At 48.7% G+C, this 286107-nt stretch overlaps 3 protein-coding genes across 3 annotated transcripts in view; 1 reads left to right on the top strand and 2 right to left on the bottom strand.

Moving 5' to 3' along the window:
- TUBA8 (tubulin alpha 8) overlaps nt 1–3754 on the bottom strand; it is a 17571-nt gene extending 13817 nt beyond the window's left edge. The window contains exon 1 of the mRNA XM_037846459.1: nt 3551–3754. Within this exon, the coding sequence (XP_037702387.1) occupies nt 3551–3553 (3 nt within the window). The 5' untranslated portion in view covers nt 3554–3754. The remainder of the gene's footprint in view (nt 1–3550) is intronic.
- A 20224-nt stretch (nt 3755–23978) lies between these two features.
- On the bottom strand, nt 23979–30893 carry PEX26 (peroxisomal biogenesis factor 26). The gene is made up of 5 exons (XM_037847073.1): nt 30260–30893; nt 29139–29279; nt 28377–28672; nt 26417–26563; nt 23979–24221 (listed from the first exon to the last, which is right to left on the bottom strand). The coding sequence occupies exons 1-5, from the start codon at nt 30487–30489 to the stop codon at nt 24118–24120; spliced, it is 918 nt and encodes a 305-aa protein (XP_037703001.1). The 5' UTR covers nt 30490–30893; the 3' UTR covers nt 23979–24117.
- Nucleotides 30894–79333: 48440 nt separating this feature from the next.
- Nucleotides 79334–278324, top strand: MICAL3 (microtubule associated monooxygenase, calponin and LIM domain containing 3). Its single transcript, XM_037847514.1, is given in 38 exon segments — nt 79334–79809; nt 172867–172984; nt 172987–173157; nt 173159–173197; nt 173199–173235; nt 174819–174919; nt 174921–174983; nt 174985–175012; nt 176948–177064; nt 177452–177553; nt 178071–178226; nt 180320–180420; nt 182570–182827; nt 184173–184288; nt 185275–185401; nt 186730–186826; nt 189506–189653; nt 191607–191803; nt 193280–193392; nt 193482–193541; nt 193989–194162; nt 206283–206469; nt 211893–211981; nt 212893–212980; nt 232792–232987; nt 240180–240430; nt 244035–244172; nt 248785–248898; nt 249530–249648; nt 249650–249677; nt 250225–250307; nt 251358–253182; nt 253579–253673; nt 258547–258657; nt 259471–259564; nt 274722–274821; nt 274944–275017; nt 275181–278324. Coding segments are annotated over 37 exon segments (6024 nt in total). The 5' UTR covers nt 79334–79809; nt 172867–172942; the 3' UTR covers nt 275366–278324.
- The last annotated feature ends 7783 nt before the right edge of the window (nt 278325–286107 follow it).

Here is a 286107-nt window from a genome sequence, read left to right as displayed (position 1 = left end):
TTACAGAAAGATAATTAAAGTAAGAGTGAATGCGATTTATAAGAGTGTGTTTGAATTATCGCTGCTACAAACCCGCCAACTAGGGCATATTTGAACTCACTCAGAACAAAGATAGATGGTAAAGCAAAAACAGCATTCTAGAATAAAGAGTCGACCTAAATTAACATCAGAGAGGGAATATGGCCCAGGAGAGCGGCTCAAATTATACCCACAGCAGTTAGGGCAGCAATCCAGCTGACACAAGACCAACTCCAGGAAGGACAGGGATGCTTGGTAGTGAACTCCCAGCACAAGAGGCCCTGTGAAGTCCGAGGTCCTTGGGCTTTAGCCAACCTTGGGAGTGGTCATCAGATACACACAGTGCCTGCTCTGTTTCCCATTCTCTGGGAGAAGTTCTAACAGGGGGACTCTGACAGGGGAAATGCCAACCACAGAAGCCACACCAAGAGGTGCTAAAGATAGTTTTATTGGTCCCGTGGTGGCTCCAGGCAGAAGGGGGCAGTTGGTCCACTTCCTTCCCTCGAGAGTGCCACAGCCTCCCACCCAGCCACTATCACTGGCTCTGCATTCGCAGTCTATTTCCTCCTCAAACGTTATTTTTTATTTTTCTCTTTCCTTCATGGTTACTCAGGATCCCCCCCCCCCCAGAAAGATACATCTCAGTACTACAAATCCCACCCTACCCCCAGCTCCCCGCAGGCCTGAGCTGAGCCTGCAGCTTCCTATCAGAGCTCACCACCTTCCTACTCAAGGGCCCAGTGACTCTGCCCCGAGCCCACATGGTGGGGGAGCTCAGTTATTGCGGCTTCTCTGATGTTCAGAGGCATGTACTCCACATCCTCAGGGGAATCTGCACTTAGTGATGGCACAGCATGACACAGCAGGGACCACAGCCTCCAGGAAGCCCCACATAAGGCCCTCAGGTCAGAATTTCTGATCCACCTGCAGGGCTTAGCTGTGCCTATCAGTACAGTACAGGCTGCAGAGGGCCAGCAGACGTACAAGTGGCATCCATCTGCTCCCAGAACTCTCTCCTCTCTCCTCTAATGGCCCATTTTTGCAGGGAGATGGGGTCTTTGGTGCCACTCAATGCCTGCTCCCATCTGAACCAGTGCTCCCCAGTCCAAAAGGAATGGAGAGTTAAGAAAGCTGTGTCACAGATGTTCTCACCTCCCCTTAAACCACAACCATTTTTGCGTGGCCTGATATCATTGACATGAGCTTGGCTTGGGGTACCTGGCCAAGATTCTCCACACCACTTCCCAAAGAATGTGTCATAGTCTCAGTTCCCAGGAGGGCTGCTTACAAGAGGGACAGAGAGAGCAGATAGGAATGCTGAGTTATAGGAAAATTTCTTGCCTAGAACCTACAGCAATGCCTAATCGAATTCTTCTTAACTCAAAGGCAGCCAACTCTACCCTATGTCGGGGACAGCTGTCTGCAACTTAAACCATGGAAGGAATTTAAGTTGTTTCTGCAAAGGTGGGCTTCTTTGTGGGCTCATAAATAAGTCATTCTAGCCTTCCAGGAATGACTCAAGGAATTTTTAAAAAGAGGTTCTGTGAGAGGGAAATAGTTAACAAAAGAATGTTTACACATCAAGACAATGCTGTGCACATAAGTAAATGTCCTCAGTAGAACCTACTACACAAAATTCAGTTTCAAAATAAATAAAAGCTATTATTGTGCCTTTTCAAAATATTCAGCCATAGGTTTTCTTTTAAATGCCAAAATTCTTTTGCATGCTTAATATAGGGTTTTACTGTTTAAATTTTTTATTTACCAGATATTTTCAGAAAAATGCCTATTGAATACACATTGAAGTTTGCTCAGAGGGCTGGCTGATGAGCCTGGGGTCCCCTACAAGCCTCCTTTTGGCTCTACTGTGAGAGTCACTCCAGCATTCAGGCCAAAATTAAAACATGCAAGGAAAAGCACTTTGAAAAATATAAAGTACTAGCTACATGCCAGATATTATACTACAAATATCAATTCTATAGTATACTGCCAAGGATTTGCTTCAAATGTAATGGGGACAGGAATGGGTGAAGGGAATAAATAATAAAGCTAATAAAGCTAGACTGGTCATAAATTGATAATGGTTGAAACTGGATAGTGGATAAATACATTCTCTCTACATTTGAATATGCTTTAAATTCTCCATAATAAAAATGTATATAAACATATAAACATATAATTAAATATATATTTAATCTAAGTAGAAACTTAGAAATTTGTGCTATAACCCCTCTTCCTTTTGCAATGTGAGAAAACAAACAGAGAGGTTAAGAGACTTCCTTGAGGACACACAGCTAACTGCAGAGCTAGGAGCCAAAATTCTGAACTCCCACCTGTGAGCTCCTCCTATGGCCCCACACCAGGGGTCTTAGGCAAGAGTGGGTTTCTCTGGCCACTCTCCCCAATAGCCTCAAGTTCTTTGCACTCCCAGGTGTCTCTGGAAGCTTGCTGGGGAAAAGAAGGGTGCAAGATAGACCGGGAGCTAGAAGCAGCAGGGCTGGGGCCAGAGCCAGAAAGCCCTGGGCACTGTCCAAAATGAAAAGGGGGCAGGGAGGGAAGGAGGTTCTCCCCTGGCCTGCTATGGAGAGCAAGAGTGGCCAGCGAACCTGACCTTGGCCTGTGAGTCACGCCTGTTCTGCACCCCACCCCTCACCTTTCCAACCTATGTCCCTGCTGCTTAAATACTAGGACTCCCGACCATGAGATTTCTGGGGGAAGTGGATTGGAGGTGAATTTTACCCATCCAGAGGTGCTAGAGGGTGTAATTACGAGTTTGGAGGAACGCTCTCCCGCAGGTAGGGTCCACATCTGCAGATGGAGACCGACGCGGAGCACGAAGGAAAGGAGCGGCAGCTGAGCCCCCTAAGCCAGGGTTGAGCCCCCTAAGCCAGGGTAGGAAGCAAAACCAGGAATCTGAAGTCCCCTGGCCTGCGGGAGGGAGACTTCTGTGCGCCAAAGCCCGTCTGGTTTTGACCGCTAAAAAAACCGGGGAGGTGGCGCTGGTGCCAGGTGCCTGGGAGAAGCTGAGCGCTCGCGGAGGGGCCGGCCGCCCTCGAGTTGGGTACCCCAAACCCAAGCCGATGGCCGGGGGACGCCAAAGGAAAACCGCCTCGGGGGGCAGGGGAGGGTTGCGTGGGGGTGGGGAGCTTCGTGACACCCCAAGTCCCCTGTGACATTCTGGGGCCCTAAGACATCTGGTTGGGTTTGAAGATCTGACTTCACCCACTGCCCGTGCTGCCCCAGCCCAGCCCATCCATCAGGAATCCCTTGTTTTTCCCTCTCTCTCCCTCAGAATACCACACGCTTCTCCACCCGGCTCCGTGTGTCCTCTCTCTCCTCACCTGCGAGCGCACAGGTCTCTACTTTCATCCTATGAGAAAAGGTACTGGCCCCGGGTGCCTACCGTCCGAGGGTACAGACTTCCTCCGACCCTGAACTAACACCCCCCAGAAGAGGTGGAGTCCCACATGCAGGGGCTGCCCCCGCCCCGACCTCAGCCCCGCGCCCGGGTCCCAGCCCCGGGAAAGCTCACCATCGCGGCCTCGCTCCTCGCCGGCTCGCCTCCCAGCTGGGCCTACCCACCCCAACTGCTCCAGATACAGCCGCCTCCGCTGCTGTGACACGCTGGGCGGGAGGGGCCGGGGACAGACATGCCGAGCCGGCAGCTGCCCGGCAGCATCACAGTGCCCGCCGAGGGGAGGGCCCGGGCAGGTCACAATTGCTCCTCCCCGCCCCCTGGGCTCAGATCGCCGGGCGCCCGCCGCGCCAGCCCCTCCCCGAGCCCCTGCCTTCCCCCACTTCCCCCCCCTCCCCGGTGCCGCCTCCGGGTCTTGGGCTCCGCGCGCCGTGGGAGCCGCGCGGCCCCGCCACAGTCCTGCCAGCACAGCGCGCGTCTACGCACTCTCCACATACGCCCTGTGAGGTCAGCCATTAAACCCCAGCTGCTTAGGGGACCAAATGATCACTTCTCCCCAAACTTTCCTTCCCTTTCTGCCGCAGTCAGGGCTGGCTTGGCAGCAAGAGGCACCTGTTTGGGCTCAACTCAGGAGAGGGTCGTGCAGGACTCACTGGTGGAAGGAACAGGTTCCCATCTCGGCTTCGCTGCTTATTATCGCTGTGCGCCTGGACAAGTTGTGGGAAGTCTGCTCTGGAAACCTGCTTCTTCCTCCACCCAGGTCTACCTGGCTATTGGGGAATTAAATGACCTAACACATAAAGTTCCCAGTGCCCAACAGGTGCTCAGTACACGTTGGGTCCTGTTTCCATATTCCATCAGCCTACATCCTACCACCATTATTTTCAAATCTCTCCCCTTGATCCATGTATCATCACTCCCCTTCCTACTTTTAAGCCCTGAATGTACCAAAGCCCCCTGTCCTATGTACTCCAGAATGGATATGGAGGATCCTGCTGCCTCTTTGTCAGGAGTAGGACCTCCTCTTGTTGGCTACAAATGACAGTGAAGGACAAGGAAACTTCCCTACTCTACCTCTAGGGCATTGCTAAGAGCCCCTCTCTTAACGACTTATCAAACTCACCCTTTGCTTCTCCCCCACTCCCACCCCCCACAGTTTGGTGGTGGGCTGGATGGTTATGGTCCCTTGTTCTCACTGCCAAAACACCCCACCTGGGCCCGTCCAGGCTGAAGGGTGTAACCCAGCTTCTTTCCCTCCCACTTTCCTCAGGCAACTGAGAGCAAGCACCCAGTCACTCCAGGCAATGCACAGCTTTTCCTTGAGACACTACTACGTAGAGCTGCTTGGATCAGATGTGATTACTCTCCAGGATTCCAAGCACAGATAGAGATTACCTTCCCTTCCACTCTAAGAGGTGCCTGTGATTTGGCCAGTGGAGAATGCCAATGGTTTTTCCTTTATGTAGTGATTTGTTCTGCAGATCATCCATTCACACGTTTTCCTATTATTATGAGCTTCCAGAAGATGTCTTCATTATTCTGGGCATCTGCGAGAGTTCCTACCACATGCTCTACCCATTGGTGTATAGTTAGTCAACTGTGAATTGCATTTTTGTCTCTCTTATAATGTAAGATCCTGAAAATTGACCATCACGGTTAAGCTAACTGTGCCAAGCACATGATAAATGCTCAGTAAAGGATTGTTATGATTATTAACTATATATTGTATATATTTATGATTATTAACCATATATATATATATAGTAGGTTTATTTCTCTCTCAACCTTCCCCACCACCACCACCACCAGCCCCAGCATAATCTATTACTTCTCCCATGGCATTTATCACTTTCTACTTTGGATTAAAGATATGTTGTGTGTGTGTGCATGCACACACATGTGTTTAAACATTTCTCTAAAACTGCAAACCCCTTGATGACAGGGGGTTGTGTTATTCATCGTAGTGCCCTCCCATCAAGAAGTAGCTAGTCCATTTCATCAGAGGGGCTCAATAAATATTGCTGAACAAATGGATTTTTTTTAATGATCTTTGTGAAGCACCAAATATGTTATGAACAGGCTCTGAATGTCTCATGATAAAGATGATGATGTTGATGATGATGGCTTTCAATTGCCCTTCATTGTGATGATGTTCTTGAACCTCCTCATCCTTCCTCTATATAGGGTTTGGGGCTGGAGGGAGCCATGACCACATGCTGGCTATAGCATCTTTTGGTTCCAGGCAAATTAAAAAAAAAAAAAAAGAAGGGTGGTTTCAGAGTGTTTGGAGTTTAAAAATATCTAACTCTTTTTTGGTTTTTTGGTCCTCTCTCTTAACAGTATTTGGCTTGGGGCATCCCAGATCTCTTGTTAGTACCCCTCCCCCCATCCCATCCCTATCTCTAAAGCCTTTCTCCCTGAGTAGAAGTTTGGAAATGAAGGACACATTTTTCAGTCCCCTCTTTGCAAGTCAATAAACTGAGGTCAAACGCAGACCATTTATGAGTAAGCAATGACCCATACTGTGTAATTTTAGGGATGACAAGCCTTGTAAAGAAGTCACCCCACACCAGTTACTCCAGTTACTATATGCAAGTGTATTTCTTTTAATGAATTTTTGCACTGTGGGATCATATTCTCAGATATAATCATTCCAGTGATGGCATAAAAAGTTGAACGAAAGGCAAGATAATTTCTAACAATCATCCAGGAAAGTAGTCTTCATGATATTTACATACTTTTTATTTATAGAAAATTTCCTGACACTGAGCATTTTCTATGTGCCAAACACTGTGCTGATGGCTGTCTGTGCATTCTCTCTTTTACTCCTCACAACGAACCTCTGGAATTAAAATTTTTATTATCCCTATTGTATAGACAAAGAAACTGAGACTCAAAAATGTTAGCTGCCTTATTCCTGGTCACACAGCTGGTAAGAAGAAGAGCTGGAATTTGCACTCAGAGGCAGACAGACACCAGAGGCTGAGCTCAAATGTTTAATCATTACTCACAAACTGGAACTGTAAGGGAGAACCTTAGATAGAGAGACCTCATCCCATTCTCTTAGCATAGACTTTGAGAGTCCAAATATGTAGGATGGAGGATGTAACATGGCAACAGGGAGTCTGGAAGTCCAGAAGGAAAAGATCCAGGAAAGCTCTATTAATTTCTAAGCACCCACACAGCTGGAATGAGCCTGGGAATCCCAGAGAGCACACTATATCTTGTAATCAGATAATCAAAATTCAGGTCCTCGCTGTATTTATTTAACTTTGCTTTTCCCTGTCTTAATTTTTCAGGACTGCTATGACAAATACCACACAACGGATTGGCTTAAGTAACGGGAATTTATGGTCTCATAGTTTGGGAGGCTAAAAATTCAACCTTAAACTAATGACAGGACGGCTTTCTCCATCTGTACAGTCCCTGCAATCCTCCAACACATGACATCTCTCTCTTTACACTTCTCTGATTTCTGCTGACTTCTGGCTTCTGCAGACTGCGTCTGAATGTCCTTTGCTTATAAGGACTCCATTCTTATGGATGAAGGCCCACTCTGATTCAGTTTGGCCTCATCTAAATAGGATCTTCGAAATCCCTATCCACAATGAGTCCATACCTTAACTAATAATAACATCTTCAGGGATCCTGTTTACAAATGGGTTCACACCCACAGGACCAGGGGTTGGGACTTGAACGTGCCTTTTGTGGGGGGGGGGGGCATGATTCGATCCCCAACAATTCCCTAGCCTTAAGTACATTCAGATTCAAAGATTACTATTCCAACCTCGGGTCTCATATGCTGCAGGGCATTAGGAGAAGGGTAGGGTGAGCATTTGGGGCCACCGTGTCATAAAGCACGTGGCTCCCCTTGAGGTCTGCATGGTTCTGTGATCATGGAGGGATCACCAAAGGAAAGGGGACTCTTGGGACAAATTTGGGACCACACAATCCAGCTGCCCCTTCTCCTGGGCAATTATCCTTCCAAAGCCAACCTCGGAGGGTCTGTGCATTTTGTTTTAAATTGGGGCAGGCCATGCTTTCCTGCTGACCCTGAATCTGCACCTGCTCCCACTCCTCCCAACTGGCTGGAATCAGTGACAGCTCGTGTCAGAGCATCGTTTCCTTAGGTTTAGCTTGTAGTGCCCGTTGAACTCACCTCCCCTGGGAGGGGGTAGCCTGGGCACCTGGGACTGGGGATTGAGTGCAGACCAGCAAAGGGCAGAGAACAGGGACGTTGGAGGACTAAGAGAAAACTCACCTTCTTCACGAATTGGCCCAGAGCCGGATCAGAGGCCAGCACCCCAGCCCTTACCCTCACTGCCCTAAGGCTCTATTACAGATCGGGTGTCCACCTTCTCCTGCTGCCAGGCCCTAAAAAAGCACCGAAAGGTCTGCGTGGGATAAAGTGGCACCATTAGGACAGATAAGGCAGTCGCGTCGTTATCTCCTTCTCTCTGAGGCCTTGGTGTGCCGTACTTGGTTAATTCTTCACCTTGCCGGATATTTCTCTTCTACTGCCTATTGAAACAATTGGCTGAGTTGTCTCATTTTTTTTAGTTATTTCACCCACTACTCCTGGTATTGCAAAGTGGCCCAATTTTTCTGGACAACACCCCGGCAGCACGTTACAAGAGTTGGAAAGCTGTTCTGTCCCTTGATGTTGCAGATCCACTTTAGAAAACTACCTCAAGAAGATAACCCCAAAGGAAAATTATAGTACAGTCATCTTAATTGATTTACCCAGCATTAATGGTTTCAGAGAATTTTCATATGCAACCCATTTAAAGCTGTATTGTTCATACTGGCAAAAAGTTGAAAAGAACGGAAATGGCCAACATCTTACTAGGAAAGAATGCTATGTGGGTATAACATGGTAAGGAAGTGGGTAATATTGGAAGCTGAATGGAAGATAAGGTTAAATGAAAAAATGCAGAGCTCAGATATGTGCCAATAATAAACAAATACAAATGTGTATTGACGTTCACATACGTGAATTATGTTATTTTCATGAGATGTTTTTTCAGTAAGGTTTTTGGAATGAATAATAAGCACTGCATGTTTTACAAGTTTAATAAGTAATGTGGAATTGGCAATGAACCTGAAAATAAGGTTCAGTCACCCCAAGGAGCAGCAGAGCTAGGCTAGGACCCAGGCTCTTTTTCACTCTGATTGGTTTGATTTTTTTGGTGTTTGACCCTAACAGTATTGCCCCACAAATCCATTTTCAAAATCCAAGTGTCCACAGGTGGAGCTTATAGAAAGTGAGGGGACACAGGTGGAACTTATAAAAAAACGACGGATGCAGGTGGAGCATATAGGAAGTGAAGGAACAAAGGTGGAGCGTATAGAAAGTGAGGGGAGGCAGGTGGAGCGTCTAGAAAAACAACAGAACACAGGTAGAGCTTATAGAAAGTGAGGGGACGCAGGTGGAGCTTATAGAAAGTGAGGGGACGCAGGTGGAGCTTATACAAGATGAAGGTGTACAGGTAGAGCCTATACAGAATGAGGGAACATGGGTGGAGCTTATACAAACACGCTGTTCCTCTCACTAGCTTTTAGCTCAAACCCCACTTGAAGCCCCAACATAAGCTAATCAACCCAAGCTAATTGGGCAACAATAACAAAAAATTAATAATAATAAAATAAAATAATTAAAATATTTTTTTTTAAAAATCCGAGTGTCCATCAAAAACTTAGCCACCTACACCTGTCTCCTTGTCCTGGGTCCTCCCCCATCCGCAGATCTCCAGCCTTGGTCTTTAGAGAAACCAAACATTCACTTACAACTGCTATTACCTCCCCACCCGTCAAGCCCCCCACGCTCCTCTTCCCACAAGCCCTAACTGAACGGTAAGACAGAGGACATAATAGTTTTGAGCCTAGCACCTGATTGTTTTAAACAACCCAGAGAAAGCGTTAATTCGCAAGGCCTATAGTAGGTGTCTAGTGGACCATTTAAATCTAACAATAATCTAGCTACAAGTGCCTGTGTGCAAATGTAAAAAATCTATTTAACCCTTCCAGGTCATGAATCTATTTCAAATATTATTAATCTATTTTAACAAAAAGGCTTAGGCATTTTATTTTGTAATGTTTAATAATGTTATATAGTGTTTTCATTACCTCATTTCATATATACACATATGTATGTGTGTATATGTGTATTTATATATATATATGTATATTTATTTATACACATACTTATAACTTAATACTTTTCCAGGTTCTTTTATAGACCTTTGCTTATCTGACACAATATTAAGAAGTAAATAAGGCAGGTAATTCTTATTCTTATCTTAGAGGTGAAAAAAATTGAGACCCAAGAATATTGAATGATTTTCACAAGATTATAGGGCAGTTTAGTAGCACCAAAATCAGCCCATCTTGTTTCCAAAAGCCCATATTACAATCACATATTTTCCTTTTATCTTCAATGAAAACACACCGCTTCTTTGAAAACAAGAAGCAAGGTAGAAAACAGTGGGCGTAATATACTACAGATTTGTTTTTAAAAAAAAAAGAATAAGAAAATAGAATCAATATCCATATTTGTTTTGTATATGTACGAGGAAGCTCTGGAAGAAGAAATAAACACCTGGTAGTAACGTCTGCCTCTGGAGTTTGAGGGGACTTGCTAGATGGAGGACAGGGATGGGAGGCTTTCCATGCTGGATGGACTTTGCATAATTTTTTTAACTAATAATTGTGTTGCCTATTCAGAAAATCAAGTATGTTCTTAAATGAATATATAAAAAAGGGCTTGGCCATTCCTTAAGTAATTAAATTGCATCAGCAGAGCCTGGTTCCTATGCTGAGATCCAGAAGTCGGCGGAGGCCACCTTTTTTAATATGATGTGTGTGTGCTATTGGGTCCAACCAGTCCTGACTCTCCCCTCCCATCTCACACTTAATTAATAGCTGCAGTAATAACTAGCACTTATTGGGTATCTGCTTATACATGCACTTTTTACGTGTTTTACCTGTGCTATCATCATCTAACCCTGTTTTAGTAAATACTGTCATTATTCTCATTTATGGAGAAAGAACCTGAGGCACAGAAGAGGACATTTGGTCAAGGTCAAAGAAGTGGAGCCAAGATACGAACCCAGGCGTTATGTTTCCAGCATCCTCACTCAAACACTGTCGTACACTGCCTCTCACTCACACTGCAACAAAACTACCCCATTGGGTTTAGGCCCTGTTTCTCCAAAGAGCCTTGTAAAACTTTCTGTGTGTTTCCCGGGTTAACAGGGCATGCCTTTTAGCCACTGTCCTTTAGCACCTCTGAGAAGAGCTCATTGTCACCAGCAGAGCACAAAACCCACAATGACGAGACAGAACACCAGTGAGTACTAAGTGTGCTTCGTCATGGGCAGTATTCTTAGTACTAGGCAGAGCCTCCGGAAGGTTCCAGAGCAGTGGGTGTCTACTTGGAGGAGGCTTCCATCCATTATCAGAGGATGGAAATCGTAGGGTGGCTCTTCTAGGGTGACGAGGCAATTTGACCAGCTCCCTGGCTTGGCCCTGGACGAGCGAAGGTGGGCAAAACTCTCCAACAACAATTTGGAAGGGATCGAAGATCCACCGTGGTTTCCTTTTGGAAAAAGCAACCCATTCCTTGGATCCAGCTGCTGCTACTGGTTACCAAGAGCTTGGCTTCTCCCTGTGAGTCATCTGATGGCACCACCAGCTTGTATTTATATCTACACCAAAGGGTGCCTGCCAAGCTGTCTTTGTGATCACTGGTACATTTGAGAAGGAACACCTTCTGTTCTTTCCCTCTGCAATGAGCTGAGCAACAAGACTGCTAAAACAGATGTCAGAGCCGCTGTCCCTCCTCCCGGACCTCCACCTCCACCCTGCAGTGCTGATGCCTGTCTTTATTACCCACCAACTTTAGCTGCTTCTATTTCTTCTTTCCTCTAATTCCCAAGGTCAAAACCCAAGTTCATTCAACAAATCTTTCTTGCACAGCCTCATTCTAGATGTTACAGGGGATATAAGAACATGAACCCTGGTGCCAGTCTGCCTGGGATCAAATCCCAGCTCTATCACTTAATAGCTACGGAATACTGGGCAAATTCCTTAACCTCTCTGTGTCTGATTGTTGTCTCTAAAATAAAGATAATACCTACCTCTGACTTGTTACAAGATCCAATTATATAAAATATGTATGTGCTCAAACATACAAAGTACCTGAGAAATGTTAGCTTTTATCGCTATTAGAAGACATGGTCCTTGCCCCACACAAAAGGCTTCCATCCTTTCGTTAGGAGAGACAAGCTATCACACATACACACACACACTACACACACACTGTTCCAGTTAGCTAATGCTGCCATTATGCAAAATACGAGAAATGGATTGGCTTTTACAAAGGGGGTTTATTTGTTTACAAAGTTACAGTGTTTTGGCCACGCAAATGTCCAAAGAAAGGAATCAACAGCAGGTTACCTTCACTGAAGAACACCAACGGCGTCTGGAAACCCTCTGTTAGCTGGGAAGGCACGTGGCTGGTGGCTGCTTGCTCCTAGGTTATGTTTCAGAATGGCTTTCTCCAAAATGTCTCTCTAAGCTGCAGCTGCTCTGGGGTCCTTCTGTTTGAGAAATTTTTATAGGATTCCAGTGATTAAATCAAGACCCACCCTGAATGGGCAGGGTCCATATCTTCATGGAAATAATTTACTCAAATGTTTCACCCACAGGTGATTGAGTCACATCTCCATAGAAACATTCAATCAAAGGATTCCAACCCAAACAACACTAACACATCTGCCCCCACATGATTGCATCAAAGAACATGGCGTTTTGGGAGACATGATATATCCAAACCAGCACACACACCAACAATGAAAGAAAAACCCAACTATCTATTGACTTAGTGAAATGAATGACATGGTTATTAAGTACCAGAGAAATGGCCAAAAGGAGATAGCATTATAATAGTGGGAGTAGTCAGCGAAGAAGGCTTCATAGAGGGAGAAATTCCGCTGAGCAGTAAGTTGCGATATGAAGTATTAATAGACCATGGAGAGATGAAGCACAGGACAAAGTCTGAGTGGGTTTGGGGTGAGGCCGACCAGTGATAAGAACAAAGGCCAAGGGTCTGGATGGGGGCAGGGGGAGTTTGGGGGGTGGGAGGAAGGATCTGGGTCCAAATTCAATCTGCAGTTGGAAATATAATCAGGCAAACCCTGAGGAGTCGGGGATGGAGTTGGAGACTGGCATCACTCAGAGAAAGGGGATGGCTGAATCCGTGAGAGTGGAAAAGTTCACCAAAGGCAAGCATGGAGGTGAAGCTCTATGGGCAGAGACTTGAAGGTTGTGTGTGTGTGTGTGTGTGTGTGTGTGTGTGTGTGTGTGTGTGTGAGCTTGTCTCTCCTAATGAAAGGACAGGAGAAAAAGAAAAAGAACTTAGAGAAGGAAAGTTTTGGGGAGGGATCTGCGAGGTGAGAGGTAGCACAAGCAGCCAAGTATGGGATGCACTTGGCTAATTGTATTGCATTTGGAAAATCAACCTTTTACATGAAAGTAGGGATTTTGTTTTTGTTTTTGTTTTTTTCCCAGGACTTTAAATATAGAGATAATTTCGAGAATCTCTCTGAGAGTGACAACCTGTTGGTCCCAGTGTCAGGAATTTGGTTTTCTGCTGGTGAAACCTCTCCACATGAATCATGTGGGTGTTATTGTTAAAGTGGGTTTTTTTCCTGTCCTGACACACTTCTGCAAAAAATCCTTTTGTGCTTCAACCATGCCTCTGAATATTATCTTTTGCTTGCCAGTCCCCACTTAACCTAATGCATCATACCCCAACATCAGGGGTATGTTCAAAAGCGACAAGTGGATGTTAAATGCCTCAAAGAGTCTGTTGGAAAATGTTAAGCTGGGAGGTGGTATTCAAAATGAGCTTAGGTCAGCATTAAAATTAAAAGTAGGTCATAAAATCCCAACCCCACTGCTGCTGTGCTCGAAGCTGGCCCTCTGTTGGTGAGAGTAGCACTGGGTGATTCCATTTACACCCTCGAACTGTTCAGCCATCACAGAAAAGAACAGTTTGTCACCCGCCCCTGCCACCTCCAGCTACCCCTTCCTAGATCACTTCCCCTGGCTCCCGTGGAGGACACCCAGCTGGGATTTTTAGTCCCACTCATGCACAAACCGTGCTATCTGCAAACTGCCGATTTTCACAGGTTCCAGGCCCCTTGTCTGTCAAAAGGGTTGGATGAAGAAAACTGTAAGAAAATCAACCAGATTCAAAAGTCGTTATCTCTGAGGGGTGGGATCAGAGTCCCGTATCTTCTTCTACATAATTTCCAAGATTTTCTAAATCTTCTAGAATATGCATATGCATTGATTTAAGGCAAGGAAAATGTTTGTTTGTTTGTCTGTTTGTTTTCCAGAGGACTTCAAAGCTGGCAAACAAAACCGGGAACCTCCTTCATGGTTGGAGAGGGCACAGGGAGAGCTTTCACACACCACCACCCCCCCATTCCTTTCACTTTGCTTTCGCAGAAACACTAAGATTTCCAGTGAGAGAGAGGCAAAAGGACCCTGTGTTTTCTCCAAAGAGGTGGGAGGGCAAGATGGTGAGGGAGACTTTGGCAGCTTGCCTAGGCCAGAGAGTAAAATCAGCAAGTCACAACAGGTCCCCCGAGGTGGGAGCACAATAGGCCTGAGGGTTTTCCACGGAAGAAGGGTAAAGAGAGGGGGAGGTGAAGGCAGGCCTCCCGCTGGCAGCTCAGGTTGGCCCTCTTTTTTCTGCCGTTTTCTCTGTTCTGTCTGTTGGTGGAGGCTGCCTGAGGCCTTTCTGGATTCAGAAAAGGCTGGACGTCCAGAGCATGCGAGGGCCTGACCTTCTCTCCCCACTGTGGCTGGGGTCGTTCCCAGCAGGCTGAGCAGTCGACTGAGAACTAGGAAGGAACGGAAAAGAAGAGGTCTGGCCGGCACCTTCACCTTAAACTCAGGGCTGCTGTGCTTTGCTGTGCTTGTAGGCTTTGGAAAGGGTGGGGAGGTTTCAATGTATTAAAAATCTAAAAAGGCATGAGGTATACACACTGTGATCCCGTCATACAAGGGCAGGCCATATAGCTATTAAGACTAAGGCACAGACCTGCCCCCTACGTGGGATCAGACACCCAGGGGAGTGAATCTCCCTGGCAACGTGGAATATGACTCCCGGGGAGGAATGTAGACCTGGCATCGTGGGACGGAGAACATCTTCTTGACCAAAAGGGGGATGTGAAAGGAAATGAAATAAGCTTCAGTGGCAGAGAGATTCCAAAAGGAGCCGAGAGGTCACTCTGGTGGGCCCTCTTACGCACACTTTAGACAACCCTTTCTAGGTTCTAAAGAATTGGGGTAGCTGGTGGTGGATACCTGAAACTATCAAACTACAACCCAGAACCCATGAATCTCAAAGACAATTGTATAAAAATGTAGCTTATGAGGGGTGACAATGGGACTGGGAAAGCCATAAGGACCACACTCCACTTTGTCTAGTTTATGGATGGATGAGTAGAAAAATAGGGGAAGGAAACAAACAAACAAACAGACAAAGGTATCCAGTGTTCTTTTTTACTTCAATTGCTCTTTTTCACTTTAATTATTATTCTTGTTATTTTTGGGTGTGTGCTAATGAAGGTGTCAGGGATTGATTTAGGTGATGAATGTACAACTATGTAATGGTACTGTGAACAATCGAATGTACGATTTGTTTTGTATGACTGCGTGGTATGTGAATATATCCCAATAAAATGAAGATTAAAAAGAAAAAAACAAAAAACTAAAGGACAAATGGAGTGGGATGGGGGGATGATTTGGGTGTTCTTTTTTCACTTTTATTTTTTATTCTTGTTCTGGGTCTTTCTGATGTAAGGAAAATGTTCAGAGATAGATTGTGGTGATGAACGCATAACTATGTTATCATACTGTGGACAGTGGATTGTATACCATGGATGATTGTATGGTGTGTGAATGTATTTCAATAAAACTGAATTTAATTAAAAAAAAAAAAAAAAAAAAGACTAAGGCACAGAGAACCTAAGAAGGCAGCTAGGTGAGACAGGGCAAAAAAAATACCTCCATGAAAAATACTAGATAAAAACCAGAAAGTGACTGAGAACACCAGTTCCAGCAATGCACCGGGTGGACAAGGACTGCTAAAACCACAGGGACCGTGTACTTGGTGAAACCGGGAGTCTGCATTCTGAAACGAGTGAGTAAGCCGGCTCAAAGTCCCATGGCCATGCTGCAGTGTGGGGAAACCAGGGGTTGGAGTTTGGAGACAGACTAGTTCTTTAAAAAAAAAAAAAAAAAAACAAAAACAAAAACCCAGGAGTGGCTGCAATTACGACGGTGAGAACCACGCAGGGAAGCACAGCAGGAGTGGGCTGTGCCAACCTCTTGGTGTCTGGTGTGGAGGATAGACCACTGCTGATTCCCTCAGGGCCAGGGGGTGCAGAGGGGAGAGCCAAAAAGAGAAAGAAACTGCGCTGCTCACAGCCGGCTCCCCGGCGGGCTGGAGACACTCCTGTCCAGGGCCGTACCCACAACCCAGAGCCACAGAACTGGGAAGGCAGAGCTGTGAAAAAAGGGGGGGGGGGTTGAGACGCCCCATTCAGCCATCTTTGCATCAGGCTGGGAGCGCCCCTGCACGGCCCAGCAGCCCAGGGCTTCCCTTGAGGGACAGCGTGCACCTGTGACATAGCACATCCTTCCCTCAGCAGAGGTCCTGGAAGATCACAGCTGAGAAGGGGGGCCCGCTTGGAAAACCCAGGGATGCTACATCAATGCCAGCGGTTTGTGGGTCAGCGAAAGAGAAAATCTGGCGCAAAACTGAAATGAAGGCTTAGACTCTTGCAACAGCCTTGAATCTCCGGGAACACCTGGGAGGTTTGATTATTAAAGCTGCCCTGCCTCCCTAACCACCCAGACACACGCCCCACAAGTTTTATTTTTTACAACTTGAAAGAACCCTATCAAGCAAAGCAAATGCCAAGAGGCCAAAAACAACAGAAAATCTTAAAGCATATGATAAAACCAGACGATATGGAGAACCCAAACCCAAACACCCAAATCAAAATATCAGAAGAGACACAGTACTTGGCGCAATTAATCAAAGGACTACAATCAAAGAACGAGAGCATGGCACAGGATATAAAGGACATGAAGAAGAACATGGCACAGGATATAAAGACATAAAGAAGACCTTATAAGAGCATAAAGAAGAAATTGCAAGAGTAAATAAAAAAATAGAAGATCTTCTGAAAATAAAAGAAACTGTTGGCCAAATTAAAAAGACTCTGGATACTCATAATACAAGATTAGAGGAGGCTGAACAACGACTCAGAGTCTTAGAGGACCACAGAACAGAAAATGAAAGAATAAAAGAAAGAATGGAGAAAAAAATCGAAAAAATCGAAATGGATCTCAGGGATACGATAGATAAAATAAAACATCCACATTTAAGACTCATTGGTGTCCCAGAAGGGGAAGAGAAGGGTAAAAGTCTAGAAAGAGTATTCAAAGAAATTGTTGGGGAAAACTTCCCAAACCTTCTCCACAATATAAATACACAAAGCATAAATACCCAGCAAACTCCAAATAGAATAAATCCAAATAAACCCACTCTGAGACATATTCTGATCAGACTGTCAAATACTGAAGAGAAGGAGCAAGTTCTGAAAGCAGCAAGAGAAAAGCAATTCACCACATACAAAGGAAACAACATAAGACTAAGTCGTGATTATTCAGCGGCCACCATGGAGGCGAGAAGGCAGTGCCGTGACATATTTAAAATTCTGAGAGAGAAAAATTTCCAACCAAGGATACTTTATCCAGCAAAACTCTTCTTCAAATTTGAGGGAGAGCTTAAATTTTTCACAGACAAACAAATGCTGAGAGATTTTGCCAAAAAAGACCTGCCCTACTTCAGATACTAAAGGGAGCCCTACCGACAGAGAAACAAAGAAAGGAGAGAGAGATACAGAGAATTTTAACAGACATATATAGAACCTTACATCCCAAATCACCAGGACACTCATTTTTCTCTAGTGATCACGGATCTTTCTCCAGAATAAACCATATGCTGGGACATAAAACAAGCCTCAATAAATTAAAAAAAAAAAACAACAATTGAATATATTCAAAGCACATTCTCTGACCACAATGGAATACAAATAGAAGTCAGTAATTTTTGAATTGTAACTCCACTATTTACTTCCTACATGATATAAAATACACAAACTCTAATGACAAATCAGTGGTTTTGGACTCAATGTAAAATATGTAATTTTTGACAAGAACTAGATAAAGTTGGGGCATGGAGGAGTATAGGAACATAGTTTACATGTCCTATTGAAGTGAAGGTGGTATCAAAGAAAAACAAGATTGTTATGGATTTAAGAGATTAAATTTAAGCCCCACAGTAAACACAAAGAAATTATCAGAGAACATGACCATAGAGTATGGGTTATGAGAAGTGGGGGAAGGGGCAATGGGGAGTTAAGAAATGAGTGTAGGGTTGCTGTTTGAGGTGAAGGGAAATTTCTAGTAATGGAAGGTGGGAAGGTAATAGCATTACAACATTCTAAATGTGATTAATCCCACTAATGGAATGCTAGGGGAGAGGGGGTGGGAAGATTTAGGCTGTATATATGTTTCCACAATTGAAAAAAAAAAAAAAAAAAAAGACAGTCTAAATAGATGACAATTGAATGCCAAGGATGATCCTGAATGGGATCTGAGGATGGAGGACAGGAGGCTCATAAGGGACACAGTTGAGACATAAGAGAAAAAGAAAAAAAAAGGAAATATAGAATGTAAGCTTTGTATCAATGTTGAATTTCTTGAACTTCTTAGCTGCGCTTAATGGGATTGCATAAAAGAATGTTCTTGTTCATGGAAAGTGTATATGTGACTTATGGTGTTTGTTCAAGGATGTGTGCAGCTTGCTCTCATATGTTCAGAAGACAGCAATAGATGATGGATGACAGATAGGGAGGGAGGGAGGGAGGGAAAGAAAGAAAGAAATGGTGGTGTGACAGGATGTTAAAGTTGATGGATCAGGGTATCAGGGGAGGGGGATCAGGGTATGCTGGTGTTCTGTGTATGGGGTTTGTATTGTTTTTGCAACTGTTCCTATAACTTTGAATTTATTTCAAAATAAAAATAAAAATTTTTAAAAAAAGCAAAAAAAAAAAAAAAAGACTGAGGCACGGATACATGGGTTCTCCAATAAAATACTTAATTTAAATTAAAACATTTTTAATGAGGCAGCTCTATGTGTGCTGACAGAGAACAAAACCCCAAGATTGATGAAATTAAAAAAAAAAAAAGCAAAGTGTGGCACAGTGTGTGTAGCGTGTAGTATACAATCATTTGTGTAACAGAAGGAAAAGCTTATCAAAAAACTATATATCTGAAAGGAGACGCAAATTGGCAACAGTGGTTGCCCCTGGGGCAGGAAACCAGAGGACTGAGGAAGGCAAAACAGGGATCGGGGAGAAAAGACTTCCTTTTCCATTAACACCTTTTTTTTTTTTTTTAAGTTTAAAACAACCGTGGCCATTGTTCCCCTTTGCTAGGTTTGCTAATGCTGCCTTTACGCAAAAAAAAACAGAAACCGGTGGCCCCTCCACACAGCTTAGACTTCTCATACTTTGATACTGGTTCGAGAGGGAAGGTCTCGAGCATGCAAATGCCTTGGAAGCGATTCTGTATCACTTCCACTGCATTCTTTCAGGCATAGCAAGCCAGGGGACAGCTCAGATTCAAAGGTAGAGGTGATAAGAGGCCATCTCTCCAAAGGAGCAGTGGCAAAGAATTTGCCACCATCTTTAATCTCACCGTAACAGGGAAACGGGTAACATATTTGTATTTATTGTATAATGTATGATGAATGTATAAGTGTAACAAAAGAGCAAAGAGGCGACTATTCAGAAAACTTGATTATTCTCTGAGGGTTCAAAGAGGCGAAGCTTTATAAGTAAGAGTTATCTGTAATTACAAGTTTAGTTCACTTTTAGGGAGCTTTATAAAATTAAGAGAAATATTTCATGGGCTTATATTTGGTTAAAAATATATATATATTATATACACACACACATATATATAGCTGTGCTTATGAACACCTTTTGTAACTTTGAATTCCATAGCAGATAAGCAAAAAAAAATTTTTTTAATTTAATGGTCTACACACATACATGTGCAAACACATACATACAAAAAAAATTGGGGGGATGCCCTGCAGGAAAGTATTACATACTTTCTCAGTCCCTTCTAATCCTTTCTAGCAACAGAACACTGCACCCTCCTCCCAACACTATCTGTTCTGTACCCACCCACCTCCATCCCTGTAATCGCCCACAGTTGCCTAATTTGTCCCCTCCACCTCACCTCATCCCTTTCAGTCTCCCACCCAATCACCGAACAGAAGTCATAGCCATTCCTGCTCTCCTCTGCACCCTGAAAAAAAAATTTCTGTATTGTACTCTTGGAATTGTAGAACTGATCAACAAACTCCAACTGAAGTTGCCTGTGATGGTTTGAAACTGCATGTACTCCAGAAAAACACATTCTTAAATCTAATCCATTCCTTGAGTGCGTACCCCTTGCAAGTGGAACCTTTTGATGAGGTTACTTCAGTTAAGGTGTGGCCCACCTCAATCAGGATGGGTTTTATCCTATTACTGGAGTACTTTATAAGAGAATGAAATTCAGACACAGAGAGAAAGTCACAGAGGGGGCAGCCAGAAGCTGAAATCAGCGAAACCCGGAAGAGAAGGGAGAGAACAACAGTCGCTGCTATGTGTCTTGGCATGTGGTAGAGAAGCCAAGGATTGCGATAGCCAGTTTTCGGGAAGAAAGCATCATCTCGATGATGCCTTGATTTGGACACTTTCTTGGAGTTTGTGAGTGAACAAATTCCCATTGTTCAAGCCAAACCATTTCATGGTATTTGCTTCGAGCAGACTAGGAAACTAAAACATCCCCCCACCCCAGTATGTCTGCATTTTAACAGTGAACTTCAATGCTGTCACCCAGCTGAGTGACCCAGAGTGAGGAGTTTAGGGCAAGCAGGGCAGAAATCACAGTGTGGAGAAAGGGACACTAGACCTGAGGGTCAAGAGACCTCAGTCTCATTCAGGCTGTGTGAGCTGGGGCAAATCACTTCACCTCTCTGGGTCTCATTTCCTTACCTGGAAAATAAAAGGGCTTATTGTACAGCCATAAAAAGGAATGAACTTGAGTGAACCTTGAAGACATTATACTAAGTGAAATAAACCAGACACAAAAGGACAAATACTGTATGTCTCCACTTACATGAAATATCTAGAATAAGCAAATTCATACAGACAGGAAGTAGATTAGAGGTTTCCTGCGGCCAGAGGAGGAAAGAATGGGGGTTAATGCTTAATGGGTACAGAGTTTCCATTTGGAGTGATGAAAAGGTTTGGTTAATGGACGGTGGTAGCACAGCATTGTAAAGGCGATTAACACCACTGAAACTGTACCCTCAAAAATGGTTAAAATGGCAAATTTTATATCATATACATGTGACCACAACAAAATAAAAATAACGAGGCTGTAAAATACGATCTTTCCAGATCCAATGTCCTACAAAACCCCACCATGCAGGTGCTGTTTCTCGACCTTCCATCCTCTCCTGCCCTTGCTGATGTGTGCAGGGCGGCTAAACAGCACTGCTCAACAGAAATCAAACGAGAACCTGATGAGAGCCACATATGCTATTTTAAATATTCTAGTAGCCCCATTAAAAAAGTAAGAAGAAACTAGTGGCATTAATCTTAATATTTTATTTAACCCAATATATCCAAAATATTATCATTTCAACAAGGAATCAGTAAAAAAATTTATTTTTTTTTAAGTACTAAATATTCATAATCCAGTGTGTATTTTACAATCTACAGAACACTTCATTTTGGACCAGCCACATTTCAAGTGCAAAAAAGCCACACATGGCTGGTGGCTCCCAGACAGGACAGTGCAAGCCTAACAAGGAAGCCCTCCCTCCCTCCCTCTGACCTGAGCAGGCCCAGAGCTGAGGACTGATGTGAACACCAGCCTGCATCCTCAGGAAAGGCCAAGGTCATCGGGGCACTTTTCTTTCTGAGTTCCTCACCTGACGAGGCAGGTGGCTGGGGCTGGTTACCAAGCAGAGTTGAAGACCCAGAGGTCTGCAGGCAGAACAAAACTGGAGAACTTCAGGGGAGAGAAGGAAAAAGGAGTCTTCTTTTATGTTCAGGGTTTTCACAACATAAAACCCCACAGAGTCACCGGAAGTGCACAGACCCCTTGTCACGTCAACTCCATCTCTTCGTTCATTCAAACAGCTCCGAACACCTTCTCACTCCCAGGCAGTCGGCTGGGCCTTGGAGACACAGCTGGTACGGTGACAGCACCACTCACAAGAACTTTTGCTGGGGCAGGAAAACGTGCCCAGCACTCCATAAGCATGATCTCACTTCCGCATCAAGTTTCTATGAGACCAGAACTGATTTACAGATGAGAACCCTGAGGCTGGGAGGGGTAGGTCACTTCCTAACAGTTGTGTGCCCAGTGAGTGGGAGAGCAAGGGACCCAAATCTGACTCCTAAGCCTTGCTCTTACCCACTGCCACGAGCCATGCTCCCCAACTTCAAAGAGCTCCCCATTACTGGGAGCAACAAAGAATTCCACAATTATGAGGCCAGGGGTCACTGTCACAGACAGGACAGGACATAAGGGCCTGGAAGCAGGAGTGTTGGGAAAGGATTCCTAAAGGTAACCCTTGAGTGACTTGGAGGTTGAGGAGTTTGCCAGGCAAAAGGGGGCTGAGCATTCCAGAGGGAACAGCATGTGCTAAAGGTACAGAGCTGTGAGAAAGAATGCGGGGTTCAGGCAACAGTGATGAGCTGGGAATTTGGAGGGTGTGTGCACAAGGAACAGAGGCCTCAGATGAAAGTGGAGGAGTCAGCCGAAACCAGTGCAAAAAGGGCCTTAAATTCCATGGAGAAGATAACAGACTTTATCCTGTGTGCCTTGGGAAACCATCAAAGAGTTTTATCCAGGGTAGTGAATTTCATTTTAGAGAAATCATTCTAAAGGAGGGATCTCAAAGCTTATTTGCATCCCCGTCTCTCCCCAGGGTTCTAAGTTCTCTTAAAAAGCTCATATATAAAAGCATAGATTTGTTTCATGCAGATTTCCTCCCCACACTAGGGATTTAATACTCCCAAGAGCCTGTTAAGTTTACTTATGCTCTACCCAGCTTCCTAAAGAGATGTTGTTGACATGCAATCCCTGAAAACTGACCAATGCAAAGCTAACAAGCACCCCTGTATTCTTGGCATCTGCACTGACTGGGGTCCCAGGATGGTGGGGTTTTGCATGACCTGGGGCTGCAGGAGACCTGCTAGAGACCTCCCATAATCTGTAGGTTGTCAAAACCTGACAGCACAGTGGTTTTTACCACATTTACATGCACGAAACATAGAACATTTTTGTTGCAGATGACAGAAAAAACAGAAACATTCCAGCTATTCAAATGCAAAGGCCCAGATATCTCCTCCCCCTAAGGTTTTATTGCTTCTTGCTTTCAAAACTGGTGTCTCCCCCCTACCCAGAGCAAGCCACTCCCCCAACCCCACCCTCCAGGCATTCCTTCCAACTCACCTGATCACCCAGTTCCATTTTCAGCTCATCAGCTGAAGGTGACCTACCTCCCAAGGCCACACGAGCAGAGAAATTTGTGTGTTATACAAACAATGGAACATAACTAAGACAAGAGGATACAGAAGGGAGAACCTGCGATGGTACATGCCAAGAAGGCAAGGAAACAGGCAGAGCTGGTGAAGCAGCCATTGGACCAAGTACAAAAACCCTCCTGGAGGGTGGGGAGAAGGAGTTGGCAGGAGGGAAAAGGATGGGCAGAGGTACTGTGTGTAACAGAGCAGGGCTTGGCCACCGACAACCTGGAAAATTTAGCTGAAGACCAAGAGGCACCAAGCAAGATCACTTTACCCAGCGATAAGAGCTGAGCAGTCGTGCTTTGGTTTCGATAGTCACCTGGGTCTGAAAGCCACGGGTCTGAACAGTTAGAGGGCCCAGGCAGCTGCCAGCCCACTGCAGGACCGTGGGAACAGTATAGTAGTGATGCATAACCAGATCAGGTCCAGGGAAGGTGCCCAGGGGAGAAGAAAAAGGCCCTCTCACATCACACTCTGACTTACTGATAGCCTGCCCTGGTAGGTGATTTTCAGAGGTAAGTTTTCCAAGGAAATGAAAGGCCAAGGATGACTCCATTAGGTTTTTCTGAATCTGCAGCGTCATTAACCTCTGACCTGAAAATCAACCCTTTGCACTTGCCAAGATGACTGTTACATGGAAATCCTTCCTGTTTCCAAGCGCTGGCTTTATGAGGGGCCTCTGGGAATAAGGGGGTCTCTTCTGGAGGAGTTGTGCCCTCTGGCCTCTTTGTTTCCACATTACCTTCCAATGTCGGCCAAAGTGGTGTGCAAAGGGGAGGACATTCAGTTCACACAGTTCATCCAACTGGATCGGCTCTTTCTTGAATTAGGCTGGCCCCACTCCCACAGGGGCCCAGCCAGCAAGGGGAAATGGGCCACCGTGTCCCAGCAGACGTGGGGAGTGGGGAGGTCACGGTGAACCAGGAAGACCACTCAGTCACGGATGGGGAGCCGGCAGAGGGGAGGAAATACGGCCTCCCGGATCCGATGGAAGATCTGAGCCAGCTTGTAGATGAAGGGTAGGGAAGAAGGAGAGGCTGCAGGGAAGAGGAAGACTTGTGAATATTCCTCCCCTCACTCAACTCATCACTCGGCCTCCTCTCCCATCATTTGAAAAATCTACCACCTTGGGATTATGTGGGAGTTTTAAAAAATATTTTGATGCTTAACGTTATTTGTTCCACATCCCCCCCACACATACACATAAAGAATTTTACTTTCTACTTCCTCTTGCATATATTCTCTGGGATATATTTCCTTCACTTGAATTATGGGGACTTTAAGTTTGTTGAGAAAAGATCCAAATTTATTATGTTTTAATCTAAGTTTTCTTTTTAATACCTTAGTTATCAAATTAAAAAAAAAAAAAAATTTCCAAACAAAATAAAGCAAAGCAATGGGAAAAACAAATATCCTGAACTAACTTCATTCCTTCCAATATACTCCTACCATACCAAAAGAAAATTAACAAACCATTAACTATGGTTCATTAATCTAAATTTTTTATATACAAAAAAAACTGATAACAGTGACTGAATTTGGGGAGAGATTTCTCACTACATTCCTTTTTGTACCTTTTAAATTTTGAGCCATGTGACAGTATTTCCTATTTTTTAACAGATGTTAATTATATTGAAAGTAAAATCCACCTCTCTGGAATTAGAGCTTTCTTTTTCCTTTTCCTTATCTGAATTACTGATTTTCTTTTTCTTACAGGAAAGAAAAAAAATTTTTTTTAATTTTAAAGAAAAAGAATTGGTAATCTACCCTCTTTCTATCTTTTCTAGCAAATTCTACCAGTGAGTTGGAGCTGTCCAGGGCGGATTTTCCTCTCCCACGGCTCCGTCACCGTGAGGAGTCAAGCTGACCACTGAGACTCAGGCCCTGTTGGGCCTTTCTGAGGAAACTCTGAGCAGCCAAGGGAACTGCAAATTCAGATGGCCCATACCTTCCTCACTTAGGGGACCGGTGTTTACGAGACTAAGGGGCTTAAGAACCTCAAGACATTTCAAAATTTTTATTACATCTCTGGAACAAAGTAGAAAGTCAACAGGTAGGCAGGAACAAACGCAAACTATCCTTAGCTCTCCTAAGAACTAGCTGGTGATTCTTTCATAAAGCAGACAGAGCAGTTGCGAAGAAATTCCTGCTCAGTGTTCAGAGAACGGGGCAAAAAGGAGACAGAGAGATATGCAAAAAAGGTAGCTGAGGGAGAGAAATGGAAATGGGGGAATAGGGAAGGTTGAAATATTAAATCAAGAAGTGGCCGTTTTGGAAACAAACTGTGCGATCTTGAACTAGCACTTTCTCTTTCCTGGTCTTAGGATTCTAAACCAAAGAGAGAAAAAGAAAATGAAGGGACTGGAGTAAAGAGTTACAGTTTTCACTTCAGTTTTGAAAGTCATATAATTCTATTCTACATCTAAATTCATAAGAAGAGTAGAGTTTAGATCACAGCTCACATAGAGAAACAAAAAAATAACCTAAATTATGAGCTCCCAAACTTGGGCCCCTGCTTACGCTTCTAGAAATTAACCCTCAGGAAATAATCAGTGTTGATCCCAGGTATCACTCTGGGAGCTCACTTCAGTATTATGTGGCGAGGCAGAGGACAGAGCCAGACACAACCAGAACGTTCCACAACAGTGGGCTTTTAAATCAATGATGGAACTTTCTGCAAACTGGAGTATGATTTAGCCATTTAAAGCCACACTATAAAGAATACTCATCATGGGCAAAGCTGCCCACAATACATATGTCCACAGAAAAAGCCTGAAAGCCTAACCATTACAGTAGCAGACTTAAAAGCAATTTCCGTTTTCTTCTTTATACATTTCTCTATTCTCCACGTTTTCTGAAGTGTATGAGGATTTCACTTAAAATTTAATATATTGTAAATTAACATAAGATTTCAAAACATTACGGTGAGGAAGATTTAACTTCATTTTGGGGTTCTAGTCAGTTCACCCCAGATGAAGCAGACAACTAACTGGCTTGGCGTCAGTGTCAGGGGTCCACAAGGTAGAGGGGGTTTTCCTCAGACTCATGGATCCTCCCACGGACTCTGGGGCTGATCCCTGCTTGGGCCCAGCAATTCCTCCTTGCAGAAGAGACCCGGGACAAGGGACCCAGGAGGTACCTCCCTCCCCTGCAGGGCTCTCCCACAGGCCCTGCCCTGTCCAGTGTCCTTTCCTCGGCAAGGGTGGGAAGGGAGGCAGGCTCCGTCACTCACCCGGATCGAACCTCACCACCAAGAGGCAGAGGATCAGGGCAGCCAGGAGACTCTTTTTGAAGGGCAGAGAAAAGAAGTGGCTCACTGCAGAGTCCCAAAGCCGGCGAAGCAGTAGCAGCAGGGACAGGAACTTCTGGGAGAAGGAACCTGGGCACGGAAACAGAGTGTAACCTCAGGGCAAGTCACAACAAGCAGCTTCCCTGCCTCGGAGCTGGGGATTTTGTTGGGGATTCAATCCTGTCTCCCACAAAAGACATGTTCAAGTCCTAACCCCTGGTCCTGTGGGTGTGAGCCCATTTATAAATAAGCCCTTTGAATATGCTAATATTAGTTGAGGCCAAACTGAACCATGGTGGCGTTAATCCAATATGGCTGAAGTCCTCATAAGCAGAAGGACACAGAAGAAGCCAGAGAGCAATCACCACGTGACGGTGGTCTGCCACCACCAGAAGGCTACAGACTTTGGAAAAAGCACGGCCTCTTGACACCTTGATTTCAGACTTTTCACCTCCAAAACTGTGAGCCAATAAATTCTTGTTGTTTAAGCTAACCAGTGTGTGGCATTTGTTATAACAACCGTGGCAAATAAAACAAGTTTGATTATAAGATTTGAGACAAAAAAATAACACGACTGGACCCTGATTAAGATAGTAGAGTGGGACGCTTCAGGCTCCATCCCACCCCAGAAGCTTTAAACAACCAGTAAAAACTGGCTGAAACATCTCTGTCAAACCTCCAGAAAACAGTTAAAGGACTGCAGTAACAGGCCAAGTGCCAAGTCAAGAAAAAGGCTACTTAAAAGCTGTAGGATCTCGTGGTGCCCTGGCTGGCCCCTCCCACACCCCTCAGTGGCTCAGTGTTCCCAGTGCAGATTCCTGGTCCCAGTTGGGGGGATGGGAGAGGGGGCTGGCAGCAAAAAAAAACCCTCGGACACATACTGGGAACACGTCTGTCTGTCTGTGTCTGTCTGTGTCTGTCTGGTCTGGGCTGTCTGAGGGACTAACTGTCCCAGAACCCATCCAGCTCATAAAGTTCTCCTATGCCAAGGGGGAGCAGACAAGTTGTGCTGCCTGGGGTGAGGGGTGCCTGGCTGTAGGACACACAGTGCAGGGAAGCGATTCCTGTCCCCATAACCGGAGGAATACCTAAGGCCAAAGGCACATGACAAGACACATGGGCAGAAAGGACCGGGGAGGCCCCTCCGCTTTGGCCTGACGCTACTCTCTAAACACTTTATATGGAAGCATTCAAGCATACAGAAGATGATCACTTGAGGAAAAGGAGCCAAAAAGGATTCAAGGATCAGAGGAAGGGTTTCGAATAGGGGACCTTGAACATTCCTTTGCAACCAAACAACCTCCACCCCCACCTTGTGCACATCGCCCTCGTACACTGCTAGCTAAGTGGATGTGTCGGGCCTTGAAGTGGTCTTCCTGGAGAACAGGCTGATGGGCAGAAGCAGGCTGCCCCTGCAGGGAGAGGACATTGATTTCTGAAGACACTTAAGACCTCTAGTAAGTAAAGCAGACAGGATGCTGGGCAGGGGGCCTCTGAGCAGAAGTCATTTTTATAGAGTTTTTTTTATGTTAGTTAATTTTCCTCAAAAGCTGGGTCTGCATTTGGACCAGTTTTTGAAGAAAAAGTAACATTCCAGCCAGGCCAACATGGGGGACACAGGAGACCTGGTAAGAGGGCCCTAAGGGGACAGTGATTTTCAGGGGATAGAGTCAAGCTTCTGAGACCCAGGAATACCTCCCCACATGGAGAATTCTCTTTCCACTGCCAATTTCGGGGGCTCTGGGCTTGGCTTTACCGAGCAATTCGACAGGTTTCCTATTCTGTGATTCAGAAATTACACATATTTCTGAACTGCTCCCAAGCTCTCAGGAATGTCACGATGGACCCCAAGACCAATTCCACTTTGCGGAGGCCATGGTGGGGAGGGGGTGTGATGTCCTACCTGCCTGGTTGAGCTTCTGGGCCTCCTCCGAGCCCACAGGTTCCTGTGCCTGCTGCTGCCTCACTGTGTGAATGGCCTGGAGGGCAACCAGCCGCTGCTCCTCACCAAAGGCCGCTGAGCCCCCCACGAGCTCCTCAGCCTCCGACAAGCGGCCCAGAGGCAGCAGCACCCGCTGCAGGTGAAGATCGGCCAAGGCTCTGTATTCTGGAAGGCCCTGATTGTCCGGGTCTCTGAGCCAGGCACTGACCACATCCAGCACTGCTCCAGGCTCTTGCATCTTACTGTATAAGAGAACACTGCAGCCCCAAATAGACCAATCCCAAGGAAAGAAAAGTCAGTCATCCACACCTGGCTCATCTCTCATAACCTCTCCACTTCTCCTACCCAGGTCCTCCCTCTGTCCTCCAGCAGTTCCTTAGGGGATGCCGATACCAGTAAGAATTAGGAATTCCCAGGAAGTAGCAGGAAGGCTCCCTCAACTCTGACACACTCTACTTCCACTATCCATCCCCCTTCTCTCCTCCTAGGCCCCCTGCCCCCATCTTCCTCTAATACACTCCTAAATTCCTCCTTCCTCACCCTTTATTGCTGTATTTTGAGATCTGAAAAAACAAAAAACAAACAAAAAAAAAAAAACACACAGATTTTATGGGGAATGGTGGAGAAGGGAGAGAGAAGAGCTGTGAGGAACCAACTCAGTGGAGGACCTGAAAACCCTCCCGTGCCTGGGCAGACCCGGGAGCCAAAAGCAGGGTGACCTACCACAGCTCCAAGACTTTGGGGGGTAGCTTTTCAGGAACCTGGTAATACTGAAGGACCCAGGAAAGGACTTCCCGCCACCGGTCCATTTCCGCCAGGGCCTGGAGCCCCACAACACACAGGGAGCACTTCACCTCCGAGGAGCTGTCAGCAGAAAAACCAACTAGGGCTCAGAAGTGGTTCCCCTCCATTTCCATTCTCATTCCCACCTCCAACCTGGAACATTCTTCCCTGGCTCCCGGCTCAGCAGCACACCTCTCTCCTCCCCATTAGTATTCAAGCAGGCCTCACAGGCACCTACCCAGAGAAAAACTGCCCCTTCCTCCAGGAGTTAAAAGTGCCTGTGAACCCCGTCGAAGTGAATTAACTGCAGCCCCACCCACATCATTGGACCCAGGTGAAAGCAGGTTCAAATGAACAGGAAGGGTAATCGTCGAGGGGAAATGGCAAGGTCAGCAGAGGTGTGTGGGTAGGAAGAGAGCTGGAGCGAAGACTTTCTTTAGGGAAGAATCAGGCATGAAGCCAGGTTTCTGGGTAGTGTGGGTAAAGGAACTCCCCAACTCGCTCTTCAGCACCACCTATTGAGCTTTAACTGCAACAAGCCAAGCCTCCACCCAACCCCGCAAAAACGCAGGCCCAGGGCTCCCCAGTTCATTCTTCTCTGGAGTCAGCTCTGACTACTGAAAGAGCCAGGTTTTCTCCAGAGGAATTCTTTCACGCAATCCTTCAACAGGACCAGAACACTGATCCGGCCCTCACCCCCAGTCTCCATCATCAGCAAAGGTACCCAGGAAAGGCTTTGCCACCTGCTTACTAACCCCTCACTTACAGGTATAATTTAACACTTAAAACACATTCTACTTTCCCGCCATGCTTTTCAATAGAGGAACAGGTTGCTTCCCAGGAGCAAAGAATTGGCTGTGGCCTCCCACGACTTGACCACTTCCTGCTCATTGTGCAGTGCCTCCGTTTCCTCCTCTGTAGAATGGGCCCACGATAAGAAACCCACCTCTCGGAGAGGAACCACTAATGAAACCAAGGAGCAATCTGGGCATGACTGAGGGCCCAGAGATCTGGAGCCCTCCCCAAAAGCCCTGGGGAAAGGAAGCGAGCCCAGCACGTACGTGCCCGCGAGTTCCTCGGCCTGGACCCCAGAGGCCAGGCCGCGCCAGGCCCGCTCGCACGTCTCCAGCGCCGCGGGGAAGTCCAGGTGCACGACCAGGAGGTCGGCCGCCTCCTCCAGCAGGGCCACGGCGGGCGGCGGCGCCAGGGCGGTACGCACCGGCTCGCTGCTCCGGAGGGGTCCCCCGAGACCCCGGAGGGGGGCCGCGGAGATCGAGGGATCGCTCTTCATGGCCTGCCTAGGCTCAGGGCCGGTCTCCTGGGACGTCAGCGTGGCCGCCGCCTCGGCTGCCTCCCCGGGGGCTCCGGGGTATCCCGAGTCGGCCTGGGAGAAGAGGGAGAGGCCTCACATTCCTGCCCACAGCCCTTCCGGAGGGTGATCCCCGTGCAAAGGCCGGGCGACGGCTCCAGCCTCAAAACAGCCGGGAACTTGGGGAACCAGGTCACACGTCGGATCTGCAGACTCCCTGCATGCCTGGAATACCTGATCCTAGCTTCTCGGGCCCCACGGCATATGCCAGGACCACCTGAACCCCGGGGGGTGGGGTACGGGTGTAAGTCTTAGGTTCTTTTTATAAACAACAGGGACAGCCCCTCAACGCACACCCCCGCAAGCGGCGCGGACATCCTTCCGGTTCCCACAGCCGGGCAGACGCACGGCGTCCCTGAGACGCGGGGGACACTGGGAGTTGTAGTTCTCCGGCTCGCGGTTCTTGACGTGAAAGGGAGCGTACAGACTACAACCCCCAGCATGCCGCGGCCCCGGGAACTGCCCCAGTCCCGGGAGAAAACAAGTTGGCACCACGGCTTCGGGATCGGGAAATAGGGGCGGATGGACCATTAACCAAACCGGGGCTCTCCTGTGTAATGGGGAGGTCCCCTCACTACTTCCAGGCTGCACAGAAGAAATTCCAGTAATGGAGGTGGAACTCCATGTACGTCTCTAATTCTGAGCTTCTGTAGGGATGCCAATTGGGACATCAGGAGGGCAAACCAAGAAAGACACTGAAAGGAAACGTGGAAGCTAGCCCCTTTTCCTGAGTAGGTTCCGCCTCCCAGCCTACCCCACATTTATCCAGCACTTAAAGGGACCGGCGCTGTGCTGAATCAGTGTGCACGCAATCTCATTTCATTCACCCCTCACCCATTTTACAGGTCAGGAAATTGGAGCTTACTGAAATAATTGGAGCGTTTTAAAATAATTTGCTGAAGGTCACACATCTAGTAAGTGAAAAAAAAAGAAGTCAAACCAAGTCCTTTTTGCCTCAGAAGCTCGTGTATTTAACCACTATTCTGATCCGCTGGGACAAGGCTAAGCCTGTGTTTTCTATTCGCAGGTTGCTGGAGGTACAGTTATCACACAGATAAGTTACTAAAGCTCACTGAGCCTTCATTGTCTCATAAAATAAGGATACTTTTCAAAACAAAGCCACACAGTGTATAATTAAAGTGCAATTAATAAAATGCTGGAACAGATTAGGTATTCTGTAAATTGTAGCTATCATAATAATGATACAATTTTGCACCCATACATTGATTCAGTGCTTCACTCAGGCTTTGCTGAGCCTCCTCTGTTTATCTTAGGCCCTTTCAGCTTTAGTTTCTCCCCAGTTTCCTGCCTTTTGAACTCTTCCAAAGCTTTGCTAGAATCCTTTGCTCCCCGGGTGATTGGATTAGACAGGCCAGGCACACAAGTACCTGCGCACATCATACATCCTCTGCCCTTGTCATCAGGCAGAGACAGGTCCATCTGCTGGGCTTCCAGATCTGTGCAGAAAGTCCTCATGCAAAGCTGAATCAGAAACATCAAATCCTTTAGACTCAGCAAAGAGAAGTGTGGGCCCTGTAACCATACAAGATGATGAAGCCAGGACTTCACTTATTCCCCAAACATTTTTTGAACACCAACTAGGTGCCAGGCACAGTTTGAGGCACTGGGAATCCCAAGGTGAGAAAAGGAGTCAATGGTTTCCACCTTCATGGAGTGTATAGTGGAGGGAAACATGATAAAGCAAGGAAGGAAAATGTATACAATAATATGGAAAACGGCGATGATGCTCAGGAGAAATAAATAAAAGATAATAGAGAAGAGAGCTTGGGAGGACAACAGTGGGGGATAGGGTGGACATCTATGTTTAACTTTGTTTTCTCACAGCAAATCCTGGCCCTTGAGCACAAGGCTAGCCCCTGTCAGTGGGTGGTCAGGGAGCAGGCAGTGATCACTATTAATTTTGGGACACTGCCCTGGGGACCAATATGTTCTCAGTGAGCTCCAGCCTCAGTTCCTCTTCCTTACCAGGCAGTATCATCCCCCGACAGCAAACTTTGGAGGCAAAGCAGAGATCCCTGGAAAGTGGGAATCAACCTAAGACTGAGGTTACCGGAATGTTTACCATCTCTGCCTCTGATTTGACATTAGACAGCAAAGACCAATAGTAATAACATTAACATTAAAAAAAAAAAGAGCTGTTCTCGGAACTGGGTTTAGAAGTCTGCCTTGAAAAATCAGGGGAGCAGTAGAAGCAACAGAAAACAGATAAGTTGAGACTGGCACAACCACATAATTCACTTCCAGAAGCACCACCTGTAAGTGCCTGGAAAAATCCTTAATCCTTAGCAAGAAGTTTCTTGCTGTTCCAAATATGTCCAGGAGGTGGCAGCACAGCCTTAAAGGACACACAATTGCCAGAAATAAATTTGCCTGTTTAAGTGGTATGGCAGCTAGAATAAGGCCGAGATACTTAAAGGGAAAGGGGGAATACCAAAAATTATATAAAAATATGATTGTGTTCCATTTCCAGGTATCACCCAATTTTTTTTACCTCATTGTGGTCTATAGGTCACCTTTAACCTTTAGCACTGCTATGCTAAAGGACAAATGGATTCCACAACATACATTCTGAACAGACCCAGAATTTCTCAAGCCAAGACACTGCAATCCTAAACTCAAGTGAATTCATTCCACCTGAGGGGGAGTGAACAGGTATTATACATACCAAACCAGCCAACCTTTCTGACTCAGGGCTCATGATGTCAAGCTTTGAAACGGCCTGTCCTCCCCTCATTTTCCCATGCTTAGGATAAAACAAGCAGTGCAAATAAAGACAGTTCTTTTAGGTCTACGAGGCATGGCCCATATTAATATTTGTATTGTTGGAATCGATTCCTTTTAGGAAAACAAGTAGAGTAAAAGGGAATCCCTGCTATGACCCATCTCCTAGCCCCTCTCCAAGCTCTGGACCTTGGATTCTCCCTTCCATTCAGCAGAGTGCTCAGTGTATCTCCCACATCTGGGGGTGTGGATATGCTCAGCCTGCTTCAAGGGGCCGATGAGTCGGTCGTTTTCTAGTAGAACAAGCATTAGGCTGGGAGATCAGAGACCAGTTAGGAGCAATTGATTACCTCGTCAATTTAGCCACGTGCCCTCTGGAAAGTTGCCTAACTTCTCTGAGCCTCAGTCTTCTCATCCGAGGACTATGACACCAACCCTCCACTAAGGTGTTGCACGGATCAGCTGAGATCATGTGACAGCCCATGGAACACTGTAAACCCCTGGAATTGGTCCAGCTGATAGAAGGCCAGGCAGCATAATATATTGAGAAATGTATAAGGAGAAGAGAAAATCACTTCCCACTTGAAAGTTCTGTAATCTTACTTTCTGACCTCAGAAATCAACTCTTGACTCCTCTGTACAAAGGTCAGAGGTGCCGTATCTGCAGTCAACCCAGCCTATCCTCCCCCCTCCAAGGGGAAAGCAAGCTGGTTCTGCTCCTTCTTCCAATAGACAGCACCCAGAGCTGCCTCTGCAAACACCTCCCATCCAACCAGAGCCCCTGAGGGCAGGGATGTCTCTGTGACAAAGCCCTGGATGCAATCGGATCATGCCCACTGAGGACCTTTGGCCAGAAGCAAGCCAAAGTGATAAGTATTGGCAGGGTGGGGATGGTGTTTTTCCAGGATGGCCAAAGGGTGTGCCGCCCTCATCCAGAACTTCGTCAGTTAGATGGCATTTTTATGGCTCTGTTAAAAAGCTCGGACTCTGAGTTCAGGGCACAGCTTAGTGCTTCCTGTTTGCTCCTCTCCATATAGACACAGCTGAACTCTTGCCTTGCTTCTGTGTCTGGGAAGTAATAACCATAATCATAATAATCCTGTCTAGTACTTTACAACAATAATAATGACGGCTCAATTTCTGTAGTACAATATGAACTGTGTGCTAGGTTCTTTCTAAGTGCTTTACATTTAACTCATTTTAAACCAAAACCATCCTATGACAGAGGTCCTTAGCATCACCCCTATTCTGTAGAGGAAAGAAAACGAGGCCCAGAGAGGTTAAGTAACTTGCCCAAGGTCAAGCAACTGCACAGCAGAGCTAGGATTGAAACACAGGCAATTTGGTTCCAGAGTCTTTCTTCTTAACTAGTACACACCACTGGTTCTTCAAGATACCTTCACTTATCTTATTTGATCTTGCCAGCAAACCCATGAGCAGGGTTATACATGCATGTTATCATTCCTGTTTGTAGAAGGGAAACTAAAGCTCAGAAACTTGGCCCACACCCCAAAAAAGATGGTCCCAATGGCAAAGCTGGGACAATATCCAGAGATTCCAAAACCAGATTCCATTCCCAGGAGCCATTCTCCAAAGGACCATCAAGAACTCCTCCTCATCAGTCTTGAAAGTCACTGAGGAAGCTCTTCTCTGCAGACCTGCTGCCCAATATCCATCGTTCCTCACCCACCCCAGGAACCAGAGGATCTGCTCAGAGAAAGCTGATTCAGGCCTGACAAGGGAAACAAGGAAAGGATGCTCACCTGGGACAGGTCAGCCTTGGCACCATCATGGAAGGACAGAAAGATTGGAAATGTGCTCTGTCCTCTCTGGGATCTTTCCTGATTCCACCTACTTCAAGCTGAGCACTCGTTCATTCAAAGCCCCACTGCACTTTTCTTCATTATGCCCCTCTCGTGGGCCCCTCCCAGTTTCCATGTCTCCTTATAGTTCTTTGCATCTTTCCCTATTCGACTTCATCCTTCCTGAGAACAGGGACAGGGTCTCGCTCAGTGTAAAGCAACAGGCATGCACTGCTCCAGGGGCTCCATCTCTCCTGGGCCCTTCTTCTTCCTTTGGTCTTGACATTCGGGCATCCTTGCTGGTGCAGACCCCGTGACAAGGTTGGAAGCCAAGGCAATATGTGCCCTGACCCAGGCTCCCCCGAAAAAGGAGAGACACTTAAAGGTGTTTCCAGACACCCCAACCTGCCTTCTGGCGTCCTCCCCGTGTTCTCTCATCCAGTGAAACACCTGCACTTAGGGAAATAATCCAATAAGCTCAGTCACCCTTTATCATAGAATTTTAGGCTTGGAAGGAGCCTTATACTCCAGCCAAGGAAAGTGACGCAGGGGAGGTTGAGCCTAATAACAGAAGAACCCAGCATTCCTGGCTCTGTCCCTTGCTGCCCCAGAGAGGGCCTCACTTTTGCTTTGTTCTTCTCGCTAGCACTGACATCCCTGCCATTGATCACACTTTGAGGGAATTTACATGAAAAGTCACTGTTAATGCACAGATACTGGCTGGGAAGAAATATTACCAGCCATTAACATCTGCCACACCAGGGGCTTGCTTTCTGCCGCCTCTACACACACACACCCTTCACGGAGAACAGCAGTGGCTCTCAAACTGCAGTTTGAAGACCCCCAGCAGGCTCTCAGGGGAAAACAGGGGCGAGGGGTTCTCAAAGTACTTTTAATATTCCAAGCAGAAGTTATACATTTACCTGAGTTAATGGCACAAATGTTATTAATAGATACACCTTACTTAGTAGTCAAAATTTTTCAAAACAGGATTGATGGGAGGGGGCAATTAAAAGTGGTTATTGTTATTAAGAGACTGGGAACCATTAATAGAATGTTTACCTCCCAACTAACTTCCTAAAGCTGTAGGAATAGTGGGATTTGGGGTCAGGGAGCCCTGGCTGAAGCATTTGGGAAATGGAGGAACGGCGAAATGTTGGGAGGATTCCCAGAAATCTTGATTTCACACCTTCTCCAGTAGGAAAGGAAAGCATTCTGATAGTTTTCAGTCAACCCTACATTTGGATTTTTTACTCAGTTGACTAGAGCAAGTAAGATAAACTGGCTCAACACAGTCCCATGTGTCCAGGGCCTAAAAGAAATAAAATAATAAGTATAAAGTAAATAAAAGGCATTGCGTTCTGCCTTTGCATGAGTTTTAATTATTGTTATTAGACTGTGACCCCAAAGTCTGGATACTCCCAGACCTAGCCTAGCGTCTGTGCTCTGGAAATATTCTGATCCCACTGAGAACTGTTTCTGGGGCAGAGAAGGAATGTCATCAGTTGGTTGAATGAGGAAAACTGGCGCCTGAGCAGATTTTCAAACCAAGGATAATCCGGTCCATTTCAAACGTTAAGGGTTTCTCAGCCCAGCTCCAGTCTATCTGGTTTGCAAAAGCCTCCCCTCTGCAAGTCAGTATGGCTCTGAAGACGTCACCCTTCCTGGGGCTCGCAAAGCATGACTCTAGGTGGTTCCACTCATACTGTGTAAACAGTGCCCCCTAGAGTTGTGCAGTTTTACAACCCTCCTGCACGGAACCCTCTTTGTTCCCGGTTCTACACCAGCATGGGTCTTGATGCTGAAGTTTGGAGACATGCTCTTCTTTCCGTGGGCAATCTCAGCCCCTTCTCTCCTCCTCGTTGGGGACCGCCTGCCTCCAAGCCTGCAAAGACTTGCCTGTGAGAATGTCTCTGCAAAGAAGCCCATCGTGAGTGGCGAGGCATGCCGTCACCATCCGTTCTGTCTCGTGTCCCGCTGGGAAGCTCTCTAGTCCTTTGTGCGCCTGCTTCTGAAATGTAGCGGGATAGTGGAAGAGGATTACAGGCCGGCTCACCACACCCTCCCCCTAATCCCTGGTGACAAAAGGTGACTTACCTGGGCAGCCTGAACGAGTGGGTGAGGTCACAGTCAGCCAGACACTCGGGGCCAGAAAGAAGAGAGGTGGAAAAACAGGAATCACCTGTTGCCATAGCAGACTAGGATATTCATGTGTGCACAGGCTGGGGTGGAAACCACCGTGATGGTGAAGCCCTTTCAACAAACAGAGATGAAAGGGCGTCTCGGCCTCCCTTTCCGGGGCCATCTGGTGGGGGGACATGCAGTTCCCCCCTTGACTTCTCTTCACAGACATTTCACATTATGACTTTCACAAGTTGCTCCTTGTTCCCAGAATCTCCATTTTCCACACCTAAGAAAACATTCTCTGGCGTTCAAGTTATATTTTATGGATCCTCCTGGAGTTTTATAACCTGAGATTTGATCATTCAGTATCCACTCGTTTTTTTGTCATTTAATTTTTTTGTTCAAATGATGCATCTCCAGAATAAAGATGATCCCATTAAGATTGAAAGGTACAAAGAGAATACGAATCATCTGAAATCCCACTATCCATAGATGACAACTTCTAACATTTTGATGAACATCCTTCCATAAACGTAGTTTATGTGTAGAGTTACACATAATGATACAGCCCTGTAACCTGACTTATTCACTCACAAAATGTGACAGGAGTCCTTTCTATCCTTCAACTGGACTTTGGTAATACCCACAGCCTTCAAGGGGAAATGAAATAACCATGCAGTGGCTAAGGACAAATTACATGCTCCTAGTTCTTTGTAGCCAAAAAGCAATTGCACATCCTTTATGTGATGCTGAAGCTAGGAGACCTCTGGGGAGTTCTTTGTGTGTTGGAGTCTAAGAAACCCTCCTATTTATATAGTACTTTAGACCTTAAAAAGCACTCTTACATGATTTTATTTGATTACCACAAAAGGAGATGATCATAAGTGAGATAAGTGTTAATGTCATGGTAATGATAATAGTCACAACTACATTTATGGTGGAATTAGTGTGTGCCAGGCTCCGTGCCAGACCCACCCTTCACAGGCATCGTCTCCATCCAGCCTCATTATCCCCATTTTAGAGATAATATAACTAAGGTTTGCAGAGTTTGAGTGATTAGAACAAATTTCCACAGCTGATCCAGGTGGGATTTTAACCCAGGTAGGTCCAATCTTAAAAATCAATGTTTTCAACCACTGCCTTATACTGCCTCTGATATCAATTAACCTCTGTGCGGTGCTTCATGAAGCACTCTCACATACATTACCTCTGTTGAGGAGATAAAGAGACCAAAGCCAGAGAGGTGAAATGGTTTGCCTAATCGGGATTCTAACCATTTTGATTCTAAGCCTGCCGCCATTTCTACTCCACTGTAGCAGCCTCTTTCTACTAGCTAAAGGCATCAGGTATCAAAACTCTTCTTTAAAATCACCAGAAGAGGAAGTTCTTTTGAAGGTCTTTCAAAAATGCCTCCTGTGGCAGTGAAATCTCTGGTCCTTCTTCCGGGAGAATGAAGGCCATTCTCTTCCACAGACACCAAACTCTTTGCCACATCCATGAAAGGATGGGCAGGAAGCATGTCAAGTTTGGGAAGCTCAAATCAGGTCTAAATCATCCCTTCTTCACAACTTTCTTGGGCTTTCGGCATAGGGCAGAGTTGGTCAGTCGCCTCCTTTTTTTGGGGCAAGGAGGGGGAGAGCGAGTGTTTATTCTTGAGGATATGAAACTAGAGATGATGACACAAAATGGAATGAGATGCATGTAGGCCATTTAAATGCAGGTGGGTGGAAGGCATATACCAGAAATTAAGCAGCATCTTTTTGACGTACGTGTGCAGAGTCAGTTTGTGGAGGCAATGAAGCCATCGCAATTAAAATTTTCCTCTTTAAAGATAACAATTTTTATTTATAAAGTGCTCCTTTCTGGAACGAGCTCAAAGCACTTAATGGGTGCTGGCTAATTACCCCACCCAACAAACAATCTGGCAGCTAGAAAAGGAGAGGGGTAATTATCCCCATTTTACAGGTGAGGAGATAGAAGAGCGGAGCCTTACTAGGAATCAGCTCACAGAGAGCTGAAAAGAGAAGACAAGCCTACTATTAGCACCCTTCAATATCCCCCCTTCCCCAGTGCAGGGTTCCTGCTTCCAGAAGGCCTCCTGAGAAAGGACGGCCCACTTGCTGGCCAGAGAAAAGCAGCTGTGGCTCTCTGGGAACTACAGCTCCCAGCAGACACCGAGAGGAGACAAGGCTGTGCCCCTCGTGCCCACTCCAGATTCCCAAATATGGAGGCAGACCGGGTTTTGGAAGAGGAACAGAATACTCGCCCTTGAGAGAGAGAGAGAGAGGGAGGGAGGATGAGGTAAGTTTGGAATATTTAACTCTATCACCTAAACATCTACACAGTCTTTGAAATGTAGCAGCCAAAGTCATGCTCTTCTGTTAGTAAATCTTCCTAGAAGATCTCACTTTTTAAATAAGGCAATGAGTTCAGCAGAACCCTGTCATTCTGCTCGGATTAGGTGTGGGCTGGCAAGGGGGTGGTAGTTCTAGGAGAGCAGATACCCTTTCTCGAAGTCTGACCAGGTCAGAAAGTGATGGTGGTGGTGGTGGTGGTGATGATGATGATGATGGTGGTGATGGTCCTTATGGGGAAGGAAACCTGACTGAAGAGCAGCTGTCTTGCTCTAGGAGCAGATGGGCCAGAGGCTCAGTGGTGGCATCTGGGTATGCTTAACTGAAGGAGGACGAGCAGCCCTGGGAGGACAAGGGTTACTCTTTGTCTGCCTTGGAAGCTGCTGAGACCGCCTGGTGCGAAAGGCACGAGAGAGCTATTTCCCCATTCTGTCTGCGATCTGTCAACAAATATATATTAAAGCACTTATAACCAAGGCACTGGGCTGGATGCAGAAGGGAATCCAAAACATAAGACAGGATCTCTGCCTTCAGGATATTTACAGTTGGGGCAGGGGACACCAAAGGAAAGGTGGAACATAAGGGAAAAAAGACAGACAGTGGATTATTTATATTCTTCATCCAAAATTTATTTATTGATCGTCCACCATGTACCAGGCAGTGTTCTTAGCCACATTTGGAATACAGTGGTGAATAAGCCAAAAGAAGAGGTTTCTGCCCCTATGGATTTTACATTCTGGTACCCCTGGATGTCTGGGGGAAGAGTTTCCAGGCAGAGGGAGGGGCAAGTGCAGAGGCCTTGGGATGGAAATGAGCTTGGCTGAATTGGAGAGCAGAAGGCCACTGCAATGGAAGGGGGGTGGGGGGAATGGATGAGGGCAAAGGCAGGAGGGTGTCAAATCACACAGGGCCTTATAAGGCTAAGACATTTGCATTTCATTCTAATGACAACGGAAGCCATTATTTCTAAGCAGTGGGTTCAGGTGATTCAGATTTGAAGGGCCAGATGAGCAGAACTGTCCTCTAAAGGAGTTCTGAGTACAGAGGAGAGTTGTCCCTGAGCTGGGATGGACAAGGAAAGCTTCCCAGATGGATGGGATCCAGGCTGAGCTCAAGGCCTAGACAGGATTCAGATCCAAAGAGAAGGCATTCCAGTTGGAAGGAGCTTCAGAAGGAAGGTGTGGAGTCAACGTGGCATGCTCAGAGCATCGATTTGCCCGGACATGGTCAGGTGCTGGAGTCGTGGGTGGTGGGGTTGGGGAGAGAGGACAGAGAGGATTCTGGAGGACTGTACATAGAAGTTTCCGCATCTCAGGTCAGCAATAATAGGGAGGCTTGACCGAGACAATGGTCGCAAGCCTAAATATCCATCCTGAAAGCCTGGTCTCCCAGTGTCCATGGAGGGCCAACCATCCCCCTAAGAGATTCATACTGAAATCAAGGTGATAGAGTTGCACTACTCCCGGGGGCACCATTTCCATCACATGATATGTGAAGGGCACCTCTTATTGCATAGCACAAACCTCAAGGCGAATAGCACCCTCTGGAGTTGGGCAATCACAGAGGGTATATCTTGGAGGATAAAGTACCTAACCTGCCAACAGGCAATACAGTTCTTTAGAAACTTTCTTAATCCCCAAGATCAAGGCTCAGCTGAACTGGCCGTAGAGCAGAATGTTGAAGGGGGAGGGGAAGAGGAGAATGGAGTGGGAGAGAACTGGAAGGGAGGATGGAAAAGTGGAGTGTTAAAAGAAGAAGTAAGAGAAAATTTTTATTTTCTGTAGCACGCTCTCTAATATAACCCGTACAGTCAGTTTATTTAACATCATGGTTGCATGGAGCCTAGAATGTGGAATGAGATCTTGTTATTTCATATAGGTTAATGTGATACCACCATGCACACCAGAGCATTTGGGGCAGAAAATAAAAAAGTATTTGCAAAATCCCCTTGAGGGACTGGGGAAGAATGTGGAAGTATTGAACTTCCTCACCTGAGGAATTCCTGACGTTCCCACAAGCGTTAAGGACTCCCAATTTACTAGGTCTTGCCCTTATGAAAAACTTATTCCTGCAAAGGAGAAGCTAAGCCTACTAATAATTATGCCTAAGAGTCCCCCCGGAGAACCTCTTTTGTTGCTCAGATGGGGCCTCTTTCAACTCTGCAAAAAAACTCACTACCCTCCCTGCTATGTGGGACACGACTCCCAGGGGTGTAAGTCTCCCTGGCAACGAGGGACAGGACTCCCTGGGATGAGCCTGGCCCTGGCATTGTGGGATTGAGAAGGCCATCTTGATCAAAAGGTAGAAAAGAAATGAAACAAAATAAAGCTTCAGTGGCTGAGAGATCTCAAATAGAGTCGAGAGGTCATTCTGGAGGTTATTCTCACGCATTAGATAGATATTCCTTTTTGGTTTCCAGTGTATTTGAATAGTTAGAAGGAAATACCTGAATCTGTGGAATGGTAATCCAGTAGCCTTGATTCTTGGATAATTATATAACTATATAGCTATTTTATCATGTGACCAAGTGATAGTGAAAACCTTTAACCAGTGTATGGGCAGATGAGTAATAAAATAATGACAGAAAATATATAAATATTATGGGAGAGTATAAGGGGTATGGGATGGTTTGGGTGTTCTTTTTTATTTCTTTTTTTTGGTCCTTTATTTTGGAGTAATGAAAATGCTTGAAAATTGATTGTGGTGATGAATGCACAACTATATGATGATACTGTGAGCCATTGATTGTATACTTTGGATTGATTATGTGGTGTGAGCAAATCTCAAGAAAACTGCATTAAAAAAAAAAAAAGGTAAGAGAAGAAGCACTTTACTTTGATCATCCTTTTGCCTAGCAGAATATGAGAGGGAAGTAAAAGGTCAGGGAGACAAAGGGTGGCAAAAGAGGAGAAAAAGCTTGGTGAAGTGGCTGAGCCACAATGGTTTGGTGCTCCAGTGCAGTGTGGTGTGTATCATGGTATGACATTTTATGGAACTCAGTGGTGGCACGCTGCTGAGGCCACATTTTTGAGGGGCTCTAATGAAGACCCTATCAATGAGACACAGCAGGTATTGGACGCGGAGGATAAATTGTAAGACTAAGTTCCTCACCAAGAGGTTTCATCCTATTTGTTCCCTTTCTTCCTGGATTTGGGGGAAACACAGTGCCTTCCCAATAGGTGAAAGCAGAATAAACTCAAAGCAAATGACATTCCCCGCCATGCCTTCTTCTCCCTTCTATTGAGTCTGCGTGGACACAGGAAGCAGCAGCGTGTTGGATGTGTGGCAGTCTTCCCTAAGAGAGGGGCAGGGGCTGGTATGTGTGGGATTGGTCTATTCTCTGTCCGTTGGATGCATTTTAAATTCTCAAGAATAGGAGGTAGCAAGAAACCATTTCCCTGGGATGTCACACCCCTCGGACAGAAAAGACATAGCAGATTCTAAAGTCAGCCGTGATATTTAACAACCAGTACCCAAATTCCCATAATGTTACCTCCCTTGCCTCTCACCTATCCTTTCCCATATAGTTGTTGCATCTGCAACAGTTCTGCCCTTTCTCTCCTGCCCTAAAAACAACTGGCATATGGTTGCCAACACAGCTCCACCCTGCAGGTGCCCATTTTCAAGAACTAGTGATGAAATTGCCTGATGTTAGCATGGTAGTCTCAAGGCTACAGTTTTTGAAGTAGGTAGAAAGCATCCTTCATCTATCCAAAATACCATAGCCATGCCCCATCCCCACGGCTGAGAATCTCCACCCACCTGCCTTCTCCTCACCCTCACCTCCACTGGCAGAACCGGGCCACTCACTCCTGCACCTGGATGCCACAGGTTGATGTAGTTTTGACTGAGGGGTGCAGCCCATTTACTCCACCTTGTGGGGGAGGGCAGCCAGTAAGGCTCCTCCAAGGAGGATGGACTCTTCCCCTCTACTGGAAGCAGCTTGCCCATCACCCTCAGGTTCCCATCCCTCCCTACCTCCCCAGCATTATTTCTCACCACTCCCCTCCTTGCACCCACAGCTGCGATCATAAAGCCCTCTCTGCCATGTCCCCAACTGTTCTAGTTTGCTAATGCTGCCAGAATGCAAAACACCAGAAATGGATCAGCTTTTATAAAGGGGGTTTATTTGATTACAAAGTTACAGTCTTAAGGCAATAAAATGTCCATCAACAAAGGGTAACTTCACTGGAGGAAAACCTCTGGTAGCTGGGAAGGCACGTGGCTGGCATCTGCTCCGGAGTTCTGGTTTCAAAATGGCTTTCTCCCAGGACATTCCTCTCTAGGCCACAGCTCCTCTTCAAAATGTCACTCTTAGTTGCTCTTGAGGCATTTGTCCTCTCTTAGCTTCTCCAGAGCAAGAGTCTGCTTTCAATGGCCATCTTCAAACTGTGTCTCATCTGCAGCTACTCTCTCAGCTTCTGTGCATTCTTCAAAGTGTCCCTCTTGGCAGCAGCAAGCTCGCTCCTTCTGTCTGAGCTTATATAGTGCTCTAGTAAACCAACCAAGGCCCATGCTGAATGGGCGGGGCCACATCTCCATGGAAACTATCCAATCAAAGTCATCACCCACAGTTGGGTGGGGCGCATCTCCATGGAAACGCTCAAAGAATCACAGTCTAATCGATACTGATATATCTGCCCACACAAGATTACATCAAAGATAATGGTGTTTTGGGGGATATAATACATTCAAACTGGTACACCAGCTCACTCTGCTCCCTCTGGCCCCAGGACTTGGAGCAAATTGTCCCCTCTTCTTGGAAGCCCTCCTGGACTGGCTAACTCCTTTTTACCCTCCAGAGTTCAGCTCAGTGGCCACTTCCTCTGGGAACATCTTCCTGAATCCCTCTTCCCCATCCTCAGGTGGATCAATCGCCCCTGTCTATACTCGTGGAGTGCCCTGTACTCACATGCAGTGGGGCACACTAACCGTATGTTTTCTTAAATGAACCTTCACCCACCATCACTAAACCTGGAACTCTTTCAGGACAGAGAACCTCATATTTTACTTCTCTATTTCCAACTCCGGGCCCAGAGAGGTGCTCTGTGAATATTTGTCCAAATGAATGAGTGCTCAGGATCCTGTGGCCTGAGGTGCTCCCAGGGCTCCACCTGCCAGGTGGACTGAAGAAGGAGGCTGAGATCTGGATGACCCAGGCCCCCACCTGTCTGACTGATGAACATGTCCACCTCCTGGAGAACTGACAGCTCCACCACACTCTCAAGCCTTCCCTTGGCCTCCCCACCCCTCCACCCGTCATCACCCGGGATCTCACCCTCCCCCCACCGCAACCACAGCTCCCCTCTGGTGCTAGTTTGACTGAGAAAACTCTGGATTCCCAAAAAGAGTACACATTAAATCCTTGAATGACAAGCCTTCTCTTGCCTCCTCCTCTTCCTAAATCAGGGGAAATTTTGTTGCTAGCACCCTTCCAACCTCCTCAGAATCGCCCTCACCAACCTGCATCGGATTGACCTCCTCTTCCTCCCAGCCCCTCATACACAAAATTAAGGAGGGAGTACAGAACCTCAGAGATGGGCTAGAGCTGAGCAGTGAATTCAGTTTGGAAAAAAAAAGGATTTGTGGAGGAAAACGCAGAGGTTGAGGTGATCAGTATTTAGCTGGAGAAGCTGAGGGGATATGTCACCGGATTCTGCTCTTTTAGGGAGGTTGGGGCAACAAGGCTGGAAGGACAATGAGGTTAGAGATCAGCAAGAGTCTCCTTGATTTCCTCAGCATTTCACACAGCCCCATAGCAGGGTCTGTCTTCCCTCTCCTGGATAGACCCACATCTGTCTGCTCGGAGTCGGTGGCAGCCAGGGAGAGACCCCTGAAAGCTCTCCCAACCTTGGAATTCCACAGTCCTGGCCAGGCCATGGCCTTCCTGGGACCCAGGCTCTGCAGGAGCTATTTTGGCTCTGCAGTAATTTAGAGTAATTTAGCTGGTCCAGGGAGGATGGGAAAGCACCATTGCTAAAGGAGGTGATTCATAGGTCAGGAAGCCCTGGGGGGCACTGTGAACCCAGAACAATGGTCTCCAGTGTTCAGGGCTCGGTGGGTTAAGTGGGTCATCTCCAGAGAGCCTCGCCCACCAGCAGAGTTGGGGGAAGGCAAGGGCTCCTGAGCCCACAGAGGCTCCTGCACACCCTGGAAACAACAGTTCCTTCCACCATCTCTAGCCCCCTGCTGCAGCCACCCAGGGCAGCCACCAGGCCAGGCTTAATTTTAACAACCATCCTGCAAGGTGGTATCCCCATTTGACTGAGGCTCAGAAAGGTTAAGACACTTGCCTGAGGTTACCAGCTAGCAAATGGCAGAGCCGAAATCCAAACCTAAAAAGGGGCCACTGGTGCTGCCACACATGCTCCACCTCCTGTTGTTCTCTGAGGAACAGAGGAACCCATTCAATGAACTGGGGAATAGAACAGTCTAGTCTCGACTGCATTCTGCCCCCACAGAAGTGGGATGGGAGGACTGAGTTCTCAGGGCCCGGCAGCATGCCCGGAGGATCAGAATTTGTGAAACACGAGGTGTCCTTTGTCCTGGCTGGAGCAGTTCACTGTAGCAAAGCAAGAACTTGAAGGGCTGTGTTGACAAAGCAGGCTTGGAGGGGAGAGTCCGGGCCTGCAGAGGAGAATCAGAACAGAAGACTCTGGATGAGGAAGTGCCCACTCTACTGACCTCACTCGTTTATAAAGACAAAATGCAACCATTTATGTAATAGGACATTGAATTATATAAAGTGCCATAGATAGTAATGTCTTACAAAAACCCTTAAGTCCTTGTGCATTTGAAACACCTGCTCAAAATGTTTCCTAGGTATTCTCAAGGTGTATTTGTTTGCTGCTCAGATGGCACCTTAGGGTTCTCTGTGACTCTTGTAGATCAAATCACCCAACCGCAGCAAGATTCCAAGTCCTCGGCAAGATCTGCCCCTACCTAGCTGTCCACACTTGAATTCCACACCCCTGACATGGACAACCTCAGTTCTGCTTTTCTGAACAGGGCAAGCTCTTTCCATCGCTGGACCTTTGCAAACTCCAGGTCCTCACTTAGAATACTTGGTCTGATAGCCCCACCCCACACCCTAGGTCAGCCATACTGCATCAGTGTTGGGGTCCCTTCTTCAACAGATGGTGCAGTGCTTGGTGCAGAATGGATGCTCAGTCAACATTTGATGAGGATATGAGTTTCCCTCTGGCCTTCCTCCCCACCCACGCCATGTATTCATGGCTGGGGAGAGGGCGCTCATTCTGACATGGCGTGTGGGGATGCCGCAGAGATTAGCTAATTAGTGGTGGTGCAGCTCTAACAACGCTTTGTGTTAATGTTTAACAGAAGCCACTGGGGAGATGGTGACCCAGGGAGACAATGGAGAAGCTCTTGGCCTTCTTAGAGCCCACACCCAGCCCCACCCTTAGAAGAGGCACCCTGTTCTTCTCCCACTATACACACACAGTGTGGGAGGCCTGACCTTTGACCCCTAGACCCCCGTTCCCTTCTCTGAGCCCCACCCCACCATCTCCCAGGACCCAGGACGTTGCTTCTCCCCATGGGGGATTCCTCTTGCCGCTGTGAGGTAGAGGTGGCCTTCAGAAGCACTAGGGGGTGTGGAGGCCACAGCCGCCTGCCGCCAAGTTCCCACCCATCCCCACTTCCTCTTTCCAGATGGTGGGCGTCCTGGGATATGGAGAAGGACATGGGGAGGGTTCTTCCCTACAACAAAGACACAAGCGGAATGTTCACTGAGTGAGTAAGTCAAAGCTAACAGCCCCTGCGAGCCGGAGACCATTAGGAAAACCCAGTGAAGCCATGAGTTATCGTCTGTTTATTCCAGAAACAAACCAATCGTTTGAACATTTACTTAAGACAAATGTATGAAACTGGGTTTTAGCCCCTCCTTGCTCATTGAAGATTTTGCCAATAGACCCTTAGCCCTCCACTCCATGCCAAGTCTTGCTATGATCCTGGGTAACTTCAATGTCCAAGCTGACCAATTGTTTGCAAACCACGGACTACAACCCATTAGTGTGTCATGGAGCTGATTTAGAGGATTATGTCCAACATGGGTTTTTTAGAAACAGAATAGAAATAAAATATCAGAGAACCTCACATGTAGGGAGGGGAATGGGGGGGTGGTTAAAACATTAATTTCAATAACATATTATTATTATATAATAACATGATAATATATTCAATAACATATATACATACCTCAGTTCCAGGTCATGATGGAAAATGTCTTTCTTATTGTGGGTCATAATCAAAAGTTTAAAAGGTGTAGGAGAAGGCTCTCAGGTCCCTAACTTCACTTCCAGTGACCTGATCAGCCCTCACCTCCTGCTTCCCTTCTCAAGACCACACCCTGGTCACCAGGAACTGTTCTCCAACCCAGTCTCTGATCTCAGCCTCCTGGCTCTCAGGCTTCCTCAGTCTCCTTATTCTCAGGGCACCGGTGCCTCAACATCAGGCTCTTGCCACCCTGCTTTCTCCTGGTCAGTCCCCTTCTCTCTGCCAGACCTTCCCTAACTAGTCTAGACCCAAAGCCCATCACTCCATCACTTCAATCTCTTGCCGGCCATTGCTCTTTGGCCCTTCCTTGTTTACACCCAGCAGTGCCCCCACCATGGTCTAATTTAGTGCTGCCCTGTCTCATTTCTATGCTTGGGCTACTCAGAGTTGCTGAGGGAAAAAAGAAACCATTCCTATAAGTTGACTCGTTAGTGGCACTAAGATCTCCAACATCAGATGGACCTTCCACCCTCCTAGAAGTCCTTCTGTGTTTCCATAGTCAACACTCTCTCCTTTGCTCTTTCAAACATCCATTCTTTTCAAGCCCTTCACTGTATCTACCACCTCTCTCTACACTACCAGCCTGTGGCCCAACCAATTTTACTCCCTTCCCTTCCCCCCCAAAAAGATGCCAACCAGCAGGAAATCCTTCAAATTTCTGTTCCAGCCTTTTCTCTTTTCCTACTTACCCACATACCTTTTTCCATCAACCTATAACCTACCCCCCGCCACACACACACAACCCTAAAGCCAGTCCCTTCAAATCTGCCCTGGGTCTCAGCCTCTCTTGCTGCCTCTTAAGGACCCCTACTGTTTACTCATTGTCCCCACCACCACCACCATCAACCCTACATGTCCCGCTATTTGTCTCTTTATTGGCTCTTTCCCATCAGCATTTAAATCTCTCATCTTAAAAGCAAACTACCTAACAAAACTTCCCTTGATCCCTTGTTCTTCTCTGCCTAGTACCCTCTTTCCTTTCCTTCACAGCCAAGATTCTTGACAGATTTCTGCTTTTGATTTCTCCACTTCCTCTCCTACCACTCACCTCTCAACCCCTGGCATCTGGTTTCTGTTCCCCACCTTTACCACTGCGTTCACCAAAGTCACCACCACCATATTGTTTTGGAAAGCCAAAGGCCACGGTCCATTCCACTGACTTGGCTTTACTGTAGCACTTGACAAGAGGGATGTTGGCTGCCCACTTCTCTTGGTTTCCATGAGCTCCGACTCTTTCCCAGTGTTCCTCTTCTCTGGCAGGTCTTCCCAGGCTTCTCATGGGCTTCTCTTCCTCCACTCTTCCTGGAAAGCCTGTGTTCCCCAGAACCGTGTCATAGGTTTTCTGTTCTCGCTAATCCTCGGTCACCTCATCACGTATCATGTACATGCTCATAACGCCAAAGTTCATATTTCTCTCCAGAGTTTCAAATTTATATCAACAAAGATTTTAGGGCATCTCCATTCAAATGTAGCATAGGCACCTACCATTTATATCCAAAACTGAATGTTTCATTTTCCTTTCACCATAGCACGTCTCTTCTCCTGTGGTACACGCAGCTCCCAAGCCAGAAGCCTGGGATTCCTCACGCTCCCTCATTTTACCCTTCCCATATGATGTGTTCTTCAATTCTATCTTCTCGCTCTGCTGAATTCATTCTCATCACCATGAACATAGACTAGGCCACCTCATGCCTTCCTGAGTTGCTGCGGTAGCATCCTTACTGTCTTCGTGATTAGAGTCCCACCCCCTTCAATTCATCCTCTGAATTGTATTAGGAGTCACATTTTAAATTTTTCAGTCGGATCTTAACCTCTCAGTGGCTCTCTATTCCCCTCAAGGTGAAGTCCAAACTTCTTAGCAAGGCAGACAAGCCTATTGTGGAGGAGCCCCTGATGAGCATGTGTCCCTCTTCTCTGTCCTCCTGCAAGGATGATGTGTAACCTTGAACTTTACGCCAAGTGCACCAAACTTTCCCTTGCCTCTGAGTCTTGGCACACAGTGCTCCCTTGTCCTGAAGTCCTCCCCCACCTCCCTCCTTCTTCACTTGGCTGACTCCTATTTCTCAACAGTCAGCTTGATGATTGCTTTCTCTAGGAAGTTTCCCTTGACCCCCCACAAGGCTTTATTTGGGAGTCCTATAGCACCTGATGCCAGATCAGATCAAGGCACTGCATTGTAATTGCCTGTTGACTTCTCCGCCTCCCTTCTGCTCGGTATCCGATTCATCATTGCATCCCCTGTGCTTATTACCACATCTTCAACAAGGTAGAAGGTGCTCAGTGGGTGGTGGGCAAAGGGGTGTTTGAATGGATAGATTTCACAGGTTTTGAAATTCAAACCTTGGACTCAGGCTCAGTCAACACTTTCAGCTGAAAACATCTTTGATCAAAGCCTAAAGAATGATTTAACCCAGTTAATATAGCCCTTATATTCCCTTAACAGTTATAGAATGCTGCCATATTATCTTTTTAGACAATAACCTGGGAGGAGAAGGAAAGCCATTATCATCACTACATGACAAATGAAGAAATGATGGCCTATCTGAGGTAGAAAGTTAACAAGTGGTGGAGCCCAGTCAGGTTCTCACACCTTCCTTCCACTTGCTTTGCCACACTGTGTGTCACCTTTAGGAATGAAAATAATCAGAAGAATTAATCCTAGCATGGCTACCTCTAACTGTAACCAATACACATAATGCAGAATTTATTTGTTCTTCCTGTCTTTTTATATTAGGACTTTCAGTAAACAGAATATATATTTTCTGGCTTCCACAGGCTCCCACCCAGCACCTAGTTGACAGGAACTGAGTAAATATTATCTAGCTCCACTGCAGCAAAACCATCCTTGGTGTGTCTGCATTTTCACATTTTCCAGAAAATAAAGAAACAAAACCAGGTACCAGAGAGGACGAATGTCCAACATATTTTCAGTATGATTTTTCAGTATGATTTTCAACAGCCTGATTTTCAGCCTGCTTCTCTGTAGTGGCAAATCAGGTCCAATGTCTTTTATTTGGTTCTCAGCAGAGAGAAACAAAGCGTGAATATTATTTATATCCCACCTATATCCAAAAAAGCGGAAAAAGAGGATAGTTCATCACTATTCTTTGTATAAATAACCTCTTCCTTCTGCTCTCTCCAGTCTAAGTTAAGCAGTCCTAGTTTCATTTTGCAAAGGGAGGGCCCATTTTCCAAGCATTTGGTCATTTTATTTGTTCTTATGTGGCTCCTGTCCAATTGTTCCTAGTCTCTTTTTTAGCTATAAAGCCAAAACGGGACATGGGTCACCAGTAAGAGGCTGGCCAAAGCCAAGAATAGTGAGAGGATGACTTCACAGACCTTGGGCCCTGTGCATAAAACTCCTTTTAGGACATCTCAGGCTTACACAAATCCAGACGGGCTGTCCACACACAGGGCAAGGCGAACACTGTGGGGATGGTGGCCATTACCTCTGCACAAGGCAAAGAGAGGACAGAACATCCAGAGTCTGAAAGCCCTTCCCCTTCCTCCACCCACCCACCCACACACACACCCTCACTCACACTCACGTACACAACCCACAGTCACTTCTCTATCTGGACCAGTTCTGTACTGATAACTGCCTTTTGCAAAAGTGAAGCTGGCTAAAGCCTTTGGCTCTGATTTCGGGGGCACTGACAAGACCCTGTGTCTCCATAATCACAAATCCTGGATTTTCTGGAATCATCCTGACTTCAAAAACATGATTCTAGTTTGCCATAAATCATCAAATGATCCTAGGAGTTCCAACATTTCTGTTTCGAAACCACACCTAAGAGAGAGCCTCTTACATCTAAAATCAATAAAAAGATCTTTTGGCTGACAGCGGATCCAAATATTTTATTTGAACGATACAGTCAGTGAATCCAAGTTTTTCAAAAAGCAACTTCCTCCTCCACTTGCTGTAATGGCACAAGCCCACAGCTAGAGCTTCATTCCTTTTTATCTTTAGGCGCTGTCAGGCCTATTAGGGGGCAAATATCCTGGGGAGAGGTGCTAATTTTAAACCGTTATCAGTCATTTATAATTCGGTGGGAATGTGTTTCAGATTCTTTGCTGAAAGCCAGTTTTGATCAGAAGAGAGGAAGGATGGAGCTGAGGGAACTATTTAAGGAAGGTCCAGGACAGTGTGTCACAACCATTTTATCATTATCAAGCCCCCCAAGGAACTTTTTAAACATCCCCGCCCCACCATGAAATGTTCATGCCTTTTTATATACATTATAAATATCTATGCTTTATACATAAAAAGAGGAAGATTTTTTGAGTCCCCCAAGAACCGATCTCTCCCCCTTCTTGGGCGCTATTAGCCCCATTAGGAATGTGTGGTAGAGAAGCCAAGACTGGGTGGGGGGTGGGAATATATAAATATCCAAGAAGCCGAGGGGGCAGGGAAGAGAACTCCTCACTGGGCATCCCTTGCTTGATTTGGCCTTGCTCTCTGCCTCCTGCACAGTCGCTTCCAGTGACAGGAGCAGAACTGAGCCTGCAGATCGGCTGCCCCAGCTCTCGGGGTCCCCCGAACCAGGAGCCAGGTTCAAGGGCCCCCGAGGAAGAGATGATGTGTTGCCACCAGGCAGGTTCCCCATGGAACCATCCATGTTACTCTCACTTGTGATTCATTCACTGTGGGACCACGTGCAGGGTCAGGTGACTCCAGAGGCCTTGGGGATGGTCTGCACTTTTCACCCCATGCTGGGGGAACGGTGAGCCTGGTGTCAGGATACACTTCACTTACTGAAAGGGGAAAGGCATACCGAGCTCCACCTTGCTCACAGGAGGCAACGAGATGCTGCTAAGAAAAGTCACCCCCAAGTCCTTAGCCGAAGCCAATGTTGTCTATTCCTTATTAATGCTAATTACTGCCTTGGTAACTGGAAATTACAGTTGGATTTTAAAAAGGGCCCCACAGATGAAAGCTAAGAGAAGAAAAACAAATTGGAAATCCAAGGAGACCAGGAACAACAGATAAAAAGCTGCCTCCCCGCAAATGCACATCTAGATGAAGAGAAGGTAAACAAGATAATGCCAGCTAGGGCTGTCCAAGAAAACAAGAGAGGGCTCTATAAATACAACCAGAAAAAAAATATTTGTCTCGGCTGATGAGGTCACCACACATGGTCTCATGATAGGGATCTTTTGTTGCTCCCTTAATTGAAGCTTGGAAGAGAGCAGAAAAGAGAGCAGAAGTCAGACTACTGGCTCTCAGGGCTGTGTTCCAGTAAGCCATTCCATTTTTAATTAAATGCAGCTGAGGTCATTAAAAATTGATACCATCAATCTGGACCATGGCCCGTGATTTCATGGACGTGCTGGACCCTGTCTTTCTGTCCACCTCCACCCCGCAGCACCAAACTGGCTAGAGGCTTCCCCTCTCTGAGCAGAGTGGAGGGCAAAAACAGGAAGCAACAGATGGCCATGGGCTGCTGGACGCAGGCCTTGGGGCCAGGAAAGGCAGAACAAACCCAAAGCCTCTGACTTCCTGGGGACCTCCTTCTCCCTGAAGGATGCTCTAGCATAGGGCAGGGGCAGGAGGAGAGATGGAATGGTTGCATGGAATGAGATGGAGAAGACTAGGAAAGAAACAGTTTGGAATGGGAGGGAACCAAACGTTCTATTTTAGACATATCAAGTTTGAGATGCTTATTGGATACCAAGAGAGAATATAGAGTAGGAACTGGCTGTATGAGTCTGAAGTTCAGGTGAAAGGTCAGGCAGAAGAAATAAATGTAAGCATCATTAGCATATATGTGATATTTAAAGCCATGGGACTGGATGAGATCACCAGGAACAATGTACAAAGGGCGTCATCATCTGTGTCAAGTCGGGCTGAAAGGTCAACTAAGATGACAGCAGCTACTTAACCATTGGGTTTGGTTAGACGTAAGTCAACGGTAACCTCACCAAGAGCATGGTGATGTATCGATGACAGCATGGTGCAAGGGTTAAGAGAAGAAACTTCGGAGCCAGGCAGCTTAGACGACCCATCCTCCCCCTGCCCAAGTCTACTCATTAACCACATTACCTTGGACAAGTTAATTAAACTCTGTGCCCCATTTCTTCATTTTTAAAATAGAATAGCACCCACCTACCTTTTAGGGTTGATTAAGATTAAATGAGTTAATATAGATAAAGCGGTTAGAACAGTGCTGGGTACATAACAAGCAGTGCAATATAAGGGTTGGGTGTTAATATGAAGACAAAAAAAGTTTTTAATTGCAAATGTTTCAAGAGTGAGGGAGACACTAAAAATGTGGGAGACAAAGAGAAGAAGCAGGATGAAGACCTTAAGGAGAGAAGGGATGGTTCCCAGAGCCCGAGTAGAGGATTGATCTCTGAGAGCAGTAGGGAAGTTCTGCTGCTGGAGGAGGAAAGGGGCTGCCTGCCCATGTGCTAGAGTTGCAGGCAGACTGGAGGGACACAGGGTGGGAAGATGAGATAGTTCTCCTCTAACCATTCCGGTTTTCTCTATGATGTGTAAGGTGAGGTCACTGTCTAGTGTGAAGGGCAGTGAAGAAGTGCTGGAGATTTAAGATGAGAGCTGTGGCTGTAAAATGGTCTTCTCCAAAGAGGGGTGTGTGTGTGTGTGTGTGTGTGAATTTACTAGGGAGGTAGGGTCTGGAGGGGGGTTGGAGAGAGAACATTGGTATCTCCCAAAGCAATGTCATGCTGGATTTCCCAGTTATTTCATCTCATTTGAGCAAATGTTTAATGAGTAGCCACTGTGCATCTAACACTGGGCTTCGGGGAGTAAACGGGGGAAGATGTGTGCAATCTGGTTGAATAGAAAGCCTTAATAGTAAATGAAATAATTTGAGGACAAATACAATTCACTTTAGAGCCCCCCCCAAAAAAACATATTATAGAAATACATGCTACCAAATTCAGAGGAAATGGAATCCTTTTCTGTGCTGGAACTATAAAGATGGCCTCCCAGTAGGGAAGGTGTCTGAGCCAGAGCTGGAACTGAGCTTTGAAGGGTAGATTACTGGAGCTCAACCATCCCATAACCAGGGACCACTGTTACCTATAATCCTAGGAGGGAGAGATCTGTATCACCGAGACTGCCCTCAAAATAAGACAGAGCTGACTCAACCGCTTTGTCTAATGAGGACTATTCTAGTTTGCTAATGCTGCCAGAATGCAAAACACCAGAAATGGACTGGCTTTTATAAAAGGGGGTTTATTTGGTTACACAGTTACAGTCTTAAGGCCATAAAGTGTCCATCAACAAAGGGTACCTTCACTGGAGAATGGCCAATGGCATCCGGAAAACCTCTGTTAGCTGGGAAGGCACGTGACTGGTGTCTGCTGCAAGTTCTGGTTTCAAAATGGCTTTCTCCCAAGACATTCCTCTCCAGGCTTCAGCTTCTCAAAAACATCATTCTCAGTTGCTCTTTGGGCATTTGTCCTCTTAGCTTCACTGGAGCAAAAGTCTGCTTTCAAAGGCCATCTCCAAAATGTCTCTATAAATTGCAGTTCCTCTCTCAGCTCCTGTGCATTCTTCAAAGTGTCCCTCTTGGCTGTAGCAAGCTTGGTCCTTCTGTTTGAACTTATATAATGCTCTAGTAAACTAATCAAGGTCCATGCTGAATGGGTGGGGCCACACCTCCATGGAAATTATCCAATCAGAGTTATCACCCATAGTTGGGTGGGGCGTGTTTCCATGGAAACAACCTAATCCAAATGTTCCAGTTTAATCTCCACTAATACGTCTGCCCCACAAGATTGCATCAAAGAACACGGCTTTTTCTGGGGGACATAATATATACAAACTGGCACAAGGACCCATCCTCAGTAGAAGCAGCAGCAGAAGCTTTGGATAGGCTTCTGTTTTTCTGGGGTAGTGTCTTCCAAACCGAGAGAAGGTTTCCTTCTCTTTGGATTGGCTCATCTCTTCCTAACACCGTCCTTCCCAGCACAGATGGGGAAGAGCTAACTGGGGAAGATTCAGGCAGGAAGATAACCAGAAAGGTCATTCTCCAACCCAGCCTTACTTTCTCCCCCATCAAGGAGGCCCTCATTCTTCTTTCTCCTTGGACAACAAAACAGTTGGTTTTGTTATCAATAAGTCTTGGCTGTGTCCAACTTTGAGGCCAGACTTCCTGGGAGGCCCTTGGGACCGCCCCCCCCAAAAAAGGTTCATAAGAGTCCCCACTGCCACTTGTAACAGGCAGGCTAAGGAGTGAACTGGGGGACTCAAGATTGAACCCCCAAGATGGGCTCCTCATAGTGTTCCAAATGGAAGGAGCCAAGACTTGATCAGTGCTGGCAAAGTTATTTTTTAAACTGGAATTGCTGGTAAGGCTGCTTCCCTAAAAGGCAACTCAAATCCTGTCTTCTTCCTGCCCTTCCCTGGAGCTGTGGCTCCCTGCCACCATGCTGTCACCAAGATTTGCCCAGACTCTTTAGGGCACAGGGCTCTTCTTGTCCTTTCTCCCCTATTGCAATCCCTTAACTGACCCCGTGCAACTACCCAACCCATCCTGGATAAAAGCTTTTCCAAGAAATCCTTATCAGTAAAACATCCCTGGTAGCATACGGTGCAGTCCGCGGCACATGCCTGCAGACTCTGGGATGGTCCCAGCTTCTCCTGGAATCACTTCCCCAAAGGCTTAAGCCCAGCCCAGGACACTTGAGAACTTACCACTCTACAGAAGGCTCTGGTCTCAGGCTGGTCCACCTCTATCAGAGCTCTTAGAAGTAAGGCATATTTGCTTATTTCTTCCCTGCCTTCTCCAAAGGGTTGCAGTCCTCTACACGTAGGGAGTATCTTATGAATCTTATGCATCATGGCCTATGAGAACAATGGGTCCATGGGGGACCGTGGAGCTCATTTGCCCTGCCCTCTGGAAAGTAGATCTATGAAATACCAGAAGGAGAGATAAAGAGGGGTGCTGCCATCCCTGCGGCCTCCCTGGGTTTGGCACACCAGGAATAAGGACTGTGACCAGGGCCCCTCCGTGTGGAAACCACGCCTTGACATCTCTCTGACCTGGATACTTCCCTCCTTGCCTTTCTGGCCTGAGCCCTCAGGGTGAATTCTTTCTATGGGCCTATCTGACTTCAAAGGCCAGTAAGGATGAAGCAATGAGGCACTCAGAATATGAGGGGCACAGAAAGAGAAATCTATTAAAGGCAGTGTGATAAGGCAGATAAAAAATTGGAGGGTTGAGAAAGAGGATGAGTAAAAGAGTCAGGGTGAGACAACAGGGTGGTGAGTAGCCTAATCTAGTAACAACATAGAGCTGCACTAGGTGTTTGCTGAGCTTGGCAAATGCAGAAGGGCTGCAAGGGCGTCTGCTTGCCTTTGGACAGGAGGAACTGATCGTCTCGGAAAAGAATGGGTGCTGAGAGGGGCAGAGGGATTGCTCCAGGCACCACGTGTTTCTGCAGAAGTGAGGGAATGTAATCCCTCTAGTTGGACTTTGGGTTTCCCGGGTGGTCTGAGATCTGTCTTTGGCTTCTTGGGTTCTTCAATGTGTGAGCACATGGTGGAGATCTGAGAGCTGTGTGTATTAAATATTCTGAGGTCCTGGAGAAAGAGATTCTCCCTGTTTATTTATTCTAGTTAGCTTCTTTACATTTCACAACATCCACACCAATTCTTTAAAGAAATCAATATGTGACTATGTAGATAGATCATACATCAAGGGCCAGAGGACATGGGCTGGGATTTTAGGAGAATACAAGACATAAGTTATGTGCCATTATTATCACTTTTAAATCAATATTTTCTGTTGAAAAGTAAGGACAAAAAAACAAAAAGCAAAACAAAAAATACATACTGTTCCCTTCGGAGAGTTCTAATATTTCTTGAGAATCGTTGTTTGTACGGAGACTAACAGAATAGCTGACTTCTGTAGAAAGGTTTGCATTTTAACCCAACTAGTTAGCCCCTCAAAGCGCTGTTCCTTTTCCTTTTCTTGATTATTTGATTTTGACCCAATCGGAAGTCTTCTTATATGCTACCTAGATGCACCTTAAGTTAAATTGTGAGGACAATTTACCATCTTGAAGCAAAAAGTCAGCTGGAATAGGTTTTCAGTAGCATAATTCTTAACCAATTGCTAGTTTGTAGATTGTGAGGGCTGGAAGGACTTTCAATCTCAAGTAAGTTGCCTACCCAAGGGGAAACCGCAAGGTACAAGACAAGATCAAGAACCTGTCATCGATTGAGATCTCTCTTTCCACCCAGTCACATGGCTTTCATATTTCCGTGGGTTCCATGATAGCATTTAAAAGAGTTGAGTGATTGTGACCAAATTTGAAATAGTAGAAAAGCACATAAAAACAATTTTGATGTTGGTTCAGTTTGTCCCCTTGGAAGAACATGGCAGCCGAAAAAAGTTTGTCAATACAAGCCTGGCTTTTTGTTGGGTATCAGTGATATTTGTCAAGTAGCAGAGGCTAGAAGAAGGACATCTCATAAGAAAACAAAACTCAATCTAGCATCATAAAAATAATTTATCAGATGTGTTACTGCCAATAATATTAAGAGTTAACAACTGTCCTTTTCAAACACATCAGTGGGATGTGTGACATCTGTCACTTATTTATGTAGTAATACTTTTACAGTGCTTTATTTTTTAAAATATTTTTCAACAGTCATTTTTTTATTCTGGTAACATACATACAACATAAAATTTCCCATTTTAACCCCTTTTAAGGGTACAGTTCAGTGGCTCAACAATCACTTTTTTTAACTCCACTTTATCCTTGAAAGGAGGGGTAGGAAGTGAGTGTTAAAGAAATCAACTATGGACTATAGTTCATGGTACAATTATGATAATATCCTTTCACTGTTGTAACAAAGACCACGCTCAAGCAAGGTGTCAGTAATAGGGGGGTTATGCGAGGAGTATGTTTCCTGCATGATTTTTCTATAAACTTACACCTTCTCTAATAAAAAAAAAGTATAAATGGAAAGAAAGAAAGAAAGAAAGAAAGAAAGAAAGAAAGGAAGGAAGGAAGGAAGGAAGGAAGGAAGGAAGGAAGGAGAGAAAAAGAAAGAAACAAAGGAAGGGAGGAAGGGAAGGAAGGAGAAAGGGAGGGAGGGAGGAAGGAAGGAAAAAAGGAAGGAAGGAAGGAAGGTAGGAAGGAAGGCAGGGAGGGAGCAAAGAAGGGAGGGAGGAACCAAGCCCCAGGGAGGTGAAGATGGCTGGCTTAAGATGATACCAGAAGCGTGTTCTGCTAAAAGGAAGTCTTCCTGCTAGCTTCAGGAAGAAGTAGGAAGGGACCAGAGGGAGTGGAGGGAGTAGGTCTGGAGAAGGAAAGAGAAGGATAGCGAGGGGAAGAGATTGCTTTCTCCTGACGGCCACCCAGCAGAAGGCATCTGCCCAGAAGAGACAGGGACGCCTGGCATGAAGATCTGAGCACCCCCAGGCAGAGACGTGTTAGCCCAGCACGCATCCCGAGTCCAGAAGCCATGCTGAGCTGGTCCCAATGTCCAAGTCCTTCAAGTCCAAAGGTGCTTTTGAACTTTCAGTCTTCACCCTTAAAAGGTTCTCCTTCCCTCTACTGTACCCCCAAACCCTGAGCTCTCTGGGAATCCCACCCAGCCTGCAAGAGACGGACACAGTCCCTCCTGGGAGAGAAAGGAGGCAGCTTGTTTCCAGGGCTCTGGAGCTTCACTGGAGATGGGGGAGAGGAGAGGAATGAGGGGAGGTTTCCCTCTCCGAGCCCCACAGCTGAGCCTGGGGAGGGGAGGGGTAGTACATGGAGTCTCGTATTATTTTTCCGTATCGCTGCTGGGGATGGGGGTTCTTGGCAGCTGGCCTCAGCCCTGGCTTTGGCCTTTGTTCCTCTACGCTCTTCTCTTGGCACAGGAAGAGGCTTTCAGTGTTGTACTTTCAGAATCACGTGGTAAAATCTTTGCACAGCTGCCTGGGGAAAAAGAGAGAGTGAGGGAGAGAACGAGACAGGGAGCACCCGCTCTCTTCTTGCCGTATGTGAGGCTAAACAATTATTATTGGCACGACTAAAAGCCCGTCAAAGCATTCTCTCCCTGACCCTTACCCCGAGTTATATAACCAGCCCCCTCTCACCCAGCTTCTGGAATGTTTGCACCCAAACCACCCTCTGTCCTCCCCTCCATCCACCCGTGTGCGCACACACACTCACACATACACACACACACAAGAGGTGCGTATAGCCTATCCCACCAACAGAAAGAGGAGTTGTGCACAGGATTTTGGATCAAAAGTTTAATTTTCCCCCCCCAGAAACTACCAGTAGCTTTGGCAATTTATACACACTCATGCGTGCACACACAGAGAGACCTTTTCTATACTAGAAAGTTTTACCGTCTGTGTCCTTAACCTCCTTTCTTCACTATAAACTCTTGCTCTCCAGCCCTGTTTCCCACTATTGCTGAGCCTTCCCATCAGGAAAGTGACATACTGTGATCTGACATCACACAACCAGGGTCCTTGCAAAACCAGCTCTCCCAGCTCTCCAGCCCCCCAGTAGTGGGTTTTCCCCCACACGCCCCCCGCCCCCCCGCACCCCAACCACTGCTGTATTATTTCCACATTTCCACCCCATTGATGGACTTTACCAGTCACTGCAAACAGCACCAGCTAAGGCGGATTAAAAGCCTCACGCTGCTTTGGGCTACCTTAGACTTTTCTTTTCTAGCTTACCATCTAGAGTAGGCAACTGTAATGTGGTCTTATGTGGATGGTTATTGAAGAAGATGTTTGATTTTAGAAAAACAAACAGATCAAGACTTAAAGATTCAAAGGAAGCTTCCTGTAACATTGCAAGCAGTGTCACCGGGACTGATTTCTTCCTTCCCAAGCTCATCATGAGAAGAGAGTGTCCATTTAGATGTGATTGTTTTAATCTATTATTTAAACACTAGTCTCATTATTTTATATGCCCAATTACACACAAAAAGGTTTTGAAACATACAGAAGAAGCATAAAGGAAACTAACAAATATGTAATAAAACTTACATTGTTTATGCCTTGGTTTATTTGTGTAAATTTTGTCCTCTACAGCAAGGGTTGGCAAACTATAACCTGTAGGGCAAGTCCTGTTTTTGTGTGACCTGTGAGCTAAGAATTTTTCTGGGGTGGGGGCGGGGGGGGGGGCTGGTTTAGATGGTTTTTCAGATGGTTGAAAAAAAATCAAAAGAAGAATGTTTCTTGACACTTGAAAATTATATGAAATTCAAATATCAATGCCCATAAATAAACTCTCACGCTTATTTGTTTACGCATTGTCTACGGCTACTCTTACTATAACAACAGATTTGAGTTGTTGTGACAGAGACTATGGGGACTATAAAACCTAAAATATTTACTATCCGGCCCTTTACTGTTTGCCAACCCCTGTTCTAGAATCTTCCTTTTTCAATCCTTAAATATATTTGGAAAGGATCTGTACCCATTAGGAATACTTTGGGTTAATAGAAACAGGAGCCTGAAATACCAGTGGCTTAAACAAGGTAGGGGTTTATTTTTCTCTCATGTATAAAGAACTCTAGAGGAGGGCAGGCTGGGCTGATGTAATGTCCCTGTGATCCTCAGGGACCAAGGCTGCTTCCATCTTTCTACTCTGACTTTCTTATCACAGGGTTTCATCTTCAAAGTTGCCTCATGGCCTCAGAGTGCCTGCTGAAACTCCAGCCACCACACCATATTCCCAGCAGGAGGAAGTAGAAGGAGGGTCAGGACAAAAGACCATGCCTCCCAGGCGAGTTAGCCCACATTAAAGAGCTTCCCCAGAAGTTATCCTCAAATATTTCTCCTTACATCTAATCAGACACCTCCAGTTGTTAAGGAGGCAGAGAAGTGTAGTTTTATGGCTGACAGCATTACCACCCAGATGAAAATCAGAGTTCTAGTAAAAAAGGCGGAAGGAGAGAACAGATGCTGGTTAGGGAACCGGCAATCTCTGCCCCAGGGACTAGTGACCTCTCAAATGTACTTTTCAACATATGCTGCACAATAGTTTCTTATGAATACAAGAGTGATTTTTCAAGTACCCTTTGTCATTTTTAAACATACATCTTCATTCAGCTTCCTCAAGTCTAGCTCTTGACAAAATATATTTTACATCTATTGACTCATTTGGCCCTTACAGCAGCCCTGGGAAATAGCTATCATCACTGCTGGAGAAATGAGGAAGTTGGGACCCTGAGAACTAAAGTAGCACTCCCAACATCGTGCAGATAAGTGGCAGCTGGAGAACTCAAGCCCAGTCTCCTGCTCCAAATCTAGTTGGTGTTTCCTACCAAACCCAAAACTTGCCCATTATGACATCAGAGCCCCAGACTTTTCCTATCACCAACACCCATTATCTCTTGTCCCCTTCATCCTTTGCCACTTTCTTTAACTCTTGACTAGATTTACATGTGCTTAAAAGAACAGAAATTCTTATTGGAGAGTCACCAAGCTTTTTATCTGACCATGATGATGTAATTGTAAATTCATTCTTAATAGATAATAAAATTTACAGAAGTATATCCAGTGAAAAATTAGTCCCGAAGCCACTCAGCTCCCCTATCCAAGACAACCACTGCTTCTTGAATATCCTTACAGAGACAGTCTATACATTCCCAAGTATACATACATATGCATCTGTCTGTATAATGTTTTATTTTATTTTTAATGAGAAAAAATAATTTATTTTTATTGAGGTAAAATTCACATAATGTAAAATTCACCATTTTATCTATTTTAAAGGGTATTATTCAGTGACTTCCAGCACATTCTCGATATTGTACAACCATCACCACTATCTAATTACAGAACATTTTCATCACCCCAAAAAGGACCCTATAGTCATCCAGCAGTCACACCCCATTACCCTTTTTCCCAGCCCCTGGCAACTACTAATCTGCTTTCAATGTCTATGGATTTTCCCATTCTGGACAGTGCATGTAAACGGAATCCTACAACATGTGGCCTTTTGTAGCTAGTTCCTTTCACATAACATAATGTTTTCAAGTTTCCATGTTGTAGCATGTATCAGTAGATCATTTTTATTTATGGCTGAATAATATACATTGGTATGGCTGTTCTAGTTTGCTAATGCTGCCAGAATGCAAAACACCAGAGATGTATTGGCTTTTACAAAAGGGGGTTTATTTGGTTACACAGTTAAACCAAAGTCTTAAGGCCATAAAGTGTCCATGGTAACACATCATCAATTGGTACCTTCATTGGAGGATGGCCAATGATGTCCAGAAAACCTCTGTTAGCTGGGAAGGCACGTGGCTGGTGTTTGCTCTAAAGTTCTGGTTTCAAAATGACTTTCTCCCAGGACGTTCCTCTCTAGGCTGCAGTTCCTCAAAAATGTCACTCTTAGTTGCTCTTGGGGCATTTGTCCTCTATTAGCTTCTCTGGAGCAAATGTCTGCTTTCAAAGGCCATCTCCAAAATGTCTCTGTAAACTGCAGTTCCTCTCTCAGCTCCTTTGCATTCTTCAAAGTGTCCCTCTTGACTGTAGCAAGTTCGCTCCTTCTGTCTGAGCTTATACAATGCTCTAGTAAACTAATCAAGGTCCATGCTGAATGGGCAGGGCCACACCTCCAATGAAAGTTCTCACCCAGAGATGAGTGATCACATCTCCACGGAAACATCCAATCAAGTCTCCAACCCAATTCTTGCCCACACAAGACTGCATCAAAGATAATGGCCTTCTGGGGGACATAATACATCCAAACCAGCACAATGGCTATACCATATTTTGTTTATCCATTCATTAGTTAATGGACATCTTGGTTGTTTCCACTTTTTTGGCTACCGTGAAAAATGCTGCTTATAAACATTTATGTACAACTTTTTGTTTTCAGTTCTCTTGGGTTGGAATTATTGAGTCATGGTGCATAATAATCCTTTTAATATGCTGCTAGATTGAGTTTTCTAGCATTTTGTGGAGGACTGTTGAATGTCTACTTGTCGGGGATACTGGTCTGTAGTTTTCCTTTCTTGGGCTGTCTTTGGTACTAGGGTAATACTGGCCTTATAGAACAAGTTAGGAAGCATTTCCTCCTCTATTGTTTGGGCAGATGTTTTTCAAGTATTTGACAGATTCACCAGCGAAGCCATAGGATCCTGGACCTTTTGGTTATCACAAGATTTTTGACTACTGATTCTATCTCTGTTATAGGACTATTCAGATTTTCTAATTCTCCTTGAGTCTGTTTTGACAGTTTGAATTTATGAATTTATCTGTTTCATCTAGGTTATCTAATTGCAATTGTTCATAATGTTCTCTTATAATTCTTTTTTATTCCTATGAATGTCAGTAATAATGTTCCCACTTTATTGCTGATTTTAGTAATTTGGGTTTTCTTTTGTTCTTGGCCAGTCTAGCTAAAAGTTTGTCAATTCTGTTGATCTTTTCAAAGAACCAGTTTTTGTTTTCATTGATTCTATTGTTTTCGTATTTCACTTGTCTCTACTCTAAACTTCATTTCCTTCCTTCTGCTGGTCTTGGGTGTCCTCTTCTTTTTCTAGTTCATTAAGGTGGAGGATGAGGTTATTGATTTGAGATCATTCTTCTTTAATGTAGGCATAGCTATAAATTTCCCTCCAAGCACTTCTTTTGCTTCATTCCATCAGTTTGGATATGTTTTGTTTTCATTTCCATTTACCTGCAAGCATTTACTAACTTCTTTGATGCATTGGTTAAGAGTATATTTTTTTAACTTCCACATATTTGTCAACTTTCCATCTATTGATTTCTAATTTCATTCCATTGTGGTCAGAGAAAATACTTTGTATGATTTCAATCTTTTAAAATGTATTGACATTTTTGTGGCCTAACATGGTCTATCCAGGAGAATGTTCCTATATAATATTTTGCTAGCAGAAATGGTAGCATAGTGTATATATACTATGCTGCATCTTTTCTTGCTTAACAGTGCATTTTAAGGATCATCTCACCTCTAGCCAGAGTGATCTAATTAAATCTCAGATCTGACCATGTCAGTACACTGCTTAAAAAATTTTGGTGACTCCCCCATTCCCCAAAGAACGAGGTTCTTGCTCCTTTGCTGAGCTTTGAGGTCCTCTGTATCACAGTCCCCTCCTCATTCTTCAGCCTTCTCTCCACCATCCACAGACCCCTTATGTTCCAGTGGCAGATTGCCTGCATGTCCTGTGACTTATCATCACTTCCACTGTGCTGCTTCACGCCTGATCTTGGCGAGGCCCTTCCCGCCTCGCTTCTCCTTGGTGACATTTGCTCATCCTTCAAGACAGCTCAGGTGTTCTGTCCCAGGGAGCCCTCCCTGCACTCCAAGCCTGGCCTAAGGATCCCTCTCTGCTTCCTTGGTTTTCTTTGCCTACCTATATCATAAACTTATCATACTAGATTGAAAATACCTATTTATGTACACATTTCCATCACTGAACTGCCTCAAAGCAAGGACTACCATTTCCCATAAATTTTTGTAACCCCAGAGCCTAGCTCCATGTCTGGCATATAGTAGAAGCTAAATAAACATGTATTTCCAAGAACAGATTTGAACTATAACATCTTCCTAGCAAAGGTTAGAATCCATTTTTAAGGCTAAAAGAGGAATGAAATGGTACACTTTTCCAGAAACAAGGAGTTGTGGCAGATAGTTTGGAATGGGCTTACAGAAAAACTTTCTTGAGTAGTTAATTTGAACAAGGTTGGGTGTGAAGACCAAATCCTGCATTGGAAACTGCCTAGTAGGCAGGAAATAAGACTAAGAACCATCAATCCAAGGGAAGAAGTAGGAAACAGGAAGTGCAATGGGAGGAGATATTAGACCCTAAACTGGACATGCTGGGGATGATGTAGCAAGAAGAGCTTCTGGCGGTAGCATCTAGTTAGAGGGGCTCTGTTCACTGATAGGTGGCTGTGTGTCTCTGCAGAGAAGGACACTGCACCCTTGTAATCTCCACAGTTCCAACATGGCCTTCTCTTCTCCACACCCTCCACTCCCTGACAAGTAATAACAGCCCTGAATGAAAAGTGCTGACTTCTCACAATGGTGCCTGGCACTTACATTCTGCAGGGATGCTGGACTTGAGCTAATTAACCCCAACCGTGGCCAGTCGTCTGTCCGAGGATGGCAGGGCCAAGCACCTAGAACAGAAACACCTTTTCCATGTGTCAGGGAAGACTTCTCTGAGGAGAAGCATCTCAGCAGAGATCTGAAGGCTGAGCAGGACTTAGGGAGGGAAAGAGATTAGGGAAAGGAAGTGTTTCACATTGAGGGAAAGTGGCCCGTGTGAAGGTCTGAGGCAGGAAGGGCTGAGGCCTATCGGAAGGACCGACCGAAGGCTGGGGTAGGAATTGCTGACAGAAGACGAGGCCTACGAGGTAGGCAGCGTCTCATCACATGGGACTACAAGGAGATCGTACTTTTTCCAAGAGCAGGAGGAAGCACCTTAGGGTGCAGGACAATGACGTGACCTGTGTTTACAAAGTGTCACCCTTCCTACAGGGTGTATTCAAGAGGGAGTCAAGCGAAGAGATGAGACTCACTCATTAGAGGGCGGATAGTGGAGGCGAAGAAAAGTGGACCCGTTGTGGACAGATTTGGGAAATAAAGGAGACAGGGCTTGGTTGGCTGACTGGATGGAAGTTGACCTAGATTTAGATGTCACAGGTGCTGGCCACGTTTCCAGCTCTTACAACTGGGTGGGTGCAGGCATTCCCCGGGGGAAGGAACTAAGCTCCTAGGACCTGGAATCAGACACTGGGGTTTTAGTCCCAGTCTCTGTTTCTGTGACGTCAGGCAGGTCACTTCCCCTCCATGGTTATAGTCTCCTACTTTGTAAAATGAGGAGGTTGAACTCAAGGATTTCTGAAGTCCCTTCCAAAAAAACGGTCCTACAATGAAATTATTAGAGATTTCCATCTCAGTGTAAATTCATTTCTGAGATTAGTTTCCTCCGTGGTGTTAGCTGAGATGGGCTGTGGGCTTTGAATGTGGAAAAGGGGTGCAGGGGAGAGGGAAAGAATAACTTGAGAGGATGAACTGGGTAGGGGGATAGGGGCCCCCATGCAGCCTAGAGGGAGCATGGAGATGGGAAATTGGGACCACAGAGAGAAGCATCCAGAAATGGAGAGTAACGAGTGTGCAGTGCAAATGATTCCTGCATCCCAGGTTGGCCAAGAGTCAGCCCTTTCCCAGAGGGAAGGTGTATCCCTTTCCCAGGTGCTAAAACAAATACCATACAATGGGTTGGCTTAACGACAGGAATTTATTGGCTCACAGTTTCAGAGGCTGGAAGACTGGCTTCTTCCCTGGGGTGGGTATCTTCTGGCTGCCCATAATCTCAGGGCTCCTTGGTTTTTCCATTGCATGGCAATGCACATGGTGACATGTTCCTCTTTCTTTTCTGGGTTCCACTGACTTCCAGCTTCTTGTTGCTCCCCATGGTTTCTCCTTCTGTGTCCAATTTCCTTTGCTTAACAGAACTTCAGCCATATTGAATTAAGGCTCACCTCATTCAATTTGGGCACACCTTAAATACTATCATCTTGAAAGATCCTATTTATAAAGGGTTCACACTCACTAGGACCTGGGTTGGGGACCTGAGCATGTCTTTTTGGGGGGAACATGGTTCAATCCCTAACAAAAGGTTACAGAAAGGAATTGTGACAATTACTAATCAGTCTCAGTGGGGGAGAATACCTGAAATACAGCCAGAAAGAAAACAACACTCAGTGGCAGAATCCAAATCCAATGGGATTTCATCAGCTCTCCCTCTAATCCACTCCCTTTTACTTTATAATGGATTGAAGTTTTAGCCAAAGCAAGCCTCCCTGAGTTAAGCCGTTATTGCCCAATCTCATTTGTCATGTTTGCTTCTTGTGTCTTGTCTCCCCAATGAAAATGTGAGCTCCCAGAGGGAGTGGGCCTCATATTCTCTTTCTTTTATATCCTTATATCCACCCTAAATATTTATTGATACATCACATTTAGGAAAATTCCTACTGAAAAACATGTCCTGACCTGAAACTGGGGACATAGATTCAGTGCCTTTTTTGCACAAGTAAAGTGACTGCTTTGCCAAGTGGATCACTCGGTAGGGGAAATTTTGGGGGAAAACTGAGGTCTTCTCTGTAGAACGGGGTTTGTTTCCAGGTTTTCCCGGGTCCAAGGAGACACCAAGGAAAAAAATGAAAGGAAGAGCTTCTTGCTTCCAAGAGTGATGGAGGCTGATGGAATCCAGCAGCTAAGGGATGTTCTGAGGACACAGAGAGGAGATAGGCATGTTGTTTAGCTCTTGTGAGCTAAACTCACCCCCCACCCCGGCCCTCACCCTTGGCCCACTGCCACTGAGCTAGCTCAGTTTGTCCTCCCTCCGCATCCCAAAGAGGCCATCAGAAAAGGGAGCCCGTCAGATGGGGGCTGCAAAACAAGGAGGCGAGAGAGAAGAAAGTAGGAGATGGCAGGCTTGGAAACCCCAGGGGTGGGCACAGGGAACCCCACAAGTTTTTTTTCCAGGCCAAATAAAATACTAGAGGAAAACTACAGATTTCTTTGTAGGCTGCATCTTCTTTATGTAATAGAATGCTAATGACTTTTCTTATCCTGAAAAAAAAGTTTATATATATATCCCTTATATATATAGGATTTTCTATTGATACACATATATACAGTGTGCAGCATAAATCTGCTTGTGCAGGTCATATATCCACTTATGTATAGCATAGGATTGATAACACACACAGACTGTGGAACACATCTGGGTACACGCATATGTGTAAGTGTCAGGGCAGGAGTGGGGGACAGAGGGAAGGACTTCCAGCCAAGCTTTATCCTGGGGGCTCATTGATCGTTTTGGGTCAGGAAGGGAGGTGAGTGAGGGAAACAGGCTGTCTTGTCCGCAGGCCTCCAAGTGCCTCAAGATGTCAGCTTTCACCACACCACTCCTCAGCCTTCTTCACGACCCCCTCCCCCTGCTGATCCCTGGGAGCCTATGTGAGGTGGGCTGGGGGTAGTCTCACAGGTGGCTCAGCAATAGAGAGCTGAGAGGCTGCCAGGGGAGCTAAGCCTCAGGCAGCCCCTGCTTCTGGCCTGGTGCCTTTAACTCTCACCCCAAAGTCCCTTTTTTCAATCAGTAGACCTTGGATTCAACGGGTCTTAGATTCAGAGACACGATTCCCATTCTTCATTCAAGCCACACTTTCTTTGCCTAGTCCCATTTCTCTCCACCTTGAATTCCCAGCTTCAGCCAAATTAGCCTGTTCCTGGTCTCCTGAGTCCCTGGAGCTTTCCTGCCCTAAGCCTTTGGGGCCCCTTCCCTGGCCCTATATGGCACCTCTCTACCACCACCCCCATTTCCAAGCACCATGCAATCTTCTTCCTCAAAGAAGCCTTCCCTGACCACCCGGTTGAGAGCCATCATGCCCCCCTGAGAACTCTCCGGGCTCCTGTCCACATCACTCATCCCACGCCCACCACTGTGCTGTTCACCTGTATATCAGCTCTTTCCATGTGCATGCAGCTCACCTCTTCAAACCAGATTACAAGCCCAGCTTTCTCAACAAAGGGCCTGGTTGCTCAACCCGAGACTTGCTGTCACTGTCTTCCCCAACCTTTTATGTGTCCCTAGTCTATTTCCACCAGTCACCCCAGTATCCATTACATTGTGTTTTTTTAATTGCGGTAGCATATATATAACAAATTTACCATTTTAACTCTTATGTTATATGATTTAGTGGTATTAAATTACATTCACAATGTTGTGCTACCATCACCACCATCCATCACAGAAACTTTTCCATCACCCAAAACAGAAATTCTGTATCCAGTAAGCAATAACTCCCTGTTCCACACACCCTCCACCCTCACCCCAGGCCCTGGTAATCTCTATCCTACTTTCTGTTGCTAGGAATTTGCTTATTTGAGATATTTTATTTAAGTGAAATTACACAATATTTGTCCTTTTGTGTCTGGTTTATTCTACCCAGCATAATGTTGTCAAAGTTCATCCATGTTGTCACATGTATCAGAACTTCATTCCGTTTTACAGCTGAATAATGTTTCACTGTATGGATAGACCACATTTTGTTTATCCATTCATCTGTTGATGGACTCTTGAGTTGCTTCTGTCATTTGGCTGTTGTGAATAATGCTGCTATGAACATTGGTGTACAGGTATCTGTATAAGTCTCTGTTTTCAATTCCTTTGTGTCTAGACATAGGCGTGGAATTGCTAGGTCATATGGTCCTTCTACGTTTAGCTTTTTGAGGAACCACCAGACTGTTCTCCACAGCGGCGGTACCGTTTTACACTCCCACCAACAAACAATGTTGGAAGGTTTCAATTTCTCCACATCCTTGCTGGCATTTATTTTCCATTTTAAAAATAATAGATATTCTAGTGGGTGTGAAGTAGTATCTCATTGTGGTTTTGAGTTGCATTTCCCTACTGGCTAACAATGTTGAGCATTTTTTCATGTGCTTATTGGCCACTTGAATATCTTTGGAGAAATGTCTATTCAAGTTCTTTGCCACTTTTTAATTGGGTTGTCTTTGTTACACTACCTTTTTTTTTTTTTTTTTATCATCATTTTATTGAGATATATTCACATACCACGCAGTCATACAAAACAAATTGTACTTTCGATTGTTTACAGTACCATTACATAGTTGTACATTCATCACCTAAATCAATCCCTGACACCTTCATTAGCACACACACAAAAATAACAAGAATAATAATTAGAGTGAAAAAGAGCAATTGAAGTAAAAAAGAACACTGGGTACCTTTGTCTGTTTGTTTCCTTCCCCTACTTTTCTACACATCCATCCATAAACTAGACAAAGTGGAGTTTGGTCCTTATGGCTTTCCCAATCCCATTGTCACCCCTCATAAGCTACATTTTTATACAACTGGTCTTCGAGATTCATGGGTTCTGGGTTGTAGTTTAATAGTTTCAGGTATCCACCACCAGCTACCCCAATTCTTTAGAACCTAAAAAAGGTTGTATAAAGTGTGCGTAAGAGTGCCCACCAGAGTGATCTCTCGGCTCGTTTTGGAATCTCTCTGCCACTGAAGCTTATTTCATTTCCTTTCACATCCCCCTTTTGGTCAAGAAGATGTTCTCCATTCCACGATGCCGGGTCTACATTCCTCCCCGGGAGTCATATTCCACGTTGCCAGGGAGATTCACTTCCCTGGGTGTTACACTACCTTTTAAAACATTGTGCAAGTGTAACAAAATGGTCCAATGAAACACACCTGCTGACCCCAGATAGCCTATGGTCAATTTGTAATCTCTGACTTAAACCAACAAATAATCAGTTCAGAGATTCTTTTCCTTATTTCGGATAATTCAGAAAGATGGGGCGTGATCTGCCTTACTTGAGTTTGTTACTTAAAGCACTAAGCCTTCTTGACAATCTTCTCTGGAATATAATTTACAGGGATCTGTGTTTTTTTGCTCATTTGTTTTGTTGTATTTAATTCTACAAAAATCACCTGTAGGAACTGGTGAACTTTAATTTGGTACCTAAGACCCTGGGTTCTGGCCCTTAGTTACCCATTACATTTGACCCTCTCTAAGGGTTGATTGGCCAGTTTAGGAAGTGTCTGGAACCCTCTGCTCTGTTCTCCTTTGAGCTTTCTGATTTTGGTCCTTAAGCATCTCTCTAGGGTTTGCCTGGGTGATAACAGCAGCCTCGCTGCCTGGACTCTTGTCCCAGACACAGAAAGCAGCTAGGACTCACTAAAGATGAAGCTTCTGATACCAAAAATGTAGACTTCTTCTTCAGTGATGGGGTTGCCTGATTAGGACTCTGAATGGAAACCCTTGGGGCCATGGATACACAAGCAGTTTCCAAGTCTTCCCAGGAGACACAGATTTCCATCTGGACAGTGATCCTGAAGACTGCTGAGTAAACAGGCAAGAATCTTCCTCCTGGGAAACCTGGTTGACTCTAGCCAGTCCAGGGCCAGGCTGGAGGCGACTGGGGATTTCTCAGCAGCCCAGGAAAGAAAGCCTCATTCTTTGGGGAGACTTTGCCAATGGGCCAGCATCCTCTGTGTGACATCTGTCCTGGCTTCAAACCATGTTTGAGATCACCTTTTGTAACCTCGGTTTTGCTTCTCACCTGACTCAGCTGCCTGATACTGAACTCTGCCAAGCTGTCTACTCTAGTGACCCAGACTGACTTCCTCCAGCCAACTCTGAAATCTGTCTCATGCTACACCCTTATTGGGTGAGTATGTGGGTGCTTGCTTCTTCCAAACCTCCTTTGCAAGATACCTCGCTGTACTTCCCAATCACAGCCCTCTGTAAGCACAGCGGGAAATCAAATCACCTGCTTTTACTGCTTAGGAGCAGCCTGGTCAAAACATGAGAAAAGGGACAAACTTATATAACTGTTATTATTTATTGTAACCAAAACAAATAGAAATGTATAATAATCCTTTATGTTCACACAGCACTATTATGATTTACAAAGTGATTTCATGTGCATCATGTCACTTGATGTTTACACGCTCTTGTAAGATGAGGGAAACTGAAATTTCTATTCCCATTTGACAGATGAGGAAATTTGTGCATTAGAGAAATACATTGATTTGCTCAAGGGTATGCAGTTAATAAATGGTGTGGCTGGGACTCAAACTCAAGTCTTCTTGTTCTAGGCTAAGGGCAGTATTGAAATATCCTTGGTGTTCATTTACTCTGCTTGTCCTGCCAACCTGGAACAGGGCTGGGTCAGGAATGAATGAGCAGGATGCGTTCTGCATGACCGTGTATGTCTGGGCTCCGTCTGGCTCTCCTCTCTGCAGATTTGACTAAGTCTGTGGGAGAACACTGGCTGTTTCCAGGCATGCAGGCTCATTGTGCCCAGGTGGGGAGGAGTATAGACTTGCCACTTATTGCTTCAATCCAAGAAGCCTCTCCCCACCCATCAGCCTCGAGGAGCCTCCTACAATAAAGAACATTCCCTGGTGTGGGGATTTATACAATGTTTTGGGGCCGTGATTTGGCTGCTTACAGTGAAGAAAAGGGCTGACTCCTGGCCATGTGGGAAATTGCATAAAGGAGTGTGAGGTTCCCATGGGTGCACCCTCTGCTTCTTCCTACCCTTGGACTTAGCTGCAACAGGAGCAAAAGATGCCAGGCATAGACCTGCCCCCTTCCACCCTGGCTGGGACAAAGCCATAGGCAGGCCTGGCTCCTAGCTCTGTCTCAACCTACCCTGAGATGCCATCATCAGAAAGCACCTATTAAGCATTTGCCTGCAGGTCATAGACGAAGAGTGATTTCTGCACCACCATGCCCTCTGAGCAGCAACCCAAGCCCAGTTTTGCAACACCATGGGGTAGCTCTAATTATTTCAGGGATGTGAGGGTGTTGACAAATTCGCAAAGCAAAATTTATTAAAGATTCACATGGATTTAAAAATAGATATATACCATCTGGCATTTTTAGGAAAATGGAGAGAGAGTAGGTTTAGGGTGGAAGAATTAAGAAGCAGCACAAAAACAGATAGGCTGTTATCACTCCAGACAGATGTGAGTCACTCCGAGGAGCTCAGTCTTTTGTCTTTCATTCCAGGAAATTGTGCTGGGGAAGGGAAACGCAGCTCATGCAGAGGTGTGGTTCTTCACTGGTGTCTGGGGAACAGAGGGATGATGGAAAGAGGAGGGGCGGAGAAAACCAGTTACCACCTGGTGCCTGGCTAACAGAGAAGACAGAGCTCACCTCGGACTTTGGTCCCTCAGTGATTTGCTTAGGTACACACTGCAGGCAGGACATGCTGCTAAGAGAGACAGAAGGGTGTGATGGTTAAGAGCACAAAATCCGGAGCTGGGAGGCTGCATTTGTATCTCGGCTCCTCCACTTACTGTGTGACTTTGGGCAAGTCACTTAACCTCTCTGCTTCCATTTTGTCATCTGAAAAAAATGGCAAGGTAGTAGTTACTTAATAGAGCTGTTAGTAGGATTAAATGAGTACACAAATCACTTAGAACAGTGCTTGTTATTATTATTACTAGTTACAATGGAGAGCTACAGAGAAAAGAAAGCCAGTGTCCTAGAGCAGCGGTAGTCAATGGCATAAATGCATTAGAGACAGAATCCTGTTCTGAAAGCATGAAGTGATACCGGTAGATGCACGGATAGCATTCTGGCTATCTCATCAGAGTGATATAATACAGTTTCTGAAAGATGATTTAGATATAGCCTGGCTAGGACACTCCTACCAGACCCAGAGAGAAAACAGAGGAAAAAATGTCCTATTCCATCTTTAAGAAAGTCAATTCATTCAAAATCTACTGTGCACCTTCTCTGTATAAAATATTCTGATAGATGCTCTTGGAGTTAAAATGGATTAGAGGACTTGCTCCACGTCATTAAGAAGATCATAATCCCATTGAAAAGTCAAGGTCGGTATTAATACAGATGCAAGTGTATGCTTCCTGTTCTTGAACAATAAGAATCTATAATATCACACATTACCACAGACCTTGAGCAAGCTAAGATTTAAATATAGTGTCTGGATCCTGTAGCAACTCATTTTTTTTTCTCCCAGGAGTCCTCTGGATTCAAGTTTTCATGAAAAGTTTTTTTTTTTTTTTAATATGTATTTTAATGTTATAGACCATTCTGAATCCTTTTGGGAATTAAAAGGTCAAAAGACTAAAATACTGTGTACTAGAGGGAAATAGCTGTACCAGACAAAAATAACCAATGGAGACTCACAGAATCCTCAAGTTAAAGGAAACTTAGAAGTTATAAGAGTCAACTTTTCTCCCAAAGTAAGTATCCTCCCAGAAGGCCTGGCATTTCTCTAAGCACACTTCCAGACTATTCTGTTGTGAGTCAGCAATGTTGGCAAATTCTAAGACTCAGCAGAGATCCATCTTCATTAACCTTCATCCTTTTTTTTTTTTTTAACTTTATTTATCAAATAAAAAAACATTTCCAAACAAAGCAAAGCAAAGCAATGGGGAAAACCAATATCCTGAAAAAACTTCATTCCTTCGATATACTCCTACCATATCAAAAGAGAAATGATGAACCATAGTCACACCTGAGCATTCCCATATCACAAGCTCACCTTCAATATCTTGCCTGTTCTTATTAGATTATCGTTCCCCCTTCACTAGCTGCTGTCTATCTCTAGGTCCCCTATATTCTATAATATAAGACACTTATTTTACATTTTTCACAGAGTTCACATTAGTGGTAACATACAATATCTTTCCTTTTGTGTCTGGCTTATTTCACTCAGCATTATGTCTTTAAGATTCATTGGTGTTGTCATATGTTTCATGACCTTGTTCCTTCTTACTGCTGCATAGTATTCCATCATGTGTATATACCACATTTTGTAAACGTTATCAACTCCCTCGGCCCTTTTTCAGACAAAGCAGTGCCCAGGCCCTTCGCCACTCCCGGGTAGAAAGACTGTAGTTTAACAAGAACACTGTACCGAGAGGCACAAATATAATCACAATGAGACACCACCACTTCACACCCACTGGAATGTCTATTTTTTTAATAGAAAATAACAAGCGCCAGTAAGGATGCAGAGAAATTGGAACCCTCGAACATTGTTTGTTGGTAGCAGTGTAAAATGGTGCAACCACCAAGGAAAACAGTTGGCAATTCCTCAGAAAGTTAAGTATAGAATTACCATATGACCCAGTAATTCCACTTCTAGGTATATTCTCAAGAGAACTGAAAGCAGGGACTCAAGCAGGTATTTGCACACCAATGTTCACAGCAGCATTATTCACAATAGCTAAAAAGGGGAAACAACCCTAGTGTCCATCAATGGGTGAATAGATAAACAAAATGTGGTATATCCACATAATGGACTATTATTCAGCCATAAAAAAGGAATGAAGTTCTGATACCTGCTACAACACAGATGAACCTTGAGAACATGCTCAGTGAAATAAGCCAGGCACATGAGGACAAAAATCGTATGATTTCATTTGTTATGAAATAACTTGAATATGCAAATTCATAGAGACAGAAAGTAGAGTATAGTTTACCAGGGGCTGAGGGAGCAGGAAATGGGGAGTTACTGCTTAAAGGGTACAGAGTTTCTGTTTGGAATAATGGAAAAGTTTTGGGGATGGATGGTGGTGATGGTAGCACAACATTGTGAATGTGTTAATACCATTGAATTGTACAATTGAAAATGGTTAAAATAGCAAATTTGATGTTGCATATATGTTACCACAATTTAAAAAAAATCTTATATAAAGGTCTATAAAAACTCTAAAAAAATGTTGAAGACTTTAATGTTCCTTATTCTTCATCCCTGGCAGCGGCTTGAGTGCTCTGCTAAGCTTCCAGTCTTCTCTGTATTCTTTTTCTAGGTGGAAAGGAAGTTTTATTTAGTTTCTGTCTTACATCAAAAGATGCAAGAATAAAGAAACATCACCTTATGCTTATACTGTCCCAAGGAATTCTGATATATCTTATACAAATTCACATCCATAGGTTTTGACTTTAAACCTCAGGCATTCTCTTAAGGAAATGAAACTCCAAATACAACATGGTAGATACCTTCATTTGTAATTAAGCAGTCAACTTTTGCATAGCTCTGGTCTGTGGAAGAGAAAAGCTGCAAACATTTACAGGTATTGTTTCAATTAATTGCCATAAATATTTGCTCCAAAATTCAGTGTGTTATCCAAAACGTCTTGATGAAATATTAGTCTTATATTCCCTTTAGTGAAATCAGTGCTAAATATTACTAAATATTCTTATAGTCAGAAAAATTCACTCTAAAAAAGCTTGGCCAGACAATTTATAAAAGATCTGTTACCACCTTATATCCACTTCTAATCAGTTTTGCAACAGCATTTAGCCCTTTACACCAAGTAAAAAAATCCTTTTGACCCAATCTAGTCTTAGAAGCTACATTTAAAAACAGTCAAAGGGAATAGATCTCCTTGTCACCCTGCCTTACTTAAATTTCTTCGTGGGGGGATAACAAATGCTTAAATAGCTTGAAGATATCCAAGGGCCAGCATCACCCCTGCCTCCATCCTCCCCATCTTTTGCCTCTCTCCTTTGCCATCTTCTCCCAAGGAAGAAGGAAGCCAGTGTTAGGCTGGCTTTCCTTACATTTCACCCCTGGCAGACAAACGGATGTCAAACAGCCTTACCTCTAGCGTTAGGAGGATCTAGTACTCTAGTTGCTTTTCCTCAGAAGTCTTCCCCATCGAAGCCCAACCTCTATGACATTTACCTAACTATCTGGCCAGTGGTAAACACTGAAATAAAAATGCAAGGATCCGAGGGAAATCAAGGGCAGCTTTCCCATTCTAGGGGTGGGGCTAAAGTTACCACCAGAGTCAGCAGCAAACAAACTCCAGGACTTAGCCCCAGCATCCCGGACTTACTGTGGGACTTGGAAACCTTGCCACTTTCGTCTCAAATGTTGATTCCCTAAAGCCTAGTGGTCTGGTGTTTCTTGCTAACAGAGGATTTTTGAAAGAATAAAGGAGACATTGAGTTTTTCTGAATAAAACAAACAAAACTACAAAGAACTAGTCTTAATCTCCCAAAGGGTTGGTGAGATAAGCCACTTAAAGAGCCAACGAAAGGCAAGGGCTCACGAGGTAAGGAGAAATGTAACGTGGGACTGTGCTTTCTCGTTGGGGGGTGGGGGGCAGTGAGTCAGAAAACCTCTCCTGAGAGAAGTATTAGGAAGGCTGAAAAATTCATACAAGCTGATCTAACATTCCACTTCTAGGACTCAATTGCAAGGAAATATTCACAACCAAGGCCAAGATTTATGTAGAAAAATTTGCATTGCATTATTTACAACCAATAAAAATTGGAAGCTTCAAATATCCAATAAAAGGGGAACCAGTACATTCCTATGATGAAATATTATGTGGCATTTAAAATAATGTTTTGAAAGAATCCTTAATGGAGAGGGAAATTTTCACAAGGTTATTTTAAATGAAAAGCAGGATGGAATTAAATATCAATGGTCGTGTCGCAATTTAAAGACAGAAAGAAACTACAAGGAACTATGAGTATTGGTCGTGGCTTTCTTTGGGCCGCAGGGTTATGCATGATTTTTACTTCTTTATGTTTCTATATTTTTCAAGTTTCCTAAAATAAACATTTTATTTCTTTTAAAAAAATAGTGAAGGTGGGGAGAAGGGAGAGTTTTTGCTTGGGGGGTACAGAGTGTTAGTAAATAAAATTAAAAACAGTGGAAATTAATTAAACCAATAAATGAGAGGTGTGACAAATTATCAGTGATTCAGAACAGCTCAGGAAGTTTTTCCCTAATATCCACTGAGACGATACTCAGTGGCCGTGTGCCTTTCGCTGTGGCATCCAACAGAGCTAGCTGGGAATTCCAGCTTAACTGCGTCTCTAGCTGTATAACCTTCAAAAGCAAGTCACTTATTTTCTGTGCTCTTATGTTCTTAATTTGCAAATCAGTGATGTAAAATCGCACAGGTGGAGGGTTAACCGAAATCGCCTATGAATAGCCCAGGCATACTGTTAGAGCTGAGTAAATGCGTGTTCCCATCCCTTATTCTAGAGGAAAACACCTGCAGACTGTAGACAAGCAGAGGGGTGTGACAAAGGGGGGGACTCCAGAGTGAGAGCATGGACAGCCCTGAGTTGTCGGTTTCACTGCTCACATGAATGTCTTTGGAAGTGAGATAAACACTAATCCATGAGGTCAATGATGATATGTCCCAACCCATAGGGACGAGCAAGAACTCCTCCTCACTGAGTCACCAGCCAAGGCTCAGCCCTCTTCTGAAGGTGCTGCCTGGAGTTGATTTGCTTGTGACCACACAGCTTCAGATGGATAGAATACTGAGGCCAATGATCCTTGAAGACCAAATAATCTCCAAGGCTTCTTTCTGCTCTCAACTCTGGCATAATAATAAGCCAATGCTGATAGGAATTTATTCAGATCCATCCTGTCTTCCGTCGGACCTCCTTTTGTGCCAGGCCTTGACAACCCAGGGAGTTTGTTTGGAATGTGAAAGGGCTACTCAGCTGGGGAGAAGGGTGTGGGTTCTGAGCCCTTAAGAGACTCTTTGCAACTAATAAACCCTCCAGGGAGCCACACACTGATCTCCACAGTCGTCGTCGTCATCAGCAGCAGCAGCAGCATAGCCACTTAATTTTATAGCATTTTTCATTTTATAAGACAACTTCATGCCTATAGCATAAACTGTTGAAATTTCACAACTCAGGGAGGTTAAGTGACTTTCTCGGCATCCAGCACTCGGTTCATTTTCCAGCTCTGCAGAGGGCTGTCCCTCGGAGGCCCCTGGCTGGGAGGTTATACTCTCAGGGGTGAGTCTAGCACACGTTCAGCTTTGTACTCAGCAGGAGGCGCCTCAAGACAGCGCTGGAATGTCCAGCCCTTAAGGGGGTAGTACGGGATTGAGGCGGGAGGAAGGGGGAAACCCCGGGAAGAGGCGGAGGGATGGTTTGGTCTTGGTTGGAGCCCAAAGAACAGACATTCTGGTTGGTACCACCCAAGCAACCTATTCCCGTAGGTCCCCTGCGGCTCCGCGGAGGCCCAGGAGAGCGTGCGGCACGTCGGGGCTGACCTGCTACCTTTCCTCCGCTGTCTTCCCCAGCCGCCGCGGGAGTCGCCCGCTCCTGGTTACCACGGCAACCGTGACGAGCCCGCAGCCGGCTCCCGGGTCCGCCGCCCCGACTTTCCCAGCCCCGGCTGCGACGCAGCGGTGAGCGCGGGCGGGGAGAGGCAGGCGCCCGGGATCCTCGTCCTTCCTCCCTGCGTCGACCGGGAATCAGGGACGGAAAGGGATGTGCCGCGGGGCCTCCGGACGCTGCTCTCCGGTGGGATCGCAGCTGGAGGATGCAGCGGGCTGCACTTAGGATGCGTGCAGCGTAGCAGCAGCACCTGTGTACTGAGGCCCCACTAGCCCTGGGCAGGCAGGGAGGAGATGCTGCTTGAAGCCCTGATTGGTGAGTAAAGGGGGAGCACATCTAAATGACGGGGTTGTATGTCTTGATTGATGCCTTTAAAAAAAAGAAAGAAAGAAAGAAAGAAAATCATGTCTTTAAAGGAAAGCATTTTCCTTTCTGACAGCTTTGGATTTCTTGGAATTGTTATACTGTCTCCCTTTAAACGCACTGCTCTCCTAACCAGCGGGAGCTACACCATCCGCGGACTCTGGGTCTCGATTACCGCACAACACTGCACCGTGGCCGAGAACCGCATCATCACAAAAACACACCCCAAAGCCTATGAGGAAAAGCCGCAGGGCTCAGAGTCCCAGCCGTTTTCATCCTATTTGCTTTATGTTCCTCCCCTGCAATCAAGGAAATCGCGTTCCCAGGCAAACCCGTGGCATACCCGATGTCAGAGGAACGCCAGGAGGTCCTGGGCGGAGCCGTGTCCTTTCTGGTGAGCTCAAGGAAACGAATCCATGAGCTCAGCCAGAAGGAACAATTGTTTCGCTAGGAGGGAAATCTATTTCCCTCCTTCAGAGGGCGCCGGCGCTCGCAGGCACAGCTCAGTAAACAAGCAGACAGCGGTTTACGCGTGGACCTGCACCGCGGGATTGCGGTGCACGCCGCGCTGCCGCCTGTCTCCGGGACCTTTAACAAAAGGGTGGCTAACTTCCTTCCTTCCTGGAAGTAAAGGGAAGGGCCAGATGACCTCTGGAGTCTGCATCTTGTTTTAGGACCGAATGATTATGATTCCATGAAAGAATACTTTCTGTGTATAAAGCCGTCTCCTTTCCTTGCTTGCCAACCCCTCCCTTCGCACCCCACCCCACCCCACAAAACAAAACACCCTTTCTTATTGGCCTAGCATTGTGACCAAGTATTTACAGTTTTCGCTCTTTAAAGATTGCTTTCAAGGCAAGGGCTAACCCTTGTCAAAATGAAAGATAAACTGAAGGGTGAACAGCTGGGCTCCTGTCGTAGTATTCATTTTGGTTCTCAACCCGGGCTGTGCCTTGCAACACCTGGAAACGTTTACAAAAATGCTGATGCCTGGGTCCCATCCCCAGGTATTCTGGCTTAATTGTTCTGGCAGCCGGCTTAGGCATTGGGAGTTTTAAAGCTTAGGTTGCGACTTTCTGTTCTATTCCATCAGGACGGACGCTAAGGGGATTTTTCCCCCCTGGTGAACTTGGTAATAGCTTAGCCCCTCAGATAGACTGCTGCTGTAGGGCAAGCTAATGGTAACATCACTGATGACTGGAAGCTGTGGGCAGAGGGAACCAGCAGGGTCTTGGGTTGCCCAAACAGGTTCAGGATGAAGGTGATGTTTCACACAAGGGAGGGAGCACCTTTCAGAATAGGTGCCCTCTCTCAATGGAATGTTCTGATGAATGTTCCAGGGTGGAGCAAAAGCAGGTGCACATCTGTGCAAGTCTGTAGAGTGAGAGCATGCCCCCCACCCCGCAGATTTATGGACTTGGTGTCTGTTTGTACTAACCAGAGTCATAGCTGTAAATCCCCCTCCCACAGCAAGGAGAGTGATGCTTGGAATCTTAGAGGAGGTGGCCTTGGAATGTGCAGGGGTCACTTCCAAAGAAGGAAGAAACAATAATAAGATCAACCTAGAAACTAGAGAACATTATCCTTTCCTGGGCCTAAAACTCTTCAAGATGGTTTGAACTCCTGTGAAGCCCTGATGAGAAAAATCTCAGAATCTTCATTTCCCTGAAAATTTGAGCACCAGGGCAAGCTCCTCTCCACAAGTACAACAGCAAACCGGAAGGCAGACCTACTGTTAGAGGTTCTTTCATCCCTTGGATTCCAAAGCGAGCTCATAAATATTCATTAACACTGTGAAGTAGGTGGGAGGCAGAAACTAGGCAGCTAATTAGCAAGGGAATTAGGTAAGGCCTTGAAATTCTGGGTATGAGAAATCAGAATTTTAAAGTCACTAGAGTATGATCTACCAACCTGGAGCCAGAACTTCCTTAGTCCCAGGCCCTCAAAGCTCTTGCTTTAATTTTGGTTGAACACAGAAAGGGGGGATGGCTTTTTTGGGGGGACAGGTATAAATGATAGTAGTGTATCTTGCAGAATCCTTGGCAAGCCTCAGTCACTCACCTCATAAATAGGAAAGAGAATTAAGGCACTGCTTAAAGACCCTACAACCCACCCAGTGTGGATCACAAAGCCTCACACTCTGGGGCCATGGATGACAGTGGCTAGAAGGCATCTCCTGACCACAGAATACCATGTGCTTTACCTGCTAGCTCACCTCTGCATTCCCAGGTATTGACCTCGACAGGCCCTCTGGCTGGGCTGTTGACGTCTCCAGGCAGCCCAACACAGGGTTAACAATTTTGGTCATTGTTTTTCTAGTCTGTGGACCATTGCATACACAACATGATATTGTCTCCTCCTCCAGTTGACCTGACTTCCTAAGACAATACTTGCACTTACCCAGCCTGGGCCTCCTACGTGTTTCTTCTGGTCTGCACTTGGCAGACCAGGGCTGCCAGCGTGCTCCCCCTCACCTGCTCTTAGCCTTCACAGCTCAACTGGAGCTTGGGACTAATTCCACATCGAGTAGGGCTTGCAGCTTCTGCTGCATCAGGCTTGCAAGCTGCCTTACCCTACAGGACATTTCAAAGCTGGTCCAGCTCACAGAGCAGGTCAGACCCACCCTGCAAAGGCTGCCCAGCTACTGGCTGGCTAATCTAGGAATAGCCAGACCATGTCTGATTTCTTGTTACCCCCTCCCACCAGCACCACCATTATACTTTCTGAAAAGAGGCACTGGGGGAAAACGTCCAGCTAATCTGACTTAATCCATGTATAACAGTTCATCTGTAGGCCTTACCCAAACTCAGAGTGGGAATCCTGGAGAAACTGAGATGCTTTAACAGAACCTTCATTTTACACTGTTTTCGAACTGTGCATTTCAGCTCATCAGAGGGTCATAAAATCAATTTGATGGGTCATGTCTAGCATTTTTCTTAAAGGAAAAAACAACTAAAATATAATTATAAAGTGTCAGAGTACATTCCAAGTAGTGAGTAGTTTGCGTCCTGAAACATTTTTATGTACATGTAGGTTTGTATGCACTGAGTCAGGATGCACTGTGGGTGATGGTCAAAAGGTTTTAAAGCCATTGTTTCACAGAAAACTCTGTAAATCAAAATTAAATGCAAAAAAAAAAAAAAGTCAAGTTCTAGAAAAGCTAGCAAAATCTAGAATTCTACATATTTTAGATCTTGGAAAATATGTCACTTGGAAGCAATAGAAGAATCTGTGGGGGAAAAAACTTAATACAAATTACAACTTAAAATTTCTGTAAAAATGAAAAATAAACAGAGTGGAGGAAAATATTTGTATTCCATAATAGCGATTGAAAGTTAGTATCTGCTAAACAAAGAATGCATTTTGGAAGAGGAGAAGGGGTGGGGATACTGAGGGGAAGCAGAGAGAGTTATGTATTGACTTGGGCCTTTTGAAAGCCCAGTTCTAAAAAACTTTTTGGCCGGGTGTGGTGGCACAAGAGTAAGTGAGAGGGACAACTTCTGCTCCTCCTGCAGGGTACTGCTCTTTTGTGATTGAATCAGTCCTTTAATATTTTGCAGTATTTTGAATACTGAAAGAAGAGAAGAAAAGCATTTCAAATTTGTAAAAAAACAAAGCAAAACAAAACAAAACAAAAACATGCTAAAACTCCGTGGATGGCTACATGCTGTTTGATTCCATTTATGTGACATTCTGGAAAAGTCAAAACTAGAGGGAAAGATTGCAGATTAACCATTGCAGAAGCTGGAGGTGTAGGGGGAGGTTGACTACAAAGGAGCACAAGGAAAGTTTGGGGGATGATAGAACTGTCCTATAATTACATATCTGTTAAAAGTCATAGATCTATACATTAAAAAAGAGTAAAGTTTACTGTAGGTAAATTATACCTCAATCAACCTGACTGGCTGGAAAAGAAAAAAGAAAATCCCTGGATGAATTCACAGTGCCTAAGGAAAAATTAACCCATATGAGGAAATACAATAATGAGCAAATACCCAGATATGTGTTTATGGATAGCAAAGTGCAAATTATAGCAACTCTGTGATACTCTCTTACTTTTTAAGAGTAACTATTTTTAAAAGCAATTAGCAATGCATTTGAGATTATAGTAGAACTGCATTGTTTATTGCCAGTTGCATTGTGCAGTGGTAACATTTGAGGGGGAATGTAACATGATGATACATAGGAAAATCCATAAATGTAAAGCACCTAGACATTTTCATACATAGGAAAATCCATAAATGTAATGCACCTAGATATTTTTCCCAATACAATTATTTAAGAAAGATTTTTAAAATTTCAAATATTTGGTTGTAATAGGGAAAAAATAGAAATAGCTGGAGTGTCCAACATAAAAGAAATGATTTTTAAAATAGTGGTATATCAATAAAATGAAATATTTTCTATTCACAACAAAAGCTTAAGTCCAGAGTCCATGTGGCAAGAAACATGGAAAGTAGCTGTGCTAGAGTGATGACAGATTGCAGGTGACTTTAAGTTTAAAAAAACTCATTTGATATTGTCACATTGCCTTTTCAATAACAAAGAACCGTCAAATAAAACCTTCAAGGTGAGAAGAGATTAATACGGAGGAGGAGAAGAGAATCCCCAAAATTATCACAATATAGAAATGCTGTTTCCTTGGTCCTCAAAACCAGAAAAATCACTGGAGTCACAATTTTGTTGAATAAATTCAAGCTGTGTGAATTTTCTTTCACTTGTGCCAGAAGCTGATATTAACTGGTAAAATCCTTGCTTTGTGGCAGATAGTTTGTGAATATTTGATGACTGACTAAAATATAGGGCTACCTTTAGTTGTACTTTTCACAATCACAATCCTGGGGAAACCTGGATTTATTTTTGAAACAGAATCAGAAATCTTCAAATGATACTTTCCCTTTAGCTGTATTTTGTAAGGGGATTTCAATTTTTCCAGCATTGGGAATACATCTTTGGGGCTTTTTTTTTCCTTATTAAAAGAATGACATGAACATTTTAAGTAGGTTCCTCTTAGGGGAAAGACAAGTTGTGTCAAGGACTCCAGAGCTCTAGGGAAACTTTCTTAGAAATACGTATAATGTAAATGTTTCAATGATGGAGCTTTTTCTTTTGAAGTGAGAAAGAGGGAGAAGGTGGGGGCAGGAACAAAATCAACAACTTGGAAAACCTGTTTTCTTTCTTCCAGGCTGTGGTATTTTCAGATCAAATGGCCTAGCCTACGATTCGCAGAGTCTCCTTAACCTTTGGTTTGCTATGTAACTTGGAGATAAACACCTATTATCCTGTGCCTTGCTTTCATCATCCTTTAGGGAAATGAAAATTCTTACTCTCCCGTCTCCAAAGGCATCTTGGATGGGAGACTTAGATTGTGTGCATTTTAATGTCTGCCCTGCACTCTTCTTCCTAAGGGTGTTTGAGTGCTTTGGTGGGGCTTCCACAGACAGTACACCAGGAAACTTCCAACTTTAAAAGAGTAAAAAGTGTTGGTGGAGGGGAGGGGGCAGAGATATGAGAAAGGTGTCTATAAAAAAGACCCTGTGTTTGTGTGTGATTGTATTTAAGTCAACTCAGACCCAGTAATCTTTGAATTAACCCAAATGTGAGTTACTTTGTTTGATTTACTATGTAAGAGAATTTTCGTTTTCAGGGAAGGGGCACTAGCAGGTATGAAGCACCTTCTCTAGGCTAGGAGCTTTCATGTACATCATCCCAGTCAACCCTCAATAACGCTGTGAAATGTGTATTATGATTCCCATGTTTCTAATTCAGAGAGAGTTCTTGCAAGTCAGGCACGTTAGCATGACCCAGGTTACGCAAGAAAGCGAGAAGGAGGGATGGGAAGTCATCTTGCTCTTGTGACAAAACCCATATGGTGTCGCTAGAGCAGCTTTGACAGGTTCTGACAGTACACCCATCAGCTCTGTGACTGTGAGTTTTATAACTCACCCAGAATATCTTACAGGTTTTCTCTTTCTGCCTGCTTCTCTATCAATTGATGATAAAGCCAATGCCCTCTGCTGTAATATACTCCCTGATGGTCAGCTCCAAAGGCTCAGTGCTGCCCTTGTGCTGTGCCTCAGTGGTTTTCCGAGCAGAGCTGAACTTGGGCAACACTGAGGACCTGCCATTTAAAGACCCAAAGACCCAAAAATATAAAGCTCTGAAGACCTGCCATCAGGGAAGGTGGCAGAAGATTAAATCAGGGAGAGATAGGGATGTTCTTCGCATTCCTTTTTGGGGGGGGGAGGGAGGTATATCTAAATTGTTTTTATTTTTTTTCTCATTACAAAAGCAATGCATGGTCCATACTCCATCCCCTCCCCAAAAGAAAAAGCACAAATAAGCAAAAATGCAGGTGATTTCATAACAGCCAGAACCCCACCCATCCCTCTGCCCACCCAGATATTAACACATTAGTATTTAGCCTTTCAAACCGTCTTTCTTTCTATCCCTGCAACCCATCTCCCCTCTGCCCCGGGACCGTGACAGGCTTCTCAAGAAAACCCCTGCTTAAAGGGGAGTAGGAATTCTGCTCATTCTGTGCACATGGGGACTAGGACAAGAAAAAAGGAGGTGCACTTTTTGGAATACCCTTTCCATTTCTCCCTGTTGAAGTCCTCTTTTGCTTTTGAGGGAACCCTCAATATCCCCTCCTCCATAAAACTTTCCCTCATCTCTCAGAAGCCTCTCAGGCTCCTGAGCTAGCACCTTCCACCTTGCAAAGAGCCTTTGTACCCATGTCTCACTGCTTTATTGTCAGCTCCTGGAGGGCAGACCCTATGTCTCACTGATCTCGGCATGGCTCTCAGCACCCAGAAAGAATGAAAAAGAATTTGAGGCTTAAATCGAACAGAAGTTCACAGAATCTTAAAGGGGAGCAAAGAGCAGGATTTGGAATCCTGTGTATTCCCTTATTAGGCACGAAACAAAGGGAGATTTGACATTTTCTCCTCCCTACAAAAAGCTGATCCACTTGGATGTATTCTCTTAAATCTGAAGAGGCTGATTTGTGGGCCAATGGTTTTCAGTTTGTTATTCCATTTGAGGCTTTATCAGGGCATCTGCTATCACTATTCTACCTCCTAAATGAGCATTATCATATGTTATGCACCCCCACTCCTCCTTCTTCTCCCCTCAATTCCTTTCCCTCCATTCCCCTACTGTCACCAGTCTAAAAGAGAGCTGTGTAAACTATGTCACATTCAAATACAATCCATTGGGCTGAACTTGACCTTTGCCATGTGCATGGGACCTAAGCTGAAGGTCTTTATTTTTAATAACAATGTGTGTAATCAGCGGAGGAAGAGGTAGAAAAACTGATAGCTTCTCCCCCTTTTAATGCAAAAGGACCAATTAACAGGGTGAGTTTACTGCTTTTAGTTCTACAGATGTGTTGTGTTGGGTCTACCTGGTAATGGGTACCGAGACCTTATGTCTGTGTTCAACGTCCTGCAGAACAGAGAACGGTGTGTGTGTGTGTTTGGCAATTTTTTCTTTGGTGTAGCTGCATATGAAAATGTAACTCCAGAAAATCCCTGTCAGCAAAATTTGCTGTTTCCTGGAGACTTTTGAGAACTCTGTCTGAATTGGCTCAGGGAAGAGTCTTCCTGCAAGTTGCTTCAGAACTCTAGGTATGTCTATTTTGATGATGATTACAATATAGTGATTCTAGATTTTATTTTGCAGTGGCCTTGCTGACTAGAGATTTCTTCCACAGCCCCCTATCTTGGTTTTGTCTGCCTTTTACTATATAGAATCTCTAGTTACTACAGAACCTACATACCAGTGAGTTAGGGGAAAGACTTCTCATTTTTTTGCCATTGTATTATGAAAAATTGAGGCAGAAGTAGATTTGCAATTCTGTCTAGTTGCATTTTAATTTCCTCTCTCCTTGCAGGGACATGCAAATCACTCAGAAATTAGTCAGACTTTACTGTAAGATGTTAACCTAGGGACAAACTCCAAAGAACCCAGGGAGATGTCTTCCAATTGGTTTGCAACCAAGCATCCCCTCAGCTTTCCTCCAGGAGACTGGGCTGCTCCAATCCAGTCATTACAGAATAGGGCCAAGGACATATGGCCCTTTATACCCCCATGTCGTCAGTAGCTAAGTCCATGTGACAATGGATATAGCCCAGGAATCAAGTTTGTACCAAACCACCCTGTTCCTCCTTCTGGGCTCCCTTATCCTATAGATATAATGGGCTGGTCTGGACCAAACCAGTCTGCTGGAGGAAACTGGCTGCTTTTTGGCTGCATAGCTTGGGATTTCCCTGGAGGCACCTTCAAGTTGAACTTTCTCTGGGACTATGATGAACTGGCAGTAGCAATGGATGTGAAGTTTGAAATGCTTGGAAAGGATGACTGAGTTCCTACAGGACCATGAAACCCATCCACCACCAGTATCTCAGGCAGCATTCTTTGTTTTGCCAGTGATGGAAAAGCTGATCAAACTGGTTGAAGCTTAAAAACTTCATAACTGGTTTCCCATGAGGCTTGATCCAGAGCTCTCACATATGACCAGATCCAGCACTCCCTCTCTCCGTTTCCCAACTCCACTCCTCCAGGTTGGCTCCACTCTTAGGCAGGCTCTACCCTCATGGCCCTAGATGACTGCCAGCAGCTCCCAGAGCTACCTGCATCCTGCTTCAAGGAGAGAGAGAGGAGAAAGCTTTCTCAGAAGCCTTAGCTTTGATTGGTCAGAGCCCATCCCTGACCAGGGGGATGGGATATGCTGATTGCCTTAACAGTTTAAAGCTGAGGCTGTGGGCAATCCCACCCAAATGTCAGGGCTGGGAACGGGGGCGGGGTGCATTCTATAATGGGGAATCAGGCCACAGATGGTAGGATGGGAGGAGAGGCTGTGGAGGTAACCACGAAACCAAAATAAAAGTGAAAAACCCACTAGAGCTGCGACAAGGCAACTAGGCAGGAGTTGAGAGTAATTTTGAGTTGATTAGCCATCGGGGGAGGGACTGCCCGGCTTGGTCCACTTTGGGCTCTTCCTCTATCACTGAATTGTATATTGTTGAAGCAATGCAAACTGATTTGAATATTAGCCAATGCTAAATATGTTAGCAGGCTGATATCATTTTACAGCTGAAAGGGTTTCTATGTATGGGTTTGTTACCCATTTTAAAGTTATAACATATAGCTATGTGTTGTTTTGAACCATCTGTTCCCTCTTTATTGGTTCAGATGAAATGACACTGAGTTTGTCAGGTCATTGATCATTTGAGCCGATTCAATTCTGATTTCTGTACCATTTTTCAGTATTTGGGAGAAAGATGGTTAAATAGAGGAAAAGGGAAATGCTCATTATGACATTTAATCCCAGGGCATTTGGAAGGAAAGATACAGATTTATCTCCTTAATAGGTAAAAATACACTCTAATAATTAAAACAAGAAGATAGTGTTTCTCATCTGTCAAGTTGGCAAGGATTAAAAAAGAAAAGAAATGCTCAGTATTGGTGAAAGTTCAGAGAAACATCTTCATCATGCATGGCTGGTGGGAAAGTAAACTGGTGCAAACTTCCTGAAAGATAATTCAGCAATATATATGAAGTGTCTTAAAATTTCATATACTCTTTGACCAAGCAGTTCTATTTACAGAAATATTAGGAGATAATCATAAAATTTATAAACATTTACATAACAAGGATATTCCTTGAAGTTATATATAATAATGAAATATTGGGAATAACCTTAATGGCTAAAAAGTAGAATCTTGATTAAATAACTTAAGGTAAAGCCATATGATACTGCCATTTAAGATCATGTTTTAGAATATACAGTGGCACAGGAAAATTCCTAATCTATTGTTAATGAGAAAAACACATTGCAAAGCAGTTTGATCCAATTTTGTTAAAAAAGATAAACACACATAAAAAGATGGATTGATGGTAAAAATTACAAAATACAAACAAAAAAATATGTGTACATACAAAAAAAGAGGATAGGCACACACATACACAGAAGAAAAATGCAGGAAAAATATACACCAAAATGGGAACACTAATATGCTGGTAAGGTAATGGGTAATTTCTACTTTTTAGTTTTGTACTTTTCTCTATTTTTTGATTTTTTAAAAAAATGAACGCATATTACTTTTGAAATCAGAAAATATTTGTTATACTTAAAAATGAGATGAAAACACCAGAACTCTTTCAAAGGCCAGGTTGTGGATTGACATTGGTTGATTCTCCCTACTGTGTTGTATGTGTCTAGTTATTTCTGGGTAGCCTTGACAGTCAGTAGCTCTACCTCTCCATGTTCCTCCCCAGTACACATGCCCATCCCTCTCCTCCATTCTTGCCCTTTCCACAGAACTCAGTCCAGTGCTCCTTCTACCCTACGGGATGGGACATTCCATTCTGAGAATGGAATCCTCTCCCACACCTCTGAGAAGCTCAGACTGATTCATTCCTTACCAAGGTGAGTCTGATGTTTATCAACCTCATCCATTCAGTAAGTACAGGGATAAACCCACAGAACCCGATAGTTCTTTGTTCATAGTAGGCGCCCAATAAATGTTTGAATGCATAAGTAAAGCACCCAGATAAGCAGGGATGCTTTATAGCTCTCTGGGGATAAGAAAAGACAGGCGAGCCATGGAGAGTGAAAATAACCAGGATTTGCTAGGGGTGGACCAGGCAAAGAGCAAGCTCAGAAGTATTGGCTTCAGAATTACCTTGCTCAGCCTTTTTAATTGATATTAAAAGTTTACTGGCTCCCACACAGTTTTGCCAGTGTGTCCATGCCCCCAGGGGATTCTCTCGCTTTACAAAGAATGAAACCTACACTGTCAGGGCTATGTCACAACTTCCATAGAGGTTATCTTGCTAAAGAGCAACTTAGAAAGTCCCTTCTTGATGGACATGGGGCTCATTCTATCTCCAGCCACTCCAAACCACTGGTGGGGGGTGCAATTTTTGTTGCCTTCTGCTATAGAATTTGCCAGATGTGTCAAAGACCTAGTCTCAATGATTGAACAACAAACCAGTAAAAAGAAATTCTCAGTGCTTCTCACTCTTTATAGATTGTTCCTTGACTTGTCTTCTTCCCACTCTGAGCACGTTTTGTACTATATCCATTGTACTAAACTGTCTGTACTCTTAGGCATGGGCTATGTTACTTTGTATATGTCCCTTTGTTGCTTATAATCATTTTCTAGTTGTTACATGTAAAAAGGCCGTGTTCACTCAGAGTGCAGGGATTGAAGCTGAAAGAACTCACAAACTGGAAAGCCCAGCTCCATTATTTACCAGCTTTGTTACCTTAGCCCAATTGGTCAGCTTCTCTAGCCATAGTTTCCTTCCTCATATGTAAACAAACTGTTCCTAACCCTTCTCACATGATTGCTTTGTGTCTCAAATGATAATTAGGTATAAAAGTAAACCTAAACATAATATAAGTATATGACATCATATTATGTATGAAATGCAGAGAGTTCTTTTTTCTATACTGAGACTTCTCCATTTGTTTAGATATTCTTTTTTTTTAAAATTATTATAGTGGTAAAATAAACATATCATAAACAATTTTAACTGTTGACAGTAGGTTCTTAAGAAATAGGAGGTAGTATTGCATGGTGGGCTTACGAGAATGGACACCGGTGTCAGACCTCCTGTGTGTGTGTGCAAATCAGCATCTCTAAGCCTCAGTTTTCTCACTGTAAACCGGGAATAATAATTGGAAGAGTGGTGTGAAGATAAAATGAAACAACGCAAACAAAGCACTTCCAAACAGTACATGGCACCTAGTAAGCCCTTAATGTAAGCTGCTGCTGCTGTTGTTGTGACTGAATGAGAAAGGGAAATATGTCAAGAAGAAATGCATATTGTGGCAGAAAGCATGGAAATCGGGGTTTTAAGGTTGCTCCATAGGAGAGCAGTTTCTCATAATCAATCTGGGAAGTCTTCATGGAGGAACTGGACTTTCTGGAACTCTTTGAATAATAGGTGGGAGATGAGTTGTCTGGCTAGGGAGTGGAACTAATAGCAAGAGTATCCCTAACACCTGATACAATTTGGAAAGCAATTGAGTTGGGGTGGGGTGACCAGATGATGGGAGGTTGAAGAGTTTTGAAGGAAGGTGGAGTTGATCTGAAGCTCTGTAGTCAAGAAGACGGGATAATGGTGACCTGTATACAGCTCTAAAATAGAGTATTCTAGGTCGCCCAGGGATGTTTGGCAGGTCTTGCTTTTCATATTTAGTGTGCCTTATGGCATGTTGCTGACTTCAAATAGAGAGGAGCACTTTAGCATCTCCAGTGAGGACTGACTAGGATTTGTTGCTGAAAGCATGGATTCTGGACAGTTCAACAGGTGAATGGATTGTTAACCGAAACCTACTCTGATAACGTGGAGGGAGGAAGAAGGAAGAGGAAGAAAGGACTCTTGGAAGAGTAGAAATTATGAAATACTCTGGGGCTCTCCACACTGAGGAATAATGCTCAATCTTAAGAGATGAGGGGCCCAAAAAGAACACTGGATTTGTTTTAACAAAAGATGGTTTGATAATGTCTGTATAAAGGAATTTGGTGTCAGGAAGTCTAGCTGTATCCAACCAAAGTTTCTTTAAGAGGGTGGAGCAGCCCCAAATTGAAGAACATATGCAGAAATTGCAAATCCCGTGCAAAGGGTCATAAGATCACAAAATATGAGGGCTGGGAGGGCCATCGGAGACTCATTCTAGTCCAATATCCTCATTTATACATGAGGAAACCGAGGGCTAGAGGTCCAGTTAGCTACCCAAGGGCACACGGATATATCTGGCTCAATTGTCTCCATATTTTCCTTTAGCTCCCTCCCCCAAAACCTTGAGGATCCCCTAATCTCTTTGTTTGCCATCTGGAAGAAAATTCTGGTTTTGTTTTTGTGGCGGCTGCTGAGCGCAACGAACACGTCCCCTTTAAACGCATCCTCTCTCTGGCCATCTGGCAGGCTTTGCTATGCCCACCGTGTTCCTCCATTGGTTATTTCGTGTGGCTTCTCGCCCCCTTCCAATATTGCCAGCCAATCCCCTCTTCTCTCTCTCTTGCTGGGCGGGCTATGTGGAATGTACCATGCGGGCCGTGTGAGGGAGTAGAGAGAAGGTAGGGCGTGGCGACAGCTCATTTCTTTACGTTTTGCATAAAACCCAAGAGATTGTGGTAGAGCCTGGGCCGTTAGGTAGCACGGCGTTCCCAAGGACGGGAACCCCGCGCAGTTCTAAGGGCACACTTATATGGTACTCCCCCGAGGCCGGGGTTCAGTGGTCGGGCCTGGAGGGCCGCAGCCCCCGCCCTCCCATGTGCCCGCCCAGGCACCGGCGGCGGCACGGCAGGCAGTGCTGCAGCTGTTACCCGCGTCGGACGCGGCGGGCTGGCGGGCTGGGGTCGCGGGGCTCAGGAGCCCGCAAGAGGCTCGGCGCCCGGCCGGCCGCGGGGACACACCAGCATGAGGCAGAGGTGAGGACGGGACTTCGGGGCTAGACCGGCCCCAGCCGCCGGGGGGAGCCGCGTCCCACCACGCCTGGAGCGCGGGGGTTCCCGGCCCGCGGGTGGGCGGCTCGAGGGCGGGGGCCGGCGGCCTGGCGCGTGGCTGCTGCCCTCCCGCGGGGCAGCCCGGGGGTTGCGGGCCCGGCGCGGGCGCGAGCGCCTCCTTCTGGCGGCCCCTCTAGCCTATGGTCCCGCGGGCAGCGGAGCCGGGAGGAAGCCCCCTCCCGGTGTTTCTAAGCATGCCCGGCCCTGACCTTGACCTACGGGAGGTTCGGTTCCGTCCAGTCCGGCTGGGCTGCTCACGGGGCAGGCTGGCACCGGGGAAGCGGGAGGGAGAGGGATGTTCTGCGAGGAGGTTGTTACTCGGGCGGGGACCCGCGGCTCGGGGGTGGGCTGCGCACTGTCCGGGGCCATTGCCCTTCCAGCCTCGGAGGCGGTGGTGGTTCCCCTGCCGCGATATTCCAGGTCTGGAACCTGGGCTGTGAATACGGGTAGGTGGCCGAGAGAACAACTCTTGAGATGATTATTCCTATTTCTTTTGGCGGCGGCGGCTGTGGAGGTGTTGGGGGGACCGAGTGAGGTGATAGACGTCGCCTCCGTGTCTTATCTACTGGCCACCCCCCTTTCCCTAACTACCTTACAACGTGGTAGCAGGCTTGGAGGCCTCGGTAGTACACTGGGAATTCCTAGATTAACAATCACCCCGAGGAACCCATTCTACAGATTGGAGGCTCGGCCGGTTTTAGCAGATAGCTCACAGGACGTGGGCTAGCACAGAGGCAGGGAGGTGGAAGTGTTTAAAAAGGCTTATTGTATTTTTTCTTTTTTAGTGGGATGTGGATGGGGAGAATGGCATTTAAACATCAGGATGCTGCTGTGTGTATTCGGTCCCATGTCACAGTTTTCTACTTAGTCACTTAGGAAGAGGACTTGTGGTCGCATATTCTGAGCATGACTGTAAAGGACCTTTAAGAGGACAGTGCATGTTCTTAGTCCAAAATTTGGTCCGGGTTATTTTAGCCCTGCAGTGAGCTTTTCTTGCATTTCCAGGTTGTAAAAACTTTTCATTAAACTTTTTGGATAATGTATTAAATAGCATGAATAACAGGTTTTGATTGCCTAATTTCAGAGTTATAGGAAAGACACAGTTTGGGTATTCCTCTTGAAAAGAAACTTTTGGAACTTGAACGTGGTTCTTCAGCTAAGGCTTCTTTTATATGTTCACAAGACTAGCAGTGGAAATGTCTAAAACTTGACAGCTGGATTGTGATTTTTTTTTTCCCCACTCGGGTTGGTCCCCATATAATGATGACTATTTCCTGGTGTTTCTGGGTGTGAATGAGAAAATGGGCTCTGGAGATACTGTATACAATGCTTAGCATAGTGTGAGGCACATAGTAGGTGTTCAGTAAACGTAAGTACATATTTCCTTTCCTCTTTGGGTGTGGGAGACCTGGGAATGATGATTTTTGAGGCAGTTTTGATTGCCTCCTCCCTTCTTAACTACTAAAGATTAGCTCCCCCTCACTCCTTCTCCCACCTCCAATGAAACTCAAATTTCTGGACTTTGAAGTAAAGATCCAACATGGGAAAACTGAGCTCTTTTTCACGAAGGATGGTGTGTGCCCTAGAAATGATCATGCAACGTTAAGTACAGGAGAGTGAGTGTTTGGAATTGACCCCTTTCGAGGTCTGTGGAGCAGTCCTGCAGATGAGGGTTTTGGTGGTGGTTGGTGTAGCATGAAGGAAGGAAGGAACCATAAGCCTTTCCTAATTCCTCAGCGCTGGCAGCTGAGGCACAGCCCTAGATAGGTGAGGCCTGGCCAGCAGGCAAGGCAGAGACTTTAGCTTTGATGGGCTGCGCCTTTGAACTGGGCTTTGCAAGCAGCAGCCCTTCCCTGCCTACTGCTGTAGCAGGCTCCATGTGGACAGATGAAAAGCTATCAGACCCAGCGTTCTTGAAAGAATAAGAACCATCCTGGGTAACTGTAGTTTGTTTATGTCCCATCACCTTGGGTGTGGCATTTTGATAATAATCATGCTCTGGATTTATTTATTGCTTTTTCTTTGAAGAAGAGAAAGCTTTTTTGTCGCCTATTATCTCATTGACCCTTAAGTGTCTCCAATATCATCAGTGTTCCGTACACTATATGTTATTCCCATATTATGGTTGAATAAATGGAGGTGACGTGATTCACTTTAAATTTCAAGTGGGTTGGTGCCTGAACTGGGACTTGAATTGGGTTTTCCTTATGTTACATTTCACTGATTCCTTTGAAGGCAAAAAGGGAAAAAAAAATCTTTTTTTTGGAACCTGAAGGACCTAAAGATACCAGACCATTTGTGCTTTTATGATTCCTAGGTAGCCAATATGTCTGTCACTTATTGAGTGCTTATGTGTGGAAGGCTGTGCTGGGTACAACAGTATTCCAGATAGACTTATTATCCCATTTTACAGATGACAGACTAGGTCAGGGAGTGACAGAAAGTGACAAAGCCTTGGTTGAAAGCAGGGCTGGGGCTCCAACCTGGCCTGTCCGATTCTAAGCATGAGCTCTTGCACCCCCACGCTTTAGTGGGGAGTAGCCAGCCAACCTCAGAGTCCCCAGCACCTGTTGCTGCCCCCCTCCTCCACCTGATGGGCTGTAGTTATCCTGGGGCTTTATTTCTCATCGCAGTACATTTTTCACTTCCTGGTCTTTAACTGACCCTAGCCAGGTAGAGGGTCATAACTTTAGAAAACATAATGATCAGAGCTGAATAAACATCTATATTTGGAGAGCATGAAGTGTTTAATGAGACCAGATGGGAGAAAAAGGGACAGAGAGAATCAAGGTGGTTTGTGGATGCAGGAAATCGTGATGTTCTAACCCGAGGGAAATGTTTTGTGCCCAGGCTCTTTTTTTTTTTTTTTTTTTTTTTTTAACTTAAGCTGCTGTTTGAAATTGTAAACCTAGAGGCACTTGGGCTAAAAATCCGTGCAGTAGATAACGCTCTTGGTTTCCACTTTAGATGGCAAAGTTGAGAATCTGATTCCTTTTTGGTCTGTAGCAATGCACAGAATGCAGCACGTGGTGGGTGTGGTAGAGAGATGCTTCCACATTCTACCTGAAGTCTTGTGGTACCCCCTTTTCCTCCCCCAACCCCCCTCTGTCATCTCTGGTTCCGCTTTTCAGATTTCAGCTCTAATCATTTGGAATTGGGTGGAGGGGACGGTAGCAGTGTCCCTGCCCTTGTGGGCTCAGTTGTACATGTTTTCTTGGGGTGGGCTTTAGCTCCCTTTAGGCGTGGGGGCTTACAGTCATCATTATCAAGAAGCCAGGGAGGGAGGTCAAGGAGACTGTCACCCCAAACCCTGCAATTCATTGGCTTTTGTCATTGAGGAATTTCACCGAGGAGAAGAAATTGCCACTGCTTAAAAAAATGGAAAGTGGTGATAATCATATTAAAGAAGGGTGCAGAAGAAGAAGTACCTGGTGAAGGTGGGGTGAGGAGCAGGTAGGAGCCTCTGCCTCTTCATTTATCTGTCCAGCCCAGCATCAGTCCACCTGGCATGCTGGATTCAGGGTCCGTCCTGTGGTAGGAAGACGCAGACATGCGCTGACATGCAAGTGAAACTCAGGGAAGAAGGCTTTCAGCATTAGATAGGTCTACAGGTGACTGTTTATTTTTATATCCAGCCCAGGGTCAGGTCTGATGGACCCTGTGGGGAGAGGGAGAGTACGGCCAAGTGGTTACCTAGCATTGACTTTCCCTTCCTGCTCTAAAGTAAATAATACAGACGTACATGGCCAAGTGACACTCTGGGTGGCCTTGTGCCCTCTCCTGCCCCTGCCTCTTTTCTGTGGTGATTTCAGTGGAGTATAGAGGAGCCCTGAGTCCCAGGAGGCATCTCCATTTCAGTGTTGGGAGCTGGGAGGGAGGAGGAGCAGAGGCATCCAGGAAAAGTCCCTGAGAGGCCGCCTCCTAGTACCTGCAGTCCCCCCAGGTTACACCAGCTAACCTCCCGCAGCACAGACTGCCCCAGCCTCAAAAAGCCTCCCTGCAAAGGCCCCAGCAAGGCCTTGTCCCTGTCTTCCTACCCTGCCTGCTTCCCGTCTCCATCACCAAGCGTCTCCGTCACCCAAGCGGCATTTGATTGAAGAGAATTGTGGGGTTTGTGGGTAGAAAAGGGCGAGGAGTGGGGAGCGCAGCCCAATGACGGGAACGACGATGACGATAATGGCAGCGGACATGGAGAGAGTTGACGGAGTACCAGGCTCTGCCCCAGGCGTCCACCTGGCCCTCACGTCAGCCCCACAAAGTGGGTGCTCGTAGGCTCCTGTGTCACCTGTGAGGAAACCGAGGCACAGGGAGCCAAGGGACCGGCTGCGGGTCTCAGCTGGGACGTGTGGGAGTCAGGGTTCAAACTCAGACATTTTGGTCTGGAGTTGTGCCCTCAAGGACTACTGCCTCGGGGCAGATGCCTCTTCAGATTATTCAGCGTCTGGGGGCTCCTCTCCTCACACCCACCTGGGGCCACATTTCCCCCCACTTTACTCTTGGGGTCTCTCGCGTGCGCGTGCGCTCTCTCACTTGCTCTCTTTCATTCATTCACTTGCTCACATTTCCCTCCTTTTTACTCTTGGACTCTGTCTGTATCCATCCATCTGAAATCCCGCAGCAGAGATGTGTTTAGGTAACTGACATGTTCCTTTAAAATGCAGTTCTCCCTCAGAGGGCTGAGTTGGAGGAGGTAATTCTGGAGCACTTGGGGGAGAACCTGGGCCCAGGGGACCTTCCCAGAAGGGGCACCAAGGACAATATAAGGGTCTCCAGGGACCTGGGGGGGTGGGCCATGGGATCCAGAAAGCTTGCTAGGGACAGCTGCGCCCCCAGAAAAGTGAGGAAAACACTCCCTTCTTCCTACTCCTTTTTTCTGTGCACTGGGTTTCTGATTTCCAGGACCTGGGAGTTGAGCTAACTCAGTCGTTGCCGTAGCTCAACTACTTCTTGGAGTATCATAATTATTATTATTATTTTTTAAAATTCAATTTTATCGAGATATATTCGCATACTATACAATCATCCAAAGTGTACAATCAGTACCATCATATAGTTATGCATTCATCACTCCAATCTATTTTTTGAACATTTTTCCTTGTACCAGAAAAAGTGAAAATAAGAATAAAAAAAAGAAAAATAAAAAAAGACCCTAATCATCCCCCCACCCTATTTTTCATTTAGTTTTTGTCCCCATTTTTCTACTCATCCATCCATACACTGGATAAAGGGAGTGTGATCCACAAGGTTTTCACAATCACACTGTCACTCACCCCTTGTAATCTACATTGTTATACACTCATCTCCAAGAGTCAAGGCTACTGGGTTGGAGTTTGGTAGTTTCAGGTATTTACTGCTAGCTATTCCAATTCATTAAAACCTAAAAAGTGTTATCTATATAGTGTGTAAGAATGCCCACCAGAGTGACTTCTCAACTCCATTTGGAATCTCTCAGTCACTGAAACTTTATTTCATTTCATTTTGCATCCCCCTTTTGGTCAAGATGTTCTCAATCCCATGATGTCACATCCAGATTCATCCCCGGGAGTCAGATCCCACGTAGCGGGGAGGGCAGTGAATTATTATTTTTAAACAAACTAGCCCACGATCCTAACCACTATTTATAGTTGACAAATGGACTTTTGGAATAGAACCTGTTAACCCAGTTTGGTAACAACTGGCCAGAGTCCCTTAGTTCCCTGTGAAAAAGGAAAAGGGAAGTGTTTTAACCTAATGACATAGTCACATGTCAGTTTGTTTCCAAAACACATAAACTTTTCTCAAAACCAGCCTTGGAGAGGGAGAGAAAAACTCAGCCTCTGCCTTTGGCCTTGTGAGCACCTCTAGACAGGTAGGGCCTGTGGACCATTCTATGGTAATAACCATAATAACTCCCCCTTACTGAGCTTAGGGTGGGCCGGACGCTGTGCACACAGTGTTTCTAGTCTTCAGGTAGGTATCGTCATCTCCATTTTACAATAAGGAAACTGTTCCAGGAAGGCTTAAGTCTGTAAACCCAGGAAATTGCAGAAGCTGGGTTACTCCAAATCTTGCACGGTTAAACACCTCGCTGTAAGGTGAAATATCGAGGGAGCAACAGAAAAAGGATTGGAGGAGGGGAAAACTCACAAGACAGTACCTTGAAGCAGCATCCCCACTGGGCTGCCACCTATTTCTGGTGGGGAGGTGGGCACAAAGAAACCAGGAGCCAGGGAATGAACCATGGGATTCGGAACCTCGGAGCTTTAGGAGGTTTACCGTGTGCCTGCTATATGCAAGGCACGTGCCAGAGAATTGAGATGGTGTCTGCCTACCAGAGGTCCCCATATTTTTAGGGGAGGCAGACAAATGCAGAAAACCACAGTGTGCTGGAATAAGTGGTTTAGCTGGCCAGGGAACCTTGAGCCTGGAGTGATAAACAAATTTATATTCACTAGTAAAATACTGCTTCTTGATTTCGTTTTCTTGATCCTGTGCATATACGATTGAGAATTTCTAGATCTTAAAGCCTGTGCAGTCATTTTTGGAATGTTTGTGTTTTGCAAACAGAGATCCATCTGTAGCCCTTCCCTGAGGATCAGCCCTGGATCCGGCTGCTGGGAAGTTTGGGGCAACAGCCCCTTCTCATCTGTGGGATGCCCTTAGACCTCTGCAGAGAGTTGGGCTTGGCAGGCTTGATCTTGCCCCGTCACTGCTTGCCAAGAGGCACGGGTGCTCCAGTGGACGGAATGGCCCTTTCTGAGGCACATGCAGCCTGGCCGTGCCCTTTCCCAGCGATATTGGATATGGGGGTGCTGGACGATGCTTTGGGAATTAGATCCACACCCTCTTACCTCCAAGGCTCCTTTCTAACTGTGGGACTACAATGCCATGCCCTGCTGTGACCTTAGGACCCAGTCTCAGCCTCGCAGAGTATGTCAGCTGGCATGTCATCATTTCACCACGTCCCCTCTCCAACTTCTCCATCGCTCACTAAGCTTCTCTCTTTACCATGTGCTGTATTTGGAAGCTTATGTATTGTAGAAAAAGGCCTTAATAGGACTTCTTATTGCTGGATATGCTTAGTGAGATACAGCTTTTGCTTGTGTTTTCATTTTTTATTTCCCAAGACTCTTGGATCACTTTGAGAAGGCTCATTCGAATAGAAATTACCTACGTCTCCTGGAAATGAGTTACAAATCTTCCAACCTCTCCCCTGCCCTATGAAATGAGTTGACCGCTCTATTTGGTAATAACATTTAGGACCCTTTCAGGTGCTGCTAATGAGAAATGTTCTCTGTCCATGACCAGCGACCCCAGAGAAGAAGGGTATCCCTTGCTTTATGCAAACTTGATGTCTGAAAATTTGGATTTACCCCTGAAATATAAAGTGTTTATCTGTACTTCTTGGCGTTAAATTGAATTCTTCATATTAGAGGTGTTTTGCCACAAAATTCTTCCTCTAGGAATTTAAAGTTTTACTTTTGTATACAGCTTTTTCAGGCAGTCTGACCTTCCACCATCGGTCGGAATACCTGCCTGTCCCTTACCTGTCTTGCTCCCTCTGACCCCTGCACCCTGCATGAAGGCTCAGAGCCATGGGGGTTACCAACCTTGCCTTTGTAGCCTCAGGGCTTGCAGGTACAACAGCCAGCCAGGATGCGTCCTGGGAGCGTCCTGGGTGGGTCCTGGTCATGCCCTGGCCATGCCCAGCCTCTGCTTGTGCAGTTTTCATTTGCACGCAGGAGTCGTTGGGACCTTCTCTTTGGGGCTGCTCCAGTCTGCTCCACGTGCAGTCTCTTTCCACTTAGGCTTGACTCCAGGCTCTTTGTACAGGCTTTTATGAGATCCTAATGCTTGGGCCTAGGCCACAGGCAAGAAAATCCAGGGCGAGCATATAGATTGTTCCTTGATAGTAGAGGAAAGGAGACCAAGGGATTTGGCTGAAGACTTCTCATGTTGGGGTATGAGAGAGGTGGGAAAGGCTCATGTATTGGGAGTCTGTTTTATAAATACTCTTTACGACATTATCTGATTTACTCCTCCAACAATCTTAGGAAGTCAAGTATGCAATGCCCACTTAACAGCTCGTATAACATGAGGCTCTGAGAGGTTAGATGACTTCCCCGAGAGCTCCCAGCTGGTGGACCTGAATTCCATTACCACAGACAAGATGTGCAGTGGATAGGAGCATGGACGCTGGAACTGTACTGGGCTGCCCTGCTTCCTAGAGTGTGTCCTCAGCATCTTCAGGCCTCAGCTTCCTCGTCTGCACAATGGCACAGCGGTCCTACTTAGCTCATATGGGTGGAAGTGCCGAGAAGGCCGCCTGGTGCGTAGTAAGCGTGCAGCTAGCACCCCGGGTGTTGGCCAGCAGCACTGTCACTGACCTGTGTTCAGAATGCAGTACTAAGGCTTTGGGTTTCCTTCCACCCTGGGTACAGTCTCCAGGGGAGCACGTGTGGTCCCTGCTGTATGATGAGCCAGAAACAGGTTTCTATGTAGCACTTGTGCAGATAAGAGTGACCAGGACCAACTCCAAGGGACAGATCTCGCCCGTCTTACTGACCCTTTCTTTGCTGGGCCAGATGGAAAGCGCCTCCTCTACCGCTCTGGACTTCCAACTGCCTTTCTTATCTGTATGAAAGTATTCTCCAAAGTCCGCCCCTCCCCAGCTCCTGCTGTCTATCTCCTTGCTCCCTGCCTCATCCCTTGGGGCTCTGCCGACTTCCTGGAGCTGTTTATTCATTCATTTATTATCTTTTGGGTCCCTTCTCCACGGATCACGCTGTTCCGGATATTAGGTCAGGGGTGGGCAGGTATAAGAACTGTAAGACCTCGTCCCTCCCTTCTCACGAGGAACCTACCTATGTTTGGAGATACAGTAGGAATATATAGATGGTTGGGTGAAAGGGCAGGTAAAGCTAATGAAATACCACGATGGTATAGATAGCGTGACTTCAGTGTTGGAGAAAACCAGGATAACCTCTGGTATTTTGTGAGAGTCTCTTAAGTGCGTTGTCAGCCCTGCAAATAGAGTGGTTCTGGATTCTCCCTCCTCTCCAGACGAGGACAGCATCTTGTGCAGGGTACATAGCACATAAGAGAGGGGTCTGGGCTTTCAGCCCCTGCCCTCAGGGACTCCTGTGGGCCTAGGAAGGCAATGCAATTGGAACGCCTTCCGGGTTGTTGGTGGGGTGGTTGTCTGGGTGAGGTGGAGGAACTGGTCATGGGCAGAGGCTTAGAGCCGACAGCGAGGTGCTGCCCTCCAGGCCCGCCGGCTTGGAGCGGAGTTCAGTATTTACGGAGCAGTGTGCCAGGCACCGTCTGGGTGTTGGGAGATGAGTAAGACATGTTCCTTGCCCTCTGAAATCGTCTCTGGGGAGACAGACACAAATAGATGATTTCAGAGCAGTGTGGTCAGAGCTGTGATGAGGGTAAGTATAGGGTGCTGTGGGAGAGGGTGTGGGCGCCACAAAATGTTCCTGGAGGAGATGCTGCTGGAGCCCAGTCTTGAAAGATACCTCAGCAGGCCTGGCAGTTGAAGGCAAGGAGTGGTTTCCAAAAGGCAGAGGATAGCATGAACACACACCAGGCCTGGAGGGCTTTTCATGTTAAAAAGTAAGTTGATTCACCTGGCCTGACAGTGCCAGCCTGCAGCGCAAAGCTTCTAGGCCCTGCGGAGTCCACACCAGTGTCTGAACATAGCAGCTGGAGGACAGCCAGCGGGAGTTCTGAGAGATTCATCCGGTGGAGGCCGGAGAGAAGAGTCGAGCAAGACCAGCCGTGGGAGGGCTCGACAAATGTGTTCTGTTGAGATTCAGACAGTAAATGTTCTGGGCTTTGTGGGCCCCCTGGTTTTTGATGCAGCTATTCGGTTCTGCTGTCTTAAGATGAAAACAGCCATGGAAGACATGCGAGTGGGTGTGCCTTCTATTGCCACTGAAATTTGAATTTCATTTACTTTTCTCGTGTCATGAAATATTTGTTTTTGCTTTATTTTCCAACCATTAAAAAATTTGTAGGAACCGTTCTTAGCCTGCAGGCTGGATTTGGCCTGTGGGTTGTGGTTCCGGGTCCCCTGAGCTATGGTGATAATTCAGGTGGAACAGGAAGAGGAGCCGAAGCGGGCGAAACAGGCAGCTTGATGCCGGAAGCAGCTTGGAAGGAGGACCCTGATTAGGTGGAGGAGATAAGGAGAGGGAGGCGCCCTGGGTAACTGGGAAGTCTCAAGTTCCGTTGCCTCCCCAGCCTCCTTTTAGCCAAGTTGGCCTTGTTTTCCATGTGCCAAGGACATGATTCAGTTATGGAGAAAAACGCAGAGAGAGCTCCTGCCTTGGGTCCCCCAGACTTCTGCTGGAGTCGTTACTTTTTCTGTCGTTTTCCGGTGGGGTCACTGCACCCCTCAACTTTGCCACCACGGCCTCCAGGTGCGCTGGGCAGGAGGTGGCTCCTGCCCTCACTGGGACAGTGTGCCCCCCTCTTGTTGGAGCACAGGCAAAGGCCATTTTGGGGCAACTCTTCCTTTGGATATAATTTCACATTTATGGAGAAGTTGCAAGAGTAGTACTGGGAGTACCCCCACCCCTGTCCGTTACCTAGATTTATCAGTTGTTTACATTTTGCCCCATTTGTTTTATCATTCTTCACCCTATATGTTTTTTTTTTTTCTGACCCATTTGAAAGTTGGAGGCATTTTGCCGCTTTACCCCTCAGTAGTTCAATGTGGATTTAATGAGAAAAGCAGTTGCCTAAAAGGAGAGCAGGGCCAAAGGATCACCTGCTATCCTTCTGTAGCTCCTACTGTCTCCTGCCTCCTTCATAGGGCAGTTAATCTCCTAAATGAACAGCAGCTCCAGGACCCAAGAGCTGTTACAGGGATAAACTTACTCTTTCTTCCAGCTTTCCTCTCCTCCATGCATCTCACTCTGGGCTGGATTCCCCCCGACCCCATGCTTGATCTGGAAAATAAAATGGAAATAAATAGGTGTTATTTATTTTGCAAATAAAATGGAAGTAAAAAGTATCCTTCCGTTTCTGAGTTAGACCAAAAAGGGATTTTCTTTCTGCTACTTTAAAAGGCTGAAACCCAAAATAGGGAAGTGCATGTATTCCCTGAGTCGCCCCAGCTTGCCTGGTTCCACGGGAACTGTGGGAGAAGGCATCTGGAAATGCTGCGTATGATGAGAAGGGAGTAAAGGGAAGGCTCTTTTCTCTGAGTGAGTGGGTGACCCTCTGCTGTTAGCTAAGATCTCTGTGGCCTCACTAAATGCTTGTCTTCGCCTTAAGCTGGCATGGTTGTGACTAGAGCCTTCCCTGTTCAGTTTTGCTGACCTTTTAGGAGGCCGTTCTTGTGATCCAAGTGCCCGAAACCCAGAGTCAAAAGCCCTTGGGTATCTTCCATCTGGTGGGCGCTGGGGTAGGGTGGGCTGGTCACCAAGGGGGGATAAAGGTGTGAGCTGCCTCTGCTTTCCCCGAATGCTCAGTCAAGGTGGGGAACTTGATTCTGCTGCTATTCCAGTGAGCTCGAGTGATGGCCTAGCTCTTCTGTGTCACGGTTTTGCCATTTGTCAAGTATGGAGATACCGGCTCTCAGTCACTTTAACAGGGCATACTGGGGATGCAGTTTGAGTATAAAATTAGGTAGCTGTGTTTGGAAACAAAAGCACCATTTGCATCCTGAATCAGGGTCCTTATTTGCACTTAGAGGTCACTGCCCACCTCTAGTGTAGGAGGACCGATAGGCAGATATGTCAGAAGCTGCCCCGATGGGACTGGCTTGTCTTGGACCTTGTAATTTATGGAATCCTCCAGCAAGACACATGGATGCAGCATGTGTCAACTTTAAAGTCAAGGGAGTAGGGGTCACAGGCTCAGTTCTCAGAGTTTACAGTTCACTTTGGAGCTAAGATAAATAGTAAAAGAACTGCTAGTGAACATCAGGCAGATGTAGAGAATCAGGTACACACCACATGTGAGTGTTCTGCACAAAAGGCAATGGTCACTGTCCCTCCACTCCCTCCCCTGCTTGGCCACCTCACTGTCCTCAGATAGGAGAGACAGGCTCCTGCCCCAGGGCCTTTGCACAGACTGGTCTTCTCGCTGGAACTCTCTTCTCTCTGATGTTGCCTGGTTACATAAATCCCTTAGCTCCTGTGTGTCTTTGCTCAGATGTTACTTTCTCCATGCAACATACCTGGCCACACAGTTAAAAATGCCATCATGTTCCCTCCCCCCCCTTTACCCTTTTTCTTTTTCCCAGAGTGCTTACCACCCTCCAGCATGCCATGTAGTTTCTGTTTATTGAGTGGCACCATAGCCTGGCCTGGAGCAAGACCTCTGGGGTTTAAATCTCAGCTTTACCACTTACTACTTGTGTGACCTTGGGTAAATTATTTAACCCCTTTGGCCTCGGTTGCCTCATTTGTAAAAATAATCCCTAACTCATTGGGTTTTTATGAGTGCTAAATGAGTTGCTATTTATAAGATGCTGAGTTAGGTAGTGCTAGATGAATACAGCTTTTGTTGTGTTTCCTCCCACTGAAATGGAGGCTTCATGAGGTCAGAGAGCTTTATCTGTTTTGTTCTCTGATTTTCCCTAGAATTTAGGCCGGGGCCTGGCACAGAGCGGGCAGTCCACGTGTGATGAGGGGAGGCAGGGGCTGGGGGTGAGCTGGTCTGGGGGGGCTGGGCCAGCTCTGGGGACTTTGCAGGGGCCGGCTCCCACTGTCTCCACACTCAGTGTGGTGGTGTTTCGGTCTCATCGGGGCTCAGGCTGAGGCCTCCCTTATGAAGTTGTTGGTGGAATTAGATGAAACAATGTACAGCAAGCGCCAAGCATGATAGCGGTGTGGCTCATAGCAGATGATCAGTAGCTGTTCTCCTTCCTCAGCTCCACTGGACGAAGTGAGTCAGGAGCTGGCTCTGGGGCAGAGAAGGAAGCGGTTAGCAGGGAGGAGCAGGGGAAACCCTGAGGCTAGGTGTGGAGAGGGACGGTGGCTGAAGCCGCTAAGAAGGAGCTGTTTATTGGGGAACACTGACTGTATGGTGAGGGTTTAGATTATTATTGATTTTTGATAGCATTTCAGAGAAGTGCAGAAAGAGTACAAAGCACTCCTGTTTATCCTATAACCCAGAATCACCAATTGTTTACATTTTGTCCCATTTGCTTTTTCATATGTTTTTCCTTTTCTTTCTGCATCTTTTTTTCCTGAATCATTTATGAGTAAGGTAGAGACATTATGCCCTTTGATCCCTAAATACTTGAGTGTTTAGTTTCTCAGAACAGGAATACTCTGTTAGATTTCGATAGGGCGCCTTAGTAAAAGGTCCTGATATAAGGTAGAGGCATGACCTGAAAAGTATTTGGGGACGATGTGGTGGGTCGTTTGGGATGGTTCCCGTTGGAGGGTGAAGACAAGGTAGGACCAGAGATGGACAAAGTGGTGTGGACCCCAAGAAGTGTTTAATGGGATCCCGGGTCTGTGTTGTTTGGGGTGAAGTGAAGGAGAGGATGCATCCCATATAGTGTTAAAAGCAGTGCTGCTTTATGGGGGAGGAGAGCAGGATGTATAACCTGAAAAAGCAAACTCAGTTTTAGTTTTCTACTTGGTACAAGAAATCCCTTCTCTTTTTACATGTTGCAATCTACAGAAGATAAAGGGCGCACAAATCCTAGCTGATTTTATGATAGTCTGTCTGTCTCCCCTGCATTCTTATAGGAGCAGATGTGACATTTTCATATTTGTCAAAAGGCTCAAGGGTTCAGAGATGCTGTGTGAATCTGGAGGGCAGCACAGTTGAAAATTGGGGAGGTAGTTCAGGTTTTGTCATGAAGTTAAAGGTAGAGATGGAGATTTCAGAGTCAGTGTTAAATCTTGATTGTTAAGGTGGGAAGGGGGAATCTACAAACAAGCTGAGAGAGGAATGAAGCCAAAGGGTCAAGATTGCAAGGAGGGTAGCAATATAGAAAGAAATAAAATTGATTAAAAAAAGGACAAGAGCTGAACCAGAAGTGACGGGGGGCACAGGTGAGTACGTTCCTGCAGTTCCCCAGCCCAGCCCCGTGCCCTCTGGTGCCTGGAGGCACGTGTGGTCTCTTTTCTTCCTGCAGCCAGAGCCACACTCAGGAGCTTTAGGGAGCATCCCGTGAATTATGCGGCCCTGGTGCTGGACCAAATCAGACTGTGGAAGGATTTAAAATCCGCTTCCCAGCTGCCTGAGTGTTTTTGCGGGAGAAACACCTCAGGGGGAATTTATCAAGGCAAGAAGTCTTCTCACTGAGCCTATGATAAGGCCTATCTTGATGAGTTGTGGTCATGTGTTAGATGGAAGACTGTGCTGTTCTCTCCAGCTTTCAAAATTCCCAGCTAAAGTCTAGTTATAGGAAAGTCTTGAATCCCTCTGGAGTCATGGACCTCTTAGGAGTGAAGTCACTGCAGGATTGTGCTTTGTTTCCACAGTCATGCGCCCGAGAACTTTTGTGTGGGAAACATGGGAATTTAGTAGTGAACCAGTGGCCAGTGGGAGCCAGCTCACAACCCATCATTAAATTTTTAGGAACTTTGCCAGCTGGTTGTTAAATACAGCCACTATTTAAAAAGGCAGTAAGGGAGGAAATAGGGGACAAAAAAAGGTATAAGATACACAAAAAGTTCTATGTGCTTAACAATTAAACAAGCCGTATTAAAAACAAAGGGTAATAGTCAACTCATTGCTTTACTTGCTCGTTTGTCTCTTGTATCCGTATGGTGGAAATGTCATATAATTCAGGTGTACTGTGGTGTGTCTCTTCCCAACTCTGTTTAGTGACATCAAGTTGGTGGCTTAATGTTGGTGGGAGTATTTACATCAGGGCAATCAGCAAATGCTGCAAATCAGGGCTTGGTTCATTGTTTGGTTCCTTGTCTCAGAAAGTGGTGGGGACACTGCAGTTTAAAAACTTAAAAGTGTTCTGTATATGTAGCCATTGTGTAAATAGCACAGAAAAATTGAGGAAATACTCTTCCAGTATTGGAAAGCTAGTATCCAACTTGGAAAAGAAGTTGCTCGTGTCATGTTTGACATATGACTTCCTCGTTTCACTTTTGTTTTACTCCTTAAAGTAAATGAAAATACTAACCAACTTTCATGTGGAAACCATACTTGTTTGTCAATTGCAACTGTAGGTTGGCAAAAGATAAAAGAGTGACATGATACACAGCGGCTATACCATAGTGAAATCAGTGATACCATCTCTGCCTGCTTGGAGCTCACAGTTTATTGGATACTTTGGTTTCTTGGCTGCTAAGACAAATGCCATACTATGGATTGGCTTAACAACAGGAATTTATTGGCTCATGGCTTCAGAGGGTAGAAGGCTTGCTTCCTCCCAGGGTTGGTATCTTCTGGCTGGCTGGCAATCTTTGGGGTTCCTGGGCTTTTCTGTCATATGTAATGCACATAGCGGCATCTTTTCCACTTTTCTGAGTTCTGTTGACTTTGAGCTTCTGGTTGCTCCTTGTGGCTTCTCTCCCTCTGGGTCCAATGTCCTTTGCTTATAAGGACTTCAGCCATATTGGATTAAGGCCTGTCTTTAGGCATCACCTTAATTAACATCATCTTCAAAGGTACTATTTACTAGTGGGTTCACACCCACAGGACCAGGGGTTGGGATTTGAACATGCCTTTTGTGGGGGGGCATGATTTAGTCCTCAGCAGTGGGAGAGACAGATAACCAGATGATGAGAGAGACATCATTGTGGGATGGGAAGGGCAGGGGTGAAGGCCCGGTGCAGGATACAATGAGAGCGTATGCCAGGGTATGTAATCTGGGTTGGAGGGCAGGTCAGGGAAGACCTACTGGGGAAAATGATCTTTAATGATCTTTAATATGGTATTTAAGTGATAGTCAGGCTAAGCTTGGTGTATGGTGAGTGGGGGAGCCCTACAGATGCCTGTGAGGCAGGGAGCCGGTGCATGGGTCTGAGAGCCGAGAGGTGGTTGTGTCTGGAGTGTGATGATAAGGGCAAAGAGCATTGGCCTTGCCCACCAGGAACCGACTGCATGGCCGGGTAGCCAGACGTGTTCAGGAACTACATACAGTACAAGCTGGATTTGAACAAAATGATGTGGAGGGAGTAATTAATTCCCCTGGGTGTGCAGGAGGCCCTGTGGATAAGGCAGGATGGTAGTTTGCTGGTTTCCTTAGGGGATCCAAGAAGAGGATCATGTCTTTGACCAAAAGCCCTTACTGTCTTATTTCCCCCCTTACCCCACCCTCCACTGCCCTGAAAGGGAGTGTGAATTCCGTCTCCCCCCAGACTGCTAGGGAGGTGCCACCTGCCACCCTGACCAAGAGCTCATGCTGTGTATTCTCAGAAATGTTTGCTGTTTTTTTTTTTTTCCCACAGTTTATAGTCACTTTATTTACAATGATCAATAATAAAGAGGACAGAAACAGTATTATCATTATCCCTACCTCAATCTTATTCCTCACCAATAACCAATGAAAAGAGCTCCTAGATAGGGGTATCTTCCCATACCTTTTTTTTGTTTGTCAAAAAAAAAAAAAATTAAAAAAAAAAATTCCAAACAAAACAAAGGAATAAGAAAAACAAATAACCTAAAATAACTAATTTACTCTCCATAACTTATCTGTTATTAGATTATTGTTCCCCCTTCGCTAGTTGCTATCACTAGGTCCCCTACATTCTACAATATAGAATATTTATTTTACATTTTTCACAGAGTTCACATTAGTGGTAACATACAATATCTCTCTTTTTTGTGCCTGGCTTATTTCACTCAGCATTATGTCTTCAAGGTTCATCCATGTTGTCATAGTTTCACGAGCTCATTCCTTCTTACTGCCGTGTAGTATTCCATCGTGTGTATATACCGCATTTTGTTTATCCACTCATCTGTTGAAGGACATTTGGATTGTTTCCATCTCTTGGCAATTGTGAGTAAGGCCACTGTGAACATCGGTGTGCAAATATCTGTTCATGTCACTGCTTTCAGATCTTCTGGGTTTGCTGGTTTTTAATATCTACCAGCAAAGTGTTATGGAATCCAGGTTTACAAGAGACTGTAGACAGAGCCAAAAAGCCTAGTGGCTATGGGGTTTACTGAGCTGGGAGATGGAGCTGATGAAGAGGGACACCTGTCTCCTCTAGGCCAGGACTGTCTTCAGAAGTCACTGATTGCAGTGGGGAGTTCCTCTAGTGAACGCTTTGTCTGTCTCTTCATTTTACCAACATTTGTTGAGTATCCACTGTGCGCCAGGCCCTGTGTTACTGATGAAAATACAGAGATACATAAGACATGTATGTTTGTCTTTTTTTTTCACAGCTTTACTATATACCATATAGTAATACATGCCATACAGCTCATTTCTACATACCATACAGTTCATTTATTTAAAGGGTACAATTTGATGGTTTTCAGAATATTCACAGAGCTGTGCAGCCATCACCACAATCAATTTTAGAACATTCTCTAGACCTCCAAAATAAACCCTGTACCCGTTAGCAGTCACTCCCCATCTCTTTCCAGCTCTGCCCCCTGGCAACCATTAACCTACATTCTTTCTCTAGAGATTACCTATTTTGGACATTTCATATAAATGGAACTATTTAATGACTGGTTTCTTTCACTTAATATAATGTTTTCAAGGTTCATCCGGGTGGTAGCATGTATCAGAAGTTCTTTCCTTGTTAGGTTGAATAATATCCCATTGTATGGATAAACCACATTTTGTTTACCCATTCATCAGTTGATGGACATTGGGTTATTTCTACTTTTGGGTTATTATGAATAATGCTGCTCTGATGTTTGTGTACCTGTTTTTATGTGGCATTTACTAGGAGTAGAGTTGCTGGGTCGTATGGTAACCCTACATTTAACATTTTGAAGAACTGTTAAACTGTTTTCTGAAGTGGCTGTACCATTTTACAATCCCACCAGGAGTATTTGAGGGTTCTAATTTTTCCACATCCTCTCCAACACTTGTTATTATCTGTCTTTTTGATTATAGCCATCCTAGTTTTTGTGAAGTGGTATCTCATTATGGTTTTGATTTGCATTTCCCTAGTGACTAATGATGTTGAACATCTTTTCATGTGCTTGTTGGTCATTGGTATGTCTTCTTTGGAGAAATGTCTATTCAAATCCCTTGCCTATTAAAAAATTGGATTATCTTTTTTTTTGTTATTGAGTTGTAAGAGTTCTTTATATATTCTGGGTACAAGTTTCTTATCAAACATGATTTGCAAGTATTTTCTCCCATTTTGTGGGTTGTCTTTTTACTTTCTTCATGTTGTCCTTTGAAGCATAAGTGTTTTGAATTTTGGTAACGTGAATTTGCCCTCAGTTTTTGTGTAATCACAGGTTTACACATCAGATATCTAGACTTACAAGTATTTCTTTTATGTTAGCAAATTTCTAGCGCAGAACAGTTTTGTAACTGGTCTCATAACCTTTAAATTTCAGAAGTTCTCATTTGTTTTATCTCTTGAAAACGTAAAGTCCTTTGAAAGCACAGGCTTGATCGCATAGGCTCTTTGTAGCCGTCCTCTCACCCTGCTGTTGATACAAAGCCATAAAACGATGGCTACAGAGGTGTCTGCCAAACACACTGACTGGGGCTGGACTGCTGGGGACAGCCCAGGTGACCTGCGAGTGTGTTGAGGTCCTGTTTAAGCATAAGCTAGGGAAACGGGGCAGGGTTGTTTGTTCCCCGTTGTAATCTAATGTGTTATCTGATGAGAGATTCGGCTCTGTTTACTCTCATAGAAGACATGGAATTTAATAACAAGAAGTGCATCTGGGTTATGTGGACAGGTTACCATAATGAAAACCTTAAGCTCTCCTGCCCTAATCCCTTCAGAATATTTTAGCAATCCACCTTCTCCCTGTATTGTTCAGGTTAGATTTAAAAGAAGATGATTTACTCACCGAGCAGTGTTCGGTTTGTGCTCTTTGAACCACGTGCCACCTCTATCGTGGGAAGCACTGTTTCCTGTGCCTGGAGGAACTAGCCTAGGGGCCACCTGGGAGGCGTTGCATCTTGTCCAGGGTTGTGTGACAGCTCACTGGTGCATGGGGATGCTGAGTTCTTTTTTGGGAGGACACACTTGCAATTCAGTGCATATGTGCTCTTTCAGAGCCTTGTTTGTTCCACTCCTGTTGATCTGTTTATGGGGCACTCCCATGTCTAGCTTGGGGTCAATGAATATGTTGATCTTTTTTTTTCTTTGCATATAATCTGAACAGTGTGGGTGTAAATCCTGCTGTGGGGGTGGGCGGGTGGGGGATGGGAACAAAAATGTGAGAGGGGAGGAAACTGGGGAAGGGAAAGTCCTGAAGGTGAGAAGTCTTTCCAAATGCTAGAAAGTGGTGGGAATTTATGACATAGAAGTGTTAGGTCTTGAATCCAGTAGGGTCTAAGACAACTTAAAACTTCCCAGGCCTGTTCATTCTGTTGTACCCATGAGGCAGCGCGGTGCTTGGATCACTTCTTAGCCAGTGTGATTTTGGGTGGAGCTGCTTCTGATGGAGCCTGTGACGATGGCATCTCAGGTGGCTGTGTTCTTTCCCTTCTGCTCATCGCAGCCATTTGCATGGCTCAGGTCGCCTGTGAAAGACCACTCTTTCACAGAAGTCACCCCTGGAATTTTCTTTGGAGCCACGGATGCTATCTATGGCTTTTCTGCTGCTTTATTCCTTCCCAACGGAGGCAAATTTTCATCCTTTGAAGAGGGATGCGGCCTTGGTTAAATGTTGGGTCCCTACAGCCAGACTTCCTGGGCCCTGCTCTTCTGCCACTTAGTAACAGTGTGACCTTGGGTAAATGACGCAGTCTCTGCATTCGTTTCTTCATGTGGGTGATAATATCTGCCTCATGATGGGGTTATTGGGGAGATTAGTTGAAACCTTGAGTGTCAAGTTCAAGTGAACAGCTTACAAATTAGTGCCCGTAGCATAGTAAGCCCATCAGACGTTAGCTTCTATGACTGCTGCTTTTATAGAACAACCGAAACACTGATTTGGAGCCTGCTTTTGTGAATGAAGGTGGGTGATCAGGCTGGTTGGCAGTATTTTTGGCAAGACATGAAGTGTGAAAATAAGTAAGTAGCAATAATACCAGCAGCTTGTAATTCCTGAGCCCTTCTGTGTTTTAGGCCCTGTGGTGCCGGCTTGTACACATATTATCTCATTTAATTCCCACAGCAGCCCTGCAAGCTCTGTTTTATCAGACCCCACTCAGCAGCGGAGCCCGTCTACACCCTTCCCCACAGCCTCCTAGCTTTCCTAGTCTGTGTTCGGTCTTGGGAGCCAGAGGGACAGGAAAGCCAGTCTTTGCCCTGGGCTGTGATTTCAGCTACTTGCATGACCTGTGGCCTTGAGGGAAGCAGGATTTCCAGGATATAAACCTTTTCCCAGATGACTGTATTCCTTTCTGTTGTGATGGCTGAACAGTAAGGAAGAGTTGCTCAGCGGGCTTGTCTATTCAAGAGCCCCTTTCCCTCTATTTGTAGGCCAGGCTCCTGTGGGTCCCCACCTTTAACTGACACCCACGTTGGAGGACGAGGATGGAAGGGGAGGTGGCTCTCAGCAGTTGTCCTCACTGTGCCTCTCTCTCCACTAGCTCAGTGGGCCACGTCTCACACCCACCCTCAAGATGGGTGCGAGCCTGGATGAACCTGCCTGTTTTCTGGACTGTGTTGGAGAGCAACGTGTGCCCAGTTGTGTATTTCAGAAACAGGGCCCTTATCAGATACACGGTTTGCAAAAATCTGTCTATGATGTCCTTTGAGGCAGGACATTCCCCACACTGCCCCTGGCTCTGTTTTCCCATGTGGTGGGACTTGGCGAGCACTGGGATGCCGCAAGACGGGGAGAAGAGGGGGGCAGTTGCCCCTCACCTGCACACACCCACGTCCCTTCTCCTTCCTACACCCACCCCGTCCGTTGGGTGGCGAGTGGCGTGTGGGGTAACTGAGCCCCCAGAAGAGGTGCAGTTGCTGACCTGAGCAGCTGGGGGTCAGGGTGAAGCTCTGCCGAGGACGACGTGGGGAGACAGAGCTGGCTCAGGGCCCAGCACGGCCTGGGGTGGGGACCCAGGTGCGCCCGACGCAGAGCAGGTTGTTCCCGAGGCCGCGCCATGGTCTGGGCGGCAGGTATGCAGCGGCGGCGCATGGGCTGCCCGGGGCTGAGCAGGGCAGGTCGGATTGGGCCTGGCAGCGCCAAAGACGCCAGGGCCGCCGGGTCAGGTTACAGTTGCTGTGGGAACTGTGACCTTTGAATTTCCTGGCGTATGTGTGGAATTTCAGTTGCATAATACTACAACAACTTGGAATTTTCCCCCCTTCTCTCCCTCTTTTTTGGCTTTTAATTTGGTATCCCAGTGAATGAGCTCCATTGCTCTCTGCCCCTCCCTCTCATCCTGTTTTCCTTCTGCTCCCCTGAAGTGTACCACCCGGGGTGAGGGGGGGGCCTGTGGGAAACCTCCTCTTGACAGGGCCCTCAGGCTCTGCGGAGGAGGGGAGTGAGCCCTGCATACTTTAGTGTGGGTCCAGCTGTTCCAGTATACTTATTTCTTCCAAACACACTGTGCTCTTTCCTGCTTCTGTACTTCTGTCTTCACTGTTCTGCGTTCCTGGAGCATCCTCCCAGGTGGCTTAGCTACAGTCTCCTCCGCCTTCAGTTCCCACTGGGAATCCCCCTCTCTCGGAGAAGCCTGCTGTCATCACCTTAGCCTGAAATTATTTCCCCTTCCAGTGCACTGTCAGGCTGCACCACCTCATTTGGCATTTAGTCAGATGTTGCCTCCAGATATATCTTATTGTCTTGAGCTGCTTTTGTTTGTTGCTGGAGGGAGGTCTGGGTGGTGGTGATGGTGGTCTGGTTTCTTTTTTCCACTACCCGGATTATAAGATTCTTGAGAGCCAAGATTTTAAGTCATTGCCTTGTTTGTAAAATATTTGTTGATTTGTATTTGATTTGTGGAATTAAGTGTGTATTTTCTTAGTGGTGTCTGCTGCGAGTTGGTTACTGGGCCGGGGTCTACAAAGGACGTAGGAAAAAACCAAGGTCCTTAAATCCAGATTCCTTAAGATGCCCAGCCTGGCCCACCGTGCTCTTCTCCCTCACCCAGGGGAGTCCAAGTCCCTTCTCACCTGAAGACGTGGACACAGGGCCTTCCCGGCGCAGGCAAGAAAGCCCTTCCTTACCGAGGCCTTTCCTAACTGCCCAAACCGAGCCAGGGGTTCCCTTTGTTATTTTCTCTTAGATTCCCCTGTTCTTTTTCCCACAGAGCTTTTCACAGTCCCTAAGAATGATCTAAGCATTGGCGTTTTCCTACTGATGACTGTCCACCCCTATGCTTCCACCCCTGGGGCGCAGGGTCACGAGGGTTTTGTTCACAGGGCCCAGCACCCAGAAGACCTGCAGCAGATGTTAAATGAAGGAGCGTTGCTCGTTGAAATGCATGTACTTCTCTGTGAGAGACAAGACAGAAGCCTGCAGTGCCTGTGATCGCCCCTGCGGACTGAGCCACCCTTGGGAGGGCTGCAGCAGACAGGCCTTATGGAACCACCGTGTCCCTCTCTTGAGTAAAAGAGGAAACGTCTTTGATGTAGGCAAAATACATGTACGGTTTTCTTTCCCTCTCCCTTCTTTCCTTCTTCCCTGCCTCCTTTATTCTTCTTTTGGCTTGTCTGAGGAATGATAAATCATCCAAGGCAACTCATGCTCTTGAACAGAGCTGTGCTGTGAGGAGGCTGCAGCCGCTCCGTTATTCCAAGCTGGGGCATTCTGGATGCTTATTTGGGGACCTTTGGGGTACTCATTTTTCCCAGGCTCACCAGATCATCTCTGAGAAGCAGCCTATTCCGCTGGCCAGAACAGCTAGTTTTAGTCTCATCTCTGTCCCCAACCTCCCTGGGGATTTTCTTCGTCTCTAGAAGTGGACTTCATACCGCAGCTTGCCTTATGTGCTGGGGATGCTGTCTGAGACTCGCCAGTTGTTCTAGTTTGCTAATGCTGCCAGAATGCAAAACACAAGAAATGGACTGGCTTTTATAAAAGGCGGTTTATTTGGTTACACAGTTACAGTCTTAAGGCCATAAATTGTCCATCAACAAAGGGTACCCTCACTGGAGAAAGCCATTGGCATCCGGAAAACCTCTGTTAGCAGGGAAGGTACGTGGCTGGTGTCTGCTTGTTCCCACATTGTGTTTCAAAACGGCGTTCTCCAAAATGTCTGCATCAGATTCCAACGGCCATCTTCAAAATGTCTGTTTCAGCTCCAGCTAGCTATGAGCTCCTTCTGTCTGAGCTTATATAGTGCTCCAGTAAACTAAACAAGGCCCACGCTGAATGGGTGGGGCCATGCCTCCAGGGAAATTATCCATTCAGAGTTATCACCTACAGTTGGGTCACATCTCCATGATATTGAACAAATAGGTTCCAACCCAATCTACACTAATACGTCTGCCCCCACAAGAATGCATTAAAGAATATGGCTTTTTCTGGGGGATATAAATATACAAACTGGCACACCAGTGAAAACCTGGAAGGCTGGTGAAGAAAAGCCAGGGAAGAAAGAGGTGCTCTGTGAGCTCAGAGTATGATTGCTAACCAGCCTTTCCTTGGTCTGTGCCACCCCGGCTGCCAGGATCAGCATCTGTCCAGCCCCTCCTGGCCCCGCGGCACCCACCGTAGGTCAGCGGCCCTTTAGCCACTGTCCCATGGAAAAGTGGCGGGCGGCGGCCTCCCTGCGCCAGCACCCTGCCTCTGAGTTTGCTGGCCTCCCACTGTTCCCCAGCTCCGCCTGCCTTCGGTCCCACATGGCCCCCGGACACCCCCTTTCCCAGCCTGGCAAGAGGAGGGGGCATGATTTCTCCTTTGCTGGCCCCTACTCGTGTTGCTGAACGCAAAGCAGGAGTGGGTGCCAAGTGCTGACACTTTCAGTCCATCCGTGAGTGGTGTCACCCAGCCCCCAGCTTTGGGGGTCTTTCCTCCCCACCTGGCCCCCGCTGGCAGGAGCTCCCTGCAGGAGTCAGATGCGAAGTCTCTTCCATTGGAACTGTGGCCATTTCATTACAGTGGCAGATGGTTGCATTTATTTTTATGTTTCGGTTTCCACTTTTGATAAAGCAGCTTTGACTATATATTTGCATTTTAAAATATAGAACTTCTGAAACAGATTGGTTCACGTTGCTGTTTTCTCTCTGCTCTTCCTGCTTGTGTCCCCTTCCCCCTCCCCAGGAGCCCCACACCCTCCTGCCCCTGGAACAATACCTGGTGCACAGTAGGTGCTTGAAGGAGTTGTTAAATTGGGGGGAGGGGGAGTGGGGTGGCAAGAAGGGGTGCCAAGTCCAACTGTCTTTCTAACCCGTGTAATTTAGGATTAACAAAAATGTAGGAAAATGCTTTATTGCTTGTGTTTTCTCTGCCCCTGCCCTTTGTTTCAGTGCCCTACCATGCTTTGAGGCAGCGCTCCCCAAACTGTGTTCCACGGACTGTTAGAAAGTGTTCTGGAGGAAACAAGTCAAAGCAACACACTTAATAAAATGAGTGAATGAATTTTACTGATTTTGTGTGTGGGGTGGGAGAGTTTATTGATAAAAGCTATTAAAATGTTAAAAACTGATCATTTTCTGTAACCCATGAGATCTTTTTATTTGTAATTAATAAAATACAAATTCATTTAAAAATTTGAGTTCATGGCTCTTTGATCATTAGACATTTCTTATTAGTTGCGCCATGCTCATCTGAGTGCACCTCCTACCCCTTGCGTTTCTCAATACTGTATTTCTTTCATGCATTTTCATTAAAACCTGTTTTGTGGTCACATCTATTCAAGGAGGGCTGGGCTAAAGCCTGGAGCCAGGCTTACCTTAAAGGCTGCTTTGTGGCTTGGTGGCTGTGACCGTCACCCATACTGGCTGTCTGCTCTTTGCTGGACGCTGTCCTGGGCCCTTGGGAATGGTGCACCTATCGGAGCCTCCCCTCCAACTGGTTGTGTCCCTGTGAGAAAACCCCTATGGCTCGGTTGACCACGGGGGAGCTGGAGGCTTAGGAAGGCTTGCCCAGCTGAGGGTCTCGTGGTAGATGGCAGAACCGAGGCTGGGCCTGTTTCTGGAACTCCGAGGCTCATGGCCTCTGTCCTCCATATCCTTGGAGCAGCTGTGTCCCTTCAGCGCTGCGCGTCTGAACTTTACCCTGTTCTCCCTCTTCCCCCAAACTCCCACGCAGGCAGGCCTCAGTACTTGGGCCCCTGTTTTTCTCTCAAGCTCCTTACTTTCCCCTTCTCTTTGCCCATTTCAGTCTTACCCATCCTTGAGGGTGTCCTCAGATCCACCGTTTCTTCTGGGAAGCTTTCCTGGACCTGTCTGTGTTTTTGCAAGCATCATTTTTCATTTTCATATGTGCTTATTAAATGTTTATTGACTTGCCTCTGCTGGGAGTTTGTTATCTAACCTCGGCCTCTCTTCGGAACGCCTGTAGTCAGCATGAGTTTATGCCAGTGACCCTCAGGCTGTCTGTGCTCAGTGATCTTGGCATGTGCAAGTGTGTGTGTGTGTGCGCGCGTGTGCGTGTGTCCTGCCAGCGGGCAGGCTGGTGCATCCATAGAGTAGATTCATCAAACACTGTAGCTTGAGCATACAGCATCTCTCACACATGTTATTTTTTTTGCAGTGTATGTAAATGCTGTTTTGATTAATACAAATTCATTGAAATTTGTTGAATTCATAGTAGCATTTTAATCTTCAGGCATTTTTTTTTTCAATTTCAAACAATAGATAGTAGTGTGTAGTCTCTATCATACAAACATCAAAAAATCGTTGATGCCCCCAAAACTGGGAAGCACTGGCTATACCATTCACTTGGCATTTATGTACTGTTTGGTATTTTTACTTATTTTATGTGCCTCTTGACTGCTCTGCTGGATTGTGGCTCTGTGAGCATGAGACCTTTGTGTCACCTGTCGCATACATCCCTCAGAGTGCCCACACGTAATCAGCACCCAGGAAGTAGTACTTATAGATTTGATTCCGTCCTAGGTCTTATTTTCCCTGTTCTACTCTCTGTTTCACTCTGTTTTGCTACTTTCTTGAGCTCCTTCTAACTTCTCTTCCTTTCTTTTGTTTTTACAAATAATTTCTACTCTCCGATAATTACCCATCAATTAATTGCAGCTACTTACTGAGCTCCGCCTGAACGTTCAGCAAGCATTAGGCTTGGCTGTCGGTAGCTATGTGAGAGTTTAAAGAATTACATGTTGAGCATTTTTGCCAGGCTCTGTGGAAAGCCCTTTAGAAGTGCATTCTCTCATTTGACCCTTACCCCTAGTCTACCAAGAGGGTACTGTTTTATCCTCATTCCTCAGGTGAGCAGACTAGGAGTTGGACAGCCAGGTGTAGGCAGGGTCAGGATTCGAACTCAGTGTGACTTAGCCTGTGTTTTGAAGCATCCCTGCGTCGCTGCCTCCTGAGGCTCAGGCAGGGCTCCCCCCTGAGGAATTTTCTGTTGGGGAAACGGAGACAATGGCAAACAGTCAAACAGTAACTTCTTGGATGTGGGTCTGACATTGTCTGGTGCTGCCCAGGAGCTTGGGGGCGGGGCTCAGACCAGCTGGGGGAGGCGGGTCTTCCACCTCCCGGGCCTGAAGCCTGCTTGGGAGGGAGGTAGGGGAGGAAGAGAGCGCTCCACAGCGGGAGCAGCATGCACCGGGCATGCAAGGGTGATGTGCTTGTGGGCAGGGCAGCTCCGGGGGAGTGGGAAGTGAGATCGGCCTTCTAGAGGCAGGGGGACTTGAAAGCCAGACACAGTGCAGTGGATGACAGCTAAGTCTACCTGGTGCTCTAGGAGGATGGGGCGGGTCGGAGCTGCTGTTGAAGAGCGTCGAGGTTGGCGGCATTTGGAGCGTCCTCGTGGCAGGCTGGCTGCCTTCGTCCCCTTCTTGGGGACTCTTGGGACCCCCGTGTTGCCTCTCTGGTCCTGGGAACAGCCAACTGTAAGAGGTCCCCTGTCGGCTGATTAGACCACCCTGGAGTGAGGGGAAGTGACAAGTCCAGGTCAGACACCTGGACTGGACAAATTATCTAACTTTTCTTAATTCTTCTTTATATTATTTTCTTATCCATCTCTAATTGCAGATAATCGTAACCACTCACAGTGTTGTTTGGGATTAAGATGAAAGCAAATATGAGTACCGAGGCTTTTCAGCATAGCCGTTCCAGGCTTCCTGGGATCAGGTGCCGGCTGTGTCACTTGCTGTGTGACTTTGGACAAGTTACTTCTCTGTGCCACATTTTTCTTATCTATGAAATGGAGGTAATAACTGTACCTACCTCACAATGAGAATTAAGTGAGGAAATTTATAGAAATAGCTCTTAAAGGATGCCTGGCACATGGTAGAAAATGATTAATAAGCGGTAGCTGCTCTTCATCGTTGTCATCATCCCTGGACCTGGTGTGTAGTAGGTGATTTCTTTGGGGCAGGAGACCAAAGAATAAAGCCTCCCAAATGTGTGTTAAGAAACTCCCTCTAATCACTGCATGGAAATGATGTGCCTTCAGCACTTCTCTTGAGCTCTGAAATTGTAATCATCTTATGCCATTTTTCAAGTCTTAGAGATTCCAAATCCTTTAAAATAGTCATCGTTCTCTGAAGTAAAAGGACTCTTGGAATTACAGCTCTTCTCAGGCACAGAAATATTTCTCTCCTTTTAAAAATAAAATAGCAGGGGTGGGGTGGGGAAGGGGAGGGGAGAACCTGGGAATCTCCAGCCTCAGCCGCGCCCCCTTCTGTTGGAGGACTTGGCCGGCCTGAGTGGGAGACCCCAGCCCGTGTGAGCAGGGCCCGCCCTGCTGGCTTTGCCGGGGCCCAGTGGCTCCCAAGCCTCCCTGGGGGTTTCCATGCCTGCCTTGGTGCCCCGTCAACCACTGCACTTCAGTCTTGGGGGTTGACTTTCCTCTTGTCCCACACTGAGCCAGGCCATGTTTAGCTTTGGCTGTGCAGTTCCGTTCTGCAGGCATGGCCCGGGCCTTCTGGCTGCCTCTCCTAAAGCCCCTAACCCCTGTTCTTGAACCAACAGTTGTGTCTAAGTCTTGAATGTAACTGTGTGGAACCATTCTTCCTTCCTGTTTTCTCCTTCATTTTTTTTTTTTTTTTAACAAAACTCAAATCGCTGGACCTTGTCCTTTGTAGATGAAGTGAGAGCTGCTTTCCGAGGACTGGTTCATATCAGAAACCAGCTGCTTTTCGACGGTCGCAGGTCTTTAAAGGGACAACTTAAATTTGTGGAGCACGGTCCCTGCCCCTAGGATTCTAGCATGGTCTCCGGCAGTGTCGGGGTGGGGGCAGTCTGCCAGAGGTGCATGAGCTGAGCTTGATTTTAAGTCATCAGTCTCACGGAGGGTCCGAGTCTTTGGCATGAATCCCGCGCACTCCCCCGACCCTGCTGTGGTTGGTAATGCGTGTGGACATGCGCTGTGTATGAGATCTTGAAACAAACCCAAGTGTGCGTATTCACCATATGGGCAGTTGATCAAACAAACCGCAAGAATCATTGTTGGGGGCCTCTGGTATGGGCAGTGGTGGTGTCCTCAGCTAACGGTTACTTTGTAAATGGCTCAGAGACTGGGCTTTGCATATTTGGCCTCAGTGTGCCAGATAAAACTGCAGTTGAGGGATGTGAAGGACAGCCTCCTGGCGGGGGTGGGGGGCCGGTAGGGGCTGAGGAACATAGTGGCAGTGGGAGAACAAGCTGGCCTTCCTCCAGTTCGTCTTTCTTGGATTTCCCACTTGAACGGAGGAGGACAGGCTGCTTTTTTGGGGGTTATTGACCAGCTCCTTTCTTCCTTCTTGTTAGAACACAGAATTCCAACTTCAAAAGTGATACCATTCTGAATACCCCATTTATAATGCCCTATAGACATAGATAGCCTGGGTCAGAAAGCAAACAGAACTCCACCTGCCTTCAGGGAAGACTTAGACTTAGAAACTATCTTTCCTGCCACCACCGTTCCAGGCTAGTGTCCCTTCATCTCGTGCTTGTGTGGTTGCCCAAGCCTCCTGGACCTTGCCTGGCTGCAGTCCTTTCTTCCTGGTACCACCCTCCTGGCTGCTGCCAAGACGTTCTGCCTTGGGCTGCTCTCCTTCCCACCAGGTCCCAGATCCCCTCTTCTGCCTGGCCATGAAAGCCCCAGGAGACTGACGGCACCCTGCCTGCCCAGCCCCACCTCTCGGTCCCTGCAGGTACCACACCAACTCCTGCCTCTGTCTTGGCCCATGCCCTCTGTATTCCCAAAGGGCCCCCTCTTCTCTGCTACCCAAATCCCAACCTTGCCTGCCCTGATAGCCCTGCCTCCTGGCCAGGAACCGTCTTCTTGTTTGCTGGGTAGCACGTATGCTACTTTGCTCCGTGATGGCTCTGAGCTTTTTGAGAGCAGGGACCACGTCTTGCCTCTTTGCCTGCCTCTTTCAGATCCTCCTGTGCCTTCCTCCATCAGCCAGGTTGTGAGCAGTCAGTAAATGCTCGATTGGCAGACCTACCACTCTCTTGTAGTCACTGGCCCTAGGAAATCATTAATAAGATGCACTTTTCCATCTTTGCCCCATTTTGAATTCTTTTTTCTGTAGGTCTTATGGTCAGTCTGAGTTTGAAAGTTCAGGAAATAGATTGTATGGACTGACTGGGAAAAGGCTGAGTCTCCTGTAACCGGAAGGTGAGGCAGTGATGGGGTTTGCAGCTGTGGATGGGCAGTACGGGGCGGTTGTGGCGGCAGCTGGGTGGGGCCTCCCTGTGAACAGGAGACACTCTAGAACGTCAGGACAGGCTCAGCCCCAGTGGATTTGGGGTGCTGGACGCTCCTGCTTCTCTTGCTTTGCCTTTCTGGTCTTCTGTTCTCCCACCTCTGCCCCCAAGTCTGGGCCACCTCCTGTCACGCTGGAGGTGTTGTTGGCTCCTCACGTGGCACGGAGGTCTCTGTGTGGGAGGAAGCGCTGTGAGGTGGCCTGTGTGCTGAGAAGGTGGGCTTCAGCTCCAGCAGGAGGCTGCGGAGGAGCTCCGGGAGCGGAGTCTGTGGGTGAGACCAGGTGCCATCCACGTAGGGGAGGACTCTGGGCGAGAGCAGAGGGGTAGGGGGCAGGGTGAGAGCCTGGGGTTGGAGATTGGTGCCCTCAGGGTCACAGGTCACAGCCTGGAAGAGGACTGTCCTCCCGGGGTTGACGCTCTGCTGTGGGAATGGCCTTGGGACTGTTTCATCATTTCTCTGCCTCTAGCGGAACCCCAGGGAGATTTATATGTTCATTCTTTTGTTAGTTCACTGGCTCAGTCATTCATCTTTTCATTCCTCAGACCAGAAGTCTTACTCTTATGCCCCATATTTAGCTGGTCAGTCAGTCCTGTCAATCTCACCTTCATATTTTGACCCAGAATGTATGACTGCTGCCTCCATGGCCGAGCCACTGTCATCTATGCCCTGGACTTTGCAGTAGCCCCAAACTGATTTTCCTGCTCCCCACCTTGTGCCCCTAGATATACTATGGACTCAGCAGCCAGAGTGTTCCTACTAAAACGCCGAGTGTGATCATTTCCTTCCTTGGTCAGCTCTCTTTATCAGGGTTCCTCATGGCAACCTGATAAAAGCTGAGGGCCTGACAGTGGCTTACAGCCACACAATCTGCCTGTCCTCCTACCTCCCCAACCCCGTCTTGGGCTCTGCACGCTCTGTTCCCTTTGCCTCGGAAGCCCTTCCCCACATGTCACAGTTCCCGCTTTCACTTTCCTCACTGGCTGCCCACACCACTCGGGTGAAACCTGCCAGGCCCTCCCCAGCCCACCCCAGTGCCCCCTGTCTTCCCTCCCTGCTTTGTATTTTTCTCCCTAGCGTGCATTTCCTTCTAACTTATTAAGGCTTGCCTGGTTGTTGTCTGTCTGCCCCCACCCCCACCAGAATGAAAGCTCTGTGAGGACAGGGGTGGTTTTGTTCACTGTTATATTCCAGGTACCTGGCACATAGGGAGTGGGCAGTAAGTATTTGTTGACTTCATTCATTTATTCTTCATCTGTAATGTACTAGGAACCAGGCTCTGGAGGTGCATGTGTGCTTGTGTGCACACATGCACACACACATACACATTCTCATGCACACACACACAGGAATATCCGGTGAGCAGATGCTGACAGTGTGGTGTGAGCACACTTGACGGAGAGAAGAGTAAGGTGCTGTGAGAAGAGGAAGAGGCCAGGGATCCTACTCAGACAGCTCAGCCCTGAAGGCGAGGAAGGCTTACTCCAAACCACTGTGCTGTTCTCTGCACAGCTTCTCTTCATCTTTTCCCACAAGGTTGAGAAAGAGAGTTAGCAGCTTTCTTCTCATCAGTCAGTTCACAGATATTAAATGCTTATGGCCAACAAAGTCCACTTCTGGGCACAGGAATGCCACGGGGTCCTGAAGACGGGGAAGGGGTCCTGAGTTGTTTTCTTCTTCATGCCAAATGATTCCAGTTCCTTTAACCTTTTCCTTATAAGGTCTGTCTTCCATCCAGTTAATCTTTTTTTTTTCTTTCTGTACTCTTTCCAATTTTATTTTCCTTTATTTATCTTTGTTTTTCTGTCCCAGAAGGATTCTTTCCCTATCAGAGGGGACGTTTGTTCCCTTAACCTACCTAATTCTTTACTGGCAAACAAAATCCTGCTCCCCATCCCCCCCAAACATAGGCAGCCATCATTGCAAATCACCCCTGGTGCCTGCTGCATTCCCTGCGTTTGGATAAAATGGACCCTAAGACCAGGGCCACCGCACTCAAGCCCCTGCCTGTGGTTAGTTCCTGCCCTGCTGGCAGCAGTGTGGTGGTCGTGTGGTCTACTCCGCAGATGGACAGTTCAACCTGACCTCGTGACGTGTGGGGTAGGGAAGTGCCTCTGCTCCAGCTGGGACAGGGTGAGGAGGAGGCTGTGTTTTAACAGGACCACCTGGCTGCTGTGTTGGCAGTACATCTAGGGATGCAAGGCAGGGAGCAAGAAAACTGGTTTAGGGGCTCTTGCAAAGTCCAGGGTGCAGGTGATGGTGGCTTGGCCCAGGGAAGATCGTGGAGACTCAGAGGAGACCCCTTCAAGAGGTGCGCTAAGCCAAGCTAGAGCTCTGCTTTCTTCTCTTGCTTTCATGACTGCATCTCTTGTTTGTTGTCATCATCTTCCCTACACTGAGTGTGTATTCTGTGAACTTAGACTCTGGCTCTGGGGATTTATGTTTTAGGAAACAGCACAGTTAGCAACCGGGCCTGACGAGCTAAGGGTAGGTCTTAGTAGGTGAGTTGAGGAATGGAGATTTGCTGAGCTTTGTATCAGTAGGTCTTTTCTGCATGTGGTAGATCCATTCTTTCCCCACAAAGACATGCTCAAGTCCTAACCCCTGGTACTATGGGCATGAACCCATTTGCAAGTAGGACCTTAGAAGATCCTATTAAGAGGAGGCCAAAGTGAATCTGGATGGGCTTTAACCCAGTGTGGCTGAAGTCTTTAAAGGCTGAGGAAGTTCGGATGTGGTCAGTTAGCAGAGGCCAGAGAAGGAGACCCAGGGACACAGATGGCCCCGTGACGGAGGACTGTGGAAAGCCGGCACCAGAACCCTGCAGACCTTGTAGAGAGCATGACCCTGCCGACATGTTGATTTTGGACTTCTAACTTTCCAAACTGTGAGACGATAAATTCCTGTTTAAGCCAACCAAGGTGTGGTATTTGTCACAGCAGCCCTGGCAAACCAAGACACTGCAGGTGATAACAGTATATGATAAGCTGTCCTAAAAGTATCCGTAGCTTGATTGTAATGGGATTTGCATTATGTTAATTTAAGAGAGCAAATTGGGCCACCTTGCTGGGCCATTTCTAGCTTAAAGTTTCAGTTATGGATTATGTGAAAATTTTATTTCTTGGGGATGAATCTTCCTGCTTCTTAATTCCCCATGAGAATCTTTGCTCTTTTCTAAGTAGCAGGACTTGTCCCTTAAGAAACTCCAGCAAAGCTGTGTTCTGAAAGCTGGTACCATTTGATAAGCTGCCGTGGTGGGTTCTGTCCTGTCTCGATTAAGATTGTGTACCACTTTATCTCCTGCAGCGTTTCTTTCAGTAAAGCCTTCTATTAGGGTTAATGTATTAGGATTAGTTTCAGAAGGAAATTGCAAAATGTGGCTTAAACAAGACAGATTTTCTCTTTTATGTAAAAGCCCAGAGATGGGAAGCCCAGAGCAAGTATGGTAGTTCCACAGTCACCAGGACTCTGGCTCCTGGCTCCTTCCATCTAGAAAGACAGAAGTCCTGACCGTGTTAGCTGCAGTTTGGTGGTTTGTGGTCCACTCCGTGGATGGAGGGTGAGAGTTCAACTTGACCTAATTCCTCTGTCCTGGCACATAGTTTCCTGAAGTTACATCATGGTCAAAAATGACTGTTGGAGCTCCAGCCATCACAAAAGGGAGGAAATGGAGAGAAAGACATTTCTCTCCATGATATGCCCCCTCTAAAGGCGCTTTCCTGGGAGGCCTACACGCTTTTGCTTATATCTCATTAGCCGGAACTTAGAAAACATGATCACAGCAGTATCAGGGGATGCTGGGAAATAAGGTTTTGTAACTGAGCTCATTGCTGCGTCTAATCAAATTCAGGTTCTGTTACTTTAAAATCTTTGCTCTAGATAGTAAGTGTGTCTAACAGTTTCTGCTTCGGGTGGGCACACTTCTAGACCCGTCTCCCGTGGATGTCAGGAGGAGCAGAACATGTGTGCACAGTGGCTCTTTCTTCAGATGCTGGCCAGCTGGCCTTGCGTCTCTCCCTAGTCCCTCTTTTCTTGTTCTAAACAGTAATCCGAATGCAGGAGTTGCCTGTGAGGCTGGTGGCTGAGAGGGTGCCTGCGTCTCTGCGATGACCGTCTGGGCTCACCTGCGAGTGGCTGCTGCCCTGCCTCTGAGCTCTGACCCACTCAGCCTTGCTGCCCTTCCTCACCGTGCCAAGTCCTGGTCCACTGAGGATCTGTCTCGATGTGTGTGCCTCTTAGCTCCATTGCGTGGCTTACACCAGTCCAGGGCTGGGTTCTGCAGGAGCACACGGCACCTCTGAGCCGTTGACGTGGGCTCACGTCCCTCTGCAGCTTCTCTCCTGTGGTTGCCCGTCCTGAGACAGAAAGCGCAGGAGGACACGCCCGGGGGCCCTTCTGTGCCTTCACAGGCACCTTTTAATGGTGTGAGCTTTTGGTTTATGACTAGCAGTGTCAACTTCCTGAGTCCTCTCTGGACCCAAATCCACAGGAAGCCGGCTCAGTGAAGTGGTCAGGGAGCGTTCAGGCCTCTTCCACTGCGGATACGCAGCGATTCTGATGGGCTGTTGGTCTTGAGTTCACTTTCCAGCTCTCACCCCTGGCCAGACGTTGTCCAGGAAGTTGTCGCTGACACACTGAGATGCAAGCAAATGGAGCTGTCAGGAGAAGTGTGGGGCTCATCTTAGAAAGCACAGCAGCTTGAGGAAGTGTTAATTTGTAAGAATTCAATGAGTCTGTTATGGGATGCTGGTGGGCGGGGCTCAGAGTGTCAGTGAGTGGCTCTGGCTGCAGATTTTAATCGGTTCTCAGCTGGGGGCCTCTCTAGCTGTGTGTCCTGCTGCACACAGCCTCTTCTTCCCCCAGGGCTGACTTGGCTCCAGTGAGTCACTTCCAGTTCCCCAGTGCCCTGGTGGTCACATCCCCGCCTGAGCAAGGAGAGGGGACTCCTGTGGAGAGGGGGCTGGTGGCACGGAGGGCCAGGGGCATGGGGTCCTTGGGGACAAAGGGGTAAGAAGTGGTGGGGGCAGACACCAAGCCAGGGGTGTCCCACCGCTCTCAGAAAAATCCTTTGAGTCTTTCCTGTGCCTCCTTCTCCTTTCCAGCCCAAGCAGGGAATTTGGAGTGGGGCAGGGTGGGGAGATGATCCCAGCTCACAGACACCATTTGGCGAATGCTGGCTGTCCACCAGGCATCCAGGTGACTACCTGCATTGCCATTTCGGCCTGGCTGGGACACCTGTGATTGTGGGACTTGGGCCTCAGAGGAGTCAGGTGACCTGAGTAAAGTCACCCAGCTTGTAAGGAGCAAACCAAGATTTGAATCCAGTTCTGTTTGACCCAAAGCCTGTGCCCTTCACCAGGTTGGATTTGTGCTTCTCCCTCGCTGTTTCATTCATTCAAAAATGTTTGCATGCCCACTGCATGCCAGGCCCAGTTCTACTGCTGGAGATAACAGGTAACGATCCTTGCTCTCGTGGAGCTTATATTCTAGCAAGGGCTGATTGGCCACCTCCTTTCATGGGCAGCTTCCTCCATGACATCTGTCTCACCCCATGGTTTAGATGAATGTCACACGCCGGCCCCAGAGTAAGGCTGACATGGGACTCCTTGACACGGGAGTGAGAGGTTTCTTTTTGATGGATGTCGCACCGCTCTCCGCTAGCCCCCTGGGAGCCTCGCAGCTGGACCTCAGGGACACTTGGGGTGTAGCATCTGCTGGGAGCTGGGGGTTCTGAGTTCACCCACATCACATCTGGGAGCTGTCCTTTGCTGTCAGGTTGTGTCCCTGGTGTCCCACCGAGGGAAGGGTACTCCTGGCTCGTGTGGAGTGGCTTTGCCCTCCCTGGGAAGTTGCTTCTGAGGTAGGGGAAGGTGGCAGTCAAGGTATCCAGGGGTCTGCCGACTGGCTGGGAGCTGTTGTGGGGTGGCCATGCTCGGTTTATTTCAGTATTTATTGGAATACTTTGAGCAGGGTCGGGTTCTTGGTTCTTTTTCTCTGGAGTCTGGTGCAGACCTCAGGGATATGAGAGAATGCTAGTTGATCAGATTCAGATCAGATTCAGGCTGGAGATGGAGGCCTTCCCTTTTGGAGGTAGTTGCCTTCCTTTGGATTCAGAGGAAGAAGGAGGGCCGATGCCAGCAGTGATTCCCACTGAGGACAGCACACTCTGGGCCTTTGAGTGAGATGCTCATCTTATGTTTGTGAGACTCACTGGATGAAGGGTTTGGATTTGGGGTTGCCATCATTTCCTCACGTGAGGCATGTGAGGCGGCCCTCCCCTCCACCGCCTCTTGTCTTCACTGCCTCTGGCCTTTACTAAGTACCTGCAGGCACGGTAAGAGGCATTTTACACCTGTTCCAGACTCCCTCTGAGCCAGGTGTTACCTTCTTTTGCCAGAAAAGTGAGACTCAGAGAGGTTAAGAAACTCCCTAATGTCACACAGCTCTGGGAGGTGCAAAGTTGGAGTTGAACTGAGGTCTACTTGGCCCCAAAGCTCTGTGCTCTTTCCAGGGCTTCACACAGTCAGCCATCTTTTGCTGATCAGGTGAGTCTGTGGTGCCAGGTGCTCTACCTAGGCCAGGCTCCTCAGCTTTCTATGTGGAGCACCAGCTTGTGTGTGGGTCTCTCTCCCCACAGCCCCCTACCCTTAACAACACATCAGAAACACTCACATTTTTGGTTATTGAGCCTCTTTATGCTTGCCACCCCTCCCCTCCACCAAATGTACTCAGGTTGGCTTTGTTCTGCCATTTCAACTCCAGAGTTATAGCAAATTGTAAAAAGCAAGGAAAGCAGTGCAGTCGGCAGTTTGAGGAGGAAGGTGCTAGTTTTCCTTGCTCACCCACCCTGCTGTCTTGGCAGCCGACAGCTGGAGGGGCCAACAATGGCCACTTACTCCAGAAGTCTATAATCTGGGTGCTGGGGCATCCCAGGTTCCTCAGGGTACTTTGCAGAAATAAAAACACAAGATTATTGAAAGAGTCTGGGGAGAGGTGAGGGGGTTATTGAGGAGGTTGGGGCCACCTATCCCTACTTCGATCTGAGCAGTGTTGCATCCTTGCCCAAGGGTCTCCTCCAAGATGGCGTGGTCTAAAAAGCCATTAAGTCAGCTCTGGGATCTTGTTTCCATCCTTCCAAGTAACTCTGCCTGTGTTTTTCCTGTGTTGAATGACAGCAGTTGGGTCCTAAGTGATCTGATTCTTGCAGGGCACCTTTAGGAGATTTTAGAGTATTGACTCTCTAGAGGTGGGTCGTAGGTTGCTCTCTTGTCCTCTAACTTAGAAAAATGTTTGACTTCATCGCAACCCATAGTGGTCATTTTATTCCTCAACAGTCATGGATTTGCTGTTTGGTTCTTCCTCTGTGCTTTGGGTTTTTTCCTTTGTGGGTGGGAATAATAAATACTAGGTGTATATAACAGGGTCCTGACCTGGAAGGGGGGTGTGTTATAAAGGGTCTCTGTATCTGTCTGGCCCTTTAGGAGTAAGTTGGCTTTTTATAGCAACACAGCTTAGGAAGCACTTTCATACACGTGGCCTCATTTTCATCCACAGCAGTAAGACAGAGAGCTCAGATTATAATTCCCATTTTATAGATGTGAAGGTGGACTTGGAGAGGCTGCATAGCACACTAAACAACAGCACCCTTGTCCCCTGGTTCTGAATCCAGTGGTCCTCGCCCCACCCTGCCTCTTCACACACACAGCACATGGGCTGCGGGTGATCGGCCACCTCTCCTTGCCTTCCGGGCATTCATTTCTGGTTGCTGAGGAACTCATCGGGTAAGGGCAGTGCCACTATGTCTGAGACAGCAGAGGAAGTGGCCCCGCCAGGAAGCCGGGCCACTTCACTCACCAGATGGCACAACTGGAGAGACCACTCTCCTGGCCCCTCTCTCGGGGGCCTGCGTTGGAAGGCTGACACGGGGTGTAGCTGATGGATGGATTTCCTTTCCTGTTCATTGTGGGATGGTGAGTATCTAAAAATGTCTCATGAAACATTCCCGGGCCAGCGGCTGGGTGTGTGCCAGAGTTCATGGCTTGGAGCCTCTGAGCATCTCCAAGTAGTGGAGGAGCTGGGGCGACGGCCCGTAAGGTTGCAGTCACGGGAGTTACCCTTGAAGATCGAACTAATTCTCAGGCCAGTCAATGAGAAAGTCTAGGCCCTTCAAAGAGAGTTAAGTCTCATAATTCCTGACAATCAACTGGTGATATGGTTTGGCGCTTAACAACAAAAATCTTTTTTAATAGACAACTCTACCTGAAGATGACCGTGAGTTTGTGCTTCTCCTTTGAGACCCTCCACCCCAACATTCCACCCTTAACTTCTCCAAATCCTACTCAGTCTTTCGATGGACCTCTGCCTTTTCTGGGCAGCCCAGCCCAGGTGGCTCTTTGGAATACTTGAGCTTCTTGCTGACCAGCAGCATCAGCATCGCTCAGGGGCTTATGAGAAAGGTTGGAATCTGCATTGTGGCAGGACACCTAAGGGATTTGTGTGCACATAGAGGTTCCAGGAGCATTTGTGTCTGCATCTGATGTTGGACTTACTGTAAGCCTTTTATTATAGGTCAACTGTCTCACTAGTTCTTCCCCCCATTTCCTGAATCATGTTTCATTTGGAACTCTTTGCTGTACCTAGCTCAACCTTGGGCACACACCAGGCATTAATCAGTATCTGTAGATTGCCTGACAATCACCATTCATTGGAAAATTTGTCAGAGCGTGTGGAGAATTGCACGAGAGATATGATATGCACGGCTAATACTGAAAGCATAAGAAACGTAGGAGGGGACACCATTGATAAAACTTGAATGCACCAGATGGGGCAGTGTTTGTAGAAAGAGCTCAGGCATTGGAACCTGCCAACCCTGGGTAAATAAGTCTCCCTGCTCCAGCTCCATCACTTACTCTCTTAACCTTCATTTCCTGATTCCTAAGTGGGGGTCATTGGATGTTATTCTGAAGATAAAATGAGACAGTGTAGGTGAAGCATGGGCCAAAGAGTTTGACACACAGGTGCTTGGGGATGGTAGCTATACGTGATGAAGTGAATGCAATGAGGGGCTCAGTGATAGGCAGAAATTTTGAAGTTACTTTAATTGGATTCTTATTACTCTTTGAGCTCTCTTCTGTTTTATAAAAGACACACACACACACAAAAGTTTACTACTACTTCATCTTCTTCCTTGTGTTGTTTCATGATTTTCAGGCTGGGCCAGAACCTCGCAAGGAACAGGGTCTCTGTTGCTTGTGTATTCAGTTTCCCCAAGAGCACCCGCCTTGGGGAGGAGCATTGGGATTAAATGCTTGTTGATCGGCTGCTTGACTGATGTGTAAGGGCTTGGCAGGAGCAGGAGCTTGGTGGCGGGGAGCGTTTGCTGCCTCCCCAGGCACCTGCCTTTGGACACTGAGCTCAGCCTCCCCTTACTTAGTATTTATGCTGTCACAAGCACAGCACAAAATAAGCAACCCAAAGGTGGAATTTGACCTAAATAACTGTCCTGGTAGCTCTCAGGAATCCAGCTAGAAAGTCAACAAGATTGTGGCAACACAGTGGAGCCCCCTTCCCTCTTTCTCCTGTGTAGGGAGTGAACTGGCAGAGAAGGGAAGAGTTGCAGGTGAGGAAGGAGAACGGGCTGTTCTTTTGTTTTGATCTCACAGCAGAGCCGGGCCTGGAGGGGTTGGAACTTGCCAATTTGCAGAATGGTTTCTTTTGTGGCAGATTTCAGGAGGGTGATATGATGGTGCAGGTGTCACAGGCCTCCTTGTGAGCTCTGTATCAGGCATTTGCTTTGTTGGAGCAGAGGCTTGAGGACCTGGAGAGCTTAGACTTGATGCTGTCCTAGATCTACCTGGACAAAACCTAGGCACAATGCCTGCCTGGAGAAAGGCATGGGTTGGGTCGATTAATTTACAAATGTCTTCCAGAATCTTGGAAGATGAAAAAAATTAAGGTAATCATCTGGCCCATCATTTCCTTTATGCTAGGTTAGAAATAACACTGTACCCTTTGTTTTATACATTGGATCTATTTCCCTTTTGTGCTGGTTTGAATCTATTATGTCCCCCACAAAAGCCATGCTCTTTAATATAATCTTGTAGGGGCATACTTCTTAGTCTTTTGACTAGGGTGGGACCTTTTGATTAGGTTGTTTCCATGGAGATGTGACCCACCCAACTGCAGGTGAGACCTTTTGATTAGATCATATCTATGGAGGGGTGACCCCGCCATTCAGGGTGCGTCTTAATTAGATCACTGGAGTCCTTTAAGAGAGCTCATGGAGAGAAGAAGCTCAGAGAAGCTGAGAGAGACATTTTGGAGAGAAGCTAAGAGATGTAATCCAGAGTTTGTTCCTGGGAGAAGCTAAGAGCCAACACAGACCCAGACACTGAGATGCAGACAGAAGGACGTTTGGAGATGCTGAGCTAAGAGATGAAGCCCATAGTTTGCCCCAGAGAAGCTAAGAGAGGACCCCAGATGCTTAGAGAGAAACACCTGGAGAACAAGCAAGGATGCACAGAAGCTGAGAGAGAGAGAGGCTAAGACAGAAGCCCAGAGATATTTGGGAGAAAGCCATTTTGAAGCCAGAACCTGGGAGCAGAGGAGCAGGAGACACCAGCCATGTGCCTTCCCACCTGAGAGAGTTGTTCCAGATGCCATTCAGCTATTCTTCAGTGAAGATATCTTGTTGATGCCTTAGTTTGGACACTTTTATGGCCTTAGAACCATAAATTTGTAACCTAATAAATCCCCTTTATAAAAGCCAATCCTTTCTGGTATTTTGCATAATGGCAGCATTAGCAAATGTTAACACCTTGCTATGTCTGAACCTTGTTGCAAGTCATGTTAAATTTTTGTAACTCTCGAAAGATTGAGGATTCTTCCCAGGCTTCTGATTTTATAATGAGAGGCAGATGAGAAATCAGAACAAATGGAGTTCACTCCTCAGTGCTCATTGGTGACTCTTGTCCTTGATGGTGATTCATGTATATAAGACTATGGGTTTTGTGAAAGAAGGGCCATATCTTGGTGTTTAGAGTGAGGCAGATAGCTGCTGCTTTTCCCCTTTCCTTAAAGGATCTTTTTACTCTGACTTACCTGCTTTGTAAAGGGAAAGGCAGCTGTTTTCATGGAGGTGGTGGTCATGGTGGAGGGTGACTGAGGTCTGTCCAGGTTGAGTGGTGGCCGCCTCGGCTGGCCCAGCCTTGCCTGCAGGGAGCGTGTGCAGTCTCTGTGGGCTGGCTGAGAGAACAGAGGGGCTGAGCTGTGCCAGTCCAGTCGTGGGGCCCAGCAACTTTGCTCCGATCTTAGATGGACAAGGCATTTCACGTACAGTGTTTCTCTTCTGAAACACAAAGCTCCTACTGCTTTGTGATTTTTAACACTTCTTCCCTTCTACTTTTACCCCAGTTCCTCAGTCCATACCTTTTTACTGTGGAGATGCGGTGTCAGAGGTCTCCCAGCACCACCCCCTTCCTGCTCAGCGTTGGGTGTCCTGTGCTCTCACCAGTGTGGTTTGCTGCAGAGCTGAGGGCAGGGCGTTTCTGGGGAAGAGGACAGGGGGATCAGAGTCTGAAGATGGCAGCCTGCTCCAGACCCTGCTCACTGCTCACAGAAATCAGAGACGGTCCTGTGATAGCCGAGCAACAAACATGACCCCAAAACACAGACTTCTACTCTATGTTCCGGATGAGAGGAACTTTCCCAAATAGCCTGGTGGTTTTGGGGATGCACGTTCCCTGGTTATCTGGGGGATGTGTGTGCTTGTGTGTGTGTGCTGTGCTGTGTCCACCTGTGGGTGGCAAGAATGTTACAGGGGGCTCAGATGTTCTGGGGCGTGGGCAGGCGTTGTCACAGGCTTTTCCAGAGAGATCTTCGCACCTGTAAGGAAAGATGCGTCCCATTTTCAAGACAACTCTCCTTACACCACGTGGAGGAGATTCCCCTGGGTCGTGTTTGTGCAGTAAAGACTCAGGCCGAGCCATTATTTCCCACAGGGGCAGACCAGTCACAGCAGAAGGGTCAAAGAGCTAGCTGGGCCAGCTTTTCTAATAAGGCCCACCTCTGGCTCTTGCCCCTTTTTTCTGTTCTTTTAAAAAGTAGGGATCCGCTCCCTACTTCCTTGGCTTTCTAGGCTGTAAGCAGTTGCCAGTGGAGCTGCTGTGGGTAAAGCTGGGGAGAGCCCCTGCCAACCCACCTGGGAAAAGTAAAATACGAGGGATGCCACCTGTTTGGGTAATTTATGCCTGCACATCCCGTCTTCCTCTTAATATTTAGTACGCTGTTTATACCAGGGAGAATTTTTTGTCCTGACTGAGCCTAGATTTTGCCACAAGTTAATAATGTTACTGCTCTTATATCTCTCTGGGCCTGTTTCTGCCTTTTCCGTTACCTAAGAAAGGAGCTGTGTTCTTCAGCAAACTGCCCCCAGCTCTAATCCTGCCCTCAGTGGCTCATGGACAGACCTTCCACCAGAGCAGGCCGTGGTTAAGTGCTTGTGTGGTGCTTGGCCCTGGTGACTCATTTTATTCCTTTTGTCTTGGTCTGCTCACTAAATATAGCCTCTTCTTTCTCCCACCCCTCCTTTCTCAGTCCCTGGGCAGAAGAGAAGCCTTGTCCGTGGCCTTTGATGCCGTGGGCTGGCCAGAAGCCATTCTTGGGTGGGCAGGGGAGCACATGGAGGAGCTGGGGCACGGTGGTGCTGCCGGCATGTTTGCTGGAGAGGAGGGGCTGCGGGGCCCTCATTACCCCTTGAAGTTGGCATCCCAAGCAGTAGCTTTTCGGGCAGAAGAAAGCAGTTCCTGCGTGAGGCTTGCTGTTCCACTGAGGGAAACCTAGGGGTGGACATGATGGAAGAGCTTCTTAGTGGGGGCCTTGGTTTCAGCTCATCTTTCTCCTTTCACGTAAGAGATGCCTGTCCTGGTCACGCGGATCCAATGTGGGGGTACACGGAGGCCTGGCTGCAGATGTGGGCCCCAGTGTGCAAGGGGAGCACAGCAAGAACACTGTTCTCAGACTGGGCTGGTCACCCTCAACGAGGCTCCCCCAGAGCCCAAAGCGTCCTCTTAGTGCAGATTTTCAAGTACATCGGGGACGGGGGCAGAAGGAACACCAGCCCATGGGTGGTTTTTTTGTTTGTTTGTTTGTTTTTTAATATTCATTTTATTGAGATATATTCACATACCACGCAGTCATACAAAACAAATCGTACATTTGATTGTTCATAGTACCATTACATAGTTGTACATTCATCACCTAAATCAATGCCTGACGCCCTCATTACCACACACACAAAAATAACCATGGGTGGTTTTAAGACTTAAGCTTCCAGCTGGCGGCCTTGTCATTCCATTTCGGGGAAAGGACGTATGAAGAGAGGTGGCTCTTTCAGCCCTGTACGTGGGAAATGGTTTCTGGAAAAAGGTAAAGACAGAAATGGCAGCCTGAGAGAGGACTTTAGGGTCAAGGGGAACTGCGATTGTCATCGGTCAGCCCCAATGGGTGTAGATTAAGTTGAGTCTGAAGACTTACATTAGGTGATGTACTTACTGGCTTAATCTCATTTGATGTCCAGTTGTACTGTTAAAAACAACAGGGGTCCACTGTTTTAGAGCAAGATGTTCATTTTTTTTTTTTTAATCATCATTTTATTGAGATATATTCACATACCACGCAGTCATACAAAACAAATTGTACTTTCGATTGTTTACAGTACCATTACATAGTTGTACATTCATCACCTAAATCAATCCCTGACACCTTCATTAGAACACACACAAAAATAACAAGAATAATAATTAGAGTGAAAAAGAGCAATTGAAGTAAAAAAGAACACTGGGTACCTTTGTCTGTTTGTTTCCTTCCCCTACTTTTCTACACATCCATCCATAAACTAGACAAAGTGGAGTTTGGTCCTTATGACATTCCCAATCCCACTGTCACCCCTCATAAGCTACATTTTTATACAACTGTCTTCGAGATTCGTGGGTTCTGGGTTGTAGTTTAATAGTTTCAGGTATCCACCACCAGCTACCCCAATTCTTTAGAACCTAAAAAAGGTTGTCTAAAGTGTGCGTAAGAGTGCCCACCAGAGTGATCTCTCGGCTCGTTTTGGAATCTCTCTGCCACTGAAGCTTATTTCATTTCCTTTCACATCCCCCTTTTGGTCAAGAAGATGTTCTCCATCCCACGATGCCGGGTCTACATTCCTCCCCGGGAGTCATATTCCACGTTGCCAGGGAGATTCACTCCCCTGGGTGTCTGATCCCACGTAGGGGGGAGGGCAGTGATTTCACCTTTCAAGTTGGCTTAGCCAGAGAGAGAGGGCCACATCTGAGCAACAAAGAGGCATTCAGGAGACTCTTAGGCACAAATACAGGGAGGCCTAGCCTCTCCTTTGCAGCAACCGTCTTCCCAAGGGTAAAACTTATGGTAGAGGGCTCAACCCATCAAACCACCAGTCCCCTATGTCTGTGGTCATGTTAGCAACCATGGAGGTGGGGTAGGCGAATACCTCTGCATTCTCCACAGGCTCCTCAACAAGATGTTCATTTTTAATCGCATTTGATAGTGTATTTATCATTTATAGTAAGTTTTAAGAGCTTGGAGGGGTGTAGTGACATGATCTCCACCCTCCCAGTGGCAGCATGCCCCATGCATGTACCAGCTGGTCGCACTCCAATTTCAGTTAAAGATGCAGTTTCCCCTATGTGCTTTCTCTGTTAGCGGGCACGGCAGTGCCTTGAAACCTGGTTGCTTCGGACTTGAATTGGAACCGAGTGCTTGTCCTCAGTGCTGCCGGCTGACCCCAGCATGGCGGCTGGTGGGTTCCCGGGAGAGCTGGCACGCACCACTGCTGGGGCAAACTTTGTCTGGAATGTCGCCCTCGTGCCATTAGCAAAGCCGAGGCTGGGTCAGCCCTGCTCTGCCTGACTCCAGCCTCATTGTTCAGGACTTAATGTAATAACATGCTTGGGCAGGCAGAGAGATCACGTTAGCTAGGCTCTGCAGCAGTAAACAATATTTGCTCTGTGAGTTTCCTCCGTCACCCCCTACTCTCCTGCAGGCCTGTGTCCTCTGCTACTGCCACCCCCTCTCTCCCTGCATATTCTAACCTTCGTTAAACAGCTCCATTCATAAGATGGCCAGTTTTTCTTCTGGGAGGAGAAGGGACTGGAAGTAACCAAGTCCTGAGACCTCCAGCTGTGGTGCACAAGTCAAAACTGTTTTGTTCCTGAGTAGAAATTTTAACCTAATGTCTAGATCAACCAAACTGTTTTCATGTTATTCTTTAGTTCCTTCACTGCTTTGGAACCCTATTTGAAAACGCATGCACGTGCTCACATAACAACAACAACAAAAAACACAACTTTCCTAAAACTCTGTTTCCATGGCCTCCTGGAACAAAGACTTCTGCTGTCAGCTTCAGCCGGGCTGGGAGGTGGAGGGATGGGGTTGCAGGTACGTTACTGCAGTCTGGTGCTTACACCTAGGGGATTTTAGGCTTCTTATTTTCCCATAAAAAGATCTTATTTCCCGTTTCCCATTTCTATAGTTTAGCACAAAAATAGAGGAAACAAAACCCCCACCTCATTGCTGCACTGCCCTTTGCAGTTTGACAATTGCAGTGGTTGGTTTCAAGGGCAAAACCTACTCCACCTTCTTGGTGTTGATTGGTGGCTGATGATGTCATGCATAAAACTCAAACTGATTGTTTTCTCTATGGGACAGACCCCAAAAAAAGCAGACATCAGAGCTCTTGTCTTTTGTCTCTATCACTTCACGCTATCAGACAAGGTGGGAAAAGGTGGGAGCAGATCCATGGCTACAGATTGCTTTGATTTATTCATAAAAAGCTCAGTCTCAGGAGCCTAGAATAGAAGGGCTGCTCAGATGCAGCAAGAGCTTTTGTTTTTCATGAGCGCACATAGTTCTTTTTGCGTGGAAGAGCTTTTGTAGGTATGTTCCCAGTTAAGAGACAGAAAAGGATCTTTTCAAAGGAACTATATTCTGGCCAAGTAAGGGGAGGAAGAGGAGTTGGTTTTAGGATTTAAACAGACAGCTTTGACTTGTTTCCTTGTAGAGCAGGGAACTCTTCTTGCTGTCAGGTGATCAGGCAGAGCAGCCTGGCCTGCGTCTTGCAGGGCAGTGCCCATCAGACCCGGACCCTGCAGGACTGCTCAGCTGGCATCGGGTGTTGGTTCCCCTGGTGATGCCCAGCTGAATTACTAGAATTACCAGATACTTGTCCTCTAAAGTGGCTGACCATCTGGAGAACTAACATAGAGGGCACGTTCCTTCAACGGGTTTCTGCAGTGGATGAAGCTCTTTTTTTGTCAGGGATCTCCTGGTGACTGTCTTCAGTCTTGGTGAGGTCTCTGAGCATCTAAAAGCCTTTTGCCTTAGATGTTTCATACGCTCACGGCCAAAAGTTCAAAAATGACCATGAGAAGAAAGTTAACCTGATGACGCACGTTTTCAACCTAACTTTCTTCCCTGAGATTTGTGGTCACACCCTAGCAAGCACTGACCTTCATGGCCATTTCCAGAAAGCTCGGCTGGAGAAGCTACACCCCGCTGGGAGTGGAGGAGATGAGGGATGGGTGATGGGAGGCATCATTGGCTGGTCAGAGGACTGGCCTGGTATCTCTTCCAACCCACAGAGCCGTTCTTGGTGGGGCCTGGCTATATTTACCCTTCTCGAGCTCCCAGGACTTTGATTTGTTGGGCGAGAGGAAACTCTAAAGCTGGCCTGGCAACCACAGTCACTCAGTGCATGGTCTGCCCTCACCCACTGTGGTTGTGCTTAATTCTGTGCTTCCCTGCAAACGTGCAATCACCAGGCTATCTTTAGATCTACTGTGGTACGAGTTACCCCAGGAGAGACAGAATATTACAGCTGGTTTACATTTTCCTGAACAAAACATACCCACTCAAAGATGAGGCACATCATTTCCTTGAGCTCTGTGGAATATGACTCAATTCTTTTGTTGGGCAGGTCTCCTTTTGTTGTTGTTTGTTTTAAGGTTGGGGCTAGTAGAGATTTGCCGAGTAGGAGTTCACGTGTATATAGGGGAGAGGGCTGGGCCGTTGGAAGGTGAAGGAAACTCAGATTATTCAGCCAAATTTGTGCCCCATTCCTAGTTTGCCTTCTGGTTCCCTTCATCTCAGCCCTGGTTGTTCATTAGAATCAACTAGGGTGGGTTGCAGGGGTACTTAACATTTTGTGTGGGGGCCTGGAGCCCTAGTTTGATTGGTCTGGGGTGAGGCTTGAATGTTGGTATATTGTTTCAAAGTTCTTGATGAGTCTAGAGAGCCTTATGTACACCCTCTGAGAGCTGACTGAATAGCTAATTTCAGAGTATATTAAAATGTAGTACATTTTTCCTCTTCTTCCTCTCTTATTTCACACACCCCAAAAGTTGCTTCAAGGAAGCATGGTAGGTCTTTTCCGCCATAAAAGAATATGTTCTATAAATTGAAAATCGCCTGAAGTTTTTGAAAGGCGACAGCTGTTGCCCTGGTATGGCATTCGAAGCTCAATTTGTCTTTCCCTCGCGTCTTTTAATTTTCAGCTCAGCAGGGGGTCTCCTTTTCCCTGGGAAGCACCGAGTTGCAGGGAATACTGAGGACTCTAAGGGTCACTGGGCCTCTCGCCAAGGCCTGAGTGCATTCTCCAGAAGAGCCGAGAACGGGGACGTGTTCGAGACTGCGGCCTGCCCTCCCTGCTGTCCACTGACAGTGTCATCCCCACCCACGAGGATGACAGTGGTTTTCAGCTTGGCTGGCAGTGGACACTGGTGCCTTTGTTCACATCTCTCGTGCTGGAATCTCTTTGGGCAGGGATTGTCTGGGTCTCTTAGGGCAGAAACGACAGGCTGGAGACCAACAGAGTCCTGAGCTCTGAGCCTCATTTTTCCTCCTTTATAACCAAAATGAAGACGTGCTACACGTCAGCTGAACCCCGGCGGGTGTTCTGGATGACAGGCTCTCCCTGGTCCTTTTGTCCTGCAGCCTGGGGGCATAACTAGAGGTCCCATACTTTTTAGAGGGCAGGTGGGGAAGGAGCAGATGGGCCTGTCATTCTGCTTGGGCTTGTGGCATCACAGGCGTTTGCTTGGCTTTGGCTTGTGTTGCGTAATTCATCCCACCCTGATTAAATAGCTCTCTGTGAACATTTGACACTGGGCTGCCCTACGAGGCTCTTCCTTTAGGAATCCTGAGCTTTCCCTGCCTAATATCTGTCCACCTGAACTAGTTTCCCTTTCTGATCCCCTCTGTGGCTGTTAGGACTTTTTTGTTGGCACATCTTGGGTTTATGCTACCTTTGCATCTTGCCTTCTGATGAATTTTTTAAGATTCTTTTGCTCCCTAGTATGTTCTAGCCTTCCGTAAGGCCACTGGGCTTGAATACTTCATGTAACTAGGACTTCTCTGTTCCCTTTCATCTTCGGGTTTGGTATTTCTAAAATTGTGTTATGTGGATTTAACTGCCTTTATCAGGATCCATTTTCTTCTTTAAAGGCTGACTCACAAATACTTTCACCTGTATGAAGTCTTGTTTGTGAAGCTGTGTTCAGCTGACCCAGAAAAGGCAGATACTAAAATGGCAGCTAAATGACACATTGGAAGGTTAAACAGATGGCCCTTCCTTGCTCAGACTCTCGGCCTTGGCCTCCGGTGACCTGAAGGCATTTTCCAACCTAGTATCAGGACCGGACTGCTGGTGGTGTGACGTGCCTTCTAGAGCAACTTGCAGGAGTTATCAGCAGCTTCAGTCAACCTGGTGGGTTCTCCTGTGCCTGCCTCGGGGGCTCAGATCATCTGTGTGTGACAGCTGGGTGGGTCCTGACGCCTTTGGAACAGGCATCAGATGTGTCCAGCGAGCCCTATGTGGAATACCTTGGTTTCTGGCAGCCGGCAGGCAGGCCTGAGACTATTAGTTTTCAAGGAGGGAGGGCAGTTGTTCTGATTTAATGTAAAGATGGGAACCTTGTTTCCTGGGCCACCCGGGAGCCAGGGAGAGCTTTTCTGTTTTGTTTGTTTGCTCGTTTTGTGCCGAAGTGTAGGGAAAAAAACCTTTGTCTCACTCCTTTGGACGTGGTCACCAGGTGCCCCTTTCACAGGTGCAGAGTGAATCAGTTAGGTCCGTTCTTCACAGAGTTGGGTCAGAGCCCTTCACCTGGCTGGATTCACTGTCCGCAGTCCCCGTGGCTCTTCTGGGATCCCCAGCCTGTCTCCTGGAGTTTGGCCTCCTCAAGGGGTGGCAGGTGTGCCCGGCCACTCCTGCCCTGGTGGTGCCTTAGTGTGAGGTGGGAACCTCCCCCACCCACCCACGGGTGGATGCTGCTTGGCACCAGGTGCATGGCTTGCTGACCGGGGTGTGGCTGGATTTCAGCCCCTGCTCCCCCCTTAACTGGGAGCTTGCACAACTGTCCCTGGAATGAGCAGGAGCCTGGGCTCCTTCTGGCCAGTGAGTTCCAGTGCTTGTGTGGTTGTTCACCCTTCCTTGTTACAGGGGATGCTGGCTGCCCTTGAGATTGCAGCTGGAGGCTGGTGGGGACAGCAGGAGCTTAAAATCTTCATAGGTGAGAAGAGGCCTTGCCCTCTGCCAGACCTCCATTCAGTCTTTTCAGTCTCTGGTTGTCAGAGCCTCATCGTAGACTGAGGCACTTCTACTTCAGCTTGACACCCAAATCTTTTGTCCAAAATTGTTTGGTACCCGAGTGCAGCCCAGTTGTCTGCCACCTTGAAGCTCTGGTTATACACTGAATCCCAGAGGCCAACACAACCGCCTCTTTTGGTAAGGGCAGCATTGTGAGGAAAGGGGACCCCCCCCCCCCAAATCTGTTCCCCAGAAGTGTGTGGAGCCTCCAGCTGAGCCCTGCTGACCTTGCAGGATCAAAGATCAAGACACTGAGTGATCTGAGGTGTGAAACTACCTCCTCCATTGGGTGTCCTGGCAGTACGAATTTATACTCCATTCTTTGCAATTGAGAGTTCTCTGAAGGACATGGGAATAACATGGGCTTCAGAGCAAGCCGTTCCAGGGTTTGGTTTGAACATGGTCATCCTCAGCTCATTAGCAAGGTAACTAACCTCCAACCCTCAGTTTTCTCATCTGCACAGTGAGACTCGCAAGAGTTCTTACGGGGTTGTTGTGAAGACTGAATGGAAAGACTGCCCAGCACAATGCTTGGCACATAGGAAAGTTCCATTAGTTGTGGTGTGGTGGTTATCAGTGAGAGATGTCTGACAAGCCTCTTATGCCTTCTCCCTCCAAAGCAGGAGCTTGAAATCAGGATACTCCAGCCGTTTGCCTGAGGGAGAAGAGGATATACGGGGTGGTTTCTTGAAAGTGGTTTGTGCAGTTCCTTCATATCTTGACTGCTTTAATGCTGGAAATAAGACCAGATGTTGTCCCAGCCGCTAAGAACTCACAAATCTGGGAGATGGCTATGTGAAACCAGTTACTAGAGTACACAATGAAAGCTAGGAGGTGCCATGATGGAGAGCAGCGTGAGGCATGGTGAAGTAAGAATCTTATCTTTGATAGCAGTCTGTTCTTTTTTTTCCTCCCCGTGCGTTGGATGGAACCTCTCCTTTTACAGGAAGTAGGGACTGGAGTAGATGGGGGAAAAGTAGACTTCAGCATCATCTACTGTGAAATAATGTTCTTGGAGGGTTGATGGGGTTTTGGAAGGACCTAAAGTGGGAGAGTCAGGGAGTATTTCTTTGGACCTCCGTTAAGTGATGTTGTAAGGAAGCTGGGCAGGCAGTGGGGAGGATTTTCCATTTAACTGTGGAGCCAGTTGTTTCAGCCTCTCTGTCTCCTGTTTTCTTGTCTGTTAATGTTGAAAGAGGACGTTAGCATTTGACTTCTTACACATGAAATTGTGTGAGGGCCCAGTATATACTACGCACTCAATAAATATTTGCAGCTCACAGTGAAAGACATGTTGGTGTTCTTTCTGGGGAACAGCCATGCTGGGTGCCCAGATACACATCTCACTATGTACTTGGGGGTGGGGGTGGTGCCCAGAGGCAGAGGAATGTCTGCCCCTGAGAACCAGATAGCACCCCGAAGTACAGGCTCCAAATGCCACAGGCCAGATGAGTGACCCATCTCTGCCTTTCCCTGCATGTCCCTTTTACCCTAAACTCACTTGCACTCAGGGAAACATTAAGTTTAGTGATGCCATCGCTTCAGAAGGGACAGTCGCCCTGGCTTAGGGAACTTGGTTCCAGAGTTGATCGCTTACCGGGCCTGGAGCATGTCTTCGGCTATTTATAAAGTGCACAACGCAGCCCTGGTCAGGAGCTGTGCCTGCCAGACTCCCAGCTTTGCGCCAGTGCCCATGCCAGGCACTGCTGCCTGGGGTTCCTCGTGGTTCTTTGAGGCAGGGGCTGTGGGTCTCAAGGTCCATGCATGCTGCTGGGCACATGCCCTCAGGTTGCTCTCCTCTCAGAGCTCTCCAGAGATGCCCTTGTTTGGGTTCTCTCTCTCCCCCAATGGAGGTATAACATGTTCTGTAAAGGTCACAAATCTCAGGTGTACAAGTTGAAGTTTTATATCTGTAAACATGTGTGGGTGGGTGTCAGGGTTCAGTCAGGGAAGCAGAGCCACGTGAAACTTATGGGATGAGGAATTTGTACAGGCATTAGACCTTACATGGTGATGGAGGAGCTAGGGAAGTGAAGAGCCAGAGGGGCTTGGGGGTTCCAAGTCCCTGACCCGTCCACTTGAAGCTTTGACATGGGCGGGCAGGTCAGGACTTACGGGAGAGCTGAGAAGGCACCTCCCATGCCCTCGTGGGGCCTCTGAGGGGGAGCGGGGCACAGGTGCACAGCACAGTCCTGCACACCGTGTGGCCGCCACCGAGGGTGCCATCCCAGAGGCTCCCTCTTGGTGCTTCCCAGACAGCAACCCCCTCCCCTGGTAACCATTATTCCGACTGACTTCTTTACCACAGAATCGAGTTCTGCCTGTTGATCTGCATATAGAATTCTTTTTTGTGGGTACTTTTTGCTCAACAGTGTATCTACGAGTTTCATCCGTGCTACTGCATGTAGTGGTAGTTCAGTCGTTTTCACTGTGCAGAGTGTTCTGTTGCACGACTGTAGCCGCAGCATACTTACCATTTTGCTGTTGTTGGTTATTCGGGCTGTTTCCAGTTTGGGGGTATTGTGAGTAAAGCTGCCCTGAACATTCCTGCAATTGTCATTTGGATGTATCCCCAATAAGGGAATTGCTAGTTTGAGGATAGGAGTGTGTTTAGCTCTTAAGAACTGCTCAACGGTTTTCTAAAATGGTCATGCTGGTTTATGCTCTCGGTGTCTGAGAGTTCCATTTCTTCCAAGTCTGCACTTGTTCCTGGTATTCTCAGTTTTCAGTTTTAGCTGTTCTGGTGGTGTGTAGTGGGATCTCATTGTGGTTTTCTTTTTCTTTGTTCCGCTGTGGTTCTGATGAACGTTTCCCTGATGCTATTGAGCACCTGGTCATGGGCTTTTAGGCATTTGGATGTCCTCTATTGTGAAGTGCCTGTTAGGTCTTTAGCCCATTTCTCACTGGGTGTGTGTTTTCTTCTTACTGATTTGTACACATTCTTTATATAGTCTGGTTATGACATCTTTTAGTTTCCTGGGCTGCTGAAGCAAATGCCATGAAATGGTTTGGCTTTAACACTGGGAATTTATTCTCTCATGGTTTTGAGGCCAGGAAAATGTCCAAATCAAGGCATCATCAAGTGATGCTTTCACAGTGATGAGTCTGGCATTCTGGGACTGGCTGCTGGTGATCCTTGGCTCCTCTGTCACGCAGCAAGGCACATGGGGGTATCTCCTGGTCTCTCTCTTCTCTTCCAGATTCCACTGATGTCCAGCTTCTGGCTGCCCTCTCTGTGGCTTTCTCTCTCTCTCTCCTTGAATTTCATTCTCTTATAAAGGATTCCAGTAGTAAGATTACGACCCATCCTGATTGAGGTGGGTCACACCATAACTGATGTAACCTCATCAAAGTCCTGCTTACAGTGGGTTCACACCCACGTGAATGGATTAAATTTAAGAACTTTTTTTTCTGGCGTATGTACGCCTTAAAATAGCACAGACACTTCTTTTGGATATATGTAGCCTATTGGTTCTAAAAAGTTCTGTTCCTTCTGAAGCAGAGAACGAATGGGAGTTTAGACATGTTTGAAGAGGGAAGCCTTTGAAAAAAAATGTGGTTATTTATTGGTCCTTTCTCAGAGAATGAATACAGTGTGGGATTAGACATTAATGCAGTTTACACACAGTTTTAAAAACAAAAGTTTGAACCCATAAGTGTTCCTGTTGTTTCTTAGAAGCATAATTTATTGTGAGCACTCAAGGTATGAACTTTCGTTCATTACATGAAGATTTGAGATTTGTGTTGGATCTGGCACAAAGCTAAATGCTGGGGATAGAAACTGAGAGAAGCTCTTTGACCGCAGGGAGCTCAGAATCCAGCGGGAGGTGCTTGGGGAGCAGAGGAAAGATCTGTGCCTGGGAAGAATGGAAAAGCTAGGTTGTTCTCAGGTGGGCTCGAGGAAGATGTGAGGCTACAGCCTCCGTGGGTGGGTAGGTTCCATGTCCAGTCCGCCCATAGTGGAAGCTCAGCAGAGGTTCACAGATGTGTGGGCATGGGTGAGGACGCACACCCGCGGCTGTGAAAGCAAAATGTGGGCAGGGCAGAGCGCAGCATCCTTCGGGAGCAGGAGGTGTGCATTGTGGAGGGAGGGGTGATGAGGATGAGGGTGGGGGTGAGAGGGTCCTGGCATCCAAGGAGTCCAGTCTGTCAGCGCCATGCTAAGTGTCTAAACGTGATGGCAGAATTAGATGCGTTAGAGAGATCACTTTGGAGGAATATAGCACATGAGTTTCAAACACGAGGCAGAGTACATTTAGGAGACTTTCGCCAGAGTCTGGGCAGAGATGATGAGGGCAAGCTGTTGAGGGTGGAAAGGAGGGGCGTATGGGGGCGAAATTTAGGAAGGACAAATGGGAACCTATTTTGTACTGTTTGCATTGTAGTTCCCCACAATATTTAGCACGCTATATCCACCACTCCCCTTTTGCTGCTTTAACAGTGTGGGAAATGAGGGAGTTGTGGAGCAGACACCTGGAATGCTGGCTTGGGTGGGTGGCAGTTTTACTGGGTTTGTGATTCAGAGGGAGCAACAAGTTTGGAAGGGAAGTTGAATTCTGTTTTGAGTAACCCGACTTTGGGGTACCCTGACGTATATGCTGGATTCCGGGAGAGAGTTACAAAGATGGCGCTAGAGGGAGATAAAAGGAAAAGGAGCCAAGAACAGAACCCTGGGAGCCCTCACCATTTGTGTGCGGCAGAGAATGTCAGAGAAACGTCAAGAGAGAAATCAGGGTGAGTTCAATTGCATAACTCTTGGTCCTTTGCCAGGTTGGCTTTTTGGTCGCTCTTAATGGATTCTTGCTTTTCTGTTGGTGTCTCCCTTCTCCAAGCCAGGGTGGGGGCAGAGATGTGCACCCTGGGGTGCTGCAGGTGGGCCTGGTGAAATGGAGGCAGGGAAGGAATTCATTTCCAAGCAGTTTGGTTGTGTGTTGGGAAATGGTAGACCTTTAGTCTTTTCTTCTGACCCTTTCTAAGTTTCTGATTCCATTATCCCTTCATTATCCCTCTCCTTACCTTTGACGTAAAAAGAAAAATTGAGAGCTTTTGGCCAGCATCTATCTTAGGTTAAGAGACACCTGTAAAACCCTGCAGCCCCTTGGGTATACCATGGATTAAGATGCCTATGCATATATGTCGTGAAGGTCAGAGCATTATTTTTTTGTCATAAATTTTATTTCTTTGATCAGTGATTTGGACATATCATTGGGTTTGGGACTCACGATCCTTCGCTTTACCCCTGTGTTTTTGAAAGCACTCAGCGTCAGGAGGAAGGGACAGTGCCTGTTTCAAGATTGAACTGAAATGTATTTGATTCCTTGGCTCTGGTGTTCAAAATGTGCAGAGGTCTGTGCAATAGTGCTTCTCAGACGTGGAGGAGGTGCCAGGAAAACATAAACACATTAAGGGATTCTTCATTGCAGTTTGGGAAGCAACTATTTGCAGCAGTGGTTGCTTTTAAAAATTGTATAACTTTCCAGGTTCCCAAGCCAAGCCTGGCTGAGTGCTTTGCATACAGAGGCAGGTTGGCTGTGAGTTCCTCTTGTCCCAGGGCCTGTGTTGAGTTTCCTTTAGTGGTGCTGAAGTGGCAGCAACAGCAGATGGATACGAACTTCTTTCTTCATGTCCATCAGCCTCTGAAACCTAACCAGACCGTAACCATATTCAGGTGTGGGTGCTATTAAACATCCCCTCCAGCGTGATGGAAATGTTCTAAAATTGGATTGTGATGATGGTTGCACAACTTGGTAAATTTACTAATAATCTGTAAGTTATACCTCAGGAAAGTTGTTTGAAACCCATCCCCTCCAGGACTCCACTCTGCCCTGCCTTTCCTGCCCCTGTGCTGCTCTTTTTGGGCAGCAGAAGCCCTACTGAGGCCTATGGCTTCTTGGCCAAGTTCTGCGAGCTTTGTGATGTCAGGAATTTGGCACAGCCTGTGGCTCTCACCAGCTCCTCTTTCCTCGCTCTGCCCAGGGCGTCCAGCACCTAACATGGCTGGAATATTTACCAAGAATAAGCAAGTTCATTTCTGCTTCTGGTTGGAGAGTGTAAGGGGAGAGACACTGAGGTCCTCCAGGGGCCTGAGGCCAGTGATCCAGGTTGTGGTTTATTCCAATTCTGTGACTGTTTTTTTCCCTTCTGCTGCTTGGCCATTTTATTGTTCTGTTAACATTTAGGTTACAGGGTGAGCAGGGAATTTCGGTGGAACTAAAATTTAGCCTTTTGGCCATGTCTCAGCAGTTCATTTTGAAAGTTCCCTGGGAAGGAGGCTGAGCCCTGTGGTTAAATAATGATTTCACTTGTCTGTATACTCTCTAGCCCCTTCCTCCTCTTTTACTGCTTTCTTCCCCACATTATCTAAATTGTTGGAAAGAAGGTGAATTATTTTTCCTGCCTCCACTCCAAATGCCCGTCTCTCCTGTTGGAGCACAGGGATACACACAGGTTCTGTTCATCACCGACTATTACTGACTTCCTCTTCTGGATCCGTAAGCTTCTGTGATGGCAGAGATCTTCCCCAACTTTGCTGGTGTACGCCAGCCCCTGCCACACACTAGGTGGTTAATCAGTAAATTTGCTGTTGCTGATGGGAATGGAGGCTTAATATGAGTGTGGGTTAAATTGCCTTGTGGGAGGTAGGCAGGCAGTGCACATACCCGAGGGGCTGCCCTTTTTGATGTCCTCCTGCCCTGATATTCATTGAGTGCCTGCTGCCTTCACACTGTGCCTGGAGGTGCTGGGGGCTTCAGGTGAGATGTCTTCTGAAAATACAGGGTTGCTTAGCTAATGTCCTTAAACAGGGCTTTATGTCTGTCGTATCTAGTATCTGGATTCAGTATTTATTTAAAATTGAACAGATTACACTGACTTTCCCTATCCCCAAGTGAGTGGAATTTCTAAAGGTGGTATACCCAGTTTGTACCCAAAGGAGTGCCCGAGGGGTGCAGTGTGCCCTGACTGGCTTGGCAGTGCTTGGTGCAGGTGGACCTGGTCACAGTTATGGGCTACAGGTGTGTGAGTCCTCCAGGAGACCTGGGAGGGCAGGTGAGGAAACTTGGCGCCCTTTCGGTGCTTCCCCATAAGGATGGCCTCCCTGGAGTGAGCCAGACTTGTCTAAAGCCATAGCCAGCGAGGGTCAAAACAGTAAGTAACACTTTATAACTTCTCCAAGGGACAACTTGGCTTCACTCAGATTTTACATTTCAGTCCATGGAGCAAGCCCCAGGGTTTACCACTCTGCATGGAGCCAGGGAGTCAATCAGTGGTAGCCCTAGTCTGTAAGAAAATAGGGGAAGGGTTTAGGAAATCAGGGGGTGGACGAGGAACAGTTTGTAACCTGAAACTGCTGCTGGACTAGAGGAGGGGCCTGAGGCCTCTTAGCATTCCAGGACCAGGGTCTCACGTGGACTATAATGTGTACAGGCCCTTTTAGGGCTCTACCAGCTGATCTCATTGGTGCTGAACTGAGTAAAGATCAAGAAGTCGTCTTTTAGAAACATCTTGGTAGGTTGCTGGTTTGAGCCCAGGGCAGTTGGAATTTTGGAACCCAGAGGGCTCGCTGTAGGTGGTTTTTGGAAATTGGTCTTTGGGAGGAAAGAAACAGAAGATTTGACTGTACATCAGTACTTGCCCTGGACAGGATGGGGGTCATCCCTGGGACAGGGAGGGTTGCATAAGTAGGGAGAAGTTGTAGGCTGTAGACTTTCAAGAGTCTAGCTTGGGGAATTTGTGATACCTTAAGCATAAGAAAGAAAAACTTGTTGTTATTCCTTTTCTTTGAATATTTGCATTCTAACACAATGGGGCTCTTCCCCAGGTGAGTAGGTTAGGGATGTAGCTGCTGGGGTGATTATCAATGACATTCAGAGCTCTGCAGGGATCAGAGTAGAGTGAAAGGGTCGGCCTTGAAGATTTGATCCAGAAAAAACTTGTTTCACTGGGAAGATTATGCCTGAGTCCCATGCCATTTTTTTTTAAACATTTTATTGTGAAATATAACATATACAGAAAAGTGATAACTTTCAAAGTACAGTTTAACAAGTAAAGAAGAAATTTCAAGTAGGTTAAGGGTTACAGTTCCACCATTTCAGTTTTTCCTTCTAGCTGCTCTAATACCCTAGAGACAAAAAAAAAATTATATAAAGATTCAGTATTTGTAATCCTTTGTTAAACCCTGTCTTGTCAGTTGCCACGCCTCTCTCTCGTTTGATCACTGTCTCAATCTTCAAGGATATCTGGGCAGTGACCACCCCAACTTGTTCATATTGAAGAGGGGTGTCCACTTTATAAGGAAAGGGGATGCTTCTGGTTGATGTTCTTGAAGAGGCTGTTGCCTCTGGGTTTTGGTGCTTATCTCGCATAGGAATGCTCTGGCGGATTTAAGTTTCTGGGAAATAAATTTAGTGAGTGAAACTTCTGTAGCGTCTCTGATAGGGACCTGAGTGTTCTTTAGGATTTTCGGGAATACTGTTGGTTAGGGCTTGGCATACTGTGGCCATTTGGGATATCTAGCTGGAGCTTGCAAAAGAGTAACCTCCAGGCCAGCCTCTTGACTCTATCTGAAATCTCTTAGCCACTGAAACCTTATTTTGTTACCTTTCTTTTCCCCCTTTTGGTCAAGAAGGCATTCTCAATTCCACAATGCCAAGGCCAGGCTCATTCCTGGGAGTTTTGTCCCATGTCGCCATCCTATGTCCTCTTTTTTTTTTTTTTTTTTTTACATTTTTATTGAGATTGTTCAGATACCATACAATTATCCAAAGATCCAAAGTGTACAATCACTTGCCCCTGGGTACCCTCATACAGCTGTGCATCCATCACACTTAATTTTTGTTCAAGTTTTAGAAACTTTTCATTACTCCAGAGAAGAAATAAAGTGAAAGATGAAAAAAAAAAAAAAAAAAAAAAAAGAAAAGAAAAGGAAACTCTAATCCTCCCCTATCCCTAACCAATCCCTCTCAATTGTTGACTCGTAGTATTGATATAGTACATTTTTTACTGTTTATGAAAAAATGTTGAAATACTACTAACTGTGGTATATAGTTTGTAATAGGTATATAGATCTTCCCTATATGCCCCTCTATTATTAACTTCTAATTGTATCGTCATACATTTGTTCTGGTTCATGAAGTGATTTCTAGTATTTGTACAGTTGATCATGGACATTGCCCACCATAGGATTCAGTTTCATACATTTCCATCTTTTGACCTCCAACTTTCCTTCTGGTGACATATATGACTCTGAGCTTCCCCTTTCCACCTCATTCACACACCATTCGGCGCTGTTAGTTATTCTCACGTCTTGCTACCAACACCCCTGTTCATTTCCAAACATTTAAGTTCATCCTAATTGAACATTCTGCTCATACTAAGCAACCACTCCCCATTCTTATGCCTCGTCCTATATCTTGGTACCTTATATTTCATGTCTATGAGTTTACATATTATAATTAGTTCCTATCAGTGAGACCCTGCAATAATTGTCCTAATGTGTCTGGCTTATTTCACTCAGTATATTGCCCTCGAGGTTTTGTCATCAACCCATTTTTTTTTAATACGGTTTTGTTCACTCACCATCCATTCCATCCCAAGTAAATAATCGATGGTTTTCTGCATGGTCATACATTTATGTGTTCACCACCTTCACCATTATATATATAAGAGCATCTACATTTCTTCCACAAGGCAGGAGGGAGAGGCAAAGAAGGTAGAGAGGCAAAAGAAAGAGGAAAAAAAAAAGACAGCTAGGAAGCAGCAAAAGGAAAAACAGCCTCAAATCAAAGCAGAACAAAGAATCAGGCAATACCACCAATGTCAAGTGTCTAACATGCCTCCCCTATCCCCTCCTCTTATCTGCATTCACCTTGGTATATCACCTTTGTTACATTAAAGGAAGCATAATACAATGATTCTATTAGTTACAGTCTCTAGTTTATGCTGATTGCATCCCTCCCCCAGTGCCTCCCCATTTTTAACACCTTTCAAGGTAGACATTTGCTTGTTCTCCCTCGTAAAAGAACATATTTGTACATTTTATCACAATTGTTGAATACTCTAGATTTCACCAAGTTACACAGTCCCAGTCGTTATCTTTCCTCCTTTCTTGTGGTGTCTCACATGCTCCCCACCTTCCTCTCTCAGCCATATTCATAGTTACCTTTGTTCAGTGTACTTACATTGTTGTGCTACCATCTCCCAAAATTGTGTTCCAAACCACGCACTCCTGTCTACTATCACCCTGTAGTGCTCCCTTTAGTATTTCCTATAGGGCGGGTGTCTTGTTCACAAAGTCTCTCATTGTTTGTTTGTCAGAAAATATTTTGAGCTCTCCCTCATATTCGAAGGACAGCTTTGCTGAATACAGGATTCTTGGTTGGCGGTGTTTCTCTTTCAGTATCTTAAATATATCACACCACTTCCTTCTTGCCTCCATGGTTTCTTCTGAGAGATCCGCACGTAGTCTTATTAAGCTTCCTTTGTATGTAGTGGATTGCTTTTCTCTTGCTGCTTTCAGGATTCTCTCTTTGTCTTTGACATTTGATAATCTGATTATTAAGTGTCTTGGCGTAGGTCTATTCATATCTCTTCTGTTTGGAGTACGCTGCGCTTCTTGGATCTGTAATTTTATGTCTTTCATAAGAGATGGGAAATTTTCATTAATTATTTCCTCTATTATTGCTTCTGCCCCCTTTCCCTTCTCTTCTCCTTCTGGGACACCAATGATACGTACATTATTGTACTTTGTTTCATCCTTGAGTTTCCGGAGACGTTGCTCATATTTTTTCATTCTTTTCTCCATCTGCTCCTTTGCGTGTAGGCTTTCAGGTGTTTTGTTCTCCAGTTCCTGAGTGTCTTCTTCTGCCTCTTGAGATCTGCTGTTGTATGTTTCCATTGCGTCTTTCATCTCTTGTGTTGTGCCTTTCATTTCCATAGATTCTACTAGTAGTTTTTTTGAACTTTTGATTTCTGCCGTATACATGTCCAGTGCTTCCTTTACAGCCTCTATCTCTTTTGCAATATCTTCTCTAAACTTTTTGATTTGATTTAGCATTAGTTGTTTAAATTCCTGTATCTCAGTTGAAGTGTACGTTTGTTCCTTTGACTGGGCCATAACTTTGTTTTTCTTAGTGTAGGTTGTAATTTTCTGTTGTCTAGGCATGGTTTCCTTGGTTATCCAAATCAGGTTTTCCCAGACCAGAACAGGCTCAGGTCCCAGAGGGAAGAAGTAGTCAGTATCTGGTTTCCCTGAGGGTGTGTCTTAGAAAATTGCTCCACTCTTTGATGCCTCGGGTCACTGTGCTTTTCTGCCCAGCAGGTGATGCCTGTTAGCCTATAATTCTTGACTGGTGTGAGGAGGTATGTTCCCCTAGGCTCTGGGGTCTGGTTCTGAATGGAAAGGTCCCCCACCCCTTTCCTCCTAGAGAAGACAGAGCCCCCAGGTGGAGGTCATTAGCATTTCAATGGTCTCTCTCTCTCTGCTTGTGCTGTCTCCACCCTTCTCCGCTTCACAGCCCTGGAAACTGAAAATGACTGGGGCTTTCTCCAAGATTTTATGCTGTGTTCTCGGGCATTCCTCCCAATTCAGGTTGGTGTATGATGAGTGGATGGTCTCGCCTGTCCCCCTGCAGTTATTCTGGATTATTTGCTAGTTGTTTCTGGTTTTTTGTAGTTGTTCCAGGGGGACTACTTAGCTTCCACTCTTCTCTATGCCGCCATCTTGCCCCTCCCTCCCTATGTCCTCTTAAACAAATGTGGAAGGGAAAATATATTCCACAGAGGTGATTGAAAGTTAGCCCACTCTAGGTTTATTTCTGCTTTTTAGAGAACAACTGGGGCTTTCTACATGAAAATCACTGGGAAGAATCTTGGCCTTGGAGCCAGCTAGTCTCCACGCCCTTCTGTGGTCCGGAACCTGCAGGCTTCTTAGGTGGTCTCTTGGCACCTGGAATGGACGGTGCACTTCCACCATCTGAGAATAAAGACATTTTCCCTTGTTAGTTGCCAGCAGTCTGAAACAGCTTCGCTCTTCCCCTTCCTGTTGTCATCCAGTCTTCTTGGAAGAGTGCATTCTTGTACCTGCTTTTCCTTCTCCTTCCCTCCCTGATTCCATCTCTAGGAAGCCTGTGGGGGAATCCGGTGAGTCTTGGCCCCTTAATCCTCTTGGGTGCTTGGAACAGTACCAGTGACTCAGGCCTCCTCTGGTACCTGAAACAGGTAATTGTCATCCTGGAATGTGAATTGGAAACAATGGCCCTTTTTATAGTCAGGACCCATCCTGAGATGCCTTGGGGAACTCACCTCTGGCCGCTTCCTTGTCCCTCTTTCATCCCACTTTTACCCCACCCCCCAACCCCTGCAATCCTTAACAGATTAATAGCAAACTAACAATCACAGGAATGCCTTTCCTCCTTTTCTGTCATTCTGTGATATTAAACATTGTGACCCAGGTAAGCCCTTCATTTTTTTTTTCCTTCTTCCTTTGTACCTGCTGTATTTAGTACCAGCTTTCCCCTCTAGCATCTGAACTAGGTGCAGGTACAAAAATGAATCACTGGTCCTGCTAACTAGAGCCGTACAGGCTCAGGGGTAGGCAGACAGGAAGCCATTCTCAAGCAGTGCGGTAAGCGTGGTGAGGGAGGTGTGTCCCAGGGCCTGCAGCATCTGGGGGAAGAGCCATTACCTTGGCCCAGGGCTTGGGCAGATGGGGTGATCTCATTGAAGACTAAGGTGAGGAGGCTTATAAGGGCATGGTACATTCCAGAAATTGCAAGTGTGGCTGAAAAATTGTTTTGTGTTTGGAGCTGGAGCTGGTAGAAAATAAGACTGGTGCTGGATCCTGTTTTTTTTTTTTTTGACATTTGTTGTTTTTCAAAATTTTTATTCTAGTAACATATATAACACCTAAAATTTCTCGTTTTAACCACATTGAGATATATAATTCACTGGTGTTCATTAAATTTACAATGTTATGCTACCATCCCCCATTCATTACTAAAACTTTTTCATCATCTGTGATGGTTAGGTTCGTGTGTCAACTTGGCCAGGTGATGGTACCCAGGTGTCTGTCTGGTCAAGCAAGCACTGGCCTAATCATTACTACAAGGACATTTGTGGCTGGTTAATAAACCAAAAGGCTGGTTTATCAAATCATCAGTCAGTTGGCTGCAGCTGTGACTGATTACATCAACGAAGGGCATATCTTCCACAGTGAGGAATTCAGTCAGCTGGATTTAACCCAAACGGTTGAAGACTTTTAAGCGAGACAGATAAGAGGACCTTCACTTCTTCGGCTGACCAGCGAAGCATTTCCTGAGGAGTTCATCAAAGTTGCCAGTTTGTTTCCTGAGGAGTTCATGAAACACATTCATTGACAGTTTGCTGCCTGAGGAGTTCATCGAACATTTTCTTTGGAGTTGCCAGTTTGCTGCCTGCCCTACGGAATTTGGAATTGTAGATACCCACAGTTGCGTGAGACACTTTTATAAAATCTTATATTTATAGATATCTCTTGTTGATTCTGTTTCCCTAGAGAACTCTAACTAATACAACTTGGTACTGGGAGTGGTTCTTGAGAAACAGAATCTTAAAATGGGCTTTTACAATTGGTTTTCTACTCTGATTACATTCAAAGGCACTAATGACTCCATTTCCAGTAATCAAGGTGGCACTGACAGTCCATGGCGTGAGCTGGCAATGGGGATACGCAAAATATCACTGTTTGCTTCTCCTAATCATGCTCTTATATGAAGCAAGGCTCTGGGTGACAATATTTTTGACACCTTAACAGAGTTTTGCAGAGTTAAGAGGTATAATGATGGTGGCTGGTTGCTCTTAGATATGCTAGATAAAGGTATAAGAGAGGGGGATGAGCTGAAGGCTTCAAATTTAAAACTTAAGCGCCGTATGACAGATGTGAAGGTTTCTATGTGTGCTCTTAAAGAAAATCTTATTTCCTGTGGCCACAGACTTGAGATTTCTGAAAACCAGACCCAGAGTCTCATTGTGCGAGTAGCAGATTTACAAAGTATACTAAAATCTCAACCTTGCAGGGTGTCTGCTGTTAAAGTCAAGTCATTGATTGGAAAAGAATGGGATTCTGAAACTTGGGATGGGGACATATGGATTGATAATAATGGCAGTGAGGGCACTGGAACCCTGGATTCTGCTGAGTCTTTGTGAGATATACCTGTGGTGGTCTGCCCTAAGGAAACAGCCTCCCCACCTCCAGTCTTCCCTGAGGAGACAACTACCCAACCTCCAGCTTACTTTGAGGAAACAGCCCCCCACCTCCAGTCTGCCCTGAGGAGACAGCTACCCAACCTCCAGCTTACTTTGAGGAAACAGCCTCCACCTCCAGTCTGCCTTGAGGAGCCTGCCATCCAACCTCCACCTAAAGAGATTAACCCTTCAGTGCCTGCTAAACCCGTAATCACCTCCCCTGAGGAAGCAGCCCTCACTCCTCTGTCTGGAGAGATTAATGCTGTTTCACCAGATGAAACTGCAACAGAATGTCCTGAGGTAAATGGCTTGAGGGATACTTCTACTCTATGGTGCTGTTTCTCCCATAGCCAGCATTCACAGGTCCAGGAATGAAGGGGTAGAAACAGAAGTGGCACCACTCACTATCACTCCTAGTGATCCACTAGGAAAATTTTTGCTTCCTGTCCCTGCAGGCTTAAGTTCTGCTACTTTACAAGTCTTTTTTCCAAAAGGAGGAGTGCTTCCAGCAGGAAACACAATAATAATTCTATTGAACTGGAAGTTAAGACTGCCACCTGGCCACTTTGGGCTTCTTATGCCTCTGAATCAACAGGCAAGGAAGGGGATTACTGTACTGGCTGGAATGATTGATCCTGACTATCAAGGGGAAATAGCACTGCAGCTATACAATGGAAGTAAAGATGAGTTTTCCTGGAGTACAGGAGATCCCCTAGGGCGTCCCTTAATTACTACCATGCCCTGTGATTAAAGTCATTGGAAAACTGCAACAACCCAATCCTGGCAGGACTACCAATGGCCCAGAAACTTCAGGAATGAAGGTTTGGGTCACCCCACCAGCCTAAGAACCACAGCCAGCTGAAGTGCTTGTTGAGGGTAAAGGGAACATGGAATGGGTAGTGGAAGAAGGTAGTGATAAATATGAGCTACGACCACATGACCAGTTACAGAAACTAGGACTATGATGGCATGAATAGTTCCTTCTTGTTTTGTTATGAGTATGTTTGTGTTTGTCTGTAAGGCAAATATCTTTGTTTTCTTCTCTATCTTATCCCCTTATCATATGACATAAGCTGTATTGTTCATTTTGCAGTATTTAAGCTTAAATCAGTTTTAAGAGTTAATGTTACCCAAGGACTTGCACCCTATTCTGGAGAGATTTAGTGCGTTTCTGGTTGTACACAGGAGAGCGGAATGTTGTTAGGTGAAATATATGTCTGTTGTTGTTCTCTACTTAGAGATAAATTACGGTTTAAGGTGATATGTAGAACTGCCAAATTGACAAGGGGTGAACTGTGTTGGTTAGGTTCATGTGTCAGCTTGGCCAGGTCATGGTGCCCAGGTGTCTAGTCAAGCAAGCACTGGCCTAAATATTACTGCAAGGACATTTGTGGCTGGTTAATAAACCAGAAGACTGGTTTATTAAATCATCAGTCAATTGGCTGCAACTGTGACTGATTATATCAAGGAAAGGCGTGTCTTCCACAATGAGGAATTCAATCAGTTGGATTTAATCCAATCAGTTGAAGGCTTTTAAGCGAGACAGATAGAGGACCTTCACTACTTTTTCAGCTAACCAGTGAAGCATTTCCTGAGGAGTTCATCGAAGTTGCCAGTTCTCTGCCTGAGGAGTTCATAGAATATCTTCATTGGAGTTGCCAGTTTGCTGCCTGCCCTACGGAATTTGGACTTGTGAATTACCCACAGTTGTATGAGACACTTTTATAAAATCTTATATTTATAGATATCTCTTGTTGATTCTGTTTCCCTAGAGAACCCTAACTAATATATCACCCCAAACAGAAATTCTATACCAATTAAGCATTAGCTCCCCATTCCCTACCCTGAACCCAGTTCCTGGTAACCTGTATTCTAGTTTCTGACTCTGTAAGTTTGCTTATTCTAATTATTTCATATCAGTGAGATCAAACAATATTTGTCCTTTTGTCTGGCTTATATCACACAGCTTGATGTCTTCAGGGTTCGTCCATGTTGCCACATTAACAGAACTTCATCCCCTTTTGTGGCTGAATAACATTCTATTGTATGTAGCTAGGCATTGTGTCTATCCATTCATCTCTGGATGTACACATGAGTTGCTTCCGTCTTTTGGTAATTGTGAATAATCCTGTTCTGAATATCAGTGTGCAAATATTTGTTTGAGTCCCTGCTTTCAGTTCTCTTGGGCATATACCCAGAAGTGGGATTGCCAGGCCATGTGGTAATTCTATACTTAACTTTCTGAGTAACCACCAAACTGTTTTCCCCAGTGGCTTTTGTACTAGATTTTGATGGGCCTTTTGAACCTTGCTGGAAATAATTCAGATTATTTCCTGAATGCAGTGGAGAACTGCTGTAGAGGATTTAGGGCAGGGGGATTACTTTGCTCTTAAGAAAGAATACTCGGGCGATTGTGTGCAGGATGGATTTGGGGCAGGGGTTGGGGGGTTGAGTTAAGATTAAGAGGCTATCTGAATAGGACAAGCTGGAAAACTTGAGTACCTGTTCCAAGATAATGGCATGGTGATGGACTACAAAAGTCCTAGAGAGTTAGACTTGACAGGACTTGGCGTTTGGTTAACTGGGTGGAGGAAGTGAACGAGAGAAGGGTCTGAGGAAGTCCGGGCTTCCGTTTAGTGGGGGGGTGGGGAGTGGGGTGGCATTTGGCTATGTAAGGGGTGAGGGTTGGGGCAGAGAACAGAAATGTCCAGTTTTGGACTCCCTCAGTTTGAGGTCCCTGTGGGATGTCTAGTTGGAGCTGTGTAGGACCATTTGGGTCTCAGGGGTGAAGTCAGAAAAGATGAAAATGTAGGGGTCATCCAATTTTATGAAAGAGGGGTCAGTAAAGGAATTGGAGCCCTGGAGAGAACCAAGGCAGTGGTGAGAATGGAGGGGAGGAGCAGAAGACCCCAGCCCAGGCAGGGTGCATTCCAGCGGGAGTAAGCAGATCAGGATTTAAGTGTCTCAGTTGGGAAGGCTTTGTGGACCTCAGCGGAGTGAGGGAGACAGAAGCAGATTGCGCTGGTTTGGAGAGGGAGTGAGTAGACAGCAGGGAGGCTGGTTGGGAGGCCTGAAACCTGAAAGCACTCAGGGAGAGGCCAGGAGCTTGAAGGGGTGCAGGGTCAGGGCTTGTTGTTTGTTTCCATTAAAGATGGGCTGAGAAGGTGAGCTGTTGGTGAGGGTGAGGCTTCAGATGGATGGTAGAAAATGGAGCCAGTTTCTGGAGAACAAGGGGTGGGTGGGTGGGAGCCATTCTTCTTCTGAGGCAGGAGAAGGGATAAGGGCCCAAGAGAAGTAGTTATTGGGGTTGGAGAGCAGGAAGCCAAGGGTGAGAGTAGAAGGGTGGGGCTGGGGTGGGGTGAGGTCCCCAGGGTAGAGAGCCAGGTCTGGAGAGGGTGGGGCCCGCATAGCCATGGCCGCATCTGCCAGCACTGCTGGGGCTTGTTCTTTCTTCAACAGTGCTGAAAAGTTGGTATTTCAAGTGTCTAGATCTCTGTCTCTTTGCCTCTGTCGCCTTCCACCTCATCCCTGGGCATCCTTATCAGAAGCGGGTGAAGGGCGAAGTGCGCAATTACCCCATTGGCTGCAGCTCCTCTTTGTCATCCTGCCTCGGAAGGAAGAAGTGCTGCCTTTTCAGACACCCTGGGTTATGACAGCTTTGTGGTTCTGACACAGATTATAAGAACCCGCACGCTACCTGGAATTAGAACTATTACAGCCCTTCACTTGTCTCTCTGGGGAGGTGGGCTAGGGACTCTCATACAGCATTTCATAATACAGATGCTGCAGTTCTTTTCTAGAAACCGGTGTCTCTTCATAGGAGACAGCTTTCTAAGACTGTTTGGCCATTGAAAGCAAAGCTGCCCCCAGGTCTTGGTTCCTGTCTTGTGCTCCTCTCCCGCCGGCAGGAATGGGTCCTGAGCCAGGTGGGAGGTGGGCGCTGTGGGTAGAGCACAGGGATGTCAGGTCCAGGGAAGCCAGTGGACCTGGAGAAAGGGCAGGTCTGCAGGTGACCAGAGGAGCTCTTCCCCCTGGGGCAAAGCCACCCAGAGTGACCCTGGATTCCTGGATTCCCATGCACCCCTTTGAACTGAACCTAGCGGCCCTTTGCCTGAAAGGACCCAGTACATTTTTCCTTGACATGGCTTCCTTCTCATGTCCTAACAGAATTCTGCCTGGACCCCAGAACGTCTGGGCAGACTGGAGCAGCTCATTTACTGATCCACTCATCCATTCAGCAGGTAGCTCTTGTGCACCTGCTGTGGCTGAGAGCTGCTCTAGGTGCCAGGGTTATACCATTGATCAAAATGCCAAGATTCCTTAACCCTCAAAGCTTATGTCAGGGTGATTGGGAGAGGGAGACAAATGATAAACAAGTGAATAACATGGGATGCTAAGTTTGATAAGTGCTGTGGGAAAACCCAGGGAAAGAGGTAAAGCAGGATGGGGATCAGTTTTAAATGGCATGGTCAGGGAAAGCCACATCGAGAAGGTGCTGTTCAAGTAAAAACCCTGTGGTGGCAAGGAAGTAGGCCGGGCACAGTTGGCTTCCTTAGAAAGCACGCTCCTTGGATGTCGGGATATTTGTTTTTTCATGGCTGTATTTTCCTAGAGCCTGGAAAAGTGCTTGGCACATGAGAGGTGCTCAATAATATTTTTTGAATGAACAAATGATTGACTCTGGAAAGGGTATTTCAGACAGGGGAAGAGCAGATGCAGGGGCTGAGGTGGGAGTGTGTCTGGTGTGTGAGGGGCAGCAGGGAGGCTGGTGTGATGCTGGAGGGGAGCAGGGAGGGGAGCGGCAGGGGGGCAGAGCTAGAGGCAAGGGACAGGTGGGGTGCAGATATCATTGGGGGCTCTCGATACTGTTACCGGGTGTCCTCCAGGTCAAAACTTTTCTTAGTAGCACTGGCATGTTATTTACCTTTTCTACTCTTCTCTCATGAACGTATGGTGTTTCTAGAGGCTACACGACGTGCGATGTTACACATGTGCACATCTGGGATGTTATAACAGATCGAGCACAGAAGCAGAGATGAGAGTCCAGCTGCCTTCTTAAGCCAGACATTAAAGAGATTTGCAAAAATGTAAAACACTGTCATACTTCTTGCTAGATTTACATTTTTGGAAAATATTGTTATTTTTCATAAAAACATGTTATAATGTTAATATATAATGTTTTTTTTTTAACTTATGATTGTGGTTTTATTATGGCCAAAAAGTATACAAATCAGAAGCCAAAAGAAGAGATGCATGGGGTGAGGCCCAGGAGGGTCTGAAACACGGGCTTCTGGGTCCTCTCCACGTGGAGTCAGAGCACCTTCCTGGCACCTTTATGTACATCGTCAGTCATGGACGCTCTCTCGAGGTTCAGCGTCTAGAGCTTTTACCGGCTTCATCACAGAGCCGTGACTGATGAACTCAGTGCCCACCTGGGGGAACCCCAGCTCTACCACCCCTTGTCTTCCCCGGAAGGTTGGGCTGATGTGACGTGGCTCAGAGAATCATCACGTGGAGGGCCACGGGCTCAGACTAAGGTCCAGCTCCTCAGCATGGACTGTCAGGTGTGCTGATGGTTTTAAAATGAATTAATGAATCTACTGAAATGTTTTTGTTTTAAACTCAAATACAATAAATATCGCCAGCCCTTTGGGCCCTCAGTAATTTTTACGTGACGCCCTATTCCAGGCCCTTGTAAAATGGTCGCATTTATGCCGACTGAGATGAGAAACCACAGGCTGGGTCCAACAAGGCAAAATTTAGCCAAGAGAGTTGTGAGGTCCTGAGGGGTCTTGAGAACAAAGTGCGTAGATATGGGGCGAGGAGGCATGTTTGAGAAGCGACGTGGTGGTAGAAAGATGGCTCGAGAGCTTTGCGGTACAGCATGTGTCAGTGGTGTGGAGCACACTCCAGCCAGGCTTTGTAAACTTGTAGTTGGGATTCTCTTTCTCCTGGGGAGAGGGACAGACAGCATATGACCCACGTCAGGTGGTGACACACGCCTGAGGGAAAGTAGAGCAGGGTCCAGGGTGAGAGAGTGATGGGGGCAGTGCTCTTTCCCACAGGTGGCCGGGAAAGGCTTCTCTCTGAGGTGGGGTGTGAGCCAAGGCCTGAAGGAAGGAAGGAAGCCAGCCCTGGGCCCTTAGGTGGGGGGAAGAGTGTTCAGGCAGGTGACCAGGAAGGGCGGAGATGGGAGGGCAGCCCGCTTGGGGCATTGGAGCAGGAAGGAGGCCAGTCTGTCTGGAGCCACCTGGGCCTAGGGGAGAGCTGGGGGAGGAGCAGACCAGTGGCGTGGGGGTAGGCCGCACGGGGCCTCCTTTTAGGCCTCTGTGGGGACTGTGGCTTCAACCCGGTGTGAGATGGGACACCATCAGAAGGTTTGAGCAGAGGTGTGCCCTGATTCGACTGACGTTTTAGGTGGATGCTCTGGCTACTTTGTGGGACATATTCTGGGGTGGGGCTTGGAGATTGGAGATTGGAGCTTGGAGCTTTCCACAGTCATCCAGGTGAGGGGAGTGTACAGCAGTCTTTCAGGTGGGGGGAGCTACCTGCTTTCATCCAAGTGAGGGAGGCTAACCGCAGTCATCCCAGTGAGAGATGATGGTGGCTTTGACGAGGGTGGCAGAGGATGAGATGGTGAGAAATGGTGGATTTGGGTGGTATTTTGAAGATGTAACGGACAGAATTCACTCAAGAATTGACTATGGGATATGACAAGATAATTCCAAGGTTTTTGGAGTGAGTAGATGGTGGTGCCGTTTGCTGAGATACAGAATACTAAGGAAGACAGACACAGGTTGGGGGTGGGAATGAGAATTCAGTTTTGTGTATGTTAAGTTGGAGATGCCTGTCAAATATCAAAGTAGAAATGCAGACAAGGCAATTGGATAAAGACATTCAGGACACTGGAGGAGATTATCTAGGGTAGAGGTTTCCAAGTGGGTTATGTCCTATTAATGGGTCATAAAATCAGTATTGTGGGGACCTGAATTTTTTTTTTAATGAAATAGGATAGAAAACGTAAGACTATCTCAGTAGCAAGGGCAAGTTTTGTTTGATGAAAACTTTAAAACAAATTACGTTTATATAAATAGATAACTATGTATACGAGGTCACAGTGTAAAATATTTTGTTACTGTGGGTCATGGTTAAAAAAGTTTAAAAGCCACTGGTGTGGAGAGTGATTGTAGGTTGAAGAGAAGCTCAAAGACTGAGCCATCCAGGGCCCTCTCAGTCTGCAGAGGCTGGGGTGCACGAGGAGCCCTGGTGGACCGGGGGAGGTGGCTGGGGGATAAGAGCAGGAGAAAGTGGTGTCAGGAGCGCTCGGCGGGGCCTCTTACTGCTGACATTGAGGACAAGGGGTGGGCCCTGCCGGCTGGACGTGACAAGGTGGAAATCATAGCTGCCCTTGGGGCGTTTCTGCAGAGTGGTGGGGGCCAAGCCTAATTGGAGTAAGGTCAGAAGACAGACCTCTTTCCTTGAGTTTTGCTGAAAAGAGCGTAGAGTAAGTTAGAAGGGATTGTGGGGTCGGGGCAGGGTCTTTTTCTTTTTTCCTGTGGCATAATTTATTTACAAGAACATTCACAAACAACCAAGTGTGTCTCTGGACTCTGAAACAGTACTCTTCCCAATCTCTCTGGCCGGTAACTTCCTTTAGAAAGTATCTCCACAGAGGAGGGTCCCCCCAGGGGAAAAGTTCCAGAAATCCCCCATCTCATTTTTTAAAACTTTATTTATTGAAAAATTAAACAAACAACAACAACAACACCAAAAAAAAACATTTCAAACAAAAGAAAGCGAAGGATTAAGAAAAACAAATAACCTAAAATATCTACTTTGCTTCCAACATGTTCCTATCATACCCTAAGAAAATTAACAAACTTGAATCAAACAAAGACATAAAAAAAATCAAATAACCTAAAATGACTACATTGAAGCTATTTTTTAAATGCATTGTCTTTTTTTTACTTTATCAAAAACTTAAAAAAAATTCAAACAAAACAAAGGAATAATAAAAACAAATAATCTAAATAACTGCATTGCTTCTAACATGTCCCTACCATACCCCCCAAAAATTAATAGACACTAACAAAACAAAGGAATAAGAAAAACAAACAAACAAAAAAACTGAAATAACTACATTGCTTCCAACATGTTTCTACCATACCCAAGAAAATTTGCAAACCATAATCATTCCTGAGCATTCCTGTGACATTGCGATTACCCTCAATAGCTTATCTGTTCTTATTAGATTATCGTTCTCCCTTCATTGGTTGCTGTCTATCTCTAGGTAGGACAGGGTCTTTTTTTTTTTAAATTCAGTTTTATTGAGATATATTCACATACCGTATAGTCATCCATAGTGTACAATCAGCTGTTCACAGTACCATCATATAGTTGTACATTCATCACCCCAATCTATTTTAGAACATTTTCCTTACACTAGAAAGAATCAGAATAAGAATAAAAGATAAAAGTAGAAAAGAACACCCACATCATGACATCATGCCCCCCATCCCACCCTATTTTTCATTTAGTTTTTGTCCCCATTTTTTTACTCATCTGAATCATTCATTCACTAGATAGAGGGAGTGTGATCCACAAGGTTTTCACAATCATACTGTCACCCCTTGTAATCTACATTGTTACACAATCATCTTCAAGAGTCAAGGCTACTGGGTTGGAGTTTGATAGTTTCAGGTATTTACTTCTAGCTATTCCAATACAATAAAACCTAAAAAGGGTTATCTATATAGTGTGTAAGAATGCCCACCAGAGTGACCTCTAGAATCCATTTGGAATCTCTCAGCCACACTGAAGCTTTATTTTGTTTCATTTCGCATCCCCCTTTTGGTCAAGAAGATGTTCTCAATCCCATGATGCCGGGTCCAGATTCATCCCCGGGAGTCATATCCTGCGTTGCCAGGGAGATTTACACCTCTGGGAGTCAGGTCCCACGTGGTGGGGAGGGCAGTGAGATCACCTGCTGGGGTGGGTTAGCTAGAGAGAGAGGAGGGCAGGGGCTTTTAAAGACTTCCAGTCTCAGGTTGCGGGAGCCCCAGTGCAGCAACAGCCGCACAGCCTGCCCCTCGGGCCGCTTCCACAGCCGGCTACCTGCAGAACCCCAGCCAGCAAGGGAGGTCGGAGCGTGTCCTCTGAAAAGGACAGGTTTTATAAAAACTTTATAAACACTTTTAAGTGGGCAATTCAGTGGCACGAATTACATTTACAGTGTTGCACCACCATTACCACCATCCCGTACCAAAACTTTTCCCTCACCCCAAATAGAAACTTGATACCAATTAAGCATTAACTCTGCCACCACCGTCACCATCCCCACCCACAATCTCTAATCTACTTTCTGTCTTCTGTGAATTCGCTTATGCTGGGTATTTCATGTAAGTGGGCTCATACGATCTGTGCCTTTTTGTGGAGGAAGGCAGCTTTTGCTTGGGCTTCTCCTTTGGTTGTACTTTCCCACCTCCTGGGTGAGGGGCTGTTTTAAGCCGGTCTACCTAAAGGCATTCTCCACCCCCACACACCCCAGGCAGAGGCCCTTTGTCGCCCCCTGGGTGCTAGGATCACAGCAGTGCTGTCAGATGAGGGGGGCCCTTGGCCCTTGGTTCCTTTGTAACATGGTGGTGGGTGGGGGCTTGAGTTCCAACAATAAATGGATTATCATTAGGGGATTAGAAAATGCTTTGCAATTGACTCCTCGAAGGTGTTGCTGATGGCTGGGGTGCCAGAGGCACTGATAAGTGAGGCGCTAGAACTATTTTTGTTTCTTAGCCTTTCAGCAGCCAATAGAAAGAATGAGCGTGAAACTAGACTGCCCTCACTTCCATTTATGAAAGACTCCCTTTCAGAGGAGCAGATGCAGTGATTAATTGTGAGAGGAGAAAGAATCCTGCGTTGTGTGTCCTTGCTACATGTACTTGAAACTGCCTCTCTGTGATAGCCGGGCAGCTATCTTCAGAGCAGACAGGGCTTGTCTGTCGTCTGTCTGCTCATTGTCTGCTCACCTGCAGGTCCCTGCTGGCAGGCTGTGAGGGCTGGGAGCCCGCCTTCTGATGTACTTTGAGTTCCTCAGGAGGGTTCCTAGTGGCTCTGAAGTAGACAGGCACTGCCTTCTTGCTGGGCGACCTTGAAGCTTCTTTAATCTGCAGGGCCCCCATCTGCAAGAGAGAGCTTATCGATTGCTGTCCCTGAAGTGTGGATGTGGCACATAGGGACTGGCCTGCCTGTTGCTGCTTTTATCCTTACGGCTGCAAGTCCTTGTCTTGTTGTAACCTCCAAGGCTGTTACTTTGGCAGGACTTATTGACACCGATCTTACTCCTTTAGCCCCTCCCACCCATTGCTGATAGCATACCATCTGGAACAGGAGGCATGAAGCGGGGAAAGGGTGGTGAGCGAGCAAAGATAGCTTTGAGACGGTTTACTCTCCTGTAGAAACTCTCTGAACTCTCTCATTCTGTTACAGAGAGTAGCCATTTGTTTGGCCTGAGGGTAACTTTTTCTGCTGGGACTTATCAATTCCTAGATAGCAATAAACTACGATTTATTGAGCCTTGCTGTGGGCCCGGCACTGCTGAACATTTTACATTCCTTACCCCAGTTCCTCTGAAACCCTGTAACTGGTATTTTATTTCACGGACCAGAAATGCACTGGGCCTCAGGCCTTCTTTTTGAGTCCCTGTTTTTATGGGTTATTTGGGGCAAGCCTTGGCATCAGCACCAGTGATTATGTTTATTGGCTGCTTGGTTTTGACTCGGGCACTACAGTGTTTATTTGGGGCAGCAGAGCCAAAAAGCGAAGGTCAGCTCAGTTTTGATCCACCTCATTTCTGAATTGTGTCGATATTCTTAACTTGGTTTTCATGAAGAAATGGGTGGCAGCAAACAGAGCAGGAGTAACGAGTTAGAGGAGACGTAATGTGGGGTTAGGGCCACAGCAGTGTCTTTCAGACAGTCTCATGGGCTCTGTGTAAAAGCATTACAGGCCTGGAGGTTCCAGAACCCAGAGGTGTCTGGTGCCGGCTCCCCTTAAACCCCGTGCGAGAGAGGCAGGCAAGAATAAGATTTCCTCTTCTGGGCTGCAGTTAGGGCTCCTGAGAGAAGGGCTCTGTTCTTGTTAGCGGCAGACCATGTTTTCCTAGAGACTTTTTGGTAGTGCATTAGAAATCCGCTTCTCGGGAACATCTGTCAAGGTCTCCTCCATCATCCCCAGCCACACCAGCCACGGCTGCTGCTTTCCCACAGGACCTCCTGGGCTCCATCTCCCCCAAGGTTTTCTGGTCTAAACTCCCCACTCATCATGAGCTCCCCAGCCACCTAATACAGTTCTCCTGTGGGTCAGCTGCAGAGACCTGGCCCTTGCCCTGAGGAAGCTGACGGCAGTTAGTGGAGGGGACAGGCTCGTAGACAGTGTCCTTGCAGAAGGGTGCAAGTAGAAGGTGAATGAAGAGCAGGACCTCCAAGGGGGTGGGGGTGCCTGGTTTCATGTTTCCTCACCTTCCTGCTAACAGCGTCAGTTTGAGGCAGAAGAGGATGGGAAGTCAGAAAAGAGATCTTTGGATAGAACCTTGCAGAAACCGGAGCGCATGAGGCAGACTGATTTCCTCGTGGTATTTTGAGCTTGCTTCCTACTCACTCAGAGAACCTGTCTGATCCAACGGGCAGGAGCAATAAGGAGTCTTTGGTGCAGGAGCTGGGAAGCAGTTAGAGGGCGAGGAGTCTGGTTCCCAGACTGTCCTGGATTTGGTCAGCTCACTGCCCTCCACACAGGGGCCCCCAGTGACCCCACCCTCAGATGATAGTCACCTGAGGTTTAAGCCCAAATTGCAGAAAGATTAAGAACCCAAGGCATTTTGGGGATTGTTATTCTTGTTTCCAAGGCAAAACACAAGGGACTCTCAATAATTTGAAATATCTTTTGCATCTGAGTGTCTTCCTAGCAGCGTTCTGAAACACACCTTCCTGTGTACCCACTTACAAGTTCTCTTTAGACAAAGAACCCCCCACCCCACCCCACCCCACTCCTGAATGGGGCAGGGAAAGAAGCATTTCATAGACTCCTCTCTGTAGTTCAGAGATTTGCACATCTTCCAGTATATTAATAGTGTTGTGGCTCCGAAGAAAATGAACCAAACTTGACTCAGCTTCTACATCCTTGAAGTCTGAGTCGATGTTGTTGTTTTGCTTCTCTTTCCTTTTTCTACTTTTAACAGTAATTTCTCCCCTACCTCCCAAACAGCCTATTCTAAAAGCTAGAGATTGAGTGTTCTCAAAACCGGCTGTGAGTCAGACAACCTTTTACTATTGTGTAAATAGAAACCTAAGCCCTGTCCCTGCATGTACTTCCCAGCTGTCTCTCCAGCGCTTTCCTCCACAGCCAAGGAATGTGCAGGGCTTCTGAGTCAGCAGTCAGCTGCCCCGGGGCAAAACATGGGGGGGCTGCATCAGCCGGCAGAACCCACACAGGTGCCTGGAGACTTGGCATCACCTCCTCTTCCCCTTCCCTTCCCAGGCTCTTCCTCGCTTCCCTTTCGCCCTCCTTCCACCCCTCGGCTTTTCAGTCCCCAGGAATTCTGGCACTTACCGGCCAGGTTTCCCGGTCTCTGGGTTCCTGGGATCATGAACATCGGCTTCTGCGGATGTTGGGACAGGCGATGCGCAGGGGTGGTCCAGGAGAGGTGTGGGCGCACCATCTGGCTTTGACCTTTGGGAACGAGGAGAAACGTTGCATTTCATGAAACGTGGGGCAGTGCCAGGAATGGCCCTTTTCCTGCGAGTCTTCCTGGCTGCTCTCAGGGACTCAGGAGTCCCGGGATGTCCCCTGGCTAGAGTGACAGCCCTAGCTCAGTAGAGCGGCCGAGTAAGCTGGCCTGGCACACTGGAGCTGTCTTCCTGCCACAGGCATTTGGCTTGCAAAGTAGGAAAAGTGAGGCAGCCCAAGGGAATTGGGCTTGCGTAGTCTTACCCTGGGTGCCTGTCACATTGTTCCCGGAACCGACCTACCTCCATTTATCTGCTGTCGTTGGTGACCTGCAGGTTGAAATCCCTTAGCCTCACCTGCCACTTGGAAGCAGGTGCCCTGAAGCTGTCCAGGAGCTGTGGCGGGAACCCATCCATTTGAAAGGGTTTCACACCCACAGGAGGATTGGGGGTCTGTTGTGAATCGAGGTGTGTTTGTCCGTGGTGGGTTTTGACTTGGAGATTGTCTGTGGTAGTTGGCAGCTCTTTGGAAGTGAGTATTTGTTTCAAGCGGAGTTGGCTACAACCAGCTCACGTGGGCAGAACTCTTCTGCAGAAAGGAACACTGGAAGCTCTTAGGGAAGTGTGAGTACCATGCAGGGACTCTAACAGGGCAGGAGATTTAGAAACACCTGCCATGGGACTTTTCTTGGGCCAATTTCAGCCTTAATGCCCTGGTACTGAGAGCTCTCAATCCTGGCAGGGAGCCCAAGGGGACTGTTGATGAGGAACAAAGAAAAATCATTTTCTTCCTCTGCAGTGGCAGCGGCAGAGACAGACTGACCAGGTGTATTCCGTGTTTTCCAAACATTGCAACTCTGGTGGAGTTAAGGTTAATTATGAACACAGGTGGGGATGTGGGCTCAGGACTACACAAGGCTGTCTGCTTGTCCAGGAGCAGATGAAGCTGCAGAAATCTCCCCAAAGAAGGCACAAGGCAAGGTAGCAAACACTCTTTGTTTCTAGTCCTTCCTCGTTCATTCCACCCTTTCAAGTAACCCCCCTGCTACCTCACTACGACTTGGAACAGACCTTTTTTTAGGGGAGACTGAAGGTTAGTTCCAGTTAATTTGGTCTCACTGGACACTGGCCTCGCATACATTGGGAAAGGTTGTGTTGATTAGCATAGTGGGTGATGTATTTGGGATGAAAAGCTGAGGCAGCGTGTTTCAGGTAAAGAATTATCATCTAAGTCTTGTCCTCCACCGCACACCTAAGAGCCTTGGGTCAGAGGATATAGAAGCCATGAGGGGGAAATGGGAAGTTCCTTGTATGTTACTTGTAACCTTACTCTCATGAAACTTAAGGCATATCTCCCGTTGATTGGTTTAACCTTAAAATATCATGGTGCGGTGTGGAGAGAGGCAGAATGTTGTTTCTACTTCACTGGGATCCCATTGCCCAGTGACTTATCCAAGGTAGGAGACATGGGACATTCTGGAACTCATTGCGTGTCTTCGGAGAAGTGGTTTTGTCAGCACCTGTAGCTCGGCGCCTCCCACCACCCGTGGGCTGGTTCACTAAATGGTGGGTCGCATCTTGCTTCTGCACCCCTCCCCTCCGGAGCACAGTGGATCAGCAGTGCCGTCTCTGTCCCCACTGTCCCCCGTCCCTAAGCCAGGCACAGTTCCAGTCCAGTAGCGTTTGTCACATTAGTGGTAAATTGGTGACCCTCGTGTGATGGCCTGTTCTGACTAGAACACCGGGAATGAATACTATGACTGAGAATTTTCCAGACTCTGAGAATTCAGAATTGGGAGGTCTGTCCGGGCCAGCATCCTCCTCATACAGAAGAGGGCATTGAGGCCCAGTGAGGCGAAGCGGCTTATCCGGGGTCACGCAGCTGACTTCTGGCTCCGTTGGCTCAGAGCCACAGTGACACTTACACTGCCCTGCTCTCCTTCTCGGGACTTCCTGGGCTGAGTTTTTTGGTCCTCGGCCCTTGCTTCTGCTTCTCAACAGCCTCTAACTAGCGATGGTGATTGATGACGCAGGCCCGAGGGAGCGTGGGGTAAAGGAGCACGTAGGTGCCGTCTTCCATCACAGCCCCTGCCCCAGCAGCACAGGGTGGTGGGCATGCAGAGAGGTCCGGCAGGTTGGAAGGGTCAGGTGTCCACGACAGCACTGTCGAATATACAGCGGTTGGGCATAGGGGAACAGCAGGAAAACTCCTCACCCCGTGTGTACCGCACACAGCCCTATTGTACCCTGCAGGGCTTTGATAGGCTGCACGTTCTGCTTAGACTTCTGTGACATTGTCCTCTGGTCGCAAACCTTCAGACCTCTCTCTCCTATTCCTTTGTAATCTTTTTAGAGTACATATCCTTCCCTGCCAGCCTCTTGCACATCGGTGCTCCTCAGGTCTCATCCAGAGCCCATGGTGCTTCCCTGCGGACTTGTCCTTGTATGGTCTCCACTGCTGTCGCGGGCTCACCCCCCCACCTGGACACTAGAGACTCCCAAATAAAGGCCTGCACCCCGGCCACTCCCCGAGCTTCCAGCTTGTGCCCAAGTGCTGCGTGAAGCTACACCAAGGCACCCCAAATTAACAAGTCCCACAGGGAACTTGCCACCCCACCCTCACGAAGGAGCTCTGTTTTCAGTCCATTAACCTTGTGTCGCCGTTTACTCAGTGGTCCAGGCTGGGAACTTGGGAGTCATCCTCGACTCTTTCTCTCGTGTCCTGTAGGAGTCATGCACAGAACTCCTGTTCTGCTTCTTTTCCCACATCCCCACCTCTTCCCTGCCTGGCTAACACTTATTTAGTACCCCTCCCCTCCGGAGCACAGTGGTTTGTCTGTAGGTTTGTCTTCAGTGGGACACCCCACCCCACCCCTGATTTAGGCACTTTTCCTCTCTGTCCCAGCTCCCTTGAGGGCACTTACATTGTAACCTCCTCCTCATGTATCTCTGTCACCCACTGGACTGAAAGCTCCTTGGAGGCAAAAACTGCTTTTCAAACTCCACTTTGAAAAAGAGTTATGTGTCCTGGAAAAATGTGTGGTAGAAACAAGCTTGGATTTGCTGACCATTTCTTTTTTCTTTCTTCCTTTTTCAGGTTAACGTGACAGTGCCTGGTGAACCACCAGCCGTGCCCCTGCTCCCTTTGTGGAGGGAGCAGAGAGCGCAGGAGCATGGAGGAAAGTAAGAATGAGATGATGAATCGCGGCTCATGGCCTCTCTAATCGACCGGTTTGTCCAGGCCACCACCTGCAAAGGCACCCTCAAGGCCTTCCAGGAGCTCTGTGATCACCTGGAACTAAAGCCCAAGGACTACCGCTCCTTCTATCACAAGCTCAAGTCCAAGCTTAACTACTGGAAAGCCAAAGCCCTCTGGGCAAAGCTGGACAAAACGGGGCAGCCACAAAGACTACAAGAAGGGAAAGGCCATGCACAAACACCAAGGTAAGGGCTTGGCTGCCCTCAGGTCCCGGGTCCCTGGACCTGAGGATTTAACCAGGTGCCTGAGAGAAGGCCTGCGTTTAGGTAGGCTGGTGGGGATCGGGCAGATTCCAGCCACAACCTAACGTGGGAGGTCATACTCATACCTTGTAGAAACTTTGTGAACCTCTCGCCTGTGTTCACTTGACTGTCCTGTGTACCAGACCCTACTCTAAGCATGTTTTGTGTATTCACATATTGAACATTCCAGGTTTCAGCCATTAAAGAACAACCCCAAAGTTGAGTGGTGTTGGAACTTTTTATTTTGCTGGGGCTCTGTTTTGAATCTCACACAGTTGGGGCGATGTGGATCTCCCAGCTAGGAAGCAGCCACGCTCTGTAGCATCCTTCCTGAACGTGGCTTCATAGTTCTAGGCACATCTTCTTTATACAGTCAATATTCCACATTCAGTGACTGGTAAAATATAGTTTTCACCAACTTGGGGGTTTGCCACAGGCTTCGGACCTCTTCCCATCCATGTTCCAAAGGTCTGTTTTGACTCATTAGCAAGTACCTTGTGAATGGAAATATTTCTGTTGCTTTCTCCACAATCTGGAGAAATGGGGTTTCTGTGGAACAGTTGGGTGTGAGCAGTGATCTGAGATGTGTGACCCACTGTGCAGGGTGGTTTGAGGAAGTGGAGAAGGAAAAGTGCACTTCTGCTTTCCTCCTTCTATAAGAATACCTTCTGAGAGAAGTTTGGGAAGAGCCAGCAGAGAACTGAGGTTGTGTCTGTTCTGCATGGCTAAGTTGTTAACATCCTTTCATGAGCTTTAATTTGCCCTGTGTGGATCCCTAGAGATCCACCCTGCCAGGGGGGGTTTGTATTTTCTTGGATATTCATCAACAAAATTCAAGAAATTTGAAGGCATGACTTTCACAAGTGAATATTGGACTTTTGTTAAGAATAAAAGGAATTCATAGACAAAAATTTTACATATCTTCCTTTTGTTCAGACAAAAGTGCAAACTAGTGAAGTGTTCACTCTCACCCTGAGTACTTCTCTGTACAGTGGATGTTCAGGATCGTTTCCCTAGACTTTGAATCTAGATATGATGATTTAAGAACTATTTTCAGCAAATAAAATTTTGGCTCTTGAAAGTTGCCTTCTGAGAATCATTTTGGTGGTAGACCCCTTCCAGAACTTTTAAGATCGCCTGGAATATATATTTAATAATTGGGGTCTTCTTGGACACAAAGCTCCTCCTCTCCTAACAGTGACAGATGAGATGTAATTTTTTGTGGTGCTTGTTGAAATGCTGGCCCGTTCAAACAGCTCACAGATCTGGGGCCTGGCCTTGGCTGTGCTGAACGTGGGCTGGTTTATGTCCCAAAGCTGGCCAGGAAAGGCTTCTCTATTCACAGCAGTCACTGGCTCCTCTCTCAGGCATTGCCATGCTCTGTGGGACCCAGATGGGACTGAAGGGTTTTTTTGGTCATGGGTTTTTGGAGGCTTTCCGGGAAGGAAGGTCATGAGATGATGAAACTTCTGGGAGAAGTACAAGCTTCCTCGAGAGGTTCTCCCTTCGCCCTGAAAGCAGCTGTGTTTCCAGTGTCTCATCATTGAGCCGGCCCCTGTGGCCTCCGCACCGCCATTGACTTGTCCTTGTTGGGTGCCAAAGTGGTCGTTATTGAGAAACGAGACGCCTTTTCCCGCAACAACGTCTTACAACCTCTGGCCGTTCACCATCCATGATCTGCGAGGTCTGGGCGCCAAGAAGTTCTATGGCAAGTTTCTGTGCTGGAGCCATCGACCATATCAGTAAGTAACCCAGTTCTGTTGCAGCTTCTCTCCCCCACCGCCTGGCACCTCCCTGTCCTGTAGACTGAGACAGCTGCCTGATTATCTCAGGACTTCATACCCAAGAGCCCAATTTGCTCTGAGGCTATTATTGCCTATCTTGTAGAAAGCATACCACGTTGAGTCAGGATACCTGCTGTGCAGTGGTACACAACCCAGGACTCTTAACCACAGGTGTATTTCCCGGAAAGCAAGAGTTTGGCTTAAGAATTTCTAATTTAGTTTTTGACTTGACTGAGTACTTGCAGTGGGTCAGGCAGGCAGGCACTGGTGGGCCAGGAAAACAGATGACCATTGGGCCTTGACCCTCTGGTGTTTCTTAGTCCAGAGGGAGAGGTACGTGGGCATTTGGCCCTCTGAAATGCGATATGGGATTGCTTGTGGGGACACTGTCCCAGAAAAACCATATGGAGAGAAGTAGCCAAGCCCCTGCTTGGTCGTGAATGACAAGTTTTGGGTAATGGGATTTCTTCGGTAGGAAGATTCTCGTGAGGTCTACAGCCAGAGCAGCTCTTGCCATATTCTTGTCCTCTCCAGGCTCAGGTCAGTCCTGTGCTTTTCTGAGATCCTCAGGGTAAACACAATTAATGCTGATGGTGATTTTGTTTTTGCTACTATAAGTGACCTATTTGAAACGCGATACAGAACAGGAGAGAGTGTCCAGATAATGAAGTCAAAGTCTTGTTTCTGGATGACCGTTAGTGGTTCCAGGCAGTCTTATCAACACTTCCGTATCCTGAGCTCCTCCTGATATATCCTGTGGATACATTCAGCCCCTGAACCTTTTGCTGTTTGAAGTGGTTGTGCCATTTTATGAAGTGCTGGCCGACAGCTGCCACGTTCCCCTGGCAGAGGATGTGTCCTGCCCATCTGTTGGGCTGTAATTTGTAATGCATCTTGGAAGCCACAGTTGTCTGCAAAAATAAAATGTGTGCTAGCAGGGGGTTTAGTGAGCCTCTGGGAGGGTGACTCAGAGGGTGGTGGCTGTGTGTGCTGAGGAGTATGACTAAGATGACTTAGAGAAGGGTTTACATGTGCTCCCAGAGGATTAGCCCAGGCTACAGGTAAGACTGGTCTTAAGAGAGGACCAGGGGTCAGTAAGTCGGTGGATTTGTTTGCCTTCCGTCTGGCAGAATTTATCTTGGGACTGAGAGGGTCCTGCGGAGATCAGGGACTGGATTTCTCCCTCTGTCGACCTGGTTTCTCTCTCTGCAGTGTCTGGCACATGTTAGGTACTCACCGGACACTGAATAATAAACGAATCGCACTGTGATAATGAGCAAGGTTTCCAATCATTCAGGGCCTTCTTTTGCCCAACTCTCAACCAGAGGGGGAAGGGGAATGGTAGGAGAATGGATGTGGTTTTCCTTTCTCACCTTATAACAATGTGTGGAGATCAGTGAGGTAAGAGAATGAAAGAAAGACACTGTGGGAATCCCAGGACATAGCACAGCATCTTCTGTCAAACTGTGGGACACATGCTCACGGGAACACGTCTTCTGTCTTTTCATGGTGAGCCCTGTGGCCTATTGGGATCGTAGCTTCTGCTCAGTCACGGTGGCGCTGGTGGTGTCTTTGAGTCGGGAAGGTGGGAATGAGATCTCCTGTTGGCCATGGTCCCATTTTGTCTTGGAACTGTGGGTGCTTTGAACACCCAACCCTAGAGATGGACGTGGCCTTGGGTGTCTCTGGAACATCTCTTCCACCAGCTTACAATTTGCCCTGATCACAAAAATAAAAAAGAAATTCTAGAGTGTGGCTTAGAAAATTCTCCTGCTGCAGGAGGCTTTGGGGCTCTGCACGATCTGTGGGTGGGAGGGTGGGCCCTGAGCTGTGACAGCTGACTGGGGGTTTCTTCTCCGGGTAGCACTCACTAGTGTAATCTTTCTTTTCCAGGTATCCGGCAGCTCCAACTAATACTTTTGAAAGTAGCCCTGATTCTAGGCATTGAAATCCATGTCAACGTGGAATTCCAAGGCCTCGTACAGCCTCCTGAGGACCAAGAGAACGAACGTAAGTTGGGTCGGAACCAATGAAGAGTGATCAAACAGTGTCAAATGGGTGAGGGAAGATGAGCTCAAGGGAGAAGACTAGAGGAATCTGCAGGTTATTTCCAGAAGTAGTGAAAGGGGCTTCTCCATTTGTGCAGACCTGGAGGCCTTTGATGTAACATTTGACCTTGTGGGCACTGTATCCCTTACAGAAAATTATATATTGGGGCAAGTTCTTTGTGAGCCCTCATCAAAGCTTCTTTCTTTCTGTGGTTTGGACCTCATGTTTTCACACCTAGTGTTTTTGGCTTGGGGTTTTGGGCAGTCTACATTCCTGGGTGTCTACAGATAGTCTTGAGTGGGTGACTATAGCTTGGTTGATGGCCTTCCTTTTGACTTTGGTCCACAGGGATAGGATGGCGGGCACTGGTGCACCCGAAAACCCATCCTGTATCCGAGTATGAATTTGAAGTGATCATTGGAGGGGATGGCCGTAGGAACACTTTGGAAGGTACTGGTCCGTGCTTATTTGCCAGGTTCAGAGCAGAGCAGATGGCAACCCTGCCCACTTCTGGGTGAGAGTTTGTGTCATCAGAGTCCAGCCTGCTCGGATAGAGCAGCAGGCCCCAGGCTTCCCTAGCCAGCTGGCACTCAGGACGTGTCTCCTGGGCACTCCTGTTAGGCACCAGGAGATGGGCTGCACTTTGAGAGGTTGCTATGGCCCGGGTCAAATCAAAGCATTTATAAGCAGGTGCCCCCACCCCCCAACCCCCTTTTTTTAAATGGAATCCTTTATACTGAGTAATGCTCTGGCCAGTCCAATTTCAAATTGTCTTAGTGTGTGGGAGACTTCTTTCCTGGGTGGTTACATTCTTCAGTAGGTAAACACCTTTGCAAATAGTCAAGGGCTGCCCTAAAATTTTCTGGTCAAGGCCTAACCCCCTTTCCATTATCCCTCCCATTTGAAGTGATCTTCCTTCTTTCCTAGCCAGCCATTCCCACCTCTGTGAAAATTTCTTTCCCTCCAGGATTTCGTCGGAAGGAATTTCGTGGCAAACTGGCCATCGCCATCACAGCAAATTTTATTAACCGTAACACTACCGCAGAAGCCAAAGTGGAAGAGATCAGTGGTGTCGCTTTTATATTCAACCAAAAATTTTTCCAGGAACTAAGGGAAGCCACAGGTTGGTGTGGATGCCTTCAAAGCAATATGGATAGAATTTTAAGCAACCACTTAAAATTCTTGGGCTGAGAGAGGGGTTGGTACGGGGCAGGTCCTTGGTGTCACTGCTGTGTCATTTGTGTCTTTGCTTTCTTCACCCACATACTTCTTTCTTAGCATCACGCTTCCCCCCATCACTTATCCTTCGTCCTCCTCAGAGTGACCGGGGCACTCTGGGTGTTGTTCTTGTTTTTATTTTTTAATAATAATAAATAAAACATTCTGCCTTTTACCAGTTCTTCCCCAACCCCTCACCCCTATTCTGCGGTACTAAATTAAGGTGCTTTGATGTAGTGAACTGTTGGTTGGTAGTTCTCTATTTCCTAAACATTTGCATATGGGTTGTATACGTCATGCTTCTGGAACACATTAAGTGAATATCCTAACAACAAGGATATTCACTTGTGTAATCACCTTAAAGTTTCAAGTTCAAGAAATTTAACGTTGATATAAAGCTTATGGTCTCTATTATTTTTTTATTTGTCTCAATAAGGGCCTTTTGAGCCTTTTCGCCTCCATTATTAGATCCTTTCGACCATCCTGAATTATATTTAATTGTCATTGTCTCTTTAATTGCTCTCTTTTTTTTTTTTAGTTGTGGAAACATATTTACAACATAAACTTTCCCATCTCAACCACTCCAAGCACACCATTCAGTGGAATTAATCACATTCATAATTTTGTGCTACCCTCGCCACTGTCCATCCCCAGAACTTTCCCATCACCCCAAACAGAAACCGTGCACCCACTGTGCATTAACACCCCATTAACAACCCCTGTCCCCTGCCCCTGGTAACCTGTGTTCTGTTTTCTGTCTCTGTTAGCTTCCCTGTTCTAGCCATTTCATGTAAGTGCAGTCATAGAGTAACTGTGCCTTTGTGTCTGACTCACTTCACTTAACATGATGTCTTCGAGGAGAGCCTGGCTTTAGATATGAGTGTGTAGTCTTCTTGAGCTCCACTTTGGGCTTGAAAGCAACCACGTGCTAGCCAGGACTGAGATTGTCCTGCGAAAGCCTTTTATTTTTTTAATTCGATTTTATTGAGATATTTTCACATATCATACAATCATCCAAAGTATGCAATCAGTTCTTCACAGTACCAGCATATAGTTGTGCATTCATCACCCCAATCTATTTTTTCCTTTTTTTATTTTAAATTCAGTTTTATTGAAATATATTCACATACCATACAGTCATCCATGGTGTATAATCAGCTGTCCATAGTGCCATCATATAGTTATGCATTCATCACCCCAATCTGTTTTTGAACATTTTCCTTATACCAAAAAGAATCAGAATAAAAAATAAAAATAAAAAAGAACACCCAAATCATCCCCCCAGTCCCACCCTATTTTTCATTTAGTTTTTGTCCCCATTTTTCTACTCATCCATTAACACTGGATAAAGGGAGTATGATCCACAAGGCTTTCACAATCATGCTGTCACCCCTTGTAATCTACATTGCTTTACAGTTGTCTTCAGGAGTCAAGGCTACTGGGTTGCAGTTTGATAGTTCCTGTGAAAGCTTTTGAATAGATTAGCTTAGATATTTTGCTGTAACAAAAATGTGCCATAATTCTATGCTTTCTAGAACGTGACTGCTTTCCATTCCATCTGATTTTTTTAGATTAATTGAATTAAGATGTCAATGGTTCACCCTCTGCTTCGAGGCATAAAGTTGTCTTGATGCTTATCCAAGTGGTTTAACCTGATAGCTACCCAAACTCTCTTGTTAGAGGTTAGCCTGTTTTTTTTGCTGCTATTGGGCTTCCCAGCTGTATATTTCTACTTCTGGTTGGTCATTGTTTTCAGGATAATTTAGGGTGTTGACTGAACCACAGAGTAGAGCCAAGAGAAGCAGAGCTGCCCTTCTTGCCATGCACTGTTCATGCAGGAAATGAGAGGCTGGGCTCAGAAATTTTTTTTTATTTCTCTTTCCCTGCCAGGAGTTTTGTCCTCTGGTCTCTTTGGACCCATGTACGATATTTCCGGCACCCTAATGTACCTGCATCTCCGCCAACTCTTACATGCACATGTTTGTTTTCTGGTTGCAGGTATTGATTTGGAGAACATCGTCTATTACAAAGACGACACACACTATTTCGTAATGACAGCCAAAAAGCAGAGTTTACTGGACAAAGGGGTGATACTGCATGTGAGCAATGGATTTCTTTCAAACCTTTTTATAATGTTGTATGGTTAATGTGACCGTCAAGAAAAAGAATTCTATTCTCTGGTGGATTTTCCTGCAGGGGAATGAAAGCGAGCATCTAACTAGTGTCCTGAGCATGTGTTTTCCTCATTGGTATTTTTTTAGTTGAACTTTTCCCTTTGTGCCCATCACATAGCTTTAATAGTTAATCAGCACATGGACAATACTGTTTTGATAGTAGCCCAACCCACTTCTTCTCCCGCCATTGGATTGTTCCAAAACAAGTCACAGATATCATTTCATATATAAATATTCAGTTAAGTTTTAGGTGATTCATTTTGTGTTTATAGTGAATCCCATATATGGCTGTTGGCTGCTTAATAGGTCTTCTTTTGGGAGGTGGGGGGCTAGAGGGAAGGGAGGTTGACCAAGAAGCAGCAATTGGTATTTATAGGAGCCTGATGATGGTTCTTTTTTCACTGTAGATACAGTTATCCACAGTCCAGGGAACAGTTTCTGGATCAGGACCTCTTCACGACCCAGTTGAATGTCCATCCTTAGCCAGGTCCAGCTCAGCCTTTTTTCCAGGCCACTAATATATGGCGTTTCCTGAGACAATCATCTGAAATGCGAAATTAGAGAATCACAGGGCGGCTGGTTCCTTCAGGAGGGTTTCTTAAGTCTGTTTCTGGTTTCATTGGCCTGCATGTGTTCTGAGTGAGATGCTTGGTGTTAATCCTGTGAAGGGGGCCTCTCCCTGGTCCAGAGATTATTGCCATCCCCGGGTGGCGAGCAAGAAGTGTAAACAGGAGGAGGTGCCAGCTGTGCCAACCAGGTGACCAGGCTCTGACTGTCCCCTCCAGATTCTCAGCCCGGACTCAGGGCGTCGTTTTGTCTTTGTAGGGTGATAATGAATCAGGTCCCTTCAGTGTGAATGACACTGCTGCCGTATCTGAGGACAGAGTGGGGAGGCGCTGAGGGGCACAGAGCTGCAGCACAGTCTCCCTTCCCGCCATGAGCCAGCCCCGAGGTGGAGGGAGAACAGAACAGAGCAGTCTGCACAGACCCTTCTTCAGAAGCATAAGCAGGATGTATTTGGTGGGAAGCTTTATAAAATTGGGTGGTTGATTGTTTGAGGCTATTACATTGCTATCAGTGAGATATAACCCCTGAATCATTCGGCATGCCTTGAGACTAAGTTAAGACTTACGTCTACCACCATCTTAGGCAGATTATATATATCCGTTGAATTACATAGTAACAGTCTAGAAATTCAAGGCACGATTTACTTTCCCTCTTGATTTCTCGAGGGCGGGGACCATGCCTTCTTGTGCTGCTCTGTACTGAAGCCACTGTGGGCCTCACTCAGTGCTGAGCAAACAGTGCTACTCGACCCACTCGAGTGTTTGCATTTTGGCTTTTAACATTTCGTAGCAGTGGCCAAAAGTACCCCATAAGGGGCACTTGGGAACTCGAGGCCCCACTTTAGGAGAATAAAGACTTGGCTTTGGGTGCCACAGACCTCCCAAGCAGAGAAAGGGTTTTTTGGTCCTTTCTGTGGAAAGCTGTTTCTCTCTCATCATTGCTTTTCTTTGCTAGTATGTCTGTAGAACCTTTCAGAATCTTATTATTATTTTGAAAACCTCCCTCTATTGTCGATATATTCCTTCCCAGCTCCTGGGCTGCTGCTGCTGCTCCCTCCACGTCTTTGTGGCAGTAAAGCTTTCAGGTTCTCTCTTGGGCTTGATGAGACCTGCAAGGCTGAGTGTTTCCTGTGGTCCTATTGATCACAAACCATTTGCTGCCTAGAAGATAATAATTGCCAATAATATCATCAACTAGGAAATGCCTTTTCAGATCACAGAGCACTTGGACAGCGTCAAAAGAAGAGGTGACTTGATCTGAATAAATGGAGAAGCCAGGACTGCGTCTTCACAGGGCACAGTCTGTGCTCTCTTAGAAACATCCCTTCCTGCCCCCTTTCTTTTTAATTTGTTTAGAGGACTTGATTTTGGAATGTCAGACCATTTGAGGAAGTCAGGAATGGCCATGAAACTGAGTAATGTCTTACGCACATAGAATAGTTCTGGCTGAGCTCTGGCCTCTCCGCCTGGGCTTTTCCAGCTTGAGCCTCTTCTCTCTTTGGAGACAGGACTACACTGACACAGAGCTCTTGCTCTCTCGGGAGAATGTGGATCAAGAGGCTCTGCTCAGCTACGCCAGAGAGGCGGCGGACTTCTCTACCCAGCAGCAGCTGCCATCTCTAGATTTCGCCATCAACCACTATGGACAGCCTGACGTGGCCATGTTCGACTTCACTTGCATGTACGCCTCTGAGAACGCGGCCTTGGTGCGGGAACAGAACGGGCACCAGTTGCTGGTGGCCCTGGTGGGGGACAGCCTCCTCGAGGTGGGTACCAGGATGGCAGCACTTTCTGGTGGAGCCGTGGTCTCTCTCAGGAATGTACCCGGGCAGCCTGGGCTGTGGCATGAGCATGGGCATTCTTGGAACTGTGGGTGTAGGTAAACCCCCTGCAGGGGTCACATTAGGGAATAGGGATGGGTCACAGGCCACCAGGACCCCAGACTCAGTGTGAGCACCGAGGCTAGAGGGGAACCCTGCACTTCTGTGACGTAAGGAAGTCCTGTATCTGAGCAGTTGCCAAATACCAACTGTTCCGGTTTGCTAATGTTGACATTATGCAAAATACCAGAAATTGACTGGCTTTTTTTATTTATTTATTTATTTATTTATTTATTTATTTATTTATTTATTTATTAAATTCAGTTTTATTGAAATACATTCACACACCATATAATCATCCATGGTATACAATCTACTGTCCACAGTATGATAACATAGTTATGCGTTCATCACTACAATCTATCTCTGAACATTTTCCTTACATCAGAAAGAACCAGAACAAGAATAAAAAATGAAAGTGAAAAAAGAACACCCAAATCATCCCCCCATCCCACCCCATTTGTCCTTTAGTTTTTATCCCCATTTTTCTACTCATCCATACACTAGATAAAGGGGGTGTGATCCACAAGGTCTTCATAATCACACTTTGACTGGCTTTTATAAAGGGGGTTTATTTGGTTACAAATTTACAGTGTGATGGCCATAACAGTGTCCAAATTAAGGTACCAACAGAAGTACACCTTCACCAAAGGAAGGCCAATAGCATCTGGAAAACCTCTGTTAGCTGGGAAGCCATGTGGCTGGCATCTGTTCGTCCTGGGTTGTGTTCCAGCTCCTCTCTCAGCTCCTGTGCGTTCTTCAAAATGTTGGTCTCGGGGCCTTTTGATCTCTCTCTTAGCTTCTCTGGAGCAAACACTGGGCTAGCATCTCCAAAGTGTCAGCAAAAGTCTGCTTTCAATGGCCATCTCCAAAATGTCACTCTCAGCTGCTCTGAGGTCCTTCTGTTTGTGAGCTCTTATATAGGACTCCAGTGATAAAATCAAACACACCCTGAATGGGCAGGGTCCATATTTCCATGGAAATTATCCAATCAAACGTTTCACTCACAGTGGATTGAGTCACATTTCCATGGAAACACTCAAGGGATTCCAGCCTAATCAACACTAATACATTTGCCCCCACAAGATTGCATCAAAGAACATGGCATTTTGGGGGACATAATACGTCCAATCCAGCACAGTACCCTCAACAAATTCTTTCTTTGTTCCTTAGTTTCGTTTCCCTCTTCTAAGGGGTGATCCATTTCAATTCTTTTTTGCCTCCTTCATAGCCTTTCTGGCCCATGGGAACAGGAATAGCCCGAGGCTTCCTGGCTGCTATGGACTCGGCCTGGATGGTACGGAGCTGGTCCCTGGGAACGAGCCCCCTGGAAGTGCTGGCGGAGAGGTAAGGGGAGCCACCCCGGGCCATCTGGGAGGACACGGGGGTGAGGAGTGGTGTGCTTTCAAGGCAGAAGACAGGTTCTTTATTCCTTCTCTCTTTCTTCCTTTCTTAAAGGTATTTTCATATGTAAGAGAGGAAAAGCGAGATGCTAAGTCATAAAATTGTGGTATCCTAAAGAGAATCTAGTCTACCTGCTCTATTCCAAATTGCGTTTGTTACTGACAAATGGTGTCTGAGTCTATATAGTGTTGAAGCATGGTGCCCGCTTCCTTCGACAGTCACATGAACAAAGATGAAAACGGTGAATCCTCTTGCTGTGAAACCAGGAAGGCGTGTGCTAACCAAGGCAGTGTGGTGGTGGGGAACCTGCTGCCAGGGAGAAAAAATTGAAAGAGACCTTGAATTCAAAGGAGAATGCCAACTGCTTAATATTACATAAACCCCCAAAGTCAGATGTTTTGAAGATTTTTACAAATGATGTTGATTGCTGATAACTAATGCCTACCAAAAACTAACTTACTGATAAAGAACTAGAGAAATCAGGTCTCCTGGATGAAACAGAGTTGCCATCTCATTTTATCATTTCTCAAGTCTGCTGCATAAGACGTTCTGGCTAAATTTGGTAGCAAGTTCTTTCTTCATCTGTGATTTTCTGAAAAATGAAAGTTAACAGTGGCATGCTTTTAAAAAACAAAGCAAAACCGTGAGTTGCCTTCTAAATTAGAGTCAAGCATTTGTCGCTGCCCAAAGCATTGTGGTTGCTGTTCTCCAAGGCCCTAAACCAGTCCAGATCCTTTGGAATCATGGAGGGGAGCAGGCATGGGAAGCAGGGCTGATATTGGATTGGAGGAAACTGGTCAAGGAGTAGGGTTGGTTGTGTCCCTCAAAGAGTTTGGTGGACTGTCACAAAACAGATACACTATAAAAGGAGAGGATGGCATTTGTGGTGTTTGTCGCTGCTCTGAGTGCATTTCTGACTGTCGTTGCAGGGAAAGCATTTATAGGTTGCTGCCTCAGACCACCCCCGAGAATGTGAGTAAAAACTTCAGCCAATACAGCATCGACCCTGTCACCAGGTATCCCAATATTAACATCAACTTCCTCCGGCCAAGCCAGGTAAGCGCCAAGTGGCCAGTCATCCGCATTCGGGCTGGTTCTTGGGACAGATCAGACCTTCAATGAATTGACATATGTCTAAATAGTAATACCAATGATATGCATGACACTTCTTTAGTAATCCATGTAGATCTCTCTCAGAAGTGGCTGAAATAGATAGGATTTTCCATCAACAGACTGAGCCCTAAGGCAGAGAGCTGTTGAATGATTGGCAGGTCAGACATGGCAAAAGATGGTGGACCCAGGACTGGGTTCCGTGCCTCCTAACGCAAATTGTAGGGGAGTGGGGAACAGTGCACTTGCTCAGTAGTCAGGCGGCAGGACTTCCGTCTTTGCCACCAATCACCCATGCCTCGGACATGTTATTTCACTCTCTCAGAACCTCAGTTTCTTCACCTGTAAAATGGAAATAGTGATCCCTGCATATTAACAGGATCATTGTGGGGCCGAGTGAGGCCATTCATGAGAAAGAACTTTGAAAGATAAAACCACTCCCTGTAAGTAAAAGATACTATTATTATTATTCATGAACTTTTTGACCCTACTGAGTTGTTTCTCAGACTTTCTAAAGCCTCCTTTCCTTCACTGGAGAATGACATCTTAGAAATACAAAGCCTGATAATCCCAGAGAGCAGACCAGTGTTTAGGAAGGAGCCCATTAGGTCTATTTGCCTATGTCCTGGGGTGGTTTTTGTTCATGTTCTACCTGAAGTTCTCACCTTAGGCTTTCTGTATTTATGTGGAGTGCGTTTCTAAGGTGTCCTTAAATCTGTGGCTCATGGGCAGCCCCGATGTCCAACAGAGACTCTCAGAGGGACCCCATGGCTGAGAAGCTAATTCTTGACACAACCTCTTCTGGTTCTTGGAGGGTTCCAGAACATGGAGCTCCTGCTGCATATTCCTTAGGTTAATTGTAGCTACAGACATTCGAGTGTCATCAGGGTAGGAGCTGGCAGTGCTGGAGCAGTCCTGCTCTCTCTTGCTTAGAGCATGAGATTGTCAGTGAGCTCCCTCCTTCATTCATTGGGATGTAATTGAGTTTCTCCCTCCTCAACAAAGAAGTTTTGGTCTTTGGCTTCATCGTAGACCAAATCAAGATTTTTATGGTTTTTCGAGACATGCTTTTCTTGGGGATTACCTTAGTGTGTGTTTATCTATAACTCCCCCTTATTCCATAAAGGATTTAAAAAGCATCATCATAACCTCCATCTAAACTTTGCCCAGTCTGCTCTCCTAGCCTTTTTGCCTCAATCAGTCTGTTTTGGGGTGGGAAATTGTCGCCTGGTGTTTAATAATCCTTCTTTTCCACTTTTCTGACTTTCTGCCAGGTGCGCCATTTATATGATACTGGAGAAACGAAAGACATTCATCTGGAAATGGAGAACCTGGTGAATTCCCGAACTACCCCAAAGTTGACTCGCAATGGTGAGTGCTGGTGGTGGCCTTCTGAAATGAAGGCCTCCTGTTTGGAGAAGCTGCCGCCCTTTCGCTGAGCAGTTATTGTGGACTGCACTCACTGAGGCAGGGGTTCTCCGCCAGGGGTGATTTTGCTCCCCAGGCGTTCAGTGGGTGGAAGCCCAGGGTGCTGCTGAGCCTCCCGCAGCGCACAGGTTGGTCCACATCACAAAGAGTTATCTGGCCAAAAATATCAGTAATGTCAAGGTTGAGAAACCCTGGTCTAAGGTGCTGTGGGGGTGTCAAGACAAATCAGGTGGAGGTACTGCCCTCAAAAGAGAGAGTCAGCTGAAGTTACGGATAAGGCTTTACGGAGGAAGTGGTGGCATTTCAGCTGGGTCGTAGAGGTAAAGGTCATTCTGTATTTTGTGTGCAAAGACCCCCGAAGGAGCGTGACCTGAGAATATCTGGTCAGCCAAATGTAAGATGTACTGGAGAAGGGAAATGCCGGAGGCAAGGAGACCAGGTAGAAAAGCGCTGCAGTACTTTGAGTTAAATCTGGTGTTGATGGCAGGGATGGGGAAGGGGAAGGCAGTGAGGTGCAGTGGGAGGACGTCTGGGCTGGGGCCAGAGGCACCCAGGTTCCACTCCAAGGCCTGGCCATTTGTGAAGTGTGTGGCCTTGAATAGGTCCTTAACGTCTTTGAACTTCAGTTTCCTTGTTTATGAAATGGGGGTGACAATACCTACCCCCTGGTGTGGTCATGAGGATGCTAGAAGTGTGTGGTGCTTGTTGTGATGCCTGGTGCTCAGAAGTGGTAGGTGTTACTGTCATTGCCATGATTTATTATGTGTGAGAGGATAGGAAGGAACGGGATGTTGGCAGTTGATTGCATTCTGAGGTAAGATAGATAGATAGAGGTGGTTACGTGAGAGGGTTTGAGGGAAAAGGCTTTGTTCCGTTTGGGCATTTTGAATTTGAAGTGCTACGAGGCCCCCCAGGTGAGTACGATGACAACAGGCAGTTGAATGCCTGATTGTCTCTCTCCACTTGAATGTCATCTTTTTTTTTTTTAACTTTATCAAAAAATTTAAAAAAAATTAAAAAAAAAAACCTTCCAAACAAAACCAAAACAAAGGAATAAGAAAAACAGATAACCTAAAATAACTAAATTGCTTCCAACATGTTCCTACCCTACCCCAAGAAAATATACAAACCATAACCAAAGGAGAAAAACATAACTTAAAACAACTACATTTCTGCCAACTCGTTCCTACCATATCCCCCCCAAAATTAACAAATCATAGTTGTTCCTGAGCATTCCCATAACATTACTTGCCCTCCATAAATTACCTGTTCTTACTAGACTATCATTCCCCCTTCACTGTTTGTTGTCTATCACTAGGTCCCTTACATTCTACAATATAAAACATTTATTGTACATTTTTCACAGAGTGCACATTAGTGGTAGCGTATAATGTTTCTCTTTTTGTGTCTGACTTATTTCACACAGCATCATGTCTTCACGGTTCATCCATGTTGTCATACGTTTCACTACATAGTTCTTTCTTAGTTACTGCCGTGTAGTATTCCATCGTGTGTGTATACCACATTTTGTTCGAATGTCATCTTGAAAGCAGAGAGTGTACCTTGGATCACATTGAAGTTGCCCAGTACTTATCGGATGGATGGATACATACAGATTCGGGAAGCAGCTGAATAAAGCTAATTTCCGAAGCCAAGAGATTTCTGATCCTGGCACCGGGGGTGGTTTTCTGTGTAGTTGCAATACACATTTTTCACTGTGAAAAAGCTGAAGGGAAGCAGGCCTTTGACGATATGTTGTGTTTATCCTGTTATGTTCACAAATTATAGAAATGGAGAACCCAGTGAATTCCCAAACTACCCCAAAGTTGACCCACAGTGGTGAGTCCTGGTGGTGGCCTTTCGAAATGAAGTACCTTGGTCCACGGCTAAATGTTTTCAGCTGCCTTAAATAAAGGACCCTGCTCAGACACAAACAGGAGTTCTCGGGGTGTCCTAAATGATCCATATAAAGCTATTCTGAGGCGATTAAGAAAAACTCGTTTCTATAAAGGCTGTTCAGGTTTCAGAAGATATTATCAATGCCGGAAAAACCTCCATATGTATTTGTGTGCCTGTTCGGATTTTCAGTAGGTAGTGACTTACCATTCAGGGAGTCCAGCCTGGCCTGAGAGACGGTTCTGGTGTGGGGTCCTTGGCCTTGCCAGCGTAGCCCTACAGAGTGTCTTCAGCTGGTGCAGTACTCCAGACCTTGGAACGTGCACTTCAGGGCTCTGTCTGCTGCTGGGTTAGTGTGCTGCCGGACAGAGGAGAGCCCCTTCTAATCTAATCCTCCAGGGTTGCCAGACAATGCTCCGGGGAAATCCTGGGGCTCCCCCAGCGCGGGGACATCTCAGTAGGTGGCCCTCTTCCATCCAGGTCGGGCTAAGTGTGATGGGTCATTGTGTCAGGGCCGTGGACTCTGACCCCCGAGTCTGGGGAATCGAGTGGCTTCTTGTCTACCTTAAATTCTGCTCTCTGGATAGCAGTTGCATAACTTCTTCCTCCTCAGGTTTCCTTTTGAAAACTGGTTCTTACACGGGGTGTGTGTACCACAAAAGAGGAGCCTACATGACTATCACTAGGTTGACCACACTTGTAATGATAATTTTTTTGTTGTTTTAGAGTCTGTAGCTCGTTCAAGCAAACTGCTGGGTTGGTGCCAGAGGCAGACAGATGGCTACGCGGGGGTCAGTGTGACAGATCTCACCATGTCTTGGAAAAGCGGCCTGGCTCTTTGTGCAATTATCCACAGATATCGCCCTGATCTGATGTAAGTCGTGACCAAACTTTGTGTTTTATTTTATATTCCCAAACGATCTCGGATCACCCTGCCATTGCGTAGCCACATCTTGTACTTGTTGCTAGACTGAGGAACACAGTAAAATACCTTAAAGTCCCAGAACTCCTAAAGTAAAACACGGGTTTTAGCACCCACCTGGGCCTGTTAATTTCACACAAAGGAAAACTCTGTGCATTGGCCGCGGCTTGAACTCTTTGTTTGGGCCGGCTCTCTCAGTGCTGTTGGTCACAAGGGAGACCTGGCTGGAACACTTGGCTGGCTCCAGGCAACTATGTCACTACCAGCAAAACAAAAAACAATGGATACTTACCCGATTTATGATGGCTCACTGGTATTGTCTCTTTGTGAAGGACTGTGCTTTTCGCAAACATACTCCAGCAAGCCCACGGAACTCTAGTCCCCCTGCCCACGTATACCAAAGCCATCTCTTTTGGCTATTCTCCCCTCACCTGTCCACAGACTTGGCAGGCTCGCACGGCCCAGGCCAGCAGCTGGTGGTCAGCACGCTCTGATTTCCCCCCAGACACTTGTTACCATGGAAGCCAAACAAAAAGATTCAATAAGCATGTCGACTTGTTTTTTTGGCTGCCTATCTGTCTTATCATGAAGTCCACTTAGGGGCCCCAGTTTTGTGTGCTTTGTGTTAATGACTGCTTACGGCAGCCTAAAAGACACAGTCTCCCTATTTATGTGATGATCATAAGCTGGTGAGGCAAGAGGTAGTGAAAAGAGCCTCACCTCGTATGGGGATGAGGGTCTGCTTGGGTAAAGGTAGGTGACCTCTGGACCACCAGTCTGTTAGCTCAACCAGAGGTTGGTAGAAGGTAAGTGGAGTTGGGCTTATCCCCCTACCACCACCAAAAAAGGGGGGCCAGGGGAGCAATTGGAGAAAGATGGTGCTAAGTGGCACAGAGTGCTTTTACAAAATGGGACAGGTGAGGCGGTTCCATTCCAGAGGGAAGGCAAGGGACAAAAGCACAAAGGTGGAAGTAGCAGGAGAGAACCTAGCAGTGGGCTGGAGGGCTGAGAGCAGGCGCCGAGGGGCACATTCCTGTTAGAAGTAGCAGAAGGCCACCTGGGGAAGGTCTAGGGGAGTTAGTTATCTTGGAGCAGAACACAGAGCAGTGGTAGGCAGTTTGGCATTGTTTAGACTACAAAGACTTAGTTCAGGATGAGGCCGCCATCGTTTAACAGGCTTCCTCTACAGAGAAAAGGAATAAAAAATGAACAAGGGCTGCTATGGGGTCAGTAGGTTAACGTCAAAGAAGTCCTGCCCAGTTCTGAAATCATCTAAAGAAGAATGCTATCAGTCTTCATTCTGATTGAAGAGCAAGGAGCTTAAAACCCTGTGGGAAATGCTAGTTAATCTAAATACTTGGGAAAAGTCAGGAAATTTAGCAATGGAAACACTTGTGCTGAAGGTTTTGGAATTTCCCTAGGAGGAGAAGGCTGAGTAACATTTACCAGAGCTGATTTAGTACAATAACAGCTTGTCAGTTCTAAGGGATAAAGTGGTGATAATCCCAGGCCTTTATAAGCAGTCTGATCCAAATAGGATTTTTATCATCTAACATTTGTTTGATGCCCACATAACACACCCAAGGTGCAGGAGAACACATATTAAAGATAATTCCTATTCCTGAGCTTATGTTTTAGTCAGAAATTCTTGTTAACTAGATAAATGAGGGTGTTTTTCAACTTTGACTCTCATTTCCTTTACTTCTTAAGTAGATGTTTTGTTAGTAAAAGGGAAGAGAAAAAGAGCTGAAATAAAATCAGTGTTGCTTTCAGACTTTAGCGATGCAATGGACCCTAGATTTTAGCCAAAGGGTCAAAAAATTATGATGACTTCCTGATCATTGTCTTTTCTGGGTTGGGGACAGCCAACCCATCCTGATCTGCTTTTCTTATCCTGTTTCTCAGAGACTTTGATTCTCTAGATGAGCAGAATGTTGAGAAGAACAACCAGCTGGCCTTTGATATTGCTGAGAAGGAGCTGGGCGTCCCTCCCATCATGACAGGCAAAGAAATGGCCTCTGTGGGGGAGCCTGACAAGCTGTCCATGGTGATGTACCTGACGCAGTTCTACGAGATGTTTAAGGACTCACTCCCCTCCAGTGGTAAGACCCTTTGTCACCTGCTGCACCCTCGCCTGGCTTTCCCCTCTCCCCGTCCAGCTGCATCCTTCATCCAGAACACCCGAAGCTAACTTCAGCCTGCTTTGTCAGGGGATGTCTCTGAAACTTTGCTCCCTCGTTTTTCTGTTCTCCAGTGTGTCCTCAACCACCCATTCTCCCCCTCATCCTTCTCACGAGATCTTTTCCTTGACTCTGCCACCTTCTCATGCCCTTTCTCTCAGAACCAGCCTTTTTGAAAAAGTGGAACGTGCCTGTGGCCTCCACCACCTCACTGCTTTGCAGCCTGGCTTCTGCTTTGCTGCTCTACCCACACTGCTCTCCACAGCCAGGAAGAATCACCAAATCCATATTCTGTTCTCATTCCTCATCTCTCGTGCACTTTTCTCTTCTGCATCATTGCACACTGTGGAACGATGTCCTTTTCCTTAACACTCTCTTCCTCTCGGCTTCCGTGGTCCTGTGCCATACTTGCCTCATTCTTCTTTGTTCTGTAACTGTTCCTTCTCTGGCTTCTCTGGTTTCTCCTGTCTCTTGTTGCTTGCCACAGGTCAGTCCTTGGCCCTCAGTCTGCTGTAGCGTCCCACGGAGTACACGCAGCACAGTGCTTAAGAGTGTAGACTCTGGTGCCTGACCTGGTTTGTACCCCACCCCAGTACTTCTGTTTGCTTGACCATAGGCAAGTTACTAAATTTCTCTGTGCCTCAGTTTCCCCATTTGTAAAACAGGGATAATATATCATTAAATCCTGATACGCTAAGAGGAATGTTTGGCAAATGGAAGAAACAATTGTTAACTATTTATTATCGGTTTCAATTATTAATTTTAAAATCATTACTATTTTTACTAGTTAAGCCCACAAGTTTGTGGGACTACCCTCTGGTGTCCTCTAGCCCAGAACTGTCGTAGGTATCCATGGCTTTTCCCTGATTAGCTGTGCAGTTCTTCCAATAGAGAGCCACAACTCTAGCGTTACTGTGCCCATCTAGGAGACCCTTCCTTTGAGGGCACATCCCCTTAGTGTGCAGCTGAGTGCCTGGTGTTTGCATCCACCAAAACCAGTGGCGCAACTTACACATCTGCTCTGCTCTTCTCTCTCTCTCTCCCAACCCTGAGATTTTTATCAGAAAGGTATAGGCCTAAGCACTGTGTTATAAATATCGATCACAGGCAGATTCCAACTTTTAAAAAGCAGAAGCAGGTTTTTTGTAACCAAAGTGGATTGGGAAAAAGGGGGTTGACTTTGTGTGGATAGGAAAGAGAAGGCTCAGCATCCAGACCTAAGCAGGCATTTCCTCGGTGGATTTTTCTGCTAAAATCTGTGGGTTTTTGTCGGAGGTTGTGAGCCATCAGAGCTTCCTGTGCTTCCAGACGCGAGCGCCTGTACAGGAGAGTAGTTCTGGTCAGGTCCTTGGGCCCTGCTCCAGGCCATCCTCGGACTCGGCTGGGTTTTGTTCACAGACACCGTGGACCTGAATGCCGAGGAGAAGGCCATCCTGATAGCCAGCACCAAATCCCCCATCTCCTTCCTAAGCAAGCTGGGCCAGACCATCTCTCGGAAGCGCTCTCCCAAGGTAAATGGAGGAGTCTTTCTGCAGGCGCAGAGCCTGATGGCAGAGTCTGGGGAGCAGAGTAATGCACCTTCCCTCCTCTCTTGGCACAGGATAAAAAGAAGGACGTGGACAGCGCTGGAAAGAGGAGAAAGACCAGTCAGTCTGAGGAGGTGAGAATCATCTGGGTTTGGCTAGAATGTGATGCTGAAGTGGCTTAGATCCTAATTCCTCCAGATTGTGTTGCTGGGTCTTTTAGTATTCATGCTCCACCTTCTGAGAATTTCCATGGCAGGTGCTTTTTCTGATTTGAGGGGGAGGATCCAAGGGTGTGTATACACACACATGCACTAGGACTTTTTTTCCTTTGCAATCACACATTTGGCAAAGGGCAGTGGCTTTCTGGGACATGACACCACCAGCTACAGTCTGAGTGCCTTTTTCTACTGCTCACTCCATCCTGAGATTGGAACCTGGAAGGTAGCTGTTAAGCTCAACTTCGAGCAAAAGTACCAGCCGCGGTGGCAGGCATGACCGCACTTCTTCTTCAGTGGAAAAGCGTCTGGGGGGCGGGGTCCTCCTGTAACAGAGGCTGGTTCTTGGTGGTTGGTGTTCACCAGGACGAAGCCCCCCGGGGCTCCCGTGGAGAGCGGCCCCCGCTGGTGAGCACGCTGACTGACAGGAGGATGGACGCCGCCCTTGGCAACCAGAACAAAGTCAAGTACATGGCAACCCAGCTGCTGGCCAAGTTTGAAGAGAATGCGCCCCCACAGTCCACCGGCATCCACAGACAGGTAAGGCCCACGTCACACCTGGCCTGTCGGGGTTTCCTCTGGTTGAACAGGGAGGAGGGGTCCTGGTAGTCACAGGGTTCACAGGCTCTGGGCTGGTGCCTGGTCTTCCCTCGTCTGAGCATCCGTGTCCGTGTATCTGTATATGCGTGTGTATATTCGCACACGTATAGACATTTAAATGGTAAAAGAAGCATGTGCTTGTTAAGGAAAGTGTTAACAAGTATGGTAAAAAGAATCAAGCCACCCATAATTCTGCTCATACTTCGCTGTGTTATATTCTGGTCTTTTTTCAGCGTGTTCTTGTTTTCATAGTGGACATCATTCTTAACATACACTTTTCTCTTGGGCTTTTTTCATTTAGCTTTAGGCACATTCCCACATTGTTCCAAACTCTTTACCTACATCTTCTGAGATGTGTATGTATGTACCTTGCTTTTCTTAGCTGTCCCTGTAGCATTGGATGTTGGCATTATAAAGTGCAGTGATAAACATTCTTGTATAGAGTTTGCTCGTGTGCGGGTTTCAGAGTAATTTCCTAGGGGGTTCCTTGGTCAGAGCATGTGAGTGTGTTAAAGACTGTTCCGGGACCCTGAGCCGCACTCCCCTAAGGCATGTGGAGAGTGCTAGACAGGAGCCTGGGAACCCAGGTGCATGCCGGGTCTCGTCTCTGCCCTGCTCGAATGATAGTCACTAAGGTTCTTACCAGAGCAGGGGCTGGGACTTTGCGATTCTCCCTGTAAGTTTCTTGTAAAACTCCCTGACGGCCTCAGAGAGCATCAGAAGGCCAGGAAGGCCCTCCCCTTAATTCTGTTTCTCTCCTTCTCCGTCTGGTACATCCTCATGAGCCCTTGTGCCTGCGGACCAGGAGGGTGGGACTGAGTTTGCTTGGAGTCTGGCCTTAATCAGCTTCTCACATCTAGTCTTCGCTGGTTGGTCCTTACACTCTGGTATTTCATGTCATGGCTCACAGAGAAGATGGTAATACTTGCCAGTAAAGGCTTGTGGTTGCCCAGAGGCTCTGGCGGCCTGAGCCCCGGCTCGCCTCAGGAAGGCAGAGGGGACCAGGTCTCCAGCTCTGGAACGCCGGCCACAGAGGAAGGACACCCCTGGTAGAAGCTTGTTTTCCTCTTTTCGGTGGAAAGATTGGTTTTCTAAATCAGAATTAGTCATCTAGGCTCATAGTCATCTAGGCTCAGAGAACATTTAGCTTGGAAAAGGATCACAGCTTCCATTTTCCTGTTATATGAGGGGCTTTTTTTTTTAATTTTATTTTGTTTTCTGAGGGTAGTGTTATTTTCTTTCCTTTGTAAGTATGACTTCCTAAGAATTAATTCTGCCCTGTCCCTGACTCATAAATGTGTGTCTGTCTTCCGAGTGCCTTTCTTGTGTCTTCTCCCGCTTAATGTATTTTATTTTGTTTTGTCTCCATGTCCCGCCCCCACCATACCTGACCTGTGTGTCGCAGCCGACCCAAGAGCGCAGGGTCAGCCAGCCGTCCCGCCGCCCGCCTGAGCAGGGCCGCCCTGCCCCCACCCCCCAGTGGAAACAGGTAAAGGAATGCCCGGGGCCAGGAGGGGTGCTGCCCCCCGGGCCTGCCTACCCCACTCGCCCCGCACGTCAGAACCCCAGCTTCCGGGCAGGACACCTCGGCTCATTCGAGGAATGACTCTGAGAAAACATTCTGCAGATATATTTAACTCCTTGGGATTTGAGAAACCCCAAGTTGAAGCAGAGGGCTGTTGGTCTGGCAGTAATGAAACTACCTGGAGCTGTGTGGCATGTTGTGCAGGCACCTTAACCTTTGGGGTTTTGCTGTTGTAACTTTTGTCTCAGGTTGGTTTTTTGCGTAGCCTGTCTCTGGAGAGCCTTCCATGTTAAATAGGGAAATGTTATCCAGAGAAAGAGTCTTGAATTAGGACTTTTGTTTGTTTCAGACCCTGGACAAAGGTCATGCATTAGCATTTTCTTGGTGTCTTGTTTGCATTTAAAATAGCATTTTGGAAACTTCTCCAAAATCTGAGCAGGGTCTCCTGGGAAAGTGCTTATGGCAAGCAGAACAGATGAGGACAAGAAGAAACGGGGGATGGGGTGGTGCCTGTTTTGTAATGGGGTAATGGGAAGCCTGCAGAGGGCTTTGACTCCTCCGGGGTTTTCTCCTGTTTGAGGCTGAGCAGGCCCCTGGCATGCTGAGGAGCCGGGAATAGCTGCCTCGTGGTCTGGTTTCAGCGAGGGCAGTCAAGTTTCCAAGAGGTCTGCAGAGCCAGCCTTGACTCCACCGCGCCTCCTACAGTCGGCCTCGCCAGTCTCTGGTGCTGGAGTGACGGCCATTGCCAGGGGTGGGAGTGCAGGGTGGTGGGGGGTGGGTGAGTTGGCTTTTATTTAAATTACATCCAGGGCAAAATGTTCCTTTCTCACCTTTCTTTTAATAATATGCCATGTTAAAGGCAGGGCCCATGAGGCTGAGATGAAGCCTTGGAAGCAGTGTCCAAACTCAGAACAGAAGCCAAACGGTCTCTTTCTCTATGCTGGGGTGGCAGTGGGGGTGGGGCAGGAGATGGGGTCTTCTCTAAAAACTCTGTTGGAGATTTACTTCTGTTTTATTTCCTTACCTTTTTGCCCTGAAGTCTAGGTGGAAGGTATGATTTGAAAGGTAAACTTTAGTTGAGGATCTATTGAAGGGGAAAGTGAACTTGAAACTTGATTCCCAAAACTCGGGATTCTTCTAAGATACATGAGGGCCATCTGAGCCAGGAGGAGGGAAGGGGGTGAGGGGTGAGGTGGTGGGCCTGCCTGGGCAGCTGAGGACGGGCTTGCGGGATGTCCCCAAGGCAGGAGGTGTGGCCCGAGAGGTTCGTGGCTGGCTGGGCTGTACTCACCGGCCTGAGAGGTTGATTCGGTGGGGCTGCTTGTGCTTCTCCTGCTCGTGAGGCGTCTGGGGGCCTCTGGCTCGGTGCCGGGTGCCGCGTGGAGAGTATTGTCAGCCTGGATATCTGGTCATCGGGGAGTTTCTGGTCATAGTCGATGACGAGAATACCGGTAGGTTCTTGGGGCAGCAGAATAGAGTCATTAAAATCAAACATAGGTTCCGCGGCATGAATGTCAGAGGTCAGCTGCTGGGTTGATTCTGTGCTCTGACTTGATATGTGAGAAGCCCTGAACAGGGAAAGGCCTGTTTGATCCTTACGTGCTTCAGGTTATGTAGAGTTGGTAACTCACAGGTGTTATGTCCATGTGAAATGTATAATATTCACACATGAATGTTTTCCCAACATCGCATCCGGGATGGCATCATGAGTCCTGGCCCTTATTTCCCAAAAGATAGATCCTTGGAGCGCAGTGCCGGATGTTCTAGAAACGGGTCAGAGGACCCCAGGTGCCCGTGGCACCCTCTGTCTCTGACTGCTGGCGCCACTCCTCTCCCTGGAGGAACGCGGCCGCGCTGCCTGGACTCACTGCAGGCCCCGAGCGTGCGGCAGGCGCAGCAGGGACGGCTGAGCTGGCACAAGGACCAGTTTCAACCTAGGTCACGGCAGGAGGAGGGGAAGTGCATGACGACTCAGCGTCTGCCGCCAGTGGCTTCTCTCTGTTTCCTCTCAGTGTAGACACCCGGCTCTTCCCTGCACATTCCTTTGGCCTTTTGAACTCAGAAATGCAGCCTGCAGGCAAACTCTGCACAGGGACCTGCCTGGGTTTGGCAGTAGATTGTCCTGTGAGGTTTGAAACGGTGGAGCTCTTGCCTCAGGCCACAAAATTTCCACAGCCCCCACCCCCCGGGCTTTGTGTGCTGCCCCACACAGCCTGAGCTGGGGGAATGGGGAATTCCTCTGGAAGGGGTCAGAGAGGCCCAGGAGTGAGTGATGTCTTCTTAAATGCCAGGGATTCTCTGAATGATAGACAGCCCAGTACACAAGGGAGCACAATGGAGAGGGGCAAAATGCGGGGAAGCCACGGCCTAGTATCCTGGTATTCAGTTAGTGAACCCTGCTTAATTTTATATCTTATTTCCTGCACTTTCTTGTGTTCCCTGGTGGTTTTCCAGACCCTTTGGGTGAGTGAGGGGGTGAGAAGCGGGAACCAGTGGCAGGGGCTTGGCGTTGATGGGCTCCGATGGCAAGGACCCCTGTGCTCTGTTGGGGATCCCTGTAGTGAAGTCTCCGAGAGCATCCCTGTCCCCCAGTGGTCATGGTCGATGTGCCCGGCCCGCGGGACGATCAACGGAGGCTCTGACTCCTGCGAGGGAAGAATGGTATGGGACAAGAGACATGAGGAATGACAGCAAGACAGGTTTCTGATCAAGCTGCAAAATTTTATTGAAGAGGCAGGGTATATATACTCTAAGGGTGGAGGGAGTGGCTAGTAACAACAAGTGGCGGTCTGGGATTGGTGGCTGCTGTTGCTGGGGTGGATGGCCAATGGGCGGCTACTGTTTAGGCGCGAACTAGCTACTGCTTAGGCGGGAACTACTGTTACTTCCTTGAAGAAGGCTAATTATAGCTCAGGCTGTTCTTGCATCAGCCCTGGAGCCATGTTGCATGTTACCAGTATCGCTGAAGGTGAATATTATATATGCTACCTTAATTGTCCCCAACAGATGTGTGTGCCCTTTCTCTCTTCTCATAAGCAAGCCCATTTCTTCTGTCCCCTGACCAAATTCCCTGAGCAAACCAGCAAAGAAGAATGTACCCTCGATCCCTGGCCCTTAGAAAGTGCTGCCCTGCGAGTTCCAGTGGCACAGGTGGCTTCTGGGACCTGCCTTCCAGGATGCAGGTGCAGCCTGGGCCTGCAGTTGGCCGGGAGGAGGGGCCGGGAGGGCACCACAGGGCCTCCCAGGCCTTCTGGAACCAGTCTCTTATGCCCACTGTTTCACCAGTGTTCTCTCTGTTTGTGTCTCTTGGTGCAAAAGCGACGGGGAAAGGAGCGTTCTCGGACCTGCCCCAAAAAAGTGATCACACTCTCTCCTCCCCCCAGCCCGTCCCCCCGGTGGGCATGCAGCCAGCAGGTGACTCTTCTGCACGCTCTGTCGCCCTGTCTCTGTCCCCCTGTCTGCCTGCGTAGGTGGCTAGAGTAGAGACCAAGATTTCCTTTTCAGTGATGACCAGTAAAAAAAAGACCGTTTGTGAGAACTGTTCATGGCGGAAGTAACCTTCGCTGCCTCTGACGAGCAGCCCCTGACCAGATCTCGGGGCAGCACACGATACACCCAAGCCCGGTGGTTAACTTGTCCCCCGTTGTGGGGTTGTCACCCTGCAGTCACCCACTCTGTTTCTCAAATTTCCGAGGCCAAAATCTCTGGAGACCAGTTCATTTTGACATCACCCCATTTAGAGTAGTCGTGTTTTTTGGAGATGAGGTTAAGCTGGGCGTTTGGAAGGTTTTTTTAGGTCTTGCCTGCGGGAGTTTGGTTCCTTCCGATTCTGGGGCCCAGTCTCCTGCTCAGCTTTCTTCTGACATGCACTCGCCCCTCCACCCCACAGGCACTCCAGGCAGGTCGTTCCAGCCTACATCGCAGTGGTAGTAAACCACATGCAGGGTTGAGGAGGGCAGAAAGCATACATCTGTGGCAGGCACATTTGTATAACACACATTTCTGGGGTAGTTTATTGGTATTTATGGTATATCTCTGAAAAATAAAATCCTAAATCTTTGGAAAGACATTTTCTCAGCTACCGTGACCTATTTAAAAGGTGACCCCTAGTAAGGGGTTTGATTTTTAAAGACTCAGCCTGTGTGCCCAGGTCCAGGAACTGGGCCCTGAGTGGCTTGGTGAGTGCCCAAGGCCTTGTCTCTGCAGAAGCTAAGGCTTAGGAGCATGTGCTGCATCCCAGGCAGCACTCCCAAGGTCTTTCTGGGCAGTAGCTCCATTAATTCTCACGAGAATTCCGTGAGGAAGGTAAAAGATGAGCCTGTTTGCAGGAGACTGAGGCACAGGGTAGAGAAGCCAGGTCATCTGCCCAGGATCGCCCAGTAAGCCACATAGGCAGGAATCAAATCCAGGTGGTGTGGCTGGGGCCTGCGCTCTGGGCACTGAATGCGATTTGCCATCTCAGGAGCCGTGGATCTGTTTCCATGGCTGCGAGGTGAATCGCCAGTATCCAAAGAACAGCAGCCTTGCCCCCCTGCTGCCCTGACCACAGAGCGGGCGGTGCCCTCACGGAGTCCCAGACTCCCATCCACACCCTGCTTGGGCCCCCAGTTTTTCTCCCCTTCTCCCTTAAATTATATTCTGGTTCCATGTTTCCATTCAGGGACCACTGCCCACCCAGAAGTTTCCTCTGGACTGTTGGAATGGTCATTTATTCTAGCCAATTTCCTGCTCCCCACCTTTCCATTGTAATGTCTTGCTGTGGAAAGCTTCACCTGTCTAACCTTCCACATAACACCTCTGATCTTAGGCCACTGTGTGAAAGAAATAGGTTTGTTCCACTTTTGTACTAACCGTGCTTCTTATTCGAGGTGGGCAGAATGGCTGCACAAAAAGCTGTCCCTGATTATGGGATTCTCTAGCTGTGCTTGTGTTTACCTGGGGTGGGGAGGGGCCCAGGAAGGTGTGTGGACATGCACTCGGAATTCCCAGCACTGAGTTTCCCAGTGCCACATAGGGGTCCACACAGAGCCTTTGGGTGGCGCTGAGGTTTCTACTTTGTTGTCCACAGACATACAGGGATCTTGATGCTGACAGCCGCGGCAAGCAGAGTCCCCACCATGAGAGGGTAAAAGATAACAGAGCATGAACCATGGCCTGGGACACTGAGGGCCAGGCAGAGGGGCACGCCGGGGGACAGGGGGAGGAGGGGGCTTGTGCACGCTCTCGTCACCCGGCCAAGGGCCTGAATGCTCCTCGCTGACAGTGTCGGTCCCTGCAAAGAGCTCTCACAGCAGAGGCTCAGCTTCCACGTCCAGATGCTCGTCCTGAGTGCGTGTGGTGCTGCCCAGGTCCTGAAGGACCGTCCCATCCCAGGGTCACACGACTCCTACCCCCAAAATGTGTGTCAATGGAGGACTAGCGTTTGGCCACCAGGGGTGGGTTTTAGGGGAACAGGGGACATTTGCTTGGCTTTGCTTTTTAGACAGTCATGGATCTCAAATCAAGGTGGAAATACTCAGAGAGCCAAAGCTCTCCCTAGCGTGGGGATTTTCCAAGTGGGAAAAGGATGGAGGGGCAGGAAGGTGATGATGAGATGGGAGTACATGGTTAAAAGTTTCAGCTAGTCTTCTCTGAAACACCAAGGAGGGGGTTACCAGTGGCACCTGGCCGTCAGATAACTTGATTAACAGCAAGATGCCCGATTAAAGAAGCCTGCTGGTTTTAGGGGAGTTGGTTGCTGTCCCAAAAGGAGCCACCTAGGTGGGTACAGCCGCAGATAGAGTGGAGAACACACTTCACTTGTTACATGCCCCGCACAGCTCTTTTCCCTCCATTCTCCCCTCCCCTTTTGCCTTGGCTCTCTGAGAAATGCCGCTGCAGCTGGCCAAGCAGTAAATCAGGTTACTTCCCGCTTCCATGAGGAAGCCACGCCGCCGTGCTCGCCTGCTTTCCTGCCCTCCCACGCCTGAGCAGCCGGCTGGTGGTGCCTCCAGGAGTACATGCGGCACCTGCAGGGCTAAGGCGGAGAGCGCGGTGGGGATAGAGGGCATGTCCTCCCGGCTCTGCCCGCCTCGCTGCTCCTGTGGCTGCCTGCTCCCAGCCTCTCCCTCCCCGCTTCCCAGGCGGCTCTCCCCTCCGAGCAGGCCCCAGGCGTTCTCAGTGGGCCGGCAGGGCTTCCGTGTGGGGGAATGCACGGCTAGCGAGGCAGTGATGGTATTTAATGAAGCAGAGCTGCAAAGAACGACAGAGGAAGCCTGTGGTAGAAAAGGAGAAATTTGGTGGGGCTGCAGCGCAGAGGGGAACAGGTGGGGTCCAGCTCAGAAGGCCATACAGTTGGCAGGGATTTTTCTCTTTCCCTCTGGGCTGGTTTCCAGTTTCCTCGGGGCAGGGTTGCATCTGGGAGCTTTATGTTTATGAGTTGTCTCCTCGGCCCTCCCTCCGTTACTCCATCATCCTGGTATGCTCTCACCCACTCTCTGCCCAATCCCCCTGCCCCCGCCCCCCGGCTTTGCCTGCTCTTGTCTGCTCTGCTGCCCCAGGAGAAGGCCCAGTCTTTGCTCTTGTGCCCTCCTTTTGGCGGGTGGTGCTGTGCTGCCCTTCAGAGATGTCTCGCATCCCTCCCTGGGGCCTCTATTGCTGGGCCCAGGTACCCACTGCCCCCCTGTCATCACCCTGTGACCTGCCCATGGGATGAGGTGGGGGGTGAGAGGGACCTGCTTGGAGCTGGAGAGCAGTGAGCCCTCGTCACCATGCCAGCTCCTCCGTCACTCCCTTGGGACACAGTTCTCCCTGTGCTCAGTAGGATACTAGGCAGTGACCGCTTGGCGGAGCGTTCAGCCACTTTCTCCTCTGAGGGGACTGGAGAGCTGCTGGCTGTGCGGCTCACCCCGGCTCATCCCTGCTCTAGACTCTGGCCTGCTCTTGCCACACCTGCTGCGTGCCGCCTGCAGCCTGCAGAGGGCTCGGGGCTTCTAGTCTTTTCTGCTGCTTGTTGTTTGGGACTTGGCCAGCTCCTCAGCAGGCAGTGCTTCTGTGAGCACAAGCAAGCAAAGGGGGAGATGCCACGTCCCTGGCCTTTGTGTGGAAGGAGCGAGCTTCAACTGAGGTTTGCTGTCTCAGCTGCCTGCTGTGTGTAAGGCTGATGGGGTGCCAAGGTGGTGGTCGAATCTCTCTGCCCAAGAGAAGTGCAGCTCAGACCATTCATGTTTCTGGGAACTAAGTGTATTTCTTGTCTATAAATGTTATTTAGGTAAAGGGCTAGCATCAGTTCTTTAGGTGCAGCTCAGTGTGTGACATTTGATTTGACGTTTCTTTTCTCTATCTTGTATTTTATAGCCAGAGCCTGAACCTTCTCGTCGATTTTTTGTCGACCAGTGGGAGCTTTCTCGTAGTCTCCGCTCCTCCAACCGCCCCGCCTCTCCCTCCTCCGACTCCCTCCGACAGGTATCCCAGCCTGGGCTGGGCCGAGCCTCTGCTCACCCCACTCTCACAAAGCCGCTGGCCCGAGGGAGGTTGTGGAGCTCTCACCTGTGGCCGCACACGTATGTGTGTGTGTTTCTGGTGTGTGAGCTCCGTAAGCATACATCTGCGTTGTGGAGGTGGCTAGCTTCCCTTGAATTGCGTTTAACATGTGTCAGATTCTGTGGAAGTAAACCCACTTTTCATTATATTTTAACCATGTCAGCTAATGCTTTAGTTTTTTTACTCTGTTGTAAAAAATGGCTTTTTTTTATTTTTTTTTACCCCAAGTGTCTTTCTACTAATGTTTTACAAAATATGGGCCTTAACATCATTTAATCTCTTAAGTGGGTTATGAGTATGCAGTATCTTGAGTGCCTTGTACTCATTTAAGGAATCAACCCCGCTATTTCCTACGATGGAACTGTCTGAGCTACCGAGTTTACAGAGGGGTTGGGGGGCCTCCGTGCCCTCTGTCTGCTTCCTGTTCCTAACACCAGACTGCACATGGGGTGTGGGAGCATTTGCATGTGTGTGGTGTGCAGTAGCGAGTCCAGCAATTGCTACATCGTGACTACTTTTTAAGAGTGGGGAGAAAGAAGCCATCTGCTTTTCCTGCCAGAAACAAATAGACCTTGCGTCTCCACCTCTCTCGGGGGCATGCTTTTCAGTGTTGCCACACGGCTGAGAACCGAATGAGACAGATGCCTTTGCACACGGCAGGCCAGGGCCGAAATTGCTGCGGGTGACGGTTTCTGGATGGGAGAGTTGGGTCCTGGCTGAGCAGTGAAGGCCCAGGATTTGCTCATTGTCCTTGTTGGATATTTGATATCTAGTCCACGCTTTCACTCGCTTGCCACTGCAGAGTGACCCAACTGTGATTTTCTGCTCCCTCCGTGTCAGCTGTTTAAACTGTCTGTGCAGCTCTGCCTGGTGTTTGCGTCTTCCAGGCCTAAGCTTCTTGGACATCCCTGATCTACAGAAGGTTTCGATGTAAGGGCCACTTGTTTTTCTCAGCCACTCTGGGGTATAGCTAGGAAGCTAATGGGCAAATGCACCCATCCTGGAGAAGGTCCTTATTGTAAGTCCAAAAACAGAATGGATTTCCCAGTTCCAGCTGACCCGTGGAGAATTCTTGTCTTATTTGTGCTGCTTCTGTGCTTCCTTTGGCTCCTGCCTTTACCCTGAGTTGTCCCCTGGAGTCTTGTCCTGAACATGCCTGCCGGGCCCGGGGCCTGCTCTCGCCCAGGCCAGTGATCCCCGTACACGTGACTTGATGTGTTTGCCCACACAGACTGTCTCCGCAGAGGGCTGTTGACACCCCAAGACAACTGCTCGTGGTGTGTTTCTAAGTCAGAATTAGAGACGGGGGCCTTCAAACCTGGCAGGAAGCTCCGTTCCGCCACGTTGGTGAGAGGAGTGTCACACCCCGAGGTGCCAGGGCCATGTCCACATGGAAGGATGGCTTGGGCGTGTCACCCCCAAAGGACTGGCTGTAGGCTGTGACCCCACTCCTGGGGGCCCGGCTCCAGGCTGGGCTGCCCAGGGGGGAGCAGGAAGACTCAGTTAAAACACGATACTTGTCTCCTGTTATTGCTTCAAATTATAAAATGGTCCCTCTCTTCTGTTCTCCTGAACTGGAAACACACTCTGATTCCTCGTGACTGCTTGAGCGTGTAGGATGCCGACCCAGTCTGGGCTCCAGTCCCCATTAAATACTAACAGGGAGCGCAGGCTGCAAATGGGTCGTCCAGATAAAGCTTGGGGATGTTTGATGCATGTGGCAGAGGATTAGGGATCAAGTGTACAGAAGGAGGGAACAGATTATCACTTGTAACGTTGGAGCTGTTGGCACCTGTTTCCCAAGAGGAGAGTCCGCCTTTGTGATAGTGGGTTTGCTTTTTCTCTAGATGAGGGAACCACTTCCCAGGCCTCTCTCATAAGCTTGATGTCACTTGGCATTGTGTGGGGAGGGGAGTTGACCCTCCGGCCATCTCTGTGTAACTTGACTCCCCAAGCTCTAGGCCCTTCTTGCCTTTTCTGTATTTACACCCATCCTGTCTTCCATCTCCCTGCCCCCTGGGACCACATATCCCCAAAGGCGTGGAAGGCTGTGCTCTCCCTTCCTGAAGGTCAGTCTCCCAAAGCGGATGCCCACCCTGCGCTGGCACCTCCGTCTGGACCCGTCACTGTGTTTTCCCGCCACCAGCTCCCCTGCTTGTGGGCACTGTGTTGGCATGGTTTGCTGCTGCACTGTGTGTTCATTTTATGCGGTTCAAAGATTTTATTTTCCTGTCTTCTTAACTTATTTATTTTTCCCTTCTCATCTCCCTTCATTCTGGTCATTTTATAATCTCCAACTGGTAGAAGTATATAAAGATGTACACGGGCGGAGTGAGCTCATTGGCTGAGCAAATAGCCAATCAGCTTCAAAGGAAAGAGCAGCCCAAAACCCTTCTAGACAAGAAGGAACTGGTAAGAGATAAATAAGATTGCTGACTAGCTAGATACAACACAGCTTTGGTAAACAAACCTGGTTTGGTCTCAGTTACTCAGTAGTATAATTAACCAATACATGCTATGTGGTAATTATTTTTGAAGTTGTCTGAATTTTAATAACTGAATTTCTAGGATTGCGGAAGTTGCTTAAATTATCGTATAGAAAATCACACATGGTATCTCTAATAGCGAGCACTCTAGAGCCAATGGGATCCATAGCCATGTAGAGCCTCTTGAACACTGAATATATGTATTTTATATGTATTTTTACGTTACCCTGAAATTCTGTAAAGTCAGATCCTTCCTCAGAAAAAAACTGACTTAGCTTTCCCCTTGATTGTGAGTTGGCATTGATTCAGCATCCAGCACGGCCCGGTTACGGCCAAGTCCTGTTGCTCTTTGTAGTGGCAATAGCAAGGTGTCCTGTAGCCACCTGGGGCTCCTAGGTTGTCTCAGGCTACGTTCACCTAGTGAGGGTCAGGTTCACTTACAGAGAGGGGGTGAGCCTGAGAGCCTGGCCCTGACATGCCTCCTGCCCCCCTCTCTTCCGCCCTCCCCTTCCCCGCCACCTCCTGCAGGGCTCAGTCAAGAAGGAGTTCCCGCAGAACCTGGGGGGCAGTGACACGTGCTACTTCTGCCAGAAGCGGGTCTATGTGATGGAGAGGCTGAGTGCCGAGGGCAAGTTCTTCCACCGGAGCTGCTTCAAGTGCGAGTACTGCGCCACCACCCTGCGCCTCTCAGCCTACGCCTATGACATCGACAGTGGTGAGGACGGGCAAGGAAACCAAGGCCAGGAGGGGAAACCGAGGCCAGGGTTCTGCATTTCTCCACTCTGCCTCTCTCAGCCCTTCCCATCCATCTCCCTCCATTCCTTGTTTTTCTCTAAACCTCTCTCTCCTAAATGTTTCCCAGAGTCACCTGTGGGCTGGGAGGGTTTCCCAGGGGTGATGATGAGGATGGCCTGCATTTGCCCAGATCCTGTCCCTGGCTTCACAGATGCTCACTGGCATTCTCCATCATGGTGGGATCTTGAATACCACAAGGAAAGTCTTTTTTGCCTTTCCTTTCTAGAAAGGGAATCCCAGGTCCTTAGAAGCTACAATTCTTGCCTAAGGTCAATGCCAGCAAACTGAAACTAGATCCCAGGGCCCTGGATCTGCAGCCTCTTGCCTCTTGAAGATGCCTGAACTGTATGCAGCATTACCACCTCTCTCTGGCATCAGGATCTTTCCACCCTGTGTCTGGTGAATTAACAGATCATCACACAGGGCCTTGTCTCCTTTATCATGGTGTTCAGGACCTAGTCTTTTGTGACACTTGGTGCTTTTACAGTGGGGAGACCAGGTTAGGGTAGCAAGTGGAGAATCTGCAAACAGACCCCAAGGCCTGAGAGAGTGATGGAGGCAGAGGCAGGCTGGTATGCCAGGCATCTGAAGACCCTTTAACCTTTAAAGTTAATTGAAAAAAGTGGCCAAAGGCATTGCTGACTTCTATACCCATTCCTATAGGATACTGAAGAAACTTATAGGAGAGCAGTCGTGTCGACTGAAATGTAGTGAAGAGGCCTGGATTAGCAGGAGAGGGAAGTGAGTCCCCAGAGGCATCCCAGCCCAGGGAGTCCGTTAAGTACATTACATTTGCAGGTGACTTCTTGACTGTGAGGAGATTGAGGGGTGCTGTCACACAGGGAAGGGACACCAGGTGATTAGAGCTTTGTCACTCCATCATCCTGGCTTTCCTGATAGTGAGGACATGGGGCTGCTCTGTCGGAAGTAGCAAGAAAGGAGCCCAGAGCACTCACAAAGAGTGAGCAGTGCCATCAGGGTCCCTGGTCTTCCTGTTTGTGTCAGTAGAAAGCATACCCCAGTCAGGAAGAATCAAGATAGTGGCCTAGAAAGGCCAATAAATGGTTCAGTTATCACATTTTCTACTACACCATTTCTACTCACCTGCTCTTTGGATAACTTAGCCCTTGGCCTCCAAGGGTGGGGCTTGCAGTTGGAGCCCACGCCATCTTCTAACTGTCCTTAAATGCTTAGATTTACCCTGGGGTTGTCCTGGAAAGAAAATCCCTGAGGATTCGGCCCATTGATCAACAAGTGTTTTTGCTGCTTGATGGTAGGCTCATCCTCTGCTACATGCTCTTGAAGGTGCTGATGAAGCTTAAAATGCCCCAGAGAGCTCACATTCTGATGGAACAAGCACGCAGGGAGCAGTAGCAGACAGTGTCAGGGAGGATGTGATTGAGAGCTGAGTTCTAGTACAGATTATCAGTTCATAGACATTCAGAGGAAGAAGGAAACCATGAAGTTGAGTAGATTTTGGGAATGACTTAATGGGCCTTGAGCTAGATTTGAGAGACAAGTATGAAATGGAAGAGAAGGTCTTCCAGACAAGAGGACAACAGGCGCTCAGCTGGAAACGGTCCTGATGTGGGGGAACTGGCTGAGGGCTGCCCGACTGCGTTATCCGTGGCACTGCAGCAGAGAGGACGGCAGGGGTCTGAACCGGCTCCCCACGTTTAACCCAGACAAAACTTCCATTAGCTCAGCCCCTCACAGAGCTCCTCCTCCTCTGTCAGAGAACAGGTGGACTCAAGAGAAGGGAGTTTTAGGGGCACTGAAGTTTTAGCCCCATTCTTCAAAGTTACTGGATAATGAGGAAATCAGCTGAAGAGACTCAGGTAAGAACAGTAAAGTTCTGGGACGTTGCAGCTCAGGACAGAGGGAGTAGCTTGGGCACTGTGCTGGGCCCTTTAACTGGCGTGCATAGGTAGCTGTTTTTCACTACTGTCATGTTACAAATCAGGAGCCTGAGTTCAGAGAGCTGGTAAGTGGGTGGTTTAAGGCTCAGTGACCTCTGATCCCTTCCAGGTCAGAGACTCTGGGATTAATGACTGGGTCCCCTGGACAGCTCCCGGAATCACACATCAGAGGGCTCTCCATGTGTCATCCTTGCCCCTGTTTATTCTTCCCTTCAGCTTCCTTTTAAAGGATGCAGTCTGCCCAAGAGCCAAGCTCCTCTGTCTCTTGCCAAACACTAGCTCATTATCAACTGCTGCCAGGTCTTAAGACAAGAACTCTAAATTAGACGGTGTGTCATGTCTTGAGGAGAGTAACGTGCTCTCTGGTGAGGTGGTCTGTGAAGGGCAGTTCTCAAGGATGACAAGCCCGAACCATCTACCACTCTCCATCCCCCCACCCTCAGCAGCCACTGAGCAGCTTAGCTTTGGCCTAGGCTGTGGTTCCCTACTGCCACCACTGTCCCCATTGCCACAAAGCAACCAAGTGATCATATAAAGATGAAAATCACATTTTACCATCTCCTGCTTTCTATCCTTACTGCCCATCTCAGTCCAAATAGATTACTGATGGTGTTTTCCCCGGCTGACAGCTTCGCACGTGTGCCCCGGCCTCCCTCTCCAACCTCTCTGGTCTCGTCCATCCCCTAGGTCTCTTTTCCCATTCTGTAAACATGGGTAGGCCGTCCGGTCCCCCCTTAGCGCTGTGCCCCTCGTCGTCACAGGGTCCATGCAGGTGTCCCCGCTCAGGGAAGCATTCCCAGGCCACCCAGGCCCTGTCCCATCCCCTGTTCAGTTCTCTGCCCAGGACTTTCCATTATCTGATGCTCACTTATTTTATATTGTCTACTCCACCAGAGCAGAGACCTTCTCTGTCTTCTTGACTGGAGGATTGTCAGTAGTTGGAACAGTACCTGGCATAGAATGACATTCTGTAAATTGGCGAATGCGTAGTTGGCTGAGTTTACCTTAGGCTGATCCTGAAGCTGCCTGTGATCTTCATTTCCCTCTTCCAGTCACTCTTGTATTTAATTATCAAGCTTTCTTAACTATTTAGACCATCTGGAATCAGTGACTTGACTGAATCACCCGTAGTTTGTGGTTGGTAATGCCAGCTTGGCTGGATTTACTGATTTGGGCAGTGTACTGTAGTGGCTTCCTGGGTTCAAAGCCTGCCTCTGAGATGACTAAGCGTGGGACACTGGACAGGTTGCTTAGCCTTTCTGTGCCTCAACTGGCAAATGACACCCACCTCATTGGCTTCTGTTGAGGATTAAATGAGTCAATAGATGTAAGACAGTTATAATAATGCCTAGCACATGGTAAATGGTAGGTAATCATTAACTCTTTTTATTATTAAAGTGCAATCAAGTTGTATTTGGGAAGGACTATGGGGAGATACATTAATTGATCACTTACCAATTTCACATGTGATCTCTCATTTAATTATCTCAATCTACACGTTGGGTATTATCTTCATTCCCTGTGTGAGGAAATGTGTTCCAAGAGGCTAAATAGTTGACGTGGCTGCTCAGTGGTTGAAACAGTGTTTACATTGAGATCAGACTTCCGTGCTCGTGTCCGTTGTCTCGTGTTGTACTCCCTAGAGAAAACAAGTTTCTGGAATTTTCTTGGAACTTTTGGTTGGGCTTTTGGGGCTTGTTTCTGAAACCTAAGTCTTTTTCCTTTATTAATTTAGGATCCCATAGCTGGGTTCAGTGAGGATTCCCTGGTCTGTTGAGTTATATTTCAAAATCTAGAATTACATGTACTTTGGTAGACAGAAGCCAAGTAATGGAGGGAAAAAATATAAGCAGAAGTAATGTAAATATAGTTTTCCAGTACTATAATAAACGATATTCTTGGTGACAAATAATAGAAACCCAATTCAGATGAAAGCTTAAGCAGTAGAGTTATGATTTCCTTCCAGGTAGCGGTCCCAGAGGAGAAGGGCTGCCGGCTCTCCTTCAGCCTCCTTAGCCGTGTCCCCGCATGACTAGTTCTCCTGCCTGTGGTCGCAGACCAGTACCTGGGGCACGGTTTCCCGGGGTGGGGGCTGGGTCCTGGGTCCCCTTCCGCAGCGGGCCATATCGGGACGTGTGGTGGGTACCCCATCACAATCTTTGGGGGTGTGGGGAGTTATTTCTTAAAATAATGAGACACAGAAGAGACCAAAAAGTAAGATGTGATCCCAGAACTAATATATCGTCCTATTTGTTGGTGGCCAGAACTCACAAGAGTGAGGTGGCTGATTACAGATTCTAAAGGGAGATTACAGCCAAGCTGAAAAAATAAGCCGTGACTCAACTCCCCTCGTAGAGGAACATTAAAGTATAACAAACATTACGAGGAACACGATTGATGGCCCTTTGGCTGTCGAGTGTTCCTGGCACCAGATGTATTGTCTTGGAGTCCTAGTGAAGTGCCAATAGCTGGTGGAAAATTAGATTTGGGAAAACAGATTGTATATATGAATATGATTTGAAATAGGAAAATTCCATAAATGGGTTTATTTGGGAGGGGACAGGTAAAAGAAAAAAAGGAAGTCAGTTACCTGGAGGGAATAGAAAGATATAACCAGATCACCAGGAAAAAGGGAAAAAGAAAGGATGCCCTTCTATCTATATTTTCTTTCTGTCTTAGGTCTTATTTTAACCTTGAGAACAGGAAAGCTAATTTGTCAGTGGAGCACTCTGCAAACGAGAAGGATGAAACAGGATTACTCCTGTTTCAACAGCTTCTATAATAGTCCCTGTGTCATTTAATTTTCAGAAGCCTTGGTTCTTTAAGTGAGAGTAGTCAGAAAAAACAACCTTGGTGAGTGAATCCCTCTCCCAGTGTCGTGGAGAAAGCCAAGCCCTGTGTTTTTAAGGCTTTTTTGACCCCACCCCAGTCAGAAATACATGTTACGTTGGGACCCAGTGAACACACTTGGGCACAACTGAAAGTTTCAGGAAGCAATGTTTAACTCTTAATTACACTATCATGCACTCACTTTTTCTTCTGTTTCTTCCCGTTCTAGTCCACTCAGTACATTGCGGGTTTGAGGGTTTTATTCAAATGCTAATCCTGACCCACTGCAGGGTGGAGAATTAGGGAGCCACATGGTTGCCAGAGAGGGGAGCAGGCCAGGGGGTCCCGTCAGGGTTAACGGTCAGCACTGCCCCCCACCCCCCACCCCACAGCCTTCACGCCTCCACCCGCACCCGTATTCATTCTTGCTTTCCCCAGAAATGCGACTCCCAGCTTTTCATGTGACTCATCTTTGTTCCTCACACACTGCCGCTCTGTTTGCCTCGCGTCCTCGCCCTGGGCACTGGTCGCGTCCAGCTCGGACCGGGGAGCCAGGCCCTGCTCAGCCACCCTCCCTGCCTCTTGCCGCCTGCAGGTAAATTCTACTGTAAACCTCACTACTGCTACCGACTCTCCGGCTACACCCAGAGGAAGAGACCGGCTGTGGCCCCCCTGTCTGCAAAGGTAACTGTGAGGGTGCCTGACTGGGAGGGGAGCAGCGGGCTCTAGGCCGGGGGCCCCAGCAGGGCTGAGAGTGGGGAGGCCCAGAACGCGGTCGCCAGGGCTGTGGACTTCGGGGAGGGAGCCGACGTTTCAGGCATGATCTAGTGTTGGCTTCACTGGGGTGTGTTCCTCCCGCCACCTGTGTCGGATGTGGGAAACTACGTGGCCACTCCCTTCTACTCATGCTGTCCGGAAGATTTTGGTCCTCCATAATAAGCATCTTTCTGAGAGAAGGTTGCTGCTGAGGACAATTTTCTATTCGTTTTTCCCATGATTAGAGCTGTCATCAGGAAGGGCAGCGGAGGGAGGAAAAGGCAGCTGGAAGGGGAGCCCCGCTGTTTTCTTGTTAGCCCTGCTCCCAGACGGCTGAGGGAGATGGGAGCAAGGGCTACTCCAGCTCTCTACACTGAAAAGGAGTTCGGCTGTAAATACTGCTCTGTTCTGCCTGCCAATTCCTTTAACTCCTTTTACTCTGTAAGTTACTTATCTCAGGGGCGGTAGCAGTTCATACCACAAGACCTTCTTTCTCCCTCTTTCCCCACATTTTTTTGAGAGCAGTTGGCCCCGCCTGCTACCTTTGTCAGAGTGAACCACGTGTTCCCTTCACAATGCAGAATCACCTGTCAGCACACAGGCCAGCAAATGCCACAGAGGGACGTGCAGGACAGGGGTACTTGGCTGAGTGTAGACCTGAGTTCTGGTGACTGTCACAGTAAATATGTCCAGCTTTTTAGAGACAGACTTCCTAGGCGAGGAAGACAGCTCTGGATTGATGGTGAGATGGTAGAGATGCACCAGCCAGGCAGATCTCCTTGCCTCCTGTGATACGAGCACTCCAGAGTCACCCTCCTCTTCCCCTTGGACTTTCCTAGGAGGCCAGAGGAGCCCTGCAGGATGGCCCCGCTGTGGACGCAAGTGGACGGGCCAGCGCAGCTGCCAGCTCGGCCGAGAGGACCCCAGGTAGCCTCACTTCCTTGTTTGGCTGGGTGGTGCGTCACTCTGTTGGCCTCTGCGACAAGGCCAAGGGGATGAGCCAGCACCTCCAAAGCAACATCTCCTCCATCGGGCACCACGTGGCCCAAAACCCCCTGGACTCCTTTTTCATGTGCCAGCTGCTTGCGTTCGGAGTCCCCTTTCTCTATGGCCTGTCGGAGGTGCTGGTACAGATCAGAGGGGAGTTCCACTGGCAGACTGTGAGCCAGTGAGGGCACCAGCTGGTAAGCGGCGTCCCCCACGCTCTGGGTGTGCTTCCTCGAAGCCTCAAGGTATTGTCACGGTAGCTCTGGGACCTGCCCCCTCCCTCTGGCACCTCGGGGGGCCCGTCCCCACCCCATCCAGGTAAACGGGAATTCCAAGCAGGATGTTTTCGTCACGGGCCCAGGGAGGATGTGGAGTCCCAGGGCCTTCGTGGAGCTCCCTGTGTGGGACTCCTTTGACAGAGCGTGGAATTTGATACGTAGAGCCCCGTGGTCTGGATTTGTGTCCACCTGAACTTGAACTTTCTGCGTCCCATTCCCTAATTTAGGTGTCTGGATAAGCTGTCACTGCTGTTTTATTTGCCCCGTAACCACTAAGGGATCTGCCCTGCCCTGACCACACTGGGGTATTTGAACTGCTAATGGGGATTCAGCCCCAAATGGTGACACTTTCATTAACCACGTCTTTGTGCCAGGACGTGAGCGGCACTGTCCCTACCTCTAAAACCACATGCGATCTGGTCACTGTGGAGCAGGACTAGGATGGGCCCAAGGCTGGTGGTGAAGAATTGTGTTGGGCTTTTTTTTTTTTTCCCTTAAGATTGCCTCTCTCTGCTCCACATGAAACCAGCCCGTGAAACATGTCCTCGGCTCCACACAGCTGCTGCGTGGTCCCCGTGCTCCCAGTAGAGCCCAGACAGCTCTGTGGGTGAGAGCAGGAGTCAGAAATGCCAGGTTTCTCCTTGACATAGACTTCCTTCCTGTTCTAAGCAAGTAGATGTCAAGCAGCTGGTCACACATGCATGGGTCAGCTGAATATAAACATGAAAGGGTCTCAGTCCAAGTCAGACACCGTGGAGGAGTCAAGTGGAGTTTCCAGGCTGAGAAAAGGGAAGAACTGTCCATTATTATTCCGATGATAAATTCCAAGGGCTGCTGCTTCCCCCTCTCTCAGAACTCAGGCAAGCCTGGTGGTGCTTGTCCTGGGAGAAGGACGTGGCCCTAGGCTGGGTGGGACCCCCTGAGGGGAGGGATTTGGAGGCTGGGACGCAGCAAACCTCAGCCGGGCCAGGCGAGCTCGGCTGCCGCTGCTGCGTGTGCCCACGTTGTAGCTCCATGTGTAAGCCACTGGTGACTTGTAGGCCTTCTGCGGCCTTGATGCCCTTTATGGTCTTTCTCCCGAAGTGCTGACTGTCCCCTTTGTAGCTGACACTGTCAGAGCACTGGGGAGCAGCACTGCTAGAGGATAGTGCCCGGTGGGTCTAGACAGAGACTGTGCTTGGTGCTCTTGACCGGGCACGTGCTTGGGTGAGGGTACCACGTATTAGTCCAGGCCCCGTTCCAAGGGAGCTGGCTACTCAGGATCCTATGGATAAAACGACTCAAAGAAATGAAACTTCCCTTCTGGGTATGAAGTGCAGAACAGTCTTTTAAAAAAAAGACTAGACAGAACAAAGTTCAGGTCGTCCCTGGGCAAGCCGAGTTTGCCCACTTCCCCACGTGGCTCATCCTGCCGTTCTTACTGTCTGGTTGAGGGCGTAATGGATGTCAGGCTCTCAGGTGTCCTGAAGAGTTCAGGGATTCCACGGCGAGGGAGAAGAATGCTCCACAAAGCAGGGAGAGAGGGCGAGAGTTGGCAGTGTGGTTAAGGAGAACCAGTCCCTGTGGTTCTTGTTCTGATCCTGAAAGGACTGATCTGTTAGAGCCTTTGTCTGCAAGACTGGCCCCGGGAGGCCCCACAGGGACCACGCTTGACCCCCAGGGCAAATGGAGGCAGGCAGGGACCCCGGGCTAGGACCCTCTAGGCACCCGGAAGGCCAGAGGGCATAGGGACGGTGGGGCTTACTTGGTGTTGGCCCCTGGGGACCTGGGCCTTTGGAAACTGCAGTTCCACCTCCTGAACGTGCTCCGAAGCACTGGCACTTTCCCTGTGATGGGGCTCACTTTGGCTAACCTCCGTAGAAAAGCAACAGAATTTTGGGTGGCATTTTACAGTTGGCATGACATGGATTTCTTTTTCTTCTTTGGTAGGGATTTCCTTCTTTAAATCGCAGACTAAAGCTAAAGCTTTGTTGGGTTAACTAGTGTTTCCTTGTGGAAAGCTTCCAAAATGCTCAGGTGGGTCGGGCCTCCAGGATGGGGGTCCCCGAGAGCGGCCCTGCCCCCTGGCCCACGGCACATTCTCCTCTCCTGTCCTCCAGACAGAAAAGGCTGTGGGTGAAGCCACTTTTCCTCCCGTCTGTAAACAGACCCACCCTCCCTGATCCAGCCCCAGGAGGCAGAGTTGGAAAGGCTGGGCCTGGGGTCAGCGCCCTGACTTGCCAAGCTTCCCGTGGGCCCTGCACTTGCTCTTCCTTTTGTGGCTTTTCCCTCCTCTCCCTCAGGTTCTTTCCCCCTTGTGCCAAAATGACTGCTGTTGCCAAAAAAACAAAGACAACCCACAAGGTAAAGAATGGCTCCAGGCCTGCTTTCAAGTGTTGTCTTTCCGATCTGTAACTGCTGTCACCTATAGTGTCTGGGGCATGTTGTTTACAATATTTTTATTTATAATGTGTTTTTAATATAGAAAACCCTTTTTTCTGTTCTCAAAATCTGTAAATGCTTTGTCTCCACGCTGCTTCTACTTCCTGCTGCAGATTGGTGGGCCTGGCCCAGATTCCGTCACCCAGGCCTTGTGGTACCTGCCCTGACTCTAGGAAAATCCAAATGGGAACTTTCCCCCGTGGGGACATCAGACCCTCAGTTGCATGGTTTTTTGGATCCTTCTGTCAAGAGGATCCCCCCTTTTCATCCCATAGAGTGGATAACCAAAAATGAGCCATAATAGCCAGGAGGTGTCATAGCAAGGAAAGAGAACAGCTTTGCTCCTGCAGAGTTCACGTCTCGGAGCGTAGGTAATGCGGGTGACAGAGATGGGATGGCAGGAACCCATTGGGCGTCACCTTATGGGAAAGATGATCTTCATTTAAAATGCTGTAGAGCACTGTGTGGCAGAGGCCTGCTGTCTGTCCCCAGGACCCCCTTGCACGGTCACCACTGGGTTCCATAGTTTGGACACTGAATGGGCCATTATGGGATGCAGGCATTTCCTACACCAGCCTGAAGACCAGCCACACGGCACAAGGGTTTCTGCCAGACAGAGGGACATTAGGAAACCTCACTGCTGTGCAAGCCCTTTTCCCTTATAGAAATTTCTGGAAAACCTCTTAGTAGAACAAAAAGACCTCTGCAGTCCTGCTCAACTCCCCAACCTAAGAGTCATAGTTGATGGCGATGTGTGAATATTTAGATAGATAGATAATTTCATTCATATAGGTAAATAGTTATTTATATATTGGGGGGCTAAATAATAGCAATAATAAAGAAGCCATGTCTAAAGTTTCTTGTTCCTTGGGGCTGGGATCCAAGGAGGCTTTTCCACCAGGGAGCCGTGTATCCGCCTCACAGTCGTCCCTGCTATTATTTCCAAGGAGTGCAGATGTCCCTGGCCTGGCATAGGATCCGGTCAGGGTTTTGAGGGAACACTGTAGCCAAGAACACAACACACGTGGTGGGGAAGACTTTGGGGGCCAGTTCACACCCCAGCCTCTGAAAGCAGAGAGCAAGCTAGCAAAACAGGGGCTCTGTTGCTGTGGGGTGCCACCTACCACACCTGGGTTGGGAGGGCCACCCCCACCCGCCCTGTGTTTTGCGTTCGGACTGTCAAGTGGCCCCCCCGGTCACCATTCCGCCTCCCTGCTGCCTTTCAGCCTTCAGTGTGTCTTTGGTGTTTTCTGTCGGACAGTGGAACGTTCTAGACCCTCCAAAAGGTCTGACTGGTGGTTTAAGGGGTTCACTTATTCTCCCGAGCCCCTCAGCGTGGGGGAGAGGCAGGGGTGGGGCGGGAGGGGACGGTAGCAAGGTACATCCCCATGACCGTGGCCCAAGAAGCCGGAGCAAGGGAGGGGAGCTGGGCCCAGGACACACCCCCCTGTCCATGCCGCTTTCTTTTTGCCCTTGTTTTTATCCTGTGCTGTTGTGAGTTTTTGGTGTGTTTCTTTGTGAGTTTTTTTTATTTAATTGTGTAACTGTTTTCTCGTTACTGTGAAACCAAGGTATTGTGCTTTTAATTTTTTTTTTTTCCTGACAAATGTTACCATTCTTATTTAAGAGAATAAATTCCAAACAATCTTCAGGTTTCTGAGTTTTTCTTTCCCTTCCCTTTTCCTGACTGGTGGGTGGGAAAGAGGGAAGCTGAGGCAGGTCCCCCAAGTGGGTGTGAAAGCTGTTGTGCCTCACAACTTGTTCACTTCTGCGGGTGAGGTCAGGGAGAAAGCACAGGGGTCTATAAACATGGGGAGTGGGTTATTTCTATCTAAACTACAGATTTCCATTAACGGGAAGGCTCCTGTTTTAGGGGTTGGCCTTTTGGAAGAAGTTTGGCTTTGCAGCAGCCAGCGGTAGAGGGAAAAATCAGGAAAGACATTTCTGGGGCCCGTGCGTCCCACGCTAGCCAGGCGGTACAGGGATCTATCTACAGGCCAGAGAGCCGGAGGGCACCCCACCCGGAGCCAGGGTGGCCACAGGCATGCAGCAGGGCCTTCCTCCTCTTTCTGACTCTAGGCCTCTGCCCTGAGGCTCTCCAGGAGCCTGCGCCCTGAGACCTGGACTTCGACGGTCCTTGCTCTCTCCTCGCTAGCTGGCATCTCTCCCAGGTTGTCTTTGCTGTGACCTGGATGCTGAGCTAGAATATCCAATTCCACCAGGCTTTTCTCGAGCCTGTATGAGGCTGCAGTCTGTCCCCTTCTCACACGCGCTGCTGCTGACTTCAGCAGGGGCGGCCTCTTCTGCTGTGTTGGCATGCTGGCCTCGGGGGGGCTGGACTGCGCCCCAAGGGGTCACCCAGTGGGGGTTGCACTCTACCCTGGGTGCCAGGCTTGTTACATCCCTGCCGGGGCTCTCCCTGCTGGGCTCTAGGGACCCAGGCGTGCCGTTGTGAAAGGCACTCCTGGCCTCCACTCAGCGCCCAAGCAGCTCTCTGGGGACTGGAGGAGCTCCTGACTCATGCTGTCCTCTGCTGCATTTTAATCATCTGAGCATTGCTAGAGAATGTGTGGTTGGCCTCCCTTAGCCTACTCATTGCTGTCCCCCCAAGTCAGGGTTCTGAGGCCTGCAAAAGGTTGGAAGAGAAAGAACTGGGATTGGGGAGTGAGGGGGTTGTGCAATGAATGGTAATTATTAAATAGACAAAGAATCATTGATAAGAATGGAGATAGGTATGTATATTAAATAAAGGAGAGCAAAGCCACAACTGTGTAGAAAGATGTACTGAAACCTGTGATGGGAGGGTGGCAACAGCGGGCATGGTCTTGGACACATTGGAGAATTCCCTTATTTTCCTTCTGAAACTTCTTGAAACCCATTCTCTCTCTCTTTTTTGTTCTATAAATTCCCTGGCAGTTTCCCTAATTAAGACTCTCCCTAGGAGAGGCGTAGACATGGAAGACGCAGGCAGTAAAAATGGGTCACTGTCTGTTTTCACATTGAAAGATGGGGCAGGACAATGCCACGCAGGGCCCAGGTCCCACAAGTTCCCCAGAGGTACAGACAGAAGAAAAGCCCCCACGTGGGGGGCTAGTCAATGGATCAGCCAGGCAGAGATTTCAGCAAGAATCCACTGAATTCCAGCCCCTTCCACGAGCTCTAAACCCTCCCTGAGACTCCAGAACCAGTCCTTACCTTGCCCCGCAGATGTAGCCAAGGATCCGGCAAGTGCCAGCAAGTAGTAGATTAGTCATAAGGATAGGAGCGGGGAGGGAACTCGGGCTGCCATTTCCCGCCCAGGATAGTTCATGGAGCTGCTGGCTTCCTCGTTCATTACCCCCAGAATTTTCTGTCGCAGGTTATGTGTTGGCCACTGACGCCTCTTTACAATTTGCTCCTCGTCTCTTCGCCACTTTTGCTCTGGAGAGTTGGCTTTTGTGCTGCAGCACTTCTGTACGCCTGGGCAAAGAGGCGGAGCCCCAGGCATAATGCCACTGACTCTCCTTCAATTACTTCCAGGTTTCACCAGCCACGTGAACACCTCTTCTCTTTTGCTTCCTGTGGGTCACCTGTCACATAGCTTTGCACAAGCCATTTATGAACATTTTCTGAGGCATTTTAATGCATCTCCCAGAAAGACAGTGAGCAAAATGTTGTCACTGCCATCACCCAACCTAACTGGAGCCTGCCCCTGAAGTTGGCCTTTTCCCCATCAGCGAGACGGTGCACAGCTGTAGTTGCCCCTTCACAGAGAGAGGTCCCCTGGTCTTGTTACAAAAGGAGAAATTTTGGAACACCCTTCAACAGAAAGGAATGCCATCACCCCAGTTTTGCCTTGCCATGGGCTTTTGTGGGGTCATGGCGGGTTGTCTCCTGCTTGTTTCAAGGTTAATAAAGCTGGGGACCTGGTGGAAGTGAATTCTAGAGAAGGAAAGCCGCTTGGCATTTGGCTGCTGCTCAGAGTTCAAACATGAAAATTAAAAAGTTGATCAGGTAGATTCTAACTGGGACCTTTGGGAAAAGTTTGCCCTAAGACGCAAAAGCATAGGGAGTTTCTTAGACTGAACCCAGCCTGTCATCCAAGGAATGGCATCTGTCAATTATAACAGGATTCTAACAGCGTTGTTCTTCTCGTTTCCCCGTTTCCTGGAACAAAGGGTCCAGAAGAACCAGGTTGGAGAGGAGCCAGCTGTAAAATTTCTCTCCCCCCATTTTACCAATTACAGACTTATTTGAGTCCATCAGTTCTTTTAAAAATATCTGTTTCCTCCCAGTTTTGTCTGATGTAAATCACTCTAAACTGACCGGCTGCCTTCCTCTCTGCTGTGTTCACCTCTTCTCCCGGAATTGGCATTGGTAGAACAGTGACTTGGAGCACAAGGTAGGAGTGGGTGGCTCTGGGGCTATGCAGACACCCCCCGGAGGCTTTGGAATCTCAGAGAAGCTGGCGGCTTTGGGCCCTTGCAGGGAGGGGAATCCATGGGCTGCAGGAGGCAAGAGCCCAGGTCTTGACTGGCCTGGTGATTTTGCCAAGGGCCAGCAACCATCCTCTGCTCTGCAGAAAATACTTTGTTGAGGGGCGCATTCCTTCTGTGTTTGCAACCAAGAGAGCAGCTTCTTCTCTGCCAGCTCTTTTCCTTGAGTAAAAATAGGGAGTAAAATTGGAGGTGTGCAAACTCAAGTTTCCCCCCAATATGATGATTAATACTGGTTAATATTAGTTCTCTGAGTTTTCATACTAATTCATAGAAAGCAATGCAGGGAGACATGTAGTAATTGCAGCAGCAGTAGCAGCAACAAGGACAGTTTAATAATAACTAACACGTAGCCCTCACTCTGTCCCAGGCCCCGCCTTTGTGCTTTCCACACACATATGACTCATTGAATCTGCACAGGAGCCTGGTGAGGGAGGTCCCCTTATTATCTCCATTTTACAGGTGGGGAAATGGGCACAACAAGGTTCAGTAAACTTGATCAAGGCCATGTAACTAATAAGTGCAGTGTTAGGTTTGGAACCTAACCCACTGTGCTTTGCAGCCATGACGGCTGAACCTCAACTTATCAGCAGTTGGCGAGAGGGAAGCCAGCGATGGGTTTAGCCCTGTGAATAAGCTGGTTTGTAAACATGAATGAATGTCATGTGTAAGTCAGTGAGCATGCATTTGATTATTCCTGGGAAGTACAGATCCCCTGGTTTCTTTGGCAGTGATACCAGGGCTGGGAATGTAGGAAAGATGGTAGGTTAAAGGGCAAGGGATTTCATCACTGAAATGTGAACGGGGAGCCATTGAAAGAAGCTGAGGCAGAGAATAGTAACCATCTGAATTGATGCACAATAATCTGAAATGGGCTCCCTTCTTCAGTTCCTTCATCTCAACCTTCTTTTTGGTTATCGTAAGTACAATATCAAGCCTCAAGTTATTTTATGAAGAGTAAGCCTGAAACAGCCCCTCCAAATGGAAACTAACCCTGCCTGTGATGGGTAGGAGCCCGGAAATGTGTTCAGGGTGTATGTTTGTTGTGTTCTGGGCCCCAGTGTAACTGCCTCTGGCATGTAGATCTGTAGGCTTAGCCTCTTTTCCATTATACTAAAAAAAAAAAATTGGCCCCAGTGATGGCCGAGCGGACATTCTCCTTCTCTTACTATCTGTACAACTGTCCTTCACAGTCCTCGTAAAAAATGACCTGCCCTGGCCCTGTGTGGACTTTAGTGATAGAGAGATTTAATTTTATACATTTTTTTGTACTGACGGTACGAGCAAATCACATGCCGCAGGGGAGAAATGTGGAAATTCTTCTCTATTCAAGTTTGGGTTGTTTGGGACTCAGTTTGCACTGAAAGTGACTGGCTCTTATATCTTTGGGCTAAATGTAAGAATCATTCCAGATGAGTGGTTTTGGTTCTGCCCTGTTAGATGAAATTGGGTTTGGGCCCAAAGATGACGTCAGGAAGTCTCCCGAGCATGGCAGGCCAAGCCTTGCCCTCACCTTTGCAAAGGCTTGCTGTGACAGGGAGCCCTGGGAGTCCACAGATAGGATGTTTCTAGAAGAAGGAAAAAAGAAGCATTGAGAACACAGAGAGAAGGAAGACGTGTTACTCCACATCTCATCTTCAAGTTTAGTTTTCGTCCTGGGTTTAGTGATAGGACCTCCGATGATGTCAGCAGGTTTCTAGCATCCAGCTAGGAGGAAGTAAGTGAGAGGAGAACAGTTAAATTCATCTTTTGGTCTCCCTGCTTTGGCCTGACTGTAGGGCTCACACACAAGACACAACATGGAAGGGGTATGAGATTGCCCGTGAGTGGCACCACAGCTGATGAGCAGAATCACTTCTCATGAGTGGAATTGTGCCATCAAATGGCGGGAAGTCCAGAGATCTCGCACGATACTTAGGGTACTCTGCTCAGTGAGTGGCATGTAGCTTTAGTAGAGTCAGTCCATTGGCATCCGAGCATCTTCCCTGGCCTCCCTGTCTGTGGGCAAGCCAAGCACACACTGGTCAGTTCCGTGTGTGTCCTGCTTGTATTTTACACTTCCATTGGTCCAGATGTCTGTCACCTCAACAACAAAGATGAAGATTCATGTGCTCACTGCTCTGTGCTTATTCAAGCCATAGTCAGATTTTTTGGTGGAGTGGTTGGCCTGTTTGGGAAGAGTTTAGAAATAGTTTGATATGTCCTCGAGGCCTGGGTTTCTCAAGCTTGGCACCGCTGACATGTGATAATTCTTTGTGGTGGGGGCTGTCATGCATTGTAGGATGTTTAGTACTACCCACTAGGGGCCAGTAGACCCTGCTTTCCAAATTGCAACAGCCAACAAGGTCTCCAGACATTGCCTAATATCCCAGAGCAGGGGGAAAAACCACTAGTTGAGAAACTCCAATCTAGACTATAAAGAAGTAAAGATGAGGCACTGGCATGTAATAAATCTCAATGGTTTCGTTCCCAGTTCAGGGATCAAGAAAGAGAGTGAATGAGAATAATAAGTCATACGAACTGTGTTGAAATCTTATACAGCAGTGGTCTCCAAACTTGGCTGCCCACCCCTATTAAATGGTAAACACATACTTCCCAATGTGTGTGCTTATTTGCAGTAGGTACCACTATACTAATGTGTGTGCTCTGGGGCAAAATGTCCTAGAAGACAGAGCTAAAAAATTAAAAAGAGAAGTGGTACTGTTTTATCCTGTACCCCCAATAGATTGTCTTTGCACCCCCGGACTGTGCTCCTCCTGTGGTGACCACAGCCTTGCAGAATTGAGCTCTGTCTAGATGGAACAAACAGATTCTGACAACAGAAGATGTTCATTTGAGTTCCGGTTCGATGGCCTTTTATCCTTCTTTGCTTGTAAACTCTTCGAGCCTCAGTTTCCCCATCTATAAAATGGGAAAAAAAAATGCTACCTATGCTTGTCTACCTCTTAAGGTGGTTATAAAGCACTAATAAGCTGAAACTAATTTATTTAAAAGCATATAGGAATATCAAACATGATGATCATGGGCAAGGATTCCAGAAATGCTGGAATATCTGGGGCAAGAGGGTTAATCAGGATGGTTTCTGATTGGTTGATGACCTCTCGAGTGTCCTTCCTGTGGGGTTAGGACAGGTTTGGCCCATTGGGATATAACAGCAGAAATTTAGGGAAACAGGAAGAAGAGTGAAGGGTTTGGCTCTTCCAGATGAGAGTAGAGTGGGCTGGGGGCAGTTGACCTGCATTACATGCCTGCTCTTTTGAAGCATTGTTAAATCTCTGCAAATGCTTGGCTAAATTTGGCATTGCTTTTTCCTCAGCCTGCATGGATGGGATGTGAAGTCACCTGCTAATTCCATGACACCCTCAGGGACCTTCACTATGGTAACAAAAGCATAAATAAGCATAGGGAAGGTTTACACTAAGCTGAATTTTCAGCACCTAACCTGAGAGTCAGGTTCATCTTAGGCAGAGCTTGAGTTTATATGCAGTCCCAGCAGCTGTCTGGATCAGTGCTGGTTTAGCCCCTAGCCCCAAATGCCCAAGAGGCTCAGTGTTACCCCGTGGCCTGCTTGCAGGAGAAGGGTCCTGCTTTCCTCTTGTAGAATCGGCACCAGCATTGGGATGGGGGTTTTATGGGTGAGCTGAGAACTTAGCAGCCAGCTGTGTTGCACCCTCTTCCATCAGAAGGTTTTTGTCATTCCAGTCTTTGATCTTGGTGGTTGTCCTCTCTCTTAGCGCCTCTCTGTCCCTAGGCACTCATGGTTCCTTTTGGGGTCAGTCTCGGTGACCCTCTAACAGATGGAGACAGCAAAGTGACTGCGATAGGCAGACATGAGTGTCAGGCAGTAGCTGTGGGCCTTGCTGGAGGCGATTTTAGTTCCTTTCCAAAATCACATCTTCTCTCAGCTAGCTAACAGAGGACTGTATGTGAAATTACGTGTCTTTGAAAGGGCTTGGCATCCGTGCACCTCTTTTGCTTGGGGTGTGGGTTTGTCCCTGTGGGCCAACATCACTGTCATGGCCCTCGGAGGGCATCCCATGATATTGAGGGGATGTGAACCTTGGGCTGGGGCTAGAAGGAAGACTGTTCTGAGGCTGAGCCTGCTCTGGGCTTGAGGCTGTGCTTCTGGGCACACAGGCCACTCTGAGCTGCTTTGGGGCCCCTTGTGGCCTGGGGGAGCCACGGGGCACTGCTCTAGAGGATTGGAGGGATTGAAGTCTAAACCCAGCAGCGTGGGAAAAGGCCCCTTGGACTTACTCGCACACGGGCCCGGGCCCTGCCCTTCCACCTCTCCCCTGTGCCTTGGGTTATTGGGCCTGACCTTCCAATAAGTAAATTGCTCCCAGAAATGGAACCACTCTCCACTGGGAAGTGGAATAACTCTCTTAGGACGTGTGATCGTTGGCGATAGGCTCTTTTTAGGGCCTTCTCCTTCTGGGTTGCTGAGGGAACCAGGTCTTTTCTCGGTAGATTTGTCCCTTGACGGGACAGTGTTTCCCATTTCTTCTTGGGGTCCTTCACAGCATCAAGCTCCTTGAGGAAACATAGGGGTCTTAAAGTTTCTATTTGAATTGAGGAAACTGAGACCAGAAGAGGTTTCGACTAGTTTTTTTAAATTATAGTAAATTGTTATGCTAGCTTAGATGTGGGATTAGGACTTTTATCCTGATCACTTATTCAAAATATTTTATTGAACACCTGCCCTGACACTCTAACAGGCAGCAGGAACACACAGACGGCTAGAGCAGTTCTCCGCCCTAGCAGAGCCCCTGGTTTGGGGTGCCCTCAGACCCCTGAACAGAAGAAGACGGTGCCATCACAAGGTGCATGTAGAGCCCTCTGAGAGCACAGACATGGAGCCAGTAGGCAGAGTGGGCATCGATGGGCAGACAGAGTAGGAGAGAGGGTGGGGGTGGTCTCAGGGTTCCCTGTCAAGCTGTACTTCCTCTCTTTACCTGCCCCTCAAGATATCTGAGACCAGCCTACAATCAATGAGTTAGTAGATGACTGATGTTTAACTGAATAGAACCCCCTGGTTTGCCAGGCACACATATGAGCTAACAAGTTAAAATAGCCCTGTGGCCCGATAGGTATCCCTTGCTGAGTGCTCACCCTTGGCTGCACGAAGACAGGCAGCCCTCACATAGAAGGTAGAATGTTAGCTAGACTGCAGCACTCGGGGTGAAAGGGAACACGACCAAACCCCAGTGCCTTAGACACTCCCACAGCTTCCCTGTACCAAAGAGGTATCCGTGAGGTAGGCGTCCATTCCTCAGGATGACCCTACTGACTGTAAAAGAACAAGTCTAGTTTTATCTGTGAGGTGTTACAACACACCTGAAAAAAAAAATACTTTCAAGAGAGCTACATGATGCATTGGGGGGGGTGGGGCAAGGAAAGGAAAGAGGGGTATCTACCTTAAAAGAAACCCTTTTGTCTTGGCCAGATACAGTGATGTACACCAGGATTTCCATGTGCCAAAAAGGTACCTTTGGAAGATACTATAATGATAACAGTAAAAATAATCTAAAACCGGAAAATCAACTTAAAAGCAAAAGTTCCACGGAGGGTGCGGTTTGAGGGCAAAGGGTTGCAGTGAAGAAGCAGCCCCTCAGCTCTTCGTGCAGCCTCGCCACAGTGGGCAAGCAAGTGCCCTTGACATTCTTGGGAAACAGCATTCCGTCTGCATGGTGTTCCAGTTCCCAGTGGGGTGGTTTTTCCTTGTACAGTCCTGATTTGTTCCCTATTGGGTTTTTCTTCACCTCAGCCTCTGTTGGGTAACATTTAACTCAGAATTTCCCAACTCTCTTGGAAATTAAATTGCTCCAAAGCAGCTGGGCTTGCCCATGAGCCCACATGACCTACTTTTCTCAGTTGCCCCAAATGCAGAATACATATTTCACGTTGGAGGGACAGTGAAAAATTCCATCCTGCACAGCAGGGTGAAGGAGCACTAACTTGGGAGCAATGCAGACCTAGGTGTAGTCTTAGCTCTGCCTCGTTTGATCCATTGGACAAGGTGTTTAACATCATGGAGACTCGGGACCCCCCCTCCCCCCATGGAATCATAGTTTTAAAAAAAGTGAATTATGAGAGTTTGTGACAGTTCAGGGGCCAGGGTATGTAGTGTACCTGTCACCATGCCTGATGCAAATGGTTGCTCAGTAAATGCTCAGTTCATGTCATCACCCGCCTTACAAGCAGAGAAGCATCTGACACCTTCATGTTCTTGGTAGGATTCTGTGAGTTCACCCTCCTGCTAGAAGAAGGGGGAGGCATGCATGGGTGAAAGTTGCCTTGCCATGGAAGCTTCTTTCTTTGGCCTCCCAAGCAAGAGGCTCTTTTTTCATGCACAGGTTTCAGCGCTTCGGAAGTGTTAGTGTCCTCCTGGAATGAGAGAATAACTATAAAAGGCAGAAAAATGTGATCCCAGTCGAGCAAGTCTTGCTAAAGCAAATAAACTGAGGGGCTTTAAAAGTGGGGCAAAGCCCAAGTTCTTGGCTCCAGGCATCTTAAAATGAGCAAAGGAAGGCCTTTCGTAAACAGCAGGGCCTTCGAACCAGCCCTCAAGAGATCTTTCCTGCTTGGGTTGGGGTCTAAACTGGGAGTTATCTCCTTCTCCAGAGAACAAGCCAAGCCCTTCTCCCACTGATGCCAGATAATGTTTCCTGACTTGGCACAAAGGGATGGTGTCCCCGAGGTGGGTCGTGACCCATTATGTTTTAGGCCGATGAGCCAAGGTGGCACCCAATTTGGATGGTGTTTGCCCTGAGGGAACTTTAACTCAAAGCAAAATAGGAAAAAAATAAAAAGAGAGTGTACTAATTCCCAAGCTGACTCGTCACTAAGTAACGAGGGGCCCAGTGACTCGGCTGCAACTTCACACATTGCAGAGGGACACAGTGCCCAGTTCTGTAGGCTCTGTACTAAGTGGGGAAAAGTCCTTGGGCCGGACAGTGGTTCTGTTTTAGAGTAGCCGCCGCTTCAGCTGGTGGTGTCCCTGTTTCCCAGGATCTGAGGAAGCACAGCAGAGTGCAGTGGCTAAATCATTTCCACCCTAAACGGGGAGAAATTAAAGTGAGACATAGACCCCACCCCCCTTACAACCTTGTACTGGTGGGAGCCCAGTTGGAGGAGGGGCAGTGAACCAGGCAGGGCAAAGAGATCTGTTTGGCACAATTTTGTTGTGGATCTGGGAATTTCGACTTCTCCTGCTGGCCTGGTTGTTTTTCCTCAGGAGGGTTCATCTCCGGAACTTCTCCTGAGCCTGTGAGGTCCAGACCCAGCTCGTGGCTTGATCCTTCCCTTCGTGCAAGATCATGGGCACGCGAGGCTTTGGGTGGACGTACGGAGAAGGGGTTTCTGAAAGATTCTTCCTTAAAGGAAAGTCACGGCCAAAATATCCAGTACCTTCTGATAAAGGGAACAGAAGTTAAGAGGGAGCAACCATAGGGAGAATCGACAATCTGTACCCCAGAGGGGCAGGGGGGATTTTCTCAACTCAGATGGGACCATCGTTATTTGAAATCCCAAGGGCCATTTCTTGTTGACTCCTTGTATCTACCTGGTCTTTAGTCTCCAGCAGGCTCCCGTCTCGGCCTCTGCTGTGCGCGAGCCCCTAGCACAGTGCCTGGCTAAAAGTAGGAACTCAGCAGTTTTTAGTCGAATGAGCAGTTGAAGGAATGAATCCCTGCAGCCTCCTACTTACCAATATGGGGAACGTGAAAAAAATCAACATCCATTCACTGTCCCTTTTCCTAAGTCCTCTCCAGACTTTCAGATTTCATTCTAGCTTCCCCAAACTTATAAAAAAGGAACGGACAAAAGAACGGGAAACTGGGCCAGAGATGGATATGGGATGGGGAGAAGAGGCCGTTGGGGGTCCAGATCCTTTCACAGTTGCCCAGAACTCTGTGGTGTCCTCTGCGGCTGACCCTTCTGGCACTGGGGCTTCACGTTCCTCTAATAACCGCTACAGAAAGCAATGAGGGAAGAGCTGCCCGTGGAGGAGCTGGGAGGGCACCTCCTTGTAAGTGTCTCAGATGTCCCTCACTCCTCTCCAGGAATCAGACAGACAGAAACAAAAGCTGCTGGCAGCTCTCGCACATCAGCTGAGCGCAGGTTGTCCAATTAGGAAAAATATTTTTCGGGATGATGTGTGGGAGCTCACCAGCCGGTGACTGTTCCAAAACAGAACCCTTAGGTCAAGCCCAGAGCCTTTTTCCTATTTAGGATGTGGCCCAGATCTGGGAGCTGTTTCCTTTTGGTACATGTGATGCTGTAATCAGCCTCCCAATGACCTGAGTCAGTGAAGAATCAGCCTTGGAAACGATTCCAGCTCTTTGGTCTGCTTCTGGCTGGAAAGTCCCTGATGGGTGGCGGCTGTGCTAAAGCGTGAGGGCCTGGTGGATCTTGGATGCTTGGCCTGGCCAGGCTGGTTATACTTTGATTCTCCAAACCAGTGTCTGTGGTTAGCATTTCTATACCTGCCTCCTGTAGTCTCTTTTTCTAGGCTCTTCCGTTAGTTGATGAGATCTGGTGGACTGGGCTGGGAAGGTTCTGTGTGTGTCATGATGTCACCTTGTTTATCGTCACAATGTCCTGCAGTCCCTGACTCAGGACAGAATCAGGATGCTGAGGTTGTCAATTTATTTTTTTTTAATCTCCCATGGTATTTTGAGGTTATGGGCTAACAGGGGTAGCATAGCAGCTGGTGGGGTTTGGGTACTTGCCAAGTATCCACTGAGTGCCACCTTCCCTTTGGTGAGACTGAGCGCGGGAACCTGCCCTCAGGGAGCGTCCTGCAGTGTCCTCCCTTGTCACAGAAAGCTCCGGGGTGAGTTCCAGCACTACGTGGACGGAGGCTCAAAGGGCCTGGATACAACAGCAGAGACCATTCTCCTTCCCACCTCAGTTCTTACAAAGTCTCCAGTGAGACACTTCTCATGGTTTTCTGGCCGAAAGCATCCTTTCTCGGGGGACTGATGTGTGAGTGATCCGAACAGCTCTGAGTGCCTCTGCTTTCTTTTCTGTTGGTTGTGGCCCAGCCCAGATGTAATCAACACTTCCCCTCTCCAGCTCTGAGCTTTGACTGCCAAGTTCTCTTGCTTGATGATGACCCGTTTGTCTGTGGAGCTTATAGGAACTCCAGAGAAATAGCACTGAGAGGACAAAATGTTGTTCCAGCGGCCAGATTCTCGGCTCGAAGATGACGCATTCGTGAAGTTCTGCATCCTCTGTCCAGAAAGTTACAGTGGGGAGAAGATTAGCTGATGAAAATTCCGGAAAAGGAGAACAGAACAGGACTCTTTATGGAAACGTGTCTTTTTTTTCTTCTCTTCATCTCTAAGTATAGGGACAGCACAGTAGTCTGAATTTTTGCTGCCTTCCAGATTCAAATCTCGGCTCTGCTGCTCACTAGCTGGGTGACCCTGGGTAGATTGCTTCGTGTCTCTGATTTTCGGTCATCTCATTTGCAAAAAAAGTCTTCACGGAAGTTTTCTTTAACTTATTCCCCCAAAGTGCTTTCCTTAAATCCTGAGGGGGCTAAATTGCCCCTTTTGTGTAGTGCTTCAGTAACAGGTGCTTACATCAGTCAAAATACTGAATATATTATACTGAAATTATTCCTTTGCTTACTTCCTCCTTGGCTAGCCTAGAGTTCCTTGAGAGTAAAGAGTGGGTTGATCTACTTTGCTTTCCAGGGCTCTAGTAAAATTCCCAACAAACAGTATGCACTCAACACATACCAAAGACAGACATCAAGCTGCTTGGGTCTAGATTGATGAGTGCTCATTGTTTGTTTTCCCTGAAGTGATAGTTCTTATTCTCAACTATTTTTCTTCTCCCATCCAAAAGAATGTTGGGTCCCCCCCCCCCATTTTGATGGAATTCCCCCAAGGCTCATGCTTGTGTGGTTGCCCTGTGTTATTTCCCTTTCTCATCTGCTTTCTATTTCAGGGCAGTTGTCAGAAACACCTGCTAGGAAAGAAAGAGTCAAGTGGTGTTAAGAGTCAGGGGCTCTGTAGCCTTCGCATCTGTCTGATGTCAGAATTGGGGGTTTTGACAGGGAGAAAGAGAAGAGGGGAAGCCCGATGTTTGGGTGATGGGCTGGCATGGCAAGAGCCTGTCTTCTCCCAGGGCTCTGGTGGGTGGGTGTGAGCAGTGCTGAGGCCAGGTCCTCCTGCCTTGCTCCCCACCTTTTTTGCCATCACCTGAAGTCCACTTAATTCCTGATCTTCCAAGTGTCCCAGTCTAGCATCATAGCCAATACTTCTGGGGCCTTGAGCTCAGTGTTAAAGAATGGAGTAGAAATGTTAAAATGACTCTGCAGGGGCATTAAGACCAGAATAAGGTCCATGTGCTCAGAGCACTCACAGGTGAGCCCAAGGGTTTGTGTTTGGACCCATTGCTGTATATTTACCTAAATCTGTAAATGAACGTGCCACTGGGTCTTGCTTTTCGGCACAGATTCTTTAGTAGATTTGAAAGACGTTCACTGGTGAAAGATCTTGGTCTTGCCTAATTTTCTTGGTAACTCCAGCAAATGCACTAAGATTTTATCCGGTGACACTTGGATTCGTATATAGTTCTTTCTAATGCCTTCTTAAACAAGAGTGCCAGGCTTCCAGGACATTTTCTGCATCACCTGTTGCACCACAGAAATTGCTAACTCAGTATTCCGCCCCCCCCCCTTCCTTTAGTTCTTCTTTCTGGAGGTTCTGGGCTTTGTCTCTTTGGAGACCACCCATCACCCAACACTGGGTCGTATGATGCCTCGTGCTAAAACCCAGTGTTGTCTCATAGGGCTTATAATGTCCCAGGAATCAATTACCTTCTGGCCAGTGTGCAGGGCTGTTCATGGCCTGCTCCTGCCTCCATTCCTTTGCCACTGTCCACTCCACTTAAAGGTCTGGTCCTGCCGAACCGCCACCACCTGGGCATACCTGCGTGCTCCTGCTCCCTCCACCATCTTTCTTTGTAAAACAGCTGTTATTTGTTTGAAACCTGGAGCAAACGGATACAACCTAACCTACACAAGAACACACCTAAATTTTCACATTGTTCTCAAGGAATGGTGGTGAAAATGTTGCTGGACAATAGCCACTGCTTACCTCCTGTTTACTGAAGACTGCCATGTGCCAGGCTTGCGTAGAAGAGGAAGGGAACTAATGTGTGTGGGGCTGAGAGTTTCTCACATGTGCACATGTGTATAATTTCGTGTACTGTTCACAATAGCCCTGCAGGTGGACAGTGTCCTCATTATTTTTTTTAAATTCATTTTTATTGGGATATATTCACATACCATGCAGTCATACAAAGCATACATTCAGTTGTTCACAGTACCATTATATAGTTGTGCATTCACCACCAAAATTAATTTTTGAACATTTTCATTACCGACAGTGTCCTTATTAGAGAGCAGGACATGAGCTCTGAGGAGTCACATAGTTTCCCTAAGATCCTTCAGCCAGTCACTGGCGGAGCCTGGCATCTAGTCTGGATTTGTTGGGCTCTAAATCCATGTGCTGTTACAGTGCGTACATAGTGTGCCTCTGCAGAGCGAACACGGAATCTTAACGGATGTCGGGAGGAATTTCAACGTCATGAGGGAGAGAGGGAGCTGTTCTAGGTTAAGGGAGACTGAAGAGATGAGATGGTCGAATATAATATTCAAGCACTTCAGGATCCACAAGTGGCACTCAGGAGAGCAAGGAGAAAAGGGGAAAGCTCTTCTTCACACCACAATGACTGCTATAAGTGGAGAAAGAACTATAGGAATGAAAAATCACCATTTTGTGGCCCTCATTGTAATCAGTGATTTGAGCAGAGATCATCAATGGATGCTAAAACTCCTGGGTGCTGGGACGCTGGGGGGCAGGTTAGTTCCCTGGTTTCTAAGGATTGCCCCACACAGCAAGCGTGTGTTTCAGTGGAGGGCTCCGTGGGTATCACCTCCACCAGGCCGTCAGGCTGGGTCAGCAGGAACACCCAGAACTGATGTGATACTGGGGAAGGGGTTCAGCGGCACCATGTGGTACTCCCGACTCAAAAGATGTTTAACATGAATCTCCTCACGAGAAGACAGACAAAGCTAAGCTGTGAGGTGTTCTGCAAGATAGCTAGCCCAGACACCCTCAACAGGGTCAGCCAAATGTGAGGCAGGAGCCGGGGTTGGGCCTGGAGTCGGGGTGGGGCAGCTGCGAAGGGCTCTGCCTGCTGGTGATAGCAGCCCTGTGGGGCCTGGAAATAGGTGAGCCCTGTCAAGGCCTCGACAAGCCCTTTTCAGGCTCAGCCCACCAGGTCGCCTGACTTGGGAGGTGATGGAGGAGAGTGAGAACACCTCACCCTCAGGAGCAGACTCATGGGCTTTGTTTCCCCTGCGTCGAGCAGCTCACGCCTTCCCATACCTGGGTCCTTTCCTGGCCTGTGCCAAATCAGTGACCCTTTTGGCTTTCGGTCTGCTCTTTGTTCTGGCTCCCTGCCCTCCAGCCAGGGACATGAGCAGTGGCTGAAATGTATGCTCTTCACTCATTCCCTTCATTTGTCATCAGAGCTTGCTTTGCTTGTCTTGCAGGCTCAAGTGTGAATGGCCTGGAGGAGCCCAGCATTGCCAAGAGGCTGAGGGGCACCCCTGAGAGGATCGAGCTGGAGAACTACCGCCTGTCCGTGAAGCAGGCGGAGGGGCTGGAGGAGGTGCCCGAGGAGACGCAGGCGGAGCACAACCTCAGCAGCGTGCTGGACAAGGGCACCGAAGAGGACGTGGCCAGCAGGTACGCTGGGGCCTTGCCCGGGCACCTTCCTCCCTGAGGCAGCGGCTTCATTTGCGCCTTCCTCAGCCAGCCTCTCTGGGTTCGAATCCTGGCTCTGCCACTTACCAACTGCGTGGCCTGGAGCAAGTTCTGTAACCTCTCCGTGCCTCTGTTTCCTCGTCTGTAAAATGGGCAATAGCAGCACCTTCCCACTAGATTGGTGTGAGGATGAAATAAGCTGATGAATGTAAAATGCTTACAACAGTCCCTGCTGCTGTCAGAGCTCATAGGTGGTGGCTGCTCCACCTGACGTTGGGCTGTTTCCGTGGGCTTCCGCGTCCCTTGCGTTCGGTCATCTTCCAGGAATCCTGTCGCATAGAGACGAGCATCTAATTTTTCTCCTTAGATGGTGACCAATAGCTAGGATTCAACCCTGGGCCTCCCGGGATTCTCCACGTCTCTCCTCCCACCCCACGATCCGTTCTCCCCGGGTCCAGTTGGGTTCTTCTCCCTTCCTCATGGGAGCGAGTGAAGATCACAATCCATTTGACACGATTCTGCCCAATTTAGAGATTCACCAAGTGCCTGTTGAGCACCCGCCAGCCCCTTATGCCCAGTTCGTTGTTGAAAAGGCAACTGGCTCTGCCCTCCCTCTGCTGACAGTTCATTGGTGGGAGGAGATGGCCGCACAGACTCAGAAGCAAACCTGCAGCATGGGCCGGGCGGCTCCGCGGAAGGGGCACCAGGCCGGCCTCAGGGGCTCCTGGGGGCGTCACCTCCCTCTCTGGGCTCGTTTTCTTCTCCTGGGTATAAACTTGCGTCCCAGGGGCCACACGCAGCAGCTAGTGGTGTTACCATTGGCCAGACCCATTGTTTGAATTGCAGTCAATTCTCGTTTTTCACGGTGGCTGTGTGCTGTAAAGACACCGTGAACACTGAATGAGTGAACACCGAACCATAGCTCTAGGAAAAATGCAGGGTGAGGTTCTCAGAAGCCTCTGGTCATGACATTTTTGTTATCCGATCAGTATGCCACCTTGTTTTATGCGTGCTTCTTTTAAAGACCCCTTATTTAATATGTATTATTGACTCACTAATGTTGAACTCAGGGCTGATGACCCTGTAACTCATACCTGCATGAAACTCATGTAACGTAATTTCTCTGTAAGGCATTTCCCAGCCTCCTGCACTTAGGAGCAGATTCCGGCTTATTTCCCTAGGGAAGCTGTGAGGTGCAGGAAACTCGCTGGGTCTTTCCCCACCTCCCCTACAGCGGCATGCACAGCGTGAGATGCATTGTCAGCCCTCGGTCCTTCCTCGGTGAGATGTTAGAATCCAAGGTGAGAAGCCTCATTTTAAGGAGTTAACAGGTCCCACCCAGGTGTTCCCTTCAGCCGGGTTAGGAGAGCCCTTCACCCAGGCCTCTGCTACCCAGGCAGTCAGGGCAGTGCCGTGTTTGGGAACATGGCTTTGGAGTCTCATCCACCTGGACTTGGAGCCTGTGAAACCTCTCTGTGCCTCCATTTCTGCAAAGAAAACCGTGCCTGTCAGAGGGTCGTTGTGAGAATTAAGTCAAGCACCTGACACAGTGCCTGGCACCCCGCGAGGTCTAGGTGAATGCTGGTGGTGGTGGTTGTTATTATTGTTGCTATAATAATCTCTATCTCTGAGCAGAATGCAGGTATCTTGCGTTAGGTTCCTTGACAGGTAGGCAAGTGCAGGAAATTGGGTTTGGCTGAAACGCACTATGGCCCAGGGCACTGGTTTTCAAGCTTTAGGGGCATCAGAATCCCCTAGAGGTTTGGTTGAAGAAGCTGAAGGCTGGGCTGAGGTTCTGATTGGGGGGTTGCTGGGTGGGGCCCGAGGATTTGCATTTCTAAAGATTTCCCAGGTGATAGAGGCCACACCCTAAGGCTCTATTTCCCAAATGTCTCTGATGAGAGAGGGCCTCTTTCCCCCAGCCCTTTCCGGCTGCCAGGGGCTGGATCTTACCTTGGGGAACAGACCCTGTAAATACTTGTGTCTCCTCCGGGAGTGACTGGAGGAAAGACAAGGGTGAGAAAACTGTAAGTCTTGTTGTCCCTGGTTGTTGCGTTGGAAGGTGTGCCATGCAGTGCCCTTCTGCCGAGGTCTTTCCATGTCTTGCCTTACAGAGCAAACCTGTGAGGTTGGAAGGCTGATGCTGCAGAGGCGCCCCCACGGGCCCCAGCAAGACTGCCCGTGGGCCTGCACTCCGTCTGGGCAACACTGTGGGAAAAGCCTTGCCTTCCAGGCCAGGCTCAGCGAGGCACTGTCCCCCTGCCTGCTCCTCCTTGCGTGGTCCTCCCTGCCTGCTACTCCCTGCCTGGTCCCCTTGCCTGATCCTCCCTGCCTGCTCCTCCTTGCATGATCTTCCCTGCCTGGTCCTCCCTGCCTGGTCCTCTGCTTGCTCCTCCCTGCCTGGTCCCCTTGCCTGCTCCTCCCTGCCTGCTCCTCTTTGCATGATCCTCCCTGTGTGATCCTCCCTGCCTGGTCCTCCCTGCCTGCTCTTCCCTGTCTGGTCCTCCCTGCCTGGTCCTCCTGGCTTCAGCGCCCTTCCCAGCAGAAGCAGGAACATGAGCCATTGCTGAGCACTGTGCCCACCTGGCACAGGTTAACTTTCCACCAAATAAGATTGCCAGACAGTGTGCATCTCCTCCAGGAGTCTCCTTAGCAGGGGCCTGTGTACAGGGTTGGCTGCATGGGTGAGGTCGTGGGAGGGGCCCAAGAGGGGCAGAAGGATGCAGAGACTTCGAGCGTGAGTGGATTCATTTTAAAGTGAAAACCATCGCTCCCCACTTGCCCTCAAAAATCACCCAGGGACTTCAAGTGGCATTCCAGGTAGAAGGCCGCCTGATTCTGAGTAGAGCCTGCCCAAATTCCTGGTCTCTGCTCCTGACCTGAGCCCCAGGGAGCCCCGAGCTTGAGCACCGACTTCCTCCTGAGCCTGCCACCCAGACAGCTCCAGAACTCTCCACCAGTTCTGGGAGAAGCACTCAGAGGGCACTGCATGGTGCAGTGCACACTCTGGGTGGAGACCCTGGCTTCCCCCCACCGCCCCCAATCATCCTCCCTCCTCTAAGCTTCAGCCTCCTCATCTGCCAAGGGGGACTAAAGATAGTGGCTCTCGCACAGGGCTGTCATGCGACCAGGCGAGCTTATCCACAGAAGCTCCTGGTGCCACCAGGCAGAAGTCAGTGTGGCTGGGGATTTCCATGACAGCTGATTGTCACCCTTGGATCCACCGCTCCTGGCACAGCAGAGCCACTGCTTGGCACATCACGGCCGGGGTGGGCCCTGTCTTCTCAGGCTCACATCCACACACCCCTTGGTTTTGCTTCCTCCCATCAGGCCCCAACATCACCTCAATATGACACTCGAGCGAAAGCTCAGGGAAGCCCTTACAGGTGAGGAACTGCAGATAAATTGCTGCAGGGAGGCTTTTGCTAGAAATTGTTCTCACCGAAAGGGATGGCTCCTCCTGACGGACGTGTGGCAAGGGGCTGTCAGCCTTCTCTCTGTCCCTCTGAAAGTGGGCAAAACCTGCACTGGCTTTCGCTGTTTGGTATCCCTAGCCCATGTTTGCCATCTTCACTGTTAGGCACCATGAGAAGGACCACAGTGAACAAAGCAATCTGGTCCCTTCTACAATTAAAAAATATGATTAAAAAAAAAAAAAAGGCAGCTCTGGCCCCTGCCCGGAGAGAGTGCATCTGGGAGGAGGCAGACCCCGACCAGATCATCACACGGAGAACACATGGGTACCTGTGTGCCGCAGCGGTGATCTTGAGCACTGGGTCTTCTGGCCCCCTCCTCTTGGAGGCTGTGTCTTCAACTATTTTGAACATTTTCTTAATCCTCAGAGGTCACTCTCTCCTCCAAAAGGCAGGGAGAAGTTGGTTCCCTGTATGCATTTTTCTCTGGTCTCGTGATTCTCCCCACTTGGGAAGTTTCCAGGCTGTAGTTCCAGGGGTGTTGACCTCACCACACATTCCTTCCCCCTTGCACCCACCTCCAGCCTTGCCGAAGGCCAGAGCCAGAGGGCCGCTGTGAGGTCTTCCGGAAGCGACATCTGGGAAAGGAGCCCCGGCAACGACCCCTGTCGGATTTGTCTCTGCTGCTCCTAGCAGGGAGCCAGCTTTTTGGAGCCAACTCTCTGGACGTGAGGAGCAAGGCCTCTCTGCAGGGAGCTGGGCTCTGCTGAGGGGGAGCAAGGCTGACCTTCCCACTTTCTTTCTCCCGCCTGTGCTCCTGCTGTCCTGGAGCCATCGTAAAGCTAGCTGGGGTGGCGAAAGGCCCCTCGGCCTCCCTATGCTCAGTGCAGCCATCCTCGGGCCACCGTGCAGCGTGAGGAGCAGGCCGGGCTGCCCAGCAGGCCATACACCGTCCCTGCTGCCCGCTGACTATGGGGGCGCGGCTGGACAGGGCGCTTTTCCCTCTGCCCCCCTGAAGGGTTACTGCTCACCTGTGACTGAAGGCGAGCACGGCAGGCATTCCCGTCCTTACTTCCTGTCCCCAAGATGTTAAATGACATGTGCCAGGTCACACTTTATGTCAGCTAGTACAAAAGTCAGTGAAGGTGAGGCAAAAACAGTACCAGTAAAGGAAAGGCTGGAAAATGATCAAAATCCAGATGCCAAGCTTTCCATGGACTTAGGTTCACCCAATTTAAACCGTTTCCTCCCAGCCTTCCATCCCCACCACCGTTATATTCTACCTTACCTTATCAGGATATGTTTGCATCTTCTCTCCCCTTGAAAATAAGGATCTGTCCTTGATGGCCTTTTATTCCCTCCACTGTCAAGCAAAATGCATGAGAAGTAGAAGATGCTCAGTCATGTGTCGCAAACAAACCCATGGATAAGTGAAGCAGGAGTCACTAAACTGAGCTTCTTGCAGTCAGGAGCTAGGTCTTTTTATTTCTGTATCTACTGGCTAAGCTATAGTAGCTGTTTGACGGTGTTTGTTGAATGAACAAATGAATGCCTAGTTGGGCAAACAGATGAATGAATGGCTCGGCTCCCAATGAAAAGCAGTTATCCCTCATCCCTGCCACATGCCCACAGGCGGGATCACCATTCCCTTCCTGCTGCTGAGGAAACTGAGGCTCAGGGAACGTAGGTGACCGACTCAAGGCCACACAGCTAGCAAGTAGCAGAGCCAGCCAGTGTGCACAAAGGGCTCACAGGGTCGTCCTGGGCTCGCCCTCCCACACGTGGGCCCTGGGTGGAGGGAGGACCCCACCAGCCCTGATTGTCCTCTTTGCCCAAGGCCCCAGGGGGCCGGGCTGCCACATGCCAGAGGTCACTGTTGCCTTCCTGTGAGAGCAGAATCCCCCCAGCCCAGTTAGGTCCATGCCCCTCCCCAAGCACCGTGCACCTTGGGTCTTCTTGGGCCTGGGGGCCCCACAGTGTTGAAGGGACTGAACTGTATTGGGGGGCTGCTTCTCTGTGCAGGGCAAGCGAGGTGGGCAAATGCTCCTGAGAGGGCAGACCTGCACGTGTTGGCTTTTCTAAGTCACAGGACTCCTTCTTGCGTGGAAGGCTGAACAGGCTCTGTGCTACCGTGGGCCTGCAGCAGGGGAGCCAGCTTGTCCTCAGGAGTGGTGCCCCAGGGACTGGCTTATTTGGCCTCCCCTTTCCTGTGGTCCCCAAGTGGTGGCTTTGCAGTGAACGGTGCCTTCTCTGCCACTTTACCTGTGCATCTCCCACAGCCTCCAGCTCAGGCCGTGGCACGTAGCGTGGGCTCGGGGTATACTGTTGAATCTGCTGTCACCCTCGCCCCCAGCCTCATCCGTTCCACGGTTAAGCTCCAGGCCAGACCTCGTGGCAGCTTCCCCTCCTTCCCCTCTGCACCCGCAGTTCTCTCGTGAGGCTCCCATCTGGTCCCAGTCCAGAGACCCAAGCGCCTCAAACCAGATGGTGGGTCAGGACTGAAGAATCTCCATTCCGGGATCATGAGTTAATCTCACAACCAGCCCCCCACTCACACCCGCTGAATGCAGCTCCCACTAGAAAGGGCTGTTCATTCGTGTAGGCTTGCGGAGGTGCTTCTGTGTTGTGTGCAGTTCATCTCTCTCCCCAGAATGTGCCTGCCCCCTTATAGCCACTCTTTATTTAAAAAAACTTTTTATCTTGAAATAGTTTCAAACTGTAATACCTGTACAGAGAATGCCAACATATCCCTACACCCGCAGATACCCAGATCCAGCTATTTTAACATTTTGCCACATTTGCCGTATCATTCTATCCATCCATCCATCTATCCATCTATCCGTCTGTTGTCTGGATGCCTATTTGTGTATTTATCAGTGCATTTTCTGAACAATTGAGTGTAGGTTGCACATATCATGCCCCTTGAACTCTTAATTCTGCCACATACGTTTCCCAGACAAGGATATTCTCTGTGTATCCTCAGTGTAGTTATCAAATTCAAGAAATTTTACCTTGATATAAAGCTTGTCTATATTCCATTTTTTTCATATGTTACTGACCCTTTGAGCCTTTTTTCCTCCCTTGCTAGATCCCATTTAGGATCATGTATTGCATTTAATTGTCTCTATCTCTTTAGTTGTTCTTTCTCTCTTTTTACCTATCTGTCTGTCTGTCTATCGTGGGAACATACATACAACATAAACTTTCCCGTCTCAGCCATTCATAAGCATACTGTTCAGTGGGATTGATCACATTCGCAATATTGTGGTACCCTCACCACCTTCCATCACAGAAATTTCCCCGTTTCCCAGAAGGAAACCTTACTCCCATTATGCATTAACTCCCCATTTCCCTGTCCTTGCCCCTGTAGCTTGTACTCTAATTTCTGTCCTAGAGCTTGCATTGTCTTTGATATCTTTTTGTAGTTACCATGGGGCTGAAATTTAACATCCTAAATCTATAACAATCTTTTGCTTAGATGCCAACTTACCCTCAATAGTAAATACAAACCATGTTCCCGTCCCCCTCCGCCCCCCACCTTTCTGTAATCCTTGTCACAGATTGCATGTCTCTACACGAGGAGTCCGAAAGCACTGCTTTCTCATTACATTTTACACGTCTGCCTTTCAGATCCTGTAGGAAGTGAAAACAGCAGCCCTGGGGTCCTGGCCCCTGCCTCTCAGCTGCGCTCTGCTGAGACCCCCGCCCCGCGCGTGGCCTCCGGCGCCCCCCTCACGGGCTGTGTGTTTGTTCCCTCGCAGCAGCTCCGAGTCGGACATGGAGGAGGAGGAGGAGGAGGGGCCCCAGCTGCCCACGTCTGACCTGGGCGGTGTTCCGTGGAAGGAGGCCGTGAGGATCCACGCTCTCCTGAAAGGCAAGAGCGAGGAGGAGCTGGAGGCCTTGAAGGACTACGAACTTGGGAAGGAGGATGAGGAGGACGGAGAGGAGGAGGACTATGATGATGAGGAGGAGGACTACGACGAGGAGGAGGAGGAGGAGGAGTCTAGTGAAGGTCAGAAAAAAGCCTGTCCCTGTGCCTGCCCTGCCCTAGGCCCGTCCTGAGGGTCTGCGCCTGCCTGGGTGCGAGAGGCCCCCGCGGCTGGAGCCGCCTTCACGCGCCCCCCCAGAGCCCAGATCCCGCCCCCGGCCTCAGAGCAGGTCAGGGAGCAGGGGCGGGCAGGCCGCTGCGTCCACAGACCGTCACAGTGGAGACAGTGCGCCTCGGGCACAGTCTTACTGGAAATTGCAAATGGGAGGTAAAGGGCCAGCGCAAGGACTTCATTCAAATTAGTTACTCATTCTTGTCATCTTCTCATTTTCTTTTCCCTTTAGCTTCACTTACAGAAGTTTATTTTAGTAAAGAAGGGGAATTAACTTTATAGATGATTCCCCGATAGCCAGTCTGGGATATTGGAGGCCGCAGAGCATTGATTCTCCTCTCAGCTCTGTGTCGCTGTCACTGAGGAGGGGACCGTTAGCTTAGGGGCCTGGTGGGTGGGCTGCAGCCGACAGCATGTGGAGCGGGTGGCATGTTTGACTCAGTTTCCTCAGAGGAGGTAGTGGAGGGCCGGTGTTAAGGTAAGACTGGCTGATTCTGAAATACTCTCTTGCCTTGGGCTTGGAGGATTTTCCGTTCTGTCCCTGCTGGTTCGGCTCTGTGGAACCTTGAGTGATGAGGACAAACTTGGTGGGCCTCCGTCTCCCTCTGTGAAGAGAAAGGCGTCATCTGGTAGGTGGGAGAGAAAGACAACAGCCTGTGAGCCACAGCCCCTCCCAGCTGCCAGTCGCAGGCAGCAGGTTAAATTCTAGATGGCTCTGCGCTTATCACTGCTCTTCTGTGCTCTCAGCTCTGCAGCCCTTTGCTGCACAGCCAGGACGGGGCACAGACTGGCCACAGAGCCTTCCCAGGCGCAGCTCCCACCTCTGGTCTGGTCCTTGGGGAGCCGTGTCACTCCCGCCCCCTCTGGAGGGCAGCTGAGACCCCGAGCCTGGTGAGGTGGGGCGAGCAGGGAGCACCCGTCTGCCTGGGGTCACGGCTGGAGCTCGTCCTCAGGAGCTCCTCCTCAGCCTCTGTCCACCTCTCCTCTCCGAGCGGAGGCCAGGGTCCTGCAAGGCAGCACTTGGCACCTGCCTCCCACGCTCTGTTTTATGAGCAATGAAGCGGCACTGGGTGGGGGTCCCCGTGTCCCTGTTGTCAGAGGGCTGAGCACACTCTCTGCTTGTGCCATTCCAGACATGTCATCACATCTGAAGAGTATCGTGCTTGGTGGCTCTTACCCCAGACAGCTTAGGGCCAAAGCCTGGTCCCTGTCAGGAAAGTTCTTCGTGCCTGCTTTCCCTCATGCAGACTTGCCATCCTGGCCCCAGAGCTCATGTCAGGCCCAAACCCGCAGGGGACAGTTTTTAACTAGAGAGATACACACCGACAAATTCAGCGCAGCTCTGGGAGTTCTGGCCGTGAGACTTTGTCCCTAGCCGGTAGCCCCTGTTCCTTTTAGATGCCTGTGGAGACCACAAAGGACGTTACTGCCTTGTCGCTGAAGCCTTCTCTGTTTTTCGTTCTCTCTCCTCCCCTGCATGCCCTTTCTCTCCATCCGTCCGGGCGGGATTCTTGACGCTGCTGGTGGGTGTCTGGCTCCCCTGCTGTTAGAAGGGGAGTACTGCCCCCGGGACACAGAACTCCTGCAAGGCCCGCAGCTCCGGCGTTTCTCGGAGGAAGAAGATACGGGTACACGTAAAGGTACAACTCTCCCCCCTTGCCACCTCCCACCCCGGCTCCCTGGCAGCCATCCCAAGTCTGCCTCCAAGAGCAGGTCTCCACAGGAAAGAGCCGTGTTTCTGGAGCCTTGCTGCCAGTCTTCGGTGCACATGGCCAGGCTCCTGACCACGGCCCAGCCTTCACCGACCGCCCATGAGTCCAAAGAGAGGTCAGAGAAGACTGGAATGTAGCCCCTCTGTCCCCTTGTGTATTCCGCTGCAGGGTCCCCTCATCAAGTCATGACTCCGCTTCTCTAATGCAGGAAGCTCACGAGACGGGCACAGCTCTTAAAGGTGGCAGAGCCTTACTCAGTGTCTCCCTCTCCTTTCTCTGCAAAGTGGGGAAGCCGGCTTCATAGCTGCTATGTCTCCACAGCTACGCTTACTAGCAGATGGCAGCACAGCATCCAGGGAGGAGAACAGCTCTCTTCCTGTTGTTGTTTAGAAGATAGTGAGACATTCAGGCTTTCTGGTGACTTAGCGGTGATTCAGCCTGATTCAACCCCATAAAGGCAAATCCACCTTAGAAAAAGTCCAGGATCTGCAGAGACTATCAGCCCCAGTAAAGCAGTAAATGAGGGGCTAAAACCCCACAGGTGATGGAGCACAACCTCAGCATCCACATTGGTGATCTTATCGGGTACTTCCTGCCCCATGCCACACACCAGCCCTGGCAGTGAAGCAGATGCCTTTACAGAGATTGAAGCCAAAGTGAGGTTGTCCCATTAGATAGTGGGGAGTGGGGGTTGGAACAGATACTCCAGGGGGAGGTGTCTTCCTGTCAGGAACCCTGGACCTTTCAGATCAGGTGGCACCTGCTCTTGCTGTCTGAGAAGCCCTTCTCTTCCCCCGAGCACCCTCCTGCCCAACTTGCTGGCTGTCCCTTTATTTTATCCCAATTATACGGCATGGCCCAAGCGCTAACCTAGGGGCCCGCAGGGCAGGGGCTGCATGCACATTCCTTGGGCTCTGATGGCAAGAATAATCTGAAGTTGCTACTGGCAGGTTTTCATTTAGTTGAGAAACCAGGTCTTGTGTCCTGAAGGGATCAATGGGGCTGCAAATGTAGTTATAAGGAAAGCGCTTTGGCCTCCAAAACAACAGAGAAGTGCTGGCTCCGGTCCTGCTGCGAGCTTCCAAAGCCTCCGGGGTTCACTGTCTGAGCTTGGCCTCTTCTCCCAATGTCACCCCCACCTCCATTCCCCCTGCCCCAGACCCAGCATGTGGCGCGAGGCCCACGGCGGAGGGGGGACCTTCTCTTCTCTAACAGCAGGGTCAGTTTCTTGAACGTGAATTGCCTAGTTGACAGCAGAATGTCCCCTTCCTGTCCCACCTCTCTCTCTCATCGCTTGGCTTAAATTTCCAAGGAGATACCATCCACGGGGCAGGTGGCGGTAAGCACCTGGCCATAGCTGACAGGGCAGTGGATGGGCTTTGTCCCAGGCATCCCTTGCTATGCTGGGGATGGAGCAGAGAACCTGACCCTTCAGAGGCCTGCTCGTTTCTTCCAACCTGACATTTGGGGCCCTTAAGTACAGTTGCGGATGAAAAAAGCATCAGAAAGGAAGGTTCTTTCTGCATCTGAGTGGGAATGTGTGATTCTCCTCATTGACATGGGCTTGGCGTGGCTAACTCCGGCTGAAGGAGTACAAGTTCTTTATGTGAGTGTGTGCACATGTTCTCGGTTTCTGCCTCCTTTGGGTTCATCCTGACCCCGGCCAACACTGTAACTTCTCTTTCTGTTTCCTTTCCTGTGTGTGTCGTCCACCTCCTTCCCTTGACTGTCTGTTTTCTCCTTCTTCCCTCCCCATTCCTACTCCCTCCGTCCTCTCCTCCACTCCTCTAACCTGATACCCCAGCCGGGAAGCAGAGGCTACGGCCGATCATAAACCCAGCTGACCCCTTGGAGATCCAGGCTGATGTGCACTGGACACACGTCCGCGAGAAGGAGGAGGAGGAGAGAGCGGAGCCCACCTCCGAGTCCTCTCCTTCTGGAGGTAACTGCTTCACGCCCAGGGCTCCAGCCCCTGCCGGGATCCCCGTCCCTGCTGCCCCTGCCTTTGCTGCAGAAGACTTTTCCAACAGGGCCAGAGCCCTTCAGTTTGATCAAAAGCAAGAGCCAACAGAACATTTCGTTCCCTGATGCTGGCTGTGACGACTGCCCTTGACCCTTGTTTGAAGATCTGTAAAGGTCTCTGTGGGTTGAGAGGTTCTTGGCAATTAAGTGAACCCGACCTTTGGAAAACCAAGGCTTGGCTTTCCTGCTCCCATGTCTCTAGGCAGGCTTACTCTTTCCCCTCTTTGTACAAGTTTCTGGTACTTTCCTTGTGGAGTGTGTCTGGGTGAGAATGTGTTTTGCCAGGATGGGTGTGGGGGAGCATATTTGGAACTGAAATGAAGGTTTTTTTGTGTTGTTTTTTTTAAATCAATTGAAATTCACATAACATACAGTTAGCCATTTTAAAATGTATGATTCAGTGGTATTTAGTGTGAAGTGACGTTTTAGGAAGAGATTTCTACCAAGGGGGCCACGAAAGTCACGACATAGTTTCCAACTCTAGGTTTTAGGTTGGATGCTCTGTTTTCCCAACATACCTTATCCTGGTTTCTTTTAAGGCAGAGCGATAGAAGAAAAAAATGGAGACTGGAGGGGCATGGAGGCTGCCATCCCCTCCATCCCTCCCTCCCTCCGTGCACCCTGCTCCCCAGCACGATCCTTGGACGTCAGCTTCTGCCCCCCCCACTCGTTTCCTCAGGCTCTCCGTGGGCTACACACCCTGCCAGAGGGTTCCCGCCCTTTGTGTGGTGCAGGATTTCATGGGGACAGTTGATCTCCTCCGGCCACAGCCCCAGATCATTACCCAATAGGCAGGACCGACATCCGCTAACCATTTTTGCAGCGGCGTAAACACCCAGCAGCAATGCAGAGGTGCTGAAGAGGGAGACCGGGCGGCCAGGTGGGGCGGCCCTTCGCCTGTGCCCTGCCCCCGCCCTTGTCCCCAGTGCCAGCACAGAGGCCAGCGGCGGCACCGTTACGCGTTGGCACCTGCCCGGCCGCGGGCTCGTGACGTCATCTCGGTTTCTCGGCTGTTTCGGACTTCAGGAACAATCTCCACTCTCCTCCACAGGCACAATTCCCTCCCATGTTAACTCAGTCTTTATCGTCTGTTTTTTAATCCAGTGCCTGACCTTCCTTCCCTCCGCCCGCGCAGCAGTGCAGGCCTGGCTGGAGACGGTCTCGGAAGGTAGTCTGGTGATGTGTGCCCACCCCGTTCACCATAACCCCCGTCACGCGCAGCTCCGCTGCTACCTAACACTCAGGCCGGGCCCTGTGGCTGGTGCATGCGGAGGGCAGAGCCGGCGCGGGTGGGGGGCACGTGCATGCCTCCGAGGCCCCCTTCCTCACCTGCCGACGCCCACCTCCAGGCCCGCAGGCCAGCTGCAGGGCACAGCCGCAGTGTCACCAGGACAGAGATGAACATTTTCACTGGCAGACCTGGGTGAAGGCCAAAGCCAAAGGGCACTGTTAGCACTGAAGCTTAAGGTTGGCAGTGATTAGATGTGAGAGTGAAGGAATCACAGTCTTCCAGAAACCTACCAAAGTATCAGAGAAGCAAACAGCCAGAATTCAGAGGGAGTTGATGGAAAAATTATCAGTGAAGAGGGGAGAGAGGAGGATTGGTGGATACCGTTCAGCTCAAGGTAGAAGGACAAGCCAGGCATAACCAGGTGTAACATCTGCGGGATCTTCTGACTGGGGTGCAGGTACAGGTATCTCTTTAGGTACTTGAGCCAAAAGAGAGTTGAAAACCATGAGTTGTCCTCCCTGGATTTTTCTGGAGACATGTTTCTCAGTGAGGGGGCTATTGGCATTTGGGGTGGGATGGTCCTTTCCAGCTAAACATCCTTGACCTTCACCCTTTAAATGTCAGGGGTACACCTTCCACCCCTACCTGTTAATGGTTGTCATTAAGACAACTGACAACTAGCCCCCCTAAAAGAGGGGCAGTGCTGCCCCCTGGCCGAGAACCACTGTCCCAGCAGTTACTTCTGGGATGGGCAGGGTTGGAGCCTATAGATCTCTGCCACCAGCCTCTTCCCAGCCCAGCCCACAGTGCTCACCAGCAGCAGGAGAAACACGCACACACACATGTGCACACACACACACAGCAGGAGGGGCCTTCCCCCAGCCCCAAGGAGAGGGAGAAGGCTTCATATGAGCAGGAACCACTGGTCACTCTCCCCGAGTTAGTCTGTGTCTCTGGGATGGCTGGACAGGGCTGTTGGGCAAGACCACCCCAGCCAGCAGCGGAAAGGAACCCAGAGATAAGTGTGTCGGCGATTCCTGGCTTTCGTAGTTGCGGCTCATCTGTCTGCGTGGCAGCTTGCAGCACCTTGCGCTCCATCTTAACCTGGATTTAATCCACCCCTTGAGCTGCGTCTCTCTCCACATCTGCTGCTGATGCTTCGATTTTTATCACTTGTTTGTTTTTTGATTTGTGTGATGATTGTCTCTCTCAAGGCACCCCGAGGGGTGTCGACCCCTCACACTTTCTGAGGCCACAGCAGGCGTTTCTTAGCATAAACTCTAAGCTGGAGACCCACGGCAAGTGACAAGTGGCCGGGACTGCTGGAGCTTTGCCAGGCCGGGAGTCCCGGGTCACGGTCTCCGTGCTTGCTCCCAGTTGACTAGACAGTGCAAGGGTGGAATTTCCACCCCTCTGCCTAGCACTCAGATTCATCCCGGCAGGTGCAGTGGAGGTGGGCCTTCTCTTGGGACCAGTCTGGGTGGTGTTCTAAGGGGGCCTTTATCCCACCAGCCCCCAAGGAGCCCCAGGCCAGCTGGATAACCTCCCTGTCCCCACCCCACAGGCAATGTGCTTGACTGTGCAAGGAGGAGGGTTCTGGGGGAGAAGAGGCGCCCGCCCAGCCTCCCCCAAAAGGGTGTTGTATAATGAGGAACTCACTGTCTGAATGCAAAGCTCAGGCTTGAGGAGGGCCCCCCGAGGAGATGGGTGCTCATGGGCGGGGGGTTCTGTTTTTGCCTCACGTTGTTGAGCCTAGGAAGTCACACTCCCTGGTGTTTGGTGAGCCGTCTTCCTCAGTGACCCAAAGCTCTGTCAGCCCACAAAGGGTTTAGACTTGAGCCGGTGACTGAGTAGCTCTTCCCCTGGTATTTTCCCAGCTGATGCCACACTTGATCACAGCTCCATTGGCAGCTCTGCACCCCAGAAGGAGGAACGTGGCATTAACTGTTTGCCAACCTAGAACTTAACGCAGAAAACTCCCATCTGTGCTGTAGCCTGGACTCCCTGTCTGTTGTGTTCCAAACTCATTTCCTATAGTTCTCCAAAAACTCATTCCAGGCTGTCATTTTGTTATTAATAAGCTGTGCATAGAAGATAAGTCTCCAGCTTCAGGAATTATTAAAGGAACAAAAACTTGTGGACCTGTCAGCTAAGTGAAGAAGTGAAATATTGCCAGTGTCTTCCCTGTGGCCGTCCCTCCCCCACCCCGTGATTTGTATTCTTTCCCCTCCAGTGTCTCTCCGGGCGCAGGCTGCCTGGCCTTATAGCGCTATGGTGCAGTGTCACTCGGCTGCACTCGCAAGAGGAGCCTTCAGGGGTTCTGGTCCTCGCAGGGCCTGCCCTCTCCCATTTTAAGAAATTTGCCCAACTGTGCAACAAGTAGTTCCCCCCACACTCCCTTGGGCTTGAGCCACAGACCTGTATATGCGCAGGGACGCATAACCCTGTTTCCTGAAGTAAAAACCTTCAGGAGTGATCGGACGGCTGGCTGAGAACCCCAGGAGAGGCAGGCCATGGCGCCCTGACGGAGGGACCCAGTCAGGCTGTGGGATCCCAGGGCTTCACAGCACCCTCTAAAGCCCATTCGGTGTTTCTCTCGGTTGCTGCCTCTTACTCTGAACTGTGAGTGTGGGTTCTAGGTGTGCAAGGGTGTGCGTGTGTGTGTGAGAGAGGGTTGGCTCCCCTCAGGGAAGCGGAGTTGAATTGTGCGTCCCCTCACTGGCGCTGAGGGGCCTCCCTCGACTCCACACAGGAATGCTCTACGTCCCCTCGTCCCTCTCCCTGTTCTCTAAACTAAAGTGTTTCTCCAAATCCTCCCAAGCAAAGCTGCCACCTCCGCCAGGCGAGAGGGAGGCTCTCGGGCCCTGCTGTTCCTTCATCGTGTGTCACCCCCCACGCACACCCCAGTGGTGCCAGGGATGCCAGGCTGAACGAACAGATCCCCTGGACCCCGGACCCCAGCTCTGTCACCGCAAGATGGGAGTTAGAAACGGCCCTTCCGTCGGCACGGTGCCAGCCAGACATGGAGGGCAGCTTTTCCAACCTCCTGCCTTCCCAGAGCAGAGCCTCCCGCAGCAGCCTCTGCAGGAGGAGGGGACAGGTGCCCGGGCCCGCCCCAGCCCCCCACTGCACTTAGGTCTGCCCGACTTCCACCCTGGAGCCCAAATCCAGAGACTCAGAGCCGCGTCCCTCTTCTCATGGTCTCCCCAGCTCTAAGAACACTGGGGCCCCAAAGGCAGGCAGGCTGTCCGTCCGTCTGTCTGTCTGTCCTTTCCTTTCTTTGAACGTTTCTGCTTTACAGTCCCATTTGATGAGAATAGCCTGGAGGAAGATGTGAACTCGGAGCCTGCGGAGATAGAAGGGGAGGCAGCGGAGAATGGGGACACAGGGGACACTGGTGCTGAGCTGGATGATGGTACGGGGACCCCAGAGCCTCCCCTCTCCTTCCTGGCAAAGCCCCTGCTCCCTAGTGAGGGGCAGTCCCAGAGCACGCTGAGCTCAGGGAAGATCAAAAATACCCATTGATGCAAATCAAGGAGCTCTGGGTTCCTTCTTGTTCCCCACTCACCAGGGTGCGTCTTGTCTCACCTGCCTCTGGGCCACCATTCGGTGTGGCTGGGGTTCAGTAATGCGGGTGGGGAACCGTAGCAGGTTGGGGGCTTCCTACAGGGCTTTCTGAAAGAGATGGTATTTCATGAGTTACGGTATATTGGCAGGGAAAAAGGGGCAGGGGCTGGGAGAAGTCGGAGAGGTGGGGCGAGACCGTGAGGGGGTGGTCAGCGGGCCGGGTGGGCGTGGGAGACTCCGGGCGGTATGGGAGGCCCTGAGACTGGACCCTCCTTCCCGGGGCACCCCAGGCTCTGCCAGGGCCTGGGGGCCCTCAGAAGTGCTGTGGGGCAGGCAGGTCTCAGGTTGAACATCCTGGTCCAGACATCCAGTGAGTGTGACGCCGCTGACAAACCGAGGGGGCAGTGGTCTGAGCAGGGCAGGAGGCCTGGGGAAGGGGCCTGGTCCCACTCAGGATGTGCCCTCCACCCCTCTGCCAGATCAGCACTGGTCTGACGATGTCCCCTCGGACGCTGAAACCGAGCTCCGCTTGCGGCACCAGGAAGAGGTGGAAGCAGAGCTGGAGCTGCGGGTGTCAGAGAATGAGGGGGAGACGCCACCCCCCCACACCAAAGCTACAGGAGAGAGGTGAGTCTGGGTTCTTGGCAGGAGAAGCAGCGTCCAGAATTCCTCCTGAGAGCTGCGAAAGCCTGAGGGTGCGGCCCCAAGGGTAGGGCCCTCCAGAGCACGCCTGCCATCCATGCCCCAAGCCCCCGCAGCTGGCTCCGGCCTGCAGCCCCTACCCCTGTAGTATCTGGGGATAGGAGAGGTGGGTGGTGCATCTCAAGACTCCACAGACAGACCATCCACACGGAAGAGTCAACACTTGAACATGACACTGATGGTCGTAACAGAAGGTGGGCTAGTGGGGAGCACTCTGGGAAAATGCAACCCAAGGTCACCTCATTTCTGAGAGGACCTGCTCCTTCCAGAAGAAGGGTCTAAAGAGCAACCCGGGAACACGGCCGGAGCGCCTTGCTAGGCGGAAGTCACCTCAGCTCGATCCTCTGACCTCCTTCCCCCCTGTAAACGGCTCCTTGTGGCGGGGCGCGCACCGTGGAGCTGGCTGGAGAGAAGCTGTGGGTGTGCCTGGGGATGGTTTCCTATTGTAACTGCCCGTGTCTGTTCCTTCCAGGGCCCTCCCAGGCCACCAGCCCTGTCCAGTCCCCTCAGGAGCAAGCTGCCATCTCCTCCCTGGCCCACAGCCCCGTGGCAGAGGTAAGGGTTGGGGCTCCCGGTGGGGGGCAGCGAAACAGTCGGGCCCGAGCGCACCCCACCAGGACGGGACGTGAGGGGGCTTCCGGTCCTCCTCGCTGGGAGGGAATCTAAAAAATTCTCTCTGCTCCTTGGAGTGCCAAGTGCAGCTGTTGAGAACAGGGGCTGCCCTCTGGTTCTGGCTCTGTCCTCATGACGGGAGAGAGGGTGGAGGCCATCTGAGCAGAGGTCCCCACCCACCCAAACCTTAGCACCCACTGCCACCTCCACTCTTCCTGTCATTCCATACATCACACCTCGCTTAAAATTGATTATCTTTAAAGCAACAGTATTTGTGAAATCATTGGTTTGATATGACAGGTGCATTTTTTTCTTCGCATAATGTTAAAATGAATGCATAACTGTTAAAATCAGAACTGCTTGCCCCTACTCCCAGCACATGGGAAGCACACATTGGGGAACGCTGCATGAGAGCGCGTAATGCTGTGTTCTGGGGAACCCGGGTGAGGAGCTGCTCTCAGGAAAACGGATCAGGGCATGGGCAGAAGGCAAGACCCGGTCTGCTTACGAGTTGGTCTTTGGGCTGTTAGGAAGCGTGTGACTGTCGAGCGATTTCACCTGTGAAATGGGGGAGCATTCCGAGGCCCTCAGGTGGGGTGACAGAAGGATTTGTGCAAGAATGTCTGGGGGGATCTTTGGGCTTCCAGGGGACAATTTGTGACACAGACTGTAATGAGTCACTGTCTAAAATCTTACAGTGCCAGCCCCAGGTTCACATATTGGGGGGTCAGTGGTAAGAGAGGGAGAGCCAAATTCATTAGTTCCTTGGGGCCAGGGTTCACTTCAGTGGACGGAGAATATTGGGTACGTTTGAGATGAACCAAACCCTGAAGGTTCAGTCTGTTCAAAACAAGTACAGTGGTGCTAAAAATAGAGAAAACAGCGTTTTTGCTGGCGCCATTTGAATAAGAGTTAAAAGGAGGGAGAGAGGGGTGTATTTCAACAAGCACAGGTCACTTCTAAGCAGCTTCTGTTCACCTTCCTTCTCCTTAGGGGGCCCGAACCCCATTTGCCTCCGTTGGCAGAAAAGTGAAGTCACCAGAGGAGCACTTTTTCCCTGAACTTTTGCTCCCTGAAGACAAGCCCAGCACCGACGTCCCCACTGGCCAGACGCTCGTGCCCTCTCCCATCCGATGCCAGCCGGTGGCCCTGCCAGACGCTAGGACGCCCCCCACCCCAGTCAGCCCTCCGCCAGTGTCCCCGCCGGCCGCCGCCACCAGCCCCTGTGCCCAGCTCCCCATCTGCTCCCAGCCTCGGCCTGCCTCCGAGGTCACCGTCCCCTCGCCCACCACGTCCCCCATACGCTTCCAGCCCGTCCCAGCCAAGACGTCTACCCCCCTCCCTGAGAAGAACCAGGGTGAGCCCAGGGACCGGCTGGACGAGACCCTGAAACGGAACGACCTGGTGGAGGAGTTCTGGATGAAGAGCGCCGAGATCCGCCGCAGCCTGGGGCTCACCCCCGTGGACCGGAGCAAGGGGCCTGAGCCCGGCTTCCCCTCGCCCACCCTCCAGTTGGCGCCCCTCAAGTCCTATCTGGTGGATAAGTCCCTTCCGGACGAGGGGTTCCGTCTCCAGAAACCTCCACCGATCCCTAAGAGGCTGGGCCTGCCCAAGTCAGATGGCGACCAGCTCTCGCTCCCCACCCCCAAGTCCCCATCCGACAGGGAGCTGAGAAGCTCCCAGGATGAGCGGAGAGACCTGTCCAGCAGCTCAGGCCTGGGCCTGCACGGGAGCTCGTCCAACATGAAGACTCTGGGCAGCCAGAGCTTCAACACCTCGGACTCCGCCATGCTCACGCCCCCCTCCAGCCCTCCACCGCCCCCTCCCCAGGATGAGGAGCCTGCCACGCTGCTCCGGAAGCCATGCCCACCTCTCGAGCGCCTGGAGGCTGAACCCAAGGCCTCAGTGGTCCCACCCCCACCTCCTGCCGCCTTCATGCGGCCCCCCCGAGAGCCGGCGCAGCCCCCCCGGGAGGAGGTGCGCAAGTCCTTCGTAGAGAGCGTGGATGAGATCCCCTTCGCCGACGATGTGGAGGACACCTACGACGAGCAGACGGAGGACTCAAGTCTGCAGGAGAAGTTCTTCACGCCCCCCTCCTGCTGGCCCCGCTCTGAGAAGCCCCTCCACCCAGCCCTGGCCAAGGAGAATGGAAGGCTGCCGGCCCTGGAGGGCAGGGTCCTGCCTCCAAAGAGGGGGCTGCCCTTGGTCTCCCCCGAGGCCAAGGAGCTGGCCGAGGAGCGCATGCGTGCCAGGGAGAAGTCTGTGAAGAGCCAGGCGCTGCGGGACGCCATGGCCCAGCAGCTGAGCCGGATGAAGGGGATGGAGGTGGCGGCCGCAGTCTCCAGGCCCCCTGGGGGCAGCTCCCGCAGGGCGGCCTCCGCACCCTCTAAGGGCAAGGAGCTGAGCTCCGAGCCCCCCAGACGGCCTGCTCTCAGAGGTCGTGAGGAGCCCACCCCAAAGCGCGAGGCCCCTGGCGAGGAGGTCCTCTTGCCGCCCTCCGACTTGGGGGGCCCCAACGGGTCGGTCACCTCATCTGAGAGCTCCAGTGGGAAGAGCAAGAAGCGGTCGTCACTCTTCTCCCCCCGCAAAATCAAGAGAGAGAAGAAGTCCAAAAGCGAGGGCCAGGCCCCTGAGAAGCCCAGCCCGAGCCTCCTGGAGGAGGCGGCCGCCAAGCCCAGGTCCCTGTGGAAGTCGGTCTTCTCTGGGTACAGGAAGGACAGGAGGAAGAAGGGCGACGACAGGTCGAGCTCCAGCACCCCCTCCAGTGGGGCCACAGTGGGCTCCGGGCGCCAGCAGGTGTCTCCCATCGTGAGGGCAGGTGCGTCATCACTGGGCAGAGCACGCCATGGTGTTCTCTGGTGGTCAGAGCTGCCTGGCTGGGGCCAGAGAGCGAGCTTGGGGCTCTCCGAGCTCTCCCCCCAGTAAAGAATACTGGCGGCCACCTGAAAGCCTGCTGAGGGAGGCTCTGGAGGTTTGTGCCCTTCCTTGAGTCCCAGCACCCCCAGGGCGGGCCTGGTTTTGAGCAGGGCAGGGGTAGGGTGCTGGGAAGCACCGGGCAGGCCACCCTGGGGGCACCGTCTGTTTACCATGGGCACTGCAGCCCTGCCCGACACGTCAGCATCTGAGTGCACCGACCCCATAACCTGAATTGGAAGGATCCAGGCTGCTACACGGCTGTTCCCTGCCTTGACACCCACCCTTCCTGCTCCCCCAGAGCTGCAGCTCCGGCGCCAGCTGAGCTTCTCCGAGGACTCGGACCTCTCCAGCGATGACATCCTCGAGAAGTCCTCCCAGAAGTCCAGACGAGAGGTATGTACCTCCCCCCTGAGGACCAGAGCCCTCAACTGTTAGGGTCTGGCCTTGAGGAGGAGGGAAGGGAAAACCAGTCCACAGCCAGGGCCCCAAGCGAGTGCCCTCCGAGCCCCTGCAGACAGGCCCAGTGTCCAGGTAGGATTGCCTTGTGGAGGCCCTTACGGAGCAGCGGGGGCAGGAGGCCCTGGGGACAGCTCTTACGAAGAGGACCAGGGATGGCCCGTGTGCTGAGCCTCTGCCGCCTCAGGAAGCAGCCTGGCACCATTGGGGGGGTCCCACGTGGCATACACTGCTGCCCTCCACCTCCACCCGGAAGGCTGGTGGACGAGACGCCTGGCCTGGGGCTGGGGACAAGGTGGGAGGGGTTAGGGTTTGGGTGGTGGGTGGGAAGGCCCTGCTGCAAGGCCAGATCACCGAGGAATGTGCCAGCTCGTCCCGCCTGCTTACTGGATTTGTGGGTTAGGGAAGATCTGCTCTTACAGAAAGCAGCCAGGGACACCGGCCTGGGCTCTGTGCAGTGAGGGGGTGCGGGAGCTCCAGCGTGGCCCTCGCTGCCCCAGGCTTAGAAGGAGACATGGTTGCTCTGGGAAGCTCATCTCCGTAGTGGGAGCCTTCCTGGGTGTTCGTTCAGCTTTGACTTCGAAGGGCTTCCTGGGCCGGGTCTGAGGCGGTCAGGTTGGAGGAGGAAGGAGGACGTGTTTGTCACGGTGATGGGGCGGCCCTGGAAGTTTCCAACCCTCCCCATCCGACTTGAGAGCTGCTGCTAACCCTCTGGGCCAAGGTGGCGCTTCCAGTCTCCTTTCTCCTCTCTTTTTTAAACGAAAACCTCCCCCAGAACATCATGTACCTTCTCTAAAAAGGTTTCCGGGGCTGGGGCTTGAGTCTGCCTCTAGGTCAACTTCCAGACAGCCTCGAACCATTCGTGGGCTTAGAAGCAGACAGGGAGGGCTGCAGGCCTGAGCCCTGCCCACACCCATTCAGTAAGGACCACCCCTGCCAGCTGTCTCCAGGGCCCCTCACCTGTCCTGCAACCTGGGGAAAAGCTGGTCATTTTTCCTGTCATCTCATCCTGGATTTGGACATTATGGTGCCAGCTCTGCATCTGCTCTCCCAGAAGGGCCCTTGAAAGCCTGCCCTCTCTCTCTGTCCCACTCTGGCCATCTGCAGAGCAAGACTAGCCCTGAGCAAAGTTTTGGGGTTCTGTGTGCTGAACCCCAAGGGCCTGGTGTCACGTGCCCCTAAGCGAGTGCCCCATGCCAAGCTTCCCCAGGCTGTAGTGTTGGTTCGACCCAGGCATGGCTTCTGGATAAACATGTGAGTCCTCACACACACCCCCACACGGGGCCGGCTGTGGGCTGATCAGGGCGGCCTTGCCCGCCGTCAGCCAGTTCGTGGTGCGGGGGCCACCAGCTCTCCAGCTGCGGTAGCTGTCGTGGTTGGGTCTGCACTAAGGAATGAAACGTTCTGCCTGATGTCGAGTGGCTGACTGCCGGTGGCCGTGGCCTCTCCCTGGGCCTCCTTCCCACTGTGCACTTGGCCAGTGGGCGAGTCATGGGCTGCCATCTAGAGCCCTGGCACAAGAGAAGCTGGAGGACTCGTGCAAAACGCCAGGGACGGTGCCAGGCCTGGCGCGGCTGCCTGACACCCACCACGGTGCCACAGGTGGGCTGGGCGAGAGTGGGGCAGCCTTGTTTTCAGGGTGGGAAACCTGAAGCAGAGAAAGAACAAAAACAGCCATGAGGGACATTTTAGGGACAGTGCAGGAAATTTGATTTGGATCGTATAAACATGTTATTAAATAAATTCCCCAGAAGTAGTAGCAGTACTGTGGTTACATTAGGATAATGTCTCTGTTCTTAGGAAGCACATGCTAAAATATTTAAAGATGAAAAAAAAAGGTAAAAAGGGAGTTAAACCGAACGTGTGGCAAAACGTGAACGTTTGGCAGATCCGGGCGAAGGGCATACAGGTCTTCATCGTCCTGGTCTTGCAACTTTTCTGTAGGTTTAAAAATTTTCAGAATAAAAAGTGTGGAGAATGGGGGGACTGGAGTGAGAACGAGATGTGAATGGATTCCGGAAGGCTGGCTCTCGGTGACGGAGCCCCAGATCCCCTACCAGACCCCACTGTGGCAGCACAAATGGGTAAACTGTTCCTTTTGAGTTACCCACCCCATTCCTGAGGCAGGGCTCCTCTTTGTCTTTAAAAAAAAAAAAAAAGCAACTTTTTATTTAAAAGAAAAATACTTATTAGAGAAAATTAAGATACCAATTGTAGACCTATCGACAAGAAATACTGCATGTGCACCTCTTTCCCTTGCTTCAGTCTGATTTTTAAATACAGCGAACGGGGCTGCTTGTGACCTCAGACCTTCCCAGGTTTGCCTGTGCTCTCTGGCAGCCCCTGGCTCCGCTCTGGGGCAGAGGCCCTGGCCCTGTGGCTGTCGGCACAGCGAGGGTATCTGCCTCCCAGCCCCAGACACCGGGAAATCGGAGACACGAGTCATCCCCTCCCACCTTTAGTTTCACATTGGACACAAGTAAAGGGTGTTGAGCGCTGTTCCTTAGTTGTAGTTACCTCACTCCTTGTGCTGCCTGGGAGAACACCTGGTTTTGTTGTGTCTTTTTTCCCATGGCTCGTCTTATAATGGAATCCTCCCTCCCCTGGTTTGTGGGACAGTGGCTCAGGCTCAGTGTTAAACACCCACCCCATGGGAGGCCAATGCATCCTTCTCTAGGCCGGCTGCTTCTTGAGGTGGGTGTCCACCTGGGGTGGTGTCCCCAGTTAGCGCCCACTGATGGACAGAGAAGCCGGGGGGGCAGCAGGAGCCCGCAGTCCACCCTAGAGCCCTCAGCCCCTGCCCTGCGTGTCCTCCAGACCTTGTGCCACACACACACGCACACCCCTTCCTGCCTTTTGGCCATTAGTACCTTGTCACCACCACCTAACCGTGAGTGATGAAGAAAGCAAAAGAGCAAACGCAGCTAACCCCAGCCCTCCGAGAAGCTTTGCTCACAGGTCAGTGGAAGGAGAGGAGGTTAAGGCTCTGCCTGAACTCTTTTTGGCAGATAGCAGTTGTTTCTCTATCTGAGTTCCTTTTACTGTGTATGATCAAGAAGTGGCCACCTGTGCCCTGTCCCAGGGATCCCCCACCCGCCTGGCCCTGCAGGGACGCTAGGGGAGCGCCTGCTGGAAGAGCGCGTCTGTGAGCCTGGCTGCCGGGCGCTCGTCCACATCCTTGTCCCTGGCAGCAGGAGGCTCCCGCTGCCTGTGGCTTTCAGGTGGAAGAAGTGTTTGGAATTTTCACAAGGAAGAACAGTGTCTGTAATCATATATTAGGCAGTTTTAACTTAAGCACACGTGTGAGATGGAGAGGAGAAAAGAGAACATTTGGGGGGTAGTGAGGAAGGAGTTTTCACGGAGGTGAGCAGAAAAGCCGACCCCAGCCTCATTCAGAAGTGGGGGGAGGGGGCAACCTGCCCTTGCCAGGACTCACACCCAGGCCCGTCGTTCTGCAGCCCCCCCCGACCCCTTACGGCCTCATTGTGTGTTCCGGTGCTGTGCGTTTGTTTTCAACTTCTAACTGATTTCGCTCCATTTCTGTGTGTTGTTTTTAATTTTTTTTAATTATTATTATCACTACTGTTCTGTTTTGTTTTCTGTTGCCATCCCCTTAAAAGTCGATTTATGTACCATCCGCCTTGGCATTCAGGAGCGCCTGTGCGTCAAAGGTAGTGTGTCGTTCCCGCCAGCCGAGCTGCTGCATGTGCACCTGTGATTAACCCCGGGGGCCGCTCGCCCCTGCAGCCCCCTCACTAACTGAGCTCACCGTGCATGGGGCCACAGCACACACTGGCAGCGGAACTTTCTGGAGGTGTGTCATGAGAGAGAGGCTGAGCCCTGCTCTTCGGCCGGCTGAAAAGGCCCTGAATTGAATATCCAGTCCCCTTTAACGTCTGGGAAAGCCTCCTCTTTTGGTTTCTTAGAGCCAGTGAAGAAAGTGTTATGAAGAAAGGCAGACCCTCCACATTTGCCTCTCTCTGGTGGCCCAGTGTCAATCCAGGGCATCTGGCAGGCCCTGGAGCTCCTGGAGCCCCACGTTGGCCGTGGCCTTCGGTGTCTGGCAGCACAGTTGCCGTGGATCGGTCTCCATCCCTGTGACGGCCGCAGCCTGGCCGACACGGCCCTGGCCCACTACATTCTCCTCCCTTTGTGCAGGCCCAGAGCCCACCCAGGCCCACTCCATGTTTCTGGAAGGATTGGGGTTCACCAAGACATCAGATGGAAGCACCCCTGTTTTCCCTACTTCTTAAAGAGCCTCCCTAATACAACTTAGCTGAAGAAAGTGGCTTTTGAAACCAAACAAGAAAATAAAATAAAGGATCCCAGTTTTCCCTTCTCCTCTCCCTGCAAGCTTACTGGGAGTAGGAGGCTTGGGGAAACACCTTACTGGTAGGAACGGTGTTCCCAGTACCCCACCAGTCTTAAAAAGAGCAGACCTCCTTATACGGAAAGTGGTGATCTCCAAGAGAAACGGGAGTCCCTTCGTCACCTTAACTTACTAACAGTCAGTCCCCACCAGCCTGCCGTCCTCATCACGGAGGGGCACCGTCTTGTCTTCTGGCCTTTAGGCACATTCTGTGGCATCGTGGGCCCCTGCAGAGTCCTGGGGACCAGCTGAGCCGCAGGCAGGGAGTTGGCCCCGCTCCTGCCTGTCCGGCCACCTGCGCCTCCCCGTCCTGCCCGGGCTCCGTGGGGGCAGCTTGTTTGCGTCTTGGGGCAGGAGTCCTCCAGGCCCCTGCCCGCCAGCCTCCCAGTTGCCCTCAGGCCTGCGTGCGCCTGCCTGAGGAAATGTCTCTGTCCTCCCCAGCCAAGAACCTACACGGAGGAGGAGCTGAACGCCAAGCTGACCCGGCGCGTGCAGAAGGCGGCGCGGAGACAGGCCAAGCAAGAGGAGCTCAAGCGGCTGCACCGGGCCCAGGTAAGTGCACAGAGGGTGGGGGTGCCCCAGGGGTTCCTGGCAAACTCAGAGCAGCATCTTCCCCTCCTCCCGGCCCGTCCTCGCCCACCACGAGGGAGGGCGAAGGAGTGGAGCAGAGTTGGACGGGCCTCCCTGTGGGAAATCACTTGCATCTGAGAGGGAAGCTCCAAATTCTCAGGCCATACACCTTTGTTTGGATTGTTTTTGCAGAGCTGTTAGAAAAACGAAAGAGCCAACCTTTCCTCAATTCCTTTGTCTAGAATAATCTTGTAAAGACAACTAGTTCACTTGTAAGAACTAATACCTAGAGTTGGTCTGTGACCTGTCAGTCTGTCATGGGCCTGGAATTTCATGGGAAGAGATTGGAGCCTCTGTCTTCAGACCTTCTAGATTCTAGGCCATTCCAGATTTTTAAAAAAAAAAAATTTTTAACTTTTAGAGATGGGATTTCTGCAACACTCTCCACGAACTCCTTCTAGTGCTTTAGCAGTCTCACTGTCAGAGACGCCTTGGGCTGCCATCCACAAATCCTGCAAGAATTGCACCACTGCCTTTCTCTTAGCTGCAGTGGAGAGGGGCCGGCCGCCCTGTCACTCGCTGGGGCCCATGGGTTGCGCGGCTGACCAGGCTGGGGTGCGGGCAGGGGTTCTTCACCCCACACTCCCAGCATTGTGTCCTAACGAGAGCCTTTCTCAACTTTGCTTCCTAACTCATTTTTCTCCCTCTTGGTGTTTGTACACTAACCCCAGGGCTCCCTGAGAGCTAGGAGGTAAGAGAGGAATTAGGTGCTGATCCTGTTGTGTTTCACGGCAGATTATCCAACGTCAGCTGGAGCAGGTGGAGGAGAAGCAGAGGCAGCTGGAGGAGCGAGGGGTGGCTGTGGAGAAGGCGCTGCGGGGTGAAGCAGGTACTGTCTTGGTTTGTCTGTGAGGGGATCCATTCCTGAAGGAAAGCTCCTCTGGCAGGCTAGTTGTGGATCACCTTCTCCAGCACGCAGCTCCTTTTCCAGCAGGCTTTTCTGGGTCCCTTCCTCACTGGGATTCGGGGCTTCCTGTTTAGCCAAAGAAAAGGAAAGCACCTCTGTTCAGGACTGCCCTGAGCCCAGAACTGCCTGTGAGCTTTCACTTTAGGGCTCGCCAGTGACCCGTGGAGCAAAATCTCCATCGGTTTCATCTCTGGATGGCAAGCCCCGGCTCCCGCCTCTCTCCTCCCCTCCCGTCACATCCTCTAAGAGAACATAACTGGGAACGAGGGAGATTGTACTGCAAGGAGCCATCACAGAACTGCACCGAGCAGGGCCCCCGCTTGCCCCCCACCTCCCAGCCTCCTTTCTTTTGTCCTGCCTGTGCTACCTCACCTGCCCAGGGTGTGAGGACACCCCCAGAGCCCACCCCATCTTCCGGGAATGGGGTGTACGGCCCTTCCATTTGCCAGCACATTGCCCCGTGTGACCCCAGGCCCTGTGTTTCCTAAAGGACAATCCCCTGGGGCAAGGTGGAGCGGCTCTGTGTTACCTGAGCAGCCTCGAGGGGCCCACAGCGGGACTGCCCGAGGGCCGCGGCTGGCGATTGAGTTCTGGCGGTAGGAGCTGTAGAAGACAGTGGGGTCACACCCTCCAGAGGAACCTCACGGGCTTGGGCTCCACACAGGTGGGCACATGCAGGGAAAGCAAGGACATACCCAAGTCATTTCGAGGACCCAGCCAGCCCTGCTGGGTCAGGACCTTGACACCCCCGGACACCTCCCATTGTAACCCCAGCCTCTGGTGTGTAGTGACTGAAACCTGCTGTCTTAGGCCGGTCTCTGGATGGGAAACCTCCAACTCCTTACAGAGAGCACAAGGCCTATGGGTGCTGCATTCAGATCGTGAGGCTGGGGGATGAAGAAAAGTGGTGACCCCCTTTTCCCGATTCTGATGAGGTGGGGGTGGTACATCTCCAGGCAGACAGGCTGTGAAAGTAAGAGGAACCAGTAAGAGGTGGCCAGGAGAAGGCCCAGCTGCTGCTGCCGCCTGAGCTTGCTAAGAGGCTGACCCATGGCCTGGCCCCGTGACCTGTGCCTGCTGCCAAGCTGCATTTGTCTGGTTCTGCAGACCTGAAGTTCATTCAACTGGGAGTAGGGAATCAGGCATAGAAGCAGGTCTGCTCTTCCAAACCCTTCAAGGCCTAGAAACTGCAGTTTATTGGTCAACTCAGTGATGGCCTTCAGGTGACAAAATGGCATGGGGAAGAAAGGTGAGGATGTGGCATTTCTCAGATTTGTGCCTCATCTGATACTGGACTTACTGCCTGAGGCTCAGGCCACCAAATGATGCAAAAACTCCAACCACTGAGCCTCCAAGAAGCCTGGGACGCCTAGCCGCAAAGTAGGACTGGCCCTGTGTGTTGAGTAGTGGAGATTCAGGCTTCCCGTGGACCCATGACGTCACCTCCCTGCTGGAGCCCTCCTTGCCTCGTATCACCCAGCCCTGCAGGCTCTGGCTCGGCCTCCTCAGTTAGGCTGTCCATTTGGAACCATTTGACCCTGACTCAGCAGAGATGCTCTGCGCCAACTATGACAGGTCCTAGGGCTTTGCCCGTGTCATTTTTCTCTTGCTTAAGACATCAGGAGGGAGTCTGGGCCCACTGTTCCTTCTCACCTTCTCCACAGTTTATTTCCACCAACAAGGAAACTGACAGATAAATCTGTCAACACGTAGAGGAACTCAGCAGTTGTCTTTATCTGTTTCATAGTTTAAACCCTCAAGGAAGGACAGCATTGTGCTCGTCTTGCTCATGGGGTGCTGGCTTCCAGCGGCTCAGCTCTGGGGGGATGGTTCCCTAAATTTAAAGCAGCGTCTCGCCCATTGGCCACCATGCAGTTTGGTGCATGTAGAAGGAGCCTTTCTACAATGAGCTGCGTTATTCAGGGTGCCGGCTGCCAAGGGATCAGGGACACAGACCAGTGGCACCAGATTTTGCCAAAATTCTTCTTCCTAGTGGTTTAGAGAAGTACATTTTTGTAAACATGTGTACGACCAGGATTTCATCTAAGTCAGTGGTTTCCAAGTTTGTTTTTTAGCAGCAGAACCCTTTTTACAAACCAAATTATAAGTTCAAGTTTAAAAATCAGTAAGAATTAGTCAAGATACACAAATCTGAAAATACAAGTTATAGTTGAAAGCTGCAGATGTTAAATAAGCCTCAGAACCCAGTTTATTCCTGGAGCTCAGAATTGAGACGCTCCTGATTCACTCAGGTGGTTGCTATAAATGTGTTTTTTAACAGCTCACCTGGAAATGTCAGGATATCTGCAGTCCAAATAAGCTAGATGCTGGAAGTTTAAAAGTGGGGCCATGGGATTTTTTTTTTCAGTGGAATCACTGACAAATCAAACAGTAGCTCATGTTCCTCATATGTAACAAATCCAGAACGAGAAGCTCACAAACATGAAGTAAACACAGGAGTCAATTAAGCTCTGCTGTTTGATAATAACGTGTTCCCCACGTGCTGCACAAGTCCCTTATCCTGTGCTGGGAGCCTGCTCTGAGAGGATGGCCTCTCACCTGGCGATGGCCAGCCCAGGGTGTCCTCTTCTGCAGGTTTACACAAGCACTACACCTGCTGGCTAAAATTTAAAGAAATAAGTAGCATTGCCACCTCACACGTTGCAGGGAACTCCTTGCACAGAGAGGGCCAAAGAAACTTTGTCCTGAAGGCCTCACAAAAGCAAGTTTACCTGGCAGCATGGATGAATGTGCTGCCGGTATTCAGTGGGTGAAAAGCTGGCACATAACACGTTTGAACTTAAAGTTTCCTCAGTGAGTTAAGCGTGCTTGTGAATTGCGTATTTGGGAAGCCCCTGGAATGCCTCTTGAGGAACCCTAGGGTTCCACAGAGCACAGTTTGGAAACAACTGATCTAGCCCAAACTGTGTCCGTTAGGCGAAGCTGCAACAAAATGTCTCTACCCAGAGGCACGTGTGTTCTGATGTTTAAAGACAGGCTTGGTAGCTCTGCCGGGAGATTTACCCATGATGCATTTGGGAAATGCTCAGGATACAGTGGTTTCTACCATAAGAATATATTTCCAAACCTGTTATTCTCCCTTCCTTGCTGTGAGCACTTTGCTCCCAAGGCTGGCCTCCGTCCCAGCTTCCAGTAGCCCTGCTCCTGCTTGACAGCTGCCATCACTGAGGCTGCCTGCACCTTGGCCCGTCTCCTGCTTCTGTATTCCAGCCCTCTTGTCAGCCTGGCTCAGCCCAGCCAACGTGACCCCCTTATTTCTGCAGATAGCCCCGAGTCTCCCAGCAGTGCTAGTGCAGCCCTTTCCCTGGACCACATTAGGCTTCCCTTGTTAGTCTCAAGCATCCATTGCTCCCTGAAGGGATTGGACTTTGTTAGCCCAGCTGCCCTTCCAGAGGAGAAATCTGACAGGCACCTGCCCTCCTGTTGCTCTCAGCTGGCCTATGGCGGGGTACAGCCACCCTACCAGGATGGGGTGCAGAGCCTTCAGGCTGAGGGCGAGATGGAGATGGAGACTCTGGTGTTACCTCTGGTCCTAGGGCACCTGCAAGCCCTTCTGAAGACCCCGGGACCAGCCTTGAGCATGAGTTAAAAAGCCATTCCCAGATTGCAGTCTGCTTTCTATGTGACCATCCTGAAGGGGAAACCCTCAATGTGGAGCAAAAAAGGCTGCCAGGGTCAGCATTCGGATTGTGAGTTTTGGAGAAAAAAGGCAGCTTGATTTTGTGGTGCTCTACGATAGTGTGCAGTGGCCGTTCTGAGGAATGAGAACACCTGCTCAAAAGCTACATTTCCGAAGGCCCCAGCAGTGCCCAGCCTTTGTGAGGAGCTCATGGTCCTGGGCTGGCAGCCTGGGGGCAAATGGCGGGGTAGGAACTGTGCATAGTCACAGCCGATTCCTTGCTTTAAAGAGAAGACTGGCTGGCGTCGGAGGCCCAGACCTCAGAAGGGACAGGATCTCCTTCATCTCCAGCCCACCCAGCAAATGCGGTTCTGCAAGGAGCTTGATATATTCACCATTGGGGTCCCGTGTGTGAAATCTCAGGAGAGCTCTGTCCACATTTGATCCTAAGGATTGGTGTCTGTGCAGAGCTTTCGTAGGATGCTGAGGTCTTGCCTCCAGCCCCTCAGCCTGGGGCATCTAGAATTCAGTCACTAAGGAAGTGAGTCTCCCCTGGTCTGCCCTGAATTCCAGTGGGGCAGGGTCCCCCACAAAGCCAAGGCCCCCATCCTAACCGACTGGAGGGATAAACAGGAATCCCACTGTTACTGGCTTTAAGTAAATTCCCCCACCACCGTGAGGCGCATACATAGCATGTATGATGCACGTGTTACAGGGAGATGCATGTGCTCCAGCTGGTATGTTCACCCTCTTGCTGTGTGATGCTTTACCTCATCGATTGTTTTGGGTGTGGGGGCACAGGAAGGTTATCTGATGCAATAACTCTCTCTTCACCAATTCCTTGTTGTAGACTATTGGGGAGAGTCTTATTACAGTGACATCATCGACTTGCATCTGGGTGGTATGTATAGCAGCCTCTGTTACTGACACTAACCCTGCTGACACCTGGTCCCTACCCGTGCTCCCCAATCCCTGCTCACAAACAAGAAGAAATTCAACCTGATAACCAGCTGGCAAAAAGCACAGGCCCTTTTCCAGCCCAAAATGGAGTAGCTCACGGGATCCTCCCCATGCCCAGAGAGTCCAAAGGCAGATTTGAGGTAGCTTTTGCTGCCTCGTGTTATTTTAATTTTCTGTAACAAAATGTCACCTACCCCAACTCATCAGCCATGCAGCCTGGTCCCATAATATTGTTTGGTGGTTTGGTGGTAGCAGTACATGTACACACTCACACACACACACACACACACGAACCTGATCTCTGCCCTGACTCATCCCTCCCAGCTTGTAGGTGTCACATCCTAGGAAGCTCCCTGCCCCACTCTGAGGAACCAGGAGTGTGAAGAACTCAGCCTCGGCCAAGTTTCCCTAGGGTGAGCTCGCACTCCCCCGAGATCCAGGGGCATGCACAGGGCTTCACTGCTGACCTCCGTCCAGGTCCACTGAGCTTGGGACAGTGTGGACAGAGGCCTCCACGGATGTCCCTGTCTCCTCGCTCTGGGCTGGGACTGACTTTGCCATCATGTCCAATGGAGAGGGGAAGAGACAAAGGCAGTGATCACAGGTGTGGTTGCCGGACCAGAAGCAGCAGCAGCAGCCCCTGGGAAACTTGTTAGAAATGCAAGTTTGGGGGCTGCACCCCAGATCTGCTGAATCAGAAACTGGCGGTGAGGCCTGGTTAACTGTGTTTTAACAAAACTTCCAGGTGATTCTGATGCCCTGTCAAGTGGGAGCACCACTAGCATAAAGGAAGTCAGTATTCATGAGTCTTGCTGTACAAACCTCAGCAACTGTGCTCTCTCCTGGAAAGCAGCCCTTCTGTAGAGAGGAGGGCCGAGCAGCCAGTCCCGAAGTGAACCTCGGTGCTCCTGCATCCTTGGTCTGACCACTTCCTCTTCCTCTCCCCTTGGAGGCTTCAGAAGTGGTCTGAAAAAGAAGTGCTGGCAGAGATAACCTCTCTCTCATTTTTTACGCTAACCTCATCCTTTTCAGAGAGTCACGCCTTGGCCCATTCATTACAAAAGAAATGAAGACGTAATTCTGTGATTCCTACTCTGATGAATGCCAGTGCTGTATTCTTAGACTGCCCACGCCAGCACGGAGCTGGGGCTTTCGGCCTGGTTGGGTAGGTTTCATGGTAGCTGGGCTGAGCTCACTGTTCCGGGGCCCTGGGCTCCAGGGATTCCCACCCATCTGGAGACTCCTCCTGTGCCCCAGAGCTCCCTGTGCTCAGGGACGTCCGCACTCAGGCCATTGTGCTGTAAAAGGGCTGATGCTTGCATCCCAATTAACTAGTCACATCCCTGTCTGATGTCCCTGACTCTTTCCCGCCTCCTCTAACACTCCCTGGGGGACATGTCTATCAATTCTAAATGAATATCAACGTGTGAAAGAGTTTCCTAAATTTGAAATCTCCTGTCAAAACCCACTTCCTTAAAAGTATACTCACCCTTTCCTCCCAACCTGAGATACTGTCACCACACGGATTGCCTCATTTTTGTCTAGTTGGGATTTTTTCTTATTGTTGTTATGCCCACTGTGCATCTCAGCATTCAACTGTAGTGATAAAGTATAGTTGGTTGTTTTCATTTCTAGGTCCTTGGACTCCAGCTGGGAGCTTTTGAATATAGAATTCTGACAAATTCTAGGTGAAACTGAAATAAGTAGAAAAAAGAAACTCACTGTGTCTTCTAAAGTATAAAAATTCCCCACTCTCAGACACCCACAGCCTCTGCCACTTGGTTCTCATCAGCTCAACTTATCACTTTCCCTTTTGTCAGCCCATTAGAATGTTTATGTAAAATGTGGACTTCTCTTGGGGGTTTTCTGCTCACCACATTCGGGCTCCAGGTGCCCTACTAATGAAGCATGAAAGGAGCATTCCATTCCCAAGGGAGGCAGGTAATGGACCACAGACAAAGAGCAAGGGACCCAGGCCCTGTTTCACTGAGCCCCAGGAGGCAGTCAAGGATGCCAGAATTATGCCCCTTTTCAGTTTCTGCAGATATTTCATTCTTGGGGCACTTCATAATACACATTATTTAAAATATATATATACTTTTTTGAAATCTGGAGTCTGAAATAGCCTGGTTGCCCCACTATTCTTAAAGCCCCAGTAGACTTCTCAAGCCCCATTGCTGGGCAGCAGGACCCATCTTATTTCTCATGGGGCGGAGATGACGCTCCAGCAGTGCCTGGAGTGGTGGGACATCCGTATCCTGCTCAGAGGATCCACACTCCTGAAGCCTGCCCGGCGCGCTTCACAGCAAACTGGTGCCTCGGTTACTCTTTAAGAGCTCCAAAGCTGTGTTACAAGTCTCTTTGAGCCACAGTATAGAGATTTCTCTTTCTCACATCGCTGTACCTTGTGATGTCAAAAGTAACCATTAGAGAGGACACAGAATGACTTTTGGGCAAATGACCACACTCCCAGGTGCTCCTCCTCCCCCAGGACGTTGAAGAGGTTTGTCCCACCCCAGCTCCCCAAGAAGAAATATAAACCTTACGAGAAAGCTGCATTTCTTCTAAATACTTTTAGATTTTAAAAAAAAGAAAAAAAGAAACCTACACCTAATTTTCAGTTCCTGACATCCTCACCTTTTGATTTGTGTGTCTCTAAGTGAAATTGAAAGCACATAAATGGCTTAGGAATGTCACATATAGGACTGGAAAGGGGCCTTCCGTTGCATTGTTGCTGGTGAGTCAGGGTGGGAGGCACAGAGAAGCCCGCACCCCAGACCTCCTGCTCCCCCCTCTGGAATGACTGTGTCTGCAGCTCCCTCTTCCATTTGCTTCCCTCCAGGTGATGTTATTAGATTCGGGCTTTTCTGCACAGTCTGAGCAATAGCCTGGCGCTGTTTTTGCTTAGGAACTTGGAAATCTTTTAATTCCCTCAGCATTCCTGTGGGGGGTGGGGGGAGGTTGGATCTCAATTCTTGCATGCATTTTTTTTTTTTTTTTTTTTTTGCCTCCATTTTCCTCCAGTCTAGAGATGCACTCTGCACTGAGCTTTTATTGCACAGGGATCCCCCCAGCCCTGTCTCATGCATGTAGACTGAGCCTCTGGTCCAGAGCCCTCCTTCCCTGTCATGATGCCTGCTCACCATTCTGCAGCATTGCAAAACGGCTGCCTCGAGTTTGCATTAGGGCCGCAGTGCTTGCCACCCTGTCCCGGGTTTGGGGGTGGGCCCCTCAGCCTGGCATTGCCAGGGGTACGGCACTGGTACTGAAATAGATTTCCCAGGTTGGGGAGTCAGAATAGTACAATCTTAGCCCACAGAGCACTCGGTCATTCTGCCCTGGCTCCAGACTACATGGCTTGAACATTGCGGAAAAGAAAAGAAATGATACCTGATACTGGGACCACCAAGAACTTCTCCCAACCCTGGGCGTGGTGCTCTCTGCAAGTCTGAGCTGGTAGATTGAGCACAGGCATGACACAAAATGCTGTGAGTGCTTCTTTCTTAGGGAAAGACAAGCAAGGGTTCTGGTAGGATCGTCAGCATTGACTGGGAACAAAAGGTCCTGGGCCAGTTATCAGCGAATGTGGTGATGTCGCTGCCCGAGGCAGGAGTGAGAAGTGAGAGCCTACCCCGGGCAGGACGAGGGGTTGCCCACCGAGGCTGGTCTTGTGGAGGAAGATGGAACCTTGACTCGCGGTGGAGGATGTGAGCCTCTCTCCCTGCAGCCCTGACATCTCGATGTGGCTGCGAGCCTGTTGTTCAGGGGCCCAGTGAAAGTCAAAACCAAAAAGAACCTTTTGACATACAGGGATTTCCTAAGGTACAGCTGAAAGGGAAGTGGTCTCACCCTGGGCTACTTCATAGAAGATTTTTGTGCATGACATAAAACAAACTGCTGTGTATCAAAAGGGGGGTGGGGGCAGTTTCCAGCTTAGAAAAGGAAGGTATTCGCTGATGTCTGGGAAACATGGGGAAATGCGGCATTCCAGGCTGGGACTTGGGGATCTGACGTCTCCCAGCAGGCCCCTCCTCCTGGCTCCCTGGCTCCTGCTTTCAGTCTCTGGTGATGGCTCCTTGGTGCAGCCAAGGGAGCTGGGAACTGGCATAACATAGATGTGGGCCCTGAGGGAACGCAGATCCCCAGGGCTACTTGTCAGTCCCAGACCAGTTCCTTAGTTGTCCCCTTTCTTTTTGTTCAAGAATCCTTGAGACTGGCCCACCCACTTGCTTTCCTGCAGCAGCTGCCCTTGTGTTTTGCTTCCAACCTAGGCCCTTAAAGAATGTGGGGCCCTGAGTGGCGAGCACAGCCCCCGTATGCAGGAGGTGCTCAGGAAAGGCTTCTTGTATAAGCAATTAGCCTCTCACATTGTCCTTATTAAAATAAGCCTGTGGTCCTCATAAGACACATTGAATGGTTTTTTACATCAGCACCAGTGTAGAAGCCCATGGGTTGGATGCAACCAGCAGAATCAAGTGACCGAATTGGAAGTACAGGGCCTCCAGCCGACTCACCACAGCCCTGTTGTCCCTGGTGTTTGTCGGATTCTTGGTGGAGCTGGGCCCTGCCTGGACCCCTCCACACATTTTCCCATCTTCACCTCTCCTCGAGAGGAAGGCACTGCCCTTCTGTACCGTTCAGGCTCGGGGCGAGGGCTCCTGGGACTTGAGAACCGAAAGGACTGAAGTAGGGCTTGTCTACATTTCAGATGAAAACCATGCAGTATCTCACGGGTGGTTTCTACCCCAGCTCTCCTGACGTTTCATGCAATGAGCTGATTTGGGGTGTGGGGGGGAATGCTGTGTCTTAGGAGGCAGTATCTTGGACAAAGCCTTTAAAGGGAGGTGGAGAGAAGCTGGAAATACAGAAAGAATGAATGTAGAGAAAGGGGGAGTCGCGATCGGATGGCTGGCACTCCTGCCGCCCTGCCAACCATCCCACCACACGCAGGGGCCTGGGCAGGCCCCACAGGGAGGTAGCCGAGCGGTTCCAGGGCAACGTGGTGGCCTGCAGGGCACCCCACCAGAAGGCGAGGCCTGGGTGCTGCTCTTTTCCTGCCTGGGCCTCTGCGGGATACTATGGAGGAGGGGATGGCTGTGCCTCCCCAGGGGCCTGGCATTCTCCTTCCTTACTCTGAGCCAGCTTAGGGTCATCCTCTGGCCACCACGAGAGTAGCCACCGCTTGTTGGGTTCACCGTGTGCCTTGCTGGCCTTTGGAGAGGCCTGCTGTCAGCTCAGAGCAGGAAGGCAAGGCTGCTGCCACATCTCCTCTGGGCGCTGCCACATCTGACTGCCTTAAGCCTCAAACCCCTCATTTGAAAATGGGGGTGAGAACACCCATCCAGGGAGCTGCCCAGCGCCTTTGCCAGGATCATAGGAAATAACATGCGTGAGGGTGTTTGAGAGTATAAGGCACTGTCCTCGCTTATTTCATCCATCACACTGGAGAATGGTGGACAGTGCTTAGTGTTCTGCTACTTTTTGAAACTCAGTGATGCACATCACTGCCCCAGATATCAAGGTGAGGGGGGGCTAAGGGAGAGCTGATGGTGGTCCCATTTCCAAAGGAAGTGCTGATCCAGAGGAAAAGAGGTAGCTCACTGCCACGGTAAAGGTAGATGAAGTCAGCTTGCAGAGCATTGGAAGAAGGCAGGGTGTGCAGGAGGAGGGTCGAGACCTGAGCCTCCCGCCAGGACCAGATTCTGGGATAGCTCAGCAGTGAGGGTGAGAGATGACGGTGGTGCCTGTTAGAAGGAGATGGAAACCTCTCACCTTGCCATGGGTTTGGCAACATCTGAGTGCTGAGAACCAAACCAGTGAACCAAATCGTCTATTTCTCACATGTCCGTAAAAGGCAAAGAAGTTACCGTCAAAATCAGCATCTCTCCACCTCCCTCATGCATTTCAGATTCTAGTCACAGCTGGAACTCCCCGTGTTTGGCTGGTTTTTCCACTCAGTATGCTCTTTTTAAAATAGTATTTATCATATGTATTTTCTGACTGTAAAAGCAGCGGGCATCCTTAGGGAGATGTTGGAGCAGAACGGGAACCCTGGAGAGCAGTCATCCGTTCCCCTGCCTTTGGCCCTTTCACAGCCTGCCTTCTGCCTGTGATGACAATGCCTTTTTTTCCCATTTTTTTTTAAACACTTGCTTTACCCAGTATCCTTCTTTTCTAATCTCATTTCCTAATTTCAGTTCTGAGTACACTGTACCTCACTTTGTGCCGTGCATCAGAAGTGGTACATAAGAATGTGGTCTACAGAAAAGGAGCTAAAGGCTGTATGTTGCACTGTCCAGAAAGTGGAAACAGGTTTTTGTGTTTTTTGTTTTTTTTTTTTTAATCTATGCAGCTGCATACGTCTTTATTTGGGGTGCGTTTTGGTTGTGTGACATGCCGCTGTCCCTCATTAGTGTGACACTGCTCTTGCCTGCGCCGTGGCCTATTCGCCGGCACCGTCAGGCCCAGGAAGCGGCGCCTGGATGGAAGAGATTGGTCCAGGGGCTCCGAGCCTCAGCACAGACTCTGTGCCTTGAAACAGAGCAGATGGGATGGGGAAGATCCGCTGTCAGGCAGAGCGTGACTTTTAGGAAAAGAACCCCTTGCCCCTCTCCCAGCACGTCAGTGGGTCATGATCAAGTCTATTTAATGTGCTGTAGTCAGTCAATATCTCACTCACTCTCTCTCTCTCTCTCTCTCTCTCTCTCACACACACACACACACACACACACACACACACACACACACACACAGTCTCTGGCTTTAGCTTTGACACACACACAGAATCTCTGGCTTTAGCTTTGAAACACACACACACACACACACACACACACACACACACAAAATCTCTGGCTTTAGCTTTGACATTTTACCCAATATCAGATCTGCACTGCACAAAGTACTGTGCCCGACACTGTGTGGGGCTTCGGGGAGGTCTGGCTCTTGGGCCCTCCGTTGACTGGAACAAGGTTATTTCTGGCCTGGTCCCAGCCTGGCAGCTGCCTGCAGCCCCTGAGGCCCTGTTACTCCCCTGGGCTCTGTGTCTCCTGTGTGTGCCCCTGTGGTTCTGTGATGGTCCCTTGCTAAGCTCTTCTCCCTCTTCCTTGAGTCGCCATCAGGTCTCCCCAAGGTCTTAGAAACGTCTCTCTCCACTGTCTCTTCTCGGTTGCCCCGTCCGTGACCCTTACCAGCATCTGACTGTGAGTTTTTGGCATGTCCTGTCAGCTCTCCCCCTTTTGGTCTCGCAGTCCAAAGTGTGCCGTCTCCCTGCACTGTAGGTCCCTGCATGGAGTCGGAAGGGCCAGAAGACAGAAGAGAAGGGGGCGGGGGGATGGCTGCACAGACTTCTAGAAGTCTCCGTGTGGATACGCTAACCCCCAGGGGCCTGGCTACGGACTCCAGTTGTCGGGGCCCTTGAGGTTCCTGAGGGCCTGTCAGTGGGGTGGGAGCAGCCCCCTCCTCACCCGTTTGACTTCCCCAAGGTCGGTTTTACCTCCAGCCCATGTGACTATTTCAGGCAGGTTTGGTTAGTGGCCCCGGGGCCTCAGCTGCGAACCTAAAAGCCACACTGGTCACCAGCTGTCCCACGGAGTGGGGCAGAGCCATGCAGGGCCTTTGGGCGTGTTTGCGGAGGGAGCCCAACACCCAAGGCCCCCGTGGGGGGGTGCCCAGATGCCACAGCCCTCCCCGGAAGGGGGAGAGGAGGACCGGCCCCCAGCCCCCAGCCCGGAGCTGCCCCCGTGGTGAAGAGTGTGTGCGTGTTCTCTGGGGCATCCTCCGTTCCTCTCTCCAGCCCCACGTCCACCCCAGCAGCTGCCGCCCAGGGCCTGGGCCTGCGCTTGTTCAGTTTTCTTGCCCAAAAAAGGACTTAATTCATTTGTAGACTTTGTTTTCCCTGTTTCTGCTTCTCCATTTCTTGTATTTTTTTTCTTCTCCTCCTGTTGTTCCTTTCTCACTTTTTATGCTTTTTGTCCTCTGCTTGTTTTTTTTATTTCACCTTCTCCCTGTCCCCCTCCACTTCCAAATTCCTCCTCCTCCTCTCCCTCTTCCCACTTCGTCTGTCTCCGTCTCCTCCTCCTCTTCCCTGTTTGGTCCTTTTTGAAGTTGAGCCCAGTGGCGGGACGCCGCGGCGTAGACCTCTCTCCTTCTGCCCCTGCTGTGCCCACGAAGGTAACGTAACTCTCCCCACCCCTCGTCCCCACTGCTCGGCGGGGGCCGTAGCAACGTCAGGCAACCAGGGACCCAGAGCCCAGCTCTCGTTCTCCTTCCCAGACACCCGACCGCCCTGTTAAAAAACCCCATGAGCGTGCGGCCGTTTCTTACGAGGTACAGTATCCCTTGGCTGAGCGGGGAGGATGGGCACGGGGTGCAGCCTCAGGGACGGCCCCCGGGGCTGCAGCAGATCTTCCTGCGTTTTGCAACACCATTCGTGGTGGGGGCCCTGCGGCCTCCAGTCCGCCAGTTGGGGGGCCCAGGTGAGGACCCTCCCGCCCACGTGGCAGCGATCTGTGGCAGCAGAGTCGAGGAATACTGTCCCTGCAAGGGCCCGTCCCCCAGGGCCCCAGCGTTCTTCTACAGGAGCCACTGAGAGCAGGCCTCCCCTCGTGTCTTGCTGCGTGTGATTTTTCAGTTTGTCTGATCTGAAGTCTGTGGTGATGATGAGACTGTCGCTGACAGGCATGTGGGAGGGGGAGTGTGGTCGTGACTAACCCCCGCTAACCTCTCGCCCTGCTCTCTGTGCCTCACATGTGACCTCCCCCCGTCCGTCCTTCCCCTCCCAGGCCCTGCTCATCGGCTGTGAACAGTCTCCACCATAGCTCATGAGCGGCGTTCGGGTGTCTCCAGTGGGGTTTTGTGTCTTCCCCCATGGGGAGGTGGGGAGGAGGGGGAGACTTCCGGGTGCCTGGGCGGCCCGCCGCGGGGGGGCAGCTCACATGCCGGAGGGCTCCACCTTCCACGGCCACGCGGGCACACTGTGCAGAGTCGAGGAAGGGATGTGTGGAACTGGGCTGCAGGGTGGCCATGGCTGTCGGGGCGGGCGGAGAGGGCTCTGTTCTCAACACGCAGGCAGGAGCCCACCTGGAGCAGGGCTGCCCGTGGCTGGGGTGAGGTGCACACTCACCTCTGCCGTGCGAAGGCGACCCATCACACAGGGCTGCCCCGGCACAGAGGCCGACTGGCTTAGGCATCACATGTTGAGCAAACCCTGCAGGAGGTTGGTCCTTGCATAGTGTGCGGGAAAAGTGGGAAGAGTGAGTGAGGACACTCAGCAGGTGCCACAGGGCTTGCGCCACAAGTCTTGCCACGCACTTCTGGGTTTGGCCCTCGTTGGGATAGAACATCCAGCTAGGTGGCTCTTAAAATGGAAGGGCCTTTGAAAGATCTTCTAGTCCAAAGCCCCCAAGGACACCCTGAAATTCTGTATAAAATTTCGTGGTATGTACACTTGGGCATTTTTCTAGGGAGAGGGTCCTGAGCTTCCATCAGATTCTCAAAAAGGGTTTGTGATCCAAAAATGCTGCAGAACCACTGAAGTGGGCCATCTTTTGCCTCTAGGTAGGGCCACACCGTAGGCGTGAGCTGCTTGGGACTCCAGGGAGAGGGAGTCTGTCCCCACTTTGGGTGGTCTGCTTCACCGGAAAGTTCCTCCTTCCATCCCCCTGCTGCGGAGCCTGGCAGCTGCGGTGGGAAGTGTGGGTGACGGTGGCAGGTTGCTGCTGGGGTGCCGGCGGAGGCAGGCCAGTCCCAGCTCTGGCAACCGCTGTTGGGGTCGGATCAGAGCAGGGCACCTCATTTTAGCCTAGGGTCTGTGGCTGTTTCTCTGGCCTTGGCGAGAAACCTGACAGACAGCCCGGGGGGGACTGCGGATCTCAGGCAGGATTCACTGGGAAAATATTTGGCAGGAAGCCCAACAGGCCACAAGTTCAGAAAAAGCACCTTCCAGGCCAGGATATGAGAAATGAGGCAGTGATGTTAGTGGCCCCAGAGAGACGCTGGTAGCCCAGGAAAGAAATGGGTTAAACGAGTGTAACTTCAAAAGGAGGGCAAGGTGTAGTTTATAAAATTCACTTTTGCCTCATTCATTCAGCTGGCTTCCTCAAAGGAGACCTAATCCATAGCAAGTGCTCAATAAATATTAAATCAATGGGAGAAGGAAAAAAAAAAAAAGGATTGGGGAGCAAAGCTATTGTAAGACACACCAAAAGAAAAGCAGTGGACAGGAGGTCAGGGCGTCTGGAGTGAGGACAGTGCAGGCCCCGCTGGCCAGGGCTCCCGAGGGGTGAGGGCAGGGCCTCAGTTAGCCCCTGCGGCAGGCGGGATGCCAGAGGCCCGTCCTCTCGGCCCTTCCCCCTGGCTGGGGAGTGTTCCAGCAGCATCCTGCTCGGCTCTCTTTGCACATTTGCCCTGTGTGACAGCTCCAACTGGCCGCGGTGGACAGCAGCCCCCTGCCCCAGGCCGATGCAGCCCCTCTCTTGGCAGGCATGGGCAAGAAGGACGACCCCAAGCTGATGCAGGAGTGGTTCAAGCTGGTGCAGGAGAAGAACACCATGGTGCGCTACGAGTCGGAGCTGATGATCTTGTGAGTGGCCTCGGGTGGGGGTGCCTGGCTGGTGGGGCCTGTCCCCCTCCCTGTGGCGGGGATAAGGAGGCTTGGCCCCCAAGTCACTGTGGCTTGTCTTCCTCCCCTCCCTGCAATCTCAGTGCCCGAGAGTTAGAACTAGAAGACCGGCAGAGCCGACTGCAGCAGGAGCTCCGGGAGCGGATGGCCGTGGAAGGTGGGCAGGGTGGGGAGAGGACAGCCGTGGACAGTGGGGGGAGGAGGTGAGGGGACGGCCATGGAATGGGGGGTGGTGGCAGTAAGCAGATGGAAGGTGAGGTGAGGGCTGCAGCTGCTGCCTCTCCGGCCCTTCTGACCTAATGCCTTTGGCCACTCCACAGACCACCTGAAGACTGAAGAGGAGCTGTCTGAGGAGAAGAAGATCCTGAACGAGATGCTGGAGGTGGTGGAACAGAGGGACTCGCTGGTGGCTCTGCTAGAGGAGCAGCGGCTCCGAGAGAAAGAGGAGGACAAGGACCTGGAGGCCGCCATGCTGTCCAAGGGCTTCAGCCTGAACTGGTCCTGAGCCACCACCCGTGCTCCGGCCGGTTGGTCCACTGGCCCCGCCTGACCCGGGCTGGGTTCTGCTGAGCCACACAGACTCCGAGATCGGAGAGGGCCCGGCACTCCTGGGAGCGTGCACCCAAACGTCCACGTGCCTCTAGAAGAGGGGGTCAAGTCTCGTGTGCTGTGGGAATCCCTGGGTGACGACCGTTATCTGAGGTGACAGCCTCCTGGGAAGAGGCCCGTGTGGACTTCCCACCCCGAAGAGAGAGCAGCACAGTGCACTGTCGTCGGATGAAGTGGCACATCCTGCTGGGGGCACGTGTGGCTGGGCCTTCCTTCCACGGTGTGCTTGATGAGACAGAATCTGCTTCACCCTTGTCAGAACCACAGCCACCCAGAGCGAGCCTCCATGGAGCCAAAGGGCGGCCGTCTTTCATTCTCTCTGAAGCACCACCAAAGAAATGATGAGGTCACCGCCGTGAAAGCTGGGTGTGACCAGAGACCCAGAGGTGGGATGGCCCACTGAGGGTGACCCCAGCCTTGCAGCGGAAGCTCCCAGGTCCTTCACACAGGTGCAGGGGGAGCAGGGGGGCTCCCAGCCAACGCCACACACTGGACTCTGTGGCCAGGAGCCCCAGGCATCTTGCCGGCTGTGGCCTGACGCCTGTGGATTGCTGCATTCTGCTTTTAATTCACAACCATTTTGACACTGGAAAATACTGACTCTGGGGGCTGGGGTGAGGCCTGCATCTCAGGCCTCAGCTGGCAGATGGGTTGTCACTGCTAGTGCTTCACACCGGGGCAGGAGGCCGTCCTGTTCGTGGCATTTTTTCACTGTGTTTGCACATTGAAATGAAGCTGATGGCCTGGCCAGACCCTCAGCCACTTTGGACCCTTTTTGTCCATTAACTTATTTTTTTAATACTTGAAAAGAAGCAATTTCATTTTTATATCTTTACTAGAGACCCTGGCCGCCTGGCCTCTGGGTGCACAGCCTGTATCTCTCCACCCCATCCCACGGGAGGATCCAACGGCGAGAGACGGCCCAGGACATGTGTCTGTTCCTTGGCATCCTTCAGAATGTTACTGATCAGTGGGTGTCAGGGAGCAGCTCGAGACCCCCAGGCAGGTCCTTGCTCCCAGCTTTTCTGACTCCTGTCCACAGGGTCCCACCCCTGCCTGCTAACCTGGCACCCTGAGCCCACCCCGGGGCCAGGCCTTTAGAATCAGAACCATCGTCATCATTTGAGGCCAAGCCAAAAGGCAAAGGTGCAACTCTCGCCTCTCCCTCTTGGGATCCTGTTTTTTTCTGTTTTGGTGCCAGGGCTTCACCTCCCATGACACATTTGTTAAGCAAGTTTGGGGGCAAGCCCTCTCCCGGACTGAGACAGCTTATGGTGGGTGCTCATGCTCAGCTGGGCTGAGGAGAAGCCCCTCAACCCGGCCTGGGGTGAGACCAGAGAGCAGTGCATCCGGTGAGGCGGGTGCTGGGTCAGGGCTGGTCTCGGGAGCTGGCCCTCCACCAGGCCATCCCCCGGGCAGGCAAGCCTCTGAATCCTGACGGTGACCAACACCAGGTAACCAGCTCCTTATGCCAAATGCTGCTCATTTTGCAAGGTTCAGCCTTCGCCTGGCTGTGTGCAGCTCATGGAGCCACTGACCTTCTGTAAAAGTGAGTGGGCCAGCCACAAAATTAGCACAGAGCAAGCCCAAGGAGCAGGCCCACTGGGGCCAGCCCACCCCGTGAGGGGCTCTCCAGCCCTTTCCAGCACCACCGTACCCCAGCTTGAATGCTCATTCTAAGTGCAGAGGAATGAAGATCCCTGTCTTACGCCTTGCTTTTTCCAGAAGCTGCCGTCTCTCCTGTGGAAACCCAGGGGATGTGCTGCTAGCAGCCATCACTAGCTCTGACTTCTTCGCACCGTTTTCTGATGAGGCAAAGCCTCCACTTTTAGTCTGTTTCTTAAAAGGGGGGGGGGGGTAGGCGAGGGTGTTAAAGATTCCATCTTCAAATCCCATCTTCCAATAAAATGGGACTGGGGACAGGACATCCATTGCCTGCCCAGCCGTCCCCCTCTCCACCTCTCAAATGCCACCATGACCGTAAAGCCCGGGAGCATCACCTCCATCCCTTGTAGCTCCTCCCAGCCCCAGAACAAGAGAGCCATTCTCAGGGCTCCCCTTAAAGGGTGTGGTGATAGTTACGTGCTGTAAGGGGCTATGGTGGCAGGGACACTGGCCATCACCTTCTGCCCCTCCTGCTGCCCAGCACTTGTCAACCTTGACACGGCTGCCTCCTTCCAAAGCACATGCTGCTGCCCGCAGTTAATAGGGGGATGGAGACTTGTCAGAGGCCTCAGGAATCCATAAGCCTGCAGAAAGTTCCCCAGCTCACTGCTCCCCACAGTGTTAGGACTTCAGGTCCTGGAGGAGTGCCTTTTTTTTTTTTTTTTTTTTTAAATCACCTCTGTTTTGTAACTGCTAGTTTGTGTTTGGTTTTAGTCCTGTGGCGATGTGCTGAATGAACCGTTTTCCAGCTCCGGAAATGCATGCTGCTTCCCAGCCAGGTTTTTTTCCCAAGAGCTGAAGTCCCCCTGCAGGTGGAGAGCAGGTACACACAGAGAGAGAACACGCCAGTTACTTTGAGTGAGTCCAAACACAAAGTGCATGACACGGGGGGGGGCAGGCTGAACCTCTTCGGAGGGGAGGCAGCCCTCTGCTCCTGAGGTTGAGGGATGGGCAGCCAGCAGTGGGCTGGGTTCCAAACCCTGCTAAGGGGAGATCCGGGGGAGCGTTTGCCCCCAGGAGTGGTCCTCAAGCTGATCTGGACCAACAATGGTAACCTCTTTTTCACCCTATCAAAAGAGGAGAAACTTTTTAGTGGGGCAGGAAAAGAACAGAGTGAAGAAGGCAGCAATATCTGATCCACAAATGGGTATGGTCCACTTTATATGCAATAAAAGTTTTTAAAAGAAATACATGGTGAATTTCTTCCGTCATTTTACTGGACTTCGCAGTCAGCCCGGGCGCACCTCCACAGCTCACTATCTGCCTTTTGCAGGTAAGTGGCACCTGTGAAAGTCACTGCACATTGAGCACATGGTGGGCTGTGTTTAAAGGATACAACTTCTTAAAATGATTTGTGCCCTTTTGTAATCGCTCACATGGTCCTGGCTCAGGTGTTGTCTGCTGTCACCTGAGGAGACGTCTGCAGCTGCCTGGTATGAAGCTTCTTACTCCGTCCTCTTGAAGCAGCAGCGTGTTCTCAGAAGGAGCCTCTGGGCCTGGCAGCCTCCCCCATCAGGCCGGCCCGGGCTCTGTTCTTTCACAGCCGGGCAGGGAGCCAGCGGCCCGGGCTCTGCAGCCTCAGGCCTGCCTTCTGCACGTGGTCTGCTGCCCAGCGGCTCCTTCAGTGCAGAGGGCCCCGGAATCATCCAGAGGTCCAAAGGAACAACCAAGCCCAGCTACCGGAAGCCTCCTGGGCTGCTTTTCCAGACAGAGACAACTTTGAGCTCTCCTTCCCCTCCCTTGGAGTGTTGGCTGATCAGGACTAGAGCTGGCTTCATGTCCACCTCAGGGCAAATCCCCAGGCAGGAAGCCGCCCTCTGGAGCAGTGAGGGCCAAGGACAGCCGGGCCCAGCCTGGAGCGCAGCAGAGTCGTTGCCATGGAAACCGTCCTCCCAGCGCTCTAGAAGGAGGGAAGGGGGCCTGGTTGGGACAAACGAGGAGAGGAAGAAGGGCGGCAGCAGTTCAAGTGTGACCACACTGTGGCCCTAGCTTCCCGAAAGGCAGCGTGGACGGCCACCCTCACCTGTTGGGAGGGAACGTGGAGTTTGACAGTCACCTGCCCCAGGCCCCCTCACCATTCACTCCTCGGGGGCTCACGCTGATGGCGGCTCCCGACAGACAGGACTTGGTAGCAGTTCACAGCAGCCTCGGATGGCAGGAAACGGTGATCGTTTTCCTAGGCGGGCATGGGCTCGTCTTCAGAAGCACGTGCCAAGAAACCATCCAGCCGGCTCACTGAACTCCCTCCGGGTCCCTTCATATTCCCTTCTTAGGAATCATTTAGAAACGGTAAAGGAGAAAATGTGCCACTTAATTTCATTTTATAAGCCGGCCAGACTGGCCACTGACTCCCTCTCCTTTCGGTCCCCGCTCAGGTGCCCGTCCCCCTGGTGGCGCTCAGAACCAGGAAGCGCACGGCCCACCTCACCACCTGCTTCGCAGCCCCTCCAGGGTCACGCCCAGCCAGCCCCCCACCCCTGTGGCCCTGTCTTAGGACAAGTCGTCCTGCAGCTGGGGCTTACACGGGGAAGTTGAGGTCCAGCTTCTGAGAGCAGACCATGCCATGTGTACCAGCCACCCAGACACGAGAAGTCGCCCGTTACCCGTTACCAGGACAGACTGGGAAGGGGAGGCAGATCCATGGTGCACATGCATATCCCTCTTCCCACCCGAGCCAGCCAGGAGCCCAGCAGCACTTGGGACCCCAGCTGAAGCCAGCTGTGGAGGTGGCCCAAGCCCCAGGCTCAGGCGGGGTCTGGTGGAGGGTGGAGGCGCCCCCTGTGAAGGTCAGCTTAGCCTGGACCCTGGCAAGACTATACATGGAACTGAATGGTCACCCCAGCCTCCTGCAGCCCCAGGAAGGTCCTGCTGCTCCTGCTGCTGCTGTGAAAAGGGGGGCGCTGCCTGGTGTCTGTCCACCCGGGAGAGAGAGCGGGCACAGAGGCAGGGCAAAGCAGGGTCAGAGCTCAGGCACGAAAATTCATTCCTGCCTCTCTCCCAACTTGACAAACTCATCCGAGCCCCGTTTTCCTTCTAACATGGGGATGGTAACCAACCTACAGGACTGGTTGAGGGTCAGTGCATCGAAGGGTTTGAGATTCTTGAATCAGGGCCTGTGTGGATGCACAGAAAGACGTCAACTGACGTTCACCTTGAAGAGGGAATGATAAACCCCGAGGGGGGCAGAGGAGGGGGCTGCCCTCACTGGGGCTGAGTCCCTACTGTCCATTGTCATTTGGGATCTCTCTGGGGAGCCAACAGAGTTGTGCATTTATTTTTAATTATAGAAATGCTGGCTCAGATCTGTTTCCTCCCCTGGGCTTCCTAGGTGCAGGCCTCTGTAGATTGGCAGTGTTCCCAGAACATTCAGACCGGCCCCCACTCACACCAGCCACCAGCCCCCTGCACCTTGAGCCCAGCCCCCTAAGACCTGCCCTCCCAGCAGGGGCTCCAGGGACCTGCCACAGGTCCTGCGTCCTCCGTGGGGTCATGGGCCAGGGATGAGGGACTCCCAAACCCACGATGTTGGCCATTAGGGAGCTGGGCCTAAGAACCAGGGGTCCACCCCACCAGCCGGGGACTGGCACAGCAGGTGCTAAGAGTCAGTTGGTGGTGCAGAAATACCTACCTGCCCTAGGCTCTGGCTTTCTGGTTGTTCCAACAGTTTGGATGCAGATCTTTTTCCTTTGGAGGGAAGAAAAAAATAAATAAAAGCACCTTACAGCCATCAGCTCCCTTTCCCATTTTAAGAAATATTTTTAAGAATTAAATACCCTTTTAAAAATGAAACCAGGGCCAGACTCAGCACCAGCTTCATCTTGGGACTGGATAACATCTCGAGCCTTGTGATGATTAGGTTCATTTGTCAACTTTGGCCAGGTGATGGTGTCCAAGGGTCTGGTCAAGCAAGCACTGGCCTAACCTTTACTGCAAGGACTTTATGGCTGGTTTATTAAATCATCAATCAATTGCCTGCAGCTGTGAATGATTGTATCAATGAAGGGCATGTCTTCTGCAAAGAGGGAATTCAATCAGCTGGATTTAATCCAGTCAGTTGAAGACTTTTTAAGAAAGAGAGGAAGAGGACACTTCTTTGGCTAGCCAGCAGAGTTTCCTGAGTTCACAGAACACCTTCATCAGAGTTGCCAGTTTGCTGCCTGCCCTTTGGAATTTGGACTCGTGCATACCCATGGTTGTGTGAGACACTTTTATAAAATCTTATATTTATGGATATCTCCTGCTGATTCTGTTTCCCTAGAAAACCCTAATTAATACAGGCCTCAAGCTTTCATCAAATTGTTCTTAACGTCACCTATAAAATCTGGGGCGGAGAGGAGTGGGGGTTGGGTGTTGGGGGCATTTACTTGAGGCAAAGGGCCCAGCCAGGGGCCAGAGCAGGAGGAGTCCAGGAAGGGGGCCCTGGCCGGGCCTCGTCAGCCTCCCTGGGGTCCTACCAGCCCTCGCCAGCTCCAGGGGACCCTCAGGTCTTGCCCCACCCACCTTGGCTCTGCAGCATGTGGCAGCCCATTGGCGCTATCAGGGCCTTAGCTCCTGAGGGGTAACCACCACGGGCATCTCTTCTAACCTGCCCTGGCAGGGCCTTGCTCCTCTTCCTGGAAAGGTGGAGAGTCCCCAGGGCCTGGCAGCTGCCTTCCAAGGGTGGGAAGAAGCACAGTGCCCCGGGGAGAGCAAGAGAGGGGGAAGCGCCACATCCTCCTGACTGCGAAGCTTAAAAATAAGTGCATACACTGGTGTTTGTGGAGGCAGTATTCATGATTTGCAATGGGTGGAGGTGGCCTAAGGGTACAGCGACTGAGGAACGGAATGGTGAACTGTGGTGTATGCATACAATGGAATATTGAGCAACTATGAGAAGGAGTGAAGCTGTGAGCCAAGCAACGAGATGAATGGATCCTGTAGACAGCATTTTGAGTGAAGTACGCCAGAAACCAAGGCAAACACTATAATGTCTCACCAATATGGATTAACTGCAACGTGTAAACTCAGAATTGAATCTTAGAGCACAGCCTAACAGGGAAATGCTTATAATTGTGCCTAAGAGTCTCCCCCTGAGTGCTTCTTTGTTGCTCAGATGTGGCCCTCTCTAGCTAAGCCACCTCGGCTGGTGATCTTGCTGCCCTACCCGCTATGTGGCATCTGACTCCCAGGGGTGTAAATCTCCCTGGCAACGCAGGACATGACTCCCAGGGATGAGCCTGGACCCGGCATTGTGGGATTGAGAACATCTTGACCAAAAGGGGGATGTAAAATGAAACGAAATAAAGCTTCAGTGGCTGAGAGATTTCAAAAAAAAAAAATAAGTGCATACCTCAGTTCAAGGGAAGAGCTTGGCTTCCTTGACATCCAGGCCGACGTCAGCCTGTCCACAACTTCATGGTTGATGGTGGGGAGGAAAGAGGCTTTCTCTGTGGAAACAAATAGAAAGTAAATGTGTTCCGTGTGCCGGTGGGGAGCACAGTTACCCTCTGTTTGCACTCCTCCAGCGACCAACAACCAAAATAAAGCCAGTCCTTGTTTTTCTTCCCTGTGCAAGAGGATCATTTGTCCCCAAGGAGTAAATTCACACCCTCAATGAGGCTGGGACGGGCCATAAAACCGAGGCTCCAGAGGACACCTTCCTGGTATGAGGACAGCTGGGTTTGTTCCTGGGCCCTGGCTCCTTCCCAGGCCCAGCAGGCCGCTTCTGCTCCTCCCACTGCCCTCTAGGGAAAAGCTGGTTTGGTTGGGTTTGGGTTTTTTTTTTTGGATTGGAAGAGCGCCACTGCTAGCTGGTCAGAATATTCTCTCCATGCTGACAGGGTGAGCTGGAAAGAGGCCTCCACAGGCAGCAGCAGTTGGCACTGAAGAGTGGGCAGCCCTCCAGGGCCCTTCAGAGTCCTGAGTTGTGATGGACAAGGGGGCCTCCTCGAGGGTAGGAGTGTCCTAGCACCTGGCCGACCCACCCACCCCAGTAAGGGGGTGCTTTCTGCTCCCATCAAGTGGGAAGTGGGTGAAGACTCAGCACTTAAAGCAAGTGAAAGCAACAAAACTCACGCCCTCTCTCACCTACCCTGGGACCCCTCCCCCAGCCGCCCTGCTTTCCTCCTTTCTGGAGAGTTCTCCAAAGACCCAGGGAGGAGCAGGTACAAAAGCAGGAGCTGAGATGAGCGGCGGAGGGGGTGTGCCCTGGCTCCATCCACTGAGGCCTGCTTGGACCCAAGAACTGAAAAGAACCTGGCTGGACCTACAGGGGCAAGAGCTCTGAGCTTGGCTTTGAGAGCTGAGCAGTGAATCCCACCACAGGGAAGGGGACATGAGACAGCTCATGGCGTTTAAGCTGGTGTTCACCCACGGCGAGGTTCTCATGGTCAGCCCGGGCTCTGGGGCAGTGTCCGCGGTGCCCTCTGGGGCAGTTCCTGGGTGTCCTCGGTCTCACAGGATTTGGGCAGTTCACAGTTCTAGAGTAAGCCATTTCCCACCCACGCCTCCTTCTCCTCCAGGTGTCTTCCCTTCCCTTCCAGATGATCCTGAGGGTCCTCCGCCTGAAGAACGTTCTTTCTCTGCAGCCCCTTGGTCCCGAATCCCATCTGGCCTCTGGCTCGGGCCTGGCCCTCCTAGACCTTCTGTTCTCACCCATCAAACGGGAAAATAACATTCCCTCTCTGTCCCAACCAGTGGCCATAAGGGGGACAGGAAGTCACGGGTCTCCCGGCGCTCAGAAAAGCACCGTCCCAGAGCTTTCGGGTGCTGCCCTGCCTGCCCCCTGTGGGTGCAGAGTCTCACGCCACAGCAGCCCACCCGCGCCCCCTCCCCGGAAGGGGCCGGCCCTGCCTCACGCGCCCCGAAATGAGGAACGGCAACAGCGGGCAAGTCTGGACTCCAGGAAATGAGCGAGGGCACCTGAAGCTCGGCCGGAGTTGGCAGCAAGGGAAGGAAGCCGCGGGGGGCGGGCCGGACGGAGGGGACGTCCCGGGCAGGAGCGGAGACGCGGGCGCTTCACCCAGGGGAGGGGCGCGGAGTGTGTCTCCGCCCTCGGTGATCAGACCCCGCCGCCGGGTGTCCCTCCGCGGTCCCGGGGCCCCTCCCCCAAGGAGCGCAAAGTCCCCGAGGGCCCCGTGCGCCCCCGAGGAGTCCTTGGTCTCTGCCTGGACGGCGGAACGCTGCGCTCCATGCTTGGCCCTCTGTTTCTCGACATCCCTCCGACAGATCGCCAGGAAAACATTCAGGCTGGTCGGAGCCGACTCCCCGCCCTTCCCTGGGTTTGGTGTGGTTCAGCAGGAGCCGGCACAGAGGGAGGGACCAGCCGCCTCCCCCCCGGGAACTCCCGCGCGCCCTCCCCTGGAGCCCGCGCCGAGCCAGAGCCACACTCCGGGAAGGGACGCTTCTGCAGCCCCCGAGCCCCGTGGACCTTGGGCTCAGCCCTCTTAAAGTCTCTCGGCCTCGGCTCCTCGTGTCCTTGGCCCCAGACACACCGGCCCCGGGGGAAGGGCTGCTTGAGGTAAGGTGGGAAAGTCCGGGCCGGCCCTGAGCTCGGTGCACGTGCTGAGTCACCGGGTCACGCGCCTCCCGCAGCTTCCCCCAGGGATGGGATCCCCTGGCACACACGCCCTCAGGCCCCGCGGGGCTCCCGGGGTTTCCAGCTCCCCAGCTGGGCTTCGGTCTTCATCATTTAGGCCCTGGTCCTGGAGCTCGCCATCTTTCCCCCGTCCTCCAGCAGGATGTGCTTCCTTTTTTCTGTCTCTAGACTCTACAGCCATCCTAAACCCACCTGTCCTTCTCTTGGTGGGAGAGCTGGTGGTAGGTGGGGGGGGCCCTTTCCTTCCCAGCACCTCCACTATATCACCGCTCCCCACCCCACTCCTGCCCGCTGCCTCCAGCCCTCCTCAGCTGCTGGGCTGGTCTACTCAGACCCAGGCCCAGCCAGCACTCACCCCCACTGCTTGTTCCCAGGGCGTGGGGCTCCCAGTGTCCACCGGAGATGGTAACTGCGGGCTGGACCCCTCCCTTGGGCCCCAGGGCAGAGTCCCCCAGTCTGGGGCACAGGGAGGAGCTCTGCAGTGCTTACTCAGCTTGGGTCTTGGAAATGAACCACCCTCTTGATGTCTGCTAGTTTGACCTAGAGAGCCCAGGAGGTGAGTAAGTGCACACCAGGGCCCTGCTTAGTCCCAGGGCTGCCTCATCCCACCCCTACACCCCCATGCGGCACTGTCAGCTCCTTTCCACCACCCCCTGCCTTTAGCAGGAATCTGTTGCTTAGTTTCCATCCCAGATGTGGGGAGGAAGGGTGTGGTGGATCAGAGGAGACGATGCCACAATAAGAGGTCAGCTGGAGTGCTTTGCAGTACACGTGACCATCGCCAGCTCTCGTGAGCACTGCAGAGAGGGAAGGAAGTGGCATTTGTGAACTTGCAGAAACTCTACACTAAGCCCGGCACGTCTAGGGAGATGGGGGCCCCAGAAGGTAGAGTGGCCATCCAGAGCCCCCACCCATCTGGATTTACCCCTCCCCGAGGAAGTCCCAGGTCCCACACCAGGCCTCACCTCCTGCAGCTTGAGGGTGCGGGATGGCTGTAAAGGCAGGAGCAGAGAGCTCAATGGACACTTGTTACCCAGAGCATGGTAGGCAAGGCCCAAGCAGATTCCAGCCCTCCCGCCTTCATTTTCCCACTGAGGGACCCACAGGCAACACTGGGTGCCCGCCCTGCTGAGTAACGAGGCACATGTGGAGGAAAGGTTCATTATCAAGATGAAGTGCCCTGGGATGGAGCCACCAGACGGCAGCGGGAAGGGGCCTTCAGGCAGTTCCATGTGGGAGCCCAGGAAGCCAGGTGGAGGGAAGGGCACGCTAGGAGGAAGGGGTGATGGGTGTGACTCCAGCTCCCCCAGGGCTGCAATGGAAAGAGAAGGAGGGGCGAGTGAGAGGGCAGCCCCTCGTCTCCCCTGTCTAACTCCTCCTGGCTCTTCAGAAGTCCC

This window comes from Choloepus didactylus, chromosome 8 (genome assembly GCF_015220235.1).
Source record: "Choloepus didactylus isolate mChoDid1 chromosome 8, mChoDid1.pri, whole genome shotgun sequence".
Lineage (NCBI taxonomy): Eukaryota > Metazoa > Chordata > Mammalia > Pilosa > Megalonychidae > Choloepus > Choloepus didactylus.
This window is presented reverse-complemented; position numbering and strand designations above follow the sequence as displayed.

Bases quoted from the DNA above. Each gene is read 5' to 3' on its own strand.
- PEX26 (XM_037847073.1), bottom strand. From the start codon at position 30,489: ATGAAGAGCGATCCCTCGATCTCCGCGGCCCCCCTCCGGGGTCTCGGG. The intron at 29,280-30,259 runs GTACGTGCTGGG...TTCTGCTGACAG, and splicing joins GCCGAGGAACTCGCGGGCAC to CTCCTCGGAGGTGAAGTGCT. The intron at 28,673-29,138 runs GTAGGTCACCCT...TTGGGGCTGCAG, and splicing joins CCCAAAGTCTTGGAGCTGTG to TGTTCTCTTATACAGTAAGA.